Raw genomic sequence first — 288358 nt, 5'->3', positions numbered from 1 at the left:
TGATGGAGAAGAAGAACAGTCGAAAGAGAGCCACACATCTCAGTGAATTGAGAAAAAAAAAGAAAGAAAATAAACAATTCCCCATGGAGCCTCCCGAGAGGCTCACACAGTCCCTGCACCACAATTGGGAAACCATTTGTCTAAGGGAGATAGATGCACTTCGCCCTGAAATCTAATTTTGAAAAACGCTTTTAGCCAGGCACAGCACGCCCCAAGTTCACCAAGGAGTCAGTGTCAGTCAGTGAACTTAGTTATGGTGGTTATGGCTAATCACACATCCACACTGCCTATATTTAGTAACAAATAAAACGTTTAATACAAATTAAATCACTGTTATGTTTGTCAGTTTGTTAATTCTATTAACTATCTGTCTATATCTATATATGTATATACGTATATGTCTCACAGTCTATCCAATAACCATAAAAACATCCAATAGATGCTGTGGCCATTTTATATGGATGCCTGTCACTTCTAGCAAATCTTTAATGAATTAATTGAGGAGCACTTTGAGTGTGGCTGAATGTCATCTCAACTACTCATATTTAGTTTTAATCGATCACATGTGTTTGTGCAGTGCTTTGTGATGCCCAAATACAGGAAAATAACATCGTCTCAGCTGAAGAAGTCTGGATTATAAAACTGAGACGTCAAATACTGTGGATATCATGACAACTTGGGCTGCTGCTCTTTTACTGAGGTGAGACACTCTGGTGCATGAAACCACTGCACCGCTTTCCAAGCCCTGTACTGGCAAGCTATGGAGTACCACAACCTGTGTGTGAGGAGGGAGTTATGAGTATGCAATATGAGGACACAAAAGAGCTCGGATAAAAATCCTCCATCTCTCAAATAGGAGCCTTTCAGGAGCAAAGAAAAGCAGCCTTGTGTTACTGTGACCCGCCAGGCATTCGACTGTAGGTGCATTCAGTTGCAAGTAGGGGAAGTTGTACAATTTTCCGATTCATAACTGACCCTGTGATCCCTCAACTGCACTTTCAAACTGAAAATCAACTAAATTGATGTTGTGAGATTTTTAACTATAACCCTGATTGTTTAGCAGCAGTGGATCAGCACAACAGCAACATTGCTATCAGACAAAATGTGCAACAAACACCCTTTGTGAGACTGACTCATCTTGAATTCAGAATATGTCTCTTTGATATTGTGAAAATGATTCTACAAGATTCACCGAAGGCACCAAAACACTGACACAACCGAGCATAAATGCTTCTCATTTATTTTTCTTAATTTCTTGGTATGGATGATACATTTTCTTTTTGGTTTCTATGTGATTTCAGTCGTCATGGGGTTGCATATCGATATATGTCTGCATTTTCACCTTGTTGGTAAGAGACCAGGATTCGTTGACGGGCTAATCCACAGATTTAATATTGCACTTCCTTAAAGCAGAAAACACAGATTAAAGAGATACCTGTGGCAACAAAGGCTGAGATTACCTCACCTTTCGTCACTGGAACCTACATTTCCCATAATGCAAATAATCTTTCATTAGGTCTGAAAAGTGAAGCCAATACGGAAGTGCCTTAAACCTGCATTCTTTCTAACGACCAGCAGGGGGCGACTCTCCTAATTGCAAAAAGAAGTCTGAATGAATGGAAGTCTATGACAAAATGAACCTACTTCTCACTTGATTTATTACCTTAGGAAACACTTTCCTTATGAGTTTATGGTCTCAATCGCTAGTTTTAAGTCTTCTTCAACACAACAGGATGTTCATTTAGTAAATCATGGTCCCATTTAGAGTAAAATAGATGAAAAAAATCGAGATGGCAACGTCTGTAAAGCCAAACTCAAGGCTTCGACAACACTAGATCATTATCATTATGACCATTATCATGGTCATGAAGACATTATATACAAACTCCGTACAACTGGTGGAGTGGCCCTTTACTCAATTTTCTAGTTAAAATGAGTGTCATCTTGTTTTTTTTAAATGTGTTGTTAATATTTTTCACTATCAAAAGGAGGAAATACCAGAAATCTGTGTTTGACTGACAGCAGCTGGAGGGGCGTGTCAGTGTTACACCGTGGAGAACGACAGACAAAGTAAGCAAACTTGTGCTGTAGCCTATATGGCATGACAGCAGACCAGCATCTGATCTTTTTTTAAGGGCAAACATCTATGTACAGACGTGACTGTATCATATAAGAAGATGACATTTGCAGCAGTCGTTATGGACATTGTAAAGACTAGCCTCTTCGTCTTCTGTGTTTAGTGATCGGAAACATCCCCTGTTGAATGCGCAAGAGTCCGTCAGTGCTGCAGTGAATCCGAGGAGGCTGTGCAGCCCGCCAGTTGCTACCACCTCTGTGTTTCTGCTATCAGGCAAGAAGGGATGAGCCTGAAGACAGCAGCTGCAGCAGGAGACAGATGTGTCCCAGGAGAGATGTGCAAGATGCACGACAGCCTCGGCATTATGTCACTGTCTAGATGTGTGTGCGTGTCTGTGTGTGTGTGTTTAAGGCTGCATGTCCGTCGCCTTTCTTTGTAGAAAGTTTGTGAATTTGTGTGCACTTTGCATCCCAAGACTACAGAAATCATTAAGAATTAAGTTTAATTAAGAATTAAGCTGTGTTTCAAGGCATCACGAGCACGCTATGAGCATACTGTCAGCATAAATGATGCTGCAGCACACACAACATAGAACACCTCTGAGGAATGAATGCATTTTTGATGAAAGACACAAACCTCTGAGGTCTCTCATTGGCTTCTAATACGTTCACAATGTGCTCACAATACAATGCACTGAATCATAATGGAAGTGTTTCACGTTACTCTGTGTCTCTTCATTCAGGCAAAAAGCATTTCTCCATATCATACAAAACATATCTGGACCTTGTTAATTATTCAAAAACTGATTATGCTTCTATAGAAAAATTATATAATCAGATGTTTTTAGTTTTATTCCTTAGAAAGTATTTATCTTGCTTGTTTAATTCAAAGCATACAAAAAGGCAAAGTAACAAATTACCACATTACCACCCACTCAGCTCACTTTATATAAAATCTGCAACTGCACAACCTTAAAAGTGGAGCAATTTCAAAACATCATCTCGCTACACCTTTTAAAACATACTTCTTAAAGACCTTCATCTTGACTCTGTTTTCACAGATCGGCGTCATTTGATAGTCAAAGTGTGCAGTTTTTGGCCCCCATCAACCTTTATACTGCAATAAACGAGAAGAGGGATGAAAACTATCTCTAAATATTAGGCAACTGAACAAAATCTCTTCACTTAGCAGTCACTAAATATTAAGCAGCCTACAAATGTGATAACTATGAAATTCCTTCTACTTTGTTACATTTCCGCTGTTTCTCCAACAGATTAACACGGAGAAAAGTGCAACAGCATTAAAAGATCCCAGTAAAAGGGATAAATGCAAGGAAAGTGATGTGAAAGTCATCAGGGTGCGATTTGAGATGGATGCAGAGGCATGACACTCTTGTTAAAACACCGAGCACCCCGCCCCCCGTTAGCTCTTAATTCTCTCCATGTTAATGTTTTTCACCAGTTACCCACATCTATGGGGAAAAAACAGGCGAGTGGTGCATAATCAGCAAATGTGAATGCTTTATTTTAGGAGAGATAAGAGGGCTCAGTCTGGGACAAGACACTCTGGGTCAGTCTGCAGTGCAATGCAGAGCAGAGCACCATGCTGACTCCAAACCTGAGTCATAGCCCTTTGTCTTCTACTCCACTGAGGCCCAGTCAGCACCAAATAGAAAGAAAATCAGAGCTGTAGTTACACATCAGCAAACAGGTGCGGACTGACAATATATTGTCAAATAAGTTATTTTGCAGCCCTGTGACAACCAGCAGACCTGCCCCTGAGCCAGCCGGTAAGCTATTACATAAGACTGTCCCTTTACCATCATTTGCCAACAGGGGGATGACCTTGAGAACCAGGCAGAGCCCTGGCCAACACCAGATAGAAACAATGCAGTTCAAGGGTTCGATTCAAGCAAACCTGATAGATTTCTGTGTAATCCTGCTGCCGTTTTGTCTAGAAATGTGTGTGAATGTGTTTGTTTGTGGGTGTGTGTGTGTGCAGGAGAGGTGGGGTGGTACAATAAGAGGCGCTGGTGATTGAGATGTGGTCATTTCTGCACCGATTTGCAAAAAGTAGCCTAATGGTGAGGATGGCATGGGTTAAGGACACACACACACACACACACCACACCCCCGCCTTCCTCCTGCACACACGCACACACATACACACCCTTGCAACATCAGCACCAGTGCCAAACTACACCAGGATACATCACACCACACCGTGCCATGTCGTGCCAAAGCACAGACATCCCACGCAAAGTCACAATTGTGGTCGACAATATTCACACAGCCCTCACCAGTCAGGGGGACTGAAAGAAGCAGCCGTCACCGATGCTGATTTGACTCCATCTTCTCACTTTTGTTGTTGAATAGAAAGCCTAGTGTGTGCATGCATGTGTCTGTGTGTGTGTGTGTGTGTGTGTGTGTGTGTGGGCAGTCAGAGGAAACCCATGCAAGACACAAACCACCTAATGCAGACAAGTCGTGGAAAACGTGCAAATGGCATCAAGAATTGATCAAAGCAGCCTCCGAAGCTGTAACAATACATGACACTGTATCTGATTAATATGGATGCCAATAAATCCACAAATTAGTCCCCTGAAGAGAAAATGATGACGCACCAGGTTGCATCGTCCAGGCCAGTGTGCACAAACTATTATTTTCTCCCTTCAACATGTCACTCAGAGCATCATCAGTCCTACCTTGCGAGAGTGCGAGAGTCAACGGGAGAAGTCCGGTCTGAGGTCTGGAGTGGTCACACACAAAAACCCTGCGAGGACGGAAGAGAGAAGCGATTCAAAACGTGTGAAGCTGCTCTTCTGTCGAGCCGCTGGTAGCTGGAGATTTCTGCCGTGTCTTTAGTTTAGTTCTGCGGTGCTTTTGTTGTATTTTTTTTTTTTTTTTTTGGTTGAGCGAGAGGAAAAAGTCAGCCTCGACCGTCAGTGAGCGGTGCGGGTCCGGGAGATGCTGCTGCTGCTGCTGAACGCACAGAGCTGCTGATGTACTGAGAGGAGGAGACAGATACTGACAGAGAGAGAGAGAGAGGGAGAGAGAGAGAGAGAGGGAGCACTGCATCTCTGCCTCTCTCCATCACCCACCGTGTGTACCCGCCATGCCTGTTATTTAGCATGATGCTGAGACGAATAAAGCAAAAAATAAAGGCAGCAAACACACACACGACGTTTACGTTCAGCCATTTCTTACCTGAACTCACTGCGACTCCCACCGCGGTTTCTGTAATCTATTAAAAGGTTAAACTAAATCCACATAAAGTTAGCAAGCTAAACCAATAAAGGTGTAATGTTTACTGAGTTCACTAGCTTTAGGACTCCAAATGAACACCCTCTCTTGTAGTTATATAGCTAAAATGAATGGATAAAAGGATGTATGGTTTAAAGGGTGATGTGCTAAACTTTAATATAAGACCATTAAACTAACTGAATATATTCCACAATAATTTATAATTGTTGTTAGCTTTTAAAAAAAATACATTTTAATAGAATGTAAAAGAGCAAAAAAGTGTCATGTTGCTGGTACCTCAATTTTATGTCTGAGGAAAATGGTTTCCCACTTGCTAGCTAGCTAAAGCTAAACTGTTAGCTTCAGTGGCTCCATGTTGTCAAGCAGCAGAATTGCCTAGCAACGGTGTTGTCACGACGCAACCACCTGCCGATTCTCAATACCAAGTACGCCAAGTTAGGACTTCCGTACTTACAAGTTTGGACTTTTGGACGTCCCCATCTCAGCTCTCAATACGTGTCTACTCCGGTTATCGCCATTAAAATATACATTTACGAAAAAAACGAAATATGATATTAAACACATTAACGCTGCTTCGTTTGCTTCCGCTTTAAAAACCATGCTAACATTTTTTTTAATGTTCAAGTAGAGTGTATGTTGTCAAATCGACCATAGATTTGGAAATTTAAAAACTACAAACTTGGATAAAAGTCTCAAAACTACATCCTGTAACGTAAAAATTGTAGTGTTTTCAAAATTAGAACTGCTATATGCTTTGTCCGCCATTTCTACTATTGCCGCTGGTTGGTACGAAAAGCATTCTGGGATACGTAGCTGTCAGAAGTCCACACAAGTCACCACCTGATGCATCCTCGATAAAATGGGCGGAGCAAGTACACATCCGGGCATTTGGGCCGTACTTGGCTTGAATTGGAACAGTGCTTGGGCTGCCAGTGATGACGTTTCACAACAACACAAGTACGGACATGAACGCATATTGAGAAACTCCCTACGTCATAACTTGAAGGTAGCATCCATCTTGTTCAGCAGCTTCGCGCCAAATACAGGACAAGGTGAGTAACTAATAATAGGCTGGATAGAGAAGTAAAAGATAAAACTGGTTAAAATGTCAGCAGATGCCAAATTCAGTGGCTGAAACATACAAATAATGGCTTTAAAGGGTTAACTAACCGTCAATTATAAGGTAGCATTAGAATATAGCTCACCAAAGTTAAGCTAGCTGACGTTACTAATGTTAGCTGCCCTTTGTAGAGTTCATAATTATACAAAAGTTATATGTAACAAACTGCTAATTGCAGGTTCAGGTTTGAGTTATGACAACTGGAAAGCTCAAAACAGTATATTGGTGAAACAATCAGTCCACCCAGCATCACAGGTTTATTATATTACGAAGAGATCGCTTCAGTGAACCAGTGTGGTGAACCAATGCTATATAAAATACAGAGGGACAACTTGTTGATGTTACCATTTCATGTGGTCATCTAAAGTCTACCCTGCTTAAATGCATGACAGCAGGAACATTGTGATTTTATTTGGTATATTTTTGTTATGCTGAGTGCTGAAAACACATTGTAAATAAAGAATATAGTGTTTGAACTTCAATAAAAATGGGTGGCTTTCCAGGTTCATTAATAAAGGAAGAATGAGGTGGGATAAAAGCCTTTTTCACAGAAGACAGTTACATGTGCAGGAAGTAGGGAAAGCACAGATGAAAATTATAAAATTAATGAATAAAATAATAGTAGTAATAATACAAAATAATAGAATAAACCTTATGAAATATAGGTAAATGTATATTTACATCACTCACTGTCATGGCTAACCAGACAATTCAATTATCAACACCGTGTGTCTGATGTGAAAAAGGCTTATTGTGTTCATTTTAACAAAGCTATCATTGTCAGAGACTGATGCACAGCAGTTTCCTATTTGGGTGTTCAGGGGGGTAAGCAACAAAACAGCAACAGTGCTATAGTGCCATCTCTGTACTCTGTACAGTGAGTCAGCAGCATGCTGTGCCACAATCTGTTGTGGTATAGGAACTCCACTCACCGAATACTGCGTTGTTGTCTCCTGTATTTTCTCAAAGGGTTTGCTGTGGGATTACGTCCATGTGTTTTGAACTGCAGGTTTGATAAAAGGTGAGTTACTGTACTTTTTATGCAACAGAGCACACATGTTATTATGGTAATACAGATGGAAATATGGACTATAGTCCAAGCTCAGGTTTACAAGACCATCATGCAACACCCTGTTTCTGAATCACTAGACTGATGTACAGTCTGAAAAATCCAGTCTGTCCTTCATGTGGGAAAGTTTTTCTAGAAATGTTATCTACCAAAAGTGAGCTATGCATTAGAAACATTCTTGACATGATTGCATTTTTTTTTTTTTGAGCTGAGCAGTGTGGCTATCCGATGCAATGTTTACACTCAAGGTTTTTCTATTTTAGATTTAGTAGATAGGAGAAAATGGATAAAATCACACAAGAAGATATTGGCCCACAAACTGAGGGAGAACTTACTTCACCACTCTCCCCAAAACGACCAAGGACTGATTGTACAATGACAAACAACCACAGTGGGAAAAGCAGGTTTGACTCTCCAGTGCTTTTTATATTCCCAAAAACCATTGGCTCCCCATCATCAACAGCAAGTATGTTGCAAAAGAATGCTGGCCTAGTATGTACAGCAGAATGTGGTGATATTAAGGATGAAAAACCTCATGTGCATCCACAAGACACCAAAGTAATTGTCACCCCCGTCACTGAGTTGACTACTTCATGTGCTGACGACACACACACAGGATCATCTAAAGCCTGTTCTACAGCTGCTGAGAGACGCCTCCTACTCCTGGTGAAAGATGAGCAGCCTCCAGTTACTGAAACTGACAAGCTCAGCTCATGCCCCGTAGATGATGCAGGTGGAGCATTAGCAGAGTCTCACACTTCAAAAGACACCAGCGCTGACACGTCCAGTCATCCTGATTGCAAACGGCTGGGGAAATCACTTGAAGCCAAGCCCCCTGGTGGCTGCAATCTTCCCGGTGGAAATAACGAAGACGGAAGACAGGTGCTAAATAGTGTCAGTCAAATCCAAGCATTCACCCTCAGTTCAAGTGACGAGGAGGGCAAATGTCAGCCTGATTGCACTTATGAAAATATGCCACATGACACAGGTTTCTGTAATACATGGGGCCGTTCTGCTGGAGTTGAAGAGAGTAATCAGAAGAAGGACGAGCGTGGATTTAGTGAGAACATACTTTTCAGCAAGGAAAAGGAAGAGGGTAACAGTCCCATATCTTCTGGTGATTATGCAAACTCTAAATCAATCTTCTTAAACCCTGAAAAGGAATCTTCTGGTAACTTGACAGAAGGTGTAAAAAATGAGAAAATATTAGAATTGCAGATTTGTGAAAATGAAAATTTTGCCGCCTGTGAAGGGGGAACAAAAGGCCATGTTAATGAAAATGGCATGAGCAAACACTCCATCCCTTCTGCTGCTGAATGTGCTGAGGGATCAGCTATTTCTAATGATGTGGTATTAGCCAAAAATGTGGCAACAGGGAATGTGAGTCTTGAAGCTGATGACTTCTGTGGGGCAAAGGGAGAGCTTGCTGCTGGCAAGATGATAGTCAAAACTCGAAGTGAAACGGCTGATCACACAACAGAGACTCCAGTGTCTGCAAGAATCACTCAAGAGCCTGCTGAAGGAGATAATGATGCAGGCCCTTTCGGTGTAATTGAGCCTGCAATCTGGAGTGAAACTGTCAGGGAGGTTAGAGAGAAACACTGTAACTCAGAGAGCACTATAGGTGTAGAATTAGCTCCATCAGTAAAAGTCAGCAAGATGGAAACCTGTCTTCCACTTTGTTCTGACATGAGGCCATCACACAAGGTTTTAGCTTCTGACCAGAGCACACAGTTTGCTCACCGAAGCAGAACACAGCAGTGGATAAATGAAAAAAACAACTTATGTCAGTCACACACAGAACCACGCGCCTGTTCAGCCACCACCAACAAAACATGCAACAAGACTGGCATTGAAGGCAGCTATCATTGGAAATCCAGTCCCAGCAGCAGTCCATGCCGGCCCACAAATCCTCGTCCTGCTGGGGATGGAATACAAGAAAGCCATGATACTGTGGGACATCAGTTGAAAGAGCAGGATGAGTCTAGCTGTTTTCCTGTCAGTCTCGACCACCTGAAGACACAGGAGGTTGAATATTTACAGACTGAAATGACCAGAATGAACAGGGCAACGGAGATTAAAGAAAGAGAAATGACAAGTTTTGAAGTAGAAATAAGAACTGACGAATATGGGAACTCTGAAGACTCTGGGAAAATATCAAATGTCAGTGACTGGACAGAGGGCAACAAATTAACAGATATTGATGAGGAATTGGGAAATATCCTTGAGTGCGTGTCTGATCACCCATACAGTGCAGCAATTCCAACAATGGCAAAGGAACGAGAGGAAAAGGAAAGAAAAGAAGAAGCAAGTGAAGAAACTGATGTGCAATGTAATGTAGAGATTTTAGTGACATCAGAGGATGGTCATCAGCAACAAACTCACCAGGAAGGAGACGTGACAGAGGCGTCACCTGATGAATGTGTGAGCGTAAACAAAAATGTAGCCCCTGTTAGTCAACATGAGCAAGGAAACAAGCTCTGCTGTTTCTCTGATCCCAAACACAGAGCTGAGACGTTCATGGTTGAAAATAAAGAGGACCTTAGTGCTCTCACTTCTCCTCCAACAAGCGATTTGGAGTTCGCAGTTGTGCCAGGTCCACATGAATTAATCCTTTCAGAAAATGCTGACAACGGTCCTACAGTCCTAAACTGTAGTGACAGATTTTCCCCAGTGCCATCTGCCTTCAATTTCTGCGCCTGTATGCCGAGGGGGTTTGACACTTTCGAAAAGATCCAGCTCTCACTACATGATGATGATGATGCTGGCCTGAACCACAGCCCTCTGCTCACCAGGCTGCCCGGACAGCTGTTGAAATCACCTCGACGACAACTTTACCACTCCATGCCAGAGGCAAAGAGCAATGAGCATAGGGAGGTACCAGAAGAGGAGGAGGAAGAGAGCCACACTGAGAACATGGCAAATGGAATTTTGAGCAGTGATTACAGCTGTAATGAACTCCCAAACTTTATCTCAGCAGCAGATGTTGTTGCTCCCGAATGGCCAGAGCAACAGCCTGACTTTGCATTAGCCTGTAATTCCTCTGTGCGCTTCCACAACGACTTAAACCCACAGTCAGTGTCCTCCATCGTTTCCTCCAAGAGCGACAGTCCAGTCTCGGAGGTGAGCGACGGCCCTCATTTTGAGATGAAAAAGCAATTCGACATGGTCTTGAAAGAGCTGAACTTGTTTTTTGAGATCAGCGTAAGTGATTTAGCAAGCGGCCAGAGAGCATCGTCACCTGAGCAGAGTAGGGATGTAACTGAGGCCTCGGAGGCCGACACCTCAGACTGCAAAGGACATCTCAACGTCCCAGAAGTAGGATGCCATAGAGACACATCAGGTAATTTTGGTCACTGAACATTATTAGTCCTGTGTGACTATTCTGATTGATCCATTTTTCATTTACAAACGTGACTGTAATAGTTATCGTTTACTCTGTATCATTATTATCATGCACACTTTGCACCCACCCAAGAAATATTCCATCAAATAACCCCCCCACAAGACCACAACTCCTTTTTTCGACACTAGTTTTTAGTCACTAGTTAGTGAGCTTAAAAGGTGTTTGTGGGCTGATTTTGTTTCACTGTGGACACACTTATGCTTTGCTTGTTGTGTGAAAGTAAATTAATCTATTGCTGGCCGTGACCTGTTGGCAAGAAAGTGAATATGATTATTTTCTAAAATGCAGACTTTTCTTTTAACCATCTGAGCTACATAAACTTCTGTATCTGTATACAGTGATGCTAAAAAAGGCACTTTAAATTCAGTAAAAGTTCTTAAACTTTAAAATGCATTTGAAATATTTAAAACCAAATTTTCTTTCCATTTTAAACCAAATAAAGTGAAAAGTTGATTCAAGTTCACACATTTAGGCTTTATAATACTGTGTAAAAGCATTGCTTAGCTTAAGTTAAATAATTAAATCAAAGCAAAACATGAAGGACCAAACACTGGCCCATGTCCTCATGTATTCTTACAGCACTGTGTGTTGTTGTCTGTTGTTTAGATGATGCTGGTGAGGATCACAGCCTGGAAATGTGTGGAGGCGATCCAGTGGTTTCGTGTATCTCTGGCAGCGGTGACAGCGAGCAGGAAGTGCCCCCTGGCAGCCACCTGTGCCAGGAAACATCCATGGATACTTCAGAGAAACACACAGGTTCATAGTTTTTTTTCAACATATCAACAAAAAAGCCTTTTATATTTTCAGGAACAGAAGAACCAAATATCAAAGTGCCTCAGTAACCAGTGTGGATAACAAGAGTGAAAGAGTAAAATAGTGGTTTGATCAACAAGAAATAATTAAAAACACAAAAAGAATCACCTGTTTCTGCACCTTTGTGGTGTCACACTGTATTACATTACATGATCGATTACTGTTGTGGTATTAACATGGAAGCAACATTTTAATGTAGCTGTCGCGGTGGAGCTATTAAATGGTTTTTATACTTTTGGGGAATTTAAAAGCACCTACTGTCCATCTTCACCGATGTTGTGACAGCAGAGAATAAAAAAATTAAGAGAAAAGAGTAGATTGTCAATGTTAGATCAATATTCACATATATTGTTCTATGTACCTTCTACATAGCGACTATATATTAAATGAACTTTTACAAATAAAATCCATATCTTACATGAAAACTATTGTTATTAATTTATTCCAGTTTTGACTTTGTTCAGAGAGTTGGGTGATGGACTTTCAAAGGTCACCAGTGTTAATTCAGTGAGAAAATACAATTACTTTTATTGATTTGTCTTTTCAAACTGACAGAGCTTCCTCTCATGAATGTTCAAATATTCATTTCCCTTCCCCAATAAGCTGCAGTGGAACGATAACGATAACACAGCCACAAATGCAGAAACATTGTTTAAGGGTAAATAGAGCAACAAATAAGACAGAATTAGCCAGTCCCTCCTGGCTGTCCCTGACTGTCAATCTGTTCCTTTCAGAGCCCCGGGAGATAGAGCAGAAAGGGAAAGCGTGGTTTCCGTCCTTCATGTGTCGGCCATTCTTGGAACAACTGAGCCACAGTAAGTTTCGTATTATAATGGCAGACAAATGACTGAAAAGCCCTGGAGAATTTTATTGATAACATGGTGGGTTCTTTTTGGATAAGACTCTAAAAGAAAGGGCACTCAGAAATCATCTGAAAGGTTTTTAATGTCTTCACATGTTGTCATGACTGGTGCTGAGTATAGTAACAAAGACTGTAGGAAAAGACATAAACCGTATAAGCACTTTATCCTGCTGCATCCAGTCTCACGTTTCTTTCCTGGTCTCTACTGCATTATAAACCCAAGTGTGCCTGGTGGGAGTTAAGTAGGCTGGCCTGTGAATATTTAAGAGGGGAGTTGCTGTAACAATCTGCCTACCTGGACATGCAATGTGTTTATGTTGTCAATTTGAAGGGAAAAAACAGTCTAATATAGACTCTGAGCCTGCACATCGAGAGGCATCACGTTAATCTTGTCAGCCTTAGTAAAAAAAATTTAAAAAAAGAGCTGAAAGCATCAAGAGTGGCAATATATCTTTTTTGTTCACCGTTCTTTCTTTGCAACCATTAACAGAAAACAATAGACAGAATGTTCTGTGGGGCTTTAGGCATAAATGAGAGTGTGTAGGCTGGTGCGGACTGTGTTGTTATATTGTTGTGTGCAGGACCACCAGAGCAGCCCAGGAGACTGGAGCCTCTGAGAACGTGCACACGGCCGCTCCGGGTTGGACTTTCAAAGAGAGCCAAGACCAAACACCTACACCGTCCCCACCCCTACAGATGAACATCGGAAAAACAATCGAGGTGATGTGCATGAGTGTTAATGAAGCTCTGGAAAGCTGCCTTTGCTGCCTTGTTGTTTTATGGTCGTTCATGGTTCTGTTGTGCTTCTAATCTTTGTCGGCTTTGTGAGCGGTTCCAGTTCCTGTGCACTTTAAGTGTCTCTTTAGGCAGGGAAGGTTGAATCCACAGAATGTTCTGTCACTTTACACATTTACATGCATTCTGTCCCATATAATCACAGCGTGCTGCTGTTTGCCCCCAGAGCAGCCAGTACCTTACCCAAGGACACCCTGACAGTATTTTTGATAAAAGGAAACCTGAATCCTGTCCACATTTGCACTGCACATCCCCAGTATTTATTTATTTATTTATCTATTTATTCATCATCTGTTTATTTGCTTGTTTCCTCTCAGCTACTTTTTATGCAGGTTTTTTTATATATATGCTGTATATATATTGTGTGCTTTTTTCCACTGTAGGTGTATTGATACAGTTTGCTACTTGTTCTTGTTATGTGTGGGCGTATTCAGTCAGGATAAATGTTCTCTTTCTGTTGTGTTCAGTTTTTACCATTTAACGAGTTCACACGTAATGTATGCCACATTTCCACGAGCAGTTCTGTGGGAAGTGAGCTGGGATTTAATTTGAAAATGGCCTGTTTGCCAATTGATTAAATAATATGATCGCATATAAGATGTGTTTTTTATGCACAGCAAATGCAGCACTATACATGACTCTCCCTTAAAACATTGTGTCAACAGAGGATCATTTACTGACTCAGGACAGCAGTGATACATAACAATACTGAACATTTTTGTCAAAGCTTCTTCTTCTTCTTACATTCACTGTTTTTCAACAAATTGGTCAGCTAAATAACAGATAAATATATTGTAATTTCTGCCTATGTGACCACAACATAACAATAAATATGAATGAGTTCATTACAAATTCATTCTCCTACATCTTTAAACTCTCTGATAAGACTATTGGCTGTATTAGACTGGTTGTTAAAAAAATGCTAATGTCATAGAAATGCAGTTTAGCTCACTAAATGGTCTCCACAGCTTTCCAGATTCATCCAGTAGAGAGATACCGAATTGATTTTCACATGAGCTCAGCACTTACCGTAGTGGTTGCAGGCTGTGGGAGTGACACCTCAGCTCAAGTTATAACAATGGTATCAAGCATGCTGTTTGGGTTTGTTTACCTGCCATCCACTGCTCCCTAAATGTGAAGCGAACAGGTTTGTTCTCCAACATGGAGAGCTTGTCGGAGACAGATCCAGTGGGCAGAGGCGGGCAAAACAACAACAGCTTGACTGCACCTGTTTAAATTGATAGCACGGCCATATTGTCAGTACTTACTTTTCTTCGGTGTGTATTTAATGTAGCAAGTTAAAAAACAGAATTGAGGACAATATCCTTTTTTCCTTCTTACTAAACCCGCCATCGTAACTATTTTGTTAACTATCTTGCCTTAAAACCTCTTTGTAAAGTCGTTATCACATGACATTTGTGCTAGAAAGAGTAATTAGGATCTTTCTCTTGAACCCAACTCTAATTGTTTCTAGTGGGAGTCCTCTCAGTGTATTTTTATAAAAGCAATTTACCCAACGTTTGTTCACTGATGTTTTTCAGGACTTTGGAATAACATTTTTGTTTTCATGTTCTGGTCACATCTATTGTTTTTCAGTAAATGTAAGAGTTTTTTTTTTTTTTGAGAGCATTTTGTTCCAATGAGCAAGGTGCCTCAGCTGGCAGACATGCAAGTGCAAATCAAAAAGAAACAACGCCACGGTATGGCTTTCCAAAAATAATTGGATTCAGACGCTACACATTCGATCTGCCTTTTTAATTAGGCACAGTGTGTGAAGGCTGGCGGAGTTGAATTAGATTTTTTTCAATTGATAATGTCTTTGTCAGTGCTAGTTGTGTCTGAGCTGTGTTTGCCCAGTTTGTTTGCTGATTTGCTGCTCAGCTCAATCTTCACATGGCTACGGATATTTTTTACAACAACAAACTGCAAGCTACAAAATGCCAACTTCTTAATGCATTATTTACATATCTTTTTTTTATTATTCTAACAACTTCCTTTCATTGTTTTTAATGAGATCAAGTCTCCATCTGCAGCGGCTGGAACAGAATTCAATCTATTGTTATTTCTTACAGATTATACACAGGCCGGTAATATTTAGCTTTTAGTTACACTTCACTCAAAGTGCAGCTGTGCGCGATTCTTACATAATTGCCACATTTCAAAATTAAAGCACGATGAGGCATTTCCACATGCATTGTAATCTGGGTGGGGAATTAATTCCAGACAGTTTTACAGTTAATGAACCAGACTGTTATTATTATTAGGAAGCCTGTTCTGTTCTAAAAATGCATTTGGCCTACATACTGTAGGTGCATTTGAAAGACTTTTGTGAATTTGGAAACACACCAACTACTATACTATAATACTATAATAGTATTCAGAATAAATCAGACCTATATGGTATACTTTTATGGCATATTGTTATCAGCTGTTGTCATCTGCTTAAAAAGTGTTAAAGCCTCTTTTTGACCCATTCATTCATGAATAATTTATGTTTTATACAGTGTAATATCTGGCAGCATGTTTCTGATTAATCAAATGAGGAGCTGAAGTAGGTAATATTTAACTTTTTGGGGTGGGAACACACTTTCAGAAGTGGCAATGTGCCACAATAAGGCAAGGCTGTTAAGAAGACATGTTAACGAGACAACTTGTTGGAAAACAAGAGCACACCGGTGGTTCTGTGAGGCTCTACTGAGGCATAGCGGTGCTTTGAGCAGTGCTAGTGGCTGCGTGCTAAAATATTGATGTTTGGCAGGTAGAACGTTTACCATGTTCAACATTGTAGGATGTAAGGATGTCAGCATGATGACGTTTGCAAATCAGTACTAGATGAACCAAAGTCATTAGGATTCATCCTCTGCGGACCACGACCATCTGTGCAGAAACCGATATGTTAACCACATGGTACCACCAAAGGAAAAGTCACCAAAGTCAGTAGGATGAATTGTGTGGGAATTTCTGTGCAAAAATTTGTTCCAATCCATGTTATAGATCCTGGCATATTTTACTGGATAACTGAAATTGAACTTTGACCCGCAAGAGGAAAAGTCAATTGGTCACCAAAGTCATTAGGATCCATCCTTTGGGGACTATAAATGTCTGTACACAATATCACGACAGTCCATCCAGTAGTTAATTACAGATACTTCAGTCTGGACCAAAGTGGCAGGCCTGCAGGCCGACATCCATAACACATGCAAGAATATGTGCCGACCTACAAAGAAGTATTTTAATATTCTTTATATTTACTTTTCATATTTAACAGTTATTTTCGATGTCCTTGTTAGGATAACAGGCTCAACATGGGTCCATAAAGAGGTGAAAGGAGTCTGAGTGAGTGTTTGGAGGTCGATCAGTTTTTTAATTGATGTGTTATCTGAGAGATGCAGTAGAGTTTTACTTTCCCTTTTATGTTAGATGTGATTTTGGTTTTCCTTAAACTTGTATCTGCTGCTTAAAGAGACATCACAGCTTTAGAAATAGCAAGGAGACTTCAAAGGCTCCAGTCAATCCAGAAGTTAGCTCCTTTCTTTTAAGTTCTTACAAAAATTACTCCTCCCCCCTCTCACAAAAGCTTCCCTGTATAATTCACTTACCACAATTAGGATCTCCGTGCATAACCCAGGGATCCAAAATGCAAAATAATACCAGAAATGAAACCTGGCAGTGATTTACATTCCCATGTTTTTAATTTCCTTCCTACCACCAAAATTAAAGGGATTAGGCATGCACACATTTGTTTGTTTTCATTAGGCGCAGTGGAAGACAGGCATTATCCCACAATTATACTCGTGGAGAGACCTTGAAGATGTGGAATACACACACTTCCTCCTCCCTTTATGCACTTTGAATAATTTGCATGGTTCCTCTATGTAGAAAGAACCACTGAGGCCTATACTTAGAAAGCTTATTACTGGAAAGCTAGAGGATAATTAATGGGCATCAGCCAATATGCCTTTAATATTTCAACAGCAAGCAAGAGCAGTTGTTAAAAGGCTTTGAATTTGTACCTCTTCTTTGGCCCAAGCTTCTTGCAGATTATCAATAAAGAGAAAATGTGAGCGATGCGAAGATTAACGAGCTGAAGAATGTCTGTCAAGAAAGTAAGGGCTTGTTTCTCCTGTGCAAGGAATACACAGCTTTTATCATCTACATCCATTGTTCTTTTAAGTGCACGCTGGGGCCTAAGGTGTCTGTCGGAAACAAAGTGTTGTTTATATTGTGGGTATTTCAGTACAGTAGCTGATGCGTCTTTGCATTTTTATCAGAGGAGAGGCTGTGGTGTCAAACTGTCTGCTGCAGACTACAGCATCTTTCCAAAGCAAACAAGCAGGGCTTAAGCTAAGAGTTTGCCTTTCACACACTTTACGGCACTGTGTGTTTACTCACATACACACACGCACATTCACACAAACTAAGCCTGCATGTATTTGCTGCCTTTTTCAGATCAATAGCAATCACTGAGCCACAGTAGCAGAATCAGATGATCGACTCGGAGCCTAAAAATACACTGGAATATCCATCGCTTCTGCACACTACTGGTTCACTGTGGGACTGTAATGCCATGAAAGTGTCCAGAGCTAAACGCTTTTGATCCTTCAAATGTCATTTCATGGACACTTTTATCATAAGTGCATGATACAGTTCATTTTTAATCTGACGGGATATCACTGAAAAGCAGTTCTGGCAGAGAGCCTGTTGGGGACCAGGACAAAAATAGTGTTCAGTGGAGCTTTCAGAAATTTAAAGTAGTTGCACTTGATTCATCTCACCCAACATCGAAAGTGGACCATTTGTGAACACTTGAATATATCCCTCTGGTGTTTGGCTCAGGTCGGCCCGCGCAGTAATCTCTGCTTTGATACAGAGCAGAATGAAGGGTAGTGGGCCGAGAGAGAGGACAATAAGAGGATTTCACAGTCGAGTGTTATGACACAACTTTGCATTATTGTTTTGCCTGTTCCTGAAAAGCTCTAATTAAATTGGCATCGACTGGACAGGAGACCTGTCTGAGCGCAACAAACAGCGGTGTTGGTTGAACACACAGGATCCTCGCTGACTCTCGACAGAGCCAAGATGAAGTGGAGAGTTGCTGATGGGAGGGGGGGTGGGGGGTGGGATGAGGTGGCAACTAGGACAGCTGTCTTGAGGTTTTATTAAAGCTCTGCACACTGGATCGTCCACAACACTGCTCTAGGAATGCTTTTAATGAAGCCTGACATGCCAATGCAGACAAATGTGTTGGTTTAGTCTTCACACCATATGGTGGCTGAAGATTTAATTTAATATAACCCTTGAACTTGTAGTGAACTGTTTTTTATTCAGTGTGCTGAGACTAATCACTCCCTTGTTCACTCAATGAATACTCCCTATATACAGCTATGGTAAAAACTGAGCTGAACAGTCCACTCTATAGTTGGGCTCTTATTTTATTATTGTGTGTAATGACAGACAGATGTTACAGCAGCAATCTTTAAGATCTCTGCTTCTCTTTGCAGACATATATGGTGATAGCCTGTTACTGCAGGGTTTTTTTTTGGAATCTGTGAATCAAATTTGTTTCTTTCTCCTTTTTGTCATCTGTTGTCATTGATCTTTTCTTTGTTCGGCCATACAGCTGATTACTCGCAACCAAACAGTGACCGTAGTAAACAGTATTCTTCTTCCACCTACCCTCTCTGGTGGACCACCCACTGCTGGGTGATGATGAACAACCAGTTTGTATTGCCAAAGAATACTAGAGTGACTTAACAGACATTTTCTTAGCTGAGAATTTTTTTTTTTTTTCCCCTTGTGGGTATTTTTGACGGCACTATATGTTGGATAAATTTGGGCATTCAAATAAAATGGTAGACAGAAAATGTTGTGCATTATATAGTGAACAACACAAGTCTTGTGTTTTGTCTGATACATGCAAACAAACCTTTTTACCAAAACATGGATGAAAATAACATAAATAACATAATTTTATCTTTACAAGTTCATCTCATGTCACACTGTGAGATGGTTCTAACTCAGTCTTGGTTGCAATCTGTGTCACATGGAGCAATGAATGCTTTGTGAAGTGTAGCTTTACGATTTAACGGTGAATATCTTTTAGCAGCTAGCTAACCAGTATATTCTGTGGTTGGTTTGTGAAAGTGGGCCGTAACAACAGTCACATTGTGTGTCTGTTTTTGTTGCCACAGTTCTGTATTCAGTGGGATCTACCCAAGCTTTTGACTGTTGACTAAAGGTTTTTCTCAAGATTGCCAATTGTCTGGGGCAGCCCAAAATTGCAAGGTGTGAAGTGGCCCAATCTGTATGCTATAGCATCAGTACGATCTGTGCAGTGTACGACTTCCTCTATCCTCAGCCCCCAGAATCAGATAAAGAAAACCTCTCCAAAATCACCCACATGCGTTAAATTGGGTTGACTTGTGGTTTGATTTTGATCGTCTACATTATTAAGCTCTAAGGCAGATGTATCTGAGTTTCCTGGTCGTGATTACAACTTGGATTTTGACGTGAACGTTATTAATTAGCCGGACACTGAAAATAATGATGACTCCAATATGAGAGGAATATAAGGCCACATGTGATTCATGTTGCTTTCACACTCATCAGACCATTAAGTGACCCCCCCTGTCCTGTATGGACGGGTCTCCATTTATTATTTTTCTTCTCTTGCTTAATTTGTGCTCTTCCAAATTTAAACTCATGCATAATAGAAGCATATAATTTTTGGCTATGAGGATACTCACCTTCATACATCTAAAACTCCCACAGTATAGTGCTTCTTCTGGTTAAGATCTCCTTCTGTACAGCTTAAATGATTAAGTTATAACTCCTATACCATAACCCAGAGGTGGTTTTGTATGGATGGAGTTATAGTGCGACTCTGAGTTCTCACAGTTATTGTGTTTAGGCTTTGTAGGTCACAACAGGACAGCTCCCACCTTACCATAAATCACCATTATGGTCCTTAGCATCAAATGCTGTTGTGGGAATCCGTAAAGTCTGCTGCTGAGCAATGAGCCGGTTCTGGTTATTTTAGTGAGGCCAAGTCCAGATGAGTGTGTGGAGCCTGAATCAGGGCCAGGGCCTATCAGCTAAAAGAACGTAGGTGGGGCTATTTAGTAATGGCCTGAATTAACAAGTGCCAGAATCTCTCATAATTCCATTATGGTACTTTATTACGTACATGCTGCAGTACCATTTTAATCCACCCACACTCTGAACACTGGCCTTTTGTTTCTCAGCTGTCTCCAGAGTTCAGGTGTGACGCTAAATACTGTACATTGCTATTCAGATCTGTAAAATGTAATAATAATCATGCTGTTATACTTTGAAATTTCTGAGGATCCAAGGAAGAATTCATGGCTTTGACTGGCATATAAAGTCTGCAAATTCAGTGCAGATTTTATAACACGCTCACACTGGGCTGATTAAACAAGAAGATATTCAAAGTGTACGTTGATGCTAAAGCAAAGTCACTGAGCTGACATGAAAATAAGGGGCTGTCATAAATTCACCGCACCCAGTGACTAATCGCTGTCTGCCTCTCAGCTAACCCCACAGGCATGATGGGAGAGGGCATTAATCTGCAGAGAACTACAGTCGCTGGGGAATTTGTCCCCTCATCGTAGATAGCTGCAGTGTTTGGTGTTAAAAACAGCAGCTACTTTAATGTGCCGCTAAAATCAAATGATAGGAAGGAAGTCACTCATAATGAATAAAACAGTGAGGACACACCCTGGAAAGTTCATCTGCTTTAGAACAGCTCCTGTGGACTGACTGCCATAGAAATTTGAAAATGTTTTAAATGGGATGAGATTTGCTTCCTCTGGGGAAACTGCTGGATAAAGCTGGAACGTTCAGCACAACTGATGATTTTTCTAAGCAGATATGCCAGCTCTCTGAACCTCATGCGCTGTAGTAACAGACATTTGCAACACAGTATTATCAAATATTTCATGGCTGCCATTTGGCTGTAGCAGTCAAATGACAATTAATCTGTTTATTGAAGTTCTGTGACTTGGTTCACCAGTGAGGCAACGCTGCAGAGCAGCAGCTTAGCGATTCAAGCAAAGACAGAAGACATGTTATGTTCTGTCGGTATTTAATCAGATTTATGATTTGAAGACACTGTGAAGCTTTATTTTTCCCAAGTGAATACTCACTGAAATGGCTCATCACTGTCCTTATAAGTATGCAAGGGAAGCTCCTCATTTCTGGTGAATAATGTTGGTTCCTTTAACTCTGTGTGGTGTAGCCTCCTCTGTGGAGGAAATGATTTGGTTTGAATTCAAACTCTGATGCACTTTTTTTAGGACATCAGGTCATTGTAGCGACAAATGATCATAGGATTCAGCAGGAAACTAATTTGTTATTGAAATTATTAATAGGAAATTTTAATGAATACATTAATAAAGCAAGATAATTAGTCATGCTAGTTGTTGGTCTTTAGGGCTGCTATGCCAGTTAGTTGTCTATAAAGAAACAACCTGACAATTTTTGGCTCAAATATTCATTGTTCCAGGATAATGAATCCTAATGATTTTGGTTATCTGGATTTCCTGTAGCGCCACAATACATTTGGCATGTTTGTTCCCATCAGGATGAATTAGAATAACTTTTGATTCCTTAACTTTTCCATTAAAACTTTTGGTTTATGACGATGTTAATATTAGCAACTGTTAAACCTTGACAGTCCGACATTTAACAGGTGTTAGAGAGGTGACTGGCAGTAAGTGTTTTATAATGTTTCTAGATTCTAGATATTCACAGAAAAAGTCACATCACAGTAAAAGTTACCTTCTCTGATTTTCGGTAACATCAGTGCTGAGGTGGCACAAGTAAGAAACATGCACTGATCAGCACATCAGTATTGATCTTAATGATGTTTGATTTGCTCAGAGCTAGGTTGTACAGTATCTGTTGCTCTGTTTAAGTGTGTCTGACTGTGGTCAGCATTGACTCTGGTGCTTAATTAGGTGTATTTATTTCAGCTGTGGGAGAGAGTCGGAGAGGAGAGTTGTCAGTGAAATTGTTTATAGTGCATTGATCCTCCGGGCTAATTCTCATTCCACACAAACCCCCCCCCGATTCACCGCGTCACACTGATTCCATCATTGATCTCCAGGGTGCTGTTCCACAACAGGCATGACGAAACGGCTCTGGACATTGCTGCAGTTGTGGCTGCTGCTTTCTGCTTTTTGTAAATGTGGTAACACACAGAAATGATGGATAGATATTGAAGTGCTTCCCATAAACTGTCAGGTGATTGGTGGTGGCAAGGGAAGACAGATGACATAGTGTAGAGAGTTGGAAATGACTGATTGCATGTAAGAATTGAAAATTGCTGCTGTGTCATTGCATCAGTCTGGGAAATCTATCACTGCTGAGATGTTTGTGTTGGCCACCAAGAATAAATCTATGCACTGAGTGGATAATTTAACATTTGCACTTCAGAATTTATCACTGAGGTCTTATCTGTGGCTGCTGCAGAAGCTGATGTAGCCTTTTATTTGAGGGACAGACTCTTTAACCAGAGGGCCACCCCACTGGGAAGCACTTTCTTGCTACCTAACCAGGCTATATTACTAAAATCCCAGAGGTCTAAGCTGCTCTGACTGGTCTGACACTGTCTGCCTCTTGTCTCTTTGGGTGTTTTTGCACCTGCGCTTTTAAGTACGGTTAAATCAGACTCTCGTTCATTTTCCCAGCGGGCGTGATTCGCTTGGGCAGGTGTGAACATAGTAATTGCACTCTGGTGCAGAACAGAACAAAATGAATTCTGGAGTGGTTTGTTATGGTGGGAACGTTGTCCGACCTCAATCTGACCCAAATACCAGGTGTACTGCAAGTTTGAGCGAAACTGGCTCCTGTGGCCAGTCTAGCAAAGTTACCATGTTGTGTTGGCTCCCTTGTTCTGCTCAGTTGTCTGAGAGCATTCTGCTGGTATTGTTTTGCCTGGTATGGTGTCCAGATAATTACCAAGGTTATGGGCAACTGTGCCATTGCTTCATGTCAAATTGCATAGTAATGTTTCTTTCACAGAGATATGCGCTAATCCAGAGCACAGGAACCTCTTCTTTTACTGACTGTCTCGCTCCCACTGAAGACACACCTGACATATAAGCACAGTGAACGTTCTCACGTGGTTTGTAGTAATGCTACAATGATTTTGGTTCCCTTTGGATTTTCTTTGTGTGAAAAGAACTCAGACGAGGTGGAAATTGCTCCACATTTGTGCAGAGCAAACAAAGTACAGGTGTTAAAATGACACTTTGCTTTATTCACAGACTGAGGCTGTTTGCTCCAGTGTCCCGTTTGGATCATTATTTCTGCAGCTGCATCAAATTAATTTTTCTTTTATTGTAAACTGAACTCTGGACAAAGTAGTGACCACAAAAGGACTCAGCAGAGGTAATCAACATATACAAGCAATATTAAGAGCTACAGGTGATATAAACAATACGGCTAATATGCAGAGTGGAGAAAATGTGTGGTTTAAATTGGTTTGTAATGTTACCAGGAGCCACAATTTCATGTTCGAATTAGATGAGAAGATTGATTTCACTCTAAAGTCTGAGCATTATATCTGGAGCTGGAGCCAGGAGGCAATTAGCTTAGGTTAACATATTTACTGAGGGTCAGGGGAAGCAGCTAAATGTTATAAAATCCACCTACCAACACCTTGTAAGCTCACCAATTTAGATGTATCCAGTCAGTTTAATTCATACACAAACCAAAATGTAAAAAAGGCTAATTAGTGGCTTCACAGGGAGTAACTGTTACTCGGTGAACGACTGCTGGGAACAGTGACCTCCCTGACTCGTGTTGTCACCCTAAGTGTGGGAGACAACTAGTAGAGACGCTGCACCGGCGTACTGAGCAGAGGGACAGTTACTCTGTTCACCAAGAAATATCTCCAGCATTTAACTTCCCCTAAAACCATAAATAGTTTTTACATTTCTGTTTGTGTATTGATTAGAATGAGTTACAAGATGTGTATTCGTTAAGTTATTTGGTGTGTGTTTGAACATGGGACAGAGACTAGATAGCTGTGTTTCCGTACATCCAGTCTGCATGCTAAGCTATGCTAACCTCAAGTAATGTCCAGACATGAGAGTGGTGTTGTTGTTCTCATCTGACTTTTGGCAAGAAAGCGAATCAGCGTATTTTCAAAAGTGTCAAATAGTAATTTAATACAGTATCACTTCGTGGAGTGCTGAGCTGCTGCATCTACTTGTGCCGCCATCTTGAATCTTAAATCAGTACAAATATATTAGCGTGTGTATGATATAAAACAAGGTAACCATATAAAAACAGTTATACGTCATTGAAAATCTAGACAACTGTAACTAATGGTCTCTAACCATATGTGCACGCTGATTAAGTGCAAGTGCTCCTATTCATTAACAGAGGGCTTAATTTTGTCCGATAGGTGTAAGTAAAACAGAGTGAACTGTAATGTGCTTTGTTTTTCTCTCCTTTTTCCTGTCCCCATTGTCCCCTGCGGGGTGTCCTGTCATAAGGACTGTACAAGTGTGAAAATGTTTGACCTCTGCAGGTCGATACTTTGACCTAGGATCACGCCTCCTCCATCAGCCCTACAGGGATTAGCTGATTTATCGCAGACAAAATAGAGGACTGGGAAATCTGTCTAAATCATCAAGAGGCAGCAACACCTTCCACCGAATAATATGGATGTTTTTGGAATTGATGTCTGTGTTGGCACAGAGGCTAATAAATTGCTTTGATCTGGTCAAAGAAATGAAATGCCAGGGAAGATGGGGGTATTAGTGCTACTGATGAAATAATATGGTGAATTAGGGGAATATATAAATGAAGTATTATGGATTGGAAAGACAGAAGATACAAACAGAGCTGAGAGATAAGCAGAGAAAAAGCCTTGTCTGCAGCCCAGTGAGAGCGAAAGCTGTGTGAAAACAGCAGCTCTCCGATCATCAACATTTGTATTTCTTCAGAATGACAACAACAGATCAATCCAGCTCAGAGAGCCATGTGTCGGAGTGGTGGGTTTTAATGCGAGGAGTTGAACTGAGATCTCGACTGCCACGTTTTTTTACTCTCCCTCCTTTTCAGAGGGAGGTCCACGAGGGAACCACTGCTGCAATGCAGCAAAACAAATCACGAGAATCTATTAAGTGTTTGTGATTGTGAGACGTAGCCTCTCCCTTGTTTCTCTTTCACATTTTCACTTTGCCTTTCTGGTTGGCTCTCTGTGGTCAGACATTAAAGTGAACCTACGCTAGATAGGAAGTTAAAAAAGAGAAAAACAGCGACTTGTAGATTGTAATTGATTAGAAACACTCAGTAGAAAACTTTTCCACTTCGTGTGATCTTTGTTTCTTCATTCATTTTTCCTTTTATATGAGGAATTAATTAGAAAAAAACACACGATGGCTCAGAGCGCATTCAGAAAGCCATTTCAAATCACTGTACTTCAGCACAGACGCAAAGTACAGCCTGAGCTGTGGTGTTGATCGAGGTTATCCTTTGTTCCCTTCAAGGTTCAAGCTTTACATCTGCCACCTACAGTATTCACATCCAGTTGTATTGTACAACCACACCCTTCCAAAGCTTTCAAATACACTGTGCATACAAACGGATTGAAACAGCTCAACTCAAAAAACGCTCTCACACGGTGAAAAGGTGGAAAGTGTCACGCTAAGAATCGTAAAGCAGATCTAGATAAACAAGGTTCTTTTCTGAACAAGTACCAGATCTGTGCTTGTATGAGCAGTTGTTCGCATCATGATGATCACTGAGCAGAAACCGTAGCTCCCTCATTTCCCAATTTTCCGCTTTGTCACTGCCTAAGCCATTCTACTTTGTCTGTTTTAAACAATAATATAATCTGCAGTAAACATGTCACACTAGAGTCGACCATGGGGTAATCAAACACTGGGAGCTTGCTATTGATTCCAAACAACCTCCTCTTCCCAAGCTAGGTTGACATTTCCAGCAGTTAGGAGGGCACGAGAGTTAGACTGCATGTAAAAATCAGTTGCTCTTTCCTTGACCTCAGTCAGCTGAGGCTGCTGCGCCTACATGTGCTACACAGAGATAGTCAATATTTCTCCTCTCCTGCTCAGTATTCACTGTTGCAGCAGTCCACACAGTGATGGGAAGAACACCCAGAGGTGTTGTGGTGCATATACACCGGTACACACAGTATACCCACCTCTGGCCAGGGGGATTTACTGTATCCATTCTGAAATATAGCTATGCTGTATATATATCAGTATCATTCTTCCAGAGCCGTTACAGCCAATAATTTTACAATATTTCATGTGATCTATGGCATCTATTGCTCACAGGAGATTTTTGTTCCCTGACTTTAGTTTGTAAGGCAACATAAATACTTCTGTAATACAGCACCAAGCCAGGGAAGAAGTCTTAAAGCTGCAAAGACAGTTATTTAGAGGTTAGATGAACATCTCCCAAAGCAGACAACATGACACTGGTAAAATGCTGAGGCATCGAGGGGGTTCACAACTGTTTATCGTTACGTCAAGTGGTGCTGTTGTGTGTATTTTAATTGGAAAATGTATCCGGTATGGGAACAGGGAATTGTTGTAGATCCTTTTTTTCATTGTAAGTCATAAAACAGCAACACCTCAATAGTTCTACTGCACATGTCCTGATATACGTTATCAACAAAAGTGATATGAGCTGACAAGACTGAAGGCTGAGGAATGTCTATCTAGAATTTGATGTTATACTTTGCCTTTCTGTCCCTCTTTTTTTCTCTCGTCTGTTCCACCTGCAGAGGTCTTTCATCTCCTAGACATCAGCATCAATTTTTCACCACCATAAATCACAGCCACCAATCTGTCAGACGCATCAAGCCGCATTATGCAATGGAAACCATGTCAATACGTTTTCAGCAGAGCTGGAACGAGTTTCTCCGGGCAGCGCAGGATCCTAGTTTGTGTCTATGGGCATAAGTTACAGCAGGATGAATATAAATGAGCGCTGTGACTAAGCATTATCCCACTGTCAGCATACAGTAAACAGCATTGTTCCCATTATTTGGCAGCATAAATCCGCCCCACAAAGCAGGTGAGAGGTCCAGGATGACAAAGTTGAGCAACAGAGAGAAGCTGTAGAGAGAGAAAGAGAGAGGAATTCTCATGTCAAGAAAAACTGGAATTAATTTATGTTCTGCAGGTCGACATGGGACTCATTGCCATGGTAACAGGCCATGTGCCACACCACCTTCCATCTCCACCTCCTCTCTCTCTCCCTCTTTTCTGTCCTCCCCTCCCACAGCCACCGCTCATCTAAGGGAGATGACACTGGTTTCTGCTTCTCTCCGTCACCGCTGCTGTCTGAGAATTAGCCCCGTTGGATGTTGAATATTCGCCACCTACCACGACATCCAGGGGACACGTCACACCCTCTAATTAACAGTCCCTCCGTCTCTCTGCTTGTCTCACTCTCTATCCATCTCTCACTTGTTATCTGCCACGGTATCTCTCTCTTTCTCACCCTCTCTCGGTAAAACAAACTATGTGTTGACACAGGGAGGAACGGGGCCGAGCTGAACCGCAGCCCAGTGCCGGATGCTTATTTCCCCACTGAGTACTTGAATAATCACAGTGTGGTTTGTTGATTATTTGGTCTATTTGTCTCTAACCTTTAGAGACAAACGGACCTTGACCTAGAGTTTAAATCCTCTAATAAAACCTTCAAGGTTTCTGATTCCAACAGGATGGACGTGGTTTACAGAACCGGTGCCAGTGAATGTGTGCTCCAAGCAATCACTAGTAATGATAATTAATTTCTTATTATGTCTGCGGTGGCCAGTGTAAATAAGACATGACATCTAAGCAACTTATACAGATCACACTCGTGAATGTATGGACACAGTGTCAAGTACGTTTGGAGCCTACAGTACGAGAAGGGATTCCTTTTGAAGGCACTGACACTTTGATCACGCAGCCAAGTTCCTCTCCTGATATTAATGTTTCATTCAAAAAGAAAAGTCTGATGATAAAAAATTTAATTTGCAATTCCAGCAAAGTGATGTTACAGGTCGAACAGACATCCCTGATGTCTTATATAAGGTTTAGGAGTTTGTTAAGCAGGTTATTATCAATATCATTCAAGTGTTCATTGTCTTCAGACTAGGAACTGAAACCGTTGACAAAAAACTGTAATTTAACTTTCTCAGAACAGGAAAATCTGTTGTGCTGCTGCTGCCTCGATCATTGAACTAAAAGTCTGGATCTTAACAGACCATGAAAACCACCAAATTCACAACAACACAAGCAAACTAACCGATTGGGGCAGCTATAGATTAGCAACTGCTGTGCTGTGAGAAGGATCAGGAAGGACAGGGGATTTCAGAAATGCACTTCCATGACACTAGGAACTTACCACAGATATTTGAAAATAATGGCTAAAGATGTTGAAGCGGAGGCTATAGTGTCTTGATTGGTTCAACTTTTTGTAAATGTGTTATTTTCACTTTCTTGCCGCCATCATGTCTGTATTGTAAATATAAAGCTACAACTAGCAGGAGGGTTAGCCTAGCTTAGCATAAAGACTGAGAGCAGGGGGAAACAGCTAGCCTGGCTCTGTCCAAAGTTGGATAAAGCTCGTGAATTAGCAAGTTGTTTCTTGTTAGTTTATATAAAAGCAAAATACAAAAAGGCAGTTTTCAGTCTTTATGCTAAGCTAAGCTAAGCTAACCATCGTCTGGCTGTAGCTTTTTATTCAAGACACAGACATGAGAGTTGTAATGGTCCACGTTAGCCAAAGTGTGAAACTATTCTGCCAAGTTCTCAATATAATGAATAATGCTGATGACATCTTCAGAAAGCTTCCTGGAATCTGTTTCTTTAAGGGAAGAGTACATTTCTGAGTTAGAAAAAAAAAAAGAAGTATTCCTTCACAGCAGCCATGTATTTGAAAACATCTCACCATCATTACAGCTATTTCAGAGATGACAAAAATGATAGTTGTGTACATCACAGCCACAGCCGCTGTGGGCTGTTGAGCGTACATATTTGAACTGAACGGTTCCTTTACCCTCTGAGGGGGATCCGCTGTAATTTTCCCTGAAGGGCTGCAGACGTCTGAGAGGAGTACAATATCAGACACGACAGAAATGCCCCGTGTGCCCTCATTGTATGTTCTAATCTAATTCAAAGTTAACCAGCAGAAGAACATAAACATTACTGAATTAAAAAACTGCCAAATTTATTGACAATAGGCGAAAAATGCTAACTTCTCACAGTGAAGTGCAGCGATAGATCTATCAACAACACATCACAGCGCTTTCATTTGGGACAACAAACATGATTGCATAAAAATGTTTGCTGAAATATGACCAGTGCGATTGCCCTTCTGCTTTGACTCAGAGGATATTCAGCAGCTGAAACAAAACCCCATTTGCAGCAAGTGCACACAGGGAATGAGCAGCAATATAAATCCGGTGCTACAAATCCAGCCACAAGCAAGTCCAATTGATTCCAGATTGCATTTACCAAAGAATCCTTTCAAGTCCATCGACAGACTGACTTGGTGCATACACACCCACTGCTGGGAAGATTCAGAAAAGGCTGCAGTGGTGCTAATGTACTCGTGGAAACACTGGACAAGCATCAGATGACTGCCTAAATCTAAAATGTTTTTCCTCCTGTGTGCATTTTCTCTTAATTTCTGAAGGCGAAGACAGGAACATTTCATGTGCGGGTAACTGCCTGCTTCATGCGTCCCGTGCATTTCTCTCCGTAGTCTTTACGTCAACTCAAATACGACCGCTGTAAGTGGGTAAGTGAGTCCTCTGGCAGAGCCGCTCCACAGCAGGCTTATAGGAGAACCTCTGGGGGCCTGCATGTTATTTAACATGCTCGGCTTGACCAGAGAGGGAAGACAGAGGGATGAAGAGAGGAACGTTTGTACTCTCAGTGATGGCACACTAGCAGGCAGCTTAGAGCTTCCGTCAAGCTTGTTCCAAGACACAATGAAACTTTAATGAAGTTATGCTGCTGCTGCATGGTAATGCACAGTCTCAGGGGCCTTGGATATAGGGAATGGCTGGAGCGTGCCCAGAGGTACGTGTTTCAACTGCCACTCAGCTAACATGGTCAAACAGCAGAGAAGTGAGCCTCGGTAACACAGTTTAAACGAGCTTCCTTTAGCAGCCTGTGTAGTCCACGTTCAGACCGAGGGTTTGTTTCCAGGTGGAGCCCAAAAGGTGTCATGTCAGATTTGTCCCCATCCTGATTTAACTGATGAGCTTGTCAGTTGCTGGTTAAATAATTTAGTGAGGGAGAAAGGGGAAGGGCAGCGTGCTCTTAACCTTCGTCTTCTGCAAAGCTCCTGCAGCTTTGAGGCAAAGCTTTAACTAAGAGTTAGATGGATTAACAGAGAGAGGAGTGCTGCAAGCGTGCAAGGAGAAAGGGAGAGGGGGGATCCAATGAGGGAAATACTGTCTTTGTGAGAAAAGCAACAGAACGCTGGTCATTTGCTCCAACAGTTGAAACAGTTTATGTTCAGTTACTCCTGGCGAGCAAGCTTTTGTGGGTTCAGACTCAAAATAGCTGGATTTGTTAGGCTGTCATGCAAATGGGTCACTTATCAAACCTTTTAACTCTCCCCGACCTTTTAGCTCAAGAGTAACGGAAAGCATAGAAATCAGAATAAACACATCATCTTAATAATTATTCTGATTTGATGTAATTCTCGATTTGTATTTCAATATGATTAGATGCCATCAAAACCCAATCCTAAATTCAGAGTCTTGACACCGCTGACCTTTAACGGAGCAGAAGTATAATAACGCTTACATTATGTTGAATATGTGTAACTGTTTTATTTGGTTTGCCACTTGGAGAGTTAATGTGACCAAATAGCACCAGCATTTTCCCCTGGTCCTGCCATGAAATTAAATAACTGGAAAATCTAGATCCGTATTTCATCTGAACTTCAACCAGTGGAAGTTCAGATGAAACTTCGGATGAGTGGAGAGTGATTGTGGTGTCTAAAGGTCTTTGTCAGCTCTTTTCGCCTCTCCATTACCTCCCCCTTTTTGTGTTCACCTTTTTTCCACTCTCTTGGCTCCGTGTATTTTTTTTTTTTTCTTCTGTAGAGTTATTCTTGGCTTGCACTCAGAGGTCACCTCTTGATCTGTGTGTTAGGGTCGACTAACCATCGATCTGTCGCCCTCCTGCTCCCTCTCTCGTCTTCACTCTCTCCAATCTATCCTTCTGGGCAAAATTTAGTCAGCCAGCTTGCAGCCCATCCCCGAGAAACACAATCGCCTTGAATCCTGACGCTCTGATCTTCAGCCAGAAGTCGGGGCAAATGAGCATCTCTACTTAATGGAAAGTCTCAGAGGAATGCTTGTTTGGTAGTCTGTCTTCTCAGGTTTACTTCTGCTACAGTTTAAAGATTTCTGTTGCTATTTTTCCAAGAGTTTTGTAAATGGCCAATTTCTTTTGCATTTCTGTCTAACAGAAGTTTTAAACCTATTTCAGAAAGCCTGGACACTTCTCACAGTACGTGAAACCCAGAGTAAAACACACCAGTAAAAGACTGATTGGAGGGTTAATTTATGTGACGTGATACATTGAACATATTCTACAGGAGAGCTGGAATCTCCAAATAACAAATTATAATGATATGGTGCTGTCGAAAGATTTAAAGTCATAGTTCATAAGCTAAAAATGTTAGTTCTTGTTCTTATAGGGATAGTTAATTAATTGTTAATTTAATAATCAGAAACATGCTCATTTAGACAAGAAGATCAAGATCCACTCAGGTTTGTGGATCAAGTACAGAGCTGGAGCCAGGAGCAGATTAGCTTAGTTTATCTTAGCTTAACTTAGCTTAGCTTAAAGGCTGGAAGCAGGGGGAAGCTAGCTTGGCTCTGTCCAAATTTTGGGCTCCAGCTCTGTTCTTGGTTTTTCTTGTCATGTTTCTTACTATTTGTTATGTGTGTTTGAAATTAAATTAAATTTAACTAATTGTGCCCATTCAGCATTCACTCCAGACCAAAACTATTAAACCTCCAACCCTTCAGGTTTTCAGTCTGAGTATAACTGAGACAAATGAGGGAATATCTTTTCCCTAATGAAAACAGGATTTATTTGCCTCTGTGTTTTTAGAATATGACATAATGCTTCTTGAGAGACATTTTCCACTTATGTAAATCATTAAACTGCAAGTGCAAATAGTTTTAGTTTAGTTTAATGGCAAGAGTAAAAACAGCTCCCTCCATTGAAAATGATGTAGTAACCAGTTGCTTTCCAGACGCTATGGAGAAAAGCAAAATATTTACAGTACAGTGTTTTATTTTGCAGCTGCATTCAGATGCAGCAATTTAAGTCCGTATTAAGGTCGAGAAAATGATTGGCCCGCTGGCAACAGTGCAGCTGGACATATTTTGTTACGTTTTGTAAAAGCCTGATTACATTGTAATGACAGGCAGACACAGCCAAGAACAGCATTTTAAAAAGTGGTAGAGCTGTTGCCATGGATCCCACACCCCATCTGGGTAAGGCAGCCATTCATCTTGGACGGCTGACAGTTGTTAGGGAGGCACAGAAGAGGCACATGCAATTTACAAATTTGCACTGTGGCTGTATTTGTGATCTGTGTGGGCTTTTGTACTTAGAGGTTGTTATCTCTGCTTTCTGAGGCGGTATACACCGAGGAATGATAGTAAGGACGAAAGGGGGCTAATTAGACTGAAACCATGGATTGAACTGGATGTATCAATGTTGTAAGCACACAGAATACACTCTTCAGCCCACTGAGATGTTTAGCTGCTCCATTTTATGCTCAGGGCAAAAACATTGCTGTTTGCGGAAGCTGGTAGAGTGGATTTTTAAAGATAAGTGTGATATTTTTGTCATCTGCCCTTGAAAATTATGATCTGGACACAGGACGGCATAAGTATTATTGTCTCCAGGTTATTTTTACCACTACAACATACAAAGGAGTTGGTAGATTTGTATTTATTTTAAATGATAAACACATAGGATCCACACACTTAAGTTAAGCCTCGGTATTTTTAAATCTGTGTCCTATTTTTTACATATTTTGGATTGAAAATGACTAGTAGGTAGAAAATGTTTTGGAATCAGTCCAGTAGATGGCTGGAACGGACTGCAGTGGCTGCAGTGTAAAGCTTTGCGGCGACCACTGAGATATCCAGCTGTTAAATACAGCCGTCAAAGTCAAAGCCCTCTGAACCCTGTCAAGGACCCAAGCTTGAGGAAGACTGACCCCCAGGTGAGCGGAGATCAATGGTGGTTTATTTCTTAAGTGGCAAAATGGGACTGTAGCTTGCTTCTCATTGTGCAACCTTGTGTTGACAATACGTGAACTTTGTGCCTTGAACCTTTATGACTTTGGGGATTTGTTAACTTTTCATCTGGCAGAAGGGAAAGTGTTTTACTAATCCAATGAAATATCTCAACATCTACTTGATGTGTTGGCATACAATTGTGTACAGACATTCATGGTTCCCAGCTGATGTGTCCTAATGACTTTGTAATTTAGTGCCACTATCAGGTCAAAATTTTAATTCATCCAATAATTTATTAAGCAAAATACCTCCAAACTAACGGCATTGTTAAGAACATATTGAAGGTTTATAATCATGACAGCATGAGACCTGCTAAGGGGTTGAGGAATGGTCCACCCCTCTCATTGGATCGTCTCCTGTGCGTCAGATGACTTTCCAACAGGTGTTGCTGTTTTGAATATGACGCATGATGATCAAATCATGCTTCTTATAGTTGAAACATCCCTTCCAACCCCACATTTACAGCTCTGTAAGCTTTGTTTGTGACGCACGGTGGATGGTGTGGCTTTGCATTTTTTTCACCTGTCACACGCTTCTCTCCGCTCTGCGTCAGTTTGATATTTTGATGATTCACCGCGAACTAGGCAACACCTAAGTGGGAGGAGGGAGGGAGTGATTTAGCTTGTGTAAATGATGACACATCTCCTTATCTCCAGGCGTAGTGTTTGTTCTTTCTGAACCATCTTTTCTCAAACCTCAAGAGGAAGAAATAAGAGTGAGATAACACAGTCCACTACAGCTCCTGATGTGCAGCCTGGCAGAGAAGCTCCTGATGAGTCCATATTTTAACCACAGTATCCAAACCTCATTCCTTCTGCAAGTGTGTAAAACTAATTACTTCCTTTTCCCAAATGTCCCCTCCAACCTGAGGGCCATGTGCAATTTTCTTTTACATTATTTGAATCCGTTATAATTGATGCAGCAGTTATTTTGTTTTCTCACAGTGTCACTTGAGGGACAATAGAGCTAATATACCAGTGCTGAATGCCACAGGATAAGTGCATATGTGCCATTACACATTGCTAATTGATAAAAAATGTGCTGTTTGTGTGGTTCCCTGTTGGCTGAGGCTTTAAGATGCTGAACATAAACTGCAATGTGTCTGTTCAGTTTGCAGCAGGAGACCTTTGTTGCATGTTATAGCCCATCTCTCTCCTGTCATCTCTCTATTGTTGGCTATAATAAATCCTCTGAATAGATTTTTCACTCATCTTTTCCATAGCCTAGTTGCCATGATACAGCACAAAGCAACATTTTTTAAAAAGGTGGCAATGGACATTACAAAATGTCACTAAACATGAGTGTCATGCAGAGTGTTGCAGTGGAAACACCTTACAGTGATCAACCGCTTATGTGGATCATAAAGGGACAGAATCATTCCTATACAAGTCCTGTTTAAATTATCTGCTTATGGTCAAGTAGTCCACTTACGGCGTCGATGTTGGGTCTTTTCATATAAGACAACAAATGAACAAAACATTTTAAAGCAATGATTATTCTATTTTCTTTTTGAATTTTACTCCCACAATACTTTGCCTGACAGTAACCCGTCTACCTCCGGCTGGCTACCTGTGGCCGCTGCTGCATGCGTATTGAAATCATGATGGGAAATTTTCTCTCAATGAATAATATAGTCTCCTTGAACCTTCTGACAAGAAATGAGCCAACAAGATGCAGCAGTGAAACTTGATATTTTTTCATGTAGTTGAGAGAAACTGATCTTGAACTGAAGTAGACAGTGCGTTTGTGAGGAGCTATTTGCAGCTGGGGATTCATTGGTGAGCATTTCCAGCAGACAGACAAAACTTTAGTGGCCATGGTCATGGTAATGAAGCAACACATGACCCAGTTCAACAGAGTGGCTCATTAATGTGTTTTTAATTGTTTTTGGACAGTGGAAGTCTTGTCACAGAGGCTTTGGATACATAGATATTATTTGGTAGGATTCTTTTTCGTGGGACTTGTTCACAATAAGAAAAGTATCAACAGCTTTATCCTTTGTGGGGAAATTCATCTTATTGTCATGGTTCTGGAAATCATTCCTATCAGTTATAAAAACACTGTGTAGACAGCAAGTTATGATCTGGGAATGCAGCTACGTCACTAAAATGATCTCAAGGTGAAATAGCCACCTTGTAATCATCCATCATGGTTGACAGACCAACTTCCTGGTTGTGATATCTCAGGTGTCTGCCCATTGAAGTTGTAGAGATGCCGCCTTGTTCCCAGATCCAACAATTACATTTGTGATAATATTCCCTATAGAAACAATGCCCAAGTTATTGTAAACTTTTCTTTTAAACCTTTGTTTTATGATAAGAGGTGAATGTGCCTCCCAGTCAAATATTCAGAGGTGCTGTACCTCATTGCTTTGGGAACAGTGCCGTAATTTAATAATCTAATACAAGGTTTGCAGTGTTCAGTGGAGCAAACCACATCTGAGTGCCCTGAAAGACAGACATATAAGAAAAACAGCTCTTCCAAAGTGTATTTTTCCAGCAAATAACCTCACGCGTAGAGGCAAATACACAAATGCACACATAAATCTACCAGCACCCATATACTGCTGTATAAATATCCAGATTTCGTTGCAGAGACAGAATGGCTGCAAAGCAAATTATGAGTCAGTCACTGTTCACACTGCTAGTGAAGATTTATGACAGCCGAGTAGACAAACTTCTTCCCTGCCTTCTGTTTTCCTATCAAAGCATGAAATCCCTTTGGTCCGTGTTCACAGCTTTTGGCAGCAGGTGAATTTGCTCTGGCCAGCGTTTCATCAGATCTTGCAGTGAATCGGTGGGTGCTGTTGTGGGTGGCAGTCTGCTAGCCTGCAAGGCCTAGCCGCAGATTAAAGATCAATAAAAAGAAGTTGACTTTGAATTTAACTGGATACAAAAACATTTCTGAAAATTTTCAACTGGGACATTGTCACTGTGTGGGTTTATTCTGACAAGGTAGACAGAGATGTTCACATTAAAAGACTTTAATACCTGGCAGAGGTAATTCCTCCTGGCACATGTACACTGAGGAAATTAGACCTGATGTGAGTTTCTGGGAATATTACTAATCTGGATAAAATGTGAGCACAGATTGCAAACAGCTCTGACCCTGTATTACTCACGTAAATGAAGGCAGGAATATCTCCTGGGGCCACTAAATTAAAAGTGCACTAACGGTAATCAATAGCAAAGGAGGAATTTGTGTGAAAAATCAATTAGTCATTCAGTCATTCAGGCCTTCCAGCAAGCTCCTCAGTGCCATTTCCATCACTGGCTAATGCATTCATACTTTATGACAAACTTCATTAGGAATGAACTCATCTGTCGCGCTCATACATTTCCTTTTAGTTACACACTCACATCCTCGCCTGATGAGCTTTTAATGATGTTGTTGGAAATAACGGCTACGCTAGCGGATGCTAAACGTACAAACATCGTGTCGGATGCTGATAACTAAAGCTCACGAGTGTTTGATCTGAGCTGCGATCAGCCACCAAAAGCATGAATTCCAATCCAGTTGCTGATTCCAATATTTCTTAATGTCTAATGGCAGTTTATAAGCCATCACGACTGTTTATAAGGGGTACTGGAGCTGGCTAATATTCCTTATAATCACTATGATGTATTTCACATAGTCAGTTGTGTTAATGAGGCCGTTAATTGCTCAAAAAATGCATTAATTACCAAATAATTCCATGTGAAAGTACTGGTTACTCTGGATAATCCACAAAACTTGCTGCTCCAGTTTTACAGTCCCAATGAAATCCATCGTGTTTTATGTATTCGTTTTAATTAAGTTTATCAAGCCCTAAAGGTCCCAGATTCATTGTGTGCCACATGGCTGTGGTCATTTGATTAATTTGTTTGAGAATATGTCATCACAAAAGCACAATGTCAAATGAATGTATCATGGCCTTAAGGCTGGACTTTTTTTTTAGCATCAAACCAAAAGCAGCTTTTAGTTTTACAGGTCGCAGCCTTTCTGTGTTGGTTCAGTCTCACGGCTCTCATTAACCTAATTTCCAGCAGCTGCAGGCAACTTTAAAAACCCACTGTACACCATTTGCTCAGCACTAAACAGTAGGCTGGCACAGTTAATGGCTAGCTAGTGAATATAGTGAAGTATTCAGCACCTTAAGAGCCAGATGTTTCTGTCAGGAGTCGGTGGAGACCACAACAGAGCTAAAAGGAGAGTGAAGGGACTTAAATTAATCAGGTGTCCAGAAACATGACTTCAAATGAATGCTAATGTTGCTACGTGTTTGCTCGATGTGTAAATAAGCAGTTGTTTGTTATCATGTTCACCATAACAACCTTATGGCAATCTTGTGTAACAGCTTGTGTCCCCTAGTGGCCAAAAAAGCAACGAATGCACCTGTAAGGCAGGTCCTGTGTCTACCTATGACCGCAAACAATGACTTTTCCCTACACTGGGGGCGGGAAGCAGAAATCTCAACGACAGGTGTCCAGGTATAGGTAGATATCTCTAGGAGTATGTAAGAAAATATGTGAAGTTTGTTGTGTGAACAGTCTTAATGGAAGATTTGAAAACATCACTTATACCTTTCACGCCTGCATCATCATCTGCATGCTACCATTGTTAGGCCTCTGTCTTCTCCTTGCAGTACAATAGCTGCATGACTACACTAGTTAACAGTGTCTGAGTTCACTATTTCTGCACGTTCTCACGTCCTTTTTTCAAGGGGTATTGAACAGGCTCAGCATAATACCTTGACATGGATTCAGCAGTCATTTATATTCTGTGCTGCTTCACTGAATGTTACTGTGTAAGAGTCAACAAGGGCCTTTCCTTCTTAAGGGAAATCACTTTAGAGTCCAATAACAATTTAGTATGAAAAAGATTTGCAGGCCATTTTCACAATAAAAGGAGACATTTTAGATTTGGCCCCCCGACAGCCAACACAAACCAGGAGGATGACACACAAATAAAAGCATTGAATGGGTGGTTGATGAAAACAATGTGTCTCAATTAAGTTACATATTCTGGGATGAAGAAAGGATTCGTAGTGCCAGATACACTCATGGAAGACATAACAAAATGGGTTTTAGAAGCATTTCATTATTTCCAATTCATCACATCATACTAAGTGAGATGAAAGTGTGAAACTGCAAAGTGGAAGAATGAACTTTCACATAATCAATGGATGAATAGGTATACAAAATATAATATAGTGTTATCACAGGGGTATCATGTAACTGCAGTGAGTTAAGTCCTCTTCAGAACTTTGCAGAAAGCTGTGGTTTGGATATTTTATGATATGGGGTCTAGCACACATACATAAAGTGAAGAGACTCTTTCTTCTCTAAGAAGACACCAAAGCTCTGATGTATACCAGGTGCTGGAGTGCTGAACTAAGCAGACAAAGTGGACTTTGAAGTGAAGACTCTCTCAGGCTACCAATAAAGCCGCTCTCTGCCCGGTTACGCTGAGTTACTGCAATTTGAAGTGAAGGGAGCACAAACACCAAGCTGATACTCTGCAGTGAGAGAATAACAGCAAATATTGTGTCACACCTCCATACTACATATTGATTGTTGGTACAACTACATTCACTAAAAGTGGCAGAATTGAGTATAATCAAAGATGCCAGTATGCACACTAAAGTAGCTTAAGTTACTTTTGTAACGGGGTGTTGGTTGACACCATTGTCAGAATGCAATGAACAAAGGCAGAGGACAAGCTGTTCAAAGCTGGAGGATTAAACTAAACTAACTGTGGAAAGAAACATCTCTGAAAACAAAAATTAAAGTGCTAAGTGGTTGCCACAGCATCCTCGAGGATGGGCCAAGTACCCAGGGGCAAAATGTATCTCCACTCCAGAATGTTTCACATGAAGATGGGGGCATCATTTTTATATCTTCAGTTTCATGTTACATCTTCAAATGTATAAAAACAGGAGAATCCACATCTAAACCACTGTATTAAAACTCTGTTAAGGGTTCCAGTAATTAGTGGTAATGTAACATGCTTCCTGGCACACAGGTTTTCCAGATGTATAGCTGTCAATCACGGGGAAAAATCACTTTAATTGGGTTCAGTGGTTTAAAGAATGTTTGGTTAGCACTGCACTTGGTGATACATATAGAAGGAAATTCTGTTATATTGCCTCGAGATGGTTCTTTTCAGCTAATATTATGTAACAAAGAGTTCTCAGCTCCTCTTTTTGAAGGTATCACCTCTCTCACCTCTCAGTAAATTAAAGTGATTCTTCCCCTTTTGTTCCGTGGCCAAAATGCTAATGAGAGGCTGCACTGACAGGGGAGTTTTGCTGAGCTAAGTGCCCCAAGTAATGAAAACTAACTACCTGCAATCGCATCTACATATGAAATGATTTGTGAGGTGAAATAGCATGATTACAACTCAACACTTGCTGAAACAGGAGATTGTCAGGTTGGATGTGCATGGACTCAAAAAACCTTCCACTAGGGCCTAGTGAAAACCTGTAGAGCACCCCAGGGAACGATCCTGGGGCCCTACGTCATTTTTACATAGCTAATCAGCAAAACAAATAAATGTCATATTTTAAGAATTGGTGGTTTGTTCTCTGAAATGTTATTGTGTGTTTTGATATGCTGTGTTTTCTTTTTTGTTGATATGCTTTGTGAAATATTCAGGGCCACTGTATTCTGCACCTTTCTGGAAAAGTCACATAGAGAAATGAAAGATTTGTTTTTTTGTACATTCCACAACAGCATTATGCCCATTAGTACCTGGTATCTCAACCATAACCTATGAGAAGTGGACTTCAACTTGGGACAATACTTGGTATGTGACTGATGGCTTTTCACAAGTCCAGTTCGGATGAGAGTGCAGATTGAGAAAATCCTCTAGCGAGCAGACGGGCTGGCATAAGGAGGGTGAGAGAGAGTGAGAGGACAGAAATATTGATGGGACAGACATAAGCAATCTCCACATCTAATTTGTTCAATATGATATCAAGGCCATGATGTATTTTCTTTTATGTGTTTTCTTATTGAACTTTATTCACCCTACAGACACACCAGTAGAAAGTTGAACTGAAATCACAATACGAGTCCCCTGACCCCCCAGCTGGATTCACTTACATAAAAGTCTAAGCATTGAAGATTAACAATTAGTCTGTTGACCTCTCTTCCTCCTGACCTTTACTGCAACTCGAGCTGTGACTGTAGCCTTAAGAATAAAAACACAGCGGCCTGTGTTCCCAGTATGGATTTACTCCCACTGCCTACGTTCATGTCCTTCATGTAAATTTATGATTGAGATTTTTTTTAACCACTCCAGTCAGTGTTGTGTTTTGTATGTGATGTGTTATGTTCAATGAATATTAATGATCTCCTGGAGATCTCGTTGCAATCATTGCTGTTATTCGAGGTAATTTCCATCCCCTCGCTAACATCAACAGCCCTCATAGGCACCTCTCCACCACAGCCTCCTACACCCCCATTACAGCCCTACAAGTAATAAAGCACCCTGCCAATTACATACAAGGGCATCTTGGAGAAAACATGGGCGATGCATAAACAAACAATGTTTTGTAGAGAGAATGCACCTCTTCAAAGGGTGCATTGTATCGCCCACCTCCTGTAAGACATGAAAAATGCAGAGAAAGTGCTGCTTGTCTTATTCCAGACAAAGAATAAGCCCCAGGATTTAAAATTGTTTTATTCTCTTAAAAAAAAGTCACTCAGTTTAGTTTGTCCTTAACGTGCCTCCACAAAAAGGCTATTAGAAGGTGCTGCAGGAGGAATTTATCTGGCTTTCAGTAATCTAAGCTATGTGTAAAGGGACCCAAGTCCATACTTCTGACAGCGGTACTGTATCATAATAATGTGTAAAGAAAATAGGGCCACTCAGCCTACTTCAGTGCTGCTAAGGTGCCTCAGTGAATCCTTTGTTTTTACTCAGTTTTGACTAACATCAATTATATTGATTAAGCTACAACTTTTACTAAAAGATACTTACAAAGTCCATCTTAATATAATAGTCACATGAGATATGTATGTTGAAAAAGTCACCATAGTTACTCCTCATCTACATGTCAGCGATGAAGTAATCTTTCCTCTGACTACACCTTGGAAATAGGAGGACAAAATCTGCAGTCCTGTGTTTAATGGCCTAACCTGAAAAGATGGGGCATCAGAAAATGAAAATGAGGAAGAATGGAAGCCCTGAAAGACAGCAAGCTGTCCTGTGTCTCGGCCGATTCACGGCAAGATTCATCTCATCTGATGCAGTGACCATGTAGAAAGACAGCCACACCTTGTAGTTTGACCCTGACAGCCAAATCAAGCGAGTATCTTTCCAGTTACAGTTAGTATTTTCTTCGTGTATTCACAGCCAGTATGGACAGAACCAGTGATTACAGCAATGTCAAATATTCCAATATTCCACAGTAAATATTGCAGTTCTTGCGGCCACAAAATAGAAAACAAACTTTGTGCTTGCGAAAGCAAATATTCAAGCTTTGATGAACTCAGTATGCAGTAGTACGAATCATGCTTGTGTATCATCAGTCAGCAATGAAGCAATGAGAATGAAAATGGACATTTAGTTTTGAAGATGTGTTTTGGTATTTTTGGTTCAATTGTATGACTCACAGTGGAGAGAGCCAGGAAGGATTCAGAGAGAGAGAGAGTGGAAGATGGCAACCGAAACCAGTCACTGATTCAGATATCCACAGAGCTCTTACACCTGTTATTAAGATACAGTGTGATCAACATATCACTGACATGCTTCAGTACTTCCGTCAAGTAGTGAAGTGAGCTAAATGTGTGGTTATGGAAGTATTTTTAAAATACTGTGATGTGGTTATGGTAGTTAAGAGACCTGGTTACCTTCGTGGTTAAAGGTAACCAGCACTGACTATTGGTAGAAGGCTGGACCCCCAGTACTCTTCCTGTCACCTTCACTGTGTGTATGATTGCTGTGAGCATCACATAACTTCCTGCCCTGATATTGAGTATTCATCCAAAAGTAACAGAAAAGTATTGGGCTGATTGTCAGATTTCTAAAAATTTATTTATTTTATTTATTTTAATCACACATAACAGAATTTAAAGTGATGTTTTTTAATTAAAATGCACATTAGGAGTTTTTATGTCTTTATGTATACAAGCTGGTGTCTTTGTGTTCTTTTATCAAAGAACCAGATAATCTTTTAAAACAGTTGTTCAACTTTTGTACTGATGATTAAATTAGGAAAGTTTCATCTCCATCTCCATACTGACGAAGAACTTTTACATCTGAGAAACAACACATAGAAACTCTATGGGATAATCCATTGAAACCTGATTGAAACACTGAAGCACGACCAGGGGGCCTCACGTCTGAGCCCGGCTCTGTTCCTGATGCCTGATGGTTGCTCATGTATTTTGAATCCTTCAATCATTGAGTCTGTCTCTTAAAGAGTTTGGTTTGGACCTACTCTTTATGGAAAGTGTCCTAAGATAACATTTGTTATGAACTGATGCTATATGAATAACGATTGATTGGTTGATATCAATGACTATACTGTTTTATACCATTTTCTGGAGGTTTGAATTGGTTTGAATAATAAGCAGGCTGCATTTGACCCAGGGTGCACTAGTTACATTGTAAAAACCTTAGTAGATTGAGCCACCAGTGTAACCAAACCAGCTTTGCCTATGTGTTATGGATTATTAACTCAAATAATAAAAAGGTAAAGTTATCTGGGGGCAGTGGGGAAAAACGGTAAAGGTATTGTGACATGTCTTTCCTCTATCATAATACGCACACATGCTGTCTCCTCTTGCTTCACCGTACTCTCTGGAAATGAGACCGTGACATTTTGAGGAAGTACTCTGGCAAACGAAGCGATAAAGACACACTGGCGGGAAAGTTGGGGGTGGGGGTGACGGCGGTGCACAGCTGCTCCTGGCTGTTTCCACTTGGTTATGAAACATGGCTGAAACGTATGAGGACACAGAGGCACGGTGCTTTTTACTGTGAGCTTCTGACAGCCTCACAGCTGTGCCCGTAATCACAATAACGAATGCCCTCGCAGGTATTATTTTTATATGATATCTTGTTCCCATTGCAATTAAAATAATGCTGTAGTAATTTGCTTATAATGCGCTTTCAATAACTTATGAGCTAACTGGCAGGAAGACTGATTAGCAGCAAGATTAAGAAAGGCAAATAAATATACGTAATAAATAAAACAGCAGGTGGGACAATGGGGATGACTGAATAATCTGCCTGTGTAGCAAACACCTATTTGTTAGGCTTCACAATGCTGCAGTAGAATTATTTGGTTCATCAAAGCAAAAATGACAAATTATTCATGATGTAAAGCGAATTACAGAAAATTCTGGTGTGCCAGAAACATTAGAGCAAAACAGATACATGTACATATCACACAAAAGTACTTTTCCAAGCAGAATTGAGTCATCACTGTATGGATTTTTCTGTTAAATGTCACTTCACTATATTCTCCATGGGTGCTGCAGCTATGGGTCTAAAACCAGCCCCGAACCACCAATAAGAATGTTCTCCTCAGTGAGTCATCTATTTAAGTAACGTAAATCAACTATAAAAGTGCCACCCACTGGTGAGCTCTTTTATCAGCTACCTGGGTGTCTGCTACTGTAGAATTAAAGGGGGCAAATCGATGAGAGCTATTTTAAATGTGTCTTGTCTGTACAGAGAGACTAAGGAAAGGTATTATTCTCTGGCAGTTTGCACAGCAAAGCCAAGCCACCGCTTTTAGGGCTAAAACGAGTTATGATGCTTATAGCTCATAGGGATTACTGAAAAAGATTATCTCCAAGCTTTTTCTGCAGCGGCCTAGACAATCTATTTAATAATATCTAAATTATTTTAAGGTAGCAGTACTATACATTTTCAATGATACATGTAATAGACACAAGTTTAACATGATGATGTTTGGAAAGTACTGTTTCCCAACGCTCACCATCTTAGTTTACTGTGTTAGCATGTATTTGCTAATTAGCACTAAACTCATGATGGTGCTAGATGTAAAGTAATTGCGGTCCATCCTGAGGGGACCATGAATGACAAATGTCACAGAAATCGATCTAATAGTTGTCACAAAAGTCAACATCGTGGTGACGCAAGAGGAAAACTCAGAGGATCCCCAATGTCATTAAGATATTAGGATATATGGTGTCTTGACTGATGAAACAACTGGCATTTCATTCATAGAGCTTTGTGAACTAGAGTGGCTAAAAAAGAGGAAGGGCCCCAGGATCGATCCCAGTTTGTTATCACTCTCTAATGGAAGTTTTTTCAGTACTTTCATGTGAATTAAAAACTGAATTAAACTAGTTCAAAATGTTATTTAATTAAAATGTTAATGTGTTATTTTTGCGCGAAAGATAAATCAGATTATTTTGATGACACCTGGGAAATCACCATGTCTGTCTCAAATCTGGCAGAGATCTTCAGAGCGGCCCAGCGCTTTAGATCACACATGCTACGTAATAACATACACTTGACGAGAGAAAGACAACAAAAGCCAAACCCCAGTTTATTTAACTGGCTACAGAAACTCTTATAATGCTGTTTAGATTGGTTTCAATGATCTTTTGAATAATTTAAATTAAATAATAGTGCTTCATCAACTTTGATTCAAGTTTTCTCAGCTTTATAAACCCACCCTAGACTTCTTTTGAACTTTCGAGCGTGGTAAAACTGATCCATCATCAGTTCTGAAGTTTCAATATTGATCCGTCAGGCTGTCTGCTGTTCAGCCTCACTTGTTTTAATGCAAGAAACCATCAAGAGCAAAGTCGAGCCTCCCTTTAAAAAGATTTCTTGTTGTGTTAACATCATCACGCTCGAACACGTCAGACCAGTTTTCATTAGTGGAGTTTGTGTAAAAAGTCTTTTCACACATCTTACTTGCACAACGTCTTAACTGGGATTAAAGAGGTTCTTTGGTTATTTGTACAATTGATCCTCCATGTAATTAATTCTAACATTTCACACCAGTCTTAGCTACTTTCTCAAGTCCAAACTCAAAACAGAAATTTAATCTTGAATTCATTGACTTTCGGCCTGTTTCCAACCTCCTATGCTGTTAACCTGCTGTAGCCTTTATTTCTGACATCACCACATCTATAACAAACTCACAGAGCTATTTCATATTTCATGATATCAGTATAAAAGTTCTTCAAGGGTTATATAACTGACAGCGCGAGCAGCTGGTTGGTTATGTGGGGAACATCAGAACGTAAAGCTTTTAAAACTGCAACTAACGTCCCCTGCATTCATATGAACCTGTCAAGTTGTGAAATATTCTGGAAGATCAAAAACAGCTTTTATTAATAATTCTTACCAGTTTAGAGGGGGTTATGTCAGATTTATACTTTTTAAAGATGTATGCAATTCAGGAGCATCACACATAACTGACATATAAAATAATCAATATAATAAATCAATTTTAGAATAAAAACTTTAGGTGAGACAGTGACCACCAGCAAAATGTTTTCAATTTAGTTACAGGGTCACATTTTATTTGGAATTTGACTAAAATATGAACATAAGAACAGCTTTTGATCTGTAATGATAAGTGCAGTGCAGAGGTCCAACAGGCTGTGGATTGTTTTCCATGCCCCTGTTGCCCCATCAGTAAACTAGGCTGCTGTTGTTCATTTTGCTGACGCAGAATGGAGAAAAGTAGTGAGTCATGCTGAACGGATGTCCATGCCACCATACCATCTAGTAGTAATGTGTGGAAAACCTGCTAATTAAAGTCACGCTGCATGGACTTTCCATCCTAATTGTCTTTCAGAGCCCAGATGCCTTTTACAAGGGTTTTGGACAATTCGCAGCATTAATGCTACACTAAACGCCCGCTCTCTCTAGTAAACACACACCAAGCCTACATAAAACACACACTTTGTGTTGGGAAAAACCCAGCCGTGCATGTTGAGAGGGATCACTCTGATTGATCCTGACAGCCAGTGTGTGCAGCGCCACAACACCACATTACCAGATCTAATCACACACAGGTCTAATTTGACTAGGAAATGTGAACGAGGGCTCTCATGAGAGTCGATCCACCAGGGGAACAGCTGCTGTAAATACAGCCAGACGTAGAGAGAGCAAGAGCTGGCTGGAGAAATGTGGACTTCATTATGAGGAGGCCTCAGACTGATTCTTTATCCAGACAGGCAATTTATCCATCTTTGGTGGTGAAGCTTTGTGTCCATTCAGCGCAGAATGAAGCCTGCTTTCATTACTGCAGTTGATCAAAGTTTCATGGCCACATTAAACCATATTAGGATGTAGCATTCAGAAAGTACAGCTGACTGAAAGCTGTAGTTTGTAGACATCCCTGAAGACTTTGTTAGGTCAGTGGTGGACAGCTTGTTAACAACCAGCAGACTGTCTCATATTAACTGATTGGTATGAAGATCATAACCCTGCTAAAAGGTGTTAAATATGCCTTTAATAGCTACATAGCTGCATGAGGTTAACTCAACATTGTGTAATGAAGAAAAGACTAAAGGCTGCACACAAGGCTTGGCTTTACGCTGCCTAGCTAACTAGCAATTAGCAGCTTTCATTAGAGCAAACAAGCCCATTGTTTTAGCTTATTGACAGACCTGCGCTGCTTTGTTGTAGCTCAGCAATCGCGCGTTTGGGGGATACATTTGCAAATGCACGTTGAATTCCCTTTTACGACATAAATGTAATCTCCAAATTTTCTGGCTTTATCTTCGCGTGCTGTTCTATTCGCTGTAAACGTAACAACAAGCTACCAGTTGTCACGATCGCTGTCATGATCTGTTTTGGCATGATTAAGTCAGCTAGAACCACCAGCAAGAAAGTGCGAGGAAGATGGACGTACTGTGTCATGTCAACATTTAGCGGCGTCTCAGCTCATCGCTTTGACGTGAATCGACTGTGACGTTCGTGTCATAAATCTCTGATTTACAGTCATTTTAATTTCTAATGCGGCTGCAACTGCACACATGAGTCATAAGCCAATTCTAATTTTAGAGATGTCATAAATACATATATATGAATATTTGAATAATTTGCAAATAATTGTCAAGAAGTTTCCTGGAAAGAACCGTGTAATTTGATACTAATTATATGGAGACTGGCGACAGCATCCAATCATACACGTCCAATTAATTCAATTAATTGCTGGTATGACCTCATCGTTTTTGCAGAGGGTGAGCTCAGCAGGCAAAATGTGACATTTGTCTACAGGCAAGAATCCAACTCAACATATATGAAGAGTGGAATTAAATAGATATTTACTTTGGTTTAGGAAGTGTTTAAGGAAAAGTGTCAAAAATCCAAATGTGTCTTCAAAGAGTGTCTCTCCTGAGATACTGTAAGCTTGAAGAAGCACCTTTGTAGATGCAAAGGATGTAAACCTGGTATGCTGATTTTTATCCATAAGCCAGCATTTAAAGCTACATCTGTGCAAGATTTATGTATGAAAATACGCTGAAAACATCATTTTTGTATGGACACTGGTATGGCAAACCCACGCTCAGCCCAGAAAAGGTGAACTCTGTGTCAAATCACAGCCGTTAGGCTGTATTCTTTTTAACTGTAAGTAAAATGTGTTAATGCTTCTGCTGATATGAATTTGAAGAGTCAGCAGTCCAAATCCTCCCTCGCTGCTGTTTGTTGATACAGTTTTGTTGCTTTCAAATTAAAACATTTTGTATCTTTGTCAAGAGAATTGGTATTCAGATATTCAGAGTCTTAATTTGTCATATATACTAATTGGACTATAAGTCTTCCTCATGAGCAGTATTAGAAATGACAAACATCACAGAGCCCACTGATAAAAAGCCAAATGCTGTGCTGTGTTCTTTAATGGATCTAATAGATCAACATTATAATGCAAGAACTCAGCCTCGCTTCAAGCCTCGCCTACCTTCTCATTCAGTCTGGCCAATAACACTTCAGCCCCTCAGGCTGCAGGCCAGTGCAGCATTTATTTTCATTGCCTGTGTGTATGTATGTGTGTGTGTGTGTGTTTGCTCATTTCTGTATGAGTGCATGCATCTATTACCCCGTGTGTGTGTATACAGTACAGGAAGAACCCAAGTGACCAAAGTGCAACAGAACAACAGAGAGTTTCCCCACCAGCGCCACAGTTTGATTGCCTGACCTCCTTCTCTCTCGCAGTGCTCCCGTTCATGACCTCACTCCATTACACAGTAAAACACACAGTGCACGTACACACTCCCTCTATGTTCCTCTATGTAGTATGTATGTCTCTGGCTTTATTTAAGGTTTACTCCAGCAACATGGCAATAACAACAACACACATTCAAATATTGTGTTCTGTTGTGTTACCATTGTTTCTCATTGCTGCTCATAGTAAAATCATGAGCGTGCCTCGCCATGTGATGGGTTATTTTCAGCAGAGGGGCATACGCACTCAATGAAAGAAAAAAACAAAAAAGAAAAACCAGCATGTTCTTCCACTCAGCAGCCTGTTTGGTGCTGAACGTCAAAGTGAAATGCCAGAGAGGAAAGCTTTGTCACTCTGGTCTCTGCTAAGTGGAGGGACATGACGGCCGCCTGCACAGAAACTCAAGGGATGAAATAAACGTGTGTTTTTGTGGGATAAAACTTGACAGCCGTGTTTCAGCTAATGACATAACTTGGTACCACAGACGTAAGAGGCACTGACGACACATCCCTACGTCCACAGGGGTCTATACTCTCTTAATAAAACACCCAAGACCCACTGCACATGTAATTCTTAGTGATTTAAAAGATTAACAAATACAATAAATGAAATAATGATTATTGAAAGATATGTATCGTCTTTTTAATCTGTATTTTATCGACAGTAGCTGTACGCAAACACCCCGACTTGAATTTTACTTGCTACAATACAGAACCATGTTTAACATACTAACCCCTCAGTACACACTGCTGCTTCTCTGCTGAAATGGATTTGGAAATGTCTGTTGTGTCACATCCATTGTGCAGCTGCGAGATGGCAGATGTTTTTGTATTTTCTATTGTTTGGATTTTTTTCATTATGCTAATGCCGTAGCATTTAGCTGTGTGTGTGGGAGCGTCGACGCACCATCAGACCTCCTGTGCCGTGGTTGACTACAGAGCTGCTGCTGCACTCAGCTTCACTGAGCATGGTGGGCGCAGGTAGTTCATTTACAAGTCAGAAGGATCCCCTGGTGTCTTCAGGCAAGAAAAAAATGAATATGCAGAATATTTTTCTCCTGCTGGTCTGGTCTGGTTTAGCATATATCGGGAGTGTGCAGAGAGTTTCTGAGACTACTGGAGGCTTCACAGGTGGAGGGGGAGCAGAAAGCATAATCATCTGTACCATCTGCATTACTTTGAATACATTTCAGTGAGGTATTTTTTATTTTATTCTTTGTTTTTGCTGACCAAGGTGTGAAGAAATGTTACAATAAAGATAAAGCTCCACTAAGCCATATTTTTATATGTAAATGAATCAAAATGGTTGTGTGTAATGTTAACCCTTTAACCTTCTGCTCAACCATGTGGTAGAGCACATTTTGACTCACTATATCTTATTGAAAACATGTTTTACTTACGACATCTCAACCATTTGGTAGAGGCCAATATTTCAAAAAATGTGGGGTCTGTTCATAAAAAAACATAGATTTTTGTGATTAGTGCCCCAAGAAAATAAAATATATAAAGAATAAATTTTTTCATTGCTTTTTTCTTGGTGAGGAGGTTAAAGGGTTAAAGGTGTCACTGGTGGTAAAGATTCCACAGATAACCACAACTCTGCAGCGTCCTCAGCTTTTTAGCCTCTTTTAGCCAATTGTTTTGAAGTAAAGAGAGCAAATATTGGACAGAAACTCAACTTGAAACGAATATTGCTCTGTGTTTGCGAACATGTTCACCACACCCACTTTAAAGAGCAATGAGACAATAGTGAGTTTACAGTCAGGAGGCCAGCAAAATGCTGCTTTAATGCAGCACTAGCAGGAACCCACAACAATGAGTTAAATGGGTTTATGAGGTGGCACTAGTAGAGATGAATCCACAGACAATTACAATAACTATTCAATTGTTCACTGTTCAGAGGCAGCAGAAATATGTATGTGCTTTACCTGAGGCTTCGGCCTGAATGGAAGAGTGAGAAGATCTGTGACAGACTCTTATGTAACTCTGCACTGATGCTGCAGTTGCTCCGCTGCCGTATTATTATTCTCTGCTGTGCAGTCAACTAGAGCCACTTCTGCTCTTCGCCTGAAAAGCACCAGAAGTAGCCCAGCTCCCTTTTTCCCTCAGTCTGAATCTCTTTCAGTCATTTTATTGGACTTTCTTTTATTCTCTCTGACCCTCTCAATCTCATTCTCTTTATCCTATCTGTCATTTTTTCTCTCCTCATCTATTTGTTTCTGTCAGTGTCACTTTTTTGCTTTTTATTTTCCTCTCTTTCCTTCCCTCCCTTACTCTCTTTTTTTTTAACTTGCTCTCTCAGTTGAAACACGGACGGTAGATGGCTTTTGACAAGACAGGACAAAGGCATGGCACACAGGCCCACACACATTGTACACACTTTTATTATATTTTGTATAAATATTTAACACTATCAATACCACTGTGTGTAGGTATCTCATCCCTTCTTTTCCCCTGCGGGAAAGCGACAGGTTTTTTCCATTTCAAACACGAAGCGGGCTGTGTTGACAGCTGGATGACACAGCCGCATGGGTCCACTGTCAACTCAGCAGGTGATGACTTGCGGCAGGCTGACGATGTGCAGATCAGCATTAGAATTCAACTTCCACGGCTTGTTGGTCGTCCGTGATTCACTGCCTGCTCTGCTCACTGGTTCACTCTGCCGCTTGCTCGCTCGCCCACTCGTTCGCCCCCTCACTTCCTCTCTTATTCTTTTTGCTGCCTCTCCTGTTCAGTCCCTTGTTCAGTCATTCAATCACTAACTCAGTCATTTTGCTAGCCTACTCATCTCATAACTCTCTCTCTAATTGCTGCAATCTACTCTCAAGCAGTACCTAACACAAGCCTCCACGACAGATAAGCCTGTTTTTATTTTCATGTTTTAAAAGTAGTTGGGCTTTTTTCCAGTGTTTTATGTTCTGCTCCTATTTTAATTTACTGTTGATGATCTTTTGCTAGTGCTGCAAAAAACATCCTCCATGTTTACACGTTGTCTTGATAAATTCAGGATGAGGTACGTTTTCACAGCACCAATGTCATCAGTACATTACAGTCATATCGTACTTCCCTTGAGTTTTTTTTATTTCAACAGAAATAATTTTTTTATTTCAACAGAAATACTCTTCTAACTCACTCACTGCAATGTTTCTACTTTGCTGTTTTTTCGATCAGTGTTTAGTTACTGTCAATAAAACTCAACGCCTCATGCAGATGTTTGACATTAATATCCTTCCAGTAGCTCTAAAGGCATGGTGCCTTCCTTTCCTGGTAGTCAGGGATAATAGCTTTAATGTCAGTGTATCACCTACATTAGATTGATGCCCCTAGTTTGGAGTTAAGACAAGAGTCCCAGCACAGATGCTTAAGCATTGTACAGCTGTGGGTGGAGTCAGTAAAGACACTTATTTTAGCCACTTACAAAAAATCTGTATCAGTTTAAACGAATGCCATATTTAGAATATTTTCACTGCTTTACATTGCCATCAGACAGTCCTTTTCATCAGGGAGCTGAATCCATTGTATTGTCCTCTACGCTCTTTTTAAACTCACCAAACTCCATTGACAAAAACAGTAATTCTACCTCACAGAACACAGGAGTTGCTGGACTGCCGACAATAGACAAACCATAGTAATACAAACTAACTAACCAGTCATGGCAGTAGAAGTACAGCAATAGAGAGTATTTATACAATAACTAAGGATAATTACCCGTCTTCGAATAATCCAACTGATCCTGTTAACGCTGATCAAAAAACCTGCAAAGTTTTTATTTGAAAAACAGAAACTGAGGGAAGAAGACTATAATATAACAAGTCTGTCAGAAATAAAGATGTGAAAGGTACATTGTGATGCCATAACCATGTGAGCCATAATAGATAATACTGTGTTTTGTTTTAAAATGTTCTCAGTCATTCATCGACTGCATCACTCACTCAGTCACTTGCTCACTCACTCATGCTTTTGCTATAAGCTTCTCTATGCTTTTCCTCTGCCATCACAGTTGATCCATAATCATTAATGTTGCAGCACACTGTGTTCAGAGTTCTTCTTCGAGGCTCCCAAGGCTTTAACAAGTTGAGATGAAAGAATTTCCGTGTTGTTATTGATTGCAGTGTTACAAGATCAAGTTTTCTGACCACTGCTATTAACTGATGAAATGTTTTCTTCGCCAACACCTCAAAGAGAGCTAATTAAGAACTAACTTCTTAAGTCCAACACATGAAACGGCAGCAGTGTAACACTAATGAGAAGACGCCACAGTGATAGATTCCCTCACAATGTCAGAAACAATCCAATCATCAAAATGTGGCTGAAAACACACACACACACACACACACACACACACACACACCAAGAGCCCTGTTCAGCCTCCTCCTGTCCCGTGCACACATTTGATACTTGTTTACCGCTGTGCCACAGTGGTACAACCAAAGTACTGCGAAGCAAACAAACATATTAGCAGGGATAAACAGGACATGTGTAATAAGATCTCGCAGTGAAATCAATACTGTACTGATTCAACTCTGTTGTCAACCTGCTGTCTGTCAGCAGCTGAACAGCTGGGACAGGCACTTTAAATCAATCTGTCACGCCGTTGACTCACTGATAGTGTGATCCGAAATTACCAGGAAAAGATCAATAGGAGACTAAATCAAAACCTGAAATCTAAATTCTGCCTCTTTGTGTAAGGAATTATAAACTATGATGGTCAGTAGTCTGATGTTAAGACGTTTCTGTGTTTACATGGGTATGTTCTGTTAGGGCAGGGTTAATGTGTATGTCTGTTCTTGTGTTTGATCTAAGTCGGAGCTGGCACAGACGTACCGACCCCCTCTTGTCTCTTTCTGTGGCCCAGCCAGCGTCTCTCGTCCCTGGGGTTCGCGTGGCCGCGTGCAGGCCCCGGTGGCCCTGGAAGCCGGGCCCTCAGCCAGATGCACTGAAATAAATAGAGCTGCAAATTCACCGGAACAGGTTGTCCTCGAGGATTAAGCTGTGTGCATGACTGTGCGTGTGCCTTTTGTGTGTGATGGAGAATGTGTAACACCAAAAGATACTAACATAGTAACTTAATAAATAACAAAGATGATGCAACACAAACTGCACCAATGCTATGAAATGCTACACACTCCCTTTCTCCTGAAAAGACGTGGTTGTCTCTTGGTGGATGTTGTGTATGGAGGAAAGCAGATGAAGCTGTGCGGCACAGGAATAATCTATCGTCTAACTATGACCTGTACTGTGTAACAGCTGTTTAGGATTTTACTATAATTCAGGCTTTAGTGCAGTCTAGATTGTAATTATGTTTTGTTCAGTAACAGGTTGACAGATGACTGCTTACATGCAAACCAGCTTTGAACTACACAAGCTTGATAAAATAACCTGGTGGGACAGGTAGAGTGACAGCTTTCCTTTTAAAAAAGTGGCTTCAAAGTCCACTGAAAACATTTGCTTGTCTTTGGTTAGCATTAAAATGCACAATGGTGCTGTTTATCGTCAGTGACTGTCGCTATACTTCAACAGCTTCCTGCCAGAGACAGTTCAGAAGTGATGTCTGTGTGGCTGAGACAGGGCAGGTCTCCAAGAAAGTTAATTTTCATATTCATTCAAGCTGATTGATTGATTGATTGAGAAGCAGGGTATGCTTAAGGGCGGGACTATGTAGTGATAACCAATCAGAGGCAGTCTTTGTGCAACTTCTGGCTCCACAAAAACAAGATGACGACGTCTGTGAAACCAAGATGGTGACTCCCGTAAACTAAACCAACGGGTGACGTCATGGTGGCTGCGCCCCCTTCTTATTTACAGTCTATGGACTGAACGCACTCATGACCTGCTGCTCCTAAAGGGGCGGGACAGAGGCCAAACCCATGTGACGCAGACACAGGAAATGACTCTTAAGTGGAGAGTCGTCTCCTTCCTCTGGTGCTACTGCTATTGGCCTTTGGTTTCTTGCTTGACAACAGTGGTACACAGTATGTACACACTCCCATACGTCCGTCACATGAGTTAATGGCAATGATCTCCAGTCGGCTCGGGGGTTGAGTTATTACTTCAAATGCATATAGAGACAATCAAAATTGACTGTGGCTACCTAACGTATGACGACTCGACCCCTTCTCCTGTGTAGGCAAATTAGCTTAAAAGGTTTGATCAATCAGAGAGGAAAGTATATCACTCACTGACTCACAGCCTGTCTGAAGACTACACATGTCACATAATTAAATGGCCGGCTTCCTTGCAACGTGTTTCAAACCGGCTGAATTTTGCCTCTCTGTAAAAACTGCTTGTGCAAAGGTAATATTAAATGTAGAGCCTTGCTGCATTCTGCCCGCTGTGAAAAATGAGGACAATAACACACTGCACTTAATTTAATTTACATAATGGAATTTTGATTTATCGTTTAAAGGAGTATAAAACAAAAAAGATGATTGCAAATTAGCCTCACAATCTCCCATGGCTGTCCAAAAGGAGGAATGACTCTTGCTTCTGTAACCCAGAGCAGAAAATTAGCTTTGCAGCAAGAAGAATCTATACGAGATAATTAATATATGCAGTTTGCTCTATCAGATGTAGATGCATCATATGGGGAAAAAAACTGTAAATGCTCGTGCTTTGTTGAGAAAAAAGCGGAGTATGAGTAGAGAGATGATTATGATTAAGTCAAAAGACCTGATAGCGGTTATGGGGGCGTACTGGAAGAGGGAGCGGAGCTAAAAGGCAAAGCTCTTGATCTACTTTCCAGCTCTCATCTTTGGTCATGAGCTCAAAGAACGAGATTGCGGGTGCAAGCCACCAAAATGAGTTTCCTCCGCAGGGTGTCTGGGGTCAGTCTTAGAGAGGGTGAAGAGCTCGGAAACACAGAGCAAGTTCGGAGTAGATCTGCTGCACCTTCATGTCGAAAGGAGCCAGGTGAGGTGGTTCAAGTATCTGGTCCTTAATGCCTCCCCTTGGAGGTCCTCTAAGTGGGAGGAGACTCCGGGGACCCAGAACATGCTGGGGGGGATTACATATCTCATCTGGCCTGGGAACGCCTCGGGATCAGTCAGGAGGAGCTGGAAAGCGTTGCTGGAGAGAAAGAGTGGCCTCCATAACCAGTTGGTACTGAGACCCGACCATGAATAAGCAGAAGAACATGGATGGGCGGATGGACCTGGAAGAGACAGATTATTAGTGCTGATGAACAGCCTCCTAGCTGTAGGCCTGTGAACTGTAGAGTATCAGCACTTCCTGTGCTTCTCTTTTATGCACAGTATCTAATTACTGTTTTTAGAGCGTCGCCTGGACCCTCTTTTCTTGTGTGTAATCCTCCATCTGGGAGAGCCGACACTTTTTCAAACACTTTGGGGGGAGAACTGATGAGAAAACACTCTTCCCCCTTATTTCCTCTTAAAGTAGCTACAAGGTTGGAAAAATCCCTTATTTCACAGCCTGCCAGTATCACATGTGTAGTAATATTCTCTATCAGCTCATTCCAGCTCTCCACTCTAGTTATGTGATGCTCACACAGAGATGTTTTTAATGGCTGCACCATCAACTAGAAGTGCTCTAGATGTCTTGTGTATACTTTTATCAACATTTTCCTCAAAGTTCAGCCTGAAATATTTGTCATCTCCACCAGAATAAAGCTCTGTGAGCTTGGCTGCACAGCATGTCTGTCCCATCAAGGGTCGTGAGGTCTAAAAGGGTTCATTTGAGACAACGCTCTCCTCTGCGTGCACCCAGAGGGGCTGCCTGTCTCATTTTAGACAGATCTGTAACACTTTGGCAGAGACACGCAAATTACAGAAGACTGCAGGATTGTCGGCAGAACTGTCGCCGTGTTTTCGGCCCGTTCCAGTTGGTAGTGTTCCTCGCTCGGAGGCAGTAGCTTTTCCAGATAAGATCTGAATACAGGGACTAAATATTATCCCAGTATCAAGAAGCTGCTGACAGTGGAAACACTTGCATTTGATTATGCAGAATCAGCGGGTTTAGTTACACAGTGGAACACATGCGTGTATGTCAAAGTTAATGGAACAAAATACTCAAATCATGACTTTACGCAGTAAGAAATGTCGAGGAACGCACAGTAACTGCATGGGACAAAGATCTAGAAGAGCTATGTGCTGTAATCTTTGCACCAAATGTGTTTTGATTAAATGATTCTGTGTTTAAGCTCATTGTGGCTCAAGTGATTTAGGTTACCAGGAAATATTGAACTGAAAGAAGGATAATTATGACATGGAAGCCCCCCTTTGCTTGCCTTCTATTAATCAGTGGCTCATGGGATATCTAGTTAGTCTGTACAAAGGCGGAAGCAAACGTTAGTGCCCTCAAGTAGCTTCTATTGATAAGGTCAGCTCGTGTTTTAATGAGTTAAAGCCTTTGGGAGACATTGAAGTGAATATTCTAACTTAATTACACTTATCAGTCCCATTCATGGCTTAATTACTGCTTCGACCTGCTGTTGTTTCTCACAGCACCTCCCTTTCATTACTGCACAGCTGGATTGATGCAATTCATGATCTACTGTTTGCATTTAGATGTTCTGTGGATGTGAATCTACAGTATGCAGGTCCTTCATTGTCAAAGGTGTGCTGTGTATGTGCTGACGGGTGGATATGATACTGTAGATATGATACTGTAGACAGGACTCCGGCATTGAGTCTGGATTCTTTATTTTTTCTGAATGACTGAAAGATGTGCTGACCGACACTTTTGTCTTTGTCCTCGAGAATCAGCTTTCTGTGGAACACATTAACAACATTAACATGGGGAAAAAGAGTTTAACTCCATAATTCAGTACTTCGTCTTTTCAAATGTTTTCAGCAGTCATATTCTAACATGTGTAACAGAGATAGATCTCTGAATTTGCTTTACATGGACTTTGGCTGTAAAACACGGCCACACAGTCAGTTTTTCTTCCTTTGGTTTAATAGGAAAACAGGCACCTTTATGTGCCACTAACATTTCAGATTTCTTCTTAAATGTGAAGGCATTACATGCAGAGTACATTTTGCTCTCAGGAGTGATAGTGACGCCAAAAAAACAACTTTTTAATCCCCTGTGTTCTGACGCCTGAAGATAGAAATACAGTGAGCGCACTGCAGTCCTCTCGTTGAACATAAATCCCCCCTCTTGTCTTTGTAACTAACACCATTAATTCCAAGTGAGCAGTGTTGTTGCCTTTTCAAGTCCTCTCATAGAAAAGGCCTTAATGTAGATCCACTTCACTCCATTTGGCTTTTAGTGTTTGGACTCTACAGTATCTCTTACATAAATGCAGCTTTTGCAGGGGGATGGATGAAAGGCAGCGATGAATGATGAATGGATGGATGGCAGAAGGGGGAGGATGGAGATGGAGGAGGGATCGCTCAGTGTACCGTTACATCTCCATCCATCCTAACCAGCAAGAGAAACACACGTGTGTGCACTTTTGTTTGCTCGTTGCTCAGAGGGATGCCCACACATGTAAGCACAGGCACAGAGTGTATCTATCTGTGCTGTTGTGTCATTAAGAAAGACAAACACATGTGGGAGTGGACTGCAGCAGCATACCATATGTCATCATATGGAGCCAGGAGAATGTTCAGGCAGGCACAGAAATCATTTTATTGTCAAATGTTCCGTATGCGGCACATATTGTAATCTAACTCCCTCCACCACCACCACCACCACCCCTCCCCAGCCTCCTCCTGCATTAGCATTTAGATTTCTATCATTATAATAGCATGTTCCCTTCTTTGTGTGTTCACGTCCATTTAAATGTTGTTTACGTCGGGCTCTGTCTGGGGGATTCATCACCTCGGGACAGTCTGTGTCCTGTTTGTGTAGATTTGCGTGATGACATTACACAGCAGAGTAATGCTCCCAAACTGAAATGTGCCTCAATAGATTGACTGAAATAAAAAAAAGATGGTGGGAAAGTGCACAGTTCAAAGAATTCATCTCTAGAAGATGAATCCCTTTGACTTTGGTGATTCCCTGACGTATTCTGTGAGTTTGACATCAGCAGTTTTGATTGAAATATCTCAAAAACTATTGAATTGAGTAACATGAAATTTGGTAAACTCACTCATGACCTTTTTTAATAAGAATAAAATCACAGCTCCGACATTAATCAGATCCTTTTACATGACTGTGACTGAGCATGAGCGCTGGTGTTACCGTGGAGACACATATAAAGTACGGTGGCTCATGATGACCATTTAGCCAAATTATCAAAAAAAACAAACACTGTTTTGTTTAAATTCAGAAGAGAACCTAACTTCACTGTGTTACAGGTGTGTATCAGAGGGCCGCGCTGGGATCTGGATCCTGTGGGTCTTGCAAGACAGATTTCAAATCTCGCGGGAGCAGGCAGATTAAACTTTGCTGCGGGTGTCGTGTTAAGAAATCCAGTGGGGGCAGGATTAAAAAACACAGTGGTCTGATCTGGTGCGAACGGCCTCACAGAGCTGCTAGCTAGCTACACGCTCTCAGCATTGTCCACATAAACCATTTTAAAGACTCGTACTTGTAGATCTAAACAGTATCTGATACAGCTTGTGAATTTTTCTGAAATAGAATTATGAGACTGATTATGAGGCCCAAGATCTAGATAGAACAGTAATGCACTGCCGTTACATACAGTATATCAAACAGACAAGGAAACACTACACACTCCTGTATGTATGTATGTATGTTCTCCCTCCTGCGCTGTGAAAGTCGATCAGAGCGACGTGGATTGAGCGAGAATCCATTTCAGAACCACTCAAACATGCCGAGCTGAACCTGATTTTAATCACCGCCAACCACTGACTCATCAAGTGTTTGGACGTCCTTCTGCAGTGTGTGTGTGTGTGTGTGTGTGTGTGTGTGTGTGTGTGTGCACACTGTTCACCACGTCAACTTCGATAAAACATTCTTGACCATTACTGAGTATATAAAATCTATTATATAGTTTCCACAACTTCTGCATGCCTGGTTTTACATACCTTATGTTTTTTTTTTTATTATTATTATTTTGACCTTTGCTGTCATGGCAGGCATATTGTTATTGTCATAACAGTGCAAACACAGGTGTAACTAGTTGACGATGGCTAACATTGACCCAGTACTATACTGCATCATACTACATCACAGCCTTGGAACTGGTACTCCTGCATCAATACTAAGTGAATAAGTGCTTTATGAATAAATTAACACATGAATATATAAATTAACTAACAATTTGTGAATTAACAGAATAAATGATACAAGTTCAACTGAGTGTTATGAAACATTATGTCATTATTGATACTGTAATAATAACATTGTTTTATTCTTATTTTTATTTTCATGACAGCAGCAGTCAGAGTTACTTTGAGATTATTGTTGTTTTACCTCACAGGAGCTAACTGGCTCCGTTTGGTAGCAGTAGTTTAGTTTGTATTAAGAGGCAGGCGATGTGATTGGCTGAACGGTGAGGGGGCGGGGACAACAACGCTGTCATGAAAAGTGACACCAGGAAATAAAAACAGATTTTAAAAATCTAAGTTTGAATGAAAATACTGTTATGACATAAGACACAACTGAGACTGATGAAATGACGTTTCATAATAATGAATTCACTTTCATTATTTTCTTATGTTATCTTTTACATCATTTATTCTGGTGGATACCAGAAGTATTTACACATGAACCAACAACAAGCAGCAGCAGCACAGTGAGAAGAAGAAGAGGATGTTGCTGTATATCTGGGTTGGGATGATCTGGCTGAGATGGTGTAGAGAAGGATCAGCTTTGGATCAACTGCAGAAATTGAGGCCAGTTGTTATTGTGCAGGACGAGTTTGTGCTTCAGGGTCAATGTGAGCTTTTCTAGGTTTGAGCCAGTGGTTTATCGATAATGCTGTTCTGTCTCTCCACTTGGGTAATATGGTTTTCTTGACCACAGTTAATGCTATTAGATGAAAGGTTGGAGATCTTGTGGAATAGTGAGTGTGGAGAGATGGAGGAGAAGAACAATCATTGTGCCCTCACAAGGTCAGTCTTTTTTTTTTCTTTGACAGGTGAGGCTGTTTGAGCATGTCAGAGAAAACATGAATACATTTCTCAGCTGTCTCCAAAATTAAAAATCTCACGGTCATCCCCCATTGATGAGAGCATCTCATCAATGGGGGATGACCGTGAGATTTTTAATGCTTTGCTCTGGCAACCAACAATCTGTTGTTATGTAATTAGCTTTCAGTGTGTGTGTGTGTGTGTGTGTGTGTGTGTGTGTGTGCTGATTCCCTTTGACGTACAGAGGCTTTAACCAAGCCAGAAGCTTCCCAAGAAAACTGAGGCAATCATTAATTAAACAGGGATCCATTAAACAGAAGACTCCCACCGACATCACACTCGCTTGTCCCGTCAGTAAAAATCTGCCTCGGGCACGTTGTGAAAAATGATGACGGAGGGAGAATCTGATGCGATACAATATTATATAAGTTAAGAAGAAATACACTTTTTCAGCCAACCGTCTCCTTGCTGTTCCATATAATGAACCTGTCCTCCCTAAAATATGAAACAACAGCATGATACCGAACACACGGAGGTACAAACAGTGCAGCTTTTACTCTCTTAGGCTGTTTAAAGAGGTCGGCCCTCATTTAAAGGTGGATTTAAACCTTTCCGTCCATTATATACGCCTTATCTTCAGCACCGTTTCATGAACTTCATAACTCATTATATGAAAAAAAAAAAAAGTATATAAAGAATATTTGCATTAGTGTCTGTAATTATGAACAGGAATGGTTTGACATTTTGAGAAGTTTGCTTTCTCGCCTCGAGCTAGATGAAAAGATCAATACCACTCTCATGAATGAATGCTCGTGATGAAGCTACAGACAGAAGCTGCTTAGCTTAGCTTAGCACAAAGACTGAGAGCTGGAGTCTATTACCAGGAATCAATGGACAAGAGAACTGATCGAAGCGCAGCGTCCTGGTTCCTGACTATGGACACCTGAAAGGGCATTAACCCACTTATACCACGATCATGAGCCAAAGGACAAACTTAAGACCACTCATTTATATTTTTAATTTATAGTTTTTCATAAGCCATAACTCCCTTTTCCTGGTAACACCTGGGGGTGTGACTAATGCTTGGAACAATCAGTAACATCCCATTGGGTTCTCATGCAATAGAAACGTTGCACACTACTCCAGTAAATAGGACAAATCTTAAATATGACTTTACAACAGGAGATACTGCGTACGGCTGACAAACAGTAAATATAATTTGACAGTATGTTTAACAACAACTAGCAAGCAATGTCCCCAAATCAATATGAAGAAGGTTGAAGGTATGAAGGTTTCATTTCACTGAACCTCTCTCATTACATGTAAGAATCAAGAAATAAAGAAACTGCTGCTTTCCTGTCATGAAAAGCAAACCCCCTGACATCCCTGACATCCCTGACATTGTTCATGTCCGGTACAGAAATGTGTGCAGAGGAGATTAGTGCTGAGACTGTGAGTACACAGTGAGCCAGTAAAATGAGCCAGTAAAGGCAATGAACCAACTCTCAGAGACTGACAGACTAAAGAACAAGTCTTATGCACCAGAAACACAGACGGGAGAAAGATGTAGAGTAGATGTGGCACCTGTACGTCATTAAATGCTCAAAACGTTTGTTGCAAAACCATAATTTCCAGCCCCTAAAAAAATGCAACCCCACTACAGATAATCCAAACTATCCCTTTTACTATTGACATTTATTGGGTGACACATTGAAAACTGGTCCCCTATATTTTAGCCATACAACTGGTACTAAGTTGATATATGTGGCATGATTATAGACTTTTAAAAAAGAAATACTAATTATAACAGTTGCACCAAGTAATTACTAACAAGTGAATGTGTTTTATGTACACCAACAGAATATAATACCTTCAGGAAGATTCAGGTGTCTTTGATTAGGCAGTAAAAGCAGCAGTGAGTCAGACTGTGAATCACTTTTCAGTGCACTGAAAAACACCATAAAAGTGCCTCCTCTCCTCTTGTGTGTGGTCTGGGGTGTTCCCACGTGAGTCCAGCCTCTCTGTCTGCTGGCGCTGCTCTCCGATAGCATCAGGGGCCGCAGCACCAATCCCGGTCGCTGCGGAGAGTAACACACTGCCACGGCACACACACGCAGGGAGGAACACACCAGCGACAGAACACACACGCGGCGAGCGACGCAGTGCGCCTGCATGAACGGGGCTCGAACATGGGTGTGGAGGGCACCTGCGCCATCTGTCTCAACGGTGTCCGTTTGAAAGTACGCTTGCATGCAGACACAAACACACACACGCTTTTTATATAGGCACACACTTGCACAGCTGAATGCAACTCGAGGAGTACATATATATGCAAATTCATGCATGAAGCACAGCATTGAACATGTATCTATAAACTACACGCTTATTGCACATAATGTGGGCGTACATGCATGAAAGCATGCAGAATAACACACTTTTATACGACACGTTTTTAGCACACACACCTCACTTGGATAGACACACAAGTGAAAGAACAGAAAGCCACATAAATGTTCTTCTTTGTCATCAACCTCCATTATTGTCCAAAAACTATTAAAGACACATGTATGAAGCACATGTTCCATCGTTACACCATCCCAGTGCTGTAAACACTAAAAATACTAAATAGTCCCCAAAGAGATTCCCTTCTTTGTAGTGTTTACAGCTCCCACATGTTTAGGTTTAGGTTTAGGAGAGGATCATGGTTTGGGTTAGAATAAAATGTCAAATATAAAAGGCACAAAATATCTTCTTTCCAACATAAACCTGAATAAAAAAACCTAAATAAATGATAAATAACTCCCAGAGGACATTGCTGATATTTGTTTATTTGCTGTTCTTGATGTTTTATGTCCTCAGACTCACACACACACACACACACACACACACACACATGTAGTCTCCACATCCCAGTTCACACACTGATGTTAGTAATTAGAGGACCAAAGGAAACAGGTGTAATTCAGATCTTTCATAACTGCAGCTATTACCCTGCCAAATGACAAAGCCCACAGGCCCAGTTAGGATACCAAACGTCCTCGCATCATTTCCCGTCAGTGGACTCGGTCATAAATACAGCTAATTAAATCATTTTAAATCTGCTCTGTGGCAACATTGTGAAGTAGGCTTAGACTATATTGACTATCCAAACCTGTTGCGCCTCCTGATTGGGGGGAAAAAAAAGGGATTGCTCGCTTTGATTGCTCGCTTGACTGTTTGATTGTACGTCAAGTGCTGGGCGTTTGGCTGTGTCTGCGCTTGATTAAAGTTTTAGTATTCGAAAACAGACGTTTTCATGAAGAGATTTAAGACTCATGGGGGATCTGACATCATGTGAAATTGGAGCTTGTGGTAGAAATTTGGCAGTTTCCCTTAAAGCTTTCATTCTCATCTCAGTTGTTGTTGGAAATATTCGCAATAATTACAGATCCTAAAGAAGAAAGCAGTTTCTGTCCCCACAGAGTTTGACAGGATGACAAGTTGGTCAGCACCACGCAAAAAAAAAATTGAAATCATGTCCCGGGCTTGTTGCTTTGATGGCTCAGTGTGGGGGCAGACACATTACCCAGTGAATGACACAGACCAAAACAAGTGTTTCCCTTCAGCTGGTCACTCTGTGCTGCTCTAACTCATACATACAAATACACACTGCACGTGCACACATCAAGAGAGACATGCATGTACATGTAGCACAAAGGCCCAACACACACACACACACACACACACAGACTGCCGCAGATGAGAACAGAAGAAGTGCGCTTTGAATTATTGAGCCAAGCTGATAAAAATAGGCATTCAAAAGAGGCCCTATTAAATATTCAGAGCCATATCTTAAGCAATGCATGGCTGATAGTGAAGGCGGTTTCTGTGCATCGTTCTGCACGCCGACTACAGAGCTGTGAAGCCTGAATGAGAAACTCCCTCAGGCAGGATGTGATTTACATTACAAGTTACGTTTCGTAATGTTTTGGCTCAAACTGAGAATACTCTCACACGTCGCTGACCAAAAAAGTTTTGTGCTGGTTGTTTGGGTGGCTGCATGGACTAAAGGATGCAAATGAGCAAACAAAACTGTCGGCTGGCTTTTTGCTTTGATGTCATGCTCGTTGATAACAGCGACACATGCTGTACATCAGCATAAATATGAGTTGGAAAAGATTTGTTGTTCAGAGAGATAAAAAAACTTTTGATTTAACTACAACATTAAAAAGAAGTGTTATACTTTTCTGTAACTAAGTACACTGGCCAATTCTGCAATATAGTATTTAAAATAGTATTTCTAATAACCTCCGCAGTTACAAACATACAAACATGAGAGTAAAAAGGATCTTGAATGATCTTTTATGCACCAACGTGCTCTTCTCATGATTTATAGATGGCGCCTACTGTGAAATGGGTCACAATGGTTTGTCATTTTTAAAAAGCGGCTCCCCAGAACAAAAGTTTGCGAAACACTGCTGTACATCAGATAAAGTAGGTTAAAACGTTTTATCAACTCGTAGACTGTACAGTGTATGAGAAGTGGACGTAGTCACTGTGACGCCACCCACTGGTTTCTGGATCGCCGTTTTAAAACCTCGACTGTGGCATTTTCAAAATCCCTCAGTTCAGCAGGTGTCACCATCTTGATTTTGGAGCCAGAAGTGCTTTCCACTGCTTTCCATGCTGATTAATTGGGTTTAAGTATGAGCCAACTCTGATTAGCTACTCGCAATTTAGTCCCACCCTAAAGCATACCCTGCCTTGTCATCATGCTGTACTGAAAAAGACTTGAAACTAGCGACTGAGACCATAAACTCATTCGGGAACTCATTAGATTGAAATTCAAGGTAATGACTGTACTTTGAATGGGACTAAAACAGCACTGCTAAAGGTTTCATAGATCAGGTTCCCTCCATTCAAACATCCAAAATTATGTCATTTCTCACATTAAACTGCAGCATGTTGGCCTTGAAAGCCAATAGTGAAAGATGGCATTCTGCACAGTATGTGTTCAAAGTCAACATGTCTTTTCTATTCAAACACATGCTGAGGGCAGGTTTGCTCACACTGCTGAAGGGCAGAGGTTGTGACCTGATTATGTAGCTACGGCTTAAGACTGCTCACAGTTTCACACATACAGCTGCAGAGCCCCTAATCCACGATTCACCCCCACAATATAACGGCATTATGTGTGAAGCACGTCTCTCGTTCATTGTGCAATTCACAAAATTTCTTCAAGCTCACCTCATTAAATTCATAGACAATCAGCCAATACACTCAAACTTGTAATGACTGCTTATCATTAAATTAGCATAAAATAATGACTCATATCTGAGAATGTCAGATCAATTATATCAATATTCGCTTCCTCCTGGTCCCTTAAGAAATATCCCACTGGGATGTGACCTGCCGTTGGCAGCTCTGACCCCAAAGAACAGAGCCAGGTGGCATCAGTGGCATTTCGCCCGCCGTGATCTCACATTCATGTTCTCAAAATCAGGTCAATTTTTGTGCCTGTATTTTTGTTTTTACATATACAAGAAGAACACTGACGTTTTAAGAGAAATCCACCATTACTGGCACTCTTATAAACGGCCTTTTACAGTTGGGGCACCCTCTGAATTGACTTGTAGGATATAATCACCTCCAGCGGGACTATTAGACTATCAGGACCGGGCTGCACCGACTAATCACAACACATTATAAAGTGCGTACGTTCTTAGTAACTACTAGCTGGTGATTTACTGCATCATGTTACGCCATTAAATCAACTAAATTAAGAGCCGTACAACCAAGAGCTATCAAGTGTAAGCCACTGTGGTAGTAGTACAACTTCCCATTTATATATGTGTGTCTATTTATGCGTACATGGAGAAACGTGTGTGTTTCAGAGTTAGTTGTATTCATGCAGGTTTTAATGAGCAGGAAACATACAATACGTACGTATGTTTTACTTTAGTGATAAGCAACCAGGCTGAGTTTGAGTGTATGAGGATCGAGTGCAACAGGCAGAAACTGGCAAAGATGGCTGTGTCCTGCAGCAAAGACAATGAAGCAGCCAGTCTGCACTGAAATAATGTGGGGTTCAGTCCAGGTGGCACAACTAAATAAATCCCCGGTCAGACGCATACGTAGATGATGCTCGGGTTAAAGCAGACCTTCAATTAGCACCGAGAGGATCCGTCATCAGTCAGAAGCTTATTACTGCGGGCTGCAGAGCACCCGCAGAAATGAGGACTTTTCATTGCCCAACCATTAACCTGCAATCTGACCCCGACAACCAGACTCATTATGCCATCCTTTCATGAGGGTGCTGCTCTCTCAGTGCCTTTATTCATTTTGCAGCAGCATCAGGAAAACAAATCCTCACATCTGTTTGCATTTGAACAAAATAATAAAAGATTAAAAAGATAAAGATAAAGATAAAACACATGAGGATGCCAGCAGCCAGAGCACAAAGGGGAACAGCTTTGAAGTAGCAGCAGCTTCACTGACATGTCACATAGATGCAATAAGAACAGTGCTAACTCTGTAGGACAGAATCTCACTGTGGGATACGAACCTCCGCGCTTCTCCATGCACATATGCACAGGCTGCCTTAGAGAAGTCAAATAACATAAAACATCAGGGTGGACTGTCAAAGAAATCTCTCTGTTCAGCCTTTACATCCAGTAACTTAAGCTTTTGGCACATAGTTACTGAACTACTGCAGTGTTTCTGCTTCTTCTGTGAGATATTAACAGGAAAATATTAGCTTTTTTTAATCCATCTTTTTTATTCATACTTTTATATATTTATATTTTACTTTGTGTTTGAAGTTTATTCTTATTCTTATTCTTTTGGAGCTGCGTGTAACAAAAAGCAATGTCCCCCTGGGGATTATTAAAGTAATTCTGATTCTGATTCTTTTCAGTCCCTACTTCAATTAATAGCACAACAATTATCAATCTATAGAAACCATTCACTGTAGTAGGAAAGAGGTCGGTATGCAGAATTGAGGTACAAATAATAGGTCTCTTTTCAAATATACATTTTTCTTTAAAAAACAAAATCAGACACCTGCTGACTGCACTCTTGAGGAACTTTGATAAAAATATAGGATATGCTGTATATTCTGTGTGTATAATTAACTCTATATAACTACTATATAATCCATTTTAATTTCATATTAATGTTCATAATATTGCATTCTGTAAGAATTAGAGTTTTATTTTTATTTTATTGATTTTTTTCTCTTTTCTTTCATGCCAGTAAAGCCTATTGAATTGAATTGAATTGAATTGAGTTGACATCTTCAGACTGAAGAAGAGCTGAGTGCCTCTATTCTTCATCACATATAGGAGGAAGGGCCTTGACACGTGCAAACAACCTCAATCAGCTCGACACTGTTTAATTCAATTCAAAACACTGAACAGACTCCAGTTATCTGAAGTAAAGCTCCAGAAAATGTGCGTGAATGTTTCTCCCAGATATGATAGTTTCCAGTTCTACATCCAGTCGTAGTCTGACATCATTTCTGAAGTCTAATGTAGAAGCACATCCCTCACTTATTATTCCTCGGCTCGTCTGACTCTCTCTTGTTCTCTCATTACAGTAATGCTCAAAAATTGGAAGGAAACTACTTTTAAATGTGGCTGGTTGACTTAATTAACACCCTTCAGTCAGAGAACATTTGATTCTCTTTCATCTAAAGAATTTGGCAGGTGCCTTGAAAATAATGGACAATTAGGACATTTTCTTCCATCTTTCCTTCTAATATTTAACAGTATCATGCAGATATGAGTGAAAGATGTGCAGGGAAATGGTTGGATATTTTTATATATATCCATATAAATCCTGCGGCATGTTAATTGTGATCCAAGTTGCTCAAAATGTGTTTGAACTAATGATTTTGTTGTCCAGCCATCATGCAGCATGTATGCAGGGTGAATGAAATAAGAAGACTTATCATGTCATTGCTAATTAACCTCACACACACACACACACACATGATTACAGTTCATTGTGCATTTACAGCACTGACTCACTGATTATTCATTATTATATCAAATCTGGTTAATTTATGCTAATACCACTTTTATTCTCCTGTGACCACCTATACCCCAACTACCCCAATAAACCAATCCATCCATCCTTTGTCTGTACAGCTTATCCTTGAGGGTCGCGGGGGGGCTGGAGCCAATCCCAGCTGACATTGGGCGTGAGGCGGGGCACACCCCGGACTGGTCACCCATCAATCACAGGGCCGACACATAGAGACAGAAAACCGTTCAGGCTCACACTCACACCTACGGGCCAAGTTAGAGTCACCAATTAACCTGCATGTCTTTGGACTGTGGGAGGAAGCCGGAGGAAAGCCACACAAGCACAGGGAGAACATTCAAACTGTGCTAACCACCTAATAAAACCAACACAGTGTAATCACAGAGCACAAAAACATGACACACACATCACCAGATCATTAGTCTTTATTAAATACGGTTGGAAAAAATCATGTGTAGGTGGACGACTTGTATTTAGATAAATGACTTATTTGATTAGCGAGTGTCCTTGTATCACCCAGAGGAACCTGACGTGATCCTCACATGTGATGGATTCCTCAGAACGCACACTACATAATCACTGCAGGTGAAAACTGCCCTGTATGTTCTCTGTGATATTCTGGGGAATAACTGGGGGAACACCGCTGTAGCATGAAGGGAGAGGAGGAGGGAGAGAGCGAGAGAGAGAGAGAGAGAGAGAGAGAGAAATGTGCATGAGGAGATGTGTGTGTGTGTGTGAGATAGCAAGACTAAGACAAATAGTGGAGAGATGAAAAGGAGTGTTGTGGGAAAATGAGGGTCCCATGATGAGGCGAGAGATTCCAGGGTGACGTGGCGACGGGAGGAAAACAAGGAAAGAAACGCAGGGGGAAAGGGAAGTGGGAGAGATGAAGGTCAAACAGAGAGTGTTGTAATAAGAGAGTGAGGGAGCATTAGAGGGAGCGAGGGATGGATAAAGAGCAAGACAAACTGCAAGAAGAAAAACTGGCAGGGGCAAAGGAGTGAGAGAGCGGAGTGAAAAAGTGTAAAGCAAAGAGACAAAGAGGGAATGATTAAGGAGAGAGGAAGAAATAAGTGGAGCGAATGAGGGCAAGACAGACAGGTAGAGACGCTGTGTTTGTGTGTGTTGCAGAGGAGAAGAGAGAGAGAGGCAGCGAGCGTGCGGGGGGGAAGCCCGACAGATCTTGTCTAGAGGGGAAATTGCATTGCTAAGGATTTATTGCTTCAAGTGTAATTGGGTTCAACCAGCGCCAGGAGAGAAAATCCATTGAAGTCTCCTCTCCGGTGCAGTGGAGAGCAGGTTGTTGATCTGCTGCGACTCCCACATCCCTGCTGCTGCAGAGCGAGGCATTACTGCACAGATGAGGCTGCCCAATCATCCTCCCCCACTGAAATGAACACACCTAAATAGTGTAATAGCAGGGCGGGGGGGCTAATAAAGAAGCCCCATAATTTTAGGTACTTAGCAGCTCAGTTCGCCATCCTACTGGATTGACTGTGAGCTGCTTTGTCTCTGGTGGTGATAAGTGCTGTCTGGTATTATGGACTGTAATATCAGCTAGTTAGTTTCTTCTTCAGCTTCCCAGAATAGATGAATCTGGGTTGTAAGTGGAGGCAGACAGGAAGCCGCTACTGCAGCGGCAGTAATAGTAGATGTACATTTGTCGAGAAATCTGTCCAGCAGGTCCTGCTAAACAACATTTTGTCCAGTTTTAGCAGACGGGTAGACATCTTCTCTGTTCTGAGATCAGCTGCTCCAACAGCAAATGGGACTTGGTTAAAAAAAAACGAAAAAAAAACTAACCTGACAATATCTCTACTTGGCAAGACCACACGACAAAATGGGAGTTCTGTGCAAAATCTTAGAAAGTAGGAACAGATTAGACTGTGTCACACTTTGTCACCTCACTGTTCTGGTGTTTCCTAGACTAAATCAGCACTGTGGAAACAGCTCCAGCGTGACCACACTCCAGACCAAATGTGAACACTGTTTGAACACTTTCTGCAGGTTAAAACCAAAGTGCATGTCACTTCCACCAGTGTCGTGATAACAGTACTGTTATAAATGGAAGAAATAAAGAGAAAGGTATTGGATACGTACTTGGGGGAAACATATTCCTGGTGCAGCACCAACACTAACACGTTAGTTTATTGACCAGGGCAGCAGTAGTCCAACTCCTGTGTTCTGCAAGGTAAAATTACTGATTTTTTCAATGGAGTCTGGCAGCTTTGAAGATAGCAAAGAGCAATACAGCTGCCAACTTAAAAGGCTGCAAAGCTGTGAAAGTAATCCACATATAACATACATTTAAGCTGATGTTGATTTTGTTTAGGTGTCTGAAATGTGTTTCTCTGTGCTCCTGTCTGCTCCTCTAAACTGGGGGGTGTGCCGACCACAATCTACTGAAAGTAATACACTGATTATGGATGTGTACCACATATAATCCCACTTCAAATAATCTGAACTATCTCTTTAAAGTCTTGATCTGAGAAACGTGAGAACTATCAAATAAAAACAGAAGACTACCCTAAAGGAAGTGACACGCCTGGTGCCTAAAGGTGAGGTCCACAGTTTGACCTTGGTTCAGTTCAATCGTGCATAAATTAATTGTGAGATTAATCTCTTCCTCAATATATCTACAATGCATGCTGTTCCAGTAACATGTCTCCACACCACTCTAACAGTAGCATCCTCTGCATAGTATGCAGATTCATAACGGTAATGTAAGAGGATTTTCTTTCTTATGACATTCAACCAACATCAGTTGTATTGGAAAACAGACTGCACACTACAGCAGAACATGTACCATAAAAATACAGTAATCAATACATGCAAATGCTCTTTTATTGTAGAAGCAAAAAGAGAGATGCAGATCTTTCATTTGAATGACAACAGAAGCGTGACACAGTCCAAAAAGGGTTTCCTGGTGCAGCACAGAAGGGGTTTAATGTATGTGTGTGATAGTGTGTGTCTGTGGGTGTGTGTGTGTGTGGGTGTGGGTGTGTGTGTCTGTGGGTGTGTGTGTGTGCTCACCCCACCCGCCACTGCAGTGCGATTCCCTTCTCTCCCTGACATGCAGCAGCGTTCACAAACCCACACTGCAGAACAGAGCGGGCCTGGCTCTGCATACTAATCAGGGAGAGAGGGACAGACAGCTAGTGAGCGAGAGAGGAAGACAGAGAGTGAGGAAGAGAGAGAGAGAGAGAGAGAGATGCTGTAACACAGAGATACAAAGCACAAGAGATGAAAAGAGAAGGAGCACCTCTCCCCCTCTCTCCCTCTCCCCCTCTCTCCCTCTCTCCTCTCTCCCTCTCTCCTCGTTCTCACCTCTGCAGTCAGCTTGTCATCCTGCCCGGCCGAGTGGGTTACAGCTCTGCAGTTCATACAAAGGGATTCTCCTTCCCAGGCTTTCCCTGCTGAGGGAGGAGTGGGGGGAGGAAGGGGGAGGGGGAGAAGTGGAGCAGGTAGCTGCAGTCGCCCGGCAGTCAGGTGGTGCAGCAGAGGCTCTCAGCTTTGTCTTGATAACAGTATTGACTTCTTCTAAAAATGGAAGACGCATCGATTGAAGCTCTGGGAGTGCGTCTGGCGTGAAGGGCTGGGGACTCTGGACACAAAGCTTATTCAGAGCAGAGCTGGAAAGGCAGCGCGCTTCATTCACTATGTGGGAACAATATGTAAACTTTGATGGCATGAGAAACCTGACAAAGGCAGGTTTAATGTTCTTAAAGAGGAGCTTAACTAGAATATTGGCAAAACTGGAAATCTCTTTTTCAATCTAAGGTGATTTTCTTAGTATATTTTCATGCTGTTTTGAGAACATTGTTTAATTTCCTTCTTGCACTAAGGTCAACAGATCAGACTTTCAGTTATGAATGAGGGGAAGACACCTCCCCTCTTAAGACTCCTGTGGCTTTGCATGAATCAAAGTCATGGAGTGTAATGACCTCTATGATTTTAAAGGACAATTCTGGACTCACAGACTTTGATACTGTAAACCAGCTTTTATGTCCTGTTTACATGTTTACCTACGATGACCCTGTCTGTTTCCCTTGGGTCTGTCGCTCCTGTTTCTGTCAAAAAACAATAAAAATAAAGTTTAAAAAGGGAGAGCTGCAGTGCAGTAGGAGTGAGAATATAACTCGAACCAACACGAGGGTTTATGGGCAGAAGGAGATGGATGTTGACATTTGATATCCACCAGTTATTCATGCTTGAGAAGCCTCAAACAATAATCAGTCGAGGGTGAACGGCAGTCTGAACTGCAGCAGATATTTCTTCATCTGTTATAAATCTGGTATAAAAACCAGAGAAAGTGGATACACGTCCATCTTGTGCAGCTGAAGGACTGTTTTGACCACAGCTGTCAGAATCTTTAACCTGGTGGGATGAAGGGTTACACTGAGCGAGTATCCAAGTTCATGTAACGTTTGTTTACAAGCCTCAGTTGGCTCCTTCTCTATGAAAGCCAAGTGCAAAAGTGATCCTCCCTCTACTATGTCCATTACTTTCATATACTGCACACGTTAGAGTGCGCTTTTGCATTCATACCAACTTATAAAAGGAATAAACTACGAGTCTTATCCGAGTTTGTCAGTTTCAGTGTTTTGTTCAGCATTCAACCAAGCTTAAGTACTGTTGCCATGGTAACGTAGTATAATTGCACATTATTTTTCAATGGTTCCTAACCTTCATGTTGGAACTCCCATGACGAGGCTCCTGGCCAGATCCATGGGCTTCAAAAATATAATTCTGCTGCAAATTCTGTTTATTTTTTCAGACTTTCCAATAATCCTTGTCTTTTAACTCTAAAAACTATCTGAATAAACCAAGGTAAAACATTTTTTGAAGTAGTCACAACTGTTGCCTGACAAAAAAAGCTTCATTTTAAAGGGATATTTTGCCACATGCCCAATCACTGTTGATGGGAAATGTGGTTGGTTGGAGCAATAAATACCACAGGTGCTATATTTACAGAGAAAGCTGAGTTATCCTGCTTGCCTACATGTACCAGGATGCATTGCATGCAGAGTGCAGAAACTGTACTCTCACATACTATTACAAGCTGGAATTCCACTTCCTATGCACTCCAAGCCATTTGTGCAAGAGGAAATGTAATACGCATAGAGAACAAGGATTGTTTTCTGAAGCACAACTCCTGCTCTCCAGTCTAGAAATACAAGCTGGACTAGCCTGTAGTTCTTCCTAGTCACCAACTACGTCACATGCAGTCAGGGAACACAACACTCTCAGTCTATATAGCACACTCTGATCTGTGGTCGGCAAGACCACGTGACAAAATGGAAGTTCTGATGATTGTGTCTGTAAAATCTAAGACAACAAAGTAGTAACAGACGAAGCTGTTACACTCTGTCACCTCACTCTGATGGTGTTTACCAGACCAAATAAGGAAATGGAAAGAGCAGTATTGAGTACATATTTGTGGGAAGTTCCAAGCCACTGGTTCAGATATATACTGTAGAGGACATTTGGGTGCAAATATAAACCAGTTGGTTTTGATTCTTACTGCACTTAATTCAGATCCTGATTCCCACTTGACTTCCAAGTCATCATGATTCAGGCTTTGGCGCTGCCCTGCCCAGTGCAGCTAGTCTTTTAGATTCAACCTTGAGAACAAGCACAGGGGCATTTCCATGTGGACACATTTCCCAGTGAAACTTTATATCAGGCGCTGGAGTGTCTTGTAAGGAAGGATGAAAAGGAGAGCGCTGTGGGCCCGCTGAGTGTCCAAATGCCCTGACATGTATCAAAGAGGAGAGGAATGAGAGTGCTCCTGTTGGGGTTTGGAGAGGCATTAGCTGAAGGTGCTCTTTGGTTTGGGGGGTTTCATTTAATGAAATGGAGTTTTGCTTGAGGGCATTTTCAAATTAAGAAACATTTATTTCATGGCTCATTCAAAAGACTGTTTGAAAAGAACAACTCCAGTATGTTCTGGAAATTCTGTCAGTTTCATCAGACAAAACTGCATGAAAAATTAAGATAAACAGCTCTCGTTTATTCAACTATTCAATAAAAACACACTACAAATTCACAATAAAAGGTAGATCAGAAAGTGACTAAGATTTATCCTCAACAGTTTGCTCTTTTCAGGATGTATCTCTGTCATCAAGTTGGACTGAGAGCCTTTTCTATGATGGCTTAATTGGGCAATCACACTTTGTCCAGTCGGTGGGAAAAATGAGTGTGCTTCAGCAGCAGAGTGACCCTTTTTCTAAGGCGGACATGAAAGGATGTGATTGTGACTGGTGGGAGCAAATTGGAGCGTCCACAGAACAACAGTGATCATCTGAGCAAAGGAAACAAAGGAAACAACGTCGGCTTTTCATCACAGGAGAAATACCATTTTTAAAAATTCTGATTTTCATGCAAAATGCTCTGCTATCTAGAATATAAAGTAAGCTACAGAATAAAACTCTCACTTCTGTTTTTTTAACCTACCCACATCTGACTTTAGCTCCCTTAACATCCGTTTTCTCTAGATTGTTGAAAGGCATTCTGGGAAATACATGCAATGCTAACATAGTGATATTCGTCATAATCTCAGGGTGCAGCCGAGGTGAGGAGAGCGTCCATCTTGGAAACCTCAGAATTGCATCTCTGCTTTTTGCAGACGATGTGGTTCTGTTGGCTTCCCCAGACTGTGACCTTCAGTGTGCGCTGGAGCGGTGTGAAGCAGTCGGGATGAGAGTCAGCACCTCTAAGTAGGTGGATTGATAGTAATAATAGAGAATGGATGGATGGATGATTCAACCTGAAGGGAACATTAATGTTTGTACTAAATTTGTGGCATTTCAAATGGTTGTTAGCGGAAAAGTCAGAAGATCAGCACAGTTCATCCTCTGGACATCATGATTGTCTGTATTCAATTTCATATCCAAGAGTTGTTAAGATACTTTTGTCTGAACCAGAGTTGTGGACTAATTGACAGATCCCCATTCCTAAATATGAGACGCTAACATGGCAAAACATCAGAAAAAATCCCATATTTCAATAAAGTAGTTCTGCTCAAAGATTAAAGTAATATAGCCTGTATTGTCTCATGATACATATCATCATATCAGCCCGACATTTGCAGCACTATGAACCAGTTGTATTTAAAGCTAGAGGTCTGGTTCTGCGTCCATACTGTGGTTGTCTCTGAGATGATGTGACAGCCTATCTGAGCACATAGCCGTCACTGACAGTCATGTCAGAACAGACAAGTTTTGTGCAGTGCTGCTGCACCCTCTGTCCACTCACAGTGAGACTCTGTGTAAAATGCTGGACTATTAATATTGGTTGCATGCAGAATGGGGACACATCTGCTGCAGTTTCCATTGTATGTGCTGCAAATGGAAACGGGTGTAACTAAAGCATTATCTCCTTCCTTGCTCGTCACGCTCCCCTTGGAGACGGAAACTGGGCGTGGCGTGACACAAACCAACCACATGAAGTGTATCATCCTTTGCCAATCACGCGTCTGCCCTTGGAATAAGGCGATAAATCTGTGGGGATCCTCCCTGATAGTAGATTACACTGTCACGTCAGACGACGAAGGAGAAAATGAGGCGAGATAAAAACTCTGTGCTCCAATTCATTTGGCCTGTCGGCCAAAGCTGCACGCCGGGTGATTCGACGAAGCGCGGCTCAAATGGAGGATGAAGGGGGGGGGACTCGTGATTTACACTGCCTCGGCACTGAGATCATTCTGTCGTTGTAGCTGTAAAAATGGTCATCCTCACTTAGCATCAGAGGGGTGAATCACTGCTACAGCGAAGATTCTGGGAAAGGGCCGTCTGAGCAGATGAAATGTGTGCCGTTACTGCGTCTGCTGGTGCTGTTATAGCGTTTGAAACTGCCTCCAAGTTACTCAGGAGGAAAAGGTTAATTTGTGCTATTGATTGACTCACCAAGAACAGTAATTCAAATCACTACTTTAGACACTGTGAGCCCCTTCATCAATTATTCCCAGAAATTCTCCAATCCACCGTGTGCGCTGAATTTTTATATTGTGTTCCTTTATTTGGCATCAGGCCTAAAGAAAAAAAAGGACATACAGCAGCTTGATGGAAAGGCTGAAGCCTGAATTATCTGCCGTTCCATATATTCAAGATGCAGGAAGATGCTAAAACTCGAGCGAAATTACTCGAAAACAGACAAATTAAAACCTACGCTTAATTATGATTTATTTTGATGCAAATGTGCCGACGCTCCTCCACGTCCCATCAGCGCAGGCAGCAAACCACCACAGAGGAGCAAACTAAATCCAACATTTCCGACCACTGATTGCACGTCAGTCCCTGTCGAGAAAAACTCAAGGCAATCAGCGGCGTCTGTCTCATTTTGCTAAGCAGCCTGTGTGCGTGTGTGCATGTGGGGGTGTGCAGAAAGACAAGAACAACAGAGAGAACACAGACAGAGAATGGCAATTATCTGTTTTTATATAATGTGGTAACAGCTGCCACTGTTTGGAGCAGGGGGATGCCGTTTGTTTTATGTAGATTTAATGATGAAGCCCTGAGGTCTTTGACTTCCATCTTGAGCGTTATGCAACTCCAACTCTGACTGATTGAGAGCCGTTAGATTCACAGAGCCCTGGATTACATAATTCAAGTGCAGGATGGAGACTTTCATGTATATTTCAGAGAAAATCCATTATTTACTAAAGTTTCTCTTTCTCTTATGCTGCTTTTTTTGGACTTAATGAGGAGAACACTTCTCCGAGAAAAGGGAGCAGAATTTCCCCATGGCGTTACAGGACCGCTACTCTCTGAACATTATTCTGTGTGTGAACAGCTGTTGTCAAAGCTACTGTCAGAAGATCATACTTCCCTCCTCTGCAAACAGCTAATCAACAGTGCAAACACGCTCTGATGAGAAAAATCACAAAACAGTGAGGTCACTGCTACAAAGCAGCAGCAGCAGCAGCCGCACATGCCTACAAGAGAAATTCATTTTTCCGACTGCTTCTTTTTTTTTGGAGGTTTCACGCTTGGGTTCAAACACACTGAGGGAGCGGCCGGGCTCCCGAGGGGCCGGGACAGCTGAATTTAATTCAGAGCCATGAAAGAGTGAAAGGGACAAGAGACTGCAACACGCCTGTGAGGGAGGAAGTAGCTTACCACTTGAGGCTAAAGTCAGAGATTACAGAGAGGAAAAGCATCTGTGAACTGTAACAAAGTGGTGTGCACTACAAACTGTGTGTTAATGTAATATCCAAGAGATATCTTCCAGGATGCAAATATGTGTAGCTGTTTGTGTCGCCCTTAAAATGCAAATGTGAGCCGTCTATCTAAGCCAAAGACACACACTTTGCCACCATAAAGGGATTATGCAGCACAGGCAAGACTAGAAACAAGTACAGTAGAAGAAGCACTGCGGAAATGTGTCTTTAAATGGAGGCACTGAAATCAGATCGATAGCAGATGAAAAGGCAGACATTTCCCTTATGAGCAGGTTGATACCAAGACAGAGCAAGAAGAAAGAACTTTTGGTGAGCAGCAGCCAGCGTGTCCCCAAGTGGCTGTTAAATCCTGAAGTATAAAAGTAGCAGAAGCAGACAAGTCAGAAAACTTACTCAGTAATCGTCAGTTAAGCAGGATATGCATCTAAAGTTTGGTAACGTCAGCCGCTATAAGCTACGGGTCACACCAGACCAAGAATTAGTTTTTACAGTTACAGTTTCACATTAAAGGAGGGTTGAATATCAGACTTAAGTTCATCAGGTTGGCAGAAATACGACTCTAAATGACACACATCAGCCATATCAACTTCATAAGGCCACAATCAGGGAGTAGAAATCAGTGTGTGTGAGCAAAAGTCAAACCACAATGACACCTGCAAACACAACCCAAGCTAGACACTGTACAAAACCCATCATCTGTAATGAAATGCATACAGAGAGACAAAAAAAAAACTGCAGAAATTTTTATTACAATTCTTTTATTTCAAGGACCCAAGGACCTTAGTTACCTCATATCTGGCTACAGCCATGTCTATGATATGTCAGGTATGTGTCTGATGTAAAGAAAACTGATTAATGCAGCTTTAAACATGAAAAAGTGGCTCAAACCAAATTTCCTACCCCTGAAAAGTCTGACTACAGTATAATAATGCAGTTCATGTTTAATGTTTCTCTTCTTTCACACACCCTGAGCCTCTCTCCATCTCCGTCTGCCTCCCCGTTCAACTTTTTTCTTACTTCATTGCTATTTGTCTCCCTCTGTCTCTTTCTGCGGCTCTTTTCTGTTCTGTCTCGTCTGTCTGTCTATCTGTCTGTCTGTCTGTCTGTCTGTCTGTCTGTCTTTCCTCCTCACTCTCATAGCAGGCTATATATAGACCCACGGCATCGTTACCAGCAGCAGCGGCCAGTAAACCGAGCGGCAACACCACCAAGATGAGACAGCGGGAGGAGAGGAGAGGAGAGGAGAGCCCCATAGCAGCCCAGAGCGGAGCTGTCAGTGATGGATGGCTCAAGACAAAAGGGATGTTAGCCTCATATGGAAAATCAGCATTAGTCATGCTAGTTCAGGGCCGCAGCATCCAGAGAGCTCATATGACAGCTGACAAAAACTAAACTCAAGTGTTACTAGAAAGCGCTTCCACTTCTGTTCCTCTATACAGGTTTTTTTGAAGGTTAGTACTTGATAGGGCAGGCTAAAATTAGCCTTAAGCCCCCATACACATCAAGGGGGCTTCTGTAATCTGACAACTTCTTTTGTAATCCTCAAGGCGGGGGCAGCAGTTGACTGAGTAAGACGCTGCCGTGGTTCAGTATCCACTGACAACTAGCAGCGGAGAGAAAGAGCTGTGAGGCAGGGGGGTAAATTAATTTTAATGACACATTTAAAGGTCTGACTGGATATTTTATTGGGCTGATGGATCTTTTGGAGCCAGTCGTGGAAGTGAGAAAAGTCAGTTTTTGTGGTGATCCTTCATCGTAATCTTGATTACTGATGCTTACAATTTGAGGATTTCGGATTTTTATTGAAATTACTGAAAGAAGTTGGAATGGCACTTCAGATGAAAAGACTAAAGGTTGATTGTAAACACTGAAAGAGGTTTAAGTGTCAGTGTGAGGGCTAAAACCCACTGGGGAGTTGATCTCACCCACTCTAGTCAAAGCTTTTTCTTGACGGCACAAGCAGCACAGAGTAGACGAGGCGGGCAGGAAGTTAGACAAACATAAGGCAAAGAGTTTTCAAAATAAAACACACACTTGCATACATGGATATTTCCAGGCCAGACTTCAACCAGTCAGAGGGTTTTTTTGCACCATGGATGACGAGAGGTTCGTCTTGGATGTGAAGAACCACTTTCACTTTAATCCTCTCATAAAAACACAAAAAACTAATTAATACATACAAGAAACACATTTGAATCAGACAGAATTAGAAACGTAGCCTGTTTGAGCAGCACGGAAATCACAGGAAAACGATCAAATCAACAAATCTGAACAAGTCAGCTAACCAGACTGGCAAAATGCTCCACATTTGAAACACTCCAGGCGTGCCCAGTGGGTTTTCAGATTAAGTGCTGAGCCAAAATGTCAGCTGAAGTGTGGTGAATTAAGCTGGAAGTGTCGGATGAGGAGCAGGTCTGAAAAACTGATTTATTTTTTTTCCAAGTAAAAACCTTGAAAGGGTTTGAAGTGTCAGTTGAAGTGTCAGTTGAAGTGTCAGTTGAAGTGTTAGCATTAGCTTCAGTTACATTGACAATGTTTCTGCAATCCAATTTAAATCATCCTGATTAGAGATTTCAACTTAATGTTTTCATGGACGCTAAATAAAGTGATCCAAACTTTTCTGACACGCCCCAAAGTGAAGCATCTAATCTGCTGGAAATATAACAGAGGAAGAAGACGCCATCGTTACCCCCACAGGGGCAAACATGCATAGAAAAGAATAAGAATAAGACAGAATAAGGGTTTACTTGATAATTATTTTATATTTAACTGATTTCTCCGTCTCTTCCGATTGATGTGGTTACACGAGGATATACTGGATATTATTCTGATTATTACTGGAATATTAGGATCCATGTAAATCCAGTTCCTCGCAGTAACTGAATGCAGAAAAAAACAAATCTGAAGTCTAAAGAAAGACATCTTTAGGTTGCACTATGGGAAATGTAGGGTCTAGCTTTTCTGGAGCTTTGATCAATACGAGGGACTGACAGGATATTTTTGTCTGTCTGTTGTGAGTATCCCAACTTTATAGAAGTGCAGTAACAAATCACCGGAGTAGCCCTTTAAATACTGAGGTTTATAGACTGAATGTAAAATGTGGATTGCCAAAAGATCCCACTTTATTAATAATATTGATCTCTATCAAACAGACTGTAATAAACAGAACATCTAATAGTGCTGATATCCAGAACCAGTTCACTAAGGCGGCCTGTGATACCAGCTGTGGCACATTTCCTGCCTGCAGGATGAAAACCCAAACGTGAGGATGCGATGCAGTCCTATAGCGCACGTTAAAGATTCATCTGTTCTCATAACAACAAGTTCTTCATGCTCTCATTAGCAGGAAGATAAATCAGATTCCAATACTCCCATTATGTAAAACCTGTAGTTACTCTGGCACACATAATAGGACGATGGGAGGGGAAGAAACAGAGGGTTAACTCTTTGATGTGAATTTCACCACACAGGCATTATAAATCATCGGAGTGTGTGTGTGTGTGTGTGTGTGTGTGTGAGAGTGTGTGTGTGTGTGAGAGTGTCAGTCCATTTGTAACTCTACAATATTCTGTTGCTAGTGGGTTTATATCCACTGTACCGTGTGTGGTAAGTAGATGAATTCCCTTACCAGGTAAAGTTAAGGGCCTGGGGTTTACCATCATTATAGGCTTCTAATGAAGGCATAAATCAAAACGCAGTGTTTTGTGGCCCTGCCAGACGTCTACTGAGCTGCAGCATCCCTCGTTCTACTCATCCCACTCTTTCTGTTTCTTCTTTTTGGTCATTTATCCCTTTGATTATTTTGAGTTATATCCCATTTTCCTGTCCTGATTCTTTTTGCGTCTTCCTCTGTCTTTCAGTAATATTCTTTTTCACTCTTTCCTCCCTCAGTCCATCACCACCTCTTGTCTCACATGGCATTGACATGAGCCTTTCTGAGTTGTTTTTACCACATCTACTGACCCTTCCCTCACCATCTCCCCGTCCCTCCCTCCTAGCGTTCAGCAGCACTGGGCCGCGGTTGCTGGCACCCAGCAGTCCCTCGCGCCTCCTCGATAGTCACGCTCCGATGCCTCAGCTGATTGCATAAGAACATAGTGTCAAACGGCCACTCAGTCATTGCCAGTGGAGAGCGGTGGGGAAACACCAACACCACTGCCCACAACAACACAGAGTGTTTGTGGGGAGATGGAGTGACGCTGTGACAGTTTCTGATGCTGATGTAACTTTTGATACAGGCTCTGAAATGGTTTACGCTGGTTTACTGGAACAAATAAAGCCCATTTCATTATGCAAAGCAGTAGATTGTTTTCTGTGTGATATAATCACCTTCTATTCAAAACATAATCCAACAATCTTTAAAGTAAATTATGAAGATGAAGACCTGTTCTTGAGGTTTTATCATCATAATCTAACACTTTCAAAGCTGCATTCATTGATTTTTGACCACTTGGAGGCAACAAAACAAGCTGTTAGCAAACAGATACATTCTTTATACATCCAGGACACACAGAGCAACATCAGGATTCATTTAGAGTCATATCCAGTATTCCATTATTCACTCTCTTCACGGCTCTGTTTTGGGTAAGTGCAAACGGAAATATCAGGCTCTTTAGCTGCTTAACGCTCCACGTATTCACCATCTAATGGATAAATTTGTCTGTCAGCCATCTGGTGCCGGGCCGGTCGGGTACCCCAGAGCTTTTTTGCTGATGAAAGTGGAATTTGCAGGCAGAAAAAACCAAAACAGTGACCTGAAAGGCTGAGCTGAGCTGAGGGGACCTTCAGAGCTGGAGGATAATGCTTTACCGGTCCGTCATTATGGCCAAACCCTTTCACATAGTGCATAATCAATTCAGATCCATTATTAATGTAAAAATAATGATTGGTGCATCTTCACCATAGAGAGTTATAACCCAACTGTGCATTTCACTTCAGTTCTATGGAGCATTTCAGCATCTCCTGGCTGATGGTTTTGGTTTTTCCCGACGCCTACTGTTCGTTATGTGGCCAGCACCAAACGGTGAACAGGCAAAGTTAGCAGCAGGCAGCTGAACATGGATCATGGTGGAGCATTTAGCAGCTAAAAAGCCAAACATTTATGAACACACATATATGAACGTGTGTAGGATTATGTGTAGAGTAGCTTATCGGTTTTATTTTTCTTATGTTGTTGGTTCTAAGTTCCCTGATGCTGACTCGATGTGCCCCGACTAAAGTAAGAGATGGGAAGTGATACTGGAAAAAATAGGCCACAATACCCCTCTGGTAAAAACAACCATCAGCATTTTAGAATTAAAGTTTATACCCAAACCTTATGGGATCTGACCGAGCCTAAAGGAGTCCAGCTGAGTTTCTCATGTATTCATTTTCTTTTGCAGTCATTTTTGTAGCTTAAGTTCAAAATCATTATTACAATTTATTGTAAGAGAATTACTTGCATTTTTTTGTTCCAGCTAGAACAGAAGCTGGGCTTCTTTGCAGGTACAGTCAGACAAAATTTGAATACTTAAGCACGGAGTTGAGCTCCAGGGCAAACATAGACTCTTTTTCAATTTCGTCTACCCACTCTGCCTGAGTCCACGCCGCCCCCGTTAATGTCTGACACTAATCTGATGACAAAGCCCAGGATGTAGTGCACGATTGCTTGAGACTGCTGTGGATTTAGGTGTTTATTTTCTTATGAATGATTTCTTTTTGTATGACAAAGGGCCCCATACACATAAATTAGTCTGTGCCCCCATGGCTGCTGCTGCTGCTATTCTGCTGTCTGACACGTCTCAGTGCCAATCACTCCACTGTGGGCCATCGATCGGGACACAAAAGGAGGAGTTGGCATCAATAACCCTGGAATCCTTTACAGAGAGCGACCCAGTGCTACTGAGAGTAGCAGCTTTTATTGTGCAAAAGGTGGAGAAGAGAGCAAAAGTGAAGAAAGAAAAAAAGATGCACATGCGCGACTAACAGCAAGCAGCTTCAAACCTTCTGTCATTGGAACCAAGACATCAGGGAAGCAGCAGCTTTGATAATGATTCAGTGAGCTGCAAAGAAACAGGGAGAAAGGAGGAGACAGAGAAGAGCGGAAAAGGGTTATGACCAAGTTAATTAGATCAAAAGGCTCGGAAAGATCCAACAAGTGCTGCAAAGTCTGGAGAGCCTGGCAGATCTGAGAATGGCTGTTTACTGTTTGCTGTCAATATATATGTGTGTGTGTGTGTGTGTGTGTGTGTGTGTGTGTGTGTGTGTGTGGCTGCACAGCATGCTCACAGAACAGAAGCCAATTAGCGTGACAACACTGCAAGGCACATGGGTGACGCAGAGCACCGGAGCACTTAGACGCTGCCTGCTTTTAGGACAGGATTCATTCAAACAGCTTTTCATTTCAGGCCCTGTCAGATATCTAGTGGTGTTTTTCCTCAACATCCAGGCAGACAGGCCGCAGACGAGGTCAAACTAGACGCTCTCACAGTCAGCAAATAGGCAACCGAGCAGGGGGGCCTCCGGCGAGACCAGCAGCTTCCCCTGGGCTGAGGTTTCAGCAAGGTTTCGCTTGTTTTTTAAGCCGATACGTCCCCCTCTGTGGTAGCTTTTACAAATATGAATCACCTGAAAGTGCAAACAAAGGGAAGCAGTTTAGACGGGTGTCACCAGAGCAGAGAAAGTTAGGAGAAAGGAGGTTGGATTTAAGTCGTTTTGTCCTTTCTGTTCAACTTGCAGCACACCACACAGGACCCAGTGTGTCTGCAGCCGGGGCGAACGGGGGGGGGGTTGACATTTGGAGGTGTCGCGGCGAGGGGAGGTTGTGAGGAACCAGCAATGACACTTCCATGCACCTGGTCCACTGGGCAGCAGAAAACCTTGTCATCAAACAGCAGCGGTGACATTTAGAGTCCGTGCATACTCACATCTGTTCTGGCAGCATTTAGATTCTGACCCACAAAAATGGAAATGTTGACTTATCGTTTAACATTTTCCCCGACTCTGTTTTAAACCAAAGGATTTGGGAGGATCTGAGAGCAGGCGAAACAAGGGGAGACAACAGAGAATCAAACCAATTAACCAGAATATTCATAATGGTCACATATCACATATATTTTCTCGTGCCTTGTGTATATTATTAGTGTGTCAGAGTAATCCAAACAGGTCCGTACCGCCGTTAGCAGCACCAGCACAAACATGCCACTTGTTTTTGTATTTGTTTCCACCTCCAGGGCCTGAATGTTAATATCAGTGTTTATATTATCTTATGCTCCCTGTATGTGTCTGAACTCACCGCTCAGAAAAAACAGCCATTTGCCTCATGCATCCATATTAAGCTCATTTTAAATTCCCGTCATGGGAGAAAACATTAGTGCGGGAAATAAACAAGGTTCGGGTGTCCTTGCTCAGAGCCACCACTGGACCTCACTGGCCACCGACGGCTCCAACAAGCCTTTTGACTTCTAGCCTCCCTTTCAAATATCCTGTTGTATTACTGTCACACGCATTAAAATCACTGTATTGTATTTAGCATTTTGCTATACTGTTCCTCAAATTGCCTTTAAGAGACAGCATAAAAATCAATGTAAGCCACCTCGCTGTACACATCCCCACCTCTCACCATCATTAACATGGTCTTAAGGGGATTATGGGATTTCATGTCATCTTTGTCACGATAAAGGAGCCTCCATGCTGTGCGGGATAACATTTCTTTAACATATTTCCAGTATTACGGTTGAAAGAATGCCTGTGGCTTATGTGAAGGGGTGGCTTCACTGTTCCTTACATTACCCTACAGCTAATGCGACACGGCATAAAGCACCTGTAATCCTATAACACAGTAGGCGGCTCCACCCACAGGTGCTGCACTGTGCTCATAAACCATCAAACATGAATTATGATATATAAATCAGGTGGGACATGGGTGAGAAGGCGTTTTAAGAGAAGCAGCTCAGAACATCTTGAGAGAAATTACCAGTAAAACATTACATATTAGTTCTGTACTCATTGATTAGCTGTTGTGCATTGAAATAAACACTTTGCACTTTATGTTAAATCCATCTGGTAGCTGTGCAGCTACAGCTGGAGCCGACGGAGGCAGCAGCGTGCTGAGCTACTGCCACCCAGAGGATGATGGTGAGCGTCTGGTGCTGAGAGCAGTGCTTCTGTTTACAAGCCAGACCTGAAGCAGAGTTATAGCTGTGAATAATTAACCTTAATAATGTTTAAGTATGTCAGATTTTAGTTACCTTGGATGTATCACTACTGTTTTTAATGTATGAAAAAGCGTCAGGAGAAAGGTACTTTGGTTTTGTATCTTCATTTGTCCCTTTTTGGTTGTAGTTTTGTTGGACATTTCTTGCTACAAACAACTGAATTTGCTGCTGATGATTTAATTTTTCATATCAGTGAGTCACAAATCATATTAGATTGTACCCTCATCGTGCCATTTTGTCCAAAAACCCAATTAGCAAATAAAAAAACTTGAATTCTTTAATATATTTTTCAATATTTTACATCATACATAGATTTAATGAAAGGTAATTCTAAAGGTAATTTCCTTTAAAGCTCTGAAATGTCAGTAGATAACTGGAAGTGAGAGGATTGACATCAATTTGATTTTTATTTTTATTTAATTGAAGTATTATTTTTAGTTTTGTGTTTAATATTATTGTTGCATTATGGCTCAAAAAAACGAATGTCTCTGATGTTCCCACAGCCAGTTCAAACCACCACAGAGCAAAAAGCACAACACATCACATTAGAAACCCAATAAGTTCAACAATTTAAAAGACACGAGTACAAAACAATAATGAAAACAACAGAAGAATAAGAGCTTTCATGCTGAGTCAAACATCAGTGATTTAAATGAGGTCCATGGAAAGTGTAACGAGGATGTTTTTCTTTGTTCTGACATCCTGCTGCCAGTGGGAGATTTCAGCTCAACAGTTTTAGTGTTATTTTATAAAGCCTGTACAGGAGTAGACTGTTGTTTATAAGGACTATGATGAATACTTTCCTACTAAAACAGTTGGGACAAAACTACAGGCAGTCACCAGCAGGTGTCACTTTTGGACAAGTTTACGTAGTCGCACTGCCTGCGTTTGGCTGTTTAGACATATTATGTGACAAATGTGTAATTCCTAAAGAAAAGGTTTTAATTAGAGCTCACAGCATCATTTCAGGACTGAAGCCTGCAGTAAAGTCTATGAATTTAGGTTCCTTATGTCCTAATTAGTGGACCTGTTGGATAGACTGAACAGTGACAATGTCGGCTTCATTACACAAGTTATAAAAACGGTGACTGTCTTTACGTTAAGTGTACATTTCCTGTGGTTGCTTGCTTCCTTGAGAAGTCGTAACACAAGCAGCAACAGTTTCCGTGTTAACTTTCCCTGACCTATTTCCAGCATTAGAAAAGCAATCACATGACATAACACATCAGTGGATAATTATAACGTGTCGTATCACAGCTGAACAGAGTTATAAACATACATGCTGACTGTTTATTGATGTGTGGGTGTGTGTAAGCTCGCTGTAAAGGAAACTTAACTCCATGACAACCAGTGGTTGTGGCAGTGGAAGACGTGGGTGTACTCTGACCCCCGTCATCTAACCTAACTGGCCCTTATAGCCCTGCGGAGGTGTGTTTACTCTGTGCATACCTTCGACCGCACTGCTGACAACAATGGGCTCCAAACCTTTCCCACAGTCACGGGCCGAAGGCTCCAGCATGCGTCGTGGCAACCTGTTATGGCAACACACACAGGAATAGCATCAGCCAGCTACATGTGGCCCTGCACCGAGGAGATTGTATGTTTTGATTGTAGAGCCTTGGCATTCTTAAAGGCTCTGTGTGTGTGTGTGTGTGTTCCTGATGCTTTGCCTTGCAGCCCTCATGGCCGAATATGCAAGCCAGCCATTCTACAGACCCACTAACGTCCAAGCATGCCTTTGACATCATCCATCAGTCTTTACGCCGGCTAAGGCCCCTCATTACAAGCAGGAATTTCACTATTATATGAGTTCCCATTTGCTTCTATCTTAATCTTAACCCTGACCAGGTTATGAACTTTATGAGGCCAAGAGAAAAGCTTGTTTGGTTGGACAGCATAAAACATTCAGCTGCACAAGTACAAAACAACACACACTTATGTTGGGCTGCAACTAACAATTGTGTCCATTATCGATTAATTTTTTCTTGAAGAATATGTTATTTTTCTATAAAATGGCACCAAAAAAATAGTGAAATAAGCTCATTGTAGTCTCTAAGAGCCCAAGCTGACATCTTCAAATTATTTCTTTCATCCAACCAGCCGTCCAAAACCCAGAGACATCCAGTTAACTATTATGAACGATGAAGTGAAGCTTTAAAATTCCACATATTGCTGCTGATTCATTTTCTGCCAAATAAATAAAACTAGTGTCTCACCTCCACACTTATTCACTGGATCTATCTAATAGTATTTGTGCTTTAAACATGAAACACTGGCAAGCATAAGACGAACCAACATGGATCCAAATTTACAATTTCTACACTCTGAATTAAAGGTGGCTGAAGAATCTAGTAATTATAAAGACCTTAAGTGTTTAATCCTAACTGTTAAATAAATAAATTAACTTTCTTTGACAAGCACCATAGAGGAACAAATTTGCCGCATTTCTATTGCACGAAGAAGAAAACAAACGAGGATTTGATTGGTTCATTTCGCACTGTCCCTAATATTGACCAATCAGAAACGAGGAGGGGCGGGGCTTAAGAGTCGTTTTTTTTTCCCTCTTGGTCTTCGTGGTGACGGAGGGAGGGGAACCCGCTCAGTGTTGTTGTCTCCTGCTGCCGGGGACAGAAAGAGCTGCCAAGGACGGCGAAAAGTACCGCTCAGACCAGGACTTCGACCCCTAACATCCTCCAAAGTACGACCCCAGGAGACAAACAGGTGAGTTTTGGCGCTTAACCAACTTTTGCTCGTGTTTTGTGGGCGCTCAGTTGGAGTTACTACACCTGGTGTCGTGACAAATTGTGTATCCCAGTCAAATCAGTGACTGTCAAAACGGGTTTCACATGGGAAGAGATGCCGGGCGGAGAGAGAGAGAGAGAGCGCTAACTTGCTAGCTAACATTAGCAGCCGTTGAGCGCTGAAATTAGTTATGTGGTGGCGTCAAACGTTGTGTAAGTGTTGCAAGAGTTTTATTCACCAAAGCTAGTGCCCCGTTAAGTCTCCCATACTGTTTCATCGAGGGAGTTCCCTCTCCTGGGTCTGCCTGACAGCGGAGCCGGCTAACGGGCTAGCCAGCAAACTTAGCTTACAAGTAACGTTAGCTGAGCTGAGATCAAGCCACGTTTCATGTGAGTTTTCCCGGTTGTTTGGTTGACAGATGGTTTGGTTGTTGCTTTATTTTGGTTATTAATTGCTTAAATGAATGAGTGATTTAAATGTAACGCGTGGGTTTTTTAGGTTTTCTACTAGTTATGACAATTTAACAACTCTTTCCATCCGCAATCACTGTGTTACCAGACAAGCGTATGGACTCCACCACGACCTGACATCAAGTTATTGTGCCTACACCTGCAAGTGGTTGGGAGAAAATGTAGCTTTCTGCCTTTCCAGAGCTCTAATTTGTGAATTTCTCAGCCTGTTTGAAATGTAGAAGAGCCACATTTTCTTGGTTTAGTTGCATGTTTTTGGTGTCAGACTGCTGCTGTTGTAAATACCAGACACCAGCAGCTGTTTCTCTCTCTTCTCTTGACATGAGCTGCCAATTTAGCCCCGTGGGATGTTATAAAACTGCACATGTAATTCAAACATCATTGCCCATGGTTTAATAAATCCAATGTTATGAGTCATTGTAGTCTTAAGGTGTTGGTATCAGGGGGTACATCTAAAGTTACATGGCTGGTATTGATTGTAAGAGGAATCAGACCTGACTAAGACATTTCCAAGAACTGAGTCCAGATGAAAAAACAGCAACATCGAATTGTGCAAAGCAGTTGACCAGCTAATGTGAGGGGTTTTTAAAGTGTCAGTGGGCTTCAAATTAGTTCAGTATTTGTCGCCAGCTTTACATTTGAAACCAGCTTGAGAGGAATGTGCTTAACGTGGCTCTCAGTGCACTGACATGGCTCTCCTTTGTTGGAGAAGACATACAGCAACAGCTGCACTCTTCAACAACAGTGCGTGTGTGTTTTGTTTCAGTCGGTATGCCAGGCCGTAACTGCAGCAATTAAGGAATGCTGGTTGAGTTCTGTGACTGAAACATACGAGACAATGGATGTTGTGGATGAACCTGATCTCCCGTGGAAGGAGTCGAAATGCTTTGCATGCTCTTTGCATGGCCTAGTCTAGCTGTGGCCTCACTTTTACACAGTGTGGACAAGTCAGAGCATGTAGTGCTTTCTAAAGCCCCATAAGGAAGATGTGAAGTCCTTACTATGAGCTGCAAGGTATAAAGAATCATATATGATGTGGCACATGGTTTACAACCACGTGTAAACCAAGTCTTGTTCTGTTTAAGTCTATAGAGTTATCAGACTTTTGCTTTCAAATGCCTGGCAAGCATAAAACGCACTCTACTGTTTGCAAAGTGTCCCTCGTTTATTGCTTTGAAACATCCCAGAGATGGGCTGAATGCAGACCTGGTTTGGTGATAACTCCAATAGTGACCTAAAGACTTTACCTTTGCTCCACGTGTGTGGCTAATGTAAACTGACTAATCTGGTCCTTTTAGGTTTTGTTGGGCGCTTGTGAACCATGTAAAGGGTTCAGATGGCATGCTGGTGCGATGTGGGCGAACACTGAAAAGAGCAAAAGACATGTCAGACTTAACAAATGTGTCTTGGCACAGTCTAAATGCAGCGTGTGTGTGTGTGTGTGGCTGAAACTCTGCTCGGCCATCGCTCTGGCAGAGCAGTAGCTCTTAGATTGCACTTTAAAGTCTCATAGTTTTGTTCTCTCAGGGCTCAGTGCTCGAGTCTGTGACAGAAAAACAGGATATGGCATCTCACACCCTCTCAAACTGTTTTTCACATTGTGGTTTTTAACCTGCTGTTGCGTTACAGGTTGCCTGAGGCAAGCACAAGGGCAAGCCTTTGTGTTGCATTGCTGTGTTTCTTTTGTCCATATTTAGCACTGCTATGCTGCCACAACTGAGGAAAATACAACAAGAAAAGAATGCATAAATACTAACCTAATACAAGTATGTGGAAGATGTTTACCATCATTATTTTTTATCATGACAAGGCAGGGAGGCATAAAGTTTCACCCCTACAATAATCAAAGCAGGATCAAGATATGTATAGATGTCAAACCTAAACCAAAACTACACAGCAGTGCATGCACTACATCACTTTTGGGTTGAATGTGTGTTGTCATGATCAAAGAAACACAGCATCCACCTGAAACATGTCTAGCAAGCTGGCACTGATGTTACCTTCTGATGTGTGAAATATGATGACTGCAGCCATTACAGTCATATTACAAAGAGGCATCCAGCTACTGAAATGTGCTGCTTTAAACCCTCACCAGACCGGATGAAGGTAATGTGATATTTGCAGATTAGCTGTTCTCGAACTCCGAGTGCTTAGAGCAGCGGTTTTTGTTTGAGTCCAGCCATAAATCACAAGTTGCTCTGTGACACTAAATGAGAAATCCCAAAGGATTTCCTTCCAGTGCTGCTCCCTGCACCAGCGCCAAGTCTAATATCTGATTTTAAGGTTTTAGCTGAACAAGCAGTGGGAAGCGTTCATCATTATTTCTCTGTTGATGCGACATGAGGTTAACCAGCAGCACTGCAAGACCATCTCAAGCACATCCGATCACACATTTGTTGATGTGAGGCAGCTGCAAGTTTTTAGCCCAAAATCACATTTCCTCCTCCTGCGTTCATTCACCTGAAGAACGAGAATGTTAGTTGAGTCAAGAGAAAACACACAGGAAGCAACCGCACCGTTGGTTATAGTATATACTGTAAATATGGGTTATTCTTAAGCTAAAGCTAAAGTCATAAAGTCATTGTCTCCTAAACTAAACTGGCTAAAATCAAATATCTGAGGCTGTTTATTGCCTTGATTTTATTTATTTATTAGTTAATGGCAGTGAGTTGTGCGTGTCCTTTAAGGAGAAGCTTAACACTCTTGTTATCCGCGTTTAAGTGATTATTTCATCTAAACACTACAAACTTGGTGCCCGGCTCTCCTCCTGCTGTCGGCGACTAATCATCCAGTTTACCGTGAACCACCAGCCACCGCTGACTCAGCCAACGCTGCCATCTGGGCTGGAACAGAAAACGCCACAGACTTGTCACTGGCTCGAGATCCTCAGATGCTCAGCTAACAGCTTGTGTGTGTGTGTATGTGACAGTTAAAAAAAAAGAAAAAAGAAATGTGAAGACACAAGGGAGATTATATTTTAAAGAATGAATTTTGAAAGAGTTTGACATTTTTGCTCATGTGGGGGAATTCATGAATCCTTAATTTTGAATTCCTGAATCGTTGGGTCTCTTAATTAAAGAGTTTGGTCTAGACCTGCTCTTGGATTCCCATTTTAGGTTAAATTGGGCCATTCAGTATAGACACAATTAGGTGGTTGATGAAATTGTTTTCTTGGTCCAAAACCATTAAAGGTCCTGCACATCCAAACATGCATCTGTTCTGGTGAGAGTTGGTTGGATCTTTGCTGGGAAGTACACACAAGAATGGGGAGCACTCTCTATTTTATTATTGTTTATTCCTAATCTATGTACTCACGATTATCCTGATGAAATTAAGTTTAAAAACTAAACTCTGCACATCAAAATGTTTGGGCTCAATGTAGGCAGTGACAGAAAGCATTAAAATACAGTGAATATAAATGCATTGTACTATTCCTTTACTTTACACTTTTCTGAAGACATGTTGTCCCAAACTCTCTCTCAAACTGACTGGACATTGCAGAGTCCCACTATTGTGGCAGGTCCAAAACAGTTGGATACAACTTAACACGTCTAAATGTGGGCAACTATTTTGATAATTTGTTAATCTTCTGTCAGCTGACTGTACCGATAAACAGACTTATTGTTTGGACCAGTGGTGTGTATGCTTTCAGAGAAGTTCTCACCATTAATAATAGGAAATCTTTAAGGAATTAGGACATGAAAGGCTCAAGTGTTAATAATAAAAAATAATGAAGGCTGGATTCCATTTAGCTGCTTCAGTTTCAGGGTCCTGGTATTATACTGTCACACTGCCAAGCCTGACTTTAATACATCTGAGCTTGTGATAACTTTATTGGTAGCACTGTGCTTGTCCTACACTGATAATACTGTGAAAAATCCCTATGAACCATTTTAGCTGCAATTGTGCACCAATTTACACAAGCAGCCTTTTCAGTCTCACCATTTGGCAAAGCAGGACTAATAAATCTGAGCTGTTAGAACAGCTTATCTCTTAAAAACGTGGTGTTTTCACACATAAGCCACCGGCGTTCAATGTTCGCCAGGAATAATGTCCTCCAGTCAGAGTTCTCCAATATTTGTATTCATTGTTGGCCGTACTCGACCCCTCCTGTTTTCACTACTCACAGGAAACTGGTGTGTAGTCGACCGTGGCCGTGTCCAAGTTCCTGTTTTACCCCAAACTACCTGTCTGCCTGTCTCTCTATTTGTCTGTCTGTGAGAATAAGAGTATGTCGAGCTGCGCTGCTTTATGACCCTGCACACTTCCCGCTCACGTTTCACTTTTTAGACTCACATCCTGTCAGCGGGACGGCGGCTCTCTGTAAGTCTGTGTGCTGTGCAGCCTCAGTGTGCTCTCACTGCCCATTGTTGTGCCGACGCTGTGCTCGTAATTTTCACTTCTGCTGTGTTTTATTAGCCCTCAAGTGCTCCGATGTTACTGTTACTGTGTTTTTCTTGGTTAGTGCAATGTTGTTTGCCCATGTGAAGTCATAATTATCCACAGGAATGATGACACTTTTACTTTATGATAGGAAGCAGTTTTTTTTTGCCGCCTAAGGAGAATTCTATTTTTGATGCATGGCAATGTTTAAGGATGTTATCATTTAATTCACAGTTTACTCTAACCTGCTTTGATTATTTTTACAACAAGAAATGTTTTTCTCCTTATTGAACCTTGCTACCCACGATGCATCATGTCAGATAAATAACCTGTTGTATTTGAAACCTGAGTGGTGGTGTGACAGGGTCATTTAAAATGCACACCATCTGTCCTATTGATTTTGTGAAAACTTCTTTCAACTAAAGGCTTCTTTGCTTTGGCAGTTTATTTATGCACAAATGCCCAAAGCATCATACTTTCTAGGCCACTGGAAAATTGGAAAGCCTTTGAAAAATGTGTTACAGAACAAAGCTAGTTTGTAAGTTTTGAAACTACAAAAAAAAGCTACTCAGATCTCCTCATCTCCTCCTCCCTCATCGCCTTTCATATGTGTGTCATTGAGTGATCATATTTATGCTGCACAGGCACTGTAAATCAACAGCTGTGATAATGTTTTGTTAAATTTCACAGGTCTGAGCACTGTTAAACAAACAGCGAATTTGTCACACTTCTGCTCTGTGAATCACACTCGCTGGTTTGTGAAGTGAAATTACCTGCAGGCAACTTCCCTTTTGCTGTCATGATGTTACTCCCAGAATGTACCAATAGCTGAAAGCAGAAAACATTATATTATCTAACCGTGACAGATTAGCGAGCTAACTGTGTGCTGCTGCCACGCCACCTGTTTTTCCGTATTTCTACAGCTGGCAGAAGGATCCTGGCCTCTGCCTGCCTGACAGGCTTTTTGCAATTCAGCAGCACTCGCACTGATCTCAGCAGGTGCAGGAATCCAGAGATTTACAGCTGTTTGTTGTTCATGACAAGCTAACGGACTGTGAGAGCAGAAATATTTAAGATGCAGAAGTGCCATCACGCTTTAGTGAGGAGGGCGTATCAGCACAGAGAGCTACTGGAGGGCAGTGTGGTCAGGGCAGGGCACTGACTGTGTCAGAAATGATTTAGTGTGTCTGTCTGTCTGTCTGTGGCATGCTAATGGCTTAAACTCTGATCCTGATTAGTGTTTGCTGGGATTTTGATGATTAGTGCTGATTATTGGTCTTGGTAATATGATTATGTAATTATTTTGAGGTCCAGAGGGTAGATATTTCAAACATGGCTCAAAACTACAAGTGGAAACTATGCAGCATTAATTGATTATGCAGCCTGTGTGTGTGAAAATATAAATGCTCAGTTGTTTCCAAAACCAGTTGCGTCTCGTTTGGCCAAAGGTTAACATATAATAAAGAGCTGTTATCACTTTCGGTAGACGGAGTTCCTTTTTTCTGACATTGTGTTCTGCTTGTGCACAGGCTGCTGTAACTGTAACCGAGTGTGTGTTGAGGAAGGCGAGGATACATGAGCTACAGCATGTAGACACGGAGCAACGGTAACAAAGTGAAGCAGTGCGAGCACAGATATGTTTCACTTATGTCACTTGAGCTCGGCCAGCAGACTTGTCTGACGACAGAGACCAGAGGCACAGACTTTAAAGGTCAAGTATCGTCTGCTTGACCATTCAAAAGTGATTAGCACTGATCTGTCACTGTAAGGCAAGACTTCATCGGAAGCCATAAGCAGGCTTGTTTTCTTAAGGAACACCCCTGTGCCCCACTCATTATTATTATTATATGCCTGTGTTTGCAGAGACCATTTTCTAAACTATGAACAAATACTTCAGCATTTTGTGTCCTCAGGCTCAGTGTGTCAAAGGATGAACAGTAAATGGTCCATTTAAGGTTGAAGCACGTCAGTACAATCTAATATCACAATGTTTGTACACGAAGCTGCTGTATTTTGAGGTTCTATAAGATATTTAAAGAAGAAAAACCTGGGAGAAGATGAGTATTAATCATTCAGATAATGCTAGTAAATTAACTCAGGTTATTAAAGAAACAGTTCATCGTTTTGGGCTTTTTAACTTTCTTGCCAAAGGTTGATAAACTCAGGTGTAAAATGACAATTTGTGGTTTTAAATGGCCTTTATGTGCCAGTTACCAGTGGCATTTTGCTATCTTCGTACAAAGGCGGGCGAACTATTCCCAGTTGTTTTCGCTAAGCCAAGATGAGCTAAGCTAACCAGACAGATAAGAGAGTTATTGATTTTTCTCATCTACCCAACAGCAACAAAGCCAGTAAGCTTATTAGGAATGTGCATCTTGATTTAAAAATAACTATTCCATAGTCGCTGTGAAGTATTCAAACATTCTTTGAATGCTGCCCTGCCCCTCAGGCTGCCTCATCAACGAAAGATTAGAGACGTGGCTTCATCTCAGCTACTGCCTCTGAGCATAACACCAGGCACCAGTACAAACATGGGAAAATATATTTCACTAAAGCTTCACTAAAGTGTCAAACTATTGATGAATGTTCAGAAATGTTTACTATTAAGAGTATCAAAGACACTAAGCTTTGTCTAAATATAAGCTTTGTACTGTGGTTTAATAACCTAAATCCACTTCACAATACTGTTAACCAACAGCCTATTGCACCTCCACCATTCATTTATCCACCTTCAGTAATGTGTGGTGTGGCTTTGGATGAATGCCTACATTAAAACAGTAGCACATCTGTAGCACATCTGTTTGAGTATATTAGTTACTGTCTTGCTGCCAGGGTCAAAGTAGCTTCTGTTAGCCTAGCTTTGGTGCCTCCACCCAGCAGAGAAGGAGCCTGTAGTGGTGCAGATCTCTTGATGCTCTCACATACACACTCCGTAACACTAGTTTCACACAAGAGTCAGTCACACACAGACATGGTTCCCTTTGTATCTGCAGCGCCGTTGACACGCAGGCCTTGGCAGAACAGAAGTGGCATTGAGCAGAGACGTAGGAGGAATTTCTACGCCTGGAGTCCTACTCTACACAGCAATGGCTGCTCGTAGCCAGACAGCCACTCTGCCTCCTCCTCCTCTCCAAATACCAAACGCCCTCCTTAACTTTCCTACTTGTTTTTTTGCCTTGATTTCTTTTCCTCCTTCCATTGTTCTCTTATGTGCCTTGGCAGCCTGTCCCTCTCTCTATCCCTCTTTTTGTTTCTCAGCATTGACAGAAGCCTCTCTGAATTGTTTACTACATCCACTGATCCCTACCCGCCCCCCCGAGCTCTGTGAAGAGAAAAATATGACCACTGTGAGCTTCTCATCTGTGTTGCCATTATCAGTGTCCCGTTCACTCTCTCTGCACCAGAGGCCAGATGTAGAGGGGGGCGATAGTGGTGAGTTTGTAATGAGCAAGTGTAAAATTAGGCAGCGGGCCCAGCTGACTGAACCACAGAGCACACAGAGCCAGCTGCTGAACAGAGCTGAGGACTGGATCCAGCGCTGTGCTTCACTGTCACTGACTCGAGTGTGTGTGAGTGTGTGTCTGTGTGAGATATGCCATGTTTGGTTTCTGAGTGAGAGCATTTCAGAGAGCAACTTCAAAATGAACTGCGCTCGACGTACGAGTTGTAACTTCCAAAGAGCTCTTCAGTGTGTGCAGAGCGTTTAGAGCGCGGTTAGTGGACCACAACAGTTGAATCCTGTGCTGGTATGTGGAGAAAGAGTCAATGATACAGCAGAGGGAAGCAAGGCTGCCATTGTGGTGGTGCTAGGCAGGTTTCCCCTTCTCCACCCAGCCCACCCTCTCCAGCAGCACCCCGCACCCCCCCCGGCCTGTGTCCATATTAGGGCAAAACTCAGCCAACCTCCCCTCGAGCTGAGCTCAACCCCCCCAACACGCCCTGCTGTCACATTTGCTCCAGCGAAGGGAGCCTGAGGGAGACGCAGCTCCCCTAACCCAATTTGAAGGCCTGCTTTCCTGGCCAGTCAAAACAGCAGAGGGATTTTAAAAATGGATGCAGAAAGCCAAGGCCAACCTCGTTGTGTTTGTTTAAGTGGCAGGCTGGTGTGTTTTCATGCATTTTTTTTTTTTTTTTTAAGGACCTGTAGTTAATGGGCTTATCTTGAACATAGCTTGACCATATGCCATTTTGTGACCACTTCTCTCCAAAGTGCCTTGTAGTTTCACATGTGCGTACATCCTTACTTTGAGTTTCCCCAGCACAATGGAGCCCATAAACCAGGCTGTGTTGGTGCCAAGCTCTACTTATTCTGCCATCATTAATGTTAGATTATGCTAAGTACTCTACTTAGTTGTTAATAGGTTGCCATTATGGTACTCGGTGCTTCTTTCATAATTGTTATAGGATACAGAACTTTATAGAGTGGAACAATAATGATGCTCAGCAGGGACTGAAGTAGTGAATATACATGGATAATATGAACACTAAACAAGTCACTCATTTGGGAGGAAAAGGCTCATTTTTTTGGACCGTCAGTGCCAACTTTATTCAGGCAAAAATGAAACAATAAGAACACGTAACGTAGCAAAAACAGGAGCAGTCTGTCCAAAACGTATGCTGTTATGGTTCTGTAAAGGCATGTGGAAGAGCACTGGTACTGGGAGACACACTAGTTAAACAATTGGTTTGTGCTCGCCAGTCATTTTCCTAGAGATCCCCAAACAGAAGTTATTTTGGGTCATTGGTGTTGATTTTGGTTTCCTTTGGTTTATACAAAGTTCCTCTCAAAGGAAATGGTTTGACTTAACAGACATAAGAATCGCTGGGTTAATACGTAGACATTGTTGACCTCGAACAGTCTCACTGTTAAATTGTAATCCACCATCTAATCACACGTGAACACACAAATTGACCAGTGTGAGTGGTGGGTACACACTGGCCAAAAAAAGTGTTAAAACAGGGTATTGAATTGTCCAGGCTTCCATTGATTCAAATCGCACATCCAGTTAAGCAACAACGCGAAAACAAAAAAATATAAAGATTAATGGTTCAATACGTACCAGACTTTTGGGTCAAGTTCAAAAAGGCAACACTGAATGGAAGGGGCTTTAATGGTTTAATGGTGCTTTAATGCATTCTAATGTTGCATTATGGTTTTTAAATAAACTACAGTAGAACTAAATGCACTGTGCCAGTACGTCGTCATAAGCACACTGTGCTGTCTATAGGGTGGTTGAGCACCTATGATGGTAAAAAAACACTGATGCCTTGACTTCAATCCTGCTTCTTCAGTTTCTTAAAATCCATTTTAACAATATGAAAAATTACACATGCATTACACATTTATAGTAGAAGTCATGGGTTCTTTTACACAGTCAAGGCAGTTCCATAACAAATGTAAGCCTCCAATGTGGTTTAACTTGAGTTTCAACTCTTACTTAGTTTTATATTTCAGCTAAGTTTTTCAACATTAACATAATATCAATCTATAATATCACAATTTAGTACTGAATGACAAGGCATTTTTTGATACTTTCTAGTATTGAAGCATTTCAGTCCTTTGGCAGCCAGCACTACTTTGTCCTTGCTTGAATTCTCACTACTGAAGATGCTATCAGGCTGTTTTAATGGTCATAAACGGACACATTGCTGAAGATCTTTGGGAGGAACAACCACTTTTGTATTTATGATCAGTAAGTGCCATGATGAGGCCTCTAGTTAGATCATATTTGACTGTTACTCTTTAATTACAGAACACCATGTACCAAGTGGTTCATGATTGATGTGTGTACAGTGACAGCCCTAAATAAAGAGAGGAAGAGGATGAAGAAAATGCTGATTCACCACACAAAGAACTCTGAGGGGTGTTTTGACGGCTGTCTCAGCGTATCACAGTCGCTTGTGGTCGTTGCTCGTTTCTTTCAAATTGTAACTCCACTGAAACTTCCCTCCTCCTTCTCTCCCAATATTTAGATCTTGTGGCTCTGAAGTGGTGACAATCTGTCAACTAGCATCCAGACTTCAAAACAGTGTTAACATCAGGTTCTTTTAATTGGATACTGTATTGGCTTTACTCCATAACTCCTGTCATTTTCCACTAGTTCACTGGTTACTCTTGTTATTACAAGATCGCCGTATCTCATTCCTTGCCAAAATGGCTGGTAGATAAACTCCCAGACCGCCAAAATGTTGAAGCATTTGGCTGGTAGTCACTTTCATCCGTCTGGGATTTACTGTGTTTAAACAGCACCACAAGCCTTTTAAATTTATTTATTTTTTAATTGGCAGGTCTTTGGCCTTCAACTTGAACAGCGCAGTGGGCTCGAACCCTGGGAATGTGTTATTCAGGATCAAAAGAGTCTTTTCTGTTTCATCGTGTTCCAGGTTCAATGTGTTCAGTGGTGGTTTGAAACGTGCACCAAGAAACAGGAGAGGAAATTGTTTTTCCTTATTGCATTTGAGCTGTCAAAAGGCTTATATTTGATAATGCTGTCGTAGATGATTCACAAATAGTCACCTGAGTGAGAGGAAGCAAACTGGAACCAGATTCCTTTAACTGCTAATCAGGTTCATCCAGCTAGAGAGAAAAAACAACATTTCCTGTTACATCTAATGTGTGTACTCCTGTCCTATCATAAGTACATAGAGAAAATTATATAATGCTTCTTACCCCTGGTTATGGCCATGTATTCAATGAAAAATGGTGATTTTTGTAATACTTATTTTGACTTATCTTGACTGTCTCAACCACAGCAAACACTCTAGAGGTATTTAGTGAATAATAGTAATAATGAAGTCTGGATGTGACTGTGCAGTCACACTCATGAAGCTGTGCAGCTCTACCTGCATGAGAAAAAAAAAAAAGAAGAAACGTAACTCGCACGTTTCAGCGCCTGTTCAGCCTGCTTGGGTTCCTTTTGGTTGACGGAGACGAGTAAACCGAAGCATTTCCTGTTCAACTGCATGTCCGTTGGTGAATGAAAGGTGTTACTCACTCAAGTGTGAATTCTGACATTTTCCTGTTTTTCATTTGTTGTTTTCTTTTGAGGCTTGCACCCCTCAGTGTCAGGACAATATTGAAGGCCAGAATGCTGCAATGTATGAGCAAACACAGAATGAGTGTATGCACTTGTCAAAAGAATGAATCTTAATGGTTAGTGAAGACCGAGATTTCCCATCACCCCCACCGAACCCAGAGCTCACTGGGCTGTTATGAATCGAGCATCCATTCATCAGCTGTTGCCATGCAGAATGGAAGAAAGATGCTCCAGAGTTGTCACAAACACACACATCCATTTACTCATGGGAGGGTTGCAGCTTTCCAGCCCATTGAACCTCCATTGAGGGTTATCCTGTGTTTGAACCCTCAGAGGGTGTCTGCAGGCGGCACATCATCAGAAGCCAGATGTGTCTCTGTCGTCCCCCCCCCCCCGTTCCTCAGTCCAGCCTTTTGCCCTCCACACTACACTGAGGGACAGGCTTTTGCCATCAAGCACACATGTGCAGTCCCCACATCGAAACACACACACTTGCCTGAAAATTGGAGCCAAAGGTGGTCCCAGATGGGATTTCACTCACTCACACATTTGCACACCAACTCCCCTCGCGTGACCTGGAGCTGTGCTGGAAGTGTGTGTTTTCCAGTGGTGGAGATGATGCTCATTCATGTAAATAATTGATTAACAGGTTCAATCCTGGATGTCTGTGAACATCAACAGCTGTCACGCTATCCAGGGTTTGTGCGAAGATCTGTCATCAGTTTTATGCAGTATGTAATCGAGCATAAACAGCTGATTTGACTCGGAGTGGCCATAAAGTGTGGAGATTTTACACGAATTAGACAAATTTGCATTTTAACCCAATTTACAGCAAATTAAAATGGTACGCCCATTACATGTGTTTTATTTTGGAGTATTTGGATGGAGAAACACAATGGAGTACTATAAACTATCATTGCATTAAACTTTATTATTGATAGACCAGATAACAACATTTGGGTAATTCATGTTTTGGAATTTAAAAGTTCTCTGCATAAGTTAGTAATATGTGCTTAGAAAATTACAATTTGCATCAATTTCGTTATTTTATTTTATATATAATTATTGAAGCTGAATGTGACATTAAATAATTCTTTTGATTTGGGGGCAGAATATCAAATTGGTTTAACTTATACCACCTATTTATCAGACTTCCATACAATGTTCCATAAAACAGGAACAATGAGGTGTTGGAGGAGGTTTGATGTGTAATTTTTTGTCTATTTAATCTGCAATAGCACCAGAAAATATCTTTACTATGCCTCCTGTTTAAACTCTTACAAACTTAAGAGTTACTTCTTGGCAAGTGAAAAGCTTTCTTTCGAAGAACCACTGTTGTGTTGTCTGAGACTGTTATGTGATTGTTGATTGAGATTAGTGAGTTCTTGGTCGAGATTCAAGGAGGAAAAAAAGCAATGTAAAGCGTCTTGAGATAACGCTGTTATGAATTGGCGCTATATAAATAAAGATTGATTGATAATGAGCTCATAAAATTCACCCCTGATAGCTGTCTGTATACATGATATTACCATCATGACGTTCCCACTGAACTATACAAGGCCAAAAGGTTGTTTTGATCCCTCTGCGCTAAAAGATGTTTGTCGTGTTTGCAGCTCAGGCTTAATTTTGATTTTGGAAGCTTAAATTTAGCATTAAGAAAACAATGGGTCTTGATTTAAAGTGGGTCATGGCCCTCAGCACTAGAAAAGGTTTTCACTGACTGCAGACGAGCGAACACTGCTCAGCAGCGTGAGTCTCTACATGCATCCTGTACTCTATAGAAGTCAAGAACCATTGTTGTTATGTTTGGCTGACTTCTCAAGGAAGCACAGTTTTTCCAGACTGGTGAGACGGCCTTCACTTTGTATTTTCTGTAGTTGTCTGAGCAGAGTTATGTGGATAAAGTCCCTTCGTCTGTTGACTTTGACAAACGCCGTCTGACTGACTTTGTCTCTTTGCATCTCGGTGCTCATCACTCTCCCCTGCAAGTGAAAATACACAGGATGCCACTTCACTTAATTTGTCCTTTTACATTCACCCATGATGACTGTAGGGAAAACATGTGAAGCCATACAGCCCTGGAGTAAAAGCTCAAATGTTGTTTTTTTAGTTGTTTTTAAGCACATGAGGTGTTTTTGCTCACAGAATCAACAATATTGCCGTAAAGAAAGCTTGCCGTTACACTGAACCAAATAACAGAGGCAAATCGCTACCCCAGTCTGTGAACAGCATCTTCGTTTAGTGACGTCTGGTTCGGCCTTTCGAGAAGGGATGGGCCATGATTTTTGAATATCTGAATATTGGTTTAATGGTTTTAAAACCTGGTAGTGCGTCGTCAGGAGCAGTAGATTAATACAGGGTGCTGATGGAGCCAGGACTCTGTAAAGATGTGGGCACAAGCAGTCTCAGATTTCATTTCATCCAGCTGATCTTTCAGCGACCGGATGTAAGCTAGAAGCAGCCTTAGGTACCAGCTGGGTTAGCTTAGTTCACAATGGCTATCATACAGTATTTTTGCTTGAAATGCACAACCCTATTTTCTATACAGTAACCCACAACAATCCCACCTTAATAGGCAGCATAAAAGAGGCTATAGCGATGAGTTTGACTTTGCCAAAGCTATTTCCTGTGCCAGGTGTACATTTTTATATTGCATTATGTTTATGGGTCAGTCACCAGCAATCCAGGTGGTTACAGTAAATCACAGACACAAAGGCAGCTGCATAGGTCAATGGCATAGGTCAGCTTAAGAGATGCCTGGCAGTCATTTTCAAGGTAACGTCTAAAGAAAGCATAAGATATGTTATGTTTACATATTGTAGTTTTGGCTTTTTTACTAAGAAAACCACACGTCAAACTGTGTCGGACAAATTAGCTTTAGATAATAATATGTGCTCACTGATTTACTGAGTCCTTGGTGGTTTGAGGCTAATGTTAAGCATGTAAACACACTGTGAAGCACATATCAGCACAACTGATATGAGAGCCAGATAAGAGGGACTCGTGAATGTTTGCTGTTATGGTCCATTTAACCCAGTGAACTGTGGGATATGGAGTCTTTTGTTTCGTTGTGTAAACTCTGGCCACAGACCATTGGAGCAGGACATTCGCCGGGCTCCGTCACAGCCAAGTAGCGCGTGCTTTTCCATGTCACACACATTAATACGCCTCGAAGAGATCTACAGCCGTTTCATTCACAGAAGTGGAAGGTGTTTCCTGTTAACTGGTTGATCATGTCGCATGAAAGGCTTTTTCAGTGGCGTTTAGTTTTGCTCTACTTTAGTCGTTCTACTTTCTATAGTCTGTTCATTCCCCTCAGAAACATGGAGGCACAACAATGATGCTCTCTTTCTTTAGAGTTGTTTAGAGTGTGTTTGGATGCACGATTCGTTTTTTCCCCCCGTGGATATATTGGTTTGTCTGCGTTTTCCCTCAAGATTTTTTTCTGTCTCGTCTTCATCACACGCCTGCAGTCTGTCACTCCCCCTCTCTCCACCCAGTGCGCTCTGCGTTCAACCACAAGTGACGGCAGCTTTCATCACACACCTTCCCTTTTTTTTTTTTCAGTAAACTACTGAAGAACAAAGTGTGTGTGTGTGTGTCCCCTCCAGGCTTCCACTCTGTCATACTCCTGCGCTTCCCCTGTTTTAACCGTCGTCTCTGCTGTCACCATGGAAACGGGTAGCTCGAACACAGCCTTGCAGGCAGAGCGTCTGGTTGTGCATGAAAGGGACCGTTTTCATGCTATACTGTTTTATATCTTTGTGTGTCTGGTGGTGAAGTCAGGTCACTGCCTGTCTATAATTCCCTGATAATATATAGTTAACTTTAGAGTCAAAGAATCACACAGGATGGAGATTTTACTTTTTCCTTTGCTTCCATTCCTCTTTGGGAAACCACTGCCCCGTAAAAAACATAGTCTGGTGAAGCAGCCTTCTGGAGACTGTGCGTTTGGTCGCCATCTGAAACTGCCATCGTAGTGTCCACAAGCAAGATATGACGCCCAAAGTGCTACGCTAAGATTTGGATGGAAGCTGAATATCAGATTAAAATACTTTGTTATGATTAGGGAGAGACGCCAAAGTTAGATCCTTCAGAGCCTGGCTGCCAAATGAATGAATTCACACGAAATATGATGAAGGTGAGACCTTGACACACACTCACATCAACAACCATAAAAGAGGACGCTGCAGTTATTTATAATTACAGCAGGAGCTCATTGTCTAGAGGAGTCATTAGGTAATGAAAACACTGATGTATTTTGATAGTTCACATTTCCCTTGAGGACAAAGAACAATCCAGGCTGAGAATAGGTGTGAAATGTGAGATGATGAAGTGTCAGAACAAATGAGGAGTTTGTCTCTTAACAGCATATCATGTCATGATATTACTGAGAGGAGCGAGTGACACAAACTGGTTGGTTCTGTTTTTATAATTGTCTTGAGGTTAATAGAAGTCTGGTTGACAAAACACTCATAAAGACACTTGATTGTAATTATAAAAAAAACAGGAAAACGGCATTCAAATGCGTTACTCCTCATGGAAACAGATTGTTTGGGGGTAAAATCAACCTTACTGCAGTCATATTGTTTAATAACTTACAAATAATGGGTGTGTATTAATGTGTGTGTTGTTCCTCTGGAGTCTCTGGAAAATTCCACTCAGGCTCACAATTGATGTTTCCTGAAAAACATGTTTATTTTTTAGGAGTCTGCACGTATCTCCGTCCTCTCTGTCTGGCTCCACCACCTGCCGGGATGACTGACAGGTTTAGTGACTGACTGACTACTGAACTGACTCATCTGCTCACTGCCAGGCTAAATGTGTGGCTAGTTCACTGAAAGACTGGCTCATAACTAAATGGACGGATGAATGGCTATTTTTTAACTCTGGAACGATGTCTAGAGGCTGATTCTGTAAATGGACTTGTTGGCTAATTGAATTAATCAAATTCAGCGTCATGGTGTAAATGGGTTGACTGCCTGGTGACACCTGTTTGTCTGGCGGGAAGGCGGGGGTGAAAAAAAAAAAAAAAAAAAGGAATCCAGCCATGTGTCAGTGTGTAAGAGGAAGCAGCAAAATGAAAGGGAATAAGAAAGCGAGAAGGGAAGGAAGGAGAGAAGGAGAGTCCGAGGATGATGAAGTTGAAGTGCAGAGAAAGAGAGAAGTTGGATGTATAACGTGGAGTGAAGTGGGTGTGATGGTGTCTGCTCTCATCAGCGCCCAGTCTGTGCTGTCCACATGGTGTTTTGGCAAGTGTGTGTGTGTGGTGTGTGTGTGTGTGTGTGTCTCTAAGAGGACCAGAAGGGACACATGAAGCGTGTGTGTGTGTGTGTGTGTGTGTGTGTGTGTGTGATGTTGAGGTGAAGTGTGCTCATGTGTCAGACCACAGGGAGTCACCGCACACTGCCATGCCCTTATATGGATGAATGAATAGATGGATGAAGGCCCCACTGGGACACTGGATACTCTCCTTATGTCTGTCTGTCCATCTATTCATTCATCCGTCCATCCGTCTGTCTATCCATCTATTCATTCATCCATATGTCTGTCTGTCTGTCTGTCATTTCAGTCATTCACCTGTCCATCTACCCATCATTCAACCAATGCTCTGTCATCCATCCATCCACCCATTTATCCACACATCCATTCATTCATCTGTTCTGTATGTCCTACCGTCTCTCCGTCCATCCATCCATAGTATTCCACCTTTTCTTCCTGCGCCCTGTTGCCGTGCAGCTTCTCCAGAGGAGCGACGGGGGTCAGCACAGATGGATGAGGACTGTTCAGGACTGTCTCTCCGTCTTCAGTCTCTCACATGATGTTTGGACTTTTGGTTTTATCCAAATAAGAAAAGAGGCTTCACAGCGTGTTTGTTGAGTGCAGATTTTTACAGAATTAGTTTTTCTGTGCACTTAAAACCTGTTTGTGGAGAATGTGCACACATGAAGATGTACAGAATAGTTTAGGAGTATGAATGATGTTACCCGTTGAACGATATGGTCAGTTCTTGTACTCTTGTGTATGTGGGTGAGTTTATTCTGCAAATGTGCATGTATGCTGTAATACTTTATGGATTATGACGGATTATGGAAAACCTCTGCATGAGAAAACATTGGGAAAGCTTATTTATAAGCAGAACAAAATGTTAAAACCACTAGCTGCATGTCGTCATATTGAGTTCAGATTTCCAACCAGAAACTACCAGGTCTGACCGAATTAAGCCACAAAACAACACAACATGTAGTCAAATGTTGTGACCATTGACACAACACAGTCAGAAAACTCTATTCTCCATATTAATATTAATGTATTACTGTGCATTGCAGCAAAGAGCAACGTATTTTTTTTAGAAGTAATAATGAAATGATGCTAATGATCTCTATTGTTCAGCAGCAGAACCTCTTCCAGACCAGCAGGTGTTGTGATCCTGCACTTACAACAGCTGACAACCAATTAATGCCCAAAAAGCTATTCTGATGATCAGTTAATCATTTACATTGTTAAAAATGCCAAACATGTGATATTTCTGGGGATTTGCTGCTTTCTTTGGTCCTCCATCATAATAAATTTAATATTTTTGGGATTTGGAAATGTTAGTTGGGGTCACTTCAGGCTCTTGGATACTGTAAAATGCTTTTCTCACTGTCTTCTAATGTGTAGATGAAAAGATGAATCAAGAAAATACGATACAGATAATTAATGTGTTCCAACATGTGGTTAAGAAATTGACTTCATCAGTAGTTTCACTTCACTATCAAAATCACATTTATTGCCAGGTTATAACATGACAAGGAATTTGCCTCTGTGTATTGGTGTATAATCAAGACACATGAATATTAAACATAAAAGAATAAAATAGACATATTTACAATACAGAATATGAGAAAAAATACACAGAAGAAAGTACACGACCTGTTTTTAAAATAAATCCCAACTGTCATGTTTCTTTGACTGAGGACACAGACTGGAGGTCTCTCACATGAAAAAAAAAATGGGACAGCAAAGTGATTGTTTGCAGTTTTTTGACAAAACGTTGTAACTTTTACTCCCTTTACATTAATAAGATATGAACGATGAGCTCCAGATGACCCTGTTAGTGTTTGTGGTGAATAGTGAATAGTGAATAGTGGTGAATGTCACATCGGATGTGCACTACCCTCATTGCCAACATTGTGACAGTGCCATCTATTTATTTATTTTCTGCTCTCTCGCTGCAGGGAGTTACAGTACAGTCCCAGTGACCATTAGCAGCCGCAGCGTGTCACAGGACATTTAATACGCCAGTGAACATGCAGCAGACGGAGCCATAATCAGCTTTATTTGGGATATAACAGACAACGGTGTAGATTTCACTGTTGAATAATTCAGTGTTGTGTGTTGTGCTGGGGGAGGGATGTTTTTGTTTGCCGAATGCTGGTATGTGGCAGAAGAAAAGGGGGAGTTGGTAAATGTGAAATGTTGATACCGTACCTGTCCGACACGCATGTGGGTGCAGACACACACACAAACACGTTTCTAAAACATGTTTAGTGATTGTTTGGGTTTCCAGTATCATTTATTTCTGCTCAGTCTGTATTGTTTTTAACACAAATTCCCTCTTTTCTCCTGTTTCAGAGACAAAGAGAAAGTGGATGATATAGACAGCAACCCAAGGTCCTCCACCAGAGAAGGTACATGACTCTCTGTCTCACACACTCTTAAAGAAACAGTTCAGTTTTTGGACTAGTGCAGTCATGTTTGAGTTAAGACCACACTGTAAGCTGCCACTGAGGCACATCAGCGCAGCAACAATGCCGTGGTTTAGATGATTACAGGGGGATTAGTCTGCACTTGTTGTATTAAGCCCCAAACTTTCTCCCTTGGAGGCTGTTGAGCTGTTTTTCCTCGGGGCTGCTGGAGAGAAATACTGTCGGTGTTTCTCAAATATGGGCGAGGGAAAGTCACTCACAGGTTCATATGTACAAAATATTATGATGTGGCTCTTATTCTGAAAAAGAATACTCCTACTAAACTGTTTATATGGTTAATGAAAACGAATATTCCACTAAAATGTTTACATGCAGCAGTGCATACTCTGATTTAAAATCAGCTGGTTTGTCTAAAATGCACAGAGCTGCCTGTAAAAATACTGCTTCATTGAAACACTAACAGTCAAAACCTCCACAGGATACTTCAGGTCAAGGACTTGCATGAGAAATGGATCTCACTGACTCACATGAATGCTATTTGCTGGTGTATGATAATTTCTTCTGGTTCCCGTTATAGGTTAATGGCAGAAACGAAAACTATATGTGGAAGTACCGTTGACATCTCATAATGTTATTTCTATAAACTTTCCATAGAAAAAAAAACAAATATTAAATCTTGTGGTAATACAAAATGGTAAATTACATTAACCAATCTGCAAATCATTAGTGTGTTTGCTCAGAGCAGGTTTTCTCAGAGGTTGTTTCAGACGCTCAGACAGCAACGATGGCAATTTAAACATGGCACTTATTTTGGTGCTTCAAACGCGTAGAGGTTATTTATAAAGCTCGGACAGCCTTGAGACTGCTGGAGGACAGTGGAAGAGTTTCTGTCAGCCTGTGTGGGACGACACAAGAATAATGAGAAGGCATTGATCAAGACCGAGAGGGAATTATCAAGTTCCTCAGTCTCACAAACCTGTGATACTGGCTCAAGACGTCAGGGGGGATTTTACACATTTAGTTAAATACGGACTTCTTGTAAAGGGAAATGGCTTTTTATGCACTTCTTCATGGTTTGTAGTTGGACCCGCACCACATTATCGCACAAAAAAAAATCCCTTTATACGGTATGCTATATGTGCTATTCCCCTTTTAATTTAACCCACATCAGCTGATGGTAAACACTACTGGAAAAAGGAAAGTCAGAGTTTCCACACTTTCAGTCCAGACCATATAGATAAGTGGTTGTGAAAGAGGAACAGAGCAGACAAGAAAATTCCCTGCATAGTTTTTTCTTCCTGGTCTCTAAGACTGAAGGGTAAAGACGGCAAAGTGCCATGTAACGCAGAGCAGTGTATATGGCTCTGTGAAGCTTATTTTAGTCTTCAATCTTTTTATTGAACTTTTCCAACATTTCATTTACTCATAAGAATGCAAATCACAACAATCAGTATCACAACTTGAAGCTCAATGTGCAAATAGATACACACACATACTCTAGTAGGAGAGGAAAGGCCTCCGGACTGGAAAAACATCTTTACTGATTGTCTGATTTCTAGCGAATCAACACCAACCGTGGAATGGTTAAGGCATCTGTAAGTGCAATCACTCCTGCTTCTGCTCGTATATCCTTACTACAGGTATTAGAGCCACCCTTCTGTTTTGGAGCTGCCCAAATCTTGCAGGTTCAGTGAACACACATTCAACCTGCATGCGTTTGTTTGACCCTCGTACTGGAGATACCATTCAAAGACTTAGTTAGTGTGCAACTGTAGTCCCATACACATTACTGCTGAACCGTTGACTTACACTGAATTACATTACACAAGTACCAAACGAAGTTAAGTTTCAGGCCTCTCTGCACGCTCTCATGCTTTTTCACTCCTGAGCTCTCAGTTCTCTCACTCTTCTTTTTGTCTAGTCGGTGTTTGGAAGTTATTATTGGTATTAGATTAAATCCCCATCCCCTGTTCTGGACTGTGTTTAATTTGATTTCTTTGTTTCATTAATTAAGAACAAACACAAAAGATCCAGATTTTCACCAAACAAAAGAAATGGAAGAAAACCAAAACAAAATGCTCAGATTAAACCCATCATGGGACTTGGATTTACAAACAGTTTTTACTAATTGCGAGCAGGATGTGAGAGCTGGACTTAAAAATCACTGCTCAGCCTTCAGTCGTGCAAATTATTTCATGGCTAAACATTTCATGCATTTATTAGTCTTTCTAAAAGCTACAGAGCTGCTTGGAAGCATTATCAAGGCTTGTCCCTTATTGGTCACTTGAGAACGTTTTCCACGGCAGACATTTTGACATTTCATTTCATTTAGGTGAGCCAGGTTCCTGCTACTGTGCATACTTGGGTACTTAATAGAACTGAGCCACTGCTGATGTTATTAGTGACACCTGAACCTTTTTTTTATAGCTATGAGTGAAACTGTATGTGGTGAATTCTCTGTAAGACAGAAAAAACATCCACCTTCAGACTTTTGCTCCAGCTCACCAGTAGCTGCCATAGCTCATAATGGCAACAAACCATATGTGCCACATTAAAGTAAATAAACAGGAGAGGATTAGTAAGAACAGAATATATATGCACGTATTTTGTGTGTCTCTGTTATGTTTTTTCCAATTACCGTAAAGAGGTCGGCAGGGATTAAGTTCACTCTCACTCTCAAGAAGCCTCATGAGGTCACTATCTGTGCTTCATTTTTTTCTTTTTGCTGTACATTTTTTCTGAGTATACGTCATGTCTTCATCTTGTTTGGAGCTGTTGTTTGTTTCATTTCTGCCTCGCCTTCTCTGAGAGACAAGAAATAGTAGAGAAAGTAGCTGCTGGAGCTGGTTTGTTTACCTCAGGAGGGGAAAGTAAAGCTCACACTTCACAGTATATTATTAGAGGCTTGATTTAGCTTGTTTTACTTGCTTTCTTTCGTACTTCCTGGTCAGATTTTTTTGTAAATCAGATTCCTGTGTTGCTGAGTCTTCATGCCTATAATTAGCACTTCACAGCTTTATTCAGATTTATGTGTTTATGCGTTTAGCAGCCACTGAAGTGATGTTAAGTGGCAATTTAGAGAGTGAAAACGCTGCGTCCTTCTCCTTATTGTATCTCACTATCATCCATGGTCTTAAAGTTGATGACGTGTCAGGATATTTTCTTGAATCTTCTGAAGTGGCAGCTTTCATTCTGTCAGCAGAAAAGTTGGAAACTTGTTTGTGTTTTTGTTTTTTTGTTGTTGTCACCTGCTCTGTACTAGATCTGGAGACGGATGTGACACATGTCAAAACAAGCGCTGCTCTCAATCACTGCTTTCTTTGTGAACAGCAGCCGAAACATGCAGTGCAGCTACGTTTTGAGTGACATCACCGCAATCATAGGCACTCCCCAGTGTTCACAAACTAGCTGGCTCGCTAACTATGTTAATACGCGCGCACACACACACACACAAGCATAGAAGTCCAGGATGTGTGGATTTGTGTGAGGACCCCAGTCCTTTATCCTGACTTAAACCATCACAACTAAATGACCAACTCCAAGTTTTCTATGATATACTTACTGTAAATATAGTATAGAATATGCAAATGAGTGACTAGAAGTATCAGCATGTTGTCTTTTTCAACATAATGTTCTCACACCTCCCCGTATGGTACATTTGTCACATCATTCAGACTCATTTAGTGTTAATAAAGGTAAATATACAACAATATTTGATCTAATAAAAATAGTCAACAGTGGCGATGCATCAAGAAAAGGGGTCCAGATGGAGTCAAAGGTCATGGGTTTTTTTCTTGACAGAATATTTCATATTAAACCCAATTCTAGCCTTAACCTTAAAACCAAGCCTTAACCTTGAAACAGCCCTTTGAAGTTGTGAGGAACACCCAAAGTGTCCTCACTTCCCAAAAATGTCCTCATTCTGCTGATCAAAAACTGTCTTCAGCCTGCACTATGTAGCTAAGTACGAATAAACACACACACCTACCTATGACTCAAAGCCATAAATTCTGGTGTTGTATAGGAAATGACAAATTAATGATATCCAACAGTGTAGCAATACATGAGAGGTTTTCCTTAAGGCGCCTTCTAAAAGTTTGAAAAGGAGGATGTTTTTTTTTTTTTCTCTCTTACACACTTTCTGTAAGGAATGAAAATACCCCGAACAAAACGGCATGTGAAACCAAGAATTGTATTAGTTTTTACAGGACGTTTTTATTGTCTGTGGTCTCTTTGGAAAAAAAGAAAACGATCCCTTTTTAGATGTTGCTGAGAAGTCCGTGGATAGTTGTCTCTGATGGAGCTGGCTGTTAGTTTAAATCTTTTATGTGATACCTGAGGGTGGTATAACCAGAGTTTGGCTGGTGATAAAGGCAAGTGAGTCTGTTGAGGAACCCATCGTAGCCGCAGGCCGTCTAGAAAATTAGACTGCTGCAGCACATGTACCAACATGACACCGTTACAGTACAACTTAAACTCCAGTCAGTGAAAGCTAAATGTAAACCAGCAGTGCCCCCTTCTGGTGCGACGCTGTGCTTAAACCCCAGCTTTAATCATGACTGCATGAAATTGATAATCGGACACATTATAAGCTTTATAATTTCTCCAGAATGAAAGCTGTAACGGTATGACTGTAGAAACTGTATGCAGACTGTTTTTATCTGGATTGTCACATATTAATTTATGAGTGAGGGTGAGGAATTAACGTCATGATTGAAAATAGTCGGCAGCCCGCTGGAGGCTGTGCAGAGAAGAGCAGTGTGATTATCATGCGCACGCTGCAGCACAGACTGTCTTTTGTTGTCACTTCACACTATGACTTCTGCGAGAGAAGCTGGATCTGTGTGTGTGTGTGTGTGTGTGAGTCTCTTCCTACAGTTTGAATCTACAACCTCATGTCCTGAATAGAGCCACAGATGATCTTTAAAGACTTTGAGTCTGTTTTCTAGAGTGCATCTGCTTTTCAAAACGTTTGTTTCCCTCCCAACGTGACTTTATCGTCTGGTTGAATCTTTTGCACCTAGCTGTTCCCCTTTTACCGTGATCATGGCCTCACATTATGCTGCTGTAAGTTTAAGGCCTGCTGTGATTATAGAGTTTGTGACCACCCTCCATGACTAAGGAGGTAGACTTTTCCCTGGAAATTGCTACCTACCCACTGCTTTTTGACTCCAGTAAAACAGTTATAGACTTTAACTGCCATTTAGGACCACGTCCATGTGTTTGGCCACATTTACAAAAGCCTGAATCCAGAGGAGCAGAGAAACGGGTTCAGAACTTCAGCCGTTTTGTCCATTGAAGGTGGGAAGTGGTAAATTCTTGCTTTTTCAGCCTCTTTAGTGACCGGGGAACATACACACATAACACATTCATACACACGTGTGCACAATATGAAGGCAAAGCAAAGAACTCCACTCGTGTAATGTGCAATATGACAACATTTTGTCGTGTGTGCATTAGTTTAAAAGATGATCTTGTTGAGTTAAGAACATTGTAGAGCTCAAACAACTTGTAAACAGTTGGTTGATGACAAAAAAAATGAGAATGAATTAATAGTTTTGAAACAAAGAAATTTTTAAAATGGGAATACTTGCTTGTCTTCTTTGACAAACAGGACATGGAAGTGATTGATTAATTTGATTAAAGATTTGATATTCTGCTTTTAGCTCTAGGTTGCATATTCATTGTTTTGTTATTTAGTACTACTTTTACTTTCTCGTTCTCTCACTACGCTTCAGTCTAATTGAGTTCAGTTTCAGTGAATCTGTCTCACTGCGCATGCAGACACTTCATCTTTCATCTAAAACTGCAAGTGAAAGCATCAACTTTCATCAACTTCTTGTTGAAATTCCCCTAAAAAACCGAGTAGTGCATCTACTGTGTTCTGTTTTCCTTCCCTCTGTGTTGAGATTCGGTTGGCAGCAAATGTCTGCACACAGGGTATCTAATTAAGATACACTTAATTAACCTCCAGATTAGCTGCTGTACACTGAACTGGGCTGGAAGAGTAACCGCTCCATGTAAGAAATGAATTAGTCAGAATTAATAGAAACAGCCTCTTTGGGACATGAGTCATACTTGGGTGATGAACACATTTGTTATAAGTCATCAGGAAAGTCTCTATTATGTCAAAAACACCATAAATTTAATGTATTTTGTATAAAATTCTGTGTTGATGTGTCTTTCATGTATTTCTGTCTGTTTTTCACTGCTGTATTTTGACCATCAGGTTTGCTGGGATGGGTAACCTGCTAAAAGTCCTAACAAGGGAAATAGAGAACTATCCACACTTTTTCCTGGACTTTGAAAGTAAGTCTGGCAGCGGAGAGGAACAAAGGGAGAAAAGGTGGATGGAGAGAGATGTGGGGGGAGGGGGGGGAGGTGTAACCAGCTCAGCTGTTTCCTTTCTGTCAGCAGGTCTCTGCTCCCGATGACGAAGCCCTGAAGAAGTCTGCTTTCGCTCCTCTCTTTTTCTCCTTGGCTTTCCTCCTCCTCGTTCTTTCGTGACCTCCTTCTCCTCCAGCTCTGATCTGCCGCTCCTCCATCTCTGTCCTTGTTCAGATAACTTATTGATGACTGTTTAACATCACACATACTTTTTCTTCCTTTCTCTCTTTCTTTTTTTTCTCTCTTGCAGAAACCAAATGGGGAATCTATTAAAAGTGCTCACTTGCACAGAGCTTGAACAGGGGCCAAACTTTTTCCTAGATTTTGAAAGTGAGCACAGCTAATGCTGCCTGTCCTTCTGCTAGTGCACCCCTCTCCTCCTCCCCCCTCACATCCCATCCTCATTTTTCCTCCAACCTCTCTGTAGCTGCTCTGGCTGGTCAGGGGTCAGCCTATTCAACTGCTGTATTGTCCGCGATCCTCTTTTGAATTTATTATAATTCATGATTGATTTCAGTATGGTTTTAAAACCCATTCTCTCCATGCCAATTGAAGAAGAATGGAGCTGACCCTTGACCTTTGCTGTCTGCTCTTACTAACTTGTCTGCATGCTTGCCCCCTTCTATGTGCACTTCATAAGACACATTTGATCCACGCATACGTGGCAAAATGTAATTACTAACACATTATTATTATTATTATTATTATTATATAGTGCATTGAAGAGTGAGTGTTTTGTCTCCATTTAGCCTTGTTTCTCTTCTTGCATAATCCTGTTATCTGTAGTTATCGTTTCTTTATAGTGTAATCAGTATCTGTTTAAGACATAAGTGCTGTTAATTCCTCCACATTCCATCTCTGCAGTAAAATATTAAATCAGCTACATTACTGCTCCGCTACCTATTGTTCACATACAATAGACAAATTGGCCCATTTTTAACACGGCAAATAAATCTGCTTTGGCCTTTTTCCAAAACCTCCTACAGAAAAAAAGCAATACAATACAATACAGCTCCACTATGGCATTTCAGCCACTCTCACAATGTGTCCAACCTCAGGCTTTGTTTATTCAGCAAAAAGGAAATGATGGGAGTGGAAAGGTTTTGAAATGCAAAACAGATCCCAGAAACAGTTTTAATGTCAGTGATGCTCTATATTTAGCTCTCTCTGTGGTCATGATAGCCAAGAATCTTTAGTTTCCTGCAGAAACCTTCTGGGTAGTCACCGTACTCTAGTGTAGCAGCTCTAGTATAGTATTAAAATGTGTCCTGAACACTGACTCAAACGAAGCTAAGCTAACAGTGCAAACAGTCGATGTCTTTATCGAGCAGGAAATATGAAACGACTGCAGACATGGCAGAGAGCAGCAGGACTCTGGACAGACCGTTATCCAACAACATTTACATTCAATTAATTAAACTCTTATGTTTAAGAGCGCTATGTGTATTTTGATCCAAACATTTAAAACATCCATTCATTTTTCGCCTTATGTCTCATTAACCAGGTTCTACTGTAGCTCCATGTCTATCCCAGAGCACCAGCGTGCTTTGGATTAGACCGCCCTGCAAGCACTTAAAGTAATGAACATTATTTCACTGTAGGAGAACACTTAGTTTTCAGCTCATAGTGTATACCTCCAGCTCTTTTACAGTAGAGCTCCACATATTGCTGCCATGAAATGAACTCAGATGAACAGAGTCATGACCCCTTTAAGGCAGGATGCAGTTACAGAGACAAACAAACATTATGGAAACCTGAATATAAAACTGCTGTGGAGCCATTCGGTCTACACTAGAGCACTTTCATTCTCTTATAGACTATTCCAGTTTTATCAGTGCTTATCAACATTTGGGGGGGGTTGCTTTTCAAATTAAAGGCCTCACTTTAAATACCCCAGGCAGAAAGTCATGGTGGAATATTCTGTATATGCTAAAAGCTGAAAACGTTGACTAAAGTGAAATAATGCGTTTAGCTTTGTTCGTTATGCTGAATGTTTTTGTGCTCATCTCCTAAAAAGAGAGTGAACAAACTTTGAGTTAATTTCTTTTAGTGACAAAAACACTCTGCACACATGTCCGTGTTCCCCCAGTGGTTGATATTCATGTAATGAAAGCTCTTTCACATCAAGTCTCTGTGTGCAATTTAAACCAGGTTTAAAAAATAAAAGTTAATTCTGCTAAATTTACAAATGACTCACGAATGAAGTCTTGATGTGAAAAGGCAAAAATGATCAGTTCTGAAATGTGTTTGTATTGATGTTGACTGCTGCTGTAGCTTGGCTGACTATTGTCCTTGTTTGTTTGTGTGTGTGTGTGTGTGTTCTCGCATTGTGCGTTGTGTGTGTGTGTGTGTGTGTGTGTGTGTCAGATGCACAGCCGACAGAAGGAGAGCGTGAGGTGTGGAACCAGGTGAACGCCGTCCTCCAGGAGTCTGAGAGCATCCTGACGGGCCTGCAGGCATACAAAGGAGCCGGCCAGGAGATCAGAGATGTAGGGAACACACACACACAGTGATTGAGTTGAACTGACATCACAGGGATGCAGAACAAACAGTTTCAGTCCTCTCCAAAGCGTACAGTGTTTATGGTGCACTCTGCCTTGATGTAGATGATCATTATGGATGTTTTCTGCTGTGTCATGTTTTGTTTGTTCTCCAGGCGATTCAAAACCCCAACGACTTCATGCTGCAGGAGCGAGCCTGGAACTCCGTCTGCCCGCTGGTCATCAAGCTCAAGAAGTTCTACAGTTTCTCTCTCAGACTAGGTACGATCACAGTGTAGAGCAAAACGTTTCATCTTTCCAGTAGCAGGAATATTTCTTCTTCTTCTTCTTCTCCTTTTTTAAATAGTTCACGTCTTTTGATCTTCTTCAGTCACCCTCCTGGTTGAATAAGGTGAAGCAGGACGCTTTAACTTGTTGTGCCGATATTTACTTCCATTACTCAGGTTATCTTTAAATTAGTAATTTAGTTTTTTGATTTTTCATTAATTTTATTTTCAGGAAAATATTTTCTTGTAGCTTTTAATAGTTTTAATATTCTCTTGCAAAATTCTGATTCGTTTCAAATATATATTATCCAAGTTTCAAGAAAATGCCCCTAATGCAGATATAATCTACTGTACCTAAAAAGTTAAGGGTGCACATTTAAATTTCTGAAGACTTAAACTATTAATTTACCCAATTCTAACTACAGAGGATCTTAAATTAAAAAAAAAACTTTGTTGTACCACAAGACATTTCATGAAAGTCTGTGATGAGGAACTATGGGGACCAAACTTTCTCTTCTGCCAGAATAAATCCTGAACTGAAAGTGATTTTCAGGTGAAGCAGACCTGCACGTGTCAGCAGTTGATGTCTTATCTGTGTGTGTGTGTGTGTGTGTGTGTGTGTGTGTACACAGAGGAGGCTCTGCAGAGTTTGTTGGAGTGCCTGACATGTCCGCCCTTCACGCCCACTCAGCACCTAGAGAGGGAGCAGGCTCTGGCCAAACAGTTTGCTGAGATCCTCCACTTCACTCTGCGCTTTGATGAGCTGAAGGTAACACAAGCCGACCAACACACACATGCAGCACCAGTATCAAATGATATGTTGCTTATTCAGAAGTGGAGGCTGAATGTATTTTTGTTTTCCTTCAGATGAGAATTCCTGCCATCCAGAATGACTTCAGCTACTACAGAAGAACAATCAGTCGAAACCGGATAAACAACATGAACGTGAGTCGTCCAGAAGTCGTTCCATTAGTTTAGATCTACATCAGCCGGCATTAGTCCGACAGCTGGGGTTCTCAAATCCACGTGTTTATATCTTCCCACAGTCTCTGGTGTTTCTATATTTAATATATTCCTTGATCTAAAAGAGGAGACAACACAAGAGAGGATGGCCGTGCTGTCGCTGTGTTTTATGTCACGTCAGAGTGCACAAATGATCCAAACTGATCACATTTGATCCACATAGTACCAAAAGGCAAAGTGCTAAAAGTATTTAATTTATTTGAAGTTCCTACTAGAACAGGTTCACATGGTTTGATGTCCAATACATATTATTTTTCTCATAGCAGACATGGCTGCTGCCGCTCCGTTTTAAAGGAACAGAACAGTTTGTGTTGCTGGGAGTTGGCAGACAGCGAGGTAGATTCAGAGGGTTTTAGTTGGCGGGGACAGTCAGTCCGCTGAAGGGCTGGAGGAGGTCACATGATTAACAGACAGCCAAATCTAAACGGCATGTTCTCACACATATTTACTGAAAGACGGAGCCGGAGGAAAAAGAGAAAGACATTCCTTCGTCATAGTTTTGTGGTCTTTAGGAGCACCAGAAGCAAACATTTGTGTGCATTTTGCATAATATGGGACAATTTAAATAACAGTGAGGTGATGCTCTTGTTTATCTGTTGTTGTTTGTTTCTGTGCCCACAGCTGGACATTGAGAATGAAGTCAACAATGAGATGGCCAACAGGATGTCTCTGTTCTACGCCGAAGCCACACCTATGCTGAAAACACTCAGCAACGCAACCACAAACTTCGTGACAGAGGTGAAAACACTTACAACAATCTAGACACGACATGTTTGTTGTGTCTGTATCATCTGAATCAATAACCTGTTGGTGTTTGTGTGTCTGTAGAACAAGACTCTGCCACTGGAGAACACAACAGACTGTCTCAGCACCATGGCCAGCGTCTGTAAAGTCATGCTGGAGACACCGTGAGTCACTCACACACACACACACACACTCACACTATCATGAGGGCTCTCACAGGTCCTTACATTTACACGGAGCCCTTGGAGGCTTTTGAAAAGAAAGAACAAATCAAAATTCATTACATAAGAATAAAGTGAGATAGTAAATGAGCTCTTTAATTTCTAGACACTTTAATACTCAGTGAAAAACCAATTTTTGTGTGGAAACTAGTGAAGAACAGTATTAACTGTATGTTTTGTCACACATGCACATCTATTCAGCTTCACGCCAACAAATAATACAGGAAACGTGCCAGTGTTGGTGTAAACTTGAAGCTTCCTTATTTCATTCTTTTTCCAATCCTTTGTTTCTGTGTGTTCAGGGAATATTCGAGCCGTTTCAGCAGCGAGGACACGCTCTTATTTTGCATGAGGGTCATGGTTGGAGTCATCATTCTTTACGACCACGTCCACCCCAACGGCGCCTTCAACAAGTCCTCCAAGATAGACGTATGACACACACACACACACACACACGATTTAAGTTGCACAAAACAAATATCACTGTGGATCTGCTTGAGTTGCTGACTCTGTTCGTTTCTTTGCAGATGAAAGGCTGCATAAAAGTCCTGAAGGACCAGCCGGCAGACAACGTCGAAGGCCTCCTGAACGCCCTCAAGTAAGTTACATTCACTCATTTCTCTTTCTGTTAGACTTTCATCAAATAGCAGGTCGTAGCAGTTGATTTTAATAACATTTAAAAACAGTTTCCCACTCAGACACACCTCAATGTTTTGTTTTTTTTTCTCCTCAGATTCACCACAAAACACCTGAATGACGAGTCGACTCCGAAGAACATCCGGACGATGCTCCAGTAATGTTTGTTCTTTTTTATATAAATAGATATGAAGAGGATCAATGCTCTGACCTCAAATAAGATGTATATGTTTACATTATTTAAAAAGACTCGATGTTAATACTTGTGTGTATTTGCATAGTCATTCCCTCCAAACTATTGAAACCTACAGAACATGTACCTTCTTCAACTTCTACTTTGCAAGAAAAAAAAAAAAAATACGAAAGCATCACATGAATTGCCTCTACTGTTAACAGCTGTCAAAGCACAAATGATGGAAACCTATCAGCCTTATATAACTGAGCTTTGCAAGCAGCACTTGGAAATAAGTAAATAAATAAGGCAGCGTAAAAATGTCCTTTAATCAATGTTTTCAATCTTTTATTTGACAATGAACATAGTGCGCAGGTTTTAGCCAAATTCAGTTTCAGCAAAATAATCAATGTCTGAAAAAGTGAACGTTTTAAATTCTGATGCAGGATTCAAGGAAATTCAACATGTATCAAGACCAGAGAAGTTGTTTTCTGTGTTTTCACTTGAGATTTAAATATATCAATCAATGTTAAAATGGACGTTTGTGTTGCAGTGAAGGGCTAAATATTGAGAGCGGATAAGGGACTGATTGGTTTGATGTACATATTGCTGAAAGCATTCGGGTTTTTTTTCTCTTTTTATAGTCAGCTGTTGTATTTGTCTTTTCTTCGTTTTTCAAACTCCAACCTTGTGCAACTGTTTAAAATAAATCCACTGTGAACATAAAACCTGCTTTGCACATCCGGTAAGATCCAGTATGTCAGAGTTTGCTTTAACTTTTGTTGATTTAAAATAAATAAATAAAAAGCCACGCTAATGAAACACAAAATCAAATCAACCCACCACATATTTTATTTAACTGTTGTGTGGCAATGCTCTGAAGGGTAGTTGCATGATTTGCCATGTTTGAGGTAACTTTTTTTTGTGGCTTTTGTATTAAAGAGAAAATGCAGTTCTCTAAAAGAAAGGTAACTTACATTTCTGAATAAATGTTCTAAACAGAAGTTTTTAAAAAGAAAGCTTCTTAAATATCTTTCCTCAAAGGTTTCTATTCTCTTTAAAAAAAAAAAACTAGTTTCTGCTTAACCCTCTGGATCATAGACTGTACATAAAGATGGACGACACATATCCGCTCCCTTCCTCCTGCTGTGTAAAGATAAAATATCCCAGATATGACTTCTGCCTGAGTGTGTGCGCACATTTTCAGTCATGACGTTTCGCCCCCTTCTAAAGCCAAACTGATGAGGAAAATGAACACATACATCAGCAGGATAAGAACAACCTAAAATGACAGAAACCATCTTTTATTATGTGCGTTTTGATTTGTTAGTTTGCTCCATTCACTAACATGGAGTGGGCGGGCTTTACTAGCAGCAGCCACTAGGGGGCGTCATTTGGGGGAGCTGTCATGTCGTCTGTGTTTATTTATGGTCTGTGCTGTGGATCTGTCCCCAGGTGGGTTAAAGGAATAATTCGCTCTAATTGTCTGCACTGGATCAGTGTGATCAGGTTCATTTTCTAACCAAACCACACCCAGGATCACTTCATAGTTTGGCAAATGACTGTTTAAGAATAACAAGCACTTCAAAGTTTGTCTTAAGTTGGACTGCTGAAGTAAGAATTAAGGACTTTTAAAGCGCTCTGAGTCTGTTTGCCTTTATCTCTCACCGTCACTGTGGCCAACATGAGACTCTGGTGTGTGCTACCGATGATCTTTGCTCATTTTATTATCATCACAACATGGATATTTCTTCTTTCTGCTCATTTCCTCAATGTGCCACAGCAGCTCCTAACACACTCGAACAAACCTGCTGACGAGGTCGGACAATCTCATCGCCTGTGACTGCTTTAAGAGAATTTGTGGTTCATGGATAAGATATGAGTGTGTTTTTAAAAGGATGCAACTAATAAATACTCAAATCGGTTGTTTTATTTTTGGTTATACTGTTGTAAAACCTTCTGCTTCCACTTTACCAAAAGGAACAACTGACATCTATTACAGTAACAACGTTATGACCATCATCACATCAGTGATCTTACAATATAGAAATGTCTGTGGCTTTATCACAACATTGCCTTAAAGACTCAGAAACCTGTGAAACCTGTAAAGACAATATTCTTATTTTTCATCCACAGAATTACTTTCATTTTATTTCATTAACAATTCAATTCATTTGATTAACATTAACATAACACGTCTGGTGTCTCCCATTCATTCAGTCTGTTTATGTGTTGATCCTCTTGTATTTAGTAACGTATACGTGTGTGTGTGTGTGTGTGTGTGAGAGTCATACTTTGAATGCAATGAGTGAAAACTGTTGGAGACTTGGAGCAAAGTGTATGTATGATACTGATATATTTCATATCTGACTTGACTGAAGTGGCTTTTTCACAAAATCACATCTTCTGTCATGATTGATGTACACGAAGCTTCCCTCTTCGCCCGAGATATGCTACTGTGTGTTTGGATGCAAGATGTTGTTTTGAATACTTTTTTTTTTTTTTTTTTTTGGTCTTAAACTGACGATTATTGTTTAATATTTTTGGAGTTCAGACTCACTGTTTATATAAATTGCTATGGCTTTGTATTGCATATTGAATGGGATGTGTGGATTGGATAATAAAGGTGGTACATTTCTTAAACAGACTGCGTTTCCTTTGGATTACTTATTTACAGCATGTGATGAACAGATTATTGTCAGATTATTTATTCTAAACCTTAAAATCTCTTTTTTCTTTAAAAAAAAAAAGAAGCATTTCTTGTTATTGGCTTTTTATTCCAAGTGATAAATGTAAGTTTTCATAATTTTTTATCTCCACTCAGTGCTGCAATAATCCACAATAATCTGTCATAATTGTAGGATCCACTGCATGAGCCAAATGAATCAAACTACACCTTCTGACAGGAGCTGTATTCCTGAATCTTGTCTTGAAGCTGCAGCTCTTCCCGATGTGGTCGATGTGCTTCACTCCATGTCTCCTGTGTGGGACGCAGCCACAGTCCAGGGCTGATAGTCAAACAGCGGCGTGCCTGTCATTGATAGAAATGTGCTTCCACATCAGTTTCAACCTGCTGAATAAAATCTTTGCAGTGTGAGAGAATATTTTGTCTGATATCAGGGCTGCAGGGATCCACAGAGATCCACAGAGATCCACAGATCTCACTGTGAACAGTTTTTAGGGTTATTCAGTAGATAATAGTTCCAAAAGAAATTGGTGACTGTGTCACGGTTTATTCCAGTGACACGTACATGAGTAATTACCACTGGGGGTAAATGAATACATTGGGTGAACTTACCCTTTAAACTGTGGCTCACCTAACAAGGGGCATACATGGGGCAGATAAAATAACAAACACGCTACATAAAAATATCTGACAAACTGCTACAAAGATGTCTGGTTGGTTCTCCTGCATGAAATGTGTCATCCTCACACACAACTCCCACAATTATCAAGGAAACTGAGAGAATTACTTCATGAAAAAAGGATCCGTCCAGACCTGCCGGCCAATTTATCCTCAGTCAGTCTGAAAATAATCAGCCACTTTTATTTTCTCCCTGAGAAAGTTGTCACGCTCCACATTAAGATGTATATCTAAGAAGATGCTTTGTAATTTGGGCTGCAGCACAGAATGAACAGAGAGCATCTCTGATGTTTTACACATTGAAAGTGGAGACAATCAGTGGGAGAACAGCATTAAGAGTTATCTACATATTTTTATATCTCCTATAATAGATTCCCTGATAATTAGATGCATTAGTACAAGACATAAAACATTTCTAATAGGGTCACAAGCTGCAAGTCTGTGACTTTCTTGCAGATTCAGTCATTTTGAGGCCATAACTTGCCCTGAATACATTCATCTTGCTGTGTGGTTACATCATATGGAGCCCAGAGGCGTGTAGGAGCAGGCGTTACTTACTGGGAGCGCTCCGGTGTGAGCGCTGCGCCGCCCTGAGCGCCTCCACGCTCAACCGGGGCACCGCCGACCTGACCGGCGCCGGACGGATCCCGGCGTTCCACCGGGCCAGGCGCAGCATGCCCTTGGCGGTCTCCTTGGTGACGGGGTGGCTGTGACCACGAGCCGCCCAGGAGGGTCGAGACTGGGGGTCATGATGATGAAGAGGAGGAGGAGGAGGAAGAGGAGGAGGAGGAGGAGGAGGAGGAGGATGTTGGGGTCTGCAGTTGGAGCTCAGGAGCAACTGAAGGAGGAGAAACACAAATGTTGTCAGAGTGATGCTGTTGCCATGACAACCGAGAAATGAGAATCCCGTAAATCCGACATGACTCCAAGTGTGTGATGTTATTTTTCCCCAGACAGTAAAACAAACCGGGGATGATTTCACCAAACGCCTGAATATTAAATACCACAGTGTCCTCTGTCTCACCCTCCCCCCCCCCCCACCCCACCCTCCCCCTCTCAAACCCCCATCATCAACATAATCTGCCCCCCCCCCTCTCTGAGCAGCTCATCATTAACATGCACTTCTGTGTAAACGCTGCTCCATAATGCATGATGCCTGCTGGTTGCACCGTCTCCAGAGACTCGTCGCCGTTTATCGTCTCCCTTTGGTTCAGACAAGGAGGTCACAGCCTCAGCGGGGTGACGATGAGCACTGCTGCTGATGATGATGATGAATGCACTGCGGTTTACCAGTGATTTGGCTTTGCGCAGTTTGTAGCTCGCCTCAGAGAGCGTTTTCTTGCTCCCGTCGTCTGGCTTCCATGTGTTACTGCGGCAGGTGGAGGCTCTGATTTTCATTTGCCTGCAGAGAGACGGAGAGTCTGTGAGCAGCTGGAACATCTGGAGGAGCACTTCAGTGGATGTACTGTATATAACATTAAATACTTCATTATTATCCTGTGCTGTATCTATCAGTCACACCTGTACCCAGACGCTTCATGTGTAGCTCACACATTATGGCCTCACCAGAGCTGCACCACGTATAATAATGATAATCACACTAATAATAAACTTTAGTACTTCGAGGTGAATCAAATCAGATCCTGAAGATAAAAACAAAAGGAAGAATAAAACATGTGATTATAGAGATAAGAACAGTAACAGTATTAAGAAAAACAATAATTGGAAAAAGATCCTCTTTGGCACAAATATTTGTACAACTCACTAATATAATCCAAACTATTGTAACGTATATATTAGATATACTGGTATTGATGATAGACATCAGTGGACAGTAAGTGTTCAGCTGTCAGTCTGCGGTCTCGGTCCGCTCTTCCTCCTCCTCTTCCTCCTCCTCCTCCTCATGTGCTTGTGTTCTTTGTCAGGTCATCTGGTGCCTTCTCACTATCCATTAAGTGTCTTTTGGTGACAGACTTCTTTCTCCACCTCTCTACACTCACACAGTTGTGTGTGATTCATTTGCCAAGAAAAGAAAATGGATATATATCTAAATCTTTTCACCATGATAATCGTGTGGCAGCCCAAGCATCTAATGTTCATGGCTCTGCTATTTTAGTTTGTATTTAATTCATTCAGAATGTATTAACATCACCTCCACCACTATGTTTGTTTGTCTGCTTGTTTGTCAGGATTACAGAAAAACACACTCATCCGATTTTCATGGAAGAATTACATTTTGGATTTGGATTGAGCAATAACATGAAAACCAAATGTGTGAGGCTTGTGTGAAAACAACCAAGAGGTCATTTAAAGTTCACTGAATGCAAATGTGTTTTCCTCGTAGACACAGAAGCTGCTGGTGTACTGAAGGAAGCACATTCAGCTCCCTGAGCCCATAAATAAATCATCTACTAATAATAAGAATAAAGTTCTTCATCAAGTTCCATTAATAACATGATTCTAACACTTTAAGCCCCCCCCCCCCCCCCCCTCCTGCTCTGCACTCTTACACTTTGACAGCTTGCTGCTCGAAGGAGTCCAGGTTGTCCAGGTAGTTGAAGCGCAGTGTGTCTTTAGGACGTCTGTCGGAGTCCCTCCACGGTGGAGGTGCGGTCGGCTGCTTCCTCCTGGAGACGCCTCCGTGTGGCTGTGAGCTGGATGCTGGACGCTGCTCAGTGAGGACGGTCGGCTCTGAAGGATCTTCCTGCCTGCAGCTGAGGACACGTGGAGCTGCAAGCTGCTGCTGCTGGGACGAGGCGGCCTGGAGGAGCACAGCAGACTGATGTTTCCACACTGTAACACCGCTCTCTTCTGTTTTACAGTTTGTATTTGAGTTTGAGAACTAAAAAAGATCCTGGGTCTGATCTCCTGACCTGCAGCGAGGTGAGTTGCAGCTCCTGCACGGTCTGGATGTAGTGTCTCTTCCAGACGCCCTGCTCGAGCGGCGTGGGGGAGAAGTTGATGCACCAGCCGAGCCTCACACACTTTGGCATCCACAGCTGGTCCAGGTCCACTATGCTCGTCCAGCGCCAGCACACCTGCCCACAGAGGATCAAACAACAGCCAGAGCCAGTGACAAGCCAGTTTATTTGTTTGTTAAGTTTATTATAGGCGAGTATTACAAGGTCCTGAGAGGGAAGCATGTTTATCAGTACGTCATACAGGGAGGGAAAGACTCTCAGTGGAAATATCAGAAACAAAAATTAAGTTTATCATCATAGTTTTATTTGTAAAACAAAAAAAATCTAATTTTACTTGATGTTATGCTGCTTCTATACTATTTATTTTGAGTTGAGTTTTGTGCATGAAAGGTGCTACTTTATTATTATTATCATTAGTTTTATTATCATTATTCTAGTTATGAAGCCCGAATGAGACAAATGCACGAACGAGTGTTTCATCTCCAGTCATGGACAGAATGACTCTCAGCAGTGTTTCTTAAATGGAAGCATGCAGTAGATGTTCTGTAAGTGTGTGTGTGTGTGTGTGTGTGTGTGTGTGTGTGTGTGTGTGTGTGTGTGTGTGTGTGTGTGTGTGTGTGTGTGTGTGTGTGTGTGTGTGAGTGTGTGTGTGTGTGTGTGTGTGTGTACCCGGGCACATCGACTGAGGCTGCGAGGGTCGAGGAAGGAGAAGAGGTAGAGGCTGAGGGCTCTGGGCAGCAGGCAGGTGAAGTCTGCGGCCTGCAGGGGGAGCCGTCTGCTCACACTGAGCCTCAGGAACCCGAGCTGCTCCACAGAACAGCTCTGCACAAAGTCCTGCAGCACAGCCCTCCTCTGGCCGTCAGACCACCTGTGGAACTGACAGTGTTGGATGTTGGTTAGTGTGTCAGACGCTCACTGCACAGTAGGAAGCTCAGGAAACCTCTGTGCTCATGTGCTGTCAGCGTACCCACTTCGCCAGGAGGCTTCGTCTCTCCTCAAACACCTGAGAAAGAAGGAAACGGTGAAAAAGGTCAAACTGCATCATCAGGAACACCAGTGACTGACAGACAGGCTGACGGGCTCTCAGATGGTTTTATTAAGATAACTGTCCAAAGCCATGAGGGCTAAAATGATCTAATATTCACCCAAAAAAAACTACAACATTCAGATAAAAGTCCAGAAAATGTGTGTAGCAGGACTTTGTTTATCACGACTCACCTCACGACCCCTCACATTTATATGGTGACCTTTCGGAGGGGCCTGACCCCTAAGCTGGGAACCTCTGGGCTAAACTACATCAGGTTTATGAAGCCATTAAAAGGAACTCTATTTTGACCTGCTGCAGTAGTAAAATGTATGAAATAGTACTTTTACTTTCAATACTTTAAGTACATTTTGCAGATAACGCTGCAGTAGTTGGGAAACATAAGACATCCAGACAACCAGACCTGGACAATGCAGAGCTTTAAAACCAATGAGAAGTGAATCCTCTGTTAAATGTGAATGCAGGGCTTCTACACTGTGGTGTCGTCTGAGTACTTCATGAGGAAGCCGCGACGGTTGATAGCTCGGCTCACTGTGGTGATCTGACCTTGGTGTTGGTCAGCGGGTGGTTCAGAGGAGTCCAGGAGCTCCTTGTGGTCTCCATCTTCGGTGCAAGTGGCATCTGTCAGCACCAGCTGGGTTAAAGGTGATGCACTGAAATACACACAACACAGCTTTATCCACACCAGAGTGTGTGTGTGTGTGTGTGTGTGTGTGTGTGTGTGTTTCTGTTTACATCAGCGCTGGCCCTCCCCACAGGATCCGTCTGAGAGCTTAAAAGTTAATGGTGTCCTCCTTCTAAAAGTTACATAACATACCAGCTTTCATGTCACGTACAACCTATAACGTCCTATAAATAACGCTAAGTGATGATCTTGGCACTGCAGCAGACGTCTTCTTCTCTAAATAGTCTTATTACTGCGTTTTTCTCCACTGTTAACTAATAAATGAAGCATTTCTCAGTCAGTAAACACACACACACACACACACACACACACACTGAAGCCTGTAGCGTTATAAGAGTTTACATTAGAGCTGTTCAACACACTCCTCTGGTGTTTAACTCACCATCAGTTCTCCTCTGCTGGCAGAAGGAAGTAAATCCAACTCCTAAACACACACACACACTCTCAGAAACACCCAACTCTTCCTCTTCTTCCTCTTCTTCTTCTTCTTCTTCTCTTCTTCCCACTTGCCTGTGCACAGTTTACTCGTTCCCATAGTAACAGTGTGAGTGCTCTCCTTGCATGCACAGCCTGTCACACACAGAGGAGGGGGGGGGTATGCTGCTGCAAAGAACAGCACAGTGGAGTGTGTGTGCAGTGTGTGTGTGTGCAGTGGCTCTAATGATGACAAATGCAGTGCAGAAGGCCTGACACTGCGAATTGCTGCCGAGACCTTCTTCCTCTGATACACTGATACTGAAAAAAAATAAAAATAAAAAACACGTTTCTCAGCTTGAACACGTCAGAACATGGTTCTAACTTGAGGAATCGGCCAGTTTTGGACGTGGAAATGTAGAATTTTCTCATTTTCGCACTGTAACAGTGCAACATCAGTATATCAGACATTTGAATGAATATCATCTACATGCACAAACACAATTATTAATCAAATATATTCACATTCTTAAACATTAAACGTGTGTGATTCAACATTCACAATAGTAATAACATTTAATTACACTAGTATAGGCGTTGGCTCTGCTTTATTAGATGCAATAATTCCCATGTTGCATCAGTGCACTTAAACCCGCTGCTGTGGCTGTGAACACTGGATCAGATCAAACATGTCAGGCCCGTCTCTCGGACGTCCTGCACGAACTCCGCCTGCAGCACAAGTTTTTCATTGAGGAGCAGAAAGCTGCTCGTGCTCGGATGAGCGGCCGCGCGCAGCGAAGACAGAAAACCTGCTGCGAAGAAAGAGCACGAGCTGCGTCAAGCTAGACAGACACAGACTGCGCAAGACCGGAAACCTGTCAGCGGGACTTCAAAGTAAAATCTGTCAGTTTGTTTTTTGAAATTGGTTTTCAGGCTGCATGTACCTTGTCTTTTTTGGCTTTATATCATCATAGAATATCATGATTTACTGTCATTCTGACTTATATTCATCTACTTATAACTGAGTAAGATAAGATAAGAAATCCCACCACAGTAATTAAAAAAAACACACATTAAAGCACTTGTTTTGTAGGAAAATGCCCCATGTAAGTGATGTTGTAACTGTAGGATAGCGTTATTGTCATTGTCAATATTGATGCATCACATGAAGTGTCATTTTACTTTACTTATTTTTACCTGTAGTTAGTATAGCCATATATGTCTATATCAGTGCACTGTATTTTTCAAGTTCATAGACAATAACCAGTGATTAACAGGAGTGAAAATATTTACCTCTGACATTTAGTTGAGTAAATTAACTTAATGAATGACTGAATGACAAGATCAATAATGTTGGTTATATAATGCTTTAAATGATGTCATTTTACACATTTTAGATATCTTAGTTTTATATTTAGATTACTTGAGTAGATTAACTTTGCTGATGCATTTTGTTCATATTTTATTTTCATGCTTGTATATGTTTTATTTTAGATGTACTATAGTATGTTTACATTTTAGATATGTAGATACATATTTTTTAACTTTAGATTCACTATAGTTGAGCTTCTTATTTGTTATTGTATTGCAATTCCTAAATGTATATCTATTCCTTCTTCTAGTGTTATTTTTTTATTCATTTTTTATGCTGCTGTAATGCTTTAATTTAAACTACATGTATCTATCTAATATTCTTTAAAAACGCATTTTCTATGTATGCTGGTAGTAAAGTAAGAATAAAACTGTTACTACATGGTTAATACACTCAGAATACTCTAAAGATCAGTCATTCTGAAATCACTTTGTTGATGGAAGCTTTTATTTTGAAAGTTCTGGGTGGACGCCATTTTGAAAATGTCGCCGCCTTGACGCGAAGGAGGGACAGAAGGAGGCGGAGGAGGAGGAGGAGGAGGAGGACAGCAGCAGCAGCAGCAGCAGCAGGAGGAGACGGGAGGAGGGTGCGGGCAGAGGGACACTCACTCATTGTTAACCAACTCGAGGAGACCGCGTTGCTACACGTGAAATTTCCGGCTCAACATCCAGGTAAAGTTGCCTTAAATTTAACCCGCTTATCGAACGCCTTCCCCGGGGCTGCTTCTCCGTAACGGTCGCCCCCCTCCCGCTGACGCCCGGCTCGGTGATGTGAATTACAACACCGGCACGGAGGCTACAAATGCTACGGTTACCATCATTTAACTAACCGTCATCTTTTGTCTCCGCTGCGCTGCTTGACATTTTATTTGTTTGTTTGTTTTTTGTTTAAACCAACCAACCGTTTTTTCTGGTTGTGTCCTGCCGCGGGTCAGTTACAGCTCACTAACTACCAGTTAGCCTCCCAGTTACGGTAGTTAGCTGCTCTCACATCCACAATTAATGCGTGAATTCCCTGCTAGGAGCCGTAGGAGGAGCCCCTCAAAACAGGTAGACCCACAGATTTATAGCTCCTTTATAACAGGCTTGTTTCACGTAGACACAGGTGCGCTAGAAAGTATTATTATTATTATTATTATTATTATTGTGTTTTTTCAGTGAATGGGAAGGCTATGGGTGTGTACTGTCATGTAAATGCAGCAATTTCCGTTATGGAAAAAAAAAAAAAACCCAGCAACATCACACTAGAATAATTGTTTCTGAGCTGCAGCGTTTGTTAGACTACAAATTAAGGTCACACCACTAAAATTACACTAATAACACTCAGCAGAAATGAGAACAAACCACACATTATTGTATGTGACTTCACCAAAGTGGCACAAAAGGCTCTAAATACTCGTGTAGATGTTCAGGTAGATTCATTATTCTGCTGTTTGTGCTGTGTGCAAACGTTGTGCTGTTATTCTGAGGCACTAGCATGATATATTGGTTGTTAATTAATCCTGTTAATGTTATCATTCATCTACAGAGCCCACCCACCACAGTTGGTGACCTGAAAAAGCAATTACCAACCCTCTTGAAACCGCCTTTTTCAGTGTGTGTGATTAGTCTTATTTAGATTATTATTTTTTTAAATGGGTTGCTATTTTCAAAACGTACTACAGATGTGTAACCTGCTAAAGGTGACCTGATACTGACGTCTGTCTTTGGTTTTATATTTCAGGTCGCAGGCTGAACATCACCTCCACCAGCTTTTGTCTGTCACCGGTATTTTCTCCAAAGCATCATCGCCGTCCTTCCAGGCAGGAGAGGAGAGGGAGGAGTGTGAGCCGCTCGTCACAGCGCAGCGTCTTAAAGGACCACGGCATCTCTCAGGTGATGGAGGTCTTGTGACACACTGCCTCCACTGACCGGACTCTCCACGGTGATGGATGCAGCCAGCTTCAACCATGGCCCTGCCGGATCGCGCTGCCCGACCCCGGCTGTTTCTCCGTGAGCTGAAGAGGAGGAAGAGACTACCAGACAGTCCTGGACGCTCCTTAAGCCTTGTGATTTCCTGCTGAATGAGCCAGATGCTAACGGGGCTCAACCCCTCTTCCTAACCAGCCGTCTTTCTTCCTTCCTACTCCACGGACCAGCCATGGGTCTCCTGTGGGTGCTGTCGGTGTCCATGCTGACGGTGTGCGTCGCCATCCCCATGGATGCGGCGGCGGGGAGCCACAGTCTGTTCACCTGTGAGCCCATCACCCTGCGCATGTGCCAGGGGCTGCCCTACAACGCCACCTTCATGCCCAACATACTGAACCACTACGACCAGCAAACGGCCGCCCTCGCCATGGAGGTACAGTACACCCCTGATTATAAAGATTATAAAACTGGGTGCTTTTTAAAGGTCCACTTTGTGTGACAGGTGCAGATATTTGCGGATATTTTTGGCTGATAATTCTGGTATTTATGTTCCACGATAAATCAGCCATCAGTGTCTCCTCCCTGTTGTCAGGAAGAGAGAAACCCTTTGAAACACATGTGCACCGTAACATTTAGACCCTAGTGGGACTCATTGAAACATAGCAACTATCTGATCCACCACACTTATTCAATGGAACAGGAATATCTGGCTTACATGAGCTCTTTTGATACACTAATATTTAAAGAATATATATTTTAGATAAAAATTGCTATGATACCTCTGCAATATCTAATAGTATAAATTGTAATGTGTAATATCTTTAACATATTTTTAGAGGTGGAACACTTAAAGACACAAATATCTGTGCAATGTTGATTTCAGCCCACAGTTATTTTTTTATGTTAACAAACATAGTTAGTTGTTGTTAGTGTTAGTTACATGTTAGTTTGTATATTTAAAGATATATATTTGGCACACACATGTTGGTAATTGTTGCCTGTGTCCAATGAGCTTCTACCTGATCAGTTATTTTTCTAAATGGCAGTAGATCATGTTTTGAGAGATGTAATTTTATGTTGAGATAGAGATTCTGAAGACCAGCATTTTACATCTTCTTATTTTATATGGTGACCAGATATGTTTTGTTCTGGTTCTTCATCTCCATTTTCTGAACATTGTCTCCTGGTTCTTTCTAGAAACAATTAGCCAACCAGTTGATATGTCACCTTGAGGAATTGTGCTGGATAATTTTCCACAGGTTTTTCATCATCATGTTTTTTCACATTACTCTCTAAATGATTCATGGATAGGGAACCCAACTAATTTAAGATAAAGATCACATTTCTGCTGGATATTGATTTCAGCTTACTGTTGTTTTAATTCAGTGAAGCTGTGGATTGGGAGCACACATAAGTAATGGCCTGTATAAACTGGTTTTACAGCTGAACAAAGTAATCACAGTAAATCATTTTGAGAGAAGTAATTTGATATTTTTGGCATACATAGTAAAAAGATGGGCAGGTTTCTTTAGTCTTTTGTAAAAAGACATTTTCTCTTTCTTTGTCCCTCCCACTTTGTTCCTGTTTTTGACCTTTCCTGAAGATGTTTTCGACTCACATTGTTGTATCTGTACAAACCCTCAGACATACACACAGTGCATTATTACAAACAGAGACATGCGTGTGCAGTCGGGTCAGGACGGGTCTGTGGTATAATTAATCTTCCTCACATGTTGGTAAGTGGCTCAGTGTGTCTGCCGCACTGCCTGCCCCATGGACATCAGCAGCCTAGATAGCTACCACCAGGCTAACTGGATATGTGCTGAGAGTTGGTAATATCAAAGTGCTAGCCTACTTTAATTTAGCCCCTCTAGCTCCAGGGACTGGGAGTGTATTACCAAAACATTAAGCAGAAAATTAAGTTTTAATACTCGTCCCTGGGGGCCACGAGAACAGTGCATTATTAAACGCCGCTGATTTAACTGGGTGTGTTGTCCTAAAAAGGGTTCTGGCCGCACATCTGGCATGTTGGCAGACAGAGCCGACATGTAGGGGCTCTTCACATCATTTGTTGTACACCAAAGCCATTTTACATAACAGGCTTTGGGGCAGTTAGTCAACTCAGCCCTGGAGTGAAGATACCAAACTGTTCTCGGTTTCAGTTTGGTTCAGCTGATGGATTAAAGCTCAGAATCTACTGTTGCCCATGTTTTATTGTTTCTGACCCTTAGATAATCTATAGATTTGCCAGCCACAGCATCTGACTGTTGTGGCTGCCTTGTGGCTCTTTGAAAGGTTGAGTTAGGCATTTAAACACAATCATGAAGCAGATGCATCACCTCGTTAAGTTAATCCCGTCCTTTATATAGGCTGATCCCTCTGGAAGCTCAATCTATCGAGCAATTACTGGCCAAACTGCACCAAAACATCACCCTGAACAATCTGCCGATCTGTGTGTGTGTTTATCAGTGCATCCATCTATATTTATCTGAGTTTATCCATTCTCAGCATCATGTTCCCATCGGCTCACTTTTACCCTTCGACACCCACCCCGCCCCGCCCGGCACGGCGGTGATGCGCGGAGCCCTGCCGACCATCTGTGCCTGCTCCACTTCGCTGTACTCAGCGTAGACACTCTGAGCGGGAGAGAGATGGAGAGATGCAGGGCGGGAGGAGTTGTGTGCCATGAAAATCCAGGGTTATGTAACCTCTGAACATGCCCTGCCCGACTGTGGGAGCACGCAGCATCGCATCGCATCACATCGCATCGGCCCACATCACAGCTGCACTCACGTTTTGGGAAAGATGCAACCTCTCCCGCCTGCTCAGACTCACACTGTCGAAATATTCGCTCTCATCTTCTGGGTTTACGTCTTCACACTGATTTTTGATGGATTCTTTCATGGAAATGCTTTTTACATTTTAATGTGTAAATCGGAGAGGTGCATGTGGTTTTGGTAGAATCATTTAATCATTGCCGAGATGTTACCAACCCAGTTCTGTGTTGTTTTGAGGCCAGGTTAGCTTTTCACGCCTAATCGCACTGTGTGTGTTGCAGTGAACAGAGAGAGGCACTTCTGGTTTAGACGGTGTTCACTTTGATTGGTCATGGATCCACAATTAAGTCTCTTTTAGTGCTCAGAAATACTCGTTGCGTTTGGAGAGCACATGGAAACCCAATAGGTTCCAAATAACGGCAACTACGCCTCTGTTTGGCTCTTGTTTTCCAGATAACTTGCCCTAGATCCAGTTCATGGGAGAATTCAAAGCCTGTAAGATGTTGAGGGCAGCCAAATGAGAATTGACAGTTGATTTTAAAGGGAATTAGGTCCGCTGAATAGCCATGATAATGATGATGAATGCCTTGCACCGTGGAGAAACTGAAAGTTGGACGAGAACCAACGCCTGCCGTTCTTGCCGTTTTTGTCTAAAAACCCCTGAAGAGGTGTCTTTCTGAATTCCTTCTTCCTTGTCTTGCTTCTTAAGGTCTTTTCAAGGTTTTTGTTTCTCGGGAAAGAGACCACAATTTGTCTTGATATCGTTATAAACCTTTCTTGTGAGATATATCGGTAATACTTCCAAAGCCACCATCTAGTGATGCCGCTCACTGTGGCGACGAGTGATTGTTTGGTGTATGAGAAATGCGCTGCGAACCACATCAGCAGACCCGATTAACACACGGATAAAAGCCCTTTTTTTTTTCTTAATTGCACTAATACATATTATATGGCTGCCTGAACTGTAAACAAGGTGATTTCTAAAAAGAGGATTTTCGTTGCGGTGTTCATCCTCGCTCAGTCAGTCATCGTTGACCGCAGAATGACCTCGTAGCTGAAGTGGGACAGCGGCCTCGGGGCTGGGAATCCGCTATTTCTGTGGCACAATGATACCGTGCCACACTCACATAAGATAAGTGGGAGCGTGGCGGATTTGACTGGCATCACAAAAAGAAAAAAAAAGAAACGGGCTAAAATCCCCCTTTTTAGAGATACAGTAGAGTGACACTGTAGGATGAATGTAAAGCAGTGTGGGCTCATCACACTAAATCAGTTAAGCTGGTATGAACTGTCTTTGGCATCCAAAGCAGATGGCACTCGGCTCACCACTCTGCGCTTCGATATCAGAAATATCAGATCAGATATCAGTCTGAAAGTGGAGGCAAATTCAGGAAATTGTTAAAAACATTCCAGTCGCTTTGTCTTCTGAGAAATTGCATTTCTAAGAATTACTTTTAGTGATGCTCACATTGCTGTTTTCCATCTTAAGTTGGCGCTTGGTGTGTAATTAGATGAATAGATTCGCTGCAGACCAGATGTCAGTACTTTCAGCACGGAAGGAAATACTGACTGAATTTTCAAATCAATATTTATCAACAATATCAACACATATTTGTGTTTAGCGGAGTTTTAGTAGACGCTAGATGAATCTACCACGGGAAGAAAATGTTTCCCGAGCTTTGGATCAAAGCAAATGTCCTTATGCTAAAAGGAAAAATGCCTTCTCAGGTGTCGAGCAGGACAAAGATGCTATGCTGTTATAGGACAGGAGAAGAGAGACGGACTGATGGAGGTGACCGTCATGGTAAAAGTAATGAGAACAGGGACTGCTTGAACGCTTCTTCAAGGCCAGATGGGACAAGCGAGGGTCAGGGCTAAGCAAAATTGATTAAATTAGATTGATAACAGGGTCTGTTTACATGGAACCAAAGCCAAGCCAACAAATCATTTTAATGGCTGCGATAATAAACAAGCTCTGACATGTCTTAGTTTGTCTTTATCCTAGTAATGAAAGAAGCTGACCAGGTTACCAGGTCATCTTGGTATCAGCCCTCTGTAGTATTATTGTCGTCAGCATTATGGTCATGTTTTGTCTTTTTTTTTATGAAGGGAGTGCAGTGACACAAAGACTAATCAATGGTCTGTTTTTAATCTGCTCAGTCCCACTTAAACTCGTTTCCTCCTCCTTTCAGGCCGTTAAATCAGCCTCTTGTCTCAGGTTTACAACACATTCAGATAAACTGTGTCATGTTACAGCTGCTGTGTAGAATAACCCAGATACTCCACCCATGCTGTGTGAATGGATTTGTAAAGGAGAGGTGAGGTGTGTGTTTGTGGGTGTGTACATGTTTAAGTGTGTGTGTGTGAGAGAGAGTTTCTGTAAAATGCTGATAAAGCTCTCTGATGGCTTGAAAGTCTGTTAAAAAGTGCTGCAGTGAACTAAAAAGTACACCATTTAACATGCTTATTGTGTTAGCTAGTAAAGATGTATCCCGGCTAAGCACAAACACACACACACACACACACACACACACACACACACACACACACACACACAGACACAACATGGTCTGATAAATCCTACCCAGCGTGACCCAGGCTATAAAAGAGCCTCTTGTTTTATTTAATGTCCAACACCGTGTTTATTGGCAGTGGACTGAAAGAGGAGCACATCCAGAGAGTAAGTCGCTGGTCCACAACCACTTTTCAGAGTGTGTGTGAGTGTGTGTGAGAGAGAGAGAGAGAGAGAGAGTGTGTGTGTGTGTGTGTGTGTACATGTACGGACATCACACATTGTCAGAGTGCAAGGGTTTTCAAACATTTCTTAGTGGTGAATGACACGGCTGAATTGGTCGACCCATCCCTCCTCTCTCTCACTCCCTCCCTCCCTCCCTCTCTCTCTCCCCCTCACTCTCTCAACCCCTCACACCCCCCCCCTATCTCTTTTGTCCTCCCCCTCCCCCTACGCAGGGCTCACCCGTTGCCCAGGAAACAGTCCCAATTGTGCTGTTAACAAAGGGAGCAGAGGCTTTCTTGCCTCCCGGGAGGTGGTCCCCTCCGCCCCGCACCCTGACCTCCTCGAACCCTGCTCTCCTCCCTCTTCCTCCTCCTCCTCCTCCTCCCTGGTGATGCATCACTCGTCGCCATGGCGCTGAGCTTGGAAATTTGGAGAATTGGAATGGCAGCAGAGGAGAAAGGAGGAGAAAGGGGGGAGAGAAAATGCAGGAGGGAAAGGGGCTGCAGGAGGGAGGGAAGGGGGGGGATGATGGGAATAGAGGTGACTGGGAGGTATTTATAAAAGCCCAAATCAACACAGACCAGTTGGCCATGGTGGGCTTCTTTGTCAGCAATTCATCAGTCACAGCATCTTAGCAGCCTTCATTAAAAACTAATTACTTCAGCATTAGGAAGGTACATACAGCCACCCTTGGATGCACTTCACTGGACCAGTTAATATTTAATATCACGACAATTTTGATCTGATTCAAAACATGCTGCATAATCTCAGAAATGTATGGAGGTGAAACTAAGGTCAAGTCTGTTTTTCTTCTTTCTTCAAAGGCCGACTGTTTGGAGATCAGAGGTTCTCGCCTGACAAAAATATGCAGAAATATGCAGAATCACATGTTAAGTAAACAAACTTGTGTTCACCACACTGAACTGCACAGTAATATAAAGTATGATCATTTAGAATAAATATTATAGTATTTACTCCATACATTAAGTCCAGAGCACTGCTGCCATTTAATCAGAGACTGTTTACATCTGTGGGAATTCATTCCACTAAAAGAGCTGTAAAATAGCGTACCAGTAGTTTGCCCTACAGAATTATAACTTTAGCACAAGATTACATGTTGGTCCTTTACACTGTGGACAAGCTTTAGTTTTATTGCAGTTTTTCTCAAGATAAATGTGACTATTTATTGCGTCTTCTCTGAGAGGGGAATAGGAAGTGAAGCATCCATTAGAGAGTCCTCTGTTTGTGTGTCTGCATCCAGGGCCTCTTGTTCAGGAAAGTCCGCTTGTTGGTCTTTTCTTCCTCGTATTCTGTACTTGTCAGTTTATCAGTTGATAAGAAATGTGGTCTGGAGTATAAACATTTAAGCTTGTCAGAGTTGTCGGGAGCCACTACTCACTGCTGCAGCGCCCTGGTTCCTCGGCTTACTGTGGCAATTTATTGTGATAACGAATTTGGATAATGTTTTACAGCAATATTTTATTTTAGAAATTAAATTCTGTCTGTTATGTGTTGAGCAACAGTATTTTCAGTATAAGCCAGCGTTGATGTTGAAGGTTGACCCCCTCTATAGATGTGTTGTTGACCTTCATTGGAGCCCCAGATTCCTCTGATTTTCTTTTCTTTTGTTGAAATTCTTTATTTAGGGACAGTAAATGATGTATTACAATACACCAGGATAAAAAGTTAAGGAAGTTAATACCTTTTGGGAGAGGTAAAGTGTGCACATAAGAGCTATAAAAAAGTATATCATAAAAATCAATGAGATTTGCTGGAATTAAGCAACATTACAGGGGGATTCATTCAAAACCTCCATTAAATCTGGCTGTAAGGGTTTGACACATTTGAACCACTCGGTCCAGGGTTTAATGAACACATCTTTGTGGAGACGAAGACCACTGCTTTTCTAAATTACATGTCTGACTGTGTGTGAGCCCGCTATTTCCACAGTGGCACATTATTCCACATTTTCAGAGATCAAAAATCCCCTAACAAACTCTCATGAATACGCAATGACTTCAGCAGTGGGATTGAAGCTGAAATTACATTAGCATACCACCCCCTCTAGGCATGCACGATTCGACAGAGTTGTGTATTACACGCTTGATTCTCCTGACACGGCCGGCTCCGGGGTGGAAGACGCCATGACAGACCCCTGGTATTTCATCAGACCAGCGGTTCACCAGCTGTTTACAGCACGGCCGTTAAAATCAAATCCCCACGGAGAGCGAACAGGCTCCGCAGGGCCTCAGATGTTGGCGTTAGGGCTGCTGATTGTGCGGCTAAAACTGTGACCCGCCTTATGTCCCATCCACCACCAGCTCGGTCCTGCCCACACGCCCCGGCTAACACGCTGGGTTAACTGTAATAAAATGGCTGAATGGAGATACTGAAGAGATGGATGGGGGGTATGAATAGTAGGAGAGGGGCGGATGATGGAGGAGTATAAAAATAGAATGATAGGAAGCATGAATATGAGGAGAAGCTGAGTTTTTCCCCCCCTGTAGATCATCACTCCCTTGTAGCCTATATATTTATTCAGCCGCTTCCCGGTTTGTAGTACACTGTGTTCTATGGAGCATATCAGTGGCCTGAGGGACTCAAAAAGCAGTGGCAGAGCGAAGATGCGAGCTCACTTTAGCTGCGTTAGATCATGTTTGAGTGGTTCGCCAGCGCTCACGGGGCACCGCTGATGAAGTAATAGATGTCACAGGACCGCGCACTGGCAGTGAAACGCTTCGGGCGTCACAGGGAGGAGCATCGGTACAGTAGCAACAAGTACTGGCAGGGTGGGGCGAAAGTCAGGAGTTATTTCTCCAGAGACTGTCTTTACAACATACTCTGGTTTCCTCTCAACCTGTTTCTCCTGACTGCAGCTGTAATGTAATACTCTAAAAGAAACTTTAGATTTAAAGAGGAGACATTAGCATTACTGTCCTTTTTAATGTGTTTATTATAGCCTGTTAGAGCTGTGGTGAGTCGGATCCTGTGACTTCACCTCTGTGCCCACTGTACTGATGTTTCCTTTGAAGTCTGGCTTTCTGTTGGTGTCCAGGTCTTTGTTTGCATTCTCTAAATGGTCTAAATAGAAGATTTTATAGTATTTCACCGTACTTTTATTCATTTCAGGCTGCTGTATAATTGCCTGATGGATTATTTTACAAATAATGGATTGATTGACAGAAAATTCTGCAATTTTTGCATAATCTTTTGTTATTTTATGCATGAAGGCCCAAAGCTTTGCCTCTCAAATGTGAATATATGTTTCTCTGATATTAAACTGAATATATTTTGACAAAACAACAAGCTCGGAAAAGTTGTGATGGAAATATCTGCCATTTTACAGACCAAAGATTTAATCGATTAATGACAATCTGCATATTAATTGATGAAGAAAACAATTGTTATTTGCAGCCTTTGTAAGCTGCATGTGCGACAGTAATACAAGGCTATTTGGCAAAAACTATATTTTTAAAAACATTTTGGAAAGCAGCAATGACAGGCTTTTAATGTCAGACTCAAAGGCAGCAGGACAGGCTGTCTGCACAGTTGGAAGACAATAAATAATGGAGTGATTGATGGCGTCCATCTGCAGTAATGGAGCCATTTAAAGGTGGATAAACTTTCAGTGGCAGTCGTGGTTTTGCGTTATAGATAACCCTGACTCATAGCACTGGTGTTATTGTGTCATCGTACAGTGGTGCTCAATGAAACGTGATGACTCCATTTGTACGGAAATTACACGATCGACTGGTTGACTGATCACAGTTATGACAGGCGTGTAAGTCACCTAAATTGATCCTCTGCATTTTAGAGTGCATGTGAATACGCCGCTGAGCTGAGACTCATGTTATGGATTGGAACATGGATGGAACATGAATCCTTGTCATCGCCCGTCCCGTCTCCTCCACAGCGCTAGAACAGTGATATGAACGAGGAGATGACAAAAGCTGCACGGATGTGGCTGCTTTGTGCTGTAAGGGCCAAGCCTAACACCCATTGTAATCCTTTTTACATAAAGACATCACATGTGGGTGGCGTGCAAACATGCTGTCAGGAGAGGGATATGTTCTGATCTCGTCTGTGTTGGAGACATATGGTGGGAACACGTTACGATAGTCTGCTGCTGCTGCGGTTAAGGTTTGCAGTCACAATTGAGAGGATCAGAGCAAACGTCCTGCGTCTGTGGCTCTCTAAAATGATTTGTGCTGCATTTTGAGCTGGAAAAATGTTTCCAGGACGGTGAGATGCTGCAGACATTTTTCATTTCTAAGGCTTTGCACTGTGTACTACATAACAAATGTTGGATTAAAGGGAATTAAGTTTTTCATCTGTTTTATCCAAATATCCAAGGTTCTGTCTAAACGACCAGTTATGTAACGGCAGCAAATTTTCATTTCATGTCACAGTTTCTTGGAAAAATCCAATCTGAGGCCTCTAAGTTTGCGGCTGTTGTGTTTTTTATGTTTACATCTGGGTCTGAGAGGAACAGAGTCACTGATCTGCCTAAACTGAGCCTGATACTGTATGTTTTTGTATAAACTACTCAGTCAGTCAATCCCAGCTGCTCCTCCTTTGACTGTAGCAGCTTTTGAATGCAGCACAATGGCCTCTTTAATTCAACTCTTAAAAGTGTCATTAAAACACAGAGAGATAAATGTTGTCCTATTTGTCCCGGCTTAACATTTTCCCAACATACTTTTCTCAACAAACGCCAGTTAGCAGCAGCCCGTCTGCGTGTCCTCTCCATTTAATTCACACCGAAGAAAGCAGGATGTTTAACTTGTTTAAACCACGGCGACACGTCCTCCTTAATATCCAGCCCGCTAACAAACACAGAGACAAATTGCCCCCTGCCTCTCCCCTCCTCACCCCTCCCCTCCCCCTCTCTGTGCCTGTCTGTCATACAGACCTCTGTCTTTAAATTTTGGGGGAGGGTACGTAGCATGTGTCTGACTGACTTGGGTGTGGCTGGAGGTCTTTCTGTAACACACACACACCAACACAGAGGTATATGCAAATTCATGCATGTGCAAACATAAACCACAGGCACATAGAGTGTGTGTGTGTGTGTGTGTGTGTATATGCTTTCCCACTTGCTCAGTCTCACACACGCACACACACACACTCATGCTCTCTCCTGTGTGCAGTTGCATATTAACAACATGGCCCACAGATGCTTCCTGCACTCACAACGCCTCTTGGCTTAGTTTCTATGTGTGAGACCATTATTGTGCTGCTGTGTGGGTGTGTTAGCATGTAAATAATATACTTCCGTTGGTACTTTGGCTTAATGTGCGAGTGTATGCACGTTGCCGCAGTGTGTCAGTCAGTCACAGCGTGGTCCTCCCTGTTACACAAAGGCCCTGTCAGCAGCAGCCCTGTGTGTGTGTTTGTGTGTGTGTGTGTGTGTGTGTGTGTGTGTGTGTGTGTGGTGGGGGTTGCCTAGCTTGTTGTGCTCCTCCTCTCTGGAGGTTGGAGGGAAGGAAGAGAGAGGAGATGGAGGAAGGGGGGGACTAATATCATGGGGGTGGACGGGATTATTAGGAAAGAGGCCAGAGTTGTTTTTATGGATTCATCTTCAGAAACGGTCACAGACATGCTCCACTGACCTCTTTGTGCCTCTCTTCGGCCCTCATTGTGAAGTTGGAGTAACACACTGGACTGCAGTGCCGTCTCCTCAAACTGTGTCAAACATGCACATTTCATTAATCTGTGCCGGTGTGTTTTAATATAGTGTTAGTTAATTCTGTCTCTCTGTTGCTACCTGCAGCCGTTCCACCCCATGGTGAACCTCCAGTGCTCCCCAGACCTCAGGATGTTCCTGTGCGCGCTCTACGCCCCGGTATGCACCGAGTATGGCCGGATGACTCTGCCGTGTCGCCGCCTCTGTCTGCAGGCCAGGAGCGACTGCTACAAACTAATGGACATGTTTGGTGTCAGCTGGCCGCAGGAGATGGACTGCAACAGGTTGGCACAACAGCAATAATTCTTCCCCCTCTTGGTTTATTTCAGCGGTAACAACCCTGCTGCATCAGACCAGCCGGCACGTAAAAGGTCATTTGTTCTGATGACCACAGAAATGAAGACGCTCAGAGGAACACTGTGCTTTTGAGAAGCTGCAAAACAACTAAGTTCGTTCCAAACGTTGTTGGCCCAGATGGTAAATTAGTTTTGCAGCCAAATAATTGAATCAGTCAACCTCACACACGAGCACCATCACAGTATTGCAGATTCACACGTTGCCACAAATTAAACCTTTAACTTTCTTTTTCATGTAAACATTTTACATGACTTATATATTTCCTGTTAATATAACATACACGTGCTTGCACAGGTTGCTCAGAAACAGTCAAAGACACACAAACATAGAGCTAAAAGCTTCAAACTTAGCATAATGTCCCTAATCCAGTAGGAATGAGAGGGAGGGGCGGTGTCTTTCCATTTGACTAGTAAAGCTGACAGCGGTCAGAGGGTGAGGTTCAGTGGGTCAGTATAAGATTTCAGCCAACGTTTGGAAGACTGATTTAAAAAAAACCTGCTAAGAAAGGGCACGACCAGAACATTTGGAGGACTGAGGTTGAAAAAGGTTATTTCATTCTGGTGGTCTCGCAGCAGAAAGACGTCCTCTGAGCGTCCCGGTGGCTCAGTGGTCTGAGATGCTGACCAAGTAATGCAATATTGCTGGTTCGCGTCTGACAGGCAACAGCTGCAAATCACCCTGTCTGTCTTCCCTCATTTCCTGCCAGCCGCCGACTATTTGTCTTTTTAATAAAGACACAACTCGACTCGAGAATAGAGAAGAGGCAGACTGTGCAATCTGGTGTTAAGGGCTCAACAGCTGAACTCACCCTGAGATCGTCATCCATCTTCTCTTCCCAGGTTCCCAGACTGTGACGAGCCCTACCCCCGCCCTGTGGACCTGCTGTCCAGCTCAGAGACCACAGAATCCCCCGTCTCCGTCCAGCGGGACTACGGCTTCTGGTGTCCAAGAGAACTCAAAATCGATCCCGAGCTCGGCTACTCCTTCATGGGCGTCCGCGACTGCTCGCCCCCGTGTCCCAACATGTACTTCACGCGAGAGGAGCTGACGTTCGCCCGCTACTTCATCGGCGTGGTGTCCATCGTCTGTCTGTCCGCCACCCTCTTCACCTTCCTCACCTTCCTCATTGACGTGTCGCGCTTCCGCTACCCGGAGCGCCCAATTATATTCTACGCTGTGTGCTACATGATGGTGTCCCTGGTGTTCTTCCTGGGCTTTCTGTCGGAGGACAAAGTTTCCTGTAACGCAGCGAGTCCTGGGAGGTTCAGGGCTTCAACCGTGACCCAAGGCTCCCACAACAAGGTAACAACGACTGTGTTTTTGTTTTTCTTCATTTTCTGCTGCCTAGATGTTGGTATTGATCCTCCGCCTGCACACTCTCTCCCTGTCCCAGGCCTGCACCCTGCTCTTCATGGTGCTGTACTTCTTCACCATGGCCGGCAGCGTCTGGTGGGTCATCCTGACCATCACCTGGTTCCTGGCTGCAGTTCCCAAGTGGGGCAGTGAGGCAATAGAGAAGAAGGCCCTCCTGTTCCACGCCTGTGCCTGGGGCATCCCGGGTGTCCTCACGGTCACTCTGCTCGCCATGAACAAGATCGAGGGAGACAGCGTCAGTGGCGTCTGCTTTGTGGGGCTGTACAACCTGACGGCCCTGCGCTGGTTCCTGCTGGCTCCCCTGGGATTGGACGTAGTGGTGAGGAAGAGTATTACAGGAAATACTGTAAAAACACACTGTGGTGTTTATTTAACAGATATTTGAAATGCCGAATCTTTCATTACAGAATCTACTCACTTGTTTCACAGAGATAATTGCTTGTTTTGTGATTAAGGAAATGAACAAAGACATGATAGACTTTTCCCCCTTTAATCCCTCTCTCATCCCACCCCAGGTCGGCGTGGCACTGCTGCTGGCAGGCATAGCAGCACTGAACCGAGTCCGCATGGAGATCCCGCTGGAGAAGGAGAACCAGGAGAAACTGGTGAAGTTCATGATCCGCATCGCCGTGTTCTCTGTGCTCTACCTGGTCCCCCTGCTGGCCGTTCTGGGCTGCTACCTCTATGAGAACAGCTACCGGGCCATCTGGGAGACGACGTGGGTCCAGGAGAAGTGCAGAGAGTACCACATCCCCTGCCCCTACCAGGTAATACACTACATCATTAGAGATTTGTAGCCTGTAGTGCTTTTGACTGATAATCCCCAGTAGAATTCGATGCCTCCAAGTTGATCCTTTGATGAAATCTTCTTCATGTGAGTTGAAAATATATATTTTTAGCGTCTGTGTTCCTGGCTAATAATAGCTGAGCTTGTCTGCATGCATGTTCGCTGTCACCAGATCGTATTGTTACTTTCTTAAGGCAAATGCACAGAGTGCGATGGAGGACTAGTAGAAATCTCTCTTTTTGACAGTGAAGGAAATATCACAATATAATATCCTATAATCTAAAAAACTAGACTACAGTTTTGGAATAAAGTCACCCGGAGGCTCTGATAGTATCTGAGCGACTGATGCACAGATGTTTGTACTCATTAAATGCACAACTGGGACTTTTGCAAGGAAGCTCGAAGACGGAGCAGGAGGTAACAGCTGGCAGAAGGCTGATATGTGCCAGATGTGTTTGCATACAGAGACATTAGAGAGCAGGACTCTCAGTGAGATTGTGTGTCCTGCATATGACCACATCCTGTGTGCATTTAAACACACTCGCTCTCACAGCCGCACATGAGACGGTCTAGTGAAAACCACCACCGCTGCTGCTGCTGCTGCATCAGCAGCCTCACGGAGCTGCAGTAACCTCCAGCATCAGCACGCAGGCTGATGGAGCCGTTAATAATTCACAGAGCTCTCTGTTGTTCTGTGTTCCCTTCAGCCAGGTATCACCTCCTCCCACGTGAGCACGCCTCTGCACATCCGCTTTTACTGACGCGCGTTCAAAGTGGGTTTTGGTTGTGGCAGGTGTGCAGCGATGCTGATTATTAGCTCGTGTGTGTGTGATGTTTTGTCAGGTCCCAGTCGTTCCTCATCAGGGAGTCACTACCTGCAGCAGTCATAGCTGCTCTGAAGTAATGTTTGACTTTAGTTCATCTGGATCTAAAAGTAAAACAGACGAGGACATTTGGTTTCATTTCTTTGCAGCACTAAACACAGGAGACTGTAGAAAGCTGCAGAAATGGCAGCACTGTAATGATCTGTAGAGCTGCAGCTGCAGGAAGAGATGCAAGAGCACTGAGCAAGATCAGAGTCATGCTCTTAATCTGTCACGCACTCGATGCATTGTGTAAGAGCAGTACAATAATCCTCTGTGGTGTGTGTGTGTGTGTGTGTGAGGGATTCTGCTGGAGAAGGAGGGTCAGTGGGGTCAAACTTCACCACATCGTACTTGCTGCAGATCTGAGCACGAGCTGAGTGCTGCGCTGTGATTGTTCACTCCACAGCAGAGCGCTGTAGAGACGCTTCGAGGTGTAAAATCACACAAAGATCCAGCTGTCCGCTCCACCCCCAACGCCACTGTGTTCATGAACGCACACACAAATAGTATGCAGTCACACACACTCACTCACATCCACACACACTAAGTCAATAACATGCATCAGTAGGTAGCTTAGACTCAAAGTGCCTTACTATATTTATCTTAAAAGCCCTCCCTCAGGCTTGGACCTCCACTGTGCTGAACAGCTCCTGACTGATGCTCAACCCTTCCCCACACACACACACACACACACACACACACACACACACACACACACACACACACACACACACACACACACACACACACACACACACACACACACACACACACACACACACACACACACACACAGAGTCAGAGTCAGATTGGTAACTGCCTCAAGCCACATGATGTTGGTCAAAGGACAGTCGAAGGCTGCTTTCAGGCCCTAATGAACTACATGCAACTATTCGCCCGCTGAGTTTGGACGCAGCAGACCTGACGACACACACAGTCTGTAACGAGCATGTTGGCTGCACTCGTTTGGTCTGTTATCTCTCGCTGATTTAATGAGTGTCTGTGGATCGCTGAGCCTCGGGGCTCTCCGCTCGGCCCCCATAATGAGGCCATCATGACTACATGGGTGTGTGACTGCAAGAGTACGTGTGTGTGTGTGTGAGTACATTTGAGCGATGGGAGGAAGCAGGACATGGTGTGTTTCAGTGTGTGCCAGATATGTTTATAGTTCTGAAACGGTCCTGAACCTATTTTTATACCACTTTATACATATTTCATACTTCCACTCACAGTAATCCTGATGTTCGGTTCACTGACTGCCACAAACATGCTTATGGAACCTGACGTTAGACAGGACTGAGTCACTGAGTAAACACTGGGTATTTAGTTATTTCAGGATATTTATGAACTGATCACAACACAAACATAAAATCTGTTAAAACCGTATCGTGCAGCGTTGCTGATGTTATGATATTCTTCCTGATGCTTTAAAGTGAGAGAAGATGAACTCTCTTCAAGCAGAGAAGAAGGAATATTAGACATCAGCTGCCACGTCAGCGACAGATGACAGACGACTGTGTGTTTATGCTTCCAGCCAAGCAGTCAGTGTCGATTTAGAGGAGAAACTCACCCACTACGAATAAATGAATGAATGAATGAACACACACGCTCTGACAGCATCTGTCTGACACCCTGTCGTGCAGCTCCCACAGCCTGTGATGCTGAGATGGTTCGTACTCTTCAAGTCACTGCAGGTTAAGGAGTGTTTTTGTATAAAAATGTGTCCGAAGCTTTCTGTAAAATCTGGGTTGATATTTTCTCATGTTCTGTTAAAAACTCTATGTTTTATTTTCTAGATTTTATGTTTATCTGTATTGATTTGGCACTGATATACCAAAGAAAGTTCTTTGTAATGTGAAGGAACACACACCTGTACATCCCAAACAATGACCACGTCCTCTCTCTCTCTGTGTGTGTGTGTGTGTGTGTGTGTGTGTGTGTCGTAGGTGGAGCGGACCAGCCGCCCTGACCTGGCCTTGTTCCTGATCAAGTACGTGATGATGCTGATCGTGGGGATCCCCTCGGTGTTCTGGGTGGGCAGTAAGAAGACCTGCTTCGAGTGGGCCAGCTTCTTCCACGGCAAGAGACGCAAAGAGTACGTTTTTCCACCAGTTTGGGAAGGTTCCCGTCCCGCCGTCTGTCGAGCTGAAAACAGTTTGAAATAGATGTAAATATTTTAGCAGCAAACGATCTTTAAAAAGGTTCCAAAACAGAAACACAAAGCTTTTCATCTCTTTGTAGTGATAATTAGATTAAAAAAAGACCCGTGGATTTTAATCTCCTAATTTATTTTAATTTATTACCTCGACACAGAAATGCTTTTACCAGTTTCTAGCAAAAAAAACATCATATAACACAATAAAAGTACATAAATATAAATATACATGCTAAAAACAGTTGCTGTAAATGAAAAGTTTTGATGTGTAGTTATGTTTATGTCACTGAATCTGTTTAGATAACTTACCATCAGTTAAAGTTAGTGAAGGACAGACTAAAATCCCCGCTAGTCCTCTGGGATTGAAAGAGTTTGTCTCCACAGTGATGAGGTTCAGGATGATTCGGTCCTGTGGGGAAACTTCAGCAGCCAAATCAAACCAAACAGCAGCGTCCTCAGCTGGATTAGTTCGTGTCAGAGCTCCCTCTCTCTCCTGTCTGAGCGCTGCTGGCTCTCAGATTAAAAACACAATCTTGGTATTAAAAAAAAAAAAAAAGACTTGGCACCATGAGTGTCGTTTGATTTATCCACTTCAAGGAGAGGGAGCGGACGAAGGCAGCTGGCAAACAGGGATTTAACAAACGCTGCTGTGAAATTCCTCCAAAAATGAGCTCCACGAGTGTAGAAGAGAAGACAGTAACTGAACACACAGCTGAAGTTATCTCTTTTAAATGACACCGTCGTGCACAGAATCAGCTGGGTGAACACGTGGTGTCTGATCCTGGTCGTTAGAGACTGTTTACCACAAGTCTGCATTTGTAAACACCATCGACACATTATTGTTATTTATTATTGGTCCACGGCTTTGATGACACTTTTGTTTCTGTATGTTCTGATAGTAGAAGCAAAAAACTAATCATTTACAATTAATCAAAATAACTTTTTAAGTCAGTAATTATTGATCCTCTGTAGTATGAAGACGTGTAATAAGCAGGATAATGTTCAACATAATGATTCAAGACACCGACGTCCTGAGGCCAAAGACAAATTATCATTATTATCATCATTATCATTATTATAAAGAAACAGGCTCATCGGAGACAACAGTGTGTGTGTGTGTATTTTCTGTCTCTTAAAGCGACGCTACACTGTTTTTAGCTTCTAGTGTGCTGTAAAGGTACGATGCTGAGTTATCGGTGTGTGTAGATGTGTGTAGATGTGTGTGTAGGCGTAGCGCGGTGTGTGTAGATGTGTGTGTGGCTTGGTGGTGAACACGGGCCCCTCTCTGCGCTCACCCCCCTCCCCTCCAAACTCAGAGCATTAACCCCCTCTCCCACCGCCTGCTCCACGCACTCCTCCATCCTCTTCTATCAAACCCACCACCCCACCACCTTCCCCCTCTCCCTCCCCACCCTCCTGCGTCTCTCCCTGCCCTCCCTCCCTCCACTCCCCTCTTCCTCCTCCACCTCCTCCTCCTCCTCCACCTCCACCCCGTCCCTGCCCTCCTCCGTCCCCTGCTGCAGCGGGATGGTCAACGAGAGCCGGCAGGTGCTCCAGGAGCCCGACTTCGCCCAGCTGCTGCTCAGGGACCCCAACACGCCCATCGTGAGGAAGTCGCGGGGCACGTCCACCCAGGGGACCTCCACCCACGCCTCGTCTACCCACCTGGCCATGTTGGACGAACCGCCCAGCGCCAGCACCAGCCGGGCCGGCTCGGTCCGCAGCGCGCGCTCCAAGATGAGCAGCTACCACGGCAGCCTGCACCGCTCCCGGGACGGCAGGTGGGTGTCACATGTCTGAGATGCGTCCAGGGTGCTGCGGTGGTCTACGCCCTGCATCCGCCCACAGAAAGTCCCGCTGCTGACGCCGCCGTTTGTTTGTCTCTTTCCCAGATACACAGCGTCCAGCTTCCGGGCCGCAGACGACCGGCTGCCGTACGGAAGCATGCCTCGCCTCAACGACCAGTCGCAGTCCAGACACTGCAGCACCAATCGCATGGACAGCCTGTCGCGGCACGGCTCCACCCAGCGACTGGAGAGCCAATCGCGGCACAGCAGCGTCAGGGACCTCAGCGGCGCCACCCAAGCTGTTCTCGGTGTCCCCGGAAACGGGATCCACAGGGTCCTGGAGGAGGACGGAGCTACAGCCTGAACGGGACGGGCAGAAGTAGGAAAGATGACTTTTCTGTCTTTTTTCTAGAAAGTGGAAGAATGTGTGAGGATCCACAGACTGAACGTAGAAGCTCCGAACGATGAAGATGAAGTTAGCTAGAGTAGGGCTACGTCCAGCCAAACCCAGAGGACCGAGCGTGGATCGATGCCTTAAAACGTCCTCTCAGCTTTACTCGACCTTCCTGCTGATCCCAAAAACTGAAGTTCAAAACCATTTTTGTCCAGTTTACAAAACTACGGTGGATTTTCTGGTCCTGACGGGACGCGTGGACGGACGACAAGGCTTCACTGTTGGACCTGCAAAATGTGCCCAACACTGACAGACTGGATTGTTTTAGTCACACTGTTTGTATAAAGGACTCTGAACTGGATCTGAATGACGGCCGACAGACATTACGAGCCTTCACGAGGGTTTTTTTTTTTTTTACTGACTGCATTTTAACTAATTTGCACCTCTTCAGCTACTGACGTCTCCTTTATTTTCAGTCTCCAAAATCTGAGATTCTGGAAACTTAACCTGCTAAAACCTCCAAATTTGAAACTCCACATGAAAGAGAACTAATTATTTAAACTTTTAGGGAACAAACCACTTCTGCCAAACACACTACAAATGCTGTACATGACTCCTGGACTTTATAAAAGCCTTGACTCATTTTAAAAGCTGTTGTTTTTCTTAATATTGAGGTACTTGATTGGTGTAATGTTTAAATCTGTGCTTCGCTAGAACAAAAAGGGCTGAAATACTGGAAAAGAGCTGAATCCAAACTCCTGCCTTATGTCTGTGTGTTCAGACGGAAAGTTAAGTGAGAGTTAATGTCTGTTGAGGGCAAATAAACACCAACGGTCCGATTAGTAAGAATGACGTGAGCCGCCGGCTGTCTTCTTTCTGTCTGAACACACGTTTACAGTTCGAGTAGATGTTAGCTCGCCCTTAAATTAGTCAAATTCTGAGTAGTTTGTCCCGTTTTTTTTTTAAAGAAATGCGTCCTTACTTGTGTAGCTACTGTAAAATGTTGACCAACATTTCCTCTAGTGGCAAAACTTGTGTATAGATGTAAAGACTTTGTTGTTCATTTGTAATAAAGTTTTTTTTTAAAAAAAGACCAGGTGTTTAATGACCACACAGCGACACACTGGGGTTGTATTTGTAACAGCCCTCCGCTTTATTGAAATACATCGGAGTCAGGTTAATATAATGAGTTCTCCACATAAGTGTGGCAGCCAGTTCCATACATTATTTTTTGTTTTGACCTTACACCTTAAATATTTTTTTGTGCAAAAAAGAATCTACATCACCTGTAGTGGGTTATCCTCAGTAAAACGCCCAAACCGTTCAAAAAGGAGCAAGTCCAAGTAAAACAACAAACCGAAAACAAAAATGATTACATCTATAACATGCAAAACTGTACAAATTATTACAAAGCAATCCTAGAAAAAAAAAAAAAAACGAAGTGTAATATGATATGAAAGAGCAAAATAATATAGAAGGTACTGTAGATAAGACCTCACTGAAATGCAAAGGCGTTTTTGAATTTTTTTATTTTAATTTTCTTCCTCTTAAATGTTACCACTGTGGCACCTCAGCCATCGAAGCACCGGGTCGCCCTTCACCCCTGAAAACATCTCACCGTTCTCCATCTTCTAGTCCGCGCCACCCTTTTCTTCCTGCTGTCACGTCTACTGTACACTACAGCCAGATTCATCTCTCCATCCATCCATCCATTAAACAAACACTCATTTTCATCTAAATGAAAATAATTCATTGGTTCTGACATTTCCTGAGTTTCTCTTCCCCCCCTCTCCTTAAACTGGGATATCTAGGGTCAGCTCCTCTGTACAACGTTGGCCAATAATAAAACACGTGGCTAAGACAGTTTTCACCCCCGACCGAATACATTCTACAGATTAACTCCAGCAGGAACTACGGAGACTCACTAGCTTCAAAAAAAAAAAAAAAAAAAAGTTTCTAAGAGGAGGCTGTTTGGAATAAAAACCAGCGTAGCCGCACCATGGAGCTCCAAACCTCTCCCTCCCTCTGCATATAAAATGGAATATTAAAAAGAAAACACGTGGAATGGGCTGTTTTGAGCTACTTTTGTTGTGTTTCAACAGGGGAATCGGCAGGAATGACCACCAGAGCACTTGTTTTTGTTTCCCTTTCTAACGAACAAGACACGAAGAAGCATTCAGGCCTCCAAAAGCCTCCAACGGATAACAACACCACCACGTTACAGTTTGTTCTCTTACAGTTTCACCACACGAGCGACTGCTTCTCCATCCGTCTTTTCTGGCTGCGAACGCTTCGTTTTACAGACAACAGCAGCAACACTGAGGTTATTTCATCTGCGCTTCATCACCACAAGCGGAAAACCCAAGTGCTGACTTTGTCGCAGCTTTTAAGCGTTTACATTCTCATTTAATGAAGAGCTCTTATAAATGTTGTAGTGAGCAGATCAACCGAACCAAGAGCCGTCAGAAAGACTAAATAACGCCCCAAAGTCGCCCTCTTCTTCTTCTCCGTTTTTTTTGGTTAAATCGAGCTCAGCGGGAAGGGGAGGACTCGTCTTTCCATCCAGGTACCACAGCGAATTCAGAAACACACACACACGTTAATGCTGATTAAACAAGCGGCACCACTTCACCTCCGACAGTCAGAGGAGGGGCGGGACGAGGCGAACACCACCTCAGTGTGAGTGTGAGTGAGTGTGTGTGTGTGTGTGTGTGAGCGTACACACACGTGTTCACTCTACAGTACGGGCGGCCGCGTCGATCCACACACACACGGGTTTTCTTCACTCAAAACGCAAACAGAGTGGGGAAAAAGAAAAAAGAAAAGAGAAAACACACACAATGCGTGTCGTACATACAATATAAAACAAATCTAAAATCAATCGGTAAAAAAAAAAAGAAAACTGGAAAGTGGTTTAAAATGGCTTTTTGTGTGAATACAACCCCAAATCACTCAAAACAAACAAAAGAAAATAAAGGAGGATTCTTTCTTTCCTGTGTAGTTCTCTATAGTATTTTCCTTATCATATATTACTCTCTACTTTGAACCTATGTACATTATTGTGATGGGAGCCTGTGAGTTGGTCAGTTTGGTTGCACGGCGAAGTGGAGCGTCTACACTACGACGGAGGACACGCCCAGGGGCCGCTGGATGATGTCGCTCGCACTGGACCAATGAGGAAGAGAGTAGCACGGGGGCGCCGTCGCACGCGGCGGCTTTATTAACGCTGCGTGTAGCTTTTTCTTTGTTTTTTTTTTTCCGCAGATGGTCAAAATAAAAAAATATTATAAAGTCACTGCACTTAGTATCATGAGCCAAAGAAAAAAAAATCATTGCTTTCCTTTCTCTCTCTCTCTTTTTTTTTGTTATTTTATTTTATTTTTTTGCAGCACCCGAAGAGAAAGCAACTGAGGGAAGTGAGGAGGGTTTAAACTCCACCCGTCTGATTCAGGCCGTGAAGCGAACCTCCCTTTCCTCGTCTAAGATTGATAAATAAATTAAAATATTGTCCCCTAAACCCAAAAGGGTCCTATGTACAAGTACAAATCATTTTCTCTCAATAATAATCCTCTTCTTCTTCCTTTTTTTTTGTTGTTGTTGTTGCAGTGTGACGTTTTTTGAGTCTCAACAGGGGGGAATGGACAGAGTGACGTCATTTGTTAGCAAAAAACTGGAGGTTTTCATTCCTATTTCGTTTGCCCTTTCTGAATAAACACATGCACACACGCTAGCAAGCGCATACAGCTTCTCTCACACACACACACACACACACACACTCAAACATCAGCGTCCACTAATTTAGCTTCTCCCTCAGAGTTTCCCTCAAAGAGACGACAGACTCTTTTAGTGTTTCTGCTCCGTCGGTGAGACAAACTGAGGTTGTAAAGTGGGACAAATGTTCATCAGGAGGTGCAGTTCTCTGGGCAGTGAGGAGGAGGTGGGGGGGGTTCAGAGAGGATGTGAGAGGCTGCGGCGGAGGAGGAGGAGGAGGAGGAAGAGGAGGGTTTGGAGTCCTGTGCTGTCGGTCGGTGGATCGGTGGGCGTGGTTTGGCGGGCGGGAGGCTGGCGGAGGCTCATGTGTCCCAGCCCATCCGGTCTGTGCTCTCCAGGGAGAGGGACTTGGTCTTGTGTGGGGAGGCCGGACTGGGGGGGCTGCTGAAGGTGGAGCTGTTGGAGGCCGTGGAGTGACGGGGGGAGTCGGAGTCCTGGTGGAGGAGAGAAATGACGGAGGGGAGTTGGAGATGAAGTGAAGTTTGGAGAAAAACAGGAAAAGAAAATAAATTAGATGATGAAAGGAGCATTTACAGTTTGTTTTACTGAGATTCAGATTCGGTGGCGGCTACGTTTGTGTCCTCGGGCTAATAAAGGTGAAGACGCTGCGTATTTAAAAATAATTCTGTGATCATGCATCTCCTCTCTCTCCTCCCCGCGCTCATCATTAATGTGCTGCTGAGGATGGAGGACAGATGTGGACGGCGTTCCCCTCCACCCTCGTCTTCCACTACGCGCCACATCATGAACAGATGAACAGCTCAATTGACCGGAAGTGATCAGCGGAGGGAAAACAAACATGCAGGCAGGCCACATGAGGAGGAGTGTGTGTGAGTGTGTGTGTGTGTGTGTGTGTGTGTGTGTGTGTGTGTGGGTTAAACCTTCGTACTGTAAAACACATCAAGTGCAGCGCTGTGAGGAGATTTAACCCTAAAATAAAATAAGACGCGATACTGGAAACAGAAGAGTTTGAACGTGTGAGTGATTCTCTTCAGTGCAGCGATGACGTCCTCAGGTCGTTATAATTATCTCATGTGTCTTTTTCCAGCTCACCGGCACTTGATCACTTGATGATGCACACGTTTAGCTGATAATCGCGGACGTCCTACTGCCTCATTTCTACGATTATCTACGGCTGCAGAGAAACAGACGGTGGAGCTACGAAACATCACACACTCACACTGATGTGGAAAATCCTACTACAGCCATCTGTTTCTCTCACACACACACACACAGACACACACACATAAACACAAACACACAAGCCAATGTAGATGGGCAGCTGTGTGTTTTCATCCATTAATTGTTTTTGAAATATTCTGTATATATCTGTATGTTTGTTCAGAGGAGCACTGCCCAGCTACATTGTGTAGAAATCTTAGTCTGCGTGCCGCCGTGTGTAAAAGCACTCAGCCTCTCCACCCATACTGACTAATCAGTCCTTTGTCAGCTGATTTATTTGATCATTACAGAAGCAGTAGCGTCCTGGTGGAGCCCCAAGTGGAGAACACACAGCCTACTCATCATCATCATCATCATTATTATTATTATTATTGTTGTACTGTGGATCTCTGTGGACCGGTAGTTAGAAACATGGGCAGGCTGTCAGGGAGCTGTGTGGAAGCGGACATGCTCTGTGATTGGCTGGGTGGGCGGCGGTATGCAAGATGGCCGAGCAGCTGTGTTGCACCATTTAAACCAAACATGACAAGAGGCCGGGGTGATGGGCGGGCCGATGGTGCCGTCAGACGCTGCGGACATGACGGAGCTGAGATGGTGCAGCGAGGGGCTGTGGGACGGCCTGACAGCATGTGACCCTGTGCCCTAAAAGCACCTCATGCTTCGAGCGTGTGCTTACAAATGACAGGACGATACACTGTGTTCTGCATGTGGGTGCGTATTCAGTGACAGTCGTTGCAGCTGTTGACATTACCTTCATCTTACTAAGCAGGGTCCTTAAAGCCCTTTTCAGATCGGGGGTCTTCTCCGACGGTGAGACTGCCTGCCACTGCAGAGGAGAGTTCAGACTCAGCGCCCAGCCCACAGACAGCATGCTGGGGTGGGGGCGGGGAGGGCGAGGCACAGCTGGGTGAGGGTGAAAGGAGGCGAGGAATGGGGCAAGATGGAGCCGACAGCGTCCAGGCTTATGGGCCATGAGGATGGGGGAGCCACAGGGGGGATGGCAGGCGGTTTGGAGGAGGGAGGGTGTATGAATGGGGGGGGGGGGTAGAAGTTGCCAAAACTATTCTGTACAGTATATTTTTCTGTTTGTTTGATTTTATTTGTGTGAGGAAACTCCACAACCTGCTGGAGATACACTAATAAAACCAATGTTTCAGGGCTTTTGATGACTGTAACAAACATGAGTAGGTGTCACGGCGCTTCCTTCTGTAATTGGAGGCAACAACTAGCCCGAGCTAAAGGCATCATGGGAAGAGTCTGGGAGAGAGGCGTCAGCGAGCCGACTGCGGTCACTAAACTGTACGTGGGATGAGGTGAGCGGCCCGCGCCCAGAGGCCGGGATGTTTGTGACAGATGGGACAGAGGGGGGGGGCTCTTTCAATGGGGAACAATGTGATCGGGGGGGTTTTTGCAGCATATTTGACAACTTCATGTCTAGCTTCTACAATCGCATGGCAAGGAAACAATCATGATCTGCACTTGTTCATACAAAGCTGATGCTGGGTTGACGTTCAGTCTGCTCAATCAGATTTGAAGCAACAGTTAGTAGAAACTGAAGTGATTAAGACGAGATTAGTTGTTCGGGCCAACCGTACCGAGCTCTCAGGTCAAATCTTTTCATGTTTACAGTCAACCGCACATGGAGCCGTATGTTCAGTACCGACGTGTTTACTGACCTCTCTGTCAAACTGTGAGAGAGGAGCGTCGCCGCAGTCCATCCCTCCGCCAGAGGACAGGGAGCTCTCAGACGGAGAGGTCATGGTCTGCCGTTTGGATCCGTAGCTTCCCCCCGACAGCTCTCTGCGCAGAGCGCTGCCGTTCTGGGAGGACGAGCCTGGAGAGAGAGAGAGAGGAGGACGGGTGGGGGGAGTCAGGGAGCGGCAGCACACACACACACGAGGCTACCTGAGAGGGTTTAAGGGCCGATGCTACTCACGTATTCCCAGTCCGCTGCTGGCGCTCATGGAACGGCCCGGCTCGGCACGGTTCTTGGTGATGGAGGGGATGCTGACCGAACCGCTGAAGCCCGCACGACTCTCCTGAACACGGACGTTCTGGTTTAAAACACGCACAGAACAAACACACACACACAGACGCACAGAGTGCAGTGCAGGGGAGAGGAGTGAGGAGGGTGCGGTGTAAACACAACATGCTCAATGCTAGCTCATGCTACATCTGGACACATGTGTGTGTGTGAGTGTGTTTGGGCAGGCGGACGCGTTTGGTCGGCCTGCATAAACACACAGCAGGTCAGGAGGAGAAACAATATGAGGGTGAGGACGTTCACTGTGGGATTAAGCTACGACCTTCAGATTAGTTCACAAACTGTGCAAACTTTTCTCTGCTTAGATCCCGGTGTGTTAGCATGTTAGCATGTTAGCATGAAGGATGAAGGACAGACTGGGGGGGCTGGTTCTGTACAAGCAGGTCTACAAACACACACCTTAAACAATCAAGTGTATCGATAGATAGATAGATAGATAGACAGATAGACAGATGATAGATAGATAGATAGATAGATAGATAGATAGATAGATAGATAGATAGATAGATAGATAGATAGATAGATAGATAGATAGATAGATAGATAGACAGATAGATAGATAGATAGATAGATAGATAGATAGATAGATAGACAGATAGACAGATAGACAGATAGAGTACCATGGGCAGGTCTTTGAGGATCTGGATCCCGTCTCCTGGTCCCATGTGGGCCACGTGGTTGAAGTTGGTGGGGTTGGAGATCAGCTTGTTCCTCATCTCTGGATCTCGCAGCATCTCTCTGGAGTCACAAACAAGCAGATTACAGAAGATGATTATTAGACATAATCGGTACCTTAAGGAACCTGTAAGTCTGCAGCATTTGTTTTATTTATTGGTTTTTGTGTTCACTGGATTGTTGAAAATTATTAGTTAGTTCTCCGTCCCACACACTTGTGAGCAGCGCTGCTGCTAATTTGTTCTTGAGAAAAACTATTAAAAAAAAAAGTTTTAAATCAACATGAAAACACCCACAAGCCAGAAAGTCTAATCTTTAAAATAAAAGCAGGAACAGGTTGCAGAAGAAGCTGAGGCTTAACATGAGAATAAAACTGCTAAAAGATTAAAAACTTTGAAATGTGAACGTAGTGAAGTATAATCATTCTGAGCACACTGCTCTGGTGAGTGTAAATCTCTACCTCCTCTGCTGAAGTCGCTCCTCCTCAGGCACCCTGAAGGAGAAGCGTCTCTTGTTGTTCATGCTGCGCACCATCTGCTTCCTGCTGTTGTCCGACGTCTCCGGGACGACCAGCTCGTCACCCTCTGGAAGATCACGACAAAGCCGCAGGCACGTTTACAAAAAGAACACTAAAAACACCACTAAGAACACCACAATGGGAAAAATAATCTTTGCCTTTATCATGTCATCTTTGTAGTTTTTAGCTTGTGAATTCTTACCAGCCATCTTGTTTCTGAAGTAGATAAGCCGGACCGTTTCCAGTCCCAGCAGGTTCAGAGAGCCGTCAACGTTCAGAGGTCGAACCTGAGAGGAGGCAGAGAATCCTTCCATTAGTCATTAAACTGATATTTGACCGGTGATCATCATGAGATTAACACTACTATGTAAAATCTGGATTGTATTCATCTGTTAACGGTGCCATCAGAGGAATCAGTCATCAATAAGTCAGTGTCACTATCTGATCCAGCAGGTGGCGCCACAGACGCCTCCAGCTGTCTGATTTCCTCCACACACACTTCCCAGCACTGACCTTCTTGAGAGGGATGGTCTGAATCCACTCCATGGTGTTCACGTCGAACACGTCGACGCCGTTCTCACTGTACACCGACAGGTAGGGGGCGTTGTAGCCTGGACACGAGGAAACAAGATTTATTGTCTGTCTCCAAAACATTTCAGCCCCTTTTCACTGTTGTGTACATGCTTACACAACATACACCACTGTGGAAATGTCTCCCTTTCATGCATAAAAAAAAAAAACACCTCATCATTTAGTCTTACTGACAAACTGTCTGTTCATAATAATATTATGTGCAGCTGTGTAGTAAACAGGCACATGGTGAATACAGCCACTCCACCCTCTTTGCCCCTTTGACATGAAGGGACCCACGATTCGTTCATCCCTGCACTCACAGGCAGCGTTGGGAACAGCCGGCCACATCAGCTCCTGCTGACGAGACCTGCGGCCCTGGGAGTCCACGTAGACTCCAATAGCACTGAAGCACAGCAGCAGCTCCTTGCTGGAAATCTCCACAGCGCAGAGGGCTTCCAGGCCCTGCTGCGGGATGAAGGCCAGGGTGTGGTCCTCGTGGTGGAGCAGGCTGACAGGGGACATGTCGCCGTGGACGCTGCGGAGTCAGATTTATCATCATTTAATGAGATTATAAGTATTTATACGTTTATTGTCTCGTGTGTCAGTAGATTAACCAGTACTGTACCTGTAGCGGGTGAAGCCAGACTGATATCCTACATAGAGACGCTCGCTGAGCAGACCCATCCACTGAATGTTCCCCGGGGCCTGTAGCTCTCGCAGCCGACGGTGACGTGCTTTACTCTTATTCACCTAGAGAGCAGGAGTTCGAAGTGGAAACAGGTTTTTAAAGCAGCAGGTAAAAAGCACAAACGCAGCTCTATAGTTTTGTATTAAGGATCACTCTAGTATTTTTAGACCTGGGCTTTAAATCTTAAATGTTTTGGGTTCAAAATGACATAAATGCTGAACAAGTTGCACCAGATTAAAGTCAGTAGACTAAAAGTGCTTGTTTTTGTCACTGACAGATTGTTATTCATATTGTTAATGTTGTTAATGTTGTTTGACGACATTACAGAAAGGATCCCAACAGAAACAGCTGGTTCAAAGCCACCAGACTCCATTGACAAAAACAGTAAATGTATACGGTAATTGCTGGTCTACCGATGTCTCGATTGTTTAGTTTGTTTGTATTATTGTGTGACTCTGGTGTTTTAAAGGGTTAGTTTGGATCCAACACAATATTTGTGTAACACACAGTAACATAAACAAACTAAATGATTGAGGCAGCAGCTCAGCAACAACTCCCAATATTCTGCAAGGTAAAAATACTGTTTTTGTAAATGGAGTCTGGTGGGTTTGAAATAGCGATACAACGGCTGCTCCTAGTTAGACTAAAAGGATCTTACAGGTCTAACTCTGTAGGGATCCTTTCTGTAATGTTGCCAGACAATTTAAATAACAATGTGAGCCAAGTCTGAGTCATTTCCAACATAAAATATGTATAAAATAGGGCCCACGTTTTAAAATACTGGTGTAATCCTTTAATAAACAACAAATATCTGTTCTGACCTCGTAGCATATGATTTGCCTCTTCATGGCCACACAGAGGCAGGTGAGCGAGCCGTTGCGAACGGGGCCGGAGACGATGGTCTGGCAGCCCTTAGTCTCAGCCAGCTTGTAGGAGTCGGTCTCACGGCCGTCCAGGGCCTGCGTGGGGAAGAGACGGACGTGACGGTTCCTGCCGGAGATGACCGCCAGCAGCTGCTCCTGGGGAATCAGGTCGATGTGGTACACCTTCTTGTTGTCTCCCACTCTGATTATTTCTGAGGACGGAGGGAGAAGAAGGGAGTGAATAAAGATGAGGGGATAAAGGGAAAGGAAGTGGTGATGCCGGCAGAAAAACAGGTCCACCACAAGTCCACCTAGTCTAACACATTTAAAACAGCATTAGGGGGAACAAAGCTAATGAAGAAGAACACAGAGAGGCTCTTACCATCTTTGGTGACATGGATGACAAAGAGGCCTTCCTCGTTGCCCAGGGCGACACGCTCGTGATCTAGTAGGGGAAAGCAAATGAAGACAGACGGCGATTTCAGAGCCAGAAAATGTTCCAATCTGCTAGTTTCTATTTTCAAAGTGAAACTCAAACTCCCAGGCTCAGAGACTTTCTCTGATCTAATTGGTTTGTCTGTGAAAATCTACAACCACACTCAGGCCCACCTATGATAGCAGCAGACTGTGTTGTCTTGATGAGCGGCAGCGTGCTGTCGTACGCCTCCTTGGGGACGTAGACGAAGCGCTCTTTCAGCTTGTTCTTCTTGAGGATGCGGTGGAGCTCGTTGAGGAGGCCCACCCATTTGTTCCTCTCCTGATCGCTGTCGGCCAGGATCAGGATGGAGGGCTTGTGGCTGCTGGAGGGGGAGAGCTGGGACGCCGTCACCTGAGGAGAGAAGAGAAGAAAGAAGGTGGCATTAGATGTTGAACAGGATTTGCAGGCACAGTTGAAACTTTTGGTTGCAGCGAGTCAGGAGAACTTACTCTGAATATGCAGGGGATGTCTTTGCGGCTGGCGTGGATGACGTCAGAGGCCAGAACAGAGCTGACTGAAAACTCTTCATCCCTGAGCGACAGGAATGAGATTAAAGGTCAGACATGCAGGACCTACAGTCTATTAATCAATTAGTTGATCAACACAAAATTAATCTGCAACTACTTAAGAAACTTAATTTTTCTAGTAAAAAAAAAAATCAGACTTTCTCTAGTTTCAGAACGATCTTTGTTTTTTATTGGTTACATCTCACAGCAAACTGATCATCCTGAGTTAGTTCACTGTATTTTTAACAGACTAAACAAGAAATAGATTAAACTAAAAGATAATGTGCAGATGAATCAAGTGAAAGTAATCACTGGCTGCAGCCCAAGCAGGCTACATCACCTTTAGTAAAATCTAGTATCTACAGTGTGTTTACTTGTTCTGTTCCTTTGTAGCACAGTTAGCGGTCTCTGCCTTCTTATTCATAATCAATAAGAAGAGTTTCTGTACCTCATATCAATGACTTGGCTGACTACTACACTTGGCTGCGTGGCTTTCCCTTCTCCCAGTTCGTAAAGGAACAGTTTGAAGTCACACACCACAGCCATCGCCCTCTGCCAACCCTTCTTCACACCCGTCGGTTTGGGCACCTAGAAAAGACACAAAGACAACAATGAGGAATATAAAACACATAAATGATATAAACCAGGGATGGTAAAATTCACAGAATCACATCGGTACATCGTGACTGCTACATTTAAAAAAGTGTGGATCGTTTTGAACTGGATCGTCTGCAGATTAGTTCCAATGATACCACATGAGAAAATCCCTGTTTCTGTGGTCTTCGCTGTTGACTGTTGGGGAGACTGGGACACTTTTCACTCTCTTCTGTGTTTCTCTGGTTTCATTTTCGTCAGAATATTCTAACCAGCAGGAAATTAATTAAGGAAATTACAGGTTAAGGAATCAGCTATAATGTACACAAATGTTTTCTAAAATTAGAAACTAGCCCTCAACGCCTCCAAACTTCTGCTTCAACTAAATTCTCAGCTCAGCCAGTCGCTGTCAGTCGCTGTCCAGAGGCGGCCGAGGCCTTTGTCAGTCTCACTCACCCTGACGTGCCCCTCATACGCAGTGCCAATACCCCTCTGAGGGTCGATCCCCAGCGGGCCCTTGGTCTGGTCCTGGGGCACCGGACACACAGCCGGAGCCTTGTCCGCACATGTTACATGGCAGGAGAAGTTACACACTGGAAAAGGAGACAGAGGGAGAAAAGACGGAGGCAAAAGAGAGGAAAGAATCAGTATTATTACTTAGTATCATTATCAGTATATAAGAGTCAGTATTTTTCTTCTCCCTCCAATATTCCTGTCCTTACCTTCACAGGTACAACCTTGACGTATGAGCCCCACCATGAGGGAAGTGCACTGGTTACACTTAGTGGGCGTACTGAAAGTCTTCACCACAAACTGATGCGCTTTGGGCTGTGGAGGTCATGAACGAATGAGCAGAAATAATCAGTGGTCAGTAACACAGCATGAGATAAACTGTGGCAAAGCTTTGATCCAACAGAAAAACGTCTAACCTTAGGCGAGGAGCGTCCGATACTGCCGTAGCCTCCCGAGCGCATGGTGGGGGTCTGGACTGTGCGGGGTGGATGGTCAATCAGCTGCATGACAGGAGACACAAAAACACCCAGCAGTGAGATCTTGGCTGTGGTTTTGACGAATGCTTGAGCGATGAGAAAGCTGGTTAATAGCCACCGAGGCCGAAGCTTCCCGTGAAGAAAAGAAGACGAGGAGACGACACGTGAGTGAGGTCAGAGGTGGGGATGGAAGTGACGAGAGCTGCCGATAAGCTCAATAAACACATATTGGTTGTGCGGGTTAAAAACCAAGATGGCGACTGCTATGAAACCAAAACTGAGGCTTCAAACTGGCAGTCCACAAACCCATGGATGCCGTCACAGTGGCTATGTCCAATTCAGTAGAGTATGAACGATGTGATTGTCTGCATATTTTCTGCTCACATTCTTAAGGCTCTACTAGTTTTAAGATGACTCCATTAATACTTTTTAGTTCTGCTCCCAATGTGGACCACGAGGCCCAAACAGGATTCTGGTATTTACAACAATAAGTTTATTTAGGTTGGAATCAACCGCTGGCCTCAATGTTCTCCTTCTCTTTGTTGCACTGTTCGCATTTCTCTATAATTGAGTTACTTGCAATTCAGAAGGGATGACCAAGTTGACAGGCTCGGTATTGTGAGTGGCTCTGAGTAACAGATTCAGCTGAATTTTCCATTGAAAATTGTTGATTGAATTGGTATGAGGAATATTTAAGACCACTTCTTTTCTTGTTCCTCGACATGCCAGACATACAGATGCCATGTTTAGAGAGTGTCTCCCCATCAGGCCTTCTAACTGGTGACAGCAGGACGGGAAATTACCTCTAGCTTCTATCCAGACTCTGCTATTTATTTCACTACTGGTTATCAGCTTCACCAGGTAGTCATTCAAAGTCCTCTTGCGCTCAGAAAATCTACCAGCCTCTGGGCAAGAAACTGGTGTTGTTTTCGTATAAACTACGGGATCGTCTGACCTCTATGGGCTCCATATCGCTAGCCATGGAGGGAGAGCGCGAGCGGGACTTGAGATGGGACTTGGGGTCATCTTCCCGGGATGGAGTGTTGGAGGGGGTGAAGTTGTCCATAGAGTCCACCTAAGGAGAAAGAGGCAGCATGGAGGAGGGAGAGAACACGGAGGTGAGAAATAAAGGAAGTGGAGATATGAGGGAAGAGGATAGGAGGGGAGGAAGGCGGTGGTGATGAGGCAGATGGACAGAGAAAGATGAGAGGAGACAGAGGCACAGAAGTAGAGCGTTAGTTAACCGGAGAATAATTTGCAGCATCCATGCTTAGAGAGAAGGTGCCATAAGACACACATGAAACACAGAACAGAGGGAGATACTGTGGCCAAGATATGCGGTCATATCCGCTTGAGCTTTCAAAGCTAAAGGAAACCACAACCTCAGTGCACCCCACGTGTTATAGCACATGGTAACACATCAAAGCCCATTGACCATGCTATATACTACACACCATGCACGGCCATTCACAAACACAAGACAGCAATGCACACAGGCACCACACACAGCAAGGCCCCATGTAATTAAAATATAACAAATCCAACACATTAATGCCTTCGACAACACAGATATCAACTTAAGCTTCTTAGAGCCCCTGCCATGCACTCAGACAGCCACAGAAAACACACACAGACACACACACACACATTAAACATCGACGTGACAAAGACGACATGTAGAGAGGCTCATTGAGGTCACAGAGCGCAGTGGTGGTGCTTACACGTCTGCCTTTGCTAGCTGGGCCAACGGATGGCGAGCGCTTCAGTGGCAGGAGAGGCAGAGAGTGGCAGAGACACAGAGATGAGTGAGTATCAGAAAGACCGTCTAACAGAGCTGAAAACACACGTTTAAACACACTGAGGGAGACACGTGAAAATGGTCATATGAGCCTGTAGTTCATCAGGCCAGTGGTTCCCAACCTGTTTTACTTTAATGTAGTTTTACTATTTGGGTTGGGAATTACTGCTTTAGACGACTGTATGTCCACCGGGGTTGAATTGAGGACTGAAGAGGTGGGTGGATGCAAATGGAAAAATAACACATGGTGAGGCAAGAGGAGCAGCTGGGAAAGTCACAATGCAGCACAGCGACAACATAAGGTCCCTTTAAGGCAAAGAAAATGGTAAAAAGAGGATGATGGGGTATATGAAAGACTTATAAAAATGTACTGAGCACTTTGTGGTTCTGTTCAACCCACTTTCTAACACTAGAAAGCCAAAGTAGAGCAATTCAAATAGCCCACTAACCTACGAGGACTGGCAAGCAACTGAATACAAGAGCTGCAAACTGCAAATACATCAGTCTTCACAAGTGTGTGCACAAGAGGCAAATTAATGCATCTAATTATTAGATTTTCCATTTATTTTAATAAATATAACATGAAGACCTCGTTAAAATGACAGGAATGACATTTTTTGCAGCGGCTCTGCTCTTCTACACAGTTACACTGATGCACAGGCACAGACTCATGGACGCAGTATGTATACACAGATCTACGCCGTCTTTCTCAGCTAGTAAAATGCTCAGACTCCTACAGCATACAGCTACTGTTACATACACACACAGGGACCTCCGGCTACCCAAGAGAAACTTACGTCTTCCCAAAACTCAATTAAAGAAGATGAGGATGAAGAATAAGAGTCCTGATGTACCAGAGAATGAAGCAAGGAAACAACCAAAAAGATTAAAGATTTTGGAAAATTCATGTGAATAAAAACATAAAAGCATGAAGAAAAAGCACAGATATAAACTCAATGAACTGTGGATTTATGATTCCCAGGTTGGTCATGATCACAGAGCTCAGATATTTAATTCCAGACAGATGTACGGCGGCTCACATCGGCTATATTTAAATCAGCCGCTGTGGAATACTTACATCAAATTGGTCGAGCGCTGAGGTGGGGGCGTTGAGGAAAGCCAAGAAGGAATTCTGGGAATCCTGGTGCTTGACACCTACAGACACCGAACAAATAACACAACCGCTGTTAAGTATATTAAAACCTCAAAGGGTGACTTATAGAGAACGAGTCACAGGACTGTTTCTAAGAAGCGGAGGGTGTTTCATATGACCTCAGTAACAATACATTTTTATGTACATAGCACATGATTTGATTTGTCAAATAGGGCTGCTGACGCAAAACCTCCTAATTTGGGTCTCTGGTTGTAATTATCCCTGTTTTTACAGATAATCTCTCATGAAAAGTTTCAGTGTCCATTCAACCGATGTATAGAGAGACCCTGCACACTTACACAATCTTACCATCGCATATATTTACTAAAGAATGCAAACATGTATCTTAAGTTCTCTAAAACAACCGCGTTTGTGAAATTAATTGAAATGAATCGCCTGCAACGCTTTATTATTATTCTTTAAGGAGTAAAGTGGGGATTCAAATATATATGTTCTGTGTGTTTTATTGGCTGAGAAGGAAGTTGAGATACTTTCAGTCGCACCTCTTCGTAGCCGCAGCTCCTCTGTCTCTTTCTTCAGCCGGTCGATCTCAGCCAGAAGCTCCTGGTTTTTGCTTTCCATATCCTGCAGTTTACTGGTGGATCAGAGACAACGATGCATCAAATATCATCCAGAAGAATCTCTTGAGAAATCTCTGAAAATGTACAGATCTCGTACCATTCTGTGGAGATGTTGTTGGCCTTGACCTTGTTCAGCTCATCCTGGATGCCCTGCTTGGCTCTGATCTCAGCTTCCAGGGCCGACTGCAGCTCGAGACGGGCCGACATGTCCAGCTTGGCAAAGCGCCGCATCTTCCACGGCATGTCCTGAAACAGAGGAAAAAAGGCTGGTAAATGGAAAACAGTGAAAGACGGAGCTTGAACGGGAGATGAGAAATAGGCACAGAAGGGGAAGAGGAGTGAGCAGGAGTGACTACTTATGATACGGCTGATCTATTACTACTATGACTATGACAAAATGTTAAAGAATGCCAAAAATGACTTCATCTAATTTAGTCATCCTGGTATCTATGCTGTGTAATTCCATTAATGTCAATGTCCATAACTACAGAGTACTTCCATCTCATAAATACAGAGGGCTTTATTTGATTCAAACAACCTCTACAGTAGTTGGAAACAGTGTGTGTGTGTGTGTTTGTGTGTGTGTTTCACCGTGGCTCTCGCTCCCAGGCTGGTGTTTCTCAGTCCCTCCAGCTCTTCTGTCATCTTAGTGGCCAGAGCCTGCAGGTATCCCCGAGCATCCTTCTCGTCACTCACCCTGCAGCGAACACAGGCAAATACGCATGTTGGCATTACTACACATGCAAAGTCCCTCCAAAGACGAAGAAGTTATATCAGCAGAATCCTACATGGCGCCATGACCCCAAAACACACTTTATCTTCACCTCCACATCACTGACTTCACACAAACAGATCTTCAGTCTTTCAAGAATAAACCGACTCTAACTCAAACACACAGTGAATCTCACATGCACACAATGTTTAAACCTAAATAAAAGAAAAGAGCAGTGATAACAGGACCATATTTCACCCACTAAGTGACCCTTTTTCCTAGTTTATGCACTGCAGCAGCACAACATCTCCACCAGGGGGCAACGCCAATCACTAAATTCTTCTAAAAATGAATCCCAGACTCAACATTTGTATGTGCGTGTTTGGAATGTGAGAGCATTGGTGTATGTGTGTTTCAGCGTCTGGAGGGATGTGTGTGTGTGTGTGTGTGTGTGTGTGTGTGTGTGTGTGTGTGTGTGTGTGTGGTATGTATGCTATGCGAGGACTGCAGGCTCGTCCAACTGAGGGAAGCTGAGCAGCTGGCAAGGTGTCAGCTGCAATGGGAAGTGATCTGAGAGGAAGGGAGGGTCAAGTAGCTCCAAGATCTTCACAGGCATGTGAGAAATGCTGCAGCTATACTGTATGTAGGAACCCAATACCCCACCAGACAGAGAGTGTGTGTGTGTGTGTGTGTGTGTGTGTGTGGGTGAGAGAGAGAAAGACTGAATATAGGCATCTTTCAGTTTGTCCTGTAGCATAAATGGGAAAGTATGTGTCTCAGCAAGTATTGAGGACATCTGAGAAAGTTACTGCGTGCCTGTGTGGTTCTTTGTGCAAGTGTGTGTGTGTGTGTGTGTGTGTGTGTGTGTGTGTGTGTGTGTCTCACCACTGGATGATTTCTGTGATCTGGGCCTCCCAGTGAGCTACACTCTCCTTTTTGTCAGCCAGCTCCCGCATCTCATCCTCCAGCTGCCTGTTGGAGCTGCTCACCTTCTCGAACATGCTGGTCAGCTGAGGGAATAAGCACACAAACACAAACACACACACACGTTCAGAAAAGATCAAATTAAACATCACACTAATGTGTAGAGTGTAGTAAGACACCTGGTAAATGATTAATATTTATATACATACATTCATGCTACTACTGTGTAATGAATCCAACAGGTTAAGTTGCTGCACAAGTGAAGGTGCTTCAGCCTTGAACGTGACGACTGGCTCAATGTGTAAAATGACTCATTGTATTGTTGGAGGCTCTAATGATTAAACTCCCACATGCTCGACCACACTCGACTACAGCGCTGCTAACGAGGTGTGCGGATTCACACACACATGACGACACCGAAACGAGGAGGGCGATTAATCTTAGAGGGAAGCCTTAAATATGAGAGGTGTGTAAAGATGTAACCATGGTGACATCATCGGGAGTCTCAAACTGCCCTATTGTTTCCGTAAATACTTCAATTTGTGGGCACATTTCTGGTGTTTCGCAACTGTCAAGACTACGCAAGCTAAAACCGTAATTTAATATTGTTTTGCAATTGCTTTCCAGTCCTGGAGCTGGTTTCCAACCAATGTTTGGAGCATCTGCGAGGACGGTAAAGGTCATAAAATAATGTCAGTGTTGTGGAAAAGGCTTCGAGCTACCGAATTAAACATCGTGGGCTTTGCGGCATGTGCTGTAACTCTGTGGATATGAGCAGACTAAATGACACATGCTTTATCCTGCAATGGGTTAGAGTGTGTAACAGCAGCCTGGGGTTGCCAGACACGCCACCTCATCAGAAACACATTGTACAATATGGTTTGAAATACATAAAGTCACTCAAGGTGGATTTGATTTACATCTGCTGACAGTTTAACAACAACAGAAACATCTCTCGCACAATAATCCAAGTGCTTCTACAGGTTTCTTTAAAAAAAAAAAAAAAAAAAAAGCTTGACTTATACCTAAATTACATGCAAGTCAGTGGGTCATGTTTCAAAAATTACACTCCCATGTCCAGATGTGATATCGCAGCTTTAACACTCCCCATCCTAACACTACACAGATGTCTGCACAGGTTTGAAAATGACCATCAGACACCAGGGAACCCTAGTAAATCATGGCTGTCACTACCAGCTGCTTGAGAACCATAAATAAAACAAACAAACAAACAAACAGGTGAGAAGCTATTTGTACCAATAAATATTTTCTTAAATGGCGGTGTGTCTCATGTGTCATGCACAGAGAGGCTGCCAGCCTATGCTAATGATCACATCTCATGCTGTGGCACCTCCTCGTGGCTCGTCTAGATCATACGAGCGGTTTACAGCAAGCTGGGGGAGTTTTACAGGGTTTGGTGCATCTGAATTTGAAGACTCAAACTAACAAGTCTCAGAAAAAAAGAAAGAGGGGTAAGAAGACTGCTTGTCGGCCTGCATTAATACTCAGCACTCGTCATACATTTGAGCAGAACAGTGAAAAAACACACATCAGAGGTTTCCCCCTCACTTTCCTTTACTGAAAACACAAAAAAACACATTATAATTGAAGATGGAGCACCTCCATTTTGTTACTAAGCAAACAGTGTTGAAATTTGGTGCCTCCTTTGAAAGATGAGAATAGTCAAACAATAATATTCTCACACTCCAAAAAGCATTGAAAAACTGTTTTGTGCTAAGACTAGCATACCGACGGATCTAATCTGTCCTGAGTGTTTAAGCTTTTAAAAATATAATTTTTCAGTATGTGAAATAACAGAATAATACATTAAATAACTGGAGTGATATGTGCTATCATTCCAGTGGCAACCACACCAACATTTTCTCCATTTGATCAAGATGTTTTCTATTTTATCTGCTGCAGACTTTAAAAACAACACTCAGACGTTTTATTCCATATGTCAAAATGCCTCCCACTTCTAAGACGCTGTTTAAATTGGGAACCTTTTTGAACTTCCAGGAGGTATTTCCAAAGTCAACAGAGCGTAATCCAGAGAGTCTTTGGATCTGACTGTGTAGGAGGCTACAGGGTGTTTTTATGGGGGGGGTATTGAACAGTGATTTCTTTGGCATGGCCGCCAGAGAGGGGGTGGAGGGAGGAATGTGATGACAGAGTTTGGGCCTGTCGAGTGGGGTTACCTGGGGTTAGGGAATTGTAGTTTTTTTATTGCATGTGTGTGTTTTACAGAGATATTAACACATCAGTAAAAAGCTGAGAAAACAAGACAAATACAGAGAATGAAAAGAGAAACCTGACTTGTTTTAAATTAGTGTGCTTTCAGATTTTTGTTTTATTGTGTGTGTATATGAGAACAAATACTTTACCTTATCCAGTTCACTGGACAGCTTCTTATTTTCTTCCATAAGCAGGACTCTCTCCCTCTCGTACTTCTCCTTGTACTCCGTCTCAAACTCTTCCCTCTCGCTTTGGCTGGAGGAAATGCACACACATTTAGTCCTCCACCATAATTCACAGCTGTAAACCCCAAATTTGACTCCTGATTTTTTCATTTTAATATCAATTCTAACTAAATCTTTCAAAAACGTGACTTTACTCAAGAGATTTTGTTTTTGTGGGCAGTCACTGAACATTGAACCAACATGCCAGGTAACCTCATGCAGTGGGTTTATAACAATGCATGTATAAACAAATACAATAATGCAATCAAGTGTTCAGTCTCACAGTCCGCCTCCCTCCGAATGTCTCATCTTTCCTCCCACCCCTGATCATGTGTGGGCCTTAGGCTCTGCACAGTTCCTCAAAACCTGATTCAAAGGCTCGGTACTAAGACCAGGTACACATTATTCAACCCAAACACATTAATGCAGTTAGAATCTGATACAGCAGTGTGTTTAAAAATGAATTAGAAAGTAGTGAGAATAATATGTCAGTACCAGGAGGCAGGAAGGTTACACTACAGGGTACAAAAACAAAGCTCTAAAGCTTTCTCCTCAAAAACAAGATTTTATTAAAATTTGATTAAACCAGCGGTTCTTGACGTGGGATCAGGTGCCCCCAAGTACCTACCAGGGGGTCTACAGCAGAAAAATAAGTTATTTCTTTTCATTTCTTGGTATTTAATATCTGACTTGGCATTTTGAAAGAATATTTTTGTACTAATTCGGCCATTGCACTGAATGGTAAACACTGCACTCATGTTACCATTCAGAACTACAGTAGAGTACCGAAGTCAAGTCTTGGCACTTTAAGAGTTTTATAAGTTGTCATGATGTTTCAATTCATACGGACACCCTAAAATAGTAATGCCTCTTCTTTACAGCACCGTTACTGCCTCATAATTGCTTCATTTTTATGGCTCAAGAATGAGACCAACAAACATCAACCACTCTCAAGAGCACCATTTTAAAAAGGAACTACAATAAGATCATTTATATCAGCAACTGTTTCATGAGGAACAAGTGAAGGAGTTCTCTGAAATGGGTAGCAAACTCTTGATATTGATTTTCTGTGAAATGGGGTCAATATGGAGAGACTTGTGGACTTGTGAACCCCTGGAAGGAGGTTATCAGAATAAGGGGACGTCTCTGGGTGGGTTAGGGGCAACATAACTGGTAAAATCTAATAGTATTACAATAGTTAGACAAGCTAGTCAAAAGAAATAGCACCTCATGGTTACAACACATTTATACCAGACAGGGACTTTAGCTATCAATTATTAACATGACATAACATGACATGTAATTACCTCATGCTATCGTCACTGGAAAAGACAAAACAAAAATAACAACATGACTGCCAGGATATTGGACATACAGTGCTGTAATTCCACTAAGAAACATTTGTCTTCATCAGATGAAAAAAAAAAGAGAAAAGAAACGTATGAAATACCTCTCCCGGCGAGTCTTCTCCAGCTTGTCTTTGAGCATCAGGATCTCTTTCTGTAGGGCGAGGTGTTGGCTCTCAGCGTCACGCAGCTCCTTGCGCAGGGCCTTCAGCTCGGTGCTATGCTGCGCCTCCCTGCGCGCCAGCTCCTCCTCGTACAGGAGCGTTTTCTTCTCCAAGTCGCCCCGCAGGCGTCCCACCTCCTGGGTCTGGTCTGCTGAGGCCGGGACGGCAGAGGAGCCGGCCTGCTTCAACTGAGTGGTGGGAACACGGGAAAAGTGGGGTTGGTGGGGTTGAGCAGATGAGATGAGGATTGGTGAGGTATGGAGCAAAGTGCGCACAACTGTGCACATCCACTAAAAGTTCTTGTTAGATTGTTATTCTAATTGTCTCACAGCATTACAGAAATTATCCCTGCAGACGGAGATCCTTTTTGTTTAACCAGAAACATTATATTGCTCTCCGTGGAGCCACCAGACTCCACTGACAGAGCAGTAATTTCAACTTGTAAAACACAGGATTTGCTGGTCAACAGCTGCCTTGTTTAGTTAGTTTGTGTTATTGTGTGACAGAGTTTTTTTAACAGGCTGATTTTGGATCCAACACAATATTTATGTAACACACAAACACACCAAACAATCAAGGCAGTTATAGATCAGCAACTCCTATGTTTTACGAATAAAATTTGTGCTTTTGTCAATGGAGTCTGGTAAATTTAAAGAGAGAGATATAAAGCCTTTTTTCTGGGTAAACAAAAAGGATCTTGCAGGTCTGTCTCTGTAGGGATCCTTTCTCTAATGTTGTCAGACACTTACAGTAATAATCTGACCCTGTCAGTAGCAAAAACAAGCACTTTAAAGTAGACGTACTTTGATCAAGCTCGGTTGCCACAAAGGATTACGCTGCAGCCATTGGTGCTCATTTCGTGGCCATTCAAATCCTAAATATGTAAAAATAGGGTTTTCAGATGTGTGTGTTTGCACACTTACCTTAAGCCCTTCCAACTCCTCCTCCAGCTGTCGGCTATACTGCTCGTTACGCTCCCTCAGCTTCCTCTCTTTCTGAGCCTCTGCTGCCTGCTCCTCCGACTGCGCCTCCATCTGATGACGGATACACCGCAGTGATTGGATGCAAACATATTGATGGAAATCTTTCCAAATAATGTCCATAATGTTCTTGCAAGTGTGCAGAGATACATTATGTTCTAGAAACCAGCCACAGCAACATTGTAAATATTTCTACAAAGGTAGTAGGTGTGCAGCAATAGGAGTCTGACTAGCGCACTAACCAATAAATGGAAACACAAAAGGGTGTGCTAGCAACCACAGGGAGACTACTCTACCTCCTTCTTGGCTCTCTCTGCCTTTCGCACCTCAAGGCGAAGAGCCTCAACCTTCTGACTCTGGCTCTCCATCTCCTCCTCCTTGTCGCGCAGCTGGCGAGCCAGGCGCTGTTTCGCCGACCTGTGTGAAAAATTCATTCACAACAAGTTGGAAATGTTGCAGGTGGGTAAAAATAGAAATAAGGGGAAGCAATGAAATGGACCAGCAAATATATGACCACATATTTTTAGAATTTGAGCATTAAAACACATTTCTAGACAAATCCATGTATAACACTAAAAGTGGGATAAACTATTAATATCAACATATGACATATATATATATATATATATACACTTATATTTAAGTGTAGATGTCATGGTTTTGAGAAATGTGAGGGATCCAACCTGAGGTCTGTGAGTCTCTCATTAAGCTCAGAAAACTCCTGCATGGCCAGTTTTCTCTGGCTGTGGGCTTCCTTCAGATCTTTCGACTGAGACTTCAGCTTCTCGTTGGTGTCCATAACATCCTAAACAGAGAGTTTGTAGAGTGTAGAGAAACATTAAGACTCTGTTCATCTCAACATAAGCTAAATCAAAGTCGAGTTATGTGATTGCTTTGTGGTGCACAAGGCCATCTTTCTGATCTGATATCAGTGTGTTGGTAGGCACAGATACATCACAGATGGTAGTGATCATGAACGGCAAAGGCAGATTATTTATTATAATTACAATTTACATGCTATATTTAAGTGCTAAATGTTTGTCACTGCAGGTAATATTCAGTATGGCCATTATAAATGTCAATCAACACTGATTCTACCTTGTGCAGGTCATCCTTCTCCTGTGTGAGGTTCTTTATCTGCTTCTCCAGAGTCTTGATGTGTTTAGAGGAGTCCTCCAGGTCTCTGCGAGCCAACGTCACGTCCTCCAGCTGCTTCTCAAGCTGGCCTGAGTCTGACACACACACACATATACACAGGATTGATTTTTGATGAAATGTTACTTAAACTTTAGTTTGCTTTCAAATATTTGCAAATACTGAAAGCACTGATCAGCTTTCCGTATCCTAAAATCAAAACTTGGCCGGTAAAGCAGCTGCTTGGCATATGAATAGTATGAATAGTATTTCTGAGCTGAAATAGATATGAACAAAAATAACATCCTGACCAGCAATCTGCTTCTTGAGGATGTCGATCTCACTCTTCAGACTCCGGATCTCCACCTCCTTGTTAACGCTGAGAGGGCCCTCGCCTGTGTGCTGCAGGGCCTGCACCGTCTGAGTCGACTCTGCAACAGGTCAGGTAAGAGGCATCGGTTATGTGCTTGGTTTTGCTTTTCTTCTGCACACTAGTCGGACCACTAGAAGAACAGTACTTGTGGGTAACCAGACTAACCTTGCAGTTTGCGGCTCAGCTCTAGTTTCTCCTGCTCCAGGCGACGAATCCTCCTCTCGTAGGCCTCGGTGGCCAGGCTGTCCTCCAGGCTACGCTGGACATCCAGGTCCAGCTGATCCTGACCTGTCTTGCCTGGCTGCACTGCCAGCTGTCGCAGGCAACCCCGGTCAGATAGGGTACTACAGGGGAAGAGACCGGAGAAAAGGTTATGTAATGGAGAGAAGGGTGTGAGAGGCGTGCAAACAGTAGCAGTGAGAGTTGAGTGAGGAAAGTGGATAAAAATGGCAGACAGGTTGAGTAATTAGAGAAGATTAAGTCATTTATAGAGGTGAAAAATGGGCATAATGGTGTTCAACAGTAAAAGGAAATTCAATATTAAAGTGTTTGGTTAAGGGGGGGGAAGAGGCCAGAAGGAAACGACAGAGACGCAGCAGGGGAGGGGAAACAGGAAATAGAAGTGGAGGGCAGAGATAGAGATGAGTTGAAAGATGAGAGGATGTTGAGTCATGGAAGAAGGGGGAGAGGGAGGGTGGAGAAGGAGTGACAGAGACATCAAGGAAGATGGGGAGCGCGAGAACGAGGGAGAGAAAGAGAGGGAGACAGAGTGGGGGAAAGAGGAAGGAATGAAAAAGTGGAAAAGGCCATTATCAGCGAGCCTTGAAGAGATAAGAAAGTAAGCGGTGGGTTTGTTGCTTTCTCACGGGTAGCCCTCAGTGTGAAGACCTACAGCAAGTCATGAACATCACCTTATTAGGGAGGGAAACTGATTTGATACTCCTACGCTTCTTTAGATGGACTGATAAGAATGCTATGTAGGTCCGTCTGGGAAACCCGTCCATTTAAAATGACTAATGACATATGATTGTTCATCTCTCTTTATCTAAAGGTGAAGAACATCTTAATTTTGCCAACTGAAAAAATGCTGGAGGTCAATAGTACCACACACGTCTACTAAAGATCCACTAATCACAATCATATTAATGAGTGTTACAAAAAATGCCCTACGTCTAAATTTGAATGTGGTTAAAAATAATCTTTGACATGTTATCTATTTATATGTCTGTTTCCCATGGTAGCACTTACCATTTACTTGTGTAAGTAAAGCCCACAAAGGGCAGGTGGTGGCCAGAGAAGGCAGTGTGAGAGGGAGGGGGCATGGTCTCCTGAAAAATCAGTGAAAAAATATGACAAACAAGTGAAATTCTCACCTCTAAAACATGCAATTCTAAAAAAATGTGAATACATTTATAGACACAGAACAATGTGAGAGTCTGGTGGTTGTTTTAGTCTGCTGATCCCTGAAAATAAACTCCTTACCGAGTTCTTCAGGCAGTCGTCGTCCACATCGAAGTTGGAGGTATCTGTGGGACTGCTGACCTCTGGGATGTAGGGGGCCTCACATGAAAGAACGTTTTCCCAATTGATGCCTGAACACAAGAGAAACCACACTTAGAGCACAAGATGATCCATGATTCCTTAATTAATAAGCACATAACATTCGAATAACAGAGGACACAGTGGCGTGGCGTGACGTTAGACTCAGCCTGTACCCGTGAAGAAGGGGTGGTGTTTGAAGTCCTCTATGCCGTTCTGGCCCAACCGGTGCTCTCGACTGCAAATGAGCCGACGAATCAGGTCCTTTGCGTCCTCCGACACGTCTGTTATCTGCTGCGGGAACTGGAACCGCTCCTGTAAAAAAAAAAAAAAAATCATTAGAGGGAACAGAGATCTGAGACTGTGAATATAAATATTTAACTTCTCAAAAACACAGATTAAAATACCAAATAAAACACAAAGTTTGAAGCACTGTAAGCTTCTGTTTCTTTTAGATTAAGCTTCATTGTACATACTCCAATTACACATCTGCACCCCAATCTAATAATCTTGTCTTTCAGTCCTCACATACATTTACACAGAGAGAGAGAGAGAGAGAGAGAGAGAGAGAGACAGAGAGAGAGAGAGAGAGAGAGACAGCCTCAAATCAACTTCAAACTCTATAAGCTCACCTTGTGGTTCATGATCTTCCCATAGGTTTCCACCAGGGACTCAGCATAGAAAGGAGTCTCCCCGTACAGCATTTCATACATGCAGACGCCCAGGGACCACCAGTCACACTCCGGTCCATACTTGCCTTTCCCGTCCTCCATAGCCTGGAGGATTTCTGGGGAGATGTAGTCTGGAGTCCCCACCGCCACGGAGGACTGGACCTAGCAGAGGAGCAGCACAGGAGTCAAGAACTGATTAAATGATTGCAACTGATGAAACCTTTGACTTTTCTGTCTTATTAATCCATTTATGTCACATCTATCTTTATTGATACGCTGTCAGTGGTGTTCAGGTGTTGAAGAGTTTTTAATTTTATCTTAAACGTATGATTTTTCGGACACGTTTCACCTTGTAGGAGAAATGTTTTGATGCGTTTTATTATAAGTCTGTAGTAGTCTACAGTATATGCTGCTCTATTGTTTTCTTACTGAGGACTGTGCCATGTTTGTGATGTCTGGAGCACTGGACCAAATTAATTTCTCCAGATGGGATAATAAAAGTTTTTCTGACAATAAATATTAACATAGAGAGAAAACTTACAAAGAGCATGCTAAACTCCCCCACTAAAAGACACATCTCCTTTTCCACACAGTGTTTTGGAGCTCTGTTTGCACTTACTTCAAAGTAGTTTTGAGACCACGTGTTTGATTCTGAACACACATTAAAATCAAAGCAGCTCTTTAGTAAGTTTAATGATGCAAAAATGTGAATTTTCAGAAATGCCTGTCATGATTAAAAACGTTCCACAGCGGAAGATCAAACTCAGATGTTGGCTCCGTCACATGTCTGTTTGGCTGCTTAACAAGGATGAAACACAGAAGAAATCCACTCTTATCATTATTCAAAGCTTCAATCTAGACATTTTAGCCTAGGATGGTGCTCCAACAAGCCCTGAAATGTTTTTCTTGTAACCTCCTCACTATGTTAACATTAGAGGAGCAAACTCTGGCACTTCTTTGATTGTCTATTTCATCCTGTCATTTTTCTTTTACGTAACACCTGAGGGGAACATTTTTTTTTTTCTAGGAGAATTGTCTGAATCATAAACTGCAGATACAGCCAAGCCGCTGAACCGCGCGCTCCTCCTAGGAGACCCCTGGGGGTTGACAAGGAGGTCAGTAAAGCTCTGGTATGTTTGCCTTGGACCGGAGGAGGCATCAGCAACAGTGTGGTAAAAACTTACCGTCCCGTCCTCCATGAGTTTGAGGCAGGAGCCGAAGTCAGCCAGGCGGATGTGGCCGTTCATATCCAACAGAATGTTGTCGGGCTTAATGTCCCTGAGAGAAGACGGAGAAAAAGGCGAAGGGAGAAAAAGAAGGAAAAGACAAACTGAGCGAGCGGTTCCTCGGAGTAGAATGAAAAAAAAATTAAGAAAGCGAGAAATTCTTCCAAACAAAACAATACCTAAAGGACATTCAAAACACATGCACACACATAAGCCTGATCTCATATGATGGCACAACTCCCCATCAATTATCATCAAATTAAATTACATAACCTGAGGAAGTGTTACTGTCTTAACTTGCTTATGAGGCTAGTGTGTAATAATTCAGATATATTTGTGATTCAATTAAGTGTAATTTCCCCTTGCCCATTTATCAGCAGCTTGACAGCTTTAAATTTACCTAAAGGAAGAGTAAACACTGGAAATAGTTGGACTTGTGTTGTGGGAATTAGCTGTACAGAGTGTGTGTGTGTGTGTGTGTGTGTGCAGGACTCAGATTTTTTTAAAAACACGCTAACACGCACTCTGTTTGAGGAAAAATGCAACACTCCCACTCACAAAAGAAGATCCTGTGTCCTCGACATACACACTACCCAGTTCACGCTTCTGACAATGTTTGTGTTTGTGAACAGAGGCAGGCTGGGTGGGTGGGGGCCCGGGTACTGACAACACATTCTTTCACAGATGTGGACACGGTGGCCACTGTTAAATTCCTTCCCAACCTGCATCTGCTCTGCATTACTACTGCTGATGATATGTTTATAATATAGACACAGACTGTGGAATGAATCCAGCTGGTAGGATTCGTTGCTACGCAGGGAGGCCAGCAGCTACATCTCAATATTCATCAGCTACTTTCACTTTTAAACAGCAAACTAGTGGGGTTTTTTTTTTTGTTTTTTGGAGTTGAACTGGATCATCCAAACGGCTGGAGGACTCACAAACCACAGACAAATGTAGCAGCATTTGGCAATTTCTTAAAGCCCAAGGTGACACCTTAACATTTTGTCCAAACCACAGTCTGACTGAAGATATTCAGTTAACCATCTGACAAATAAATGGTCTCAACTGAGAAAACATCTCTTATAAAAAGACTGAGACGAGTAATTGATTATGAAAATAATCTCTAAACTGAGTAATCATTGCAGCTCTAGTGGCCAGTGCTGGTTTCTTTTCCATGTCCTAGAATCTCTACATATCAGAATATTTTCCAAGATAGATTTTGCATTACTTCCAACTTTATGAAACATTTACTTCCAGTAAGTTACCAAAGCTTTGTTAACCATAACTCCCCACAAACCAGGAGATCTTCCAGTATGTTTGGCAGGTGGTCACTGACAGGTGGTTTGTGTTGGGCTGCTATTGTCTCACATGGCTGACCAAGTGTGCTAATGTAGATCCCAACTTGTGCTTCCAGACTAATTGCTTTACACGTGTTTTGTCTTTGCATTTGGTTGAAATGCAAAAACAAAACTTTGTAATAATCATAAAAACACAGTAAATAACCTCAGTTATCGCTGGCCTGGGCTGGTATGAATCGGGAATGTCATTGTATCCCACCATCATGGCTAAATATAGCCTCTGTCCCAGTCTGATCATTCCACTGATTTCCCCTGAGGGCAGACCACGTCGAGCCCTGTGTCTGAGGCCCTCTTATCAACACACTGAACCCCGACACGGCTCAATAAACATGGTATGGAGGGCACATAGAAACTCTTCGTGTCGAAGGCACACATACAAGCAGCACACGCAGAACCACACGCATGATACTGGCTCAGGATATGATGTGTAGCTCATAGTTCAACTTGAACAGACGCTCACACACTTCATGTATGAGGTTACGGGACTGAGCTGGTGCTATTTCTGGACATGTGAGCATGGCTCTGCTTAGAATAATAAACCCGATGTCCAACACAAGCACAAACCCCTGCACTCCCTAACTCTAACTCATGCACAAACACATCAATAGCATGCTGATACTAGTAAAATGAGGATGACTGTGTAGAATAAAACACGGCAAGGAGAAGAAACTGAACCTCACAACCTCCAAGCTCAGTACGTTACATGATGAGTCAAACACCACAGACTCTTTTGCCATAAAAATCGCACTAACTTGCAGTATTCAACCGTTTCTGTGTGCATTTCTGTTTTTAGATTCGGCTTCAAACAGACCTCAAGCAAGGGCTGTATCTAATAAAAGTTACACTGAGATCGCAAATAAATTCCAGTCCCCTCTGATAGACGTTGACTAATGTGAAAACGTCTGGCGAAACAATCCATTTCTGCCAGATAACAAAACTACAGGAAGCAGGAGCTAATCAGTTAAAGCTCGTGAAATTCCCGCATTCCTCTTCGAATTTAACGCTAAACTACTTGCTTACTACTACCCAGCCTGAGAGGGTTTTTTTTTATTTTTTATTTCCTTTTAAGAGAGAGCAGACATAAACTGGCTTTGAAAAAGGCCTTTGATGTGTCTGTCTTCAGCTAGAGATCTCTTCAAAGCCAGATGTGGAGCCCCTGTCATTTTCCAGTGGTGTTAATAGTCTCATCTCATGGGGCTGGAGCAGGGGGTGGGCTAGCCATCTCTCTGCTTCAGATAAGCCACTAAATCACCAGCCTATAAAACCACGGATTTAAGTAATATATGCACATATGTGACTTGTATAGACACGTAAAAGTCAGGCTCCAAAATGTACATATAAATTGACACTTTTACCAAATCGCTGTTTGCATCACGGGTTACTTAGAGGTCTTTTTGAAGATCTTGACTTCTCACAGATGAGTCCCAGATTGGACGTCACTTTTCCTAATTGGATTCTGTACATAGCACTTTGAATGGAAACCATATACTGTACCCAAGTGCGTACATTCAAACAACCAACCTGAAGTAACATGAACTTTGCAGGCACAGACACATAAAGTGATGCGATGTACATTCAAGGTCAGGCCACTGAAGAGAGCTCAAAGCTTGGAGTGGGAGAATTAATATTGCTGTGATAAAACTTTAATGTCTCTAAGAGGACATTTATTCTGGGCTCTACGCTGCTCCGTCATATCTGACCCCTCACCTTAACTTTAACGACTCAAAGCCTAGACATCATGGAGGGCTCAGCCAAGAGAAAACAAACTTGGGCATAATCACTGGAAAAAATATGCGGCTTTTGGCTTACAAGTGCAATAATGTAATAAACAGAACCTTTGGAACATTTTTAACATTTAAAGGGGGCTGTCAGTTCTGTTTCATTAAATGGGAACAACAATAACTTAAAAATGCCCTGTGGAGTTTTCTACTAGTAATGCTTATACAGCAATGTTTCTTTGAGTGGGTCTCTGTCGTTCTTGAGCATGTGCACATGCCGGAGCGTCCTGGCGATGCGATGCACCTCCCTCTGACCTACAGGTGGCGATAATGTGCAGAGAAATACAGCAATACTCCAGCAAAGGGGGGAAAGAGGAAGACTGGCGGGAAGTCAGCAGGAATGTAAACGCTACAGGTTTCAGCGTTTCCAATAACTTGGTTTCATGAGGAAGGAAATGCACTCAACACATCTGTTAGTCCTCCAGGATGCACAAAACGTGTTTTGGTGAAACACTGAATATAAATAGAAACGTTGTTTGCCAGAAATCAACAGACTGGGCTTTAGATTGCGATTCTGTTGCATAACGACCAGCATTGTGAACTTTGACTCCAGCAATCAAAGTTCAAACGTCCCTTTAACAGGAGTAAAGATGAAGAGTGAGATAGCCAGAAGGTTAACTAAAATTCAGCAATCAAACATGACTGTGTCACATTTTCGAGTTGGTGGATATAATTTTTAACTTCTTGAATAAATTCTTACCCACTTCGAGGACTGTGCGATCACTAGTGCGGCTATCTATTACCCTGACAGGCACATGACCTCTGCACACAGAACCTGGTTCAACTTGACGGGAAGTGCAGACGTTACAAATCATGAATGACACCCGTAACACTTGGACGAGACCGTGAGCATGTGAATCTGTGTGTGTGTGTGTACACAACACAGGTGCTTCAGGTGCTAGAAGGCCTTAATCTGCTCCAGAGACTTCTGGTCTGCCAAGAAGCAGACAGCGTGAGGTGACCCTTGCCTGTTCATGTGCGAGTAAATGTGTGTGGCAGACAAACAGCACAGAGGGGGTGAGGGAGGGGGGTAACGGTGCTGCTACTGATAAACCACTTAGTACTCAGCAAAGCCCCTGTCTGCCCACTCCCCTCTCTTCCTCTCTCTTTCTTCTTAGCAGCAATTGTCTCTCTTCCAACCTCCTCCTTTCCTCAAGATCTCTCTGCCCTCTTTCTCTCCCTCAAACACCAAATGTCAACATTACTTAAACCACACTGCACTTAATATCATCTTTTCTTAAAAATCTGCCTCAGTGAGCCCACTGATGGTCAAGGCAGTCACATAACAGCCCCCAGTTAACACCACAGGAGCCTAACAGCATAAGAGCTGACTCACATTTAGCCTCCCACACATGGGCAGACCTGGAGAGATGGCGGTGCTACGCTAGTGCTAGGCTACGCTAGTTAGCATAGCTAATTGGGCTACTGTGTCACAGGGCTCCTGCGGTTCTCTAAGAGCAGCGCAGAGACGAGAATAGAGGGAGGTAATCTCTTCTAAGACCGCAGCATCCATCTGTGAGGGCCATCTGGACGCCACCTCACAACACACACACACACACACACACACACTGGCCTGCAGCAACACTGGAAACTGCACAGACTAGGCATGTCAACATGGCTTTAGCAGAGCGTTTGTTAACTAATGGTTCAGGGAACTGCTGCCTGTGTGACTTCTGGCATCACTTGATACTGACACACAGTCACACCCCATCCTCCTCCTCCTCCTCCTCCTCATCATCATCACAGGCTCACTATTCAAATATTTTTTATCAAATATCCATTACAATCAAATTGGAGAATACCTCGAGAATCCAAGGAGCCAAATACATATAGTTAATAATGGGCATGAAGCTCTTTGATGAATGATATTTAAGTGTGTGTATGCGTTCGGCTGTGCGCTCGCGTGTGTTTGAGAGAGAGAGAGATGGTGCGGGGGTGGGGCTATTCTCTCTTAGATCACTGGGCTGTGAAGAAACACATGGCCCTGATCAATAATGAAACACAAAGGCTGTAATCAATAGGAAATCACACACACACACAGTAGTAGGACCCCACTCAGAACAGTTGATGACTGTCACACCCTCACATGACATCTTATTTCTGTGTGAGTGTGTGTTGTTATCTGTCCTTCTGCCCGCTTGATCACCGCAAATCTCCCCCCTTCTCAATTCACAAACCGCTGTCCCTCAGTACCAACCCCCATCTCAACTCTCCCTCTATCAGAATCCCCCTATCACTCTCACTCACACACACACACACACACGCACACACACCCTCTTCCCATGGCAGACAGATGTGGTGCTAGGCAGCACAAAGCCATGCTGAGCTGGCCTATTGAAACGGTTGTCAGGCCCCTCTGGGAGGCCACGCAGATCACTGACCACTGAATAAATGAACACACACACACACACACACACACACACAGAATCTCCCTTTGCGTCTGACTCCAACACACACTGCCTCTCGTGGGACTCGGCCGAGGGGGACAGAAGGTTGACCTCAAGGCACTTCGCTCTTCATTTCTTTCATCTGGGCTCTTTTCAACTTCATCAGTGTCAACAGGACTGCAAATATTAATTTTAAATGGGCCAAGGTCAACTACTTCACAAAACAAGAAAAAGTGCACATTAGGGGAGCTAAAAATGCCCTAATTTATACTACAGGATAAGAAGGTTAATAAACCAGCCACAACTTGGGGCTGGACTATATGATAACAAACTATGAGCCTTTGTACATTTGTGAACAGTATCTACACATCAGGTAGCCCTATATTATATATTTGATTGTGTTAGGCCATTGGGGAGATGTGACGCATCAATAAACAGGGTTTCCTGGTCATTTCTAGAAAAGCGTGGAGGGGAGAAATGGACAATGGAGTGCTGCATACGTAGATACATAACAAGCTAGTGTAAACTAAACAGCCATACCAGCCCAACAGAACATGCACTATGTCTGGGAAGGCACTTGAATGAATATTAGCACTCTGAAAAAAGGACTCAGACAAACCTGGTTATTAAAATTGCTTCCAAAAATGTCGTTCTTCTGCTAAAAAACGTTTATCACATCAGCCTACACCCTGCACCTTTCCTCTGCCCAACCTGCTGGCGCTGCACAACATTTTTTTCCACCTCTCACTACTGAAATCCTAATGGTCAGCGCTGATCACAGGTCTTCATGGATCCACTCAGGTATTATTGCATAATGATAACATTATGCAATAATAAAATGGGACATGACCATAATAAGCAGATCCTGAGGTGCAATTAAACCTATAAAAACCTCAAACATAAGCTCATGATCCATGTTACATTCTGACCCACAACTTGATGAACACTAGATTCTATCAATACATTTTACCCAAATATAATACAGCTTTTTTTCTGGAAATTATATCTGAAAAAATGGGCACAGATTATTTTTGAGGACTACACGTCTGCCCATGAACGGTGTGAGTACCTGGCTCATACTGCTCTTACAGAGTGAGTCACATTAACACAGTGTTGCATTATGGGATGTGTGCAGCATTAATGTTGCTCAGCTGCACAGTTTCTTCGTGCCTTCATATTTATAATTTACCGGAGCTTCTCGTGGCTTGTGTGCGTGTTTCGAACTGCACGGAGAAAACAGATTTTTGATGAGTAAGAACGAGTCTTTGCTGCTGAAACAGACTAGAAACCGAATCAGCTGTCAAGCAGCCAAAAAGTTAGTGAATGTCATGATGAGATTCTGACTGCTTCCATAAGTGAGTGTGTGACTATAATGATGAACAGAAATAACAAATGTCTGCTAGCAGCACAGATGTGGGATTTATGCTGACTCCATTATCCTCAGACTGGGAAAACTCTCCACTCTCCATACAGAACAGTATGACTGACTAAGTCACTGACTAATGCAGAATCTCTTTGAAAATCATAAAATGGAAATTGGAAGGCCTTAAGTTTATTTTTCAGTTATTTTTTTGGTTGATATATTTTTGGTTAAATGTGACAACACATCTAAAAAGATGTTGAACACGGTATCTGACTACTTATTCAAAATGTTTCTCATCTTTAAAGTCTTTTTCCAAAAACAGGTGGTGAGGTGGGGGTCGTATATATTTGGGCCCAAATGGTGTGTTTAAAGCCTGTGCTAATAGGAAGCCTTGCACCACAGGCCATTGGAAATTGTGATTCCCAGGAGAAAAAGTGCTCCAGTGAAGCCACAACCTGCCCATTTATATTCCCAAATAGTGGTGTGGTTGTGTTTGGTGTGACTCAAAGTGAGCCGTGACTGGAGGGTGGATGGTTTTTCTGTTTCGACGGACATTAGAGCCTTTAAATTACAGGGTTAATGCATTGTGCTCAAAGTCATAAGAATAGGAAACACGCCAAACTCACACATACACACCATCACAGAGATAAACACACACCCTTATGCACACACACACAAACACACACATCAGACAGGACAAGCCAGCAGGACACACCCTCCTCAGGGGACCTGCCTGGCCGCCTCCGCCCTCTACAAAGCAAGCGTACAAATCTCCCACGAGCGCATGTGTGACTGAGAAAGAGAGAGCAGAGGGGGAGTTGGGGGTTGGTGCACGGGGAGGTAACGGCACCACACCCCCACCCACACACCTCCCATACCCCATCATTACTGTCCCAAAGCGTCCACGAGGGGACTTAAAGAGAAACAGTGCTGTCCCCTCCTCCCTGTCCCTTTTTCCTTCCATAAGCTGCTACCGCCAACCCCCAGCCGCGGCCCCCAGATAACACCATGCAATTAGTGGCTCCCCACTCTCTTCTCATTCACTCCCTTTCTTTACTTGTACATTTAGATCTACATCTTTCTATAACTCTGCCGTCGTCTCTCACGTCTTTCCGTCTGACTTTCCAGTGGCGTATAAGGGATCAGAGAACGTAGAGACACACCCAAAACGCAGCCGAGCTTTATCGTACCCTTTTTTTCAGACCCTCCCTGATTCTCTATCCAGCTCTTATCTTTCCCCTCGGTCCATCCATCCTCCCCTTGCTCCTTGAACAAAATTCCTGCGATGAGCCTCCGGCATGTTGACACTGTAATCGTGTCAACATGCCGATGTGACCACTTCCTGTCTGGCAGAGCCTAACTTCCTGCTCCCAAGGGCGTTTTCTATTGGCTGGATAATTCTTTAGGAAGTAAGTTACAGAAAAAAAGGTTTTATCTGCCATGGGGAGTGAACAGCATTTTCAATTGTTATTAATTCAGTGAAATGAGTGAAAGTGTCAGTAACTGGAGGCAGGGTAGGGACTGGAATATAAAATGAGCGATAATAGCTGACATGCACGAGCAGGTAGAAGTGGTTTTTTTTCTTTTAAATTGGCTTCACGTTGTCATTTCAGACATTGTTATTACATATTACACATTTACTTAAGCAGGATTTGGATTGCAGGACTTTAACTTGTAATGACATGCTGTGTTGGCGCTTTTGATTAAACAAAAGGATGCTTTTGCGAGTGCTTTTTCCTGTGCTGCAGTTATTATGCAAAGCACTGAATGAACTCTCATACATGCTCATACACAAACCTGACCTCAAATGGGAACATTCAAGAGTGAAATAATAACACACACAGGAACACAAACTAATATACTCTATAATTACTCAGCTGTATTGACCAACTTCTGTGATGACTAAAGACAAACATGTGCGCACGCACACACACTCTCCACTATTTCCATTTATTTTCATTTAGCTGCAGTGGCTCCCCACAGCTGGAAAATTGCCCGCGCAGCAAGAATAATGTAAATACACTGAACATCCATCATCAGGACTTATTGCTTTCCAAAAAATAATTACAGACACACATTCCTGTGTCCCAAACACACACACGAGCGCTCCGCCTGCTCCTCACCTGTGGACGTAGTGTAGCTGATGAACGGAGTCGATGGCCAGCACCATCTCAGCCAGGTAGAATTTGGCCATCTCCTCCGGCAGCCGGTCCTCAAACTTACTGAGCAGAGTCAGCAGATCACCACCCACATAGTAGTCCATGACCAGGTACTAGAGACACACAGAGACAGACAAATGAGAAATAAAGCTACTGGAAAACAAAATGAGCAAAAGGTGCAAAGCAGAATAATTTAATTCATGCAATAAAGATCAGAACAGTGTCAAACAGTGAGATGATCTATGCAGAAATTAGGAAAAAAGTCACACTATTAAGTCAATAAATCTAACGCGCTCCTTTCGCCAACCCTCCTCTGCATTTTTCTCACAGTATTATTACTACAGAGGGGCACTGAGGCAGCAAGCGTCTTAACATGTTCTTAACTTTTGAGCATTTTCCTAAAAATAGACGGCTGGACGGGCAGCGGTGTATATTTTTAAAGCCTTGGGGAGTGTCCAGGGCAAAGCATTTGTTGTGAGAATGTGGGAAATGGAATGACGAGCAGTTCTGGCATCTGAACTCGGGGTCACAGAGAGAGGACAGACTGTCGGGTTAGAGGGAGAGCGATCGCCTCCTGCAGCCAGTGAAAGTGAGGAAGGAGCTTGGCCCGCAAACTGTCAGCAAGCTCCAGAGTCATTCTTCTGGGCTTTTACATAAATGTTTTTTGGCCGTGTTAACTTCTGTTGCCCAATTTCCTACAATTCTAAGTCATGTTGTGCTTTGTGGTGAGAAGTGAATGTGCTGGTCAGCGTCTGGCAGGTCACCAGCCATCATTCGGAGGTGGTACTGTTTTCTATAAATGAGCTGGCGATTGAAACGGTGAAAGTGGCAGGTGGAGCTGCTCAGTAGAAGACTGTGGTTGTTGTTACTTTGGAAAGTACCAAAAGTTTGAATGTGCTGAAACGTATGAAGTATGGCAGGGGTGAGTCTGATACATCAGCTAATTCAGGATTAAAAGTTCCCTGAGAAAAGTTGAGGTCAAAAACCTGGCGGGAGAGGGGAGGAAAGAGGAAGCTTTGTTACCAGATTATTGTCGTCCTGGAAGGCGTAGTGCAGGGTGGTGATCCACTGGCAGTCCCCATTTACCAACACATCCCGCTCCTCCCGAAAACACGCCGTCTAAAGAAAGACAGAGAAAAGATTATGATTAAAATGCTACAACAATAGGAGAAGCAATTCAGCTTTCAGTAGCACATGTTAGATATATTTATAACCAGATTACACCTGCTCCACTTTAACTCCTATCAGAGAGGATTTTTCATGCAGTTTCCTGAGCAATTTGTTTGTTTTATTTGGAGTGACATTCACTAATTAACCAGTGCTCTGTGCTGTCTGTGCTGATTTCTTCAACATAATATAAACAGGAAATGCCTTATTTGAATGAAACTGGATTAACACAGCTAGATATTTGCAAGAGAAATCTGACTTATTGGCCATCGACAGCGTAACCTTATGTGGACTCTAAAAGGGTTTAACAAGCATCTATATAATAAAGACCATGGACATGAAAACTGTACGTTAACTGTAAATCTAACAGCAGCAAAGTGAGGGGAAGGAAAGATCATTATGTGTAGCGGTGGATTCATAGGAAATAAATTCAGCTTCAAGTAAACGTAAGTTTTAGAGTAACAAGGTTGTCACATTTCAAGTTGTTTCCCAGTTCTGTGCCTAAACACGATGAGATGTAATGCTGGGCTCACACTACCGGAGTTTTAAAATCCTGACTGATTTTGAAATCTGGTTGCATCACACATGTGGAAAACCTTCCCAGATGTTCTTCTCTCTATCCTCAACCATGCGCACACCACAAGATTTGAAAATAATGGCGAATCACAAACTACAGGACGCCATCGTGTTGAGGAAAGCAATAGATGACTTCACGTGATCTCATGGGGAAGCAGATGTAAACAAAACAGACTGACGGGGTGCAGCTCGCTTTAGTAATGCTTTGCGGTGAGAAAAAACAAAAGCAGAAGACTAAACAAGTCTAAGTGGGGAAACTGGGCGTGGAGACAAGGTCAACACGGGTGAACTGGAGTAGAGATTTTAACTCATTTTTAAGATCCGTCAACGGTAGTATGCTCGCTAAAGTTAACCTTGTGGCTAACTAACACTGTCTAACACTGAGGGGACTTCTGCCTCCTTGACTTGTCTCGCTCTCATTGGCTATTGTGATCCGACTCAGAAAGTGGTGGTGAAATTATCCAGATTTTGAATCATAAAAATCAAACATGTTTGAAATGACTGTGAACAGATCCTCTCACATCACCAGATAATCTGGGCCGAACATTAGTACTGACTAAGGTACCAGACCAGATTAATCGAGGATAAATCGGCCTGAAGTGGTAATGTGCGCCCGCCTCAGCTGTACTCGAAATAACGGACGGTTGGTTTCCAGTATTCTCTACTTTACCCTTGTAGACGTACTACATGCTTCTGTCAAGTAAATCAAATTTCAACATATTGTTGTGGAAAAGGATCACGCTACAATATAAATCCACACCACATCCAAATATGGCCCCTAATCCTGCACTATGGATGTCAGTATTTAAAATTCTTGAACAGTGCTTTGAGGTTCTCTGTCTACAAGGACAATTACATGGTTAGTGTGCACTGTCTACAGTACATCTGTTGCTCTGCACTGTTTCCCATGTCCAGGCAAACACACACACACACAGAAACACACAGCAGGGACCAGTTTTGGCCTGTGACGTATGAGGCATGAAGATTGAAGACCCAGGGGACTGGCAGGAATGTCAGACTGTCAGGAAGAGGTCGATGAGAAAAACACGCAGCTCGTGCAGCTCAAGCAGCAACATGTTCTGTAAGCATTTATAAATGCAACCCTGCTTTGGGTGTGGATAAATAAGAGCTGTAGTCTTTTTTTTTTTTTTTTAAATCAATCATCAATCCTCCCTGATACTGCTGCAGTGGCCGAGTATCAGAGCTGGTGGACCCAGACAAAAGTGACACTCACCTCAGCTCGCTTCAGCATCTCCCACTTGTTAAGTATCTTCATGGCGAATACTTTGTCAGTGTTTCTCACTTTTACGACTGCAACCTGCAAAAACAGAAAGAGGAGTTGGAGTTAAAACCAAAAAAAAAGGCAGATTTAATCATTTGTGTGACAGCAAAACTAGTCGAAGAATGTGAAGTATGTTAAAAACAGGAAAATCTCAAACAAACTTAATAACTTATCCCTGAAGCAGCAGGAAGAAGAACAAATGGATGATGATAATTTGTGTGATCATATTTCGCAGCTCCAAAAGAAATATACATATATATATTGTATGATATTGTATCATATGTATATATTGCAAGCTAAATGTGTGGATAAATGTATGTGCATACACTTTAGGTACATAAATGTAGACAGTATCCAATGTTTCATTTGTCCGTCTAGGTTAAAACTTTCATTCCAAATTCTCTTTATCATGAGCTGTACACTTGGATGTAATTAAGCTGTATGTATGTGGGGGATAAAACGTAAATAAAACATGTATCACAGTTCCACAACATACAGTTTGAATTCATAGTGATTATCATACCTTACAACATAATAATAATAATCACAATTTCAGCCTCATTTTCCTTATCTGCGTTGTAGTAAAACAATAAAGGAACAAAAATCTTTTCAGTGGTGGCTTCAGGGTTCAAGAAGCCAACTAAAAACTGCCACATGTGCACCTAATCCCCAAGAGTCAAGCAAAACTTTGAGAAAACTGTCACCACGGGGGAAGGAGAAGATGAGAAGAAGGTGAAAAGAAAGAGCAAGAGGCAAGGTGGAGGCTGGAGGACTGGATTTAGAAAAGATCAGACACAGGATGAAGCTGGAAGGGAGGAGAAAAAGAAGGGGTGATTGGAAAAGAACAGGAGGAGGAAAAGGGAGGAAGAGGAAGGTGAGGTGAAGAAAAGGAGAGAAGGTAGAAGGGAAAACAGAGTAGAGCAAAGGATCAAGGACAGGAAGTGAGCATGAAGATACTAAAATGCTGACCTGAAAGGCCAACAGATGCCCTCCACCTGGACCCACACACACACTCTTTACACACACACACAGCTGGACGCTTAATATGATTCATGCTTCCTACTAGCAAAGGCTGCAGTTAGAGAGGAAAATATAGCACTCCTCTAATTACTGTGTCTAGTGACTTGAAAATGGGCACAAATCAATAGTGAACAGACAGATTTGTGCAGAAGTGAAGGCTTGGAAGGAAGTCACCGATTATTGATGCGGTTTTCGCTATTAAAAACCACAGACAAGCCATGAAAGGTTTGTCATTGTCTATAAAAACAGCATCTTATCCTCCTCTTCTGATCACAAATAAGTGAAACTGTCAGTAGAGTTGAACCTCAAACCCCCACACACTAAACTGATATTTAATCCAAATCAACCCATTTGAAGATCTGGTAGCTACAAGTGATGGCCTGTCTGCTCTAATCCCTCACTCTTACCACCTTGCACTGCTCAGCTTTTCACGCTCTCCCATTGCGTGTCTCACACCCTCTTGTTCCGTCTTAACAACATAACAACTGCCAACTTTCCCTTCGCTGATAACTGCTGAACATTACCATGACAAGCTTCCCCGGCTCTAGCTTCACATTTTGCCAAAAAAGGAGCTGCACGAGCTGCTGTGACAAACCGCTGCAAGCTGACAGCAAAGCACACGCTCATGCAAACTCACATCATGGCTGATTTCTTTAAGCCTCCTTTGTATTTTTCTAACCTTATTATTAATCCTAAAAGCAGGAGTACAATTTTTATTTGGCTTCTTTTATTGTTAATCGCATACAAAAATATGCAGAAATAGACGAAGAATAAAATACCCCAAAAAGTACACTCAAGTAAACAGACATATAGGAATTCATAAGTGCACGGCGCTCACTAACACATGGATGAAAAGTGAAACAAACACAGGCGCCCCATGCAACAGAGGGGTCTGTAGTCTATTAAATGAGCCGGGGAATGCTGCTAATGCAATACAATGATAACATTCCTGCAGTGTTTGGATTTCCCCTAGTGATCCTGCACCAGAGGAGAGGAAGAACGGAGGAGGAAGAGAGGACAGGGGGGAGTGCACTGTTCTTGGCAACGCCTGGCTGTTTTTGTCCTTTTCCTCCATCTCTCCGTTCTTCTCCCCACTGTTCCCTCCGTCATCTCGTCCTCCTCGTCGGGCCTGGTGTCTGCTACAGAGCAGACTTCACTTCACTCCTCCTGCACATTTTCGTGGATAAAAGCATGTGCTGTAGGTGTTTTACGCTTGAGATAATTTGTTTACTGAGAGTGTGGATGGAGTCTTCAAATTTGTTTCATGCTTGTTCCAAACTGATAAAATCAAACGACAGCAGTTAATCTAATTATCCCACATGCCATGGATGGCAAAGATGGAGTGAAAACACAGCAGCTATCTGCCAACATGGCTGCAGCACTGACACACTAAACAGCTTAAGTCATATTTACAGGTATTTGCCTGCTGACTAGTGTTTTTTGACCCAATGCGGCATCATAATGTATAAAACTGATGGCAAGGCTAGCTGTTGGGAGCAGCACCTCTAACCCTGGCATTGTTTGCATCACACACCATCCACTGAGCATCATTTGGCCCGTTTGTGTTGTTGAGGAGTCCTAATGGGAGCGTTTCTCAGAGGCAGGAGGCCAGCACACACTGGTCCATTCATCAGACAGTCACCCACCCGCGCCATTTCTCTGCCTGCAGCTGACAATGGGAGGATGAAATCAAAACATCCTGCACTCAAGCTCTCTCGCCTCCCTTTCTGTCTCAAGTATTTTTTTCTTGGTTTTGTTTTTCCTGTCTCTGTGTCTGCTCACCTGGGTCTGTCTCTGTCTCCATCTCTGCCGCTCCTCGTCACTTTTCTTTCAAATCTCCAGAAGTGGCCAAAAAATAAATAAAAGCATCCGCTCGTACATTTTTTTGAGGCCTTCCCAAAGTACACATTTTCCCTGTTTACTTGGTCAGATGGCTGTTATTCCTGCCATCCAACTCTGACTACAGTAAGACTTCCTAACACTGCGATGCCAACAGCCATGAAGAAAAACTGGCAGACGTGTGTGTCAGTTTGCAACAAGCTCTCAGGCACTTTAAGGTAGCCGCAGATACAAACTGTGCCGAAGCTGTGCAGTCAGCCCAGTGTTGAGAACACTGCTTGGGGTGCACGTCTGTACATTCAGTGCTGTTTAAGTTCTGTATATTTAATAATATTCCAGACAGCTCACAAACATTTTAATGAATTAAAGCACAAGCACTCATGTATTTTCAGCAAATACTGCCGTAATCTGGTTAATATTTAAAATGAGCAAAGAGAAGGGGAAAATAAACTGTGATTATGCAGCCAACACCATATATAAAAAACTTTGGTCACAGGCCCCTCGTTCCACCTGGGCTCTGCTACTTCCAAATGTCTGTTTACTAAACTGTTACGGTAAGATCCACATTAAAACACACTGTGCAAGTCTTTGATTGTGATGTTTCTTAAGCCAATTTAATTTTTGTGTCACCTAAAACTCGCACTAGCACAGCTGACTCAGTGAAAAGACCCTGGAATGTCACCACAAGGTAGCACCATTCAGGGATCACATCGCATCGGTGAGCACAACACGCCTGAAACACACACACACCAAACACATGACTCACACATGCACATACCAGCACTCCTTGCAGTGGCTCATGTGAGCGTGTTGGTATTTTGTTGTGGTGCTGCAGCTACATGCTGGCAGGTGTGCCCACATCTATCTCCATCCATCTATCTATCACTGTCTTTCACAATGTTTTAATAGAAACACAGGAATTTACTAACTTGTTTGTACAGATGTGGAATAATAGTTTCAGAGATTAAATGTCTGGTAGCGTGCAGATGATCACTTCAGTGTTCAAACCCCTTGTTTTCTGATCATCTGTTAAAGAGATGTGTAATTCGTGTGCAAGCTCTGGTGCAAGCTGTGAGTGTGGAGATGAAAGGTTTCTGCAGGACACTGACATTATGTAAGAGTCTTGGCTGAGGACCACAATACCTGTCCCTCCAACATTCCCCAGCTTTGACATCATTACCTGAAACCCGGCGACAAAAGTATTTCATCCTCCCTACAGGCACACATAAATACAAAAACTAAATTAACACGTAAACCCACGCTGGTTGGTTTCGTTGGCACTCCAGCTCGTTTGCTGCTCACGGGTTAAGTGTGAAAGAACAATTTCAAAGTTTTGTTCAAGCTGCAAGTAGAGTCATGCTCATGCAGCAGAGAAATATTACGCACTGCTGCTGGAATGCAGCAGAAAGTAATGTACTATCAAACACAACAACACTCTCGCCTTTTATAACTTGGGTATTAAAGTATAAGGGTGCAGGAGAAGATGGAGTTTTACAGGCAGGTACTGTTCAAACAACAAACAAGTGGCTAAATTTGTGCCGTGAGGAAGAAGTTCAACATTTTAAGATGAAGCAGACAAAATCCATACACTATAGATGATGCAACTGTAAGAAAATGATCCTAACAAACCTATTACACCTGTTTGTTGTACAAAAGGGGAAAAGGGGAAAACTACATTGCGGGTTTATGCGAATGGATTGCTGCTTGGTGAAGTTGTGTGTGAACACCAGAGGGTTTGTTACCTCTCCGAAGGCTCCTCGTCCAATCACTTTTAGGATCTCAAAGTCTTCCTTGTGCAGGCGCATCTGCTTCACTTTGGAAGTGAATGGTTTAGCTGTAGGGAGAGAGAAGGCAGACAGCAGGTTAGTGATGTATAACTTAATAGGACAGATCTTTATTTAAACGTAACCTTCAGTAAGATTCACTGAATTAATTCAAGAATAAGAGGTGAACTGCACAGAAAAATATCAAACACACTCAGGAATGAAAGGATCATTTTAGATGTAATCAAAAAGATTATTTTATGCTCTTTCGACTCTCATGACTATCAGGGTTTCCGGCAGTGTTTTAGCAAACAGACGGGAGATGGGAGACCAAGCTAACCAATTACCTGGAATAAACTCTAAACTACAACGGACATCTTACTCTTAACAGCAAAGTCTCCAAAACCCCATGGTGGGCTTTAATACAACTGTGATCATGGCCAGGTAGAAGGGTTCAGGCATCGTCTGTGTCAGGATCCCAACCTGAGAACAAGTACCATTGTCCTATGGCGCAGGCTTATGGAAACATACTTCTGCTAGTCATGTGATAACCCACTAGGGACCTGCAGTATTCCCATAACTCGTGAAAGGCGGCCATGCCATTCAGTACCACAGTGTCAGTGACCACCTGGACCCCTTTATGGCACCTGGCACCGGACAGGTTGGAGGCTGCGTGATAAAGATAGCTATTGTTGTGCCTATAGTCCTGGTTCCTGGTGGAAAAAGGACTTGGGAGGGATCTGCGACGGTGGCCAGCGTTCTCTCACAAAGGTGGTCAGATTTCATCTGTGGCGGACAAAGTCAGCATTTCCCTCATTTGTGGAGGGCTATTGAACCACTTCCTGGTTTACATGATCCCAGCATGCCAAGGATAACCTGGATTGGCTGCAAGTTCACTAAGGTCAGTACACTGTTTACACTGATACACTAATACACCGACTTTCTGATAATAGAGATATATAGCTTACCTTTTTACTTTGAAAACTGTTTCCTATCTATATCTAAGCAGCTCTTTAACAGCAAGATTAGCCCAGTTTAGCATTATTAGCATACAGACAAGTAAGCATTCACAAACAAATACACTTCAATGTTTGATTTTTACATATAGTCGCTCTTTTGGTTAACAAAAGACTAAATCTACATCTACAAGACAAACATCCTTTTTTGTTCCTGGCTACTCTGTGTGTGTGTGTGTGTGTGTGTGTGTGTGTGTGTGTGTGTGTGTGGGAGCTGACCACCTGCCAAGTTAACACTCTGGGCCTGTCTGCAAGGCCTCACTGGCAAAACATCACGCTAAACTCATCTGGTTGCCATGACTTTACAGGACCTCTAGTGTTGAGGAAAAGGACATTCTCCCACTGTGAAGCAGAGAAATGCCTGTTGAAATAAAACAAACAGGTCATTCATGGCTCAACAACCTCTCGCCCTCACACTGCCTCCTGACTCCACTGACAGCCAGCCAGGACTACTATGACCGCAGGGCACAGGGAGAGCAGTGGCCAGCGCAGTGTGCCATGTCCTGGCACGCTTTACTACAGACCATGTAACATACAAGCACGGAGCAGGACTGGGAACACCTGCTTAGTCATTTCATTCATTTTCCTGCAGACCAGTGACAGAGCAAGTAGACCAGAAGTATTAATACCACCAGTTTGCAGAAACGATGACAAACAAGGATTTGACAAATAACTGAACTGGTCTTTCTCACAACGTGTTCTTGTGCATCCTTTCTTCCCTTTCTTCATGCGTTATCCAACAGCCTAACAGTCCGATTTCCAACAAAAACACAAAGTCAAGAAAAGAGGAAGAAAATGCCACGCTGACCTGGAAAGCCCCAAGATTCATTGCTAGAAACATGGTAGCAAATCCAAACAGCAGACAGACCACGGTACAGATGGCTGGCAAAATACACTCCAGGTTTAATTTACTGCATAATGTCAACCACAAAACCCCCCTCAGTCGATGGAGATGTGATCTCTGTGCATGTGATATGAAAAACTTTGGTTCTGTCAAAGAAGTCTTGGAGGGATTAACCTCAATAAGCACGTGTGTCACCTTGGCATTGTTTGATTTTTTTTTAATCATGTGATGTTTTTTTTGTTTTGTTTTATTCAAGCCGGGCTGAACACAGGTTAACAGCCAAAGAGGCCGGCAAACCCATTCATAACCAGCTAGATAGGTTTACCACTATTTGTGCTGGTGGCAATTTCCTCCTCATCTTTTCAACTGTATATCTGCCAGAGATCTCGCTCTAGCCAGCATCTCTAACCTGACACGGCACGTTCGGCAGGGCAAAGAGATTGTATCTAGCAGCTAAATCCCCTTCGGATTCATATTAATTCATGTATCAAAGCCACACAATTACGCAAGCTGTAAATAATTAGGTAAGAGATTAACTCAAATTAATACGGCAGTTTTTTTATACATTTTATTTCAGCTAATTTGTAAATAAAGACTTTCACACAATTTGTTAGATTTATTCATTACAAGGTAATAAGAGGATATCTGTTTTCTCAAAAACAAAAAGAAAACAACAGTAGTCTTAACCCTCAGCGTCACATAAGCTGACTGCATTACAGATCAACAACCCCTTTGAGAATCCTATGTTGATATCTTTCACTGGGGACAGCCGTATGAGTAAATGCTATGGGAGAACTCCATTAATTCAGCACTATGCAATCTTATTAGCCCCCTAACCATTAACACAAAGGGTGTTATCTGTCCTAAAGGGTTCCAGTAACTGATGTGGACTAATTTACATTTTAGGGGCACATCTTTGGACACTGCTGGTGCTCCTCATTCGGCTGTCATCCTGATTCAGAAGTGTTTATACTCAGTGTCCTCAACAACAAAGACCAGTGCTGCTGGGAGGACAACTAGGCTACCTCTCAGTAATCTTAACTGCAGTGCTTCATCACCCCATCCTCTTCATCTTCACTGATGTGATGAGGCAGGACTGGTAGCTTTGAGCTATATGGTTAAAAAGGTACTCTTTTTATATACAAGCTAGAGCTAACAGGGTGGCAGGCCAGAGAGTAGGGGGAGCAGAGTCAGGCTAGCTGAGAGGGAGAAAACACTGATTAGTAGCTGCATGCTGACTCAGGAGCTCCACTAAACCAGCCACATGAGAAATGTCTTTCATCTCTGAGCCAGGAGCCCACAGGCCCTGTCCACAACAAAGCACACATACAAACATAGACGCATACAAATATGCGCGCATACACGCAGCTAGATGTAGTTCCCTACATCTACATCTCACACATAATTGGTGGCTACTTCTTGCTCTGGCTTTGGTTGGAATACCACAGCCAAGCGGATTACGTAAATTGCTTTTCTGGAGAGGAGAAATCATTGGCCATCACTCCAACAGCAGGTGTTTTATTAATGCACACAGCAGCTATTAACCTGTTATTCTGACTTGTAATTTACAAACGGAATACAATGGTGTGTACTTGTGAGTGTTTTGGAAATACTAGGCCCATGTGTCAGTATGCAGGGTCAACATATAAAACACCCTGACTCAAACAAGAACTGCCTGCTCTCACTAAGCTCACCCACATTTACCCAGGGATCAGTGTGTCTGTACTTTTCCTGGGGTGGAGATTCATAGCGACGTGCTGCATCCCTTTTTGCAACAGAGAGAACAAAATACCATACAGTTTGGTCATACATCTTAACTCACTTGCAAAATATACAGGTAGACATAAACATAGCAACTGTTGCTATGACGAGGTGTGGTAGGAACCCCTGGCAACGCTTGGGACGGTGACTATCCAAGCATTAGCATGACTGGAGCTCTTTGTTTTCAGAGGGTTTTGCAATGTGTAGGGCAAGTGAGCCAAGATTGGAAAAAGATGGCATGTCAGTCACATTAATGTACGGCGTGCTTTGTGGGGAAGACATGCACCCACACACAAACTATGAAACACAAAAACATTACAACATATACAGACTCTTGCAGCCTGCACTGTGCTGAATACACACATGTTCAAGCCTTAGGATGCAGAGAAACTGGAAAAACATGAGTGACGCCAGCTAATCCACATAGCCAGACTAGTTTAGCCCAAAATGCAGAGTGCATATCAGGCCCATCTCGCTCCATACCGACAAGAGAAGTCAGAGCCATTTTTGTGTGAAACTTGGTAACTACAGGCAAGTGTGTTCACTTAGCAGCCGGCCCGCAAATGATATGCTCAGTACTCGCAGCCGGCCTCGGCCTGGATCTCTTCCACGCTATGTCTCCAGGGTGTGTTCATGTGAAATTCATCTGTGTGTGTGTCATGAGTGTAACAACAAGCACCACGAATGTCTGTTATACCTGCATGGTTTCTATATATGACTCAACGTTGGGTGTAACTGCATATTTTTTTGTAATAAAAGTTACTAAACCGTAACTTAAACATATATAACTTTCACAAACCTACTTTTAGTTTCCTCTTCCCTTGTTGTTCCATCTAATATTAAGAATTGTAGTATTGCAGGACATTACACAGACGCTGCTTATATACTTTTCCAGAGTCCAGGAGCAGACGTGTGAGACATCCTGCAGAGGACCTCAAACACTGAGGGCCTCATACATATGTTACAAGGCTTTTAAATGAAAGTGTAAACCCAACTTCAGAATTACTAAAACATATGAACCACAGGGGATGTTTAAATATAGCCCTTCCTGGTACTGGTGTGCCTTTGTATACAGTATGCACGTTCAAGAGGCAAGTGGCTTAGAGCTAATTTCTGCGAGTATCTGCATATTTCTAATATATTTCTATGTCTCTCCTGCAAAAGTTGATGCCAGTTCAGCAGACAGTGAATCAGAGAGGAGAAGAGACGCAGCAACACAGGCGTCAGAGAAAGAGTGGTGGTCCAGGTGAACAAAAACAGAGACAAAGAAGCTAAAGGGCATTCCACACCCACATTGTTTTTGAAGTATTTGGAGCATTTCAGATGTCTCATTTAGCCTTTTGGTCATTTGTTACGGTTTAGGCGCCTCTTGATCATTTGTTACACAGAGTAGACACGCTCCTGCCTTTTTTTTATAAATATATCAATCCAAACCAACTTTGAGATGCAGATGAAGTGATGCTTCTTTGACCTCGTAAACAATCTTTGGCTGAGTACAGACACCGGCCGCAGAGAGCACACAAACTATATAACAGCCAAGTTTTCTTTTGGCCTGACATCAAGCTACTTTTGGAGTGAGCGTTAATTAACCACTTACTGCCTATGACATTAGTTGTTTTAACCGGTAAAAGTGTCAGTTGGTGCTGGCTAAAAAAAGGAGCTGCTAGCCAAATGTTTTGTACACAGAGGACTGATAGCAGACTCGTTATCGTCAAAGATTAACATTTTGCCAACCTGACTCCCAGCAAGAGTCACCAAATAAAGGAATCAGTAATTATGATCCTACGTACAGTTCCTCTAGTCTAGTTTTAACCTATTTCAGGGATTTTTTTTGTTTTGGCAAGACTTTGTCATACTGTAATTTCTGAAATTCAGACACCTCCTGGCTCCTGAAGTGATGAAAAGTGACAAACATTAGAAGGGCAGAGGGCAATTGTGGGATAAAAACAAAAAAAGACATGAGAAATAGAGACAGAGGAATGGAAAAAGTTTAACTTGTGGGAGAAAGTGGATCTGGGCACGAAGAGCAAAGAGTGAGAGACAAAGACAGCACATACTCAGGCCCAGTCGGCAGCTGAACCAGTTACAGTAAGTGTCCAACCCTTACACCCACATCGAGCTCCAACCCCATCCCCAATTCCAGAATGGGACGGAGGGACATCTGGAAGTCATAACGGGGATTATTTACAACCACAGTGAGGTAACGACACAAAAATGCCGCTTGCAGAAGAGACAGGGAAGAGAGAGAGAGAGAGAGACAGAGACTTTCCAGGATTTGACACAAAGAGGAAGAATGGTAGAGAGGAGAGGAGGAGACCCGAGGATGGCCTTTACTTCCATCTAACCGTAGCAGGACCGCTGGAGGGAGTGAAGTTATCACACCTTATACGCAGCCTGGGAGTTTTCCTACACTGTGTAAACCTTTGCTGAGGAAATACAGAGAAAAACGGAGCAAATGAGGTCTGAATATGTCTGGCCTTTGATTGTGCCAAGGTCATAAATGGTCTGTCATGACTACAGGCCTGATTTTTTCTGATGAATACATCTAATGAAGTCACTGACTCTAGGAATCCAGTAGTTAACTACTTTTATTTCAATAAAAGTAAAGTAAACGCACCAGTTTGCAGTTTCCCGTCAAGTCACATGGTTCCCAATTATGCTGCCAACCAGGCTGTCTGTTACTTTACTTACTGATTCACTGATTTCAGTGCCACTGTGTCTGTCAGCAGATACCCCAAAGCCAACTCAAGCTGCTTCTGTCATTTTCCTGCTACAGCACGTTCTGCCCCGAAGTCGGCCCATCATCCCTGACACAAAGTGCAGTAGGTTCAGGTTTTATACCATCCCAAACGTTGTATTTTAAGACTACTTAGCTGTCACATAAGGAAATTAAGTATTTATGTGCTATTTTTAGAAAAAAATAGCATAGTGAAAAACTGTTCCAGGCCCATCGTGCCTTTATTTTTTTAAGTACAAGGCTTTGGTCTCCTGGAAATAACAGCTGCCTTATTAGAAAAGTACTTCCTGGTTAAATAAAGGACAAATAAATACGACTAAGTGAGGGCTGAATAAATAGCACGCTAAGGTCATCAAAGGAAATATTAAAGCTGTGTGATTCTAATAACCTAGTCCTTAAAAGGGAAAGTGACTCATTGCCAGAGGCGCTTCAATAGCACAGCGCTTTTAGCAATTCAATTGCAAGTAGCTTAAAAACATCCAGTAAATTACCTAAATTACAGATGGAAATAGAACCAGGCCTCTTTATGTCACAGCCAGAGGTTCTCCTGACAGATGTGTGTAGGGAGGCACGACCGACCCCAATAAAGGGTTTTTCTGTGTCTCGCTCGCCCACATGACACATGCACAGCTGTCTGATCCCAACAGGCAGCGCCAAGAATCACGGACGGCGTCTCTACACATATTTTGCCATATATGATGCATGTCAACATCACAGAGGTGGGGGTCCACTATTAAATCATTGATAAGCACCGGAAATTCATGAAGGACAAACAGGGAATCACTTACATTGCATGCAAACATGCCTTGGAGCATTAAATTGCATTTAATGGTAGACTGCACACCAGCGACACCAGAATTCCCAATGCTGTCTGTCTGCAATAACCCTCCCCGCCCCCTCCACTCCACCACATCCAACCTCAAGTTCCCCTCAATGCAGTTTTCCCTCACTGCCATCCCTACCCATTTCTCTCTCTTTCCATCCCTTCATCTCTTTTCCTACATTTCCACCCTTCCTCCAGTTCTCTAATCTGACCACTGGCCTCAGCCCTCCCTCCCTCTCTCTGTGCATTCCCTGTTCTTTTCCTCTTCTGCTTCAGTCTTCAGTCTTTCTTGTCCTGTCACACCAATAAGAGGGCAGGAATGGTCAGAGGCCTTAAACTAAACAATCTGTGCCCCACGGCATTAAATACACAAACAGGATGTTCCCAAAATATTAAGAAACCACAAACACCAAAGAAACTGAGGGAGGCAGGGCTTGACAAAACAATAGATCAGATCTAGTGTGTGTTACAGAGCAAAGACCGCTGCAGCGAGCATACACCCAGGCCTGCAACGTGAGAAAAACTTGGACTTGGCGGGGCTGGGCTACATCAGTTTGTGATGTCTGTACAGGAAGTGTTCCCAGCACTTCAAAGTATTCTCCGAGCCCACACATCGACCTGTTCAACCCACATCGCAAACAAGGTGATTTACACAATTCTGTGTCAACACAGCCTCCCGATACCATCTGCAGATAAAGAGAGCATATGAAAGGAGCCTGCCAGGCCGTGTTACCCAGCTTGGCTGCGATTCCTTACTGTCTGCCACTCTGCTGGTGGTAGGAGAACCAGGTGCTGCATTGTTCCTCCGCTGGGTACTGATAGTAACAGACCGATGGCTGCGATAAGACAGCAGGATGTCAACAAAAGGACAGTGCCGCACAATTCAAGACACAATTCAATTCAAGATATTGTGATAACAGAATCATTACATTCTCGAAAATAAAAATCAGCACCATTATTTGCCATATGTGGATCTTATGTCATCATTATCCATTTCAGTGGACGTGTAGGTGTAGTGAGCTAGTGAGCTGGAAGGCTGTGTTTAGAACAGTGAGATGAGACGATCTCGGACAACATGTACCACTAGAAATTAACTGAAGTTGTTGTTGAGCAGGTCATTTTTGTTGTTAGGATTTTCAAATCATGCAGGGAGTCTCCATAAAAAGTAGCTGTGGATCATATTTTCAAAAAAAATGACACTCCATGTAAAGCCATGGTTAACCTAAATAATAGAGACGATAGCTAATGTGATCATGTGATCAATGCTGTTATCCAAAATTAATCCCGTTAGTAGAACTTCAGTGAATTTAAAAGCAGTTCGGATTACAATATGCATTTAATCTTATAATCTGTGATGTTTGCCCCAACTTTATCTCCACTTTGGAGGGAGTTGCAGGCTCTGGAGGTGGCCACCTGAGAATCAGGCGCTGTATGAATCTTCTACTTTTCCTGCCAACTGAAACACTTGTTCCTCAATCCCGGGAACAAATGACTTTATGGAAGCCTCTGAGTGCCCTCACAGGCCACATCAGCCTGAAAGGAAAAACACTACAGGGTGGTTACAAGAGCCAGAGCTCGGAATACCAGGCATAAGCTGTGGGAATGTTCAGCAACCCAGACAATATTTTCCAATACCGAGTGCGTAAAAATCCCAGTTGGCACGGTGCTCCTACAAGAATGTATTCGTACTGTGGCACCTCGTCAACTTCCAGCAGCACCTTATGAATTTCAAGATCAGTCAAATTAAAGTCACCCATCACTTAAGCAAAAAACTTTTCTGCCAGCGGCGTTCCAGCACCAACATGTCACAACATCCTGACAGATATTACAGCATCAGTTTCCTACTGCCTTTTCTGGACTCATCCTTTCTCTGATTTTTTTTCCCCCCTGGATGTCGATGCTTACGGAAAATGACGGGGGTTGTTACTGTGCTAAGGCCCTGTGTGGCCCGACTGGTACAGCCCAGCACTGACAGGGAACCATTTAAGGGTTTGATTCCCATTGGGACCACCCATACTACAAATGGATCCATCCAAATTAATGAAAGCGTCCACTAGGCGTTGGTTTAGACCTTTAAAGCAACAGTGAAGTGAATAAGAAGAAGACGAAATGAACTGGATCTATGTCTCAGGAAAAGAAACAAGGAGGAGAGAGGTGGGATGACAAAAGGGAAGGGATGTTGATGATAAAGGTGAACAGATGGGGTGCGAAAATGGAGGAGGATGGGAAGAGAGGTAGGAAAAGAAAAGACAACCACAGAGGGAGGAAAGAGGAGGATGGGAAGAGAAGGGGCAAGACGGGGAGAGGAGCAAAGAGTGGAAAGAAAAGATCAGGGAGGAGTGGAAAGAGGGATAAATCAGAAAACACTGACATGTCCGTGAAAGTAAAATCACACTGTGTACTTACAACCATGCAAAGGTAAACTATTCACAGACTGACACGCACGCACACACACCTCCCCCCGCTGCTGTCACTGGAGAAAACAACCAGAGTACTTTACAGATGACCCAGGTCTTTTCTATTCAACATTAAGACGAGTTGGGCTGTGGGCTCCCTGTGGCTATATGTGTCATGATGGAGGTAACCCAAGATCCCTTTCATTCTCTGGAAACCTGCCCAGCTAGGTGTGCTCAAGATGGGGCCGACAGGAAGGACCTGAAGCTACAGCCAACATAGGGGAGACAATGATAGACAGAAAGCCAAGGTGCAGTGATGTTTGTTGTTTTTGATGAAGCAAGTCCGTGGGAGTCATTTGAGTGAGTGCCAAGGCTCCAGACTAACTTTTTCACAGCTGTCTTTACTTTATCATCATCTGTAGTTGCTACTTCAACACAACTCTGCCTTAAATCTTAAGACGTGCATGTTGAATCATAAAATACACCAATGAGACCTGAAACCTCAACCAGCAGTCAACACAAAGCAAAGAACACCAGCAGTAGCAGCACTAATGAAACTACCAGTTCAGAGGGATGACTTTGACCCAGGAACTGAGGTAAACAACACTCAGTCAGCAGCATTTCAGTGAAGAAACCCTTACAGACTGGCCAAAAACCTACCCAGTATACCAGTGCCAATGTTTACTGGAGTATTGCTTTTTCAATATTTGAAATAAAAATTGAGGAACTAATTGATTCATAGTCACACTTTTGATTTGAATCCTAATTATGGCTATGTGACATCAAATAAAAACTGCTTTGAATCACAGTGTATGGTACCATTACATATTGATCTGTATTGTTTTTGCGTTAGATGTTGGGCTGAGCATCATGAACACATCTGAAAGGGTCATTACGTAAACCAAACTTTTCCTGTTTGTGTGTCAACACTCACAGGCATGACATAAAATAAAATCCAAAAATACAGTATAAGGTAGAAAAATTACAAAATATTAGACAGACATTATATAACCCAAGTAGTACCACAATATAACTTCTCTCTAATAGCACAATAACGCAGCAAAGTTCACTTTTCCAGTGCAGGTGTTGGCCTCTCCTGTTACAAAAGAATAATGTGAAGTTAACCGACATTGAAATCCGGAGAAAACCACTAAATTACCATTTGCTGCTCCCAGAATAAATTTGAGGGGACTGAAGTGCTACAGCTATATATACACACTTTCCCCTCTGCTGCAGCAATGCACAACAGACACTTTCTAGGCCACAACGAGTCCCTGTCGCTGCAAAAAAGACTAGCTTGGCTACTAATTATAACATCTACAAGAAAGGTGTCAGTGCTGGGACTTGTAACTAAAAGCATCCTGAAAATATGCATCTGGCAACAGCTGGGCGTGTTTGGACAGGCCTCCCACTCAGAGCAGGAAGGCAGGTACACATGTGACCACTGCACAAAAATGAATTATATTTCAAAGCGAGCATACAGTGGTAAGACTTGGTTACAGAGCCGACAGACACACACAGATTGGATCAGGGCAGGGCCTAAGTCCTCTCCATGTTGTTATCATAGAGAAAATATCCATGTTTATATCACAAACAAAGATGATAAGCACAGAAGATGCTCTGTCTTCCACAAATGTTCCTCTTCCCTACACAAGTACTGGTAGTGAAATGGCAACTTTCAGAACAAACAATACTATTGGAATCCATTCATAAAGCAGACGGCACTACATTTGTACATTTTCATTTGATTTAGTTAACTGACAGATCGATTAAATGATCCATCCAAGAGTTAACCAGGCAAAGAAAACTCTCATCAGGGACTTGTGCATGAGCTGAGGCCGTGCAGTAGCGAGCAGACACCTAGATAACAGTTACGAGACTAATGACCTCACTGATAAGCAGATTGAGTCAGCGTGGGTGGCTGCAGCAGGACGGGCCCTTGTTTTGACGAGGACTTGATACATCTAGGTGATCACACGCCGACTCTCTCAACAGGATGATAAAACCACGGTGGCGTGCTGGACATGATGTACAGTAGCACCCAGCATCTATGGGGTACTGTCATCACACAAGCTACATCTGTGACTTCAGCACGTGGCTCATTTCACCTCCACAAACTTCACCACAGTTTGGATGACGGTGTCTTTTTGTAGTGTTTCCAAAGCCCAAAACAGGAGCAAACAGGTGAAGATAGATTAACCAGTGTGTTTGTCTGCTCTTACATAAGCTGCAAACGCTCACTACCTGCAGTATTGATGCTAATGTAGCGTTAAAACTTCCACTAGCATATTATTAGTCAACTACATTACTTTGTGGGGTTACAGGTTTTGTTAGCTACAGCCCCATTCAGGACTGGGACGTCCACCCTGCATTATTTACCTACTGCATGGGAACTGGTTCTGGATGCTTCTGTATCAGAGTTGACTGTAATGTTCGCCGCTCTGTCCTGATGATTTGGTGAAGAGAGCAAACTCAGCTCAGTCATTACCAGAGACGCCGATCTTTGGCAGATCTTTGCAAGGCTTTACACCTAAATGCTGCAATATGCAAAGTTCACACTTAATTGTGTGCCAATATTAACTGAGAAAACCTCATTGCATTGATTAATGCACTACCACACCCAAGGTAATTAGTGCCCCAGCTAAGCTGTTTGCCGACCTTGGGAATACCATTATGATAATAAACGGAAATGCCTCATTTTTGGTATTTCCTTACCAGAGGAGGATCGAGTCTGGAGGGAAACAGATTTGGTCAAACGCAGCATTTTGAAAACAGATGGGAACCCAACAAAGCAATTAAGGCTGAGCACTTAATTACTAAAGCATGTAGCGTACATGGAAAGCAATTATTACCTAATATCAGTAAATTAACTGTTTTGGACAGAAAACTACATCAAAACCTTATGATAATTAACCCTAAGATATTGGGGCTATTGAGTAAGGAAGAAGAGGGAAAAAAAGAGTGCATCAGTTATTAACAAAGTGTGGCGTTATGCGTAATAATGATAATAATGGTAATGATAGGGTCAGTAGATAACAGGAAGTCATGTGGTATGATCCACACACATTTCTTTAATGCAGATTACACATTATATATATACACATAATACTGTCCAAATGAAATGAAGCCATGCTAAACTGGTTCCCACTAAGCCCCCTCCCTGTTGTCTACCATAAAATATGAGCAATCAATAAACAGGAAGGGCAGTAAAATAAATTAAGTAACTACGGCTCTGATCAAATGCCTAAGGGGGGGAAAAAAACAAGATTTGGGGGTGATGAGATTTATTCATCAGCAGCGTGTCAAATTGTTGTGTCTGTATCATGACCTTCAGCACAGGGAGGAAGCAGTGTGAGGCAGCTCTCTATATATAGAAGGTGAACAACAGAGACGACTCGGTGAAGACAATTGAGATGACAATCAGAGCGACCACAGGATTTCCCCCCACCAGAGACGTCTCAGGAGAGAGAGAGGATAGTGAGGGTAGCAGGGTGTGGGCTAGACCACATGAAATTTCACTGAAAGACGCGCAAGAACTTCTTAAAAGTTCCACTTTTGGTCACACACAAAAAGGTCTCAAGAACTCTTTCAGTCTTGCTCATAACCTGTTACAAACTCACTTTCGCTCTCACCCACAAGCCACAAAACTACTTTCAAAAACCGACACCACAAAACCGCTACTTCACTGTCAGAGTGTAACAACACAGAGGAGGAAACATGCTCGCAAGTGGATGTGTAAACAGATTGCCAGCCGCCTCACAGGGGTTTCGTTTCTATCACTGAGAATCTACCCAGACAACGCAGAGATTCAGATGGACTGATCAGATTAGTTGCATGTGAGACCCAGCGGCGTGAATGACTGCCATTCAGGTGGAAGACGGATGAATGACGCTGACAAGCTGACACCCATCTAACATTATTTGAGTCATGCGTCTCCACTATAAAGAGGTCAGAACAGTGTGTACAGGAGGCACACATGCATACAGCAGTGTAGACATATAGATGGGCCTGAGAATAGATCAGGTCACCGTCAAATTCGCCACCGCACCAAGAGCCAAGGTCAGTGCTCCATCAGTGTCAGCTACTGCAAGCAGCACTGAGGCAGAGGAACAAAGAGTACAGCAGATACATGAGCTGACTTCTAGTGATTTCACCCTGAGTAAATCCAAGCCAACAGTGTGTTGGCTTCTAATCCATTTCAACTATTTCAATTTGTCCCCATTTCCCTCTCTCATACTCTTTGCTTAATTTCTCGCATCTCGTCTCTTGTTATCTAATTGTGAAGATTGAGCTGAAATGCCATAAAATACAAGTTTGAGTGGTAATGTGTCCAGACAGGTTTGAGTGATGTGGTGGAGGGGAACAAACCTGATTCATAAATGCCAATAGAAACTGATTTTTTGTATGCCATTAATAAAGTTCCGAAAAAAAGGCAGAGCTCAGCCGCAAGCACTCAGTTGCTCTTGAGACGTGAGGACAGATTTTGTGCTTTTAATGGCATTCTGGGATTCAAATAACCTGCTTGTGTTGCCTGTTTGCTGCTGCAGCACTGCTCCAGTAGTCTTGCTAACCAGCCAATTTCACTATTGGAGGATGATGCAGTCCTAATTTAACCTGAACAAATTCAAAGGGCAAACACCTGTCCTTCACATTTGGCATTAAGTTGCCTTTAAAAGTATTACAGCATGAGATAGAGGATCAAAGCCTGTGTGTGTGTGTGTGTGTATGCAGCAGAGAAGCTTTATTAAGGATGCAGCTCAGCTCTGCTGCTCTTCAGACTGACTGCACTGTCTGATCGACTCAGCTTCTGCACGTGTGCCTCTTTTGCACATGCTAACACAAAGTATAAACATGCTAACACACCCAAAAAAAGGACAAGTGCACACACACACACACACACAGTGCTACTGGTATATGCCCTGCACGCGCGCGCGCGCGCGCGCACGCACGCACGCACGCACGCACGCACGCACGCACGCACGCACGCACGCACGCACGCACGCACGCACGCACGCACGCACACGCACGCACACACACACACACACACACACACACACACACACACACACACACACACACACACACACACACACACACCCTTCTCTGTCACTAGGCAAAGCTGGGATACAGCAGTCTGGGAGGAAGTGAGGTGGGAGGGGGCGGAGGAGCTGCGAGAGGCAGGGAGGGGAGGGGGGAGGACAAGAGGAGAGAACAAACAGAGGAAATAAAGGAGGGAGAGAGAGACAGAATGGAGGAGCGCAAAAGAAAGGGATGATATTGGGACAAAGAGGGACAAGTAACCATCAGGAGGTGTGCACTGTGTAGCATTACAGACTGCACATCAGCAATGAAGAGTGAGTGAATGGAGGAGATAGAAAACTGACAAGAGTCACAGACCTAAACAGCGATAGGAGCTGACAGGCAGGCAGACAGACATACAGACAGATAGACAGATGGGGAGAGTGAATGGAGCAGGTTGGCACCAGTGGACAAAGAGGCAGACCTGGCCTCATCCAAACAGCTGCTGTTCTCCCTAACATTGCACCTCTGCTCCAAATTCCACAGGCAGCCTGGCTATGAGGGGCTGCGGCCTGAGTCAGCACTTTTTACTCACACAGCTGAGCCCTCTGCTCAAAGCAGCCAGTGGATGCGCTGGCTACGGCACGTGCAGAGGGACACAAAGCAGTCACGGCCAAAGGTTTGGAGGTTTTGCCTGCTTTTTTTTTTTATGCTTCTGCATCTCAATCATAAGTTGTGGTTATCAATTAAAATATGCAATTTTTGTCACAAATGTAATTATGTTATAAACTGCACACCTGAATTAGATTAGATTAGATTAGATATTGTTTATTGATCCCTCAGTGGGGAAAGTTTGCTGTTACAGCAGCTCAAGGGGACAGACAAAAGCACACAGTTAAAGAAATAGAAAATTAAATAGCAAGAAATAGAAAATTAAATAGCAATATTTTAATATATACAGAGGAAAAACCTATATACACAAAAGAAACAATTATATAAACAATAATTACAGAAAAAACAACAACAGGGTGAGGTGGAATGGGAATTACAGGTTTGCAGCTTTGCAGCTTTTCGGTCTTAGAAGAACACATTTTAGAGACTGCTAGAATTCAGACAGTAAAGGTGATGCAGCAAAGAGAAAGAGTCAACGCACAACAGGACCAAAACAACACAGGTGAAAGTTAGCAGTAGATTCCTCATGGCAACCACAATAACCATCACTCCATAACCCTCTAAAATATGAATGAAAGAAGCGAACATAGTGTCTGTGCTAAAATGCCCAGTGAGTACAAGCCTAAAGCGGAGCCAAGTGGAAGTGACGCAGATTCCCTGGCATGTCCACATACTACCACAGCTGGTGGTTGGTGCCAAACTGCCTGGCTGTTTCTCTGCGTGTGTGATGAGAAACATCCTGTGATAGAAAACAGCGAGGGGAGGAGAGGAGGAACCAAAGGGTCAGAGAAGATCACATGCTGCAGTCTCCTTCCATGTTCTTTATGAGCACGTGCTTTGGTTTTTAGGGCAGCTAGTGGGTTTTCTCCAGGTGTCCTGGGGTCACAGACACTGGAGGCCTGTGTAGCAGCCAAACTCCCACACTCGTATATTTAGGAGAAAAAACGTGGAGCTGAACTTGCATTGTTTTAAATTCAATGTTATTTACCTCTAGAAATCCACCTTTAACCCTCCTCCTCGAAAGATTGGTGTAACAAAGACTTATTAACAAATATTACACAAATAATATAAGTATGTACACTAGGGATGTTCTTAACAGCTAACTTCCCTTTAGTCAACAAGTGCGGCTGGCAGTGCGAGCACCAGCAGCCTGCAATTTAATGTTGAGTGGATACATGCCAATTTGATCTGTCACAGCCTACACACAGCCATGTTTTCATTTTCTAGGTCAAAATTCTGCCAAACTACGCTGGTTTTACAAGTGGTCATCGTGGACCCACTTTCTGTTTACATCTGGGCATTAGCACGGGGAGCTACTGCTTGTTGGTGTGGCTGCATAACATCATAGGCACACCAGTTAACCAGCATTATTTATTTAATATTAATTATTAGTGTAACCGACTAGAATTTCTGGTGCCGACTGGCGACATTGCTAATCAAACTGCTACTCCTACAGTTTGAACTGGATCCAGTAGAAACTTTTTGGAAGCAATAATGTGTCCGTGGCTGCTGCCCAAAAAGTCTTAGATTCCCTAATCCCTGGATTTCACAGTGATTAAATATGTTGTTTTCTCCAAAGTGGGCATGTTTCTTCCTTCCATATCAAAAATGTATCACAAATGAAATACACTACTGGTGAAAATGTGCATTTAATTACAATAGAATCCGTAGTTAACAAGAGATATTGAAAATAAACAGAGGATTTGTAGAAAGATAAATTATGCTGAAGTGGAGGCTTTTAAGCTTTATATGAATGTGTGACTCTGGTTCCCCATTTGAAGCCATCTAAATGCAGTGAATCTGGGCTGACTACAGCTGCCATCCTCCAAGAAACAGAGCAAGCTTCAAACTTTTCAGAGCCACCTTTCAAGCCTACAGCCAACAAGTGTTCAATACTTATGGAGACTTTGTTAACTTTCAGTTGCCTATTTACGAAACCAGTGGGTATGGGGCACCGTTAGCATTCATTTGGAGTCGTGTTTCTGGCCACCTGGCGAAGACACAGTCCAACATCTCTCTCCTTTTAGCTCTGGTTTGGTCTTTACCAACTCCTGGACATATCTGGCTATTTAGCAGCTGAAGGCTAATATTCAGTTAGTTGCTGACTTTGTCCATCTGTAGTTTGGCAATGAGCAGTGGCTGTTTAAAACTGTTCCACTGAAAACAGCTGCCTGCTGCAGCTGGAAACACTACAATAAGAGCGATGAGCGTGAATCATAGCAGTAAAGCTGAGGGTCAGAAAACCAAGACAATGAGTCAAAAAATGAGTTGAGGGGAACTACATAGTCCAGCGGTAATTATCCGTAGGTTCACCATCACAACTGAACCCTTACACATTTAGAATGGTAATAAATGATAGTAAATACAGACTTTGAGTGGACTAATCTTTTAAACTGATGCTGCAATTTCTATTGATTCCATATAGTTTTATGAATAAAGAAAGGAAGGAATGCCTGACTTATGCATTTCTCCACTGTCAAATGAGCTGGCTCTTGCTTACATCTTGTTCAGTGAGACCAGCGTGATTACACTCATGCTTCAGTGAGTATGGGAAGAGACAGAACTATGCAGGCTAGCGCCTTCGCCAGTTGGCTGTGGGACCCTTTCGGCTGAGCGGGTGGAGGGGGCTAGCAGCTTTCCCAAATTCACCCTTTGACAACATAAAAAAAAAAATCTTGTGAGAAAACAATGTTGCTCTGTCTGTGGCGTTCATGTGCGAATGTGTGTGTCACTGGTGTAGACGGATCTGGCAGACGAAAAGGAGGCTTGCTAATTGCTCCTCTGAGCTGAAGAGTCATTACAGGGAGAGGAGACCATCATTTTTCCTTCAGTACGCACAGAACAACACACTCACAAATGATTCAAACTGTTAGAAATAGCACTAAAGCCTCCTGTAATTTCCCAGAAATCAAACTAATCTTGCATGCTAATGCTAGGAGCTTGATATCACCAGCAATTACTTGAGTAAAAGCCTAAATTGAGGTTGTAGTGATGCAGATGATGGCGTGTTAGACAGTCATAGTTAAAGGTCATGCTGCTTCCTAACAAGTGGGAATAAAGACATAGCTTGTGCTAATGCAAGGATATAGTGTGTGCCTCGTGGTAAAACAGGCCCATCCAACAGAGGTCGACTTATTTTGAAGAGCTGCGGTAGGAAAAGAAACTTTATAATGAGCCAAAACCAGCCAACTGAGCAGCTTAATTTTCATTTGGTCTGTAAACACTGGCTGAAGTGACGGACAGACAGCTGAGCAGAGAGGTCAGCCAAACCCCGCTAACAGGCACTGCAGGGGAAGAAAGGGTAGGAAAAGAAGAGAAGAAAGACAGAAATGAGAGGATGAGAACACGTGGAGGTGAAGAGAAGAGGAAAGGAGAAGGGGGAAGGGGGTGTGGAGGCCATTTGCAGTCAGATCTCGAGGGTCCTGAGAGGCCGGCTAATGACCTGTGCTGCAGCGTGTCCTCTGGGAGACGGAGAGAGGAAGCCAACCCTTCCCCTGCCACTTTCTGATGACACATTACAATTAGCAGCAGGCATTTCTCTGCCTACAAAGCTCCCATACAGATTGACTAACTGTTTTTAAAGGCCATCTGTGAAATACCCAGATGCTGTAAATGCCATGCACAATTTCACATGCCTTACCCTGGTAAAAGGTCCAGGTGATGCTCAGCATGGAAAACAACCTATCCCTCAATTAACCATACTTCACAAGTGCTCCAATTAGAACCAAGATGTTGTGAAAAAAATCTTTAATTGTTTGATTCTCGTCAACAGAGCTGACTAATCTTAACCATACATGAAACTACTGCAGTAAGTTATCTACTCCACAAGTATAAAGTAAGGTAAAATGACAATAACTGGTTTAGTTAAAGAACAGTTGCTGCAATATGTAAAAAAAAATGTCCTTAATGATATTAATCACTGAAGCCGTACTGAACCAGGATAAGAGAAACATTTGAAGTCAAGTCTGAACTGATTTTGTCAGGTTTAAACATTCAGACATTTGGTTCTTTGAGTGGATTGTAGACCAGGCTTACAGCATGCAAGAAATAAATATTCAAGACCTTCAAAATAACATAAAATAAATGATATATACTATTTAATACTTTTTAAGGCCTCTTAGTAAATGTGAATTTAAGGCATTTTAACCTGGGGACCAATCCGACTCTTTATGCTCTTAAGAATTATATGGTATGAATGGTCTAGGGGCAGAGGTGGAGAAAACCAGATCATAGGTCCATCTTTTAGAAAAGATGATCTAGGGTGATTTCCTTATTATTTCTCTTTAAAAATGGCATTTAGCCGCCCTTTACTTGGTTGGATCTGGACACTTTTCGTGCCAGAGTGAAGGGAGAAAAAAGGAAAAGGGCCAAATCCTGAAATCTAGAAGAAGTGTATTATGTTCAAAACACTCAAAACTTATGGCACCAGTCCTTCTTATTCTGCTCGTGCTGGAACAATTCATTTCAAAAGTTAGCCCTGTTTCAGGTTCAGGATCTTCTGTAAATAAATTATTTACATTATTTTTCTTCTTTTAGCAATTTTTTTTATGTTGCTGGGTTAATTTAGAGAAAGTGAAATGTAGAGGGCAAAAAGAGCCTCATAAATTGGCTGCTGGACTGCTCCCATAGGGAAACTAAACTTTGGTGAGAAGCAGAGGACACCAGGAGAGGAGAGGATCTACATGGGCCCCTCTGCTATGTCTGATTGTTTGTGAGTCCATTCAGGACAATGGAGAGTGTGTGTGTGTGTCTGTGTGTGTGACGTAAAGCCTCAAAGAGCTTATGAGTGTTAAAGTGAGCAAACACACTGTGTGTGATTCGATGTGAAAAAGGAATCCACCAGCAAGCAAGTAAACACGCTCGTGACCTTGCACCTTCACCACCAACACCAAAATATTGGACACAAGTGAGCCACAGAGAACACAATGACACAATGCGATACAGCTGTCCCACTTCCTCATATGACATCATGTACCCGTTGGGTCCAGGCTAGCTCACCGAGTCCTTGTGTTTCCTTCCTGCTCTCTGTGCCCGCTGTAACCACCGGACAGCCAGACAGGAAACGGGAGAACAACCAGAGGGGTAACAAGGATGTCCTGATAGAAGCCAGCCCATACGGGACTTTAAAGTCCCGTTCTAATAATGACTTTCAGGTTAATAATGACACAGATGGTTTGATTCTTCTGCTAACTTGACAAACTACCAGTGATGCTAACTTCTATTTTGCATTTGAGTTTTGATTTAGAAAATGTGACACTCAAATCTCCTAAAGCCGGATTACTATTCATCTGAACAACAATTTCATATTATCAGCAACTATTTCAGTCACTTCATGTCTTTATGGTTTTATTATAATCTAATCCTAAATCCTGACCGTGACCCAAACACAATAAAACACTGCTTCACAATCAACTCTCCACTCTGTCATTATTATCCACCACAAGTATCCAAAAATAAAAGCACTAGAGTACATTTCCTGCCTCATTTAAATCAACCAAAACACGGCGACGGACTAATCAAACGGTGCAAAGATCGCTGATGTTTCTGCAGCTGCATTCAGTAAACCTCAAGTGATCTGAATGCACGTTTATTACTGCACGACAACATATACGAGGCCAGTGGTTTAAGGTGCTCATGTAGAGCTGCGTTTGTTCATGGTGGGGTGAAATGGCCTCCGAGCAGAGCATAAAACCATGTGACACAAAAATGTTACTTAGGAACCAAAACAAGTGAAATTCTTACAGGCAGCTCTTCTGGGAGGGACTCCGGTCTGTGAACTATGAGATAGCCTAGTTAGGCAAAGCCACAATAATAAGCGTGTGTGTGTGTGTGTGTGTGTGTGTGTGCATCTACACTGTGAGTGGTGTGTGGGGCATGCTGCCAATGAAAGCCTTGCAGGGTGGAGCACACATCAGCTGCAGCTGAACAGCTGGCCACTGCGGACTAACACCGAGTCTAGATGGAGAAAAGGTACGGCTGCCTCCCACATGTTTGCCTACTGCGGGCTGGCATGGCCGCCCGTTTACATTCAGCTGCCCAGCAGTCTGTTTCCTAAAACAGGGAAGGAGATCAGGACAAAGCAAAAAGCAGGAAATGAAGGAAGAGACGTAGGAAAACAGGATATCTATGAGAAATGAATACAAGGGTTGTGTCCACACGAACATAAATTCCTGTCTAGAAAACTGAGGACATCCTCGTAGTGCACTAAACACTGAAAGCCTATTGGATTAAGATGAAGTTCATACTGAGATCATCATCAGTGTTGAAATATGCTGAAACACCCCCTCCACATGAGCCATGGATCAATATGAAAGTGAAAGAATCACACACATACATTCAATATTCAGTTCCAGATTGAGAATTGCTTGTTCCATGGAAGAGGCCATATTCTTTGAGGAATGATGCTCAACCTTCATGCGGACTCCACGAAGCCTCTTTTGATATTTGCAGTTATCAGCATTACAGAAACACTTTAATTAATGTCATTTAAAACACCTGATTACACCGCATAATGATTAAGAACGATGTTTAAAAGAGTTGACTCACGACATGACTTGTGAAAGTCAATGTAAAGCAAGAGAATAAATACAAGCGCAGCCCTGAGTGAGTGAAATTGGTAAACCCTGTGGTGTATGTGAGGAGTCAGGATACAGCGTACTTTCCCGGGTTCATTTCCCCTGTGGCTGCAGGTCATGTAGGGGTCTCTATTTCAGCTGAAATGAGGTCACCAAACAAGAAGAAAAGCAAACCCAATACAAATGTTTGTCTTCTTCTCGGGCTCATACATTCTCAGGAAGAAAAGGGAACATCTCTGCACCTTTTGTCACAGCAGTGCCACTGGAGCAAAGAGGCGCACTGGCCTGATGAGTGCGCTACGATGATGTTTCTGTCGGTGCGTACTGAGGCTGCCTCTGAGTGGCAGACAAAGGCAGATCACTCACAACTTGAAGAGGTCTTAGGTTTCATGGGGCCCATCTTGAACCATTTTTGTGACTGTGGGATTGAACTGTGTTTTGAGTATGTGTTAACACTATCCATCTGATCCAATCTGTTTCTTACAGGTTACAATCAGTCATGTGCACTCTTGGGCTCTGTTGGAAAGTATAAATAGAAGGCTAAAATGTCATTATGTCATTTCTTTAGCTAACATTTAGCTAGAAAAAGGTGTTGCATGTGTGACAGGTGTGCTTTTTCCTCTGACCCCTTGGCTGGGTGTCCTGCCAAGAAAGAGGAAACAATGGAGTGGAGTCACTCCAAAAACTTTAGAGAACAGGACAAAACTTGACCTCAGTCATACCATACTTTTGTTGATGCTTCACTTAAAAAGGTGTGGTCTGTTATCTTTTGGATGTGCGTTATCATAACTCTAAACCACACCACAGCAAGCCATTTCATCCCTTCCCAAAAGATGGAAATCTACTCTTCATTTAAAGCAGCAGTAGTTTGACATTTTCTGAAGTCAGATTAGAGGATTGATACAATTCTCATGCCTGTTTGGCAAAGATACGACTGTAGCCAGCACCAGGTTAGTTTAGCTTAGCATTAAGACTGGAAACCGAGGGAAACTGCTAGCTTGGCTCTGTCCAGAAGGAACAAAATCTGCAAAACAGCAACTCTAAAGTTCACAAATAAAGTAATATACTGCTTGTTTAATCAATACAAAAACAGAAGTGTAGAAACAGCAAATTCATGCTTTAAGAGGGGGGTTGTGTGCCAGACTATTTCTTGGCTAGTAGCAAAGGACTTCCTGAAGTCTCCGCTAGTTGCCTGATAACCTCACAGTGTTGAGTTTACACAAAATCCAACGTAAACCTGCAACTCATTGTTGTTACACTTCAGTTTTTGAACGAATTCAACAAACAGGGCATAATTTGTTAATTAGTGAACTTTCAATCTGCTGGTTGGACCTTCAGTCAGAGTCGTTTCCCTGTTTCCATTCTTCATGCTAAGCAAGTTAGCTTAGCTTAGCAGATATAAGCGTGGTATCCATGCTCTTGTCTAACTCTCTGCAAGAGAGGGAATGAGATATTGTACATGACATACTATATACAAGCGTTGAACTATTCCTTCACTGTATTGCTCTTAAACATACCCCAACTAGCCCTGACACAAGACCCCATGGGACTCTCTGGTCACACTGGTTGTTAACTTGGTCCTGTGGTACTCAATAGAGGAAAAAACAGAGGTGTGCAACTAAGAACAACTTGAATGTGACCACCAGCAGTTTGTAGCGGAGGTCGGCTGCCTTCCCCAATTTCCTGGTTGTGTGTGCGAACATCAGAAGTTGGTACAGTTTTATAAAGTCTAACTGTAAACAGCAGAACACAGCAAATGTCATTTATTTAATGGGTGACACCTTAATTGCACCTAGTGACACCTAGTTATTTGGTAAGAGAAATTAATTTAGCATTTTGACACGCACATCTCTCGTGTTTGAAGCGAGAAATCTTCCATAAAAGTACAGTGTAAGCCTCCTTTGAGAGAACAAACACTGTTAATAACAACAGCATTAAGACTCCCTTAGGGCTTTCAAGGTTTCCTGATTAGGACAATCAATTTACGCAACTTCTGCTTCAGTGACTTCTAAGTACATGCTCTGCAACTCAATTAAATAATGTGATATTAATTGCAGAAGCTGAGGGATCCTCATGCAGATCCCTCTGGAGAGGAACACATTAATGAGCGACACCATGGGACTTTTACAGGACTATGACAGCTTGGGTACGTCTGCATGTTGTGTGTTGCGTCTGGACGAGCTCAGTCAGAGAGTTTCTAATGTCAACACAGGGAAATGTCAGGATGAAGTCACCGCTTGGCACCCAAGCTCAGGGCACCTCTCCTTTAAGTCCAGGGCATGCTGGCATTGTTGCATGGCCAGCTGGATGCAGCAGATCGGCTGGGGACTAAAAACTGGAGAAAAAATAGGAAGCTCTAAAGGAAACAATCCATGTGTGATGAATAAACATAGTTGGGTATGGCTTTCAGACAGGCAGAAAAGTACCTCTTTGTCCCTTTGCAGACAAACCTCACCAAATCCAGCCACTTCCAGTATTTTACCAGCCAGCTTAGCTCCATTTTTAGCACAGAATAGGTTGTCCAGATGGTGGCTGGTGGGGTAAACCAACTTAGCAGCCACAGCCAAAATTTGCCACCATTTGACTGATTTAACTGCCATCCTGTCTGCCTTTGACAATGCCACTCTAAAGTGGGCCAAGCTGCTGCCTGTTTAACATCACAGTTGAATCGTTCTCAGAAATTAAGAAAAAAAGATGTCAGCAAATGTGCCAGACTGCACTTTCCTTCCATTATAACTTAGCCTCTTATTGTCTGCTGTATTATTTATTTCTCTCAATCAGGGCAGTGAATCGCTCCTGCGCTGCCTCAAGCTGCTGCAGCACTCCTTTCAGGGCTTTAAAAGACAAGCAGGCCAGCCAGGCATGCTCCGGCAGCGAGCTGGGCCTCTGCGCCAGATAAAAAAGGTGAGTTGTTCACATTCCTGCTTCATGCACAAACCAAACCCCCGATGTCACACACACACACACACACACACACACACATACACACACAGTCCTTCTGCACAAATGATTGAGTTGTTTGTGTGTGTGTGTGGTCCTCCTGCCTCTTGTGTGTTGTTTTTTCTAACCTCGCTTTAACCAAGGAAGTGGGAAAGTTACAAAACAGCTAACTTGTCACCCAAAACTCGCTTCTTGATTAAAAACTAATCAAATCCTGGGTAAAACCTTCAGGGTTGTGCAACTGTCGTATCCATGCTGCAACGGCAACGAAACACCATAATTTATTTTATTACAACATCAATTATATGATAAAGAGACAGCTGGGGAGGTTATCAACAAGCTTTCATCTACACACGCCCAAAAACAGCAAAACAAACTGGCATGTAAAGCACTCATGAAAACTAAACCAAACCAAAGAGGGACGGTGCGATGACAGAAAGGCATGTGCTTTATGCAAGAGTGCATTATCATGAGAATAAATGATGGCCTGGAGGACAGGACATCTTTATGAGATCTTTCCTGGATCCATATCAAAACTCTTGAGTGGGCCTGTTCAAGATCGTCCGCACTACAGTTAATGTCCTTCTGTGTATTTGGTTACTCCTCACTGTCAACTTGGTACCACCTTTTTATTCTCCCAACAGATCTGTTTTTGGTCATAAGTCATGTCTTCTGTTTAATGTGTGCTCTTGCAGCTTCTACAGGCCGTCATGTCCAACTCTTTTCCAAAACAATATAAAAACACTGAACTACGGGGGAATAAAAGTGGCCTTGCTTTTAGTTTTAGGGAGGGTTTGGGAGAGAAGAGAGCAGGCCAACTGAGCCCCACTACTACTATAAAAGGAATGTGATGGGGAAGGGAGGGCCACTGCACCACCAGCGTTATTAGCCTATCATCTTACCAAAAAGACAGAAAGGCTGAAAGCACAGGCCAAACAGAGGGGAATTAAAAAGAATAGGCTTGCTTACCCCAGTCCAAAAACTCCAGGATATTCTTCTCTCTCCTAAGTGGGGAGTTGTTGCACTCATCGTAGATGCAGACCAGGATATCCAGCAGTGTTTCCACGCTCAGGCACTGGCCATTAGACTGAGCTGGCCCGTCCAGGATCAGCTTCTCCAGCTTCTTCAAACGCACCTCTCCAGACATGATTATTCCGGCTTGTTGGTTTTAGAAGTAATGATGATAGAGGAGGTGGGGAAGGGAAATGAGCAAACACCTCCTCGGCCTGTTAGTTAGCGCAGAAGGGGCCTGCAAAGAAGTTCTCTCACCTTGAATATGCCTCGAAAAATAATAAAACTTTGGAGTTTGAGGGGAAAGCCGGGGCTAAATCCGCGTTAAAACCGACCTATTCATGATCTCCCTCTCGAGATCCAGCATCTAAGAGGTGGAGAAAACGTGCAGCACTTCCCCATTTTATAATACCTATCCCCACAGGGCATACACGAAAAGAAGTAGTCACAATTACAGACCCTGGCTGCCCCGGGCCGGCTGCTTTTCATGAAATCCCAACGTTAGCTGGCAGTTTCTGGTCCTCTGCAGGAAAACAAACAAACAAACAAAAAAAGAATCGAGTCGATGCGGTTCAACAGATCCCCCTGAGTTGTTGTGGCAGATATTTGGGATTCTCCATTCTTGCAGCAAACCCCAAAAAAATGCAAGGCAGATCTGCAATGCTACAAAGCCCCAGCGCCCCTCCTCTGCTCCAGGAATGGAAGGGCGACACGGGCTTAGTTAGCAGCCTGCTAGCTTAGCTGTTTAGCTAGCTAGCGAGCTAACGTTAACGTTACTTTTCTTCGTTCACAAATGCCATCGTTGCCCCTTTTTTACTCTCCGGGAGTTGACATACAAATTAGCACAGTGTTAGCAGAAATTAGCTTAATTTAGCCTCTTTCGACAGTATGGTTATTTTTTTTTTTTCCCCAACCAACTGGAAAATATTCCCTTGTTTTCTGAACTCACTGCTGGCAGTTATGTTCTTTAAATCCCATTCTTCGGCCAGAAATGTCTCTCTAGTTTCCTCACAGTTCAAACCGACGGTTACTTCAAGAGTCCCGCAAGTTAGCCGTCAAAAAAATGCCTCCTCCTTTTCTGTGTGAAGGTTACAGAGGAGCTCGTTTCACGTCAAGAGGAAAGCCGTAGTCTGGTCCTGCTTATTCCAAATACGGGACACAGCCTAAATTCCCCCTGTGCCGTGCCGTGCCGTGCTGTCCTGTCCTTTCCTTTGCTTTGCCCTGCCTGCCTGCCTGCCTCCCCCGCCGGTCGGTCGCTTCTCGCCGTCTTTGCTCAGTCAAGCTACCAGCAGCCTGCCCACCGGAGACTCCACACGGCGGAGATGGCCGAGGAGACAGCTCCGTCCGCAACGCCGCGCTGCATTCTGGGAAGCGGGACTCTGCTGGGAAACATGAATGGGATAAAAAATGGTCGCTTTGCTCGCGATTGCGCTTATACGCGTTGAAAACACAACGTGTTGACCCCCTGGGAATACTTTACCTCTTCATAACTTCTTTAATGTTGTCTTAGTTGTGGCGAAATTTGCTTCGACGCCGTCGTGTGTTTAATTTTCACGGAAAATGTCGATATTTCCCAACTTCCACGCATGCGCAGAGCGATGAATCCTTCATTCGGCCATCTTTGCTTGTGCCGTAACGCAGGAGCGTTAATTCCCTCCCATCTCCTGGCATTATAGCATCTCTGGTGGCTGCTGCAGGCAAAATCCCAGATCATCATCATGGCGCCCGTCACAGCATCTGCTGTGCGGACGGAGTGGGGGTGTGGTGGGGGTGGTGGGGGCTGTCAATATTGTGAATGGAAACTGCGGGCTGTCTGTCAGTCTGCTGGTGACGTGGTGCGAAGAGGGCACATTTCCTTCAGACTGAAATAACAACGCGCACTGTCCCTTTAACTGGCCGCAAAACACTCTTCTTATGGAGACATGCCTATGCAACGGTGCGCCCTGCGTCAGTGTAACCTGTGCTGAGGGCCGGTGGCTGTAGCAGGGGGGGCCACATTCAGTCAACCTTCAGACAATACATCATAGTCATAGTTTACTTCTGTGTGTGTGTGTGTTGAATTAATGCAAATGCCTAAACTGACCAAATACTGACATTTTATGGGAGTTTTTGGCACCCTGGGAGCAACTAAGTGTATTTCTCTGTGCAGTCTATGGTATTTATATCAGAATATTAGCCTACTGCAAACATACAGTGCATGCATTGCATAGGAGACATCAGAAATGGCATCTTGGGCAACTGTGTGTGGTCTCTAGAGGCCTTTGTCAGTGTCTCAAAATAACCAAATATCATTGCAGTACTTTTACTTTGACTGTTTTTTCTCTTGACATCAAGGCGTGTCCCGGATTTTCCGCCTCTGGGATCGTTCTCACGGCTGAGAGAAGGTTAATACAGAGAGCAAACTCTCTAATCTCCATCTTTAAGATAAACAGGCTTGCAGGTTCGATTTGGATTTTCTGGTGAGCCTGAGCTCTGTTGCCTCCCTGCAGGCTGAGCGAGGCAGACTTTACATACTGTTTGCACACATCAATACAGAAAGTAAAGTCTTCAGAGACTCAAACTGTCTGCAACTGGTTACTTATTTACTTATTTCTCTGTTCTGATAAACCTGCTGGAGTGGCCATCATGCTCACATTATGAGGAAACAATATGAAAACAATAAAAGTCACACTTTAAAGATCACCACAGAGTACAAAGTGATATTTTACAGCATCACACCTGAAGAGGTTTTAGTCACAGTGTGTTATTCTGAGCTATCATCTCATGTTGGGAAACATCCCATCCTTTTGAAGCAAGGCGCTTATCGCCGCTCAGGGTACATCTATTAATGATTAACAGCTCACACAGCAGCTGAATCTTGGGGGGTTGGGAGGACGACATGGAGGGTTCGTGCTTGTGTGTCTGCACACCAGCATAAAATAATAACCGTGTGCGCTTCAGAGACGATTCAGACGAACTTGTTGCTGCAGTGCCAGGGAGAGGAAAGACTGGGCATGCAAGATGTGTCCAATAACCCTGATTCTGACGGGGACCAAGTGTAATTTGAAGCATGCAGCTTTGGCACAACTGTTTATCAGAAACAGCCAAACAGGTTTATATATCCTGCAATGTGTGAGTGGTGTGAGGTGACTGACTGTATATATTCTGTGTGAGAGAGCAGGAGAGCTGCTTCTTTCACAACATCTATGACTCTGCAGAACCAGGTCACCTTATTAAAGGGAAAATACGCTATAAAACAGAACTCACACACGTAATATTTACTATATGTTGTCTTAAATTTGTTCACATTTGATTTATGAAAATGAATTAGTTGGGTTTATTAATATTGTCATATGTATTTTACTGTTTTGGTGTATTTAATGTGTTATTATCTCTGTATAAGCACTGTTTTTGATTCAGCTGTGCGCTTCTTGAATTGTTAATTGTTTATCACCCTGAGTGGGTTAAATAGGTAACCACACGTGTCATCACAGAGCTAATCATCAGTAGACTGTAAATGGGTGTGGTGACCCTTTTTAAACATTGTGGCCTGACGGAGAGCTGATGGAGATCAAAACATTTCCTATTTAAATACAGTTGTGGTTTGGAGTTAAATAAAAACAAAAAAAATGAAATGTATTTGTCATGCCTTCTGAATAAAGAGAAGAACATGATTTAAAAATGCAATAAATAGGAAATTAAAATCAATTAAGATGGAGAAATCAGCCCATCAATAATAATATGAATCCCAGTCAGCCAAGCAGGATGATGAAGTCAGTGATGAAGACAGCTGTCCATTTCATAAGACTGTGACTTCATTGGCCCAAACTATGCAACATAAACACTGATTTTAGGGTGAATGTTCCCTTTAAAGCCTCCAGCTGCTTATAGTGTGACCACAGCTCCCTCTGCTGTACAAACAGCCTCCATGCATCTGTTTCACTTCTGCAGTTTACGTCTCCTCACAGTGAATGTCAGTGAGATTGAAGTCATTTTTCGTGCAGCTTTTCATTAATCTGCACTATTTCAGGCAGTTTTTGGTGGATTTTCCTCCAGAGCCTGTAAACCTGTCCGCATCACTGCTGGGTTTTCCTGAACTTTTCCCAGGAGCACTGTAAGTTTCCTGCACATTAAAAGTCTCCCCAAGGTCGATTAATTAAAAGTTAATGAAAATATTTATTGTCAGTCCTATCTAATCATGTCTGATCCCATTTGGTTAAGTCTCCACCGGGATTAAACCCTCTGTCTCTGCGCCCACTGCGCCGCCGTCAGCTGTGTGAAATGCAATTAGACTGGCCTGTACTTCGTCTAGATGTGGAGGCCATTGGGCAATAATTGTGTTGCCCCTGCACAGGTCTAGCGCTTTCCCCTCTCACAGACTGCTCAATGATTATTGGCTGATCCAGTCTTTGGCGTCTGAAAAGGGGCCATTAAGGTGCAAACTAGCGCGGTTCATTCCCCCAAATATTTGATATTAAGATAAAGCGGGAAGTCGGTGACAAAGCAATGAGGAATAATGAGGAATTTGCGCTGACCACCTACACAAGTTCAATATTGACTTTTAGCAGCAGCTCCGCCTCGTTCCCAGGGAGACTCCAGATGAGATGCTGATATAGTGAAGCACAAGCAGCCAAGTCTTCCTCCTGAAGGCCTCTCTCATATCTGTCTCATGTGAGCGTTTGAACCTTCTACAAACTGCAGTTTTTGCAAAGCAAAGAGGATTTCATGTTTCACAAATGGAAGGGAATGACCTATAAATTGGACTGCTTTTGAATGCAAATGCCTGGATGTTAATTAACACCTGTGTTGTTGATTGTGGGAGCTTGTTGGCCTTTGATTGAAAAGAAATGGCACCTAGGAGCATCAGATGTAGCTTTGAACTGGGCAACTTGTCTTTGATTGGCATGGGAAGGAAGAAAGACTGAGAAATATCACACAAAGGCCATCTTAATTTCCCGAATTAGGGGTTGTAATGTGAGGGAGAGAGGACGCTGTGGATGTGTGCATCTGAGGCTGTGGACAGCAGGCACTTAGACTTGGCCTCTGGCTGGACTGGACAATTAATGAGCTCTGAATTTACATGTCTGCACTGATGATTGTGGCATCAGGAGAACTGATAGACTTTAATACTCAGGGTTCCACTTCTATGTCATCTATATCCAGAATATTGGCATTTTCCATTCGTTGTCACTTGAAAATCCACCGATTTTGTCTTCAAAAACATTATTTAACTGCATTATTCACTGGTGCTGTGCTATGTTGTGCATATTCATCATGTTGTATAAGATATGTCTTTTTATTCTTCTTTTTATGGCCAGTTTTTCACATCTGGGAGGAAAATTAGACCTTTAGGCTCATTTGCAGTGTTTTCACTGTTGGTCGATGCTTAATTAGTGAGCTCTGTCCCAATCAAATAAACTAATAAAATAAACAAATGGGTTCACTTTTTGTCAGTAGTCATTTTGTAAGAATAGAATAACAGCTTTTTAATGGGATTTGTCCCAACTTAGAGTGAAAAACTAATATTATATATGAGAGCAACAGTTGTGCTGCATATGCACATGACAAATTACGAAGCTCATTCATTCTGTCATACAGAAAGTCGAGAGGAAATCCATGTATTTGCAATAAATTGCAGTTAATTTGGATAAAACACAAATGCAACATCATCGGGACAATAATTATTCATTATATTATAACCCTATAATGATGTTTTAGTCCCAACTAATTGCTTTTGCACACATGCTGTTGAGTAACTTCTTTTTATTTGTCTCATGGTGTTTGAGTGATGCATCCTGACGCTGTACAGCACATGGATCGTGTCCCGTGGTGTCGGGTCTGCGGCTCTAATTAATAATTGGTCTTGTTTGTGAGCTGCAGGCACTGTAGCTGTAGTGAGCGGGTCTGGCAGTCATCTGTCATTTGCTCTTCCTGTGTGCCCCTTCAGTCTGTCTGACATCTCTAAGCAAACACCGGCCAATACACAACCACAGGCAGGGCCTTCTGGGCGGCCAGTGAGAGCAGCCCTCTTCTAATGTTTGTGTGACAAAAAAGGCAAGGCAAATCCTCGCAATGGAATCAGATAATCACCAACCTGTGAAGAGCCTGCCCCAATCCACATCCACGCCGGCCCCCCGGCCCCTGGATTAACTGTCTGTTTGGCTAATAATTTTAATCTTCTGGAGAGGGCCAAGAATGGGTGACAGGGCTCGGAATAAACATCCCCTCCTCCCACGGAGCTCTGCACCACTTCCCCCTCGAGCCCTTGTTATAAACTTGCACCAAAATGAACAGACTTCATTTCCCTGCTGGTTTTTACTCCTGATCTCAGTCCACCTTATGCTGGACACGATTGCTCTCCAGCCACCCAGACAGAAATAAGCCCGCTGTGTGACAGACTGTTGCCAGACTGCCCCGGCCTGACATCGTCCAGAGGAATGTACACGTCAGAGTGTGGGGTGTGTGCAGACAAGGGTGCTACTGAGGAGAGGGCACTTCAGGTTCACAGGGTCAAGAGATGTCTGTCTGGGACGCATGTGTAGCAGCAGAGAGCACACTTTAGAGCGGGCCGGGGAGACGAGCTTTTTAATTAATTACACAAGGAGAATTTGGCAACTAAGTTACAGCAGTGAAAACACCATTCAGATGATTTTTAATTGAACAGAAATGCCAACAAGTCCCACAAACCATGAAGAGTTTCTACTCCCATTCAAAGTGACTTTTCTTTATAGAGATGTGAGTTTTCAATGTAATAACAGTACTTGCAGTCATCATATTTTGTGTTGACATTCAAGATTTTAAATGTGACACAAAAAAATAAATCCATATATTTAGTGTTTCCCCTTGAATCTTCTTACTTTTAGGCCAGAAAAGCCCCCGAAAGAGCGTTTCAGCCACCGTGACACCTATTTAATCATTACATTAAAACATACAAATAGAAAACAACAAATGTAAAAAAAAATACTTAAGATGATGTGATTTGTCTGATTTACCACAATCAAGATGAATCAAGATGAATCAAGATGAATCAAGGTGAATCAAGGTGACCGTGTTTATTTACAAGAGCAGATTTTTGATCCTCATTCTGGCATCAAATGCAGCACAGGCCACCGACATCAAGCACAGTTTTAGTGGAACTTCGGTGAAATTACACCTCCACAATACGGATGGCACTCGAGTCTAATTGTTTCTGTTTGAAGTATGGCCACTTAGATATCCTGTTTAGGATGGGCCTGTATTGTCGCACCTTTGTTCTGATAAGGGTCCCTGCCCCCATTGACAAAGTGCGAACGACTGGGAGGGCCGCAACAATATAAGGGGCCAGAGGAGTGTCAGGGGGACACTGCCTGTCTCTGGGTGACGTGTGCTACCGTGCTGCTGTTTATCACACTCAAGTTTTTACTCATGGATTTCCTCCGCGCTTGTGTGCTTTGCACCGCTCTCTTCGGTCTCGTCAAGGCGTTTACGCATCAGGATATGAAGGACGCGCTGCTGCAGAAACTTGGCTTGGATGAAGTTCCTAAAATCCATAAGAGGGATTTGGACAATCTGGTTATTCCGGCGCACATCAGAAATAAGTACTTGTCCATGCTGAAGATGCACCACAGCCGGAGACGTAGATCTCTGCCCAGCCTGGCGGGCATCCTGAGGGGAATCCCTGGCAATGCCGGTAAGAACCGTCCTCATTTTAAAAACATATAACATCTAATTAGTAGTTGTTACTGTGAAAGTAGATTTGACACAGATACCAGTTGAAATCAACTGATATTTTTGTGCGTAATCGTGACACTTGTGCGCAAAGACTATTTTACGCACCAAATTGCCTTTGCCAAACAGCCATTTTAAGATACTTGAGGAAAAAAAACGTCTAAAACGTTTTACATGCTTTGTGCTTTAGATATTTCCGGGGAGTATGTGTATTCTGACACCACTCGGCATCGCATGGTGTTCGACATGGAGGCGAGGATCCCGGATAACAGCGAGGTGACCATGGCGGAGCTGAAGCTGTACCAACGGGCTTCCTACCACAAACGCTTCGCGGTGGAGCGGAAGAACCACCGGCCCGTCAACAACGCCCGGGTCAGCATCTACTGGGTGGAGGTGCTGCCAAACGGATCCAACCGGACATCGCTGGTAGATTCACGGTAAGGGATCATGTTCTCACGGTGACGCGTGGAAAACTTAGGAACTGTAGAGCAATTAAGAAGCGGCCTCAGTGGGTTATCTTAATAATAATTAAATCGCATTATTCTCCAGGAAATATCCGTCTCATCTCCTTTTAATTAATCGCCCTTATCTCTCATGTTCACAGGTTGATCCCCATTCACGAGACCGGCTGGAAGAGCTTTGATGTGACCCAGGCGGTGCACTATTGGTCCAAGGCCCAGCAGAAGACACCTATGCACCTGGAGGTGTGGATCGAGGGCGAGAGACCTGGCAGCTACGCGGCAGAGATGGCCAAGAGTGTGCGCTTTACCACCCAGGAGCAGACGGACAACACCTTGGGGAAGCCCGAGCTCATCCTCTACACACTCAACCTCGAAGAATACGGGTAAGGGCTCACGCTTTTGATATACAGGATATAGTATCAGTGTGACAATTAGCCCATGTCCTCTTTTTTTTTTTTACCTGTCACCATTTGCATTCGTCAGTTTGCACACTGTCACGGTTTGGAGAAATGACTGCCTGGTATTAAAGACCATGTCCTTAATTCTTCCAAATAGATGTAATTAGGCCTATTTATCAGCTTCCAGGTGATAAATATCATAATTGGGTGGTTAGAACAAGCAGGGGTGTAGCTAAAGGGGGGGCTCTCTGGGCCTCTTCCTCACAGCAGTCCTCTGACCTCCCTCATCCTGTCTTCCTCAGTTCTCGAGGCGACTGCGATGCCAGCCACAACAAAGACACCTGCTGCAGGGAGCAGTACTTCATCAACTTCCGGGCTCTGACCTGGACCCAGTACTGGATCATCGAGCCCGCAGGGTACCAAGCCTTCAGGTGCACCGGAGGATGCAAGCAGCCCAAGCGCAACTACGGCTACGGGGAGAGGAGGTGCACGGTGTCCGAGAGCGCCCCGTTACCCATCATGTACCTGGTGAAGAAGGGGGACTACACTGAGATAGAAGTGGCCGAGTTCCCCAACATGATTGTGGAGAGGTGCGCGTGCACGATGGACAACGTCTCCATAGTATGAAGTCATGGAAAACATCTGTAGTGATCCCATAATCACATGGAAGCATTATGGGAATATTACAGTGTTTTTCTTTGGGGTGTTGATGTATTTAATGGCTTTAAACAACACGTCTAGTACTTTCTATTTAAATGGACATGTATTGGGAGTTTCACACACACCGGGCGGCCCTGCTGCCACTGAACTCCTCCCACAAGCACTTTTATATATATTTTGTACATTTTGATATCCTTTTTTTAATCGCATTTGTGTGAGTTGTACTGAATCTGCAGCATTCATTCAAATTCTGTCTGATGTGTTATATTTGCAAGCTGTACATAATATGGATGAGTCTATGTTTGGAAAATAAAATATTTTGTTTCACTAAAGAGCTCCTGGTCTTCGTCTTCCCTGCTGCCCAGCATGGCTGTCTGGCCCCATTCACATTCATGGTGACATTCACATGCAGTCACATACAGCTGCCTCCTTCCTTTCACCTCTTTATTTGCTCTCATAGGAAATTGTAGGGCAGAGCAAATAATTAGCCTAATGACTTATAACATTTGTTACTCTCTCGTTGACAATGATGGTCAAACTTTACTTTTAATGCTTTATTTGCAGTGGGAAGGAGCTACATGGCCACATACAGAGAAACATGAGGTCAATTCACATTAAGCTCGACTTAAGACTTAGACCGGGCCAAACGTTGGTAATCAGGGCCAATACCTAATGCGCTGTTTGCTGTCTGACTGGGGGGTCTTGTCATTCACTAATATGCTGCTGATGGAGGTAAACATGCTGTCTGTCTGGGAGGGAAGTGGATTCCCGAAAATTTGCCTCCAGCAACACCAGGAGGTATGAAAACAGAGGAAACACAGGTGGTGCTGAAAAGAAGGAGTCACATGACTAGTTAAATGGAAATCACTTGTGTGTAGTCAAAGGTTTTTAGAATAAATACACCTGCATGTGGAAGTTTTGATAAGTCAGTATTGTTAAAGACGTCCCTGAACATCCCTGCAGCTCAGTTCAATGAGGAGCTTTATGAGAGAAAGATCAAAGTTATAGTTCATCCTCTGGGGGGCAAGAACGTCTGGATCATACACTACTCACAAAAAGTTAGGGATATTCGACTTTCAGGTGAAATATATGGAAAATGTAAAAAGTGAATGCTACAGTGATATTATATCATGAAAGTAGGACATTTAAGTAGAAGCATGCACTGGTGATTTCTTCATTTTAAACAATGTATTTGAAGAAAATCTAACAACAGTGGTGGGTATACCACAACAAAAAATGTTCAGTGTCTCAATAAATTGGGATGTGGCCAAAGGACGTCCACTCCTCTCCTTTCTGTGACTCTTCCAGTCTCTGTATCACTGTTCCAACCTCCTGATGACACTCTGTGACCCTCTAAGCTCAGTGAACACCTCCGTCTGAGGACTTCCTGTTTGAAGCCTCCAGTGTTGAGGTGCTGCTGATCAACTGTTAGGTGTCGTCTTGGTCTCATGATGTCAGAATGTGAACAGCAGGATGAGGAGGACTGTTTAAATACCAATTCTACCTGAAGCAGGAAATGTATTGGTGGATTCATGGATCAAACCTGTTGTGAATGTTGCTGTGAAGCTTCTTGTTAGAGAACAGCAGCTGGTGCAGAAAGTACTGAGACACTGAACAGTTGGACATGTGCATTCAAAGGTTTAGAGAAGGTCACATTAAGTTCACCTGGAAAGGTTAGAATGCATTTTAGGTTCATCCTGAGATTTCACCTGAAAGCTGAATATCCCTAACTTTTTGTGAGGAGTGTATTTCACAGCACTTCATCCTGATGTTTGAATATCAACCAGGTGGAGCTAGAGGATGAAGAAGATCACTAACGTCGTCAAGAGTTTATCCTCTGGGGATCTTGAATATCTGTGGCAAATTTCTTCACAATCTGCCGTCAAGATATTTCACCCTGAACCACAAATGTGAACCTCGTGGTGGCGCTCAGTCATTAGGGTTCATCCTCTGGAGATCTTTGACATTAAATTTCTGGTGATCAGTGTTGAAAAGCCACATTAAAGGGATAGTTTGGAGCATTTGAAGTGCTAAGCAATGTACTGCAGCGGGTAAACACTGTATTTACACTATATGTGGAGCATATTCGCTGCGAGACAACAAAAGGGAGCTGAAATCATTCTTTCTTTGCTCAATTCAAAGCCACCAGACTCCATTCACAAAAACAGTCATTTTACCTTGCAGAAGTGGGACTTGCTGGTCTACTGCTGCCTCATATGGTTGGTTTGCTTTTATTGTTGAGCGACTTTGGTGTCACTAAAGGTTAGTTCATTGACTGAGGCAGCTGTAGCACAGAAAACTCCTTAGTATATGAATTCAAATGACTGTTTTTGCCACTGAAGTCTGAGAGAACGGCTTCAGTTTGTTCCCAGTCCAAAAGGTCTGTGTGATTAAAGCTGTAAAGTTACTCTAAACATAGAATAGAGATTTTTTCCTGCTGTGTCCGTCCATAAGAGGCTCCTGCCTGCTCCTCCAAACCAGGGATGTGTCAAACACAATCTACTGTTGATACACAGACTACTGATAAGTGCCTCATGCAGCCACACTTAACCATCCCTTTAAATCCACTCTGTGACTCTGTGTTGTGAAACATGAAACTGCCGAGGGAGGTGAACACTTTTGCAGCCACTGTAAAAAAAATAAAACCCACAAAGTCACCGTGTACCAGCTTCTTTAACTTTAATAGAGTTGAGACAAATTAAAAATGAAAACACAAATTTTTAAACACAAATATCAAAAAACTGTCAGATAGAAAAGACAACAAACCTCAAAAAGTCTCAAAGCTTTTGCATTGTTGGTTTAATCATAAAAGACCTGATATACAACCTGCAACATAAAGCGATAAAAATATAGTGTCTGTTGTATTATAGATTATACTGTAAACTCAAAGCTTGCATTCTGCTAGATTTATGTATCCAGTACAATAAAACAGGAGGGCACAAACTCTCCAGACATTTAAATATAGTAGACAGTTCATCACACAGCAGTACTCGGGCAGACTAACACTTTCTTAATCACAATACAGTTATTACTCCAAGTCAGTTAATTAATGAACATTCGTGCATGGTTGAAATAGTGAAGTATTTACATGTTAATAAATATCAACAGGGGCAAGTTTAAAAAACAAAACAAAACAATGGACACACACGACCGTATTTTGTCTGATCTACTGTTTTAGTTTATTTTCCAGCTCTGATGTTCTACTGTTGAAACACAAGCTGGGCGTCCTCTGCCGGCGTAACGCGGTGGGACACGTTACGGGCTGTTGGATGAGCAGCTGCCATTATTGCCGGGCCACACAATCACCAAAACGGAGTCTGGAACACAACGGCTTTAGGTTGAGGAAGAAATAAAACGTTACTCTTACTCTTCTGTTCCCATCAGTCTGAGGAGGTCTTCGTGAACTGTCGGTGGTGTTAATAGTGGGTGTGATGCGACGCTGTGTAGCCCTTTAGGTTTGCTGGTGAAAATGAGTAACCCTGCCTGCTTCCAATCCCGTTTGTGCTGAACTTACATCAGAAATTGGTTCAAATTTGAAATAGTGGTGTTATGTTAAAAAAAAAAAAAAAAGAAAAGAAAAGAGATGCAATTTCTGGTTCTGGTTTGTAATAAGCTGGACTGGTCAGTGCTAGCTGTTATTCAGAAGTCTACTGCACTAAAGGAACCGTTAATAAAGAATATAGGAACCACACCTGAGAATCAAGCGTAGTCAGTGCCTTAACTTTACACTCATAAATTAGAGACAAATTTAAAAAAGGCTTTATGTAATACTAAAAATGGCTTACTTATATCCTTAAAAATGGCTTGGCCACAACGGTTTCTCAAAGCGATGTAGATTAGAATAGCTAAAGGTCTGGAAAGGACAGATCTAAGACAGGACACTTGAAGGGAACACTTCACTAATGAGGTGTAAACTGGCTGATGTCCTCACTGTTTGAAGTAGCAAACTAGGACATCGCCCATTCAAAGGTCTTTTACACACCTTTGAACTGAATTAAAAGTCATAAGCCAGGAAGAATGTAAAAAAGCCAACGACTTGTTTATTGTAGGTCTATGGAGTTTAGGTTACAGGTTTGATACTGGGAACAAAAGACAAAAACTCGCTGTAATTCATTCGCTGCTTCAGTTTAACTGTTTGACAGTGGACTATAGCGACATGTACAGTCTAACAATATTATCACCTACCATGCTTCTCGCTAATAAGCCAAGGTTCCTTTCAATCATAACTGTTTCTTAAACTTTGCATACAAACTACGCAAAAAAAAAAAAAAACAAAAAAAAAAATATTTACAATTTGTAATAAAAAAAGCAAAAACAAATCACAGCACAGATAAAATGCACAACCCTGAAAAAAATCTCTTAACATCTGCCAGGCTGGCAAAATGTTTCTGGTTCCTGATATTACAAACATGAGATTTCTTTTTAAAAGCACGTCATTTAAAAGTGGTGAAAAATAAAAAGAGAGAGAAAGAAATATACAACAAAAGAGATAAACAGATGATTGAATGAGACTGAACCCACGCTGTAACATGTGTATGTAGATGTATAAAGCTTCAGTTACACTCAGGTTGCCTGGTCTCCCTTCTGATGTGGAATGTTGTTGCTCCATATCACTTCGGTCTTCGTCATCAGTGGGTGGGGGTTTAGATTAAAAATGGTTTCTAGGAAAAGAAAGAAGAAGAAAAAAAAAAAAAAGAATGGAAAAAGCGCGGTTGGAGGGATGTTCCGTGGCTAGCGGTGGGTCTCCGTGTCGGCCACCAGTCCGTTAGAACAAGTGTCTTAATAATATCCAGGCTGATACTGCTGGCTCCATGGCTTCTGGTTCCAGAACTGCAAGACACACGAGACAAGAGGCAGAGTTTACTTTGTGTTCACACTTCATCCTCCCTGCTCTCAGAGCTTCAGTCAATCACACATATTCTGCTCATTTCTACGTTTAGATTTGTATTCTTCACATAGTGTCGCTCCGTTTTAGCTCCCGTCTCTTTAAACCGAAAAAGCCCAGTGTTAGGAAACAGAAAATGTTTATGTTAATACATTTTTATGTTAGTACATTTATGCTTTATTATCATGAAGTTTTAGCCTGATGCAGGACTGTGTGATAGTTGCTGTGACCTTTCCACAGACCAAAGAGATGTGTGTTGGTGTAGGATGTATCAGACTGTGCTTGCATTCTTGAGATAAAGAAGAGTTGGAGAAGGACTTGAACAGTGAGAAGTCAGCGCACCTGCAAGGAGGAGAGGGAGCAGGGTGCAGAGGAGGACTGCTGAGAGGAGGAACTTTGCTTATACATGTTGCATATATGCTTGAAAGACACTGAGACCGCTCAGTGCAGATGTTGATCTTTGCCTGTACTCCTTGCTTGCTGCAAGTAAAACTTTGAACTGAGATCTCTGTCTCTGAGAGTTTATCTTGTGGTACGAACTAACAGCGAAAATACAGTTCCTGTCTTATAGAAATAATTTCCTGACACCCAGTCTGCTCCGAAGGGGAGACGCATTAGATGAGCAACACGCCAACACTGTGTTCAAAAGATGCCTGCATGTGACCAAAACTAAACATATTTACTGAAAGATGGAGCAGGAGAAAAGGAGAGGATGTCTTTTCTCATAGTTTGAGGGTCTGTAGACACACATCTATGTTGAAGACATTCAAAGTGCATAAATGTCCCCTTTAAAGGCTCATTCTACTCATTTCACTAGTCAGACACTTTGCCTGAGACTGGCAACGCATTCAATATTTGGCTACAGTTGTTTTAAATGAGGACAATAATGGAACTATTCACTGCCCTTCACTGCCACAGGGCTCATTTATTTTCCAGCTGGACTCCAGTGACACACATCCAAGTAGTGTTTGGGTTTTAAACCTGATCGGTATCGCCCTAAACAGCTGCAGGAATACTGACCCCTTGTTGCCAGCTCTGGTTAAAGGCTTGGGCTTTGTCCATGCCGTTCCTGTTGCCACCGAAGTTGCCGCTGTTCCTGTTGTTACCAAAGTTGCCGTTCTTGTTGCCGAAGTTGCCACGGTTACCACCTCTCTGGTGAAACTGTTGAGGGGAAAAAGACCATGCAGTAAAACTGTATCCATGACCAGGAAGACGTTTGTTTTGGTCTGAGGTGCTGGTGCTCTAGTGCGACATCTAGTGGAGTGTTGAGTCTAACTAACAGTGTTTTCAGTGCTGCAGCACACCAGGATGTATCAAACCCACCTGGTGGGGATGCCCCCTGTTTCCACCACGGTTCATGTTGCCGCCTCCTCCTCTGCCCATGTTGCCTCTGTTCATTGGGCCCCCTCTGTTCATGGGTCCCCCTCTGGGCCCCATGTTGCCCCTCATCGGTCCTCCCCTAGGGGATCCGCCCAGGCTGGGAATGGGGCCGCCGCCTCGGTTGAAGTTTCCACGGTTGGGGTAGCCTCCTCTGAAGGCTGGGGGAGGCAGGAAGCCACGAGGTGGACGGTTGAAGCCGCCACGGGGGCCTGGAGCTGCAGAAATATCAGTAATCAGTAACAGTGTCATGTCTCTACACTTACAACACCTAATAAAACGATAATCCTACCTCCTCTGAAGTTGCCTCTGTTCTGGAAGCCTCCGCGGCCACCGCCTCTCTGTCCGGGTCCGCCGCCGCGGCCAAACTGGTTCTTGCCTCCCCGGCCGCCACCACGCAGGCCACCGCCTCTCTTTGGTGTTGTGCTTCCCTGGTTGGGTTTCTTCTCAGCAGGCAGAGCTGTCTTGCTTTCCTCTTTGTACTGTTCCAGCAGCTTGGCACCATCGTCCTTCTGCAGCTCAGCGTAGATGATCTCACTGAAGCTCTCGCCCTCCTCGGGCAGGGAGAAGAAGCCTGGAGAGGAAACATCCAAACAAAACACGATTAGATGCACAAAGAAAAGACTGAATCTGATACCCAAAAGATTGAAGTATACATGTCTACTTCACGGCCAGGCACTATTATTACCTTTCATTTTGAGGACAGCGTGCTCGGGTACTTCTTTGCCATCACTCTCAACCTTCTGCTGGACTCGCTTCTTGTAGTCCTCGTCAGACGGGCAGACCACCACAGCCTTGCGCTGGAAGCCTGCAAACAAGCACATCTTCCTCTTCTGGCCCGGGGCAGACAAGTTGGTCTGGGGGGAGAGGAGAGGCTCAATTATACTGTGATCTATAACATTTGATGTGACGTCATAATTATAAGCTGTCAGCACACGATGTGATCAGATTCTACAAAAAGCCACTTACGTGATCCAGGATGTAGTTTCTCTTCTTGCGAGCAGCAATCTCAATAAACTTTCCCAAGAAAAGTGGTGCTCGCTGGGAAATGGCAGTCAGTTTTGTAATGTCCTTTGACTGGCGCTTCAGGCTGTTGATCTATATGTGATGAAAGGATGAACATGCATGTTAACAACATCTAGAGTAGTGGCACAGAGACTGTAAGAGACACAGTATGTGCAGGTTTTGCTGCATCACTGACCATCATCTTGTCCACGATGGTGTCACTGCCCAGGATGTAATATTTCCCAGGGTTCTCCTGGACGTGGTTCTTCACCCATGTAGTCTTCCCTGAGCCTGGGAGGCCAACCATCACTATGATCTACAAAGCAGGGGGGGCAAACAAGGAATTAAGATCCAGGCCTCTTTAAACACTGAAACACTCCTGAGTTTTAGTTGAAAAGTTAAGAGTATCTGCAGTCTTACCTCGCAGTCAGCCTTGGTCTGTGGGCCCTTGAGTCCACGGACTCGATCGCTCACGTCGATCTGCTGCAGGAAGGTGTAGTCCTGGGGCTGAGGGAAGTACGGCGTCTCCATCTGGCCGAAGTTGAACTCCACAGCGCAGTTGTGGCAGATGACGTGGGGGAAGAGGGCCTGGCCAGTCAGAGTCTCCTTGCTGATCTGGAAAGCGGTGGTCGCCTCCCCGCCATTCTTTGAGAAGGACAGTACCACCTCGTCTCCCTCACAGTCCTACACGAAAAATGCAAAATAGTTTGTGTCACAAGGAATAAAATTTGTACATGTGCTTAACAGATTAAAAAGAAGGCGCCAGTTCATTGTCATGTGTGAATTCTTTTATCTTTGTAGTGATAAAATATTAAATGACGTTCCAGCTATTTCTGAAGTACATCAGATGAGGGAACAATATGTAGCTCAACTTATCCTACAGAGAATAATTCTGTAGGCATCTACCGACTATATAGAGGGCAATAATGTCTTACAATAAGGCAGCAGATGACATCATTCTCCTCATAGGTTTCCCCAAAGTCCTCCGTCACACAGTTGGTGGTCTTCTTCCCTTTCCCAGAGTAAGCGTAAGAATGTTCCTCCTCACCTAAAACATTAACGGAAGAACACATTCATTGACCAAAATGCTCTGCGACAGCCAACAGATGGAATATATCTGAATTAAGTCGCCATGCTTCAGTCACTGGGGCTGTAATGGGGTGTGAATCATCTGTGTTGGCAATAACCCAGCCACCATTACTATGATGCAGACAGAGCTGGAGCCATTTTACATGAGCATGTCATGCTGCTGCTGAGCCACCAGAGGGACACCTTGGACAGACTGCACTTCAGAGGATCATTTCAGCCACAGTTTCAAGTGTCACTGGGCAGAACTTCATGATAGAAAACACAACCAGCAAAGCTTCTGTCAGTGTTTGTATACAGCGTTCACTTTCTCAGGAACGTCTAATTAATGCAACATACTGTGAAATCCACTCAGAGTACTGCACAGTATTTACAGCCCTACAATATTCTGCATGAGTGAATCATAGCAAATGGCTGCACTGGCTTGGTCACCATTTTGTCTACCAGAGATGATGATGATATCCCACAGTGTCATTATAGACGAAGCTCAAAACAGACTGTTCTGTACACAGGGCACAGAGAACAAATGTTGCTGATTTTAAATGTAAAACACTTCCTTCCCCTGATACTGAATGTCACAGCTGATAGTATAAACACAGAAGAATGTAGAGCTGCAGCAGATACAAAGACACTGACCGAGGAGCAGGGTGCCAGTAGCCAGGGACCAGCCGACCTGCACATCATGAATCTCCATGTTCTTGCTGGAAATGTGCTTCACAGGAATTTTCTCTGTGATCTGTTGACACGAAGCAGAACAGAAGAACAAAATGTATCAGGGTTCATGTGTGCATAAGCCTATAAACATTCATGGGAGTAGTGAGAAAAGGAAACGGTGAATGTTTTCACATGCACAGTACATCAGCGTTGTTTCTGTACCTTCATCTCAAAGCAGGCTTTGCCTTTGTTCACACCATAGGTGGCCCTGCCTCCGGACCACAGGTAAGCAAAACTCTCCATTGTGAGAGATGAGGCACTGTAGCGATCCCGTGACACCTTAAAGTGCAGGTCGCAGTTGTCTAGAGCACAAAAAAAAAAAAAAAAAAAAGCACAAAAATCAATATCTGTATCCATGTGCACACGTCTCAAACAGCCTGTGTGGTTAATGGACTAGTTTGTTGTAATATAAATCTACTTGGACATGTGTTGATTATATAAAAATAGTCACTTACAGGTATCCAGGCAGACTTTTGTGTCATCAAACTCCTCATCCTCCTCCTCCAGGGGCGGCACAGGAGACTTAAATGAGGCCCTGAAAAGAGATACCGACCAGTCGATTAGAGGATTCACATGTCAGTGCAACTGCATGGAACAAATAGATGCCTTGGGTACCACTTGCTGAAAAATATTTGGGGAGAGAAGTGGAAAGACAGACTAGGGGAAAACAATACAAAACAGAAACAGTAAATTGGGCAAGCGAGCCTCCAAACTGTTTGGATAGTCAGCTGTATTGTGGGCCTTGGCGGACAACACTTACCTTGCAGTATCCAGCGAAATCTAAAACGTGAGAGATACACAGAAAGAAAGCATCTCCGCTAGCCTCAGCATGCAAGGCTGTCCGTGGGTGAAAGTGATAAAAATCAAAGCAGACCCCTCCCCTTTGAGACCAGAGTGTTTATGATCTCCAGAATTGCTGTGGGGTCAAAGCGATAGCGGGTGCAGTTATATTTAACTTTTATTTATATTTAACCTCCCATGTGTGGGAACCTTAATGATAAGGCCATGACTAACTCGCTGCTCTGTAGCACATGTTGTCACCATGCATAGCTGCTTGAGGGGAGCAATCACAGTGTACTGAGAGCTACAGCAACTTACCAACTCTGTAGCTTCAAATTAAGTACCAACATCTCTTATGGGAAATGTAAGAAACTAGACAAAATGTTGTTTAAAAAAAAGAGTCACATTTCAATTATGCTTAAGTACTGTTTAACCTGAAGTGATGATCTAAGTCCAGAGGAGAAATTATTTAGTGGGAATAAACAGAGTTGGGGTTCATCATCTGACACATGTCATTGTATTTGTTCTCAGAACAGCCTTAAGAGCTGTACAAATGGCTGCTGTGGGGAGGTTTACGGTGGCTCTGGAGAACAGTCTGTTGAGATGGCACATATGGTCAGTGCAGCCAGCCAGTGGGTCACACGCTGTGGCTGCCCAGGGGCCACTGGTTTCACATAGAGAAGATTAAAGCTCTACAAAATTGTTGTGGAAAATATTGTGGTGTTGGGGGCCCTTGCAAAAAAAAAAAAAATTTGGCTGTCCAATTTGGAGGGGGGCACCCGATAGGCCGCAAGGCTACGAATTTCCGATATATCTGGTGCCCTGAACAGTCATGAAGTGTCCCAGACTTTTCAAAAAAAGAAAAGAAAAAAATGGCTGAATCAAAAAGCGATTCTATTTTATGCCAGTTTATCGTTACTGTGTGTCAACAGCGCAATGAAAACAAAACACTGACCAAGAAGTAGGTACATGTATGCACACACACACACACACACGCTCACAAACACCCATGCACACCATGCATGATGTCACCTGCGCAGGGGTAGAAAAGAGCCTCACAAACGCACACATCCCCACTCTCACACCATGATAACACACATACAAGACATGATACATGAGACAGAGATAGCATTTTGACATCATAGAACCAAACAAAACAAAAAAGAAAAAACAAAAAAAAGACTATTGCGAGGCAAAACGATGGACGGTCATTAGCGAGCTCCTCCGTGGACGTTCCAAACATTTTGGGAGTTTTGCTAAATCCTTGTGTGCTACCCTGCGGCAGTGGACCCCCTCCCCCTCCCAGAGCTCTCTGCTATTCTTCCCCATCCCTCCCTCCATTCAAAAGTGCACATCTGCTACCCTCCTCTGGGTTTGTTCTCTTTGAGCAGCCTCGGTTCACCTTGAGGACACAACGGGCTTTCCAAAACAATAAGTGGCATGAGGAACAGATGTGAAAATTCATAGAGACTTGATAGTTGCACTTCTGCTACAGAATGCAGTCCATTGAAGACACAAATGTGAGTGGGAACTGTAAAAGGTAAATGGTAAGGCTCTTTAAGTAGTCAGGGATGACCCTCAGAACATGTGTGTGAAAGGTTTTTAATAAATAAGTTTACTTGAAAATGAGGGTTTCCTCCTGCTAGTTATATGTGCATTGGCACTTAAAGCCAATACAGTTCAACAAAGCTATGGATGGCGCTTCAGGGATGCTGAAGGCCATTTTTGCTCTGTCCCATCCTTACCAGCTGTATTTGTTCTCTTCAATAAATTCAAAGTAGCCCCTTCCATGTTCCTCCCGGCGTCTCTTAACACCCTTCTTATTCTTCTGATCAGCATTCGTGTCTTTGTCCGCATCCCCTTTGAAAATAGAACAAAGATATAGAATGAGGTGCTCCTTTTTATATGAGAGAGAGGTCGGACTGGCAGTGGGGTTCTGGCCCACAAAGCCCGTTCATTAGTTACATTTTGTCGACCACAATCATCAGTTTTAATAAAAGGTTACTAAGAGGTAACACCTCAAAATTACACTTAAACAACACAATAATATTCCATAAATTGTAACAGCCCTAATGACCAGGTAGTAATTATAATGTAAGCTGGTCCAAATGAACATTATGAACAGTGTTTGCTGGGGCTGGAGAGTCTGAAACATAAAGGGACATTAACCCTGTAATAAAGGGCGTAGATGATACTAATGTCAATAAGAGGACATGGCTATTGTTGTCCCAGATATAAATATATATATATGCATCATGCAAGGAAATTGGGAGCCTACATAAGCCTGGACTGAACCCACCTCCCCAGTATCTTACCCTGAATGACCTATAGGTGGCTGTTCATAGTAAAACACACGTTTTCTAAATTCATCCCAACAAGATGACACTTTCTATTCAAACCATGTACAAACTAACCACGTGTTAGACCAGCAGCGCCTGTCCCATCTTCCGCACAGCTGTGGGTCAGCTAGTTCAGGTGTTCCCAGCCCCATGAGAGTAAAATGCTCTTGCAGCCTGTCCACCATAGGCCACAGCCATCCAATGTGCATGCATGTAGTCCCATGCAATGGAAACCCTGAGCCTAATCCGCGTTTCTTTTTAGGAATGCCCAATTGCCGTTTCTGGGCTACGGTTAACTAACAAGACTTAAACATCAGTCAACCCTTTAAAATGTCAAACAAGCTGCTCTCACGTTACGCCATTTTAGCTAGGTCTCCCTGTAATTGTCTTGGCACCCACCTCCCCTCCTCCACCCTGCATTACAACATGGGAACCCCTGAATTAGCTAACCGGCTAATCAGCTAGTTAGCACTGCACCACAGACACAAAGAAAATGACGTTAGCTGGCAAGCTAACACGCTAACCAAGCGAAACGAAAAGCCCGACTGAAGCTAAAATAACGGCTCATTTCTCACTTCCGCCACTAAATAATTTAACCTAACGACATTCAGCTGTGAGCTAATGTAAATAACTCTAGATTAACGTTTGAGGACAGGACTATCGACTGAAAATGATTAGCTAACCAAGGTGGTGACCGATGCTAACGTAGAATTAGCTGACCGGCTAACTGTTTCGGTTTGTGGCTAACGCTAATGCTAATCTAGTCAGGTCAAGCTAACTAGCTCAACATGGACGCTCTCTTGTACGGTTACGCATTCAAATTTTGGTCATCCCCAGCCGGCCCCCTCCCGCGGTAGCTTTAACGGTAATAGCAAAAACCGACACCCAGCCACAGTCCATCCAGCCAGGCACATTTTTTTTTCATAAGCAGTCCCGGTCGACTCACCCTCAGCAGCCTGGTCCGCGGGCTCACCGTCCTCCGGCTCTATTTTCTCCATGTCGTCCACATCTCCCTTGAGCATGGGGTCCATCTCGTCGTCCTCGTCCACGTCCTCTTCCCCCTCACCCATCTCTTCATCCTCGGCGACGCCACCACCATCGCCCCCGTTCTCCGGCTCCGCTGCCGCCGCTGCTACTGCTACTACTACTGCTGCCGTTTCTTCTTCTTCTTCTTCTTCTTCTTCCTCCTCCACCTCTTCTTCTTCCTCGTCGTCGTCCTCCTCCTCCTCCTCCTCGTTGGCCTCCATGCTCTCCTCTACCGGGCCCTCGCCTTCCTCTTCCTCGCCCATACCCTCCTGCTCGGCGGCCTGGCTGAAGCCTTCGTCCGCCGCGGCTTCTTGGTCCAGCGGGGAGCCTCCGGCCAGGGCCTCCTCGTCCAGCGCGGCCTGCAGGCGGTCCATCAGGTCGGCCTTCAGCCCCTTGTCGGAGAGATTACGCCTCTTCAGCTCGTCCTTCAGCTCGTTCACTTTCAGCTTTTTAACGTTAATGGAGCTCATCGCGGCGGTTTAACGGCAAAACGTATTAAATGAAACCCACAGAACACGGCGAGAAATAAATAACCGGACGCCCTTTTGTTAACGGATGTAGCTCAAAACTGCGCCAAATGGCACCCCTGCTGTCCGACCAATCTCTCACCGGTAAAAGCGCTGAGCCGAGCCTGCGGTGTGGGGGAGGAGGAAGAGGACGAGGAGGAGGAGGAGGAGGAGGAGGAGGACCCTACCGTAATCACGCAGAGAGAAGCGCAGCCTGTTGGCCATCTGTCACCAGCAGCAGCCGTAATAACCACAAACAACCCCCCTCCAAAAGAAATGGGCCAAATGTGCAGGATTAAAAAATGCAATTGCAATATTCATTTTTGTTTGAAAAGAAGTATAAACACTGTTCCCTCCTCTCTCTGCAGCCCAGAAATATAAATATTTAGATTTTAGACTTTTCTTTATTGATCCCCCATAGAGGGAAATTAGAGTAAAGAAAACAACAGTAGAAAATAAGCAATAACAAATAAATATATGTTGTAATGATAAATAAATATTTACACTGTGGACATAAAATGTACAAGTATGGACAGGAATATGAAATATAAATAAATCCTGTCATGTCCATCTACCTCATGTATATAATGCATGCCGTGCAGTCATCCCATCTTTATTCCAGTCTTTTTTTTAATATCATGTCATACCCGTAGTCACTACACGGTAGCTAATTTGCACTGTTTTTCATTCATAATTTCAAAATACCTAATTTTTCATGTGCACTAATTATTTATTCATTTGTCATTCCACCTTACTCATCAACAATTCAATGGGTTTTCTTTATTTCTAGTATTTTCTACATTGTAGATTAATATTTAAGACATAAAAACTATGAAGGAACACCTATTGAAGTATGTAGTGAACAAAAAAAGCGTTAAACGAACCTGAATATGTTTTATATTTCAGGCTTTGCACACTCTCTGCAGTATCTGGTTTTCTATTAACCCGTGAGCCTTTTCAAGAGTTAAATTGTGTAATTTCTTGCCCCCTTAATGTGTTTAAGACCAGGTCAGTGGTGCTGTGCAGAGGGAGGGTTGGTACACTGACCTATACAGTGAATAGCCCCATTCAGCTACTGTTCTAATCCATATTACGGCATGAACCACTTAATCTAAGTAAAGAGAAACGACCTTCATCTATCATAACTTTAAGACATGAAAAAAAACAAAGTAAAATTCTTTGTATGTGTTCACATACTTTGCAAATTAAGCTGATTCCGAATATATCTTAGATGTATTCATGTATATTTAGCAGGTCTATACGTTTGGTAAAAGTTGTGTCTTCCATGAGAAAATTATACTCGAGTATTAAATTCACTGCTGCGATTTTGGCCAGCTATCGTCCAACAATAAGCCAAGTAAGGGAGGTTCATTTTCATAAGTTATTGTGCTTTTTATCTTTATTTTTTTCTGAATACAAGGTTTAATTTGTGTCTACTGATGATAGAAGGTTGATGTCTGCATAGAAAACATCTCGTCTATGATAAACATACCTCAGTCGTTAAACAAGAATAACAAATGCAGTCATGTTCAGATGTTTCTTAGTTGGTGTGGTGCATATTTATGCATAAGATATCCTCTGTAGACCTACCAGGCTGTGGGGCCCAAAGGCTCAGGGGGCCCCTAAGCCAGAGCCTCTGTGTGAAGTTCATGCCAATAATAGAGAGCTGCAGCTACAACATTCACTTTGAGGATAGTACAAGAAAAAAAAACACTTTTTTATCCATTTTGAGCACAGCTGTCCTCTGCCTGGAGACACTGTGAAGCATTTTTTTTTTTTGGCAATTCTGTTGTTAGTCTCAATTTACAATTCAATTAAAGGGGCATTGCACCCACTTTACTCCCGGTGTTCTGGTGAGCTACAACCCAGCTTGTGGAAACAGTAACGGTGTGATATCCTCTGTCTCTCTGGAGCCGAAGACCACGATGAAGACATCAGACGCAGACATGGAGGCTCCTGCGTTTTTAGAGCCATACTGAGGACTAGAAGTGAGGATATCTCTCCCTCTGCTGCATCAGCTGTGGCCAAATCTTATGAGTGCCCCGACTTGATTGCTAAATCGCTGGAATCACCCTTTAATCAAATGTTTATACTGTGCCTGCATAGCTTAATAAACTGTTTTTAAAAGCCTTCCTTGTATAGTTACTCTATCCTCTTGTTACTTGGCCACTATCAGTACAAAGGTGATCATATAGAATAATAATATGAATAAAATATAAGACAATATGCACTTACAGGATTATTATAAGAGTATTACAGTGGTTGCATGACTACACATGCTTTTTTTTTTTTTTATCACTATTCTGTTGCAAGAAAGTGCACATTATATATCAGAGAGTCATTTAGGAGAGAGATTGTTCAGTAATTATGGTTTGAAAAGAAAGACACCCCGTCAGGAAGCTGCCCACCGTTAGTCTGCTCCTTACTGCCTCCCTGAGGAGGATCTAATAAAGAGCCAAGTGAAATCATGAAGTGCTCCTCAGTGCTCACTCCTTCTCCACTGAGCCTCTGTCATCTCTGCAGCTCTCACACACTTCTCTCACTTCTGTCTGGTTCTCCCTTTAAGCCTACCATGAGTGAAACACTTTGGCTTTACATCCACGGAGCTCTGGCCAAATCAAACAAAAGTGCAGCCAGCCTTTGTTCGGATATCTTTTTAAATATTAACAAGTTGTCATGTCATCTCTGACTGGAAGAGGAGAGAGATTTCCTGCCTCGGTCAGAGGAACACTCTGGGTAAGTCACATTTATTCACCAGCAACACAATTTAATCTGAATTTGCGAAACACTGCATGCGCTTTTCTGAGAGTTCTGCATGTGAGAGTAATGTTGTTGTAGTGCAGGATAAAAAGAAAGAAAAAACATTTGGGTGTGGTTGCACTTGTCCACGTCCATTGACATCTAATTTCCCACAGCCAAAGCCCACATACATCCTTCTTCTAATGGTTTATGTCTCAGAGCTCTCAAGTGCAGCATCACTGTGAGCCCGTCGGCTTTTCTGCAAGTGTTAACGGGAAGGAGCTCCAGCCCAGGGAGCGCCCCGCTCCGGAGGGGGCCGGGGGGTCCAGGGGCGACCCGCATCGGAGTATGTGCCAGAGAGCGGACGCTGTCCCGTCCTACAAGTCCCTCCCTGGAGCCGTGAGGGACCGCATCAGGAGCACCCTGTCCTCCGGCGGCGGGACCCTGTGCAGAGGCACCATGTCGGCGGCTGGGAGGTCTGAGAGGAAAGTTGCGTGCTGTGAGAAGTGCTCAGCGACCCTTGTTGCTCTGAAGAAACAAGCCCTGAGTCTGGCTGTGCACCATCACTTCTCCTGCAAGGTCAGTCTGCACGACGCTCCTCAGCAGAGGACCGTCAGAGCAGCCTGCTCACTGAGGGGATGTAGTAATAATGTTGGTGCTCAAATGTCCCATGTAGACAAACATATTAACACATGTCTCTTCTCAGCAGGTGGTGGTAAAGGGTCATAGTCAGATAGATAAATAAGCACCTCTAGATATTCTTTACTCAACTACATTAATGGAACATTTAGGATTTTATTTAATGACCCACAAGAACAGATTCAGACTGCTGAATATTGTCAATAAATGTTATAATTGTTCAAATGAATCCTTTATTTAACAGCTCATAGAGATTGGGGAGACCTGTGCTCAATAAAAACAGCATACAGTTTCTAATAGAGTACTGTAATCTGTAAGAGAATGAGCACAATGGCTGAACAACACATATTTATAGTATAATATTATGTTTATTAAAGCAAAGGTATTCTGTATGTACAGATTCCAGCATCTTAAATGGGAATATTTGCTGTTTTTTTTAAATATATTTTGCTTTGACAGTAAATTGGAAATCTTTAGGATTTGTAGTTTTGGTCAGACAAAACAAGAAATATGGAGAAACAGCTTTGGGGAATTATATTTTCTTATTTTCAGATATTTTGCAGACCAAATGATTAACCAATTAAGTTGAGAAGGAAACAATACTGAAAACAAGCATTTGTCGCAGCCCTGATATAATCACACATGCAGATTTCTTTTCATAGAACTGCCACTTTTAACACATTTGTCTGATTGTGAGTGTGAGTGCTGTATGTTTTGGACCATTAAAAAGTGTTTTAATATTCATGCGGGCACGTCAGGCTTTACAGTGCTGCCTCAGGGAGGTTTGAGCACCATCCATCTGTACATTTGTCACCACTAACATCCATCAAACACACTCCAATCGACAAAGTAAACCAGTGCCATTCCTGCGCGAGTGGTTTTCAAATGGGCATGAATATTTCATCTGCGACATCCCTGTGTCATCTCCACAGTCCTCTCCATTGAGGGACGACTATTTATTTTTGTCCTCTAAAGTGGGATGGGGCACAGCTAGCGTCTGGGCGTTGGAGAGAGAGAGAGAGAGAGAGAGAGGGAGAGAGAGACCACAGGCCAGAGCGGCGAGCACTGAGCTCAGCACAGAGACGGGATCTTGTGGCCACAGACATGGTCAGGAGAAATCTGATAAGCCAGCTCGCTCCTTTCAGGTTTATTGATCCGAGCGTGATTTCTCAAAAGCATCACGGCTCTGTAACGTCATCTTTTTTCGATGGGCTTGCAATCTGGCAAAGACACAAAGTCCATTCGCCCATCTGGCTACTACTGCACATTTCTTCCTTTATGTATTATTTCTGTGGGAGAAAAGCAAACATCCAAACCTGAAACTGAAGTTTGCACGAGGTAGAATTTGATTATTTTGATGTAGACCGAGTAAGATAAGATAAGAGAGACTTTATTTATCCCACACTGGGGAAATCTACTTGTTACAGCAACAGAGGAGACAGAAAGGTGCAGAAATAAAGTGTCAGTAGCAGAATTAGTGCAAAAACAATAACTAAATAAAAGTATAAATGCAAATATAAAAATATGAAACACATACATGTGTGTATTGCACAGGATGTTGTGAGTGTCGCACAGTAGTAAGAAACCAAAAACAGACTAGAACATTCATGTGGCTCACTTCTCCCTGGATATTTTTTAATGGAAGACATTAATTTAGTCCCTCGTGTTTCAGCACTTTTGGAGTTTCAATGACTTTGTTTTACATAATTATTAAGAGCTCCTACGCCGCTCCTCTGGGAGAATATGGGTCAGTGGTAATGTGCTGGCAGCTTGCAGGATGGATGGGAGGGAGGAGTGAGTGTGTTGGATGTTGGGTGTCAAGGGCAGACCAAACAGGATGTGATACAAGAGCGCTTTGTCGGCTCGAAAGGGAAAATGATGGTTTGATGGTTTGAAGTTCATTTTGTTAGATTTGACAGCTTGGGTCCATGTTGGGAGCTCAGATGTCAAAAAACCCTTTTTATAGTAGTTTGATTGAAACTTTTTCAAACCCCATGTTGTCAGAATTTTATAAATTGAATTTGATTATTGTCGTCCATCTGGATAAAAAACAGTCTATTAAAGAGTTTCATTAAATTATCATGATTCTAGTTTGAATGTTGTTTCTATCAGTACTTTGCCTTCTGTCTTGTGGGCAGAGAAAAGGTAATAAAATGCTAATGTACCACTTCAGAGCTGGTGCTTAAAAACAGATTCATGACACTTTCAGTTTATCCTACAGGTGCAGTAAGTTTCTTTCGATTACTGCACTTTTAAAGATGCCATGCGTTGTGTTAATCAATACTGCCGGCTCCATGATTACTTCGCTTGGTGCTAAGATTGCTTGCAGTGCCTTCCCACGACTCGGTTTTTATATCCTCAGTGATCATTCATGTAATTCTCAAGCCAGAAATCAAACAAAGGAAATTAGCTTTTATGTCTTTTCTTTTACGTCTGTCTGAATCTCTGATCTTATTAAGCTAGCGTCAGGTTTATTTTCCAGTTAGAAAATGTAAAATTATCTCTGCCGCTTCTTGCAGGACTCTTGTGATCTGTCTGCGTTTCTTCATGACAACCTTCGCGTCCACAGTCGCTCCACCACTGAGTGCAGGGACAGAGAGAGGGAGCCGGGCGAGTGCGGAGCCTGCGGTGCAAACCTGAACCAGCTCAAACAGGAAGCCGTCCACTTGGCTCTGAGCAGGGGTCATCCATTAGCTAAGCCTCCCTTTGAGCCCAGCTTTAGCGCTGGCTCACTGCTGGGACAAAGTGAGACAAAGCTTGGGGACAGAACTCCAAGAGAAGCTGCCATGGCTGTGCATCAACCACGCAGTCGCACTCACAGTCCTCACAGCCCTAGAAGCCCAAAGACGCCCCAGAGGACCCCTCAAACCCTCAGGCGGAGGGGGCCTAAGCTCCCCAACCCCGATATGGACCGATGGGTAGAAGAGCAGCAGCAGCTGGTCGCCTCTAAACCTGCGTCCAGCTCTGATGGAGTCGCCATCTACTCCCATCGACAGGTACCCCTAAAAGCCTTCTCTTACCACTAAATCACACATAACACATCCCCAAGTGTGCATTCCCCTTTTAATGAGCTCTATGGGTAAAGTACGTCTTTACGGGTGCACGTGTCAGCAAAGCAGTGATTCATAGCGCCTAATCAGAGCCTATTCAGATCCCGTGGCTGAGGACGTTGTTTAAAAGTACTTTTACTAATGGAATGGAATTGGGTCATGATTTACCCCTGTCATAAAAGCCAGCCGGTCAAAAAGCACTTGTGATCAATAGGGGGATGGCCATATTTAATAGGCTGGCTGGTGAAATATGCATTACTGTGATGGAAGTTGCCCCCCCCCCCAGTAAAAAAACCAGTACAAGGTGAGTGAGTGTGTTTTACACAATGTTTTTGGTTCAGATTCAGAGGGTTTTAACTCCTGATTCACAAGAGACTAATATAAATATCCACCATCCTTTTCACTGCGGACATTTTGACGACGTATCCAATAATGGCAGTAATGGCTGTGTTCCATTTAGGTGAGCCAGTCCGGGGTCGGTATTGTACATGCTGGCTCATCTGAGACACTTAATGGAACACAGCCATTTTTGCTGCGATAATTAAAATAACTGCTTCAAAAATGGCCTTTTGTCATTGTGTGCTGTCTGAGAACAGAAAGCTGGACAGGCACAGCAATGGTAGCTGAAGGAGGTGGGGCTCAAATAGTCCTGCGAGCAACACAGTAATTAATCCGTTACTCTTAATCGACTTGTCTAATCAAATTCAACAATAACAATGAAACACCTGACTCAGATGAAACTGTACCGCGCCTTTAAGAGACTGTTAGAGAAATTAGAGAAAGTATGAGAGCACATCAATACAGGTTTACGTGGCGAAATCATATGAGAGGAGTGAAAGTGGAGTAAGAGACACAAAAGGAGGGCGGAGGGAGAATGGATAGTGGAGGAAGAGAAAGGCAAATTAAGCATTTAAAATGGGAAGCAGGAGAGAAATGATGAGCTGAGGAGGTGGAGTGGAGGGCGGGAGAGGAGAGGAGAAATCAAGAGATGATAAAAGACCACATGAGAGAAAATACAGAAAGAAGTCAGAGTGAGAGTGGAAATAAACGACTGTATAAGTCAACAAGAGGACAGGAAGAGGGACGGGGGGGTCTATAGATTATCCATATGAGCTTTGGCTACATATATTAACTTCTCCTCCCAGTCTCCTTCCAAACCGACGTCTACTGCAGTCCTCCTACGGCACTAATTGGCAGTTCATGGTCAGACGTTATTATAAGAAGAAGAAAAAAAACAAACATCTTGCCCTAAATAATGCTGAGATGCTGATGAGGCGTGGAGCCGGAGAGCGGTACATGGGAGCCCTGTAATACAGAGACGCCGGCTCTGTGGCCTGCGGTGAGGCTCTGGGACGGCATGTTGAGCAGTAGCACGCACGAATAGGTCATGTTGCATTCACACGGCACAGTTATGAAAGAGACAACACACACCTCGGAGCTACTGCTGTGTATGTGTTTAGAGTTGCTTTACGTAAAGTTGCTTGACGGAGGGTGTGTGTCAGAGGCAGTGACCTCTTGAACTCTGAGTCATGCTCTAAACTCAGACAGCAGTCACTACAGCCACTTCAGACTATCCCTCACGCTGCCACACGGAGCTCGCCAGAGCCATAACATAACTGATGGCGTATTTTTAACCCTCTGTGCTCTCAGCCTTACATGCCCCACTTAGACAGACACACCCCGCACTTGTCCCCAGAGTAATTCCCGTGATAATTGCCCCTTATGGAGTGGGTGAAGGAGTGCAATTACAGATCTGGATTTTTATAATGAGCTTTCTCCCCTAGCAGGCTGCAGATGATGCTACACTGAGCCGTGGTGACACCGGGACTGTACAGACAAGCTCCAAAATCCCTCACATTTCCAGAGTGGTGAACATCGCCAACACAGCCGCCATGTCCCTTTTAGCCAGGTGATTATATCTATATTAACACAGAGATTGTTGCATGTAATAATGAGTTTTACCTGCAGCATGCCTGCTCTGGTCACGCCATAAGTTTCAGTGGGATGATGCGCCGCCTCCCTTCCTCCCTGTAGGGCTGCCGAGAAGCTCAACCTGACATCGAGGAAAAGGGGCCAGGCTTCTGATCCATCTCCCGCTCATCTCTCCACCTGCTTCAGGGAGATGATCCAGAAAAACCCACCGTCCGTCCCCTCCTGCCTGCTCCAAGCTGCCACCAGAACCAAGGACTCGCCCAATGTTGGCAAGGTAGACCACGAGGCTTCAGATTCAAGGAGATTTACAGCAGATGCAGCTCTGATTCACAGTGAAGCACATTTGGTTCGGGTGCAATTTTGGTAATAATCCCAGCCGTTCGTTGTACCTATCCTGATTTTAATTCAAGCTGGATGAATGACTAATTGTAGAAACCATAATTAAGACAGATCAGTACTGCAGTGAAGATTTTACATATCAATATTTGCAGTAATTAGCGTAGAGCTGTGTTCACATTATATATTTCAGTAGCAAACAAAAAGACCTCTTGCTGCTTATGCTGCTTTACTCAGCACAGGATTCTGTGAGAAGTGAATGTGTAGGTAGGAGATATTGGCAAATATTATATATCAATATGTCACTAGGACTAAAACAGCGTTTCTGTACCAAACCCTAAACTGAAGGCTAATTTTGAACCTAACATAACAGAAATAATGATTTATTATCGCATAGCTTTGTCCAGAAACACACCCAATTCATTTATCCTCCATCTTTAATCACCGCACCAGCAGTAGCCTTCAGCCATTAGCTGCACCCACAAAGATCGACACCGCTCGGGTCAGAGTTCACCACATTTGAACTCTTGTCTCTGTGTGGCTCTTTGCAGCGAATCACATACATGCAGCATGCATTATCTACTGTATAGTTTGCATTATACACATACTAAACATATTCTAACGTTAATTCTAATGTACAAACGTTCCACCAACAGTTGTCTGAGTTGAAGTCAATGGCATCCATAAAGATCCTGCTAATTGGGCCACTCTGTACTTTATATCACGATCCTGGGGGGCACAGCCATTTGACAGGCGGCGGGAGGACAGGCGTTAAGTGGGTGCACTTCATGTCATGATAAATACTGAAGGGGGGGGGCGGGTCAAGTGCTCAGGTCAGGTGACTTCATGCCTCCATTCAAAAAGTATATTCATCATTTATGTCAGAATCCAAAATGGTAGCGTATGTGGACAAAGACACTAGGCCACGAGGTGAGTGTTGTTATTTTTTCATGATTTGGAGGGATTTCATTTTAGAAAATATGTTCTTGTTGAAAACTAATGAATCACATTGTCACAGCTTTGATAATCATTCATTAAATGTCTGTATCCGTCACAGATATGCTTCTGTTTTGAGGCCTACACCCTACAGATACTAATACAAAAGAGGAAATATTGATTACTCTTTACTCTTCAATATGTATCATTGGTTATTTCACAGGTGTACATGTTTTCAGGGAATTTCTGCCAGCAGTTTCTATAGTTCAAGAAAGAGAGAGAAGTGAAATGAACTATTTTCCTTTTCAGTAGTTTGAGCACCGGCCTTCTGCTACACCAACATGCTTCACTGCACCAAACAAGCTCTCCACTCCACTAACGTACTCTAAATTCCTTGACAAGGACATCTTTGAGGTCATTGCTCACCAGACAAACCTGTATTTGTGTCAGCTCATTGGATGGACTGGATCAACACCAATGCCTCTGAGATCAGGGCGTTCATTGGAGTGATGCTGATCATGGGGATAGTGAAAGGGCCTCCAGTGGAAAACTACTGGGCAACAGATTTGAGGTGATACTCAGGAGGTCTATCCACAATGCTCCACTTTCAAGATAATATGAGCTCTGACTCCAGTGAAGATCACCTCCTGAAAATGAGGAGCAAGTGTAAGGAAATTGAGCGTGAGAACCGATTCTCAATTGAGGAGATGATGGTGCCTCACAATGGCAAAAAATCTGGTTGTCTGTGGCAGTATCTACTCAGCAAACCCAAGAAATAGATCTTTGTGTGAGTCGGTGTATATCATCTATGATGTCATAAGGGGATCTGTTGATCATGTGACCTCCTCCCCCGCCCACGTGAGACCTCCTGCCTCCACCTTGCTGTCCACCATTGTTTTTTCCTCACTAACACCAGCTCCAGTGACATGAAGATTTCGGAGGGAAAAGCAAAGCAGCAGACTGTCCTGATCTTTTAAAACGGAGCGTTAAGAGCAGCAGCAGCCATGTCTGCTATGAGAAGAATAATGTGCTTTTGGAGCAGTAAACCATATAAACCTATTCTAGTAGGATGTCCAAATACAAGTAGGAAATGAGCAGAATATGGGACCTTTAATATACAGTCTGTGCATGCACCAGACAACACAGCAAGGGCTTCTTCGCCAGCGTTATGCAGCGGCAGTGGACACAAGTGTCTCAAAGACTTTAGGCTGGAAGCTGACAAAGGACTTATCTAACCTGAAAAGCCGACGAGACAGCGGCTCTCCGAAGGAACTGAAGATGATACACCGCCAAGTGTACTCAAACAGCCAAAAGTCCCCAGGATGATGTGAGACATGACGACATGGACCACTTCCCTGTCCTGTTTGTTAAAGACTGAGTCAGGATGTGTCAGGATGGACGGACGACCATCATGAGTCAGAGGTGCAAAGTGAAGCTTTGCACTGTCACTGGTCAAAATACTTGCAACTGCCTCCTTAGCTTCCTCTGTGGCGAGGATATTGCCAGTGCAGGGGCACCACGGGGAAGAAAAAACAAGAATAAGATGTTTTGTTTGATGATTATCACTGGTTGTTTATCCAAAGTGTAGATTTGTTTCCAATATCAAAATATATGTGATGATTTTTCAGTTTAAAATGTTTTAAAAGCTGGCACATAGACGACTAAAAAAAGATTAATGAGCAATTTATCTTAGGAGAGATACATAAGAAAACATCATTCCAAAATATTAATTTGTGCTTGCCCATAGTGGGATGTATAAACACGTAGAAAAGGTCTGGATTGGTCGTGCATCTGAAAGTATGTACTACCATCTTCGCCCACAGCCACCACCTTGGAAGTGTTTTTACTTCCCTTATTGCAGAGTAAAGAGATCACAGTCGATTTGGAGAAGATCCTGTATCACCCCTTCTGTATGATACGCTGTAATGTGGTGCTAATGCCTCCATCTTGTTCCTGCCCTCCCCTCCTCTCCCCTCCTCTGGGAGAAACTGGGGAGATCAATATGGCTGCCTGCCCTCCCCTTGTCTAAGATAGATGGACTCTTGGGTTTAGTCTAGAGTTACAGATAAGGGCTCAGATAGACCCCAGCGTCGGCCACACCTGCCCGAGCACTCAGCTCTGTGTTGCCTCTGCATGGCAGATTATATAAGTATATATTCACTGCTTGTAAATGGGTCTCTTGAATAATTTAACCCTTATAAATAGAGTTTGACACATGTTCAATAGTGTTAGGGGACCTCTTCTTGCATAAGGTATCGCAATTATGAGGATCGTTCACAAACACTGGGAACTTATCATGCGGCAGATGGAATATGGCTTTCAGGTTTTCAAATTGTCAATGACGGATGATGTCATCGTGGTGTAATGCAGTCCTGGACAATCTCAAGAAAACAACATTCGATTGGATGTCATAAGCACGGGGCTACTTGCAATCCTGCAGACCTGAATCCTGATTAACAATAATTTTATGATGGGTTTACAAACCTTAACAGACCTCACTGTCTTATGTGAGGTAGCTGCCTGGTTAAATGGCTGTCAGAATCAGGATCTAACTTAATTTAAGACCATAAATCCTCTAAATCCTAAGGCTTCCTGTAGACGACTGCATTAAGGAATTAGTGTCATGACATGTAGAAGTATAGCAGGAGGTATGCATAGCCATGCAGTTGCAAGTGCATGCATTGTTTCTGCACTAACTGGATCAACTGGCTGGCTAAAGCAGCCAACAAAACAACAAAACAGGTTTTTATCCCAGTGCAATATTAAACAGCACTCTCCTAATTTTTGTATTCATACGAATCAGTTGATGGTCGTGAAGCAAAAGATGAACAGATTATCAGAGGTGTTAAAGGGTAGAAAAGTGATATCGGTTGGAAACACTTACAACAGCAAAGTACACCATCCCAATCCTCAGACCTAATCCCTTTTGACATTTACTACTTTGTTCTGCTCAGTCTCTCTTTCCCAAACTAGGTTGAATAAAATAGTATCTTAGCCTCCCATTTCTGAGCAGGCTCCTGCAAACGTAGTCAGTCTGAAACCCCCTTTTTTTTAAAAGCAACTTACTTTATAGGCTACAGTTTTCTCAGATTTAAGGGATGCAAAAGGCAGCTAAAAGATATTTTTAAACCTCGCTGTTTTGAAACTCATTCTTTTTTTATAAGTTTCCGTTTTGCTGCTGGTGTTTATTTTCAAAAGTTAAATGCCACTCACATGCGTAGCTGAGAATTGGACACTTTTTCCTGCTCCGTAAAAGCGGAGCCCCTACTTGCCCCTTGCATTTAATAAATAATAGCCCTTTCCTGTATACAGTGTGCATACAGAAGTAAGTGAAATAGTGGTGCTTACTTGTCCTCCAACAACCTCAAGACATCTAATCTCTCAGCCTGTAGCTGCCCACTTATACACTAATGCTTAAGCTAATAACAGAATAGTGTTAGCCTAGTTAGACTGGATAGTGTCAAATTACTTTTTTTTACACAATACATGGGTGCTATTATTATTATACGTTATATGATTTAAACGCTGATTCACCATTACAAAAAGACATTCTCTAACTTGAGTCTATTATCTAGCGATGGAGAAACTTTTTCATCCAGGTTTTGAGATGTCTGTCACTCTCGTCCCCCAATAAAAATTGACGTTTTTGGAGTTTTGATTGAAATTTTGATCATTTACATTTAAACAGCAGTCGTTACCACCATGGTAGCAGCTCTGAGAGGCTGTCCATGTGGTGCTCTGGGCTAAAGGCTAACATCACCATGCTAACAAGCATGTTTTAGCAGGTATAACCCAGTTCACCATGTTGGTTTAGTAGAGACCTCCAGGAAGTCCAAAAAGACCCTTTTCCATAGACTTACATTATGAAAGAGTCATCTGTAAGTCTGATAACATTTGGAAAATCTTGAAAAGCTGCATCATTTTATCCCGATTCAAATTACTGAAGGGCCCGAGGTGCTAGTACGCCACGTTCTATGGGCCCAACAACATGGAAGATCTTGGTACTTTTATGCCCGGGAAGTCGAACTTTTTTGGCTTCATGCACCACTGAGCAACTTTTATAGGAGTGAACAGGGCCACGCCTCCAATGCTGCACCTAGTTCTATTTATACATCCATGGTTTAGTGTGTTAGCATGCAAACACACTAAACATGCTTCGATCTCCTTTGGTGTATGAACAGGTGAAAGTCGTGCTGAGGGTGAGCCCGCCAGTGCCAGAGGGCGATGGCCGACCACCTGTTCTCCGGGTTGACCAGTCCAAGAAAAGAGTCACCATAATGGAACCGGTCAGCAAAAGCGAACCACACACAGCGATGACACTCGGCAGGGACGGCAAAAGTCTTCTGAAGACCATCAACTTCGACGCTGCCTATCCTCAAGAGTCGAGCCAGGTTTGGTTCTCCATCCTGATTACCGTCCAAATATGGTTTCGGAAGTTTGGATTTATGCTTAATACTTATCTATCTTTATGGATTTGTTTTACACTGAAAGATTCCTCTAGAGTGTAACATTAGTCTGCAGCACTCTGTGTTTTCTCAAGTATTCAGTGCATATTTTCCCCCTCTCTACTCTACACACCACGGCCAGTTTGTTCTATCTGTCTGATGACCTGAAAACTGATAGGGCCTGGATAGCCACCACAATTACACAGTCCATCAATTAAATTCAACCTTCTCCAAGCTCTGCTTACAGTATCTGAGCCCCAGGGAATCTACAGAATCAGTATGCAACCCTCCTCTGCTTCAGTTCTTTCGTTTCATCGGATGTACTTTTTCAGCGGAGATGAATCATAAGATGCTTGCCGTTCTTTGTTCTCCCCGACCAGGCCGAGGTGTGTGCAGGCGTCTTGGCTGATGTCATCCGCTGTGTGCTCAGCGGCAGCGATGGATGTGTTCTGGGTTTGGGCTGTGCTGATGTGGGTGAGTAATGGGTCGCTGTGAGAGGCCACGGGTTAAAATCTTAAGATGAGAGTGGGACGCTTTTATCTGCGCTCAGGGCCCATCCACCCCCCTCCTCCCGTGCCTCTGTCCCACTCCTGCTATCATTTCTTTATCACTTAAACTCCCGCTCTCCATTTTCTCCCCCATGTCCTCTTATCAATCTTGATAGACGTTTCCAGCCTTCTTGTTTTCTTTACTATTCCATACATCTGTCTTCCTTTTATCCAAAGCAGTGACAGAAAAGTGCTGCCATTTCAACTCTTCACCTGTTACCTTGTTTAAAAAGAAAAAAAGGACTATTCATCTATTATGCATCACATGTGCTTTTTTAAAAGCCTCCCATTACCTTATAGGCATTTCAGCGTACTGCACAAAAATACAGAAATATCTTATTTTATTTTGTGGAAGTGCTGAGCACAGAAGGGACTGTAAACAAAGTGAACTGTAATATGTTGCTATTAGAGAGATGGAACTGTGCACTTACCGTCGGTGAAGGGGCCTAATAGATTTAAGCACACACACACACACACGGGGTAAGGACAGGGTCTCCTTGGGGCTGCTTTTTCACATGACGCCACTCTCCGTAAATCTGATTGAATTAGTTGGCCAATAGAAACTACATGTGGCCCTCAGCCAGGGGATATCAATCTCCTCTGCAGAATACTATTCTCTCTGAATAACGGCAGGCAGCTTGGCCTTTAATTGGAGTAAACCAATTCTCTTATCCTCATTCAATTAGAGTTTGGATAAGACAAAGAGAGGGTAAAACAGGCTCATAACTCAAAACTAATGTGGAGTACAAGTGCACCAGCAGATGCAGTATTGCACCAGTCCATAAGAAAATCACAAAAGGTTTACGAGTGTGTGTCTGTAAATGCATTTTTGGGAGTTCATCTATTGTGTTCTGGAAGCTAGTGCATGTCTGTCATTATCATCAGTGATTTACTGATTTAACAGTTTACCTGGGGCTGTGTCATTATTTCTATGTTGTCCTATAAATGTGGGTTCATCTGTGTGTGTTTAAACTGTATGTGTGCCGACGGATATACAGCATATCATATTAGTGATCATAAGCGTATATTGTGTGCTGTGATGCCCATATGTCTGTATTTTGCATGCATACATGGGTGCTCTGTTGTCAGGCTCCTGGTCCAGCATGGTGGGGAGTGGTGAGAGCATCCAGAAGCTCGGGCTGATTCCCTGTGCCATCTCCTGGCTGTACAGCGCCATCGAGCGGCGGAGGGAGAAGACCTGGACCGATCTGTCTGTATCAGTGTCTGCTATAGAGCTCTGCTGCGGGGAGGAGGACACGCTGAGGGATCTGCTGGGGGAGGTCGTCCCCTCATTAGGCAGTATTCAGGACAGCCCAAAAGCCCATATTAGACTCCACGATGACCCTGTGTATGGAATACAGGTAGAAGCAAAAGTGTTATTATTAGGAAAAAGGGGTTAAATGAACAGCTGCTGTGTCTGTCACTGTCTAAGCATAAGCATGCAAGGATGCATTGACCCAAAATGTTGGTGTAATCCTTTAAGGAACATAATCAACCTTACAACCAAATAAAAATAGACTTACTGTTATTGGTAAGATTATGCACAGGCTAATCAATTTTTGGAAACAGATACAAGACTCTTAAATCTGGAAACCAGAGAGCTAAGGCTTTCAGCTTCGCTGCTGACAATTTCTTGGCTGTGCTTCACTGGTGCATATAAAAGCCTCAATTAGAGAATTCAAACACAGATAATTGTTATTTTACAGCTGTTTTGGCAGCTTTTTTGTCACAGAACAAAGATATATTAGTCTAGATGGGTATTTAGATTTAAGGCTTTGCCCCCGAGATATTGGAGTAATGTTAATGTTTATTTAGAGAGTCTGTCTGGATAACAGTCTGCACTGCATGTCAGAAGGTAATACTGGTAGTAAGTGAAACCTATTAGATTGTATTGTAAGATTATATCTGATGACACTATGATTGTGCAGCCGTCTCCTCCCTCGCACGGCTGTTTGTCAAATACAAGCCAGCATCTCACAGTGTTCAGTTCTCTTCATTTCTTCATTGAATGCTGTGAAAATGAAACCTACTGTACGAATGGAGCTGTTATTGGAAAACTCTCTGATACTGGGATAAACAATATAACAGACTGAGCAATTCTCTAAATGTGTTAAGTCAGTAATCTGGTATCCGCATCAAAACACACATAGTGATGAACAATAGTGGGACACACGTGGCAGATGTTTCATTTGAATAGTTTATGAGAAGAGTCTTTTCACATGAGATGCTATGACGATCCTCTCCTCTCCTTCCAGCTACGTAACCACAACCGGGTGAAGGCCCCCACCGCTGAGCGGGCAGCTTCCCTCCTGGACGCGGCCATTGCGGCGCGCCGGCACAGTGACTTCATTACTTACCTGTCCCACAGCTCCATAATGTTCTTCACTCTCCACGTCCAGCCCCCTCGTACAGAAAGCAGCACCATTGGCAAAGGTTGTAATGAATTATTCAGACACCGGGGGCGGCTAGTCCCTTCTGAATCTGTTCTTTCTGCATGAATTACTTCCACAGTCACCCCCAAATTCACTGCTGATTTAATGCAGTTCTACATACATGTTATAGTTCTTGTGCTCTTTATTTATTTGCATATTTGAAATCATGTAAAGCTTTCTGCATTCACACTCTCCTCTACTCTCTGATTTCCGTCCATAGGTTCCCGTGGCCCCACTAAGTTGACCATGATCGACGTGTGTAGTGGCATGAGGGGCATGACCAAAAATAAACCTCCATATTCTGAACTGGGTCCTGTTGTCTTGTCTCTGCTAAGTGGACATAAAACAACCCCCAACAAGTAAGACTGCAACTCCACAATATTCACGTGTCAACATTTTGCTGTACATTGTTGGAGAGTCATTGCACTGATGTTTTGACAGTTAGCTTAAGTTGATTTGACTGTTGATCTTGTAATTTAGTTTCCACAATTAGACCGATCTTTGCCTGTAAGACATTTTATACTTGTTAACTAACAAACTTCAATAACTACAAATTCATCATTTGAAAATTGTTAGATTTAGCTGCTTGGAGATTAAGCCGAGACACTACAGACAATGCACCGGTCAAATTTGAGATTTTAGACTATGTTGTTTCTATAACACGTCCTCTTCTAGTGGTCCAAGTACAAATTAAGTTGTTTATCTTGATGCTCTTTGTCAGTTGTGCCTGTAGATTTCTCTTTCCAAGCCGTTTTTTCTCCCACTCTCAGCCAGAAATCTCCACTTCAGCAGCACCTACATGCACCAAACTTCCCAGTTTTATTCCTGTCTATATTCTGAAGGTTTTTACTAAAGGGCTTGCTCATATATCATTGATTTAGCCTGACTTATAAAACATTTTATTCCTAAAAACATGGTGAAAATAGTTTTTTTCTTCATGGCTGTTGACAGTATTTTCAGATTCATGAAGTGAGAAAAAAGGATATCTAAAATTTTCTCTAATGTGTCAACAAAATTAAAAAGACTTTTGAATGTTTAATGTTTAAATTATCACATATTTAATTAGATTATGCCTAATTTGCATATTTAAACATACAATTTCAGAAAATCTGATAAAATGTCTTAATATAAGTAATTGGGGAAGTTTCATGGAGAAATCAGTTAAATCTTTTAGCCTTCACCTGCAGTGCCTTGCCTTAAAATGACTGGCGCATCCTTTGAGTTAATGTCTGGACATTTCCACTGTCTCTGCATAGGGGCAATAAGCTGACTATGCTTCTTCGAGAGTCCTTGGGTCATGTTAATTGCCACACCACAGTAATCGCTCAGGTTACTGATTCATGGGCGCACCTTCAAGAGACCTTATCCACCATCCAGCTGGCTTCTCGCATCCGCAGGACGCAGAAGAGGACAAAGGTAGCATACATGTCCTGTAATGTCTTTCTACCAATTTACTACGTCACATTGTTGATGCCCTATTTGAACAAGTGAGTTTTAAAACTTACTGTACGTACTGTCTTACCATGTGATTGTTCCCAGTGCATTTATTCACTGATTTATGTTTTAGATTGTCCTGTTCCTTGAACTAACTCCACAATTCATCTTTGTCCAACAGCAGTCCACCTCCTGTTCCCCTTGTGGGAGGAGTTTGACTAAAGATTATGAGAGGGGGCCTCAGTCTTTGTCCCTGCGGGCGTTCCACTCCTCTGAGGAGGTAGACGTCGACACCCCTCGTTTCCGTTTCCGTGGTGAATTGGATGAGCGCTCCAGTAGTGACCAGTCCTGTGATACAGTCATCCAACTAGACTCAGACGGCTTGGTCCACTCCAGAGCAACCTCAAGACTGGCACAGCCTGAATTCGTACCCATCATACCCTCTTTGCATCCTAACAAGGCCGACATGGATGACCCGGAGTTTACCGCTCTGCTCCAAGAGCTTCTGAGGATTCCTCAGCAGAGGGCTGAGGAAACTGTTCAAGGGAATATTGAAGTGCTTAAAGCAGACACGAAGGAGTCAGGCCGGGACTGTCTTAAATGTGACACATTTGCTGAACTTCAAGAGCGTTTGGGCTGTATTGATGGAAGTGAGACGACAACAGATGTGCTCAAGTCTTCCTCAAAAGGCCCCTCTGTTAACAATGTCCCAACCAAATCACAACCTCAGAAAGACACAGGCAAACAGACGGACACTGAGTCATCAGAGGCACCACAGGTGTTATTGAATCAGGGGTTAGGCAGCACGCAGACCTCTGCTGGAGAGCAGCAGACAGATGGTGCCTTCCCTGGAGACAGTTTTCAAAGGGAGGATTCAGGTCTCTATGACTGTGAGGAGTGCAGTGCAACCAGTTCCAGCGAGGAACTGCTGAATCAAACTCTTAATGTGACCTGTCGCTCTGAGCAGCCCAAAAAAGATGATAAGCTCTCCTCTCGGGGCTTTGACGTGGACGCTCAGGGCAGAGCTGTCATCAGTTCCCATGCAATTCAGTCTACACGTCAACAGGAAAGTCGTGAAGCTGCTGATTGGTTCAAACCAGGCAAAAGGACCTCACCAGTTGGCAAGAGCTCCCCCATATCTCCTTCCTCCTCCTGCTCATCTTCACACTCCTTAGCTACCAGTGTCATACTTGCTGATGTCTTACCTAATCGCCCCACAGAAGACATTAAAGAAATGAAGGCCACCATCACAGTAACCGTTCAACAGCCTCTGGACCTAAAGGGTCAAGATGAACTTGTCTTCTCGATGGTGGAGGAGGTGACCATCAGTGGAGCATCAGACAGAGGGAGGACAGGTGGAAACATTATTTGTATCAGAGACACTGCCCAATCCCAGGCACACGCTCATGGCTCCGTCAGCTCTCAACCAATAAGGATAATCAGCAATGTCAGCGATGAAACTGTAGCCACAGGTCCCTCTAATACAAACAAAAGCTCTGCTGTTCAAGCTGTAGCTGCAGAGGCTAGCACTGAAAAGCCCCAGCCTCAATTCAGAAGGGAAAAGAGGTTCTTACCCTCATTTATAAATCCCATGCTGATGAATACAGATATGGATGGTGAGTTGGATGATGCTACAGAAAAAGAAAATCCTCATAACACTTCTAAGGGAGTCAAGTCTGAGTGCAGAGGGAATAATGTCAAATGTCCAGAAGGTAGGACGGCTCCTGAGAAGAGGAGTGGGACTTTCGCTTCTGAGACACACGCCAAAAAGTCTGACAAAGTAAGCGAGTCACCTTTTAGCCAAAGTTCTTATCACCAAATGGTCTTGGAAGATTCAGCTTTCTGCAGCGAATCAAACAAAATGTGTGGAAAGAGAAATACAGACAAGAGCCACCCTAGAGACAAGGAGCGTGTCATTTCCACTAATGCTCCAAGGGGCTCAGAAGGGGGAGAAATCGGTTCCAGGCGTGTCGGGAACGCCCCCAGGGGAGTTTGTGTTTCACCTGGTTGCCAAGAAACCGCTTCTGCTACCTTTAGAACAGGTAGTTTGCCAAGAGGCTGGCATAATGCTAACCACCAGGACAGCCACCGTGGCGGTCACATGGCAGACGACCACAGAGACCCGAGGGGGGTGACGTCATCCACCCCGTGCAGCCCAGGGGTAACTCTGGAGAGGAGGCAGGGCAGACAGCACTCCCCAGCGAACCAAAACCTCCACGTCTCTCCTCGGAAACATGGAACAGAGTACAAACAGCATGCTAGCAGTGCTCCCAGAAAGGGTGTCGAATCTTTGTTTGAGACCTCAAGTCTAACAATGAAACATGATAATATGAGTGTGAGGCTGAAGTCGCCCATTGAGGACAGTGGCAGGCTTTTCAGTGCCAAACTGGAGCAGCTGGCGTCCAGGACTAATTCCCTTGAGAGAGCCCCAAGGGCCATAGGGACAACTCTGCATAGAGGGAGTAGTAACAGCTCTATGAGCTCTAAGGGGAGTATTGATGGGGCTTGTAAGGGAGTTTATAAAGGAAATAATGAGGGAGATTATACTTTACCAAGGGCTAGCAGGAACCCCAGGAAGAATCCTCGGCCTGACCAGAGTCATCACTTCTTTCCTGAAAACCATGCCACCCAATCTGCTAGGCACACCCACTCCAAGCTCTCTGCTGTGGGGAAGCTTAAGATGGCTAGCCCTAAAGTCCGTCGACTGTCCGCCCCAAGCATCAAGAACCTCAGTCTTCCACACAAATGTCTGCGGCAGTCAGTCAACCGCAGTGCCAGTCTTTCCCCGGACAGTAAAACTGTCAGCTTTGAGCGGACATCCTCCTTTCTGTCCTCTTCCCCTCCACGGTCCTATCACTCCATCAGTCGGACTCCGAGCCAGAGCTCTACGTGCTCATCCACAAAATCTGCCATTCAGGGGTTTGTAAACGGCCGGATCTCTGACCTCCTTAAGGAAAAGGCCTCCAGCCCCACCTCAGGAGGACTGGACCAATTGACCCCTCTTCCCTCGCCGTACAGCCGGGTGACCGCTCCCCGTATGCCTGATCACCTGAGTGGGCACGCGAGTGACACCACCAGTGTGTTGAGTGGAGATCTGCCACCAGCTATGGGGAAGACATCCCTGCATTTCTCCAACAGGAGCAGTATGGTGAGCAGTGGATATGACAGCATGGTGAGGGACAGTGAAGCCACAGGCAGCAGCACCTCAACCAGAGATTCTGTCAGCGACAGGAGCGGCTCTCTCCTCAGTGTGGCTCGCAGCAGCCGATCATCTCGGAGGAGAGGCAACACAGGTAAAACACCTGGAATAAATGGCCTTTTATGAACTAAACAGGATCACCTTCTCCTCTGGAGAGGTCAGATCCTAATCCATGTGCCAAGTGCTCATCACGTGTAGCCTCAAAAAAGTCTAAAGTTAGCACGCACATTGGGCATCTTCATGATAACCTGATTGTCAATTTTTTTATTATTGTTACATGGTAATGCAGAGACTTTTATATCCTGATGTTTTGAACCTGCAGTGTCCCAATGGTGTGTTGCCACATCCACACCAATCCAATAAAATGCAATAGTATAATCTGAAGAATTCATACGGTAAATCTTGTGTAAATTTCATTCCAGTCCAGTAAACTGTTTGATCTTAATAAAAGTAAATAACTTTTAAAAGTGAGATTATTATCTGACAAAGCATTAATCTGCCATAGAAATTCTTCTCTAGACACGATCTAGAATATTGAATTTTCAAACCATAAACACATTTTTTATGAACAAAAGCTCCACCATCATATTTTCTGGGTTTGTAATCTGACCACATAACATATTAATGTGACATTAACTGGAGATGACACTCAGACCTAGTTTCCTTACTGGCATTAAAAGCCTAATTGTGTCGGAGGTCACATCATTAATATATGAACACACTCTTACTCATGGCAGCATGAATCCTGAAATGAATTGAACTGAGTGTTTGGCTGATACAGTAAATAATAAAGATGGGTGTGTGCATACTAACAATACTAACAGAAGAATACACTGAGAAACCTTTTATGGCATTTTGTTGGTTAATATTGTGTAAACGTCTAATGGAGCAATTAAAACATGAGATTGTGCCGGATGAGCACATGAATTTAAAGTCTCCAAGAATCATCTGCTGTTAAATTGGTGCTTCACTTCTGTCTGTGCTTAATTTCTCCTTAAGCGTCTCGTTACCTAATTAACTCATCTACATTCAGATGAAAGCTGTGCTCATATCATTACAGTTACATACACATACACATACATACACATACACATATTCTCTATGTCTTAGGTGGCATAAAGCGTAATCTTTGTCTGGGTCCATTCAGTCGAGAGTTGCACAAATTGTGTCCCCCGTCTTGACATTTACGAATAATATGGTCGTCCTGCCCTCAGGCAAACGTCTTCTCAGCTCCTTCTTAGCACATGGCTCGGGCATTGAAGGCCATTAATGGAAACAAGACGTCATTTATCATACAAATGTACCTACTGTGACGAGTGATGATGCTTTCAGTGTAGAATAGGTGATAATACAAACGTAATACTCTTATTTCCAATATTAGCCACCTTGTAGATCCATAATTGTGATGAGAAGGCTTATTCGTTTGTAAAAATGTGACCCCGGATAGCATACAACAGCATAATCTTTGTCTATGTTCCTGAATTTAAGTTAATGTCCTGTGCTGTACATCTATTGCAAGAATAAATTGGTATTGATATAAATAAAGTTTTTAAATTGAGTGGCAGCAGTGGCTTCTCTTTGTTTCAGTACTGGCAAGTGATCACGTCAAACCCTACACTTAAAATCAGATTAATAGTCGACTAAAATACAATACTACCTTAAATATCATTATAAATTTAGAATATCTCAACAGTTTCGCTGTGTGCAGGCGGGGAAAAGCTTCAGAAAAAGGGGGAAGAGAAAAGAAAACAAGCTGAGATACAGAATCTCACTGCACTTTCTGCCTCGCCCTGCTGTAGGTACTCACCAGCGCCGCCTTTCCCATGATACACCTCTGTCCCTGAGACGCTCGGCTAGCGGTCTGTGGTCTCGCTGGGTGGATCGGGGAATCCCAGAGGCCTACGAGATCAAGGTCTATGAGATCGACAATGTGCAGAGGATGCAGAAAAGAGCAGGTGCTGGCAAACAGGTGCTGGGTTTATTTTGAATTTTTTAGGAGGTTAAAGGGCATTACGTAAAATATGACCTTTGCCAACCTCTATTAACGGCACTGGTAGGACATATCTCCAAACCCCCTGTCAACATCAGCATCAGGTTTGAAAAAGAGCCCAAGTCGCAGGTTGAAAACATTCAGGTAATCCAGCAGCCACTGAACATTTACTATTTCACAGGTCAAAATGATAATAAATATTTTAGTTTGGCTAATTAAAGACCATAATAGAACCGCTGTCTGTTGTAAAAAGGTATTTTCAGGTATTTTTCAGTCATCAAATCATCAGATATTTTTGGCGTAAGCAGCACAGGCTGCCTACAGCTTTCCAGTCACTTTATAAAAGTAATTTCAAATGCTCTCTGAGTCTGACACAAACTAAAATCTTAAAAAAGAAATTAGCCCCTTGGATTAACGACTGTAGCTAACTGAATTGGGATCTACCACAGGGGGAACTTGCAAGCCAAGCTAGTTTATGAGGTTACTTAATCGTTATGTAGCTTGTGAAAAAGTGGTGTAAAAGTCGGTGGGTTACATCTTTTATTTCAGTGTCAGATATATTGAATCAACATTGAATATTTTCTGCTGCTCTAAAGCTATCACTGAAAACTCAAACTGAATAATTACCTATTTAAAGTTATTAAAATCTTAAGTTTTGTACATAAAATGTTGAAAGCTACAATTATTTTTATTGTTATTTTTATTTTTGACATTTGACAAGGAATTAAAAAGGTGCTGCTGTCATAGTGAATAGAAAAACAATGCTCTCAAAACTCATTCATGTTTAAAATGTCTAGACATGTTTCAGACAGGGTCTCTGTACAGCCTGTAGATAGACACGATAATGCAGTGCGTTGCTTTTAAAAAAATCCTCTTTGCACAGCTCCTGTAGTGGCCTAAAGGCAACAGATCAAGAGTTTGTCTGGTTTGATCACTGCAGTGGCTGTAAAAACAGACTGTTGTACTGGGCAGCTGCCGGGTTTCATGTGTGCAGTGACAGAAGTATAGAGGCAGCATGCTGTTGTTAAACAGCTCAGTGAATTAACCCTGAGTAAATAAGAGATCCCACCTTGCTTTTGGAGCTGCAATGTGCTTGAAAACAAAACACGGTGCTTGCGGTGACGTAATGTCCCCATGACGAGAGGTCTGGCCTCATGAGACTATTCCCTTCCTCCACCAGTCTCGGGCACGGCAACTTTGATACAATTTTAATGACCACATGGGGGAAATTGGGTCAGTGCTGCAGCAAAGAACAGAGAAGAAACCTGTAAGTAAAACAAATACAACACATTGTTGGTAAATTTGAAAAAGAAACATTATCACATATTTATTTTCCTTCATTACTTTTTTCATTTGGGATAAAAATGACTAAAATATAACATAATAGCAATGGAAGCGGCACTTCATGCCTCATGTTTAGAGGTTTTCTGAAATGCCCCTTTAAAATATGCATGTACTGAGCTTTAAAGTTGTCCCTTACGTGTAATATGGTTAGTACAGTCAGTTAGTAATTGTATTTAGTAGCCTACAGACGTGACTTGTCTCCCTCCCCAGAGGAGTCGCCCCTGCCCTAACATGGTGTTTATGATGCGGGTGGAGAGGGAGAGAGAGAGTGGGGAGGTGCTGCGGTTCATCCAACCACAAAAACACAGTGTGTGTGTGTGTGTGTGTGTGTGGATGATTCAACCAAACACTGTGTTGCAGCCAATACAGCACATGTTGTTATTTTGAATATATATTTGTCCTTCATTTTAACCAGGTAAAAGAAAAACCTCTCCCAGCGTTAACAATGTTACAACAATAGACATGTTAACATGCAAATTTCTAACTATTTGACAATGATGATTAATGAGGACAGTTAACAGCAATCACAAGCTGGCCATAAACTATTAAATGCTATACAAACATAGATAAAAGTAGTGAAGTGTGTGTGTGTGTGTTTGTCTTTTCAGGGGCCCGCGTGCTTCAGTGCCAAGCTGAAGTTTTTGGAGCACCGTCAGCAGAGGATCTCAGAGGTCCGAGCCAAATACAGCAACCTGAGGAGAGAGCTGGAACAGGCCAAACACAACCTCATGCTGGAGCCCACCAAGTGGAACCAAGAGTGTCAGTCACATTATTCTCTTTGAATCAATTAGCATGCAAAACAATACTTTTCTACTTATTCTATAGTAAATCAATATATACTTGTTTGGCCATATTATAAATTTAAGAAATATACAGTCATAAAAGCTTACCTCAGGAACACCTCTCCTGTCAATATATATTACTAAGGATTTTTTTTAATCAATTCATTATTTTGTTTTGGTCAATAAATCACATCACTTTATTCAAACAGCTCATTTTGTCTGTTCAACAGCCCAAAAGTCAAACATGTTGATTTAAGCGACAGATCACACTGTGGAGAAGCTGGAACCAGATAATTATGATATTTTTGTTTGAAAAATGCCTGAAACCATTAATAGATTATCACAATAGCTGCTGATTAATCCCTGTTGATCAACTGATCAGTTAATTGACTGGTCGTTTAAACTCTACCTTCAGTGAATGAACAAATCATGAGCTTTTATTTTGACAGTATTTGGACAGGAGGGAGCATCCTCGTCCTCCTACTTGTTTGTATTTTCCTACTATAGCACATTATGTTTTTTACTTTGTACACAGAGCAGACGGTTTTTACGGCCTTTTAACTTCACTCTAATATTGTCTACATACGATAGTGTGCTTCATTATGCTGTCCCTCTGCAGTCGACCTGTGGCAGACCTTCGAGGTGGACTCCCTGGAGCATCTGGAGGCCCTTGAAGGGGTGACGGCTCGGCTGGAGGACAGGCTGAGCCTCTGCAAGGCCAACGTCATGATGGTCACATGCTTCGACGTCACCAACAGGAGGCGTCACAAGAAGAGACGGCGAAAGGCGCCAGAGCAGAAAGCCTTGAAGGGAGTCCGAGTTGAAATCTAATGTAGTGAACTCTAGATTTGGATGATAAATTCACAATATGCAGCACACTTTCCGTTCTTAACTACCACATTACCTCTGCGCTCTGGGTGCTACACATTGGTGTCTTGTACAATAACCTCCTGCCTTCACAGGGAGGTGAGTGGTCAGATCCAGTGGCAGAGCTACTTCACACACCTACAAAGGGCTCATACTCGCTACAATACAATCTGCAACCATCCTTCCTGACAAGGTTTGGACGTTAAAGTGGACTATTTCTCTCTTATCCCTCATTAATCACACTACAGGCATGCAAACTCTCCATTTCTCCCTTAAATAACCTTAAAAACATTTTGTTTGTGCTTTTTTCCCCCCCCTTTACATTGTACAGTATATCTGAAGTGACCAGTCCAGCTCAGTGCAGCATCTAATGCTAATGCTGATGCTAACAGAATGAATGAGTGTAATCTCTCTCTGCTAGAAAACAATCTATCAATCAATGAGTTTTCAGGTCATAAAACTGCACTTCTCTGGAGAAAGGCTTCCAAGCTAACGAGGACAGTACACTTGATGCTACTAAACTACTACTAAAGATACTTAACGTTCATGCAGGGTCACTCATTCAGCACTTTTGTCTGATTTTCTAGACGATTTGATCCTCACCTTGTCTTTTCGCTGACAGCATTATTTAGAAAACACTTGACCACATGCATTTTACTATGATCTTTGTATTTTTTTGTATTAGTTTCATACACATAGACATTACTACTGATAGCAAAAACTTAAAGCAGTCTCAGGCTAATCAGTAGTCTGCCTTAAAGTTGTTCTCTTCCGATGAGTGTTTAAAAGAGAATATGCCATTTTGTACATAGATTCTGGTGCTGAGCCCAGCTATGAAAATAAATGTGTGTATTTTAAATTTCCTGAAACTAGTGCAAAAATGCCTGTAATAATTAAAAGACGCTGAGGGAGTTCTGCTGAGTGAAGGACTGAAGGATGTTACTGCCAACAGAAACACTATTGTGAATCTCATACTCTCGTCGGAGGATGGGTGTCCAGTGATCAATAAATTGGCTGCTGAAACACATTAGTAAATGATTGGCAGCAGAATAAAAAAATGTGGATTCAACCCTCAGCGTAATGGAGGAGTAATCATATTAAAGGAATAACGTCATTGTGTCTCAGGAGCCTCGATGCTCTGAAGTCATTGAGCCAATACGAGAGGATGGACTGATTCATAGTAATCAATGGACAATGCTGGGTTTTCTGCCCGAATCAATGCATTTAAATGTACAGGACACACACACACACACACACACACACACACTGGATGTCTGTTTTGTGAATCTTATTAATCAGCATGTTGTACGCCACTGTTAATAAATGACCACAGCTCTCAGTTATTTTTGTGTAGACCAACTGTGCATCCTTTGATTTGCGGAGATTAAAGTCATAATGCAGTTCCTGCTCCTGTTTCCATCACGCGTGTTTGTCTTTATACGCAGCGAGAGTGGATTTAATCGTCATGTGTGCACGTTTGCGCAAATGTGTGGGCTTTTCATGCCGTCCACGGCAAGTGAAAAGGTAACGAGAGCAGGCAGAGTTGAGCCCCAAAGCGGCCCAGTTATATAGTCAGACTCATTAGAGGAGAGACAGAAAGAAACGGCCACACACACACACACACACACACACACACACACACACACACACACACACACACACACACACACACACACACACACACACACACACACACACACACACACACACACACACACACACAAATGTTCTTCCTTCCTTCCCTTGCTTTGCCCTTCCTCTCTTTCTGCTCCACTTCCTCATTGTTTAGCCTTGATTTAAGTTCCACAAACTTGAAGCCAGAAGTGAAAACCACAGTCCTCAATTTAGGCTCTGATTTAGGAAAGAAAGAACACGAATAAATGCCACAGAAACACACACACACACACACACACACACACTCCTTCTGAATAAGCCTGCGGAACGTCTATGGGTCATTTAAACCAGAGCAATGCATGTTAATACATTTAAAAATATCATTCAGAAGTGATCGTTCCCCATTTGAGGGTCTGTTAGCCTCTGAAAACAAACTGAGCATAACTCAGACACAAACACCACTACACCTATTTTGGGATAAAAATGAGGGAAAAGCATCATTTTGAGTTTACACAACTAAATTATTACAATATTCATTTGTTAATTTAAAGGTAAAAATGTAGGACATTCAGCAAAGTTAACTAAACACCACGTGGCAACTGATAATGTAATCTTGTTAAAGTTAATTAAACAGCCATTAATTTTACATGAGTTGAGGCACCACCATACATCCCATTCTTACAGCAGTCATTACCTCACATGCTAAAAACGGAAGAATGATGGATTATTTTAAAAATACATCCCTCTAACTATTATATATATATATATATATATATATTATATCCCATATCTGTGCATCAAAAATATATGATATTATAAATCAAATTATAAAATAAAATTGTCATTGCATCCTCAATTTAAATATTTGGAAATCCTAAAATTAATGTATTTGAAAGATTTTCAGCATGTTATAATATTTTCGTAAAACTTATCCAGAGACATTTGTCTCTGAATTAGGAATTAGAATAAAAAAACCTCTCTGCACTGATGTTTACTGATATTTCTCTGGTATTTTCTTACAGTTACACGACCAGAAATAAAGGATTCTTTACTCTCTGATTATCTGGATCCACTTTAGCTGCCACTGAGGGAGCAGCTAGTCTTCCTGGAAGTCTACAAAAACAAAAACAACACAAAGGACTTGAGGTACTACAGTATATCCTAGACTTACATAGTGATGATGATGATGATGAGGATGAGGAGGAGGAGGAGGAGGAGGAGGGGGAGCACCATCTGGTTAAGATAAAGCACACATACATACTACATACGACATGCAGTTACAAACCCAATGAATTTACTGTCCTGCTTATGTAACAGTAAGAATACAACTGGAGGACGTTTTCACCGGTTCCCCTTTAATCCGGTGCATCATTTTAACACCGCGTCACGTGACCGCCTCATCTGCCCTTACATAACACAGCCAGCAGCCCGCGCGACACATCTGCCAGGAGATGGCAGCCTCCTCCACATGCACAAATAAGGAAATAAATAAATAAAACACGACATGCACGGAAGATATATATATATTTATATATATATATATATATATTTTGCAATGAGGGGAAGCTGAGAAGGGGAGGAAAAAAATAAAAAAAAGCCCCGGATTGGACCGTAAAGTAGAAGCATGAGAGAGGGTGAGGGACGGACAGATGAGAGGGGGGAGAGCAGCCTGGGTGTCAGGGTGCTGCTGAGGGGGGAGGACAAACACACAGGCGCTGTTTCAGGGCGTTGATGTGCAGACGAGGAGGGAGACATCATCCAGCGGTGAGTGCATCCCTGCATCCCCGTCCTGTCCTGTCCTGTCCTGTACTGTCCTGTGCCGTGCCGTGCCGTGTTTATGTGGCCTTAGATCACATGGAGAATGCAGCAGGGAGGGTTGGATATCTCTCCAAATCACCAGGAGGAAGTAGAGTAGCTGTAGAGCGGATTTAAGATGGATGTGGCTGCAGAAATAGGAATAACACAGCGACAGCAGGAGAGGAAGACCCGCAGTAAAGTCGACAGCTGACTTCTAGAGGTGTTTTTAGGCTCCGTGGGTGTTCATGAGGTGAGACTGACTAAAGAAACGGGAGGAAGGCTCACTGAACATGTATGTTGGCTGAAAATAGAATCGTTTATTTGAGCGCGAGGGTTTCACGCGCCTCTCATGATGCACATGTGCGCTTTGGTCAGCGCAGACACGTGCACACGCACGCACGCTTGGCCACCCACTTGTGCGACATTTAAAAAAAAAAAAACTTTAATTATTTCTTTTCATTAGTTAACAGACATGTTCAAAAGGGGGAATTAAAGAGAGTTAAGATGTGAGTATGGCAAAGACGACTAAAGTGGAATAAAATACAAAATAATTAGGAATAAATAAGTAAAAACACCTGAAAAGAAAACAAACAAAAACAAAACAGGAGGTTCACATGCTCAAAGAAAACTAAGATCCAGTCACCAGCAGTAAAAAAGCTGTTATTTAGCTGAGATTGAGTGTTTACAGTTTGTGTGTGTTTTAGAAGGAATATTCCTTATTGTGAAGTTTTCTACCTTTAAGGTTGCCAGTGTTCACTTTTGTTTCAGTGTAGTTTGAAATAAAATGGAACACTTGAAACTTGCTCCTGGTCCACGATGTCCTGTGGCTTTAGAGAGAAGCTTTTTTTATGCCAAACAGCACGAATAAAAGAATAAAGCAGTGGTTATATGATTAAATATGCTTACAGGAAGATCGATACCACTCTGACAGCTGTACTAAAAATATGAGGCTGGAGCCTCAGCTTAGTCGCTTAGCTTAGCAGGCTGGACACAGCTAGCCTGGCTTTGCCTACCAGCACAGAGCTTCCTAAATAAGGAGCCTGTCAGTCTTTATGCTAAGCTAAGATAAGCTAAGATAAGCTAACCGTGTCCTGGCAAATAAGTGTATTTCTCAAAATGTCGGGATGTCTCTTCTCTGAAACTATCTGGAGACCACTGGCTGTCTGTGAGCTAGAAAAAAAGACATTTAACCTGAATCACCACTTTGGAAGATGGTTGGCAAAGATGTTGAGTTTGTAATATTTGTACTAAATAGGCGGAGAAAAGGCGAAACACTGGCACGATTATATCCAAGTATACCCAAGGAAGGGCACAAAACAGTAACATCTACATAGCATGTAGTAATTCACATGATAATCCTCACAACGTAAAAGCCCTGAGCTGTCATTTCATGTTTTAGTACACTTCAGACATATTTACATCTTTACCCTCTACTGCTTCATTCTTAATTTTACGCCACACATCCTATGAGTCAGTCGCTGCTCCCAGCGTTTGTACTTTGTGTCGCATGCCATGTTGCAGAATTCACTAGCTTCATGTGACTGCTAACGTGCTGTGTGAACACATAGTATCACACAGCTCTCATGCCCCCAGACCACTCAGGCTGAAAATGTGTGTTTCATGAGGCGGAAACATATTTTATCTGTAGCGTGTCAGCCATCACTTACCCCGCCTCTCACAACTGAGAGATAAATCTGTGGTTTTTGCAAGCTTGTGTATAAAAATGCACCATTACTGCACATGTGGTTCCCTCTGCGGAAGCAAGTAAGCATCCATAAAAAGAAAAGATGGAGAAGACAAAGCCTTGACAAGTCTGTGACAGGACTGGTTAGACGTTAGAGGTCATTCAGATACAGGTAAAAATGCAAAGAAACACCCTTGTGAACTCACTGTGAAATGATCTTAGGCGAGAAACTAAACCTTTCCCTCGTCAGACATTGTTCATCTGGATAAAATCATCAACTAAAGGCCTGGAAATGGAGAGTTCTCCCTACATATATTTGCCACTCTGCTTCATGCAACCTATGATATATGATGAGGTTGAAAGTTTACATTTTGCATCATTAGGCGCTACAATTGGGGGAGACGCGTAAAAAGTCTAGTGGTTCACAGATGTAAAAAAAGAAATGATATACGATGTGATGGTTTAGGCACCAAAACTAGTGGAACAGGTTTAGGAAAAGATCATGGTTTGGGTAATAAGTTAAATACAAATATAAAAGGAAAGCTACATTAAACACAGAAGTCTTTCCAACATACGGTTGGGTGTAATTAGTCACACTGGCTATTTACACCTGGGTGCAAATAGCATCTGCTTACAAATTGATTATCAACAAATTTTTTTTTGCCTATTTTATTGTGTAGTCTGTAAAATTTGTGCTTGAATCCTCACATTTGAGTACCAGAGCACGTTTGGCCTTCTCTTTACCTGATGAATTAAATGAATAAACACACATTAATTAGTCCCCTTGTTCCTTAGACTCTCAGTTTAAACATATCCATATTTTTAGTTGAAAAACACTACAATGATTTGTTAAAGAATAAAACGCTGACCCCCACTTGCAAACCTCTGTGCCTGGTAGTACAAAGTGTGAGGATGGATCGTGTACAGTGTGCTGCCTGTAATATACTAGCCGTTAACTGTTCTACTCCACAGACTACTATGACGTTATTTTGGGGAGTTATTCAGGATGGAGCACTCTGCTATGCCTCAATGGGCAGTCATGGTTTAGAGACAAAGACGACCCTTTCAGTCAGTGACATAACTGCCATTTCACCAGCAATGCTGCTTCGCTTTGCATTCAACTCTCTTTTCTTCCTCTCTTTGTGTGTCCTCTCCTTCTCAGAACATACGACATACAGGGAAAAAAAACCACAATAAACCATACAGAGGGCTGTGAGAAGTCTGCAAAAACCAAGAAGATCATCCTCCGAAGCCCGGCCCTCATGGACTATGTTGGACATTTCAAATCTCCCTTTTCTTGACCACCCAGGAGATGGAGGATTAAATCACATGCTCCGTCAAGACTGATCACAAACCAAACTTTCTGAGAACTCCTTTTCCAGCGCTCCAGACGCCCTCCCCCTGCTCGGTCCTTTCTGGGAGCTCAGAGCGACACAAACTTTCCTGAGTAATTTACTCATCTCCCTCCAAGGAAGTGGTCTGATAAAAGTCAGAAACAATTAAGCTTTTGGGGAACCACGACTTGGAGGAGAAGATCGCTGCAGTGTCTGAGGTGATGGGTAACAAGAACGCCATCCCGCCGAAAGGTCCCGACACCGGGGAATGGATGTGCACAGACAGTGCCACAGGTAAAATACTTTTTCAGAATATCACCTAATTTTTAATCTGATGTTTGACCTCTGTGCGCTTTTTATGTCTGTACACCTCGGAGGGAGCTGCTCTCTCTGCAGCATCAGCTAATGTGGATGCTATTTTTACACTATAAAATATAACACTCACGACAGCTCAGAGAGTAAAATGCCTCTCAAAGACAGTTTATAATCTTTAAATGACCCCAGACTGACTTTATTAAACAGTTTGAGAGACACATTAGAGCGATAACACACATTATTCTACAGAGAGCGGCTGACTACTTCTGAAAGGGGACACATCTATAGGACTGGTTTCCCACAAAACTGCTGTAGTGCGCCAGATTAAAAACTGAACGAAAGATTATCAGGATGATACTAAGCTGTAAGGAAGCTGTGGCCAGTAGTCCTGGATGTTTGCAATGTGCTATACAGCTGGAGCTGATAAGCCCTGTTACGTAACATTTGCACTATACAGCCACGGCTAATCTGGACTAATTGTCACAGTAAAGTCTGCTGCAGGCCAGGGGCCGACAGGCTGTCACCAATGGCAACCTGCTGAGCTAACAGCCTGTTTGTCAGGTAGCTTTAGCATCTGCAGTGTCTTCTGGGGGCTGTCATGACACACACACACACACACACACACACAGTAAATACAAGCAGACTGACTCACTGGTCGTCCATGCTGGAACATTATCTCTTATGCCGCTTGCTGGTCTTTGTAAACTGGTTAAAGGAATAGTTTGGCATTTTGGGAAAATGTACATTTGATTACGTAAACCATTAAGAGAAGCTGCACAGAGACACCAGAGATACTGTGATCAGGCTGTTAAGTTAACATGATATTACTGAACCATCAGGTATTTGTTTGTGCTGTATGTTCTTAGGAAGTGCCTCCAGAGATGGACCGCTGGGGCCGAGCCCAGAGCTGCTGGCCTCCCTGCAGTCCCTCAGAGAAAACAGTGACTTCACACTGCTGCCACACTCCCTACACCAGGTGTGTGTCTTTGTGTTTGTGTGGGTCTAAATCCACAGGGAATATGTGCCTTTATTTAGTCAGACAAAGTGGCTTCATGTGTGTGTGTGTGTGTGTGTGCAGTTTCTGTATGCTTACATCTACAGCGTATGGCAGTCCTCCTGTGTGACCTGATTGCAAAGTCTCTGTTAGCTGAGACTACTATAATAAATCCCTGAGCTGGTGTTTGTCAAACGTATCAAAAAAGCTTGTGAGAGCAAATGCGCTGAGATAGCGTGGTGTATAATTTAAAAAGGTCAGCTGTCTGAAATTCTTAAATGTTCCCTGTAAATGCATTGCTCAAGGAGACATCAGTAGGACTTACTGAGGCAGAAAAGAACATTTATGCAACTGCTGTACTCACTGCAGGTGCAGGGATTTGAACTTGCAACCCTCTGCTCTTTCAGTCCGGCTCCTGCTGCCTCTCCTGCCTCAAATCACAATCACAGCATTCAAACACACATGCTAATTAGAGACGTGATAAATATAGCTCGGTTCAGTCTCAGTGTTTCGTTGAATAGGATCACAGCGGTGGTTTCATGCTGCGGGCGTAATACTTTGCAGACCACAATTTCCTAACAACGCTTGGACAATAATATGATTCATTTGGCTGTTTCAGCACCTTGAGAAGCTTGTTGTTTATTTTTGCTTCACTGCCAACTGCAGTAATTGTGTAACAAAGGGAAAACTATTTTGCCTCAAATACTAAGAAAGGAAAAAGGAGAGACATTGACATCTGACAAATACAGTATTACAGTGAGCGTTATTAGGGTTTTATAAATAAACTCCAAATACCAGGACTTTGGTGTGAGTGATGCTAGACTCCGCAGACAACTACGTTCAGCATGTAGGCCCACGCTTACAAGATACATGGTCAGTGTCTTTCATACTCTATCAGACGTGAGGGTCCATATTTGGTCGTATCTGCTATTCTGGTGTACCAAATATTTCATGTCCTGAATTCATGTGTTAAATTCTCAACATACCTGAAAGAACAAGTCGGAAAAAGACAAAATAATTAATCAGAGCAGCACAGGAGTGTCTATGTGGCTTGAAAATATCTCTCATGTAGGTTTGCACGTAAGCCCCCGATGGGAGGTGCGGCTTTTAGTAAAACATGATTAGGATACAGCTACGAATGACATCAGCTAAACGAAAGACTGCAAGAAGGTCAGTGAATTAGCAGGGAAGTGATATCTGTAAGCAGCAGGTTCCTACTAGCATGGATAGATGGATAGAGCAGGCACAAATATAGGGGCCGAATGGGGTCGGCGTAAGTTCACGCCTGTTCCGCCAAACACCCAGGGGATCATGCACATAAAGAGAAAACTTAACATTATTGTCCATGTTAAAACAGTGTTACGTATATCAATGCTCAACTCACACTTAATCTTATTAAGTGTGTAAATAAACTGTCTGTTTTCTCACTGAGACTGTTTTTGGCCTCATTCTGAGAAAGACAATATTCCTACTAATCCGTTCTGCTAATGAAAATAAACATTCCACTGATATTTCTCTTAACATACAGCCGTGCAAACTCTGATTAACGCGTCGTTTATCTCGCCAAAATATGGAGAAGTGGAACGGCTGGGGCCATTTTGTTTCTTTGTGCCAAAATAGGATCTTTTCAAAGTTTTCCACCAGTGGCAGACTTGTTCAACCTCTTTCTGTCACGCCTTCAACCACCCACTCGAAGGTCGGTGTTGAGATGTTTGCGTACATCCAAAAACCTGTTGATATCCAAGTCTTTAAAAATATTTCAAAGTAGGTGTGTTTTGCCGTCTGGCTAGAGATGCAGGCTTTTCTTTTGGGCAGCATCTCTACCTGCAGCCCTGTAAACTGTTAGAGAGTTGGTGTGAGTACAGCGCACAGAGCTGGCCGTAAACAGGCAAGAGGTTCATGGTCAGAGGTCATTCTGAGCAGAGAGGTCAAGGAAACAAGGAAAGGCTGAAAGCTGGTTAATCGATGAGTTAATCCACAGAGAATTAATCAGCTTGGTGCTTTTCTTGATGAATATGTGATAGTATATTTAATATCTTGGGCTTTGGGACTGACCAAACAAGTAATCGGAATAGTTCCACCGTGGGAAACTATAATGGGCATTTTCACAATTTGTGACACATTATAGCCCAAATTATTTGGGTTAGAAAATCTAGGAAATAGTCAGCAGATTCACTGATAATGAAAATCATCATTAGTTGCAGCCTTAAAAGTACCTGCTATCACTAAATACAGGAGAATGCCTGATACTAAATCATATAGTCGACTGGTTGTGCCGAGGAAGGTAGAAAGCGAATGGGAAAAATCCCGTTAATCCGCACCATAATGAGTTGCATGTGACTTCACGTCCGCATGGTTCCACCTCTTGGTGTGACGTTGTCATGTGATCCTCATCTTTGAAGGAATGTGCCGTGAATTTCAAACAAAAACACTTTAAATTGTTCTAACAGCCTAATGAGTGTTTGATGATATAATTTTCAGTGCACAGCAGTTTTTACCCATGTGCTCTGACGCTGCACGGGTCAGTGGCGATGGTCATCACATGACGAAGTCACAGAGCAACACGTATGATGTTCACTTCTGTTTTCTGCACTTGCACAGGTGAACTTCTGTGTGAGTCAGTGTACTCTACCTCCCGTTTAATCAATTATCTTTTCGTTTCAGATTGCAGAGGCGTACTCGCTCAAAGAGGACTGTATCCTTTTAAGTGCACAGTGTCCTTTCTGTTTTTATGCATTGAGACATTTGCCAGTCACTAGTATTTTCCAGCTCAGAGTTGTGACTGAACTAGACTGGTTATAACATTTGGTTATAAAGGAGGTTTACGTCTGATGAGGCCGGTGCTTGTTTGATGAAGGCCAACACGAGACACTGACCCTCCAAGGTCAAAAACATTAACATGGAGCTTTTTCAAAATGCTAATAAGCAATGAAAATGTAAAAAAAACAAAATAAGTCTCTCAGCCGCTGAGGGTTCCCCATACTTTGGCTAACAGCCCTGAGGGCCGTGCAGTAGCACAGTAGTTTCCTCAGGCTGTGTTTGTGCTGTCGGCCTGGCAACAGCTGTCGGCCCGTCTTCTGCAGGGAGGAGTGTGTTGATGTGTCTGCGTGTGAGGAGAGCGAGAAAGTGAGAGGGCTGAATGTATGCGGAGGAGGGATTCGTGGCATAGAAAGATATAAATGTCCAGTAATAGTAACATACTATTTATACAACAGACACATTCTTTTGTTGTCTTCACATATCAAACAAATATTGTTTACAATTACAGATGAATGTGTGTTGTTCTACTTTAATGGTGAGATATATTCCTTTACTGCCTTTTTTTGGCCTCCATGTCCGGTTATATCTGTCTCACGGCCATTTTACTCAGCTTTCAGACATATTTTTGAACATACTGAACTGACGCTGTCTGATTAATGTAAAATAAGTGAGCAGGATAAAGTGTTTCACTCGTCTAACTGACCTTTTGATTATGAAATCATCCTTCTAACCTCTAGGTCACCTGAGAAGCCGTGCTACTTTGCTGTCCTTGTATTTTTTATTTGGTTTATTAAAAGGTGCATGGTCTGTGCACCAGAATGAGTCATCAGCCTCTAAAATCCAAAAGCATATGCTTGCAAGAATAAACTGATTTTGGGGTCATGAGAAAAAACAGTTACGGACCCCTGCTGACCGCATTATATAATACATCTCATGTCTTTTACTGTTGATAATCTCAGTGGCCTCTGGAGGATGAAAGTTTGCAATTTACAGAAACAACAAACCTTGTAGAATAAAACTAATACCAGTAACAGAATGACACAGGTGGATTTCTAGCTGCAGTGTCATAAAATCAAAACTATGAAAATGAGCAGTAGTTCAGCAGAGGTGTTCGGTCTTTAACTCCTGATGCTACCAGACCAGTGGGCCATCCAGTTCCTACAGCTGGAGAAGCTCTACCATGAGCGTCTGCTCTCCAACCTCGCCGCCCTGCAGGAGAACTGGGGTACTGCATGCATTTGATTCTTCCCTCAATAAAACCTGTGATCAAAAACCTAAATGTAATTATGTGCAATATTGAGAGAAAGAGTTGGGATGCGCATTTATTTTCTGCACATCTGTACTCCACATGTGTTCCCAGAGAGCCAGTGGAGGGAGAAGAGCAGCGCTGAAAGCAGTTTGGCCTCTGAGGTGGACGGCATCAGTCAGAAACACATCGAGACCCTGCAGCAGATCTGCAGGACACACTGCAGGTATACCACAACACATCAACACGGCATTTATCAGAGGAGATCTGGGCACTCTGTTGTCTCATGATCCTGCTCCACATTGCTGAAGCAGACCGAAACATGGGAGGAAACCTACTATAAACAGCTCAGCCTCTCAGCTAGATTCCTCTCATTCTATTTCCTCCCATTACCTTCATCGCTGTCAGACAGAAACCTTTTAGCACCCATTTTGATTTACTCTAATCGACTTCTATCTTTGTGTCCCACATGGACACGCAGAGACATCACAGTCCAAACAGACACATTGATAATGCATGAAGATGCACCTATGATACAGACGCACATGGGACTCACTGGGAAAATCAATATTTCTGACGGGGCAGAAAAGAGTTCCACCAGACGCAGACAAATGCCGCAGGTCTGCATGCCAGACGCTGCTGTGTCCCACCTCTCCTGTGACTCCCTTGGTATGTTATTGCAGCCTGCAGTCATTTGGTGCAGGTGGATTTGATTTTGGAGAGCAGATGCCAACTCCTGCAGGAAATGCCTGGAGAACATTTTAGCTATTTAATATGTTAAGTAACACACTGCTAACCTCGTCTGACCTTTCTCTACCTCTCTTTGTCTCCCCTGTTGTCTGTCTGGTCCTCCTCTGTCTCCATCTATGCTGCTGTGTTTGGCATCACTCAGACCCTCCGTCAGTGAGGAACAGGTAAGATATGTGAACCTATTCTTTCTGTACTTTGCCTACTTTCAGATTTTAAATTATTATCAACCACTGTGTGTTTGATTCAACAGAAGACGCTGAATGCAGCGCTGAAAGACATTCAGAGCAGGAACGACACACTACAACCCTGCCATGATAACGGTGAGCATGTATTACCGTCTACATACGACACCAAAGGAATAAACAAGACTGAAAGTCTACAGCTGCTGCAAACATGCTCACAGCGACAATACTAAGATATGTTAGCATAAGAACCATGTTTACTATCAAACTTTAGTGTGTTCAGTGGTGGAGGAACTATACAAGTCCTTCACTTACATACAAGTAATAATACCAGACTGTGAAAATACTCCACTACAAGTGAAAGACCTGTCTTCAAAATAATAAATAATCACTGTCCTTTGTTTTCCCCCCCAATTCCAGTTAACCTGCCTGAAACAACACAGCAGGGTGAAGAACAAGAGCAAAGGATGAACTCAGATATAGAGCTTCCCTCACTGCAGACAGGCCACCGGGAGGAGGGAGGTGAGGAGGAGGAGGAAGCAGGAGTAGAAGAGACGTATGAGGAAGGACAGGAAGTAGAGGAGGAGGAGGAGGGGCAGTGTGAGGGGACACCAGAGGAGGAGGAGGTGAAGGTGGAGTGGCCAACAGGAGTCCCCCAGGCTTCAGACAAGGACCTGGCCAAGCTGTCCCACACAGAGGGGGTAGGAAAACACTCTGAGTCTGCTTGTCTGTTTGTTTTCTGCTTTTACAATAATTATCACTAAAGGAGGTGACAGATTATCTAATTAGTGTTTTAGTTGAACAGATGGCCTCACAAAATGATTTGGGTTTGAGATAAATGTACAAAAAAGAGCTGTTGTGATAGTATAACTATGTTTTCCTGTATCCTCTTGATCTTTCTCTTCTTTCCATCTGCATGCATCTATCCTTCCTTCCTTCCTTCCTTCCTCTCCCCGATGTCTTATGTTGTTACTATCTATTATGCTTCCCGCCTGAAGAAACTAAGACTGTATTGTTGACGTTGTACACTCTGACCCACAGCTCTTTGTCTTTGCTGAGACACTCCCATTAATGATCTCTGCGGCCCCTCGATGAGATCATCACCGACTTCTCTGTGTTCAAAAAACCTCCACCCATATTCACTGGTGTGGCCCCGACACTCGGGATGTCTACCCTGCCAAATGTGCTAGATTACTGAGCCGCGGCCTGAGCCAAGACATCATGTCCTGGCTCAAACACTCGGCTGAAGGGGCCTGCTTCTTTCCTAGAGGTGGAGATGAAATCAGAGCTGTTCCAAACAAGCCGAGCAGGCCGAGGGCCTCGCATTGAAGGGGTCAGGATCACGGCTGACATCATGTAACCCAGAGGAGGTTTGACTGGGTGGGGCATGGGTGGGACTCCTTTGTATTTTAATGAAAATATTTGAGTCACATTTTATGAGGGTTTGTTTTATGTCTTTCTCTTTTTCAGTCACTTTATAAAGTCACTAGAAAACTAACTGAGAAAGACACAAACAGCAAGAGAAGAAACACATCATTTTACAACAAGTCTCTCTAGAATTTGAAGGGATAATCTTTATTTTTTGACAAAATTTGGTATGAGTAGCTGACTTAGTAGAGCACAACCAATTCATCTGCTGGGTCGATATACTGTAAATATATATAGGAAAAATATTGCTACCATCGTATGTTTTTATCTATCTATCTATCTTATAAGTCCTACATCTTGTGCCTCTCTTTAGTCTAACAGCTCACTGCTCCTTCAGTCCTCAGCAGTGTAAACAAGCAGCAGCATTAGTCTATAGGCTGTGTATCAGATCACTTTGTTGACAGCGTGATATGTGCAAAGGCCATGGTGTGTCCTTTCATACGCAGAGGGAATGAAGAAATATTTGAAAGACATGTTCTTCTGTTATGGATGAGTCATTTTTATGATGCTTTGTGGCTTTGAATGTGTCTGTTAGTTCAGTTTTGGTCGCTGCTGTTCATTTCTGTCTGGCACTACGTCGGCTGGCTGGGAGATCATCAGTTACAGGACTTGTTCAAAGTCTTTTCCTCTAGCGCCTCCAGTACTTTGATCGAGGACCAAACTAACAGCAAGTGCTTTACCCCCTAAACAAAGATGTGTTAGCATTTAGCTCAAGTACAGCCGTGAACAAGCACAGCACTGAATCAAAAATATTTTATAAATGATACATTAAATTACAATTACAACTTGATTTTAACATTCCTGATTCCAATTTTTGTATTTGTTGAAAAACAAATCACTCACTTATCTAATAAAGAAAACTCCTTTCATCGCATAGAGAAGCATTTCTGAATATTACTGATGTAGTTATTGTATATGGTCTTCGTACTGATATCTGGACTGCAGGATAAAGTCGGTCCTGCTAACACTCACAAATATTTCTTTGCCCTGACGTGCTGTATTTCTCTCCAACATGAACATTTCCGCAGTGGTGACACTGAAAATTATGATTTGAGCGATGCTAGTAAAGGTTAAACACGATGTACTAATGTGCCTCAGACCTGACTGAATGCCATGAACACTGCAGTGCACCGCATGCTACTGACCCACTGACCTCGGTAAATAATTGGCCCATAAATGAAGTCAGCAGCTGACAGCTTGAGAAATGACTCCACATCAGCAGTCAGCGTATGGCCGTGTTGTGTGTTACTGTTTCCGCCCTGTGGTTTGTTCAGACATTATGATCAGGTCAAAGGCTTTACATTAGAGTCTGTGGTATTTTAAGCTCTGCTGGGAAATCCTCTCATCACTGCGCTCTGTTGACTGTACAGTGTAACTGCACTTCTTAATGTAGTGCATAATAATGCCACGAGTGCATCCCTGTAACTTTAGTCTCTCTATATTAAACTTGCTCATTTCCAGCTGAAACACGTCAGCCAGGCTTGCTGGAGGATCATTTGTGCCTCTGTGTCGTTGCACCTGTGCCTCTGCAGCTCTGTGTTCACTTGCCTCAGCAAAGCTTCTGTGGCTCAGCTTGAATTCATCTAAAATGCCGCTCATCGTTTGTTGGCTAATACCAGACGCACAGTAGGTTTCACATTAGACTGTTCACCCTCGGACTCATCTGATTATGTTTGGTGATGTTTTTCTTAACTTACTTACTTGCTGCACTTATTTAAAACCATAGACTGTGTATAAGAAGTTGATTTAGATTTAGATCACTCATTAGTTTGTGGATCACTGTTTCAAAGCCTCTAGTTTGGCATTTTGGCCATCGCCATCTTGTTTTTGGTACCAGACGTGAAGTTCAATCCACAAAGACTCTGCCTCAGATTGGTTAGTCACACGGCCTTCAGCCTCCTCTGCTCTATCGTCTATTTTCCTCTAAATGGGAACATAATTTACTAAATGAACATCCTGCTGTGTTGAAGAAGACTTGACACTAGCGACTGAGACCATAAACTGATTAGGAAAGTGTTTCCTGAGGTAATAAGTCAAGTGAGAAGTCGGCTCATTTCCTCATAGACTTCATCGCTTCAATCATAGTTTTTCTTCAATAAATTTAACATGCATCATACAGACCTACTGTACTTACCACAGACGTTGATTTAAGTACCAGTCTGCTGATCAGGGTAAAGTGACACTAACAATTAGTGGTGGTTTCTCTTGTTTCCGTGTCTCCTTCAGAGTTCGTCTCCAGACGGTCTGGTCTCCATTCTGAAGAGGAGGAGAGCGTCGCTGGACGGGCTGCCTCCGCCAAGCGACACCGTGACCAAGCAGAACTCCAAACGCAAAGTTCGCTTCAGTGAGCCGGAGGACGGCATCGAGCAAGGTACAGTCTAACTCAAGGGTGTCAAACAGACGGCCCGCCAGAAGGTCCAATCTGACCCGCCGCGGGATGAAGTGTAAAAGTTACAGAGAAGACATTAACTGCTATTTCAAATTTGTCCACTGTTCAGTTCCAGATACCTGCGATGTAATCTAAATGCTGTGTAAGTTGTAATGCACATGTGTAAATGATAAACTGAGGTGTAATATTGTTGAAATTGCACTTATTTTACTTAAGAAATGTCAGGTTGTTCATAATGTTGTGTAAAAAAATAGTTCATTAAATGTGAATACTTTCAGAATGTACTACTTTTTTGCACTAAAACAAAGGGAAACATTTGGAGTTGTCGTTATTTAGAGCTTATTATTATGCTGTGATTTTACTGGTCCGGCCCACTTGAGATCAAACTGAGCTGTCTGTGTCCCTTGTGCTAAAATGAGTATGATACCGCTGGTCTAACTCATCTGTAATGTGGACGTGTCAGTGATTTAATGTGGCTCCGGTCGTAGAAACCTTTATGCTACAGCCCGTCCTGTCAAAATACTTTGACACTATACAGCAGCATATTACATTAGTCTGTTTCTTACTCGTAGATGAGGTGGGTGGAGACTCCTGCCTGATCCTGCTGCTGCTGTGTCTGGTCACCGTGGTGATCAGC

The 288358-nt window shown here is 42.7% G+C and overlaps 8 protein-coding genes and 1 long non-coding RNA gene across 13 annotated transcripts in view; 6 read left to right on the top strand and 3 right to left on the bottom strand.

The window, feature by feature from the left end:
* Positions 1-88937: 88937 nt before the first annotated feature.
* Positions 88938-121380, top strand: fam49a (family with sequence similarity 49 member A). The gene is made up of 12 exons (XM_070849013.1): positions 88938-89023; positions 108552-108607; positions 114855-114934; positions 117380-117501; positions 117669-117774; positions 118412-118548; positions 118647-118724; positions 119424-119540; positions 119631-119710; positions 120070-120196; positions 120295-120365; positions 120501-121380. The coding sequence occupies exons 3-12, from the start codon at positions 114865-114867 to the stop codon at positions 120562-120564; spliced, it is 972 nt and encodes a 323-aa protein (XP_070705114.1). The 5' UTR covers positions 88938-89023; positions 108552-108607; positions 114855-114864; the 3' UTR covers positions 120565-121380.
* Positions 121381-123424: 2044 nt separating this feature from the next.
* On the bottom strand, positions 123425-128526 carry fbxo16 (F-box protein 16). Its single transcript, XM_070849786.1, has 8 exons — positions 128452-128526; positions 127828-127863; positions 127530-127736; positions 126813-126977; positions 126465-126700; positions 125230-125341; positions 124498-124777; positions 123425-123606 (listed from the first exon to the last, which is right to left on the bottom strand). The coding sequence occupies exons 1-8, from the start codon at positions 128524-128526 to the stop codon at positions 123542-123544; spliced, it is 1176 nt and encodes a 391-aa protein (XP_070705887.1). The 3' UTR covers positions 123425-123541.
* A 3989-nt stretch (positions 128527-132515) lies between these two features.
* Positions 132516-151426, top strand: fzd3a (frizzled class receptor 3a). Its single transcript, XM_070849305.1, has 8 exons — positions 132516-132716; positions 143571-143767; positions 144680-145142; positions 145234-145533; positions 145730-145981; positions 148814-148962; positions 150339-150803; positions 150915-151426. Exons 1-8 carry the CDS (start codon positions 132516-132518, stop codon positions 151171-151173), a joined length of 2286 nt encoding a protein of 761 aa, XP_070705406.1. The 3' UTR covers positions 151174-151426.
* Positions 151427-152332: 906 nt separating this feature from the next.
* On the bottom strand, positions 152333-222390 carry cdc42bpab (CDC42 binding protein kinase alpha (DMPK-like) b). Of its 5 annotated transcripts, none has more exons than XM_070848817.1 (43): positions 221591-222390; positions 195818-195909; positions 191169-191252; positions 189215-189310; positions 188156-188304; positions 179102-179195; positions 177879-178079; positions 177423-177561; positions 177190-177299; positions 176956-177035; positions 175873-176051; positions 175646-175765; positions 175299-175432; positions 174884-175005; positions 174497-174617; positions 174144-174254; positions 173161-173408; positions 171636-171741; positions 169213-169337; positions 168207-168312; positions 167713-167861; positions 167538-167629; positions 166960-167036; positions 165805-165843; positions 165039-165158; positions 164024-164107; positions 163817-163922; positions 163551-163687; positions 162949-163088; positions 162444-162525; positions 162126-162345; positions 161899-161961; positions 161475-161728; positions 160591-160715; positions 160286-160500; positions 159906-160003; positions 159595-159679; positions 159336-159459; positions 158821-158938; positions 158093-158210; positions 157833-157990; positions 156908-156982; positions 152333-155408 (listed from the first exon to the last, which is right to left on the bottom strand). In XM_070848817.1, exons 1-43 carry the CDS (start codon positions 221766-221768, stop codon positions 155277-155279), a joined length of 5406 nt encoding a protein of 1801 aa, XP_070704918.1. In that variant the 5' UTR covers positions 221769-222390; the 3' UTR covers positions 152333-155276. The 5 variants fall into 5 exon arrangements, with proteins under 5 accessions (XP_070704918.1, XP_070704919.1, XP_070704922.1 ...); XM_070848818.1 differs by having other exon boundaries at positions 158093-158195; XM_070848821.1 differs by lacking the exon at positions 156908-156982.
* A 6602-nt stretch (positions 222391-228992) lies between these two features.
* On the top strand, positions 228993-230804 carry lft1 (lefty1). Its single transcript, XM_070849749.1, has 4 exons — positions 228993-229280; positions 229509-229755; positions 229923-230162; positions 230480-230804. The coding sequence occupies exons 1-4, from the start codon at positions 229016-229018 to the stop codon at positions 230802-230804; spliced, it is 1077 nt and encodes a 358-aa protein (XP_070705850.1). The 5' UTR covers positions 228993-229015.
* Positions 230805-233992: 3188 nt separating this feature from the next.
* hnrnpub (heterogeneous nuclear ribonucleoprotein Ub) lies at positions 233993-244662 on the bottom strand. Its single transcript, XM_070848864.1, has 14 exons — positions 243970-244662; positions 242430-242544; positions 240360-240439; positions 240067-240206; positions 239827-239926; positions 239040-239152; positions 238525-238788; positions 238301-238420; positions 238069-238197; positions 237788-237956; positions 237392-237673; positions 237046-237317; positions 236743-236883; positions 233993-235667 (listed from the first exon to the last, which is right to left on the bottom strand). Exons 1-14 carry the CDS (start codon positions 244517-244519, stop codon positions 235617-235619), a joined length of 2526 nt encoding a protein of 841 aa, XP_070704965.1. The 5' UTR covers positions 244520-244662; the 3' UTR covers positions 233993-235616.
* Positions 244663-247231: 2569 nt separating this feature from the next.
* On the top strand, positions 247232-271192 carry kif26bb (kinesin family member 26Bb). Its single transcript, XM_070849863.1, has 15 exons — positions 247232-247291; positions 247514-247873; positions 250453-250929; positions 252771-252892; positions 253018-253189; positions 258369-258578; positions 259013-259106; positions 260270-260541; positions 261436-261613; positions 261833-261971; positions 262869-263028; positions 263228-266339; positions 268045-268214; positions 270188-270338; positions 270981-271192. Exons 1-15 carry the CDS (start codon positions 247232-247234, stop codon positions 271190-271192), a joined length of 5889 nt encoding a protein of 1962 aa, XP_070705964.1.
* A 6671-nt stretch (positions 271193-277863) lies between these two features.
* cnstb (consortin, connexin sorting protein b) lies at positions 277864-284453 on the top strand. The gene is made up of 9 exons (XM_070849862.1): positions 277864-277951; positions 278839-278948; positions 281631-281661; positions 282865-282951; positions 283087-283198; positions 283865-283886; positions 283973-284042; positions 284325-284364; positions 284405-284453. Exons 1-9 carry the CDS (start codon positions 277879-277881, stop codon positions 284451-284453), a joined length of 594 nt encoding a protein of 197 aa, XP_070705963.1. The 5' UTR covers positions 277864-277878.
* A 73-nt stretch (positions 284454-284526) lies between these two features.
* The window catches only part of LOC139218367 (uncharacterized), a 4465-nt gene continuing 633 nt past the window's right edge, over positions 284527-288358 (top strand). The window contains exons 1-3 of the long non-coding RNA XR_011585653.1: positions 284527-284605; positions 287559-287703; positions 288294-288358. The exon at positions 288294-288358 is cut by the window's right edge and continues 633 nt beyond it. This is a non-coding gene — a long non-coding RNA (uncharacterized lncRNA). The remainder of the gene's footprint in view (positions 284606-287558; positions 287704-288293) is intronic.

The sequence above is a fragment of the Pempheris klunzingeri genome, chromosome 18 (genome assembly GCF_042242105.1).
Source record: "Pempheris klunzingeri isolate RE-2024b chromosome 18, fPemKlu1.hap1, whole genome shotgun sequence".
NCBI lineage: Eukaryota > Metazoa > Chordata > Actinopteri > Acropomatiformes > Pempheridae > Pempheris > Pempheris klunzingeri.
Note: the sequence above shows the minus strand (reverse complement) of the source record. Positions and strands in the feature narration are given on the sequence as shown.

What these genes read in the sequence shown, in the direction of transcription:
- fam49a (XM_070849013.1), top strand. Translation starts at nt 114,865, where the DNA reads ATGGGTAACCTGCTAAAAGTCCTAACAAGGGAAATAGAGAACTATCCA. An exon ending in CAGTTTCTCTCTCAGACTAG is followed by an intron (nt 117,775 to 118,411) that starts GTACGATCACAG and finishes GTGTGTACACAG; the next exon opens with AGGAGGCTCTGCAGAGTTTG. An exon ending in ACAAGTCCTCCAAGATAGAC is followed by an intron (nt 120,197 to 120,294) that starts GTATGACACACA and finishes GTTTCTTTGCAG; the next exon opens with ATGAAAGGCTGCATAAAAGT.
- fbxo16 (XM_070849786.1), bottom strand. Translation starts at nt 128,526, where the DNA reads ATGCCACTTGCACCGAAGATGGAGACCACAAGGAGCTCCTGGACTCCT. An exon ending in GCCTCAGTCGATGTGCCCGG is followed by an intron (nt 126,978 to 127,529) that starts GTACACACACAC and finishes CTCTGTGGGCAG; the next exon opens with GTGTGCTGGCGCTGGACGAG. An exon ending in CTCACACCGGAGCGCTCCCA is followed by an intron (nt 123,607 to 124,497) that starts GTAAGTAACGCC and finishes TATCAATGACAG; the next exon opens with GCACGCCGCTGTTTGACTAT.
- fzd3a (XM_070849305.1), top strand. Translation starts at nt 132,516, where the DNA reads ATGGGTCTCCTGTGGGTGCTGTCGGTGTCCATGCTGACGGTGTGCGTC. An exon ending in ACATCCCCTGCCCCTACCAG is followed by an intron (nt 145,982 to 148,813) that starts GTAATACACTAC and finishes TGTGTGTCGTAG; the next exon opens with GTGGAGCGGACCAGCCGCCC. An exon ending in CACCGCTCCCGGGACGGCAG is followed by an intron (nt 150,804 to 150,914) that starts GTGGGTGTCACA and finishes TCTCTTTCCCAG; the next exon opens with ATACACAGCGTCCAGCTTCC.
- cdc42bpab (XM_070848817.1), bottom strand. Translation starts at nt 221,768, where the DNA reads ATGTCTGGAGAGGTGCGTTTGAAGAAGCTGGAGAAGCTGATCCTGGAC. An exon ending in GACGAGGAGCCTTCGGAGAG is followed by an intron (nt 191,253 to 195,817) that starts GTAACAAACCCT and finishes CTGTTTTTGCAG; the next exon opens with GTTGCAGTCGTAAAAGTGAG. An exon ending in CATCCATGTCACCAAAGATG is followed by an intron (nt 161,729 to 161,898) that starts GTAAGAGCCTCT and finishes CTCCGTCCTCAG; the next exon opens with AAATAATCAGAGTGGGAGAC.
- lft1 (XM_070849749.1), top strand. Translation starts at nt 229,016, where the DNA reads ATGGATTTCCTCCGCGCTTGTGTGCTTTGCACCGCTCTCTTCGGTCTC. An exon ending in GGGAATCCCTGGCAATGCCG is followed by an intron (nt 229,281 to 229,508) that starts GTAAGAACCGTC and finishes TTTGTGCTTTAG; the next exon opens with ATATTTCCGGGGAGTATGTG. An exon ending in CTCAACCTCGAAGAATACGG is followed by an intron (nt 230,163 to 230,479) that starts GTAAGGGCTCAC and finishes TGTCTTCCTCAG; the next exon opens with TTCTCGAGGCGACTGCGATG.
- hnrnpub (XM_070848864.1), bottom strand. Translation starts at nt 244,519, where the DNA reads ATGAGCTCCATTAACGTTAAAAAGCTGAAAGTGAACGAGCTGAAGGAC. An exon ending in ATGTCATCTGCTGCCTTATT is followed by an intron (nt 238,789 to 239,039) that starts GTAAGACATTAT and finishes TTTTTCGTGTAG; the next exon opens with GACTGTGAGGGAGACGAGGT. An exon ending in CAGAGGCAACTTCAGAGGAG is followed by an intron (nt 237,318 to 237,391) that starts GTAGGATTATCG and finishes ATATTTCTGCAG; the next exon opens with CTCCAGGCCCCCGTGGCGGC.
- kif26bb (XM_070849863.1), top strand. Translation starts at nt 247,232, where the DNA reads ATGTCATCTCTGACTGGAAGAGGAGAGAGATTTCCTGCCTCGGTCAGA. An exon ending in ACCATCACTTCTCCTGCAAG is followed by an intron (nt 247,874 to 250,452) that starts GTCAGTCTGCAC and finishes CGCTTCTTGCAG; the next exon opens with GACTCTTGTGATCTGTCTGC. An exon ending in GGACGCAGAAGAGGACAAAG is followed by an intron (nt 263,029 to 263,227) that starts GTAGCATACATG and finishes TTTGTCCAACAG; the next exon opens with CAGTCCACCTCCTGTTCCCC.
- cnstb (XM_070849862.1), top strand. Translation starts at nt 277,879, where the DNA reads ATGGGTAACAAGAACGCCATCCCGCCGAAAGGTCCCGACACCGGGGAA. An exon ending in TGCCACACTCCCTACACCAG is followed by an intron (nt 278,949 to 281,630) that starts GTGTGTGTCTTT and finishes TTTTCGTTTCAG; the next exon opens with ATTGCAGAGGCGTACTCGCT. An exon ending in ACAACCCTGCCATGATAACG is followed by an intron (nt 284,043 to 284,324) that starts GTGAGCATGTAT and finishes CCCCAATTCCAG; the next exon opens with TTAACCTGCCTGAAACAACA.